The sequence below is a fragment of the Pipistrellus hanaki genome (assembly GCF_964339955.1).
Source record: "Pipistrellus hanaki genome assembly, chromosome: 1".
Taxonomy (NCBI): Eukaryota; Metazoa; Chordata; class Mammalia; order Chiroptera; family Vespertilionidae; genus Pipistrellus; species Pipistrellus hanaki.
The window spans coordinates 9771287-10050668 of NC_140503.1; the positions used below are offsets into that span (position 1 = coordinate 9771287).

A 279382-nucleotide genomic window follows, 5' to 3' on the forward strand; every position below is an offset into this window, starting at 1 on the left:
TTGCTAAAGGAAAATGATCCAGAAACACGGTCAGTATTCCCTAATGATTGATGATGGAACTGACTCATTTTGAACATTGAAAATGAATGGGTTTCATTTTTCTTTCTTTCTCTTGCTGTCTCCTCTGGAGGACTCGGCGGAAAACGAAATGGGCAGAGCGTCAGGCAGAGGAAGGAAAGAGAAGGGTAATCCGTCAACTGAATAATCGAGGATGGGCTTTTGAGAAGAGCTCAGAGGACAGAGTAGTGGCTCTTGTCTTGTGCCTTCATCCTCACCCTGCTGTAAGCACCGGGGAGCCGCCTCTGGTGTCAGGTTGCTGCCATTCAGTTGGATGTAGGTGGTTCGTGTACAGTGAAATGCACTTTAAAATTCACAGAGTTTCCACTTAGTCACATCCAAAACAAACTAAAAAGTACTTCATATGAAAATGTGAAATGGAAGGGCTCCTTTGGTATTAGGAGTAAAATAGAAATATAACTAAGAAAAACAAATGCGCCGAAACCCGTTTGGCTCAGTGGTAGAGCGTCGGTCTGCGGACTGAAAGGTCCCAGGTTCGATTCCGGTCAGGGGCATGTACATTGGTTGCGGGCACCTCCCCGGTAGGGGGTGTGCAAGAGGCAGCTGATCAATGTTTCTCTTTCATCGATGTTTCTAGCTCTCTATCCCTCTCTCCTCCTCTCTGTAAAAAATCAATGAAAATATATTTTTAAAAAAAGAAAAACAAATGCATACATTAAGTTCTCTTTATACAGTTATGGAGATAGAACCGCATCACCCCTTCCCTTTTTTTATTTTATCCAAAGTATGTAGCTTTCATGCCTTCATAAATCCCAGCTCACAGTGTATCTTTTGTAACTATATAAGGCTCAGTGAGAGGCAAGATTAAGAAAAGGAAAGTAATAGAGGAAAGAAATTTTGAAAGACCAGTTTCTTCTAATTACTGTGCCAGATCCTATGGCTGACTGAGTTAAATTAACTATTTTGAAATTTACTAATTCTTCCAAACCTCTGTAAAATAATAAACTGCCGACCCCCTGGAAAAGAAAGTCATGTTTCCTTAATTAATTTCAACATGTTTGTCTTAGTGTTGCAGATTAATTTAACCATGAAAAACTGCTTTTAATTTTTTTTATATTACTGCTAATTTCTTTAAGAACTATATAAATGGCAACATTTTAAATATAAGCTGTTATTTTTAAGAAACCAGGATAGCAGTGACTTTTTTTTAACAGAAGTGAATTCCTTTCATATATCATTTTTAAAAATAAGTTCTCAAATAGTTTATAGAAGTCTACAATTTAGTCTTCTTGTTTGCCTCCATTTCAAACACTTGTTATTGTATTTATTAAAATCCTGGTACCTCAAAATGGTGAAAATTTCTAAATTATTAGCCCTATACATACCTTAGAACACTTGATTATTTTGGGTGTTCTCCCAGTGACTAATAATAACATAATTGGATGTTTATGTTATCACACTTCTAATATTCTTTTAAGATCTAAGTGAAAAAGGAAGTTCTGACATACCATTTACACTATATCAAAAATACCATCTCCTAGATGGTTTATTGTAACATAATGAAATATCTATATATATAAAAGGCTAAGTGTCCATCCATCTGACTGATACCTATGACGTGCATTGACCATCAGGGGGCAGGCACTCAATGCAAGAGCTGCCATGACACGCACTGGCCATTTAAAAATAAACAGCACCCACAAACCAACACTTGACTTCCCCAAAGTGGGACACAGGCCCCACCACCACCCCAGGGCGACACCCCACCAAATCACAGCCAACACTGCCAAGACCCCATGGTGCAAAATGTGGCCCACAGCCCAGCCCAGAAACATCACACCAGGTAATGATGTCACGTTGTAATGCCCAGCTTCCTCTCCCTAACAACTAGGCTCCTTGGAGTTTTTTCAGCCAGGAACCTGACTTGCTTTATAGCCAGGTGCAAACATTTCACACTTTAACCAAATGTTTGTGAAGCATTTTCCCGTGCCTCATCTCATTTGATCCTCACAGAAGTCCTGGAATAGGTAGAATCCTATTTTCTCTTCTTTATCCAAAAAAATGGAGATTTAAAAAATTTAGAAATTGACTCAAAAGAAGTAAGAAATGGTGAAACTTGAAAATGACTTCAGGTTTTCTCACTGCACAGAATATAGCCAAGCACTGCTACAGTTAAATATTTTACCCTTTGTTCTCTCTGCATGATCTACAATAATAATTTGCTTCGTGTTGATATTTAGTGCTGTATTCTCTGCATGACTTACAATAATAATCTGCTTCATGTTGATATTTACTGCTGTGGTGCTGACAATGACCTGAAAGAGAAGTTGGGATGCTTCACTGGACTAGAAAAAGTTTAGCTAAATCACAAAGCAGATCTAGTTAAGCAAGTTTATCTATATAAAAGGCTAAGTTGATTTGCTCACGTGCGATAGATATAAAGCTCTCGCTGGCACATATCGCACACGTATGTTTTGATCTATCATTGTCAATCATGAATTGGTTGACACTTCTATTATAAAGAAAGGGCAAATAGCAATATTAACCCTTTGCACTCCAGACCATTCTGGACATTGGCTACCAGCTACTCGACGCTACTTTTCGGCGGAAACGTGCGTTGAAATAACTCAATTCCCCGTAATCACTAATAAACTGCAATGTCACCTGAGAGGGGACATCCGAGTGATATGCTTGAATTCCAATGTCCCCTGAGAGGGGACAGCGAAGTGCAAAGGATTAAAATATTCTAATTAATTTCCTTTCAATATGCACAAATCTGTGTATCAGGACATTAGTCTTAAAAATATATTACTTGGATCCCTCAAATGCCTTGCACATGAACACCTAATTTCTGGCCTTTAATTAATTATATCCCCCACATGAGTGTCCATCATGCAATGCCTTTATTTTGCACTAAAATGAAGCTTGCAGGCTCTGATGAAATTCAGAATTTAAATGTGATTATAAAACTCAAAGAGTGGGTGGGAAAGCAATCTTGAGATAACAGGAAGTATATGCATCAAGTAAATATTTTAAGTATAATCTACCAAAAGGAAATAGCTGCTACAACACCATATTTTATTCTGTCTTGTTAAGTGACCTCACTCCAAATTGTGACATTCCTTAGAATATTTTCCTTAGGAGTAGTTACTTAAATTCTGTGAATTTTCAAGAGGCAGCAATTTTCCTTGAGAACATGCATTTTGCCTCATTTCAGTGCCATCTTCAGCATTTCTTACCCATGGCTTTTCTGTATTTTTTTTTTCTGTGCCCTTTTCTATGTGTGCCTGGCTCCCTGTTACATAATGAAGTCCTTGAAGCTTCCCTTCCCCAAGGCTGTGGTCCACCTTCTAGGCCATGAACTTGTGGGTTAAGCAGGTGCAGGTATTTTGTATTCTGCTGCTATTGGACTGAAAAGGAGTAAGAAACTAAAGTGGCTCCCAAACATATCTGTCTTGGCTTCTTCATATGAGTGCAAAATAGATACTGTGTTGTTTTTTTTTAATATACTAGTATATATTTTTATTGATTTCAGACAGGAAGGGAGAGGGAGAGAGAGAGAAACATTAATGATGAAAGAGAATCATCGATGGGCTGCCTCCTGCACGCCCCACACTGGGGATCGAATGCACAACCTGGGCATGTGCCCTAACCAGGAATGGAACCTCCTGGTTGATAGGTTGGTGCTCAACCACTGAGCCATTCGACCAGGCCAAAATAGATAGTATTGATAGCCAACCATTTCCTTCCCATTATTGCTTATGACCATGTGGTAAAGAGCTAATATTTAGGAGACTTGGATTAAGAGACAGGATTCCTGGTGGTTGATCATTAGGCCTCGTTTTCTCGCTGTATTTCTGTGGGGGCAGGTGGAAGGATATGTACTTACTGTTTTTCTAGTTAGAGTGCCACTTAGGTAATCCCAAGGAGAAATACATCAGGGGTTGAGTTAGCATTTAATACAGCAACTTTCCTCCGGACACAGGAAACTGGGGTGATACTTAGCATTATGTTGTTCCCATTATTCTGTTCCGTTGCATAACATTTTCCATCTGTGCAGTTCTACACAATTTGCCTCTTCACTAAGAGGATATAACATTTTCCTTCTTGTTCCTTCCCATCTTGAGCAGTTTTGTGTTTTTTTTTAATCTTTTTCGTTTATGCGTTGAAGTCCTGTATTTAAAAGGATGAAAACAGGACAAAAAGATGTCATGACTTAGAAAAGGAAATTTCAGTTGTTTGAACAGAGTAGTATAGACTTGTTTTCTGGCATTTCTGCTTGTAGATGGATTGGAAAATGATGATTTTTGTTGCTTTTGTTTTGTTTTGAAATCCAGTAAGATTGAGGAACTTGACATTCTTAGCTGCAGTTTTATTTTTAACTTCCAAAGAGGCTGGTCATGTGACAATGTGCACTATTTTGCAGGAATGGACGTGTGATCATTCTCATTTGAGACCTGTTGCTGTGGTAGACATTTGATTGTTCACAACAGTTTATTTTAGGTACTACAGTACTATTCTATGTGCTTAAATTACAAATACTGGTTAAAGGGGAGATTAAATATACAGTAATTATCATTCCTTTGATGAATCTAAAGGGAACTAAGAAGGTGCTACGTTATATGTAAAGTTATGGTAATTCTTTAGTAGTGCATTTTGAAAAATATTCCTAAAAGGTTCACTGACCTTAATTTAAAATATATATATATATATATATATATATATATATATATATATATGGGGGGCAATGTTAAAATATGTACACAGATAATAATTTAATAAAAATATTTAAAAAAAAAAAAAAAGTCGAAACCGGTTTGGCTCAGTGGATAGAGCGTCGGCCTGCGGACTGAAAGGTCCTGGGTTCCATTCCAGTCAAGGGTATGTACCTTGGTTGCGGGCACATCCCCAGTAGGGGATGTGCAAGAGGCAGCCAATCGATGATTCTCTCTCATCAATGTTTCTAACTCTCTATCCCTCTTTCTTCCTATCTGTAAAAATCAATAAAATATATTTTTTAAAATAATAAATAAATAAAATTTAAATTTTTTTTTAAAAAGAAGAGAAACCCACCTATGAACATACTTGGAGGAAATTGTAAAAGACTGACATGTTCATGAATAGCTGGTATCCTACTAAAATGGTATGCCTCCCCAGGTGTGGGAAGAAACCTGGTTGAGCACGCTGCATGCTGCAACTTGTAAGTAAGTGAGTGAATTAAAGTGCAGTCAAGCCACAGCGCCAGAGAAAGCTGTTCCCACCTGTCATCTTCACTCCCTGCACGGTCCTACTTCTTCTGCCATTGCTGCTGTGGGGTCCAGCTGTCTGGCCACACACATTACCGCACCCGCCGTGGCATCTCACTCACCACATCTTATCGCAGCCATGCTCTGAGTAACGTTTAGAGGTTGTCATTCAGATCAGAGACACAAAGACTGGATGGAGACCAGAGACAGGAAAATGTGGGGATAAAAATTAAGTCAGGGTGAAAAAAGCAATCTGTGTGTGAGAGAATGGGCAACCTCCCAACTCTGAGACTGAACATCTGGCACGAACCTAGGGCTCCTTTCCAAAAAGGCCCCTCCGGGGGCCATACAGGTCAATCTGTTTAAAAATTCTCTCTGCGAGGTGACCTTTCTGAACACGTCTGTACAGGCTCTGCAAGGTGGTTATTTCGCTCTGGGAGGCGTATGTGATCACTCTCTCCTCTCCATTTCCCTATCCCCTCCTCAGCCTCTGCCAGACCTCATTCTATGGCCCTGTTCTCTCTCTCTCTCCCCCCCCCCCCCCCCCTGCCACCAGCCACGTTATTTATTGTGCTTTCTCACATTTTTCTTCCCCTCCCTCCCTTCCTCCCTCCCTCCCTTCCTTCCTTTACTCCTCACCTGAGGATATTTTCCCATTGATATTTAGAGAGTGGAAGGGGGAGTGGAAGAGAGAGAAGCATCGATGTAAGAAAGACACATCCATTGGTTGCCTCCCGCACACATCCTGACCAGGGACAGGCATCAAGCCTACAACCAAGTACATGTCCTTGCCTGGAATCGAACCCGGGACCCTTCAGTCCACAGGCCAACGCTCTATCCACTGAGCCAAACTGGCTAGGGCTCTCCTACCTTTCTAAGAGAAGCTGGACTTGACCTTATTGTCGTCCAAGTCACCCTGTTGGGATGAAGCAGCCTTAGACACTGCACCTGCAGCAGCTTCTGTCTGCGTGCAGCCACCAAGGTAACTATTGTGAACAGTGTTCAACAGCTCTTTGCTGTCCGGCCACCTCCGCTGTGCAGCGGCCCAAGGTGGCCTTTCCGGTCAAAAAAAGTGCCGACCAGAGAGGATGTGTCTCTAAAATAAAAGCGCTGCACTCTGTGCCCCTCTTCAAGCTTCTCTTTTCGCACATAACATGGGTGCGTGTTCATCTCTGGCCGAAACTTCATTTCCAGTGTCTACAGGGCTGGCCCTGAAGGTGCCTTTGCAGCCGCTGGCTGGCCGGCTCTGCTCGTCGCCTGATAAGCGGTCGCTAATTCATCATTCCCTGGCCGTGGAGGCGCATCTGTGCTGCTCAGGCACCGCCCGCCTCTGAGGCCTGGCCCCGACCAGGCGCTCATTTGTCATCCGGGGAGGAAGCGTCTGTCTGTCTGCAGAAACTTGCTGGCAGCTTTCCTTTTGCTGGTCTTTGCCGTAGACTCTGCCTGGCTTGACGAACTTCTTTTTTACCTGCATAGCTGCCTCCTTTTCTCATCCACTCCGAATGCTCCCATAGGAAACGTCAAACTGAAAAGAAGGAAGGAGTGGAAGGTTCTCTAGGTGAAGTCTGTAGGTGGGGCTTGCCTCGGGAGCAGGTGACTTCTTCTCCTGTGGGGAGAGAGCATTATGTGGGTGGCAGCTAGAGCAGGCTCTTCACCTCTTGGAAAAAGCCCTTTCGGGGCGAACCTTTGACAAAGTCCCTCACGTGGTATGTAATCCCAATGTTATTCGCATGGTGACCTTTCTGAGTCTCTCTGGAAGAACATGAGTCTTTTTTTAAAATATATTTTATTGTTTTTTTACAGAGAGGAGGAGAGAGGGATAGAGAGCTAGAAACGTCGATGAAAGAGAAACATCAACCAGTTGCCTCTTGCACACACCCCCACTGGGGATGTGCCCGCAACCAATGTACATGCCTCTGACCGGAATCGAACCTGGGACCTTTCAGTCCGCAGACGGACGCTCTACCACTGAGCCAAACCGGTTTCGGCGGAACATGAGTCAGTTTTAAGAGGCAAGAGATAAAATCGTTATCCATGTCAAAGACCAATTTTATATCTGCCTTAGATGCCATCTTCCTGTATCTTTGTAGTGTGGATCTCCTGTTCTCCCTTTCTTTGCTGGGTACCTCCTGCTCTCCTGAAACCCATGTTTATAGGACACGATGGTAGTTTTTTGGAATGGAGTCATATTCCTAAGCCTTAGTTTCATCTCTACAACGAGTCTAGCACAGTCTCCTCCCAGGGTAGACATACGGATTTCAGATGTTTAAAAGCACCTGGCACAACCAATGGTGGTGCACAGTAGGTGTTCAATTCGTGGTAGTGATTGTGACCTGGGCTCCGGAAGAAACCCAAGCTGGAATCTGCCAACAGCACCGGTGGAGTGGGACCCCAACTTGGTGGGGAGGGAGCATTTGGGGCCCTCCTGCCCTCGCCCCCCAAAAATGGGCATTAGGGCAGAAGCACCAGCCTCTGAGCTAGAAGCAAAGGGGGGGAAAAAAAAAAAAAAGGCCCAAACAGTGCATCTCCCAGGGCCTTTAGTTGAGCAAATCTCTCCTGCTTCTCACCTACTTCCGGGAGTGGCCCTGCCCAGACTGCCACCTGAGAGCTTTTCTCAAGACATTGTGATCCTGAGCTCAACCAACTAAAACAAGAATTTAAGAGTGAAATGTGCCCTTCACTCAGAAGCGTGGGTGGCTGTGTGGCCCATTTGTTTACGGCTGACTTTGGACTTCCTGCCTCTGGACTGTCCAGCTCACTATTGATGATTTGCATCAAGTTTGCAACGGCAGACCTCTTTCCGAAGCTCGTTTCAGACTGGATGCACGGAAAGAGCCGTGGATTTTCATTTGCAGTCTGTCTGCCAGTTGTTCATGATTTTGCAATCTTTTTGCAATCTTATTTAAAAAATATGTTTTAGAGACGAAGGGAGAGAGATAGAGAGATGGAAACGTTGATGAGAGAGAAACATCATTGATCGGCTGCCTCCTGCATGCCCCTCAGCATGGGATGGAGCCCACAACCCAGGGAATGTGCCCCAACCCGGAATCGAACCAATGACCTCTTGGTTCTTGGGTCACCACTCAACTGCTGAGCCATGCCAGCTGGGCTCTTTTTTTTTTTTAATATATTTTTATTGATTTTGTACAGAGAGGAAGGGAGAGAGATAGAGAGTTAGAAACATCGATGAGAGAGAGTCATCGATCAGCTGCCTCTTGCACACCCCCTACTGGGGATATGCCTGCAACCAAGGTACATGCCCTTGACCGGAATAGAACTCGGGACCCTTCAGTCCCCAAGCCGACTCTCTATCCATTGAGCCAAACCGGTCTCGGCTAAAAAAATATATTTTATTGATTTTTTACAGAGAGGGAGAGTGATAGAGAGCTAGAAACATTAATGAAAGGGAAACATCGAACCGCTGCCTCTTGCACACCCCCTACTGGGGATGTGCCCACAGCCAAGGTACATGCCTTTGCCTGGAATCGAACCTGGGACCTTTCAGTCTGCACACCGATGCTCTATCCACTGAGCCAAACCGGTTTCGGCCAGCTGGGCTCTTTTTTGCAATCTTCGTCCTTTCTTATTTCTTAGAAACGATAGCCCACCCTCCTGTTCTCCAGTCCTGTTCTCCATCCCTGTCCCCTTCCCTCCCTCTCTCTACACCCTGAAACCTCCTGACCAAATGGCAGAAGTTTAGTGTAAAAAAGAATTACCCGGAAGGAACGGTGCCACCATTCCCTGTGGGAGGGCCTGTGGCCAGAGGGGGCGATAGGAATGACAGTACCAGGATCGCTCCCTGAGGCCTGTTCTCAGCCTATTCCCTGTGACCGGGCCTCGGAGCCAGCCACAGCCTCCAAACGGGACTTGTGCTTTGATTCTGTGTTTGTTTAACGTGGGTCGCTGCGTGGTGTGTGCTTTCAGCTCAGACTGAGGCAGACGGGACTGAAATCTCAGAGCTCGCCCCACGGATTAACAGCTAGCCCAGGCATGTGTCCGGCTATTTATAAGACAAAGGAGAACTAATCCCCAGAGTAAACCCAGGCAATACCAAAGGCCGGGAAATAGCTGCCCCCCTGAGGCGTGGGCTAGGGGACAGCCTGGAGCCTCCTGCCCGCTGCTGCCTGTCTGCGTGTTGACGTGGCAGGACGGTCGGCTGCAGAGGATGCTGAGCCACACACTTGAATTGGGTCAGGAACCTCACTTTTGTAAGATAATCATGTGTGTCAAGCATCCATGGATGTTCCTGGTAAATATTATTCGTGTTTGTTCTCTCAAACTTCCATAGTCACAGAGGATGCAGCCGAGCCAAATCCCAAGTCTGCTTTCCAAACCTTTCCAAACTGCACCCCTGTGGCCTCGTGAGGCGGCGGCTGGTGATGAGGCGGCGGCTGGTGATGACGGGGTACGCAGAGGACACCCAGAGTTAGGGCACCCCGGGCTCCTTCACTGAACAGCGCAGCATGCCCAGGAGTGGCTAGAAAACAAACAGAATTGTAGAGGGCCGCCTGAGAAGGCACATGGACATTCTTTAAATCGTTAGCTGAGCCCGAGGCACTGGCAGAGCACCTTTGTCCAGGGGCGGGTCTAGATATGTAAATCCAGTAATGCTAGAGCCTAGTTAAGGATGCAAATAAGCTCCTTTGACCCTATAAATAAACCTGCGTGGCCTGGGGGGTAGCCTTTACTGCCTCTCCATCAGAGAGATGGCGCCCACCTAGCGCCCAGCTTGATGAATCTATTTCTGCCTCTTGTCTCTTTCTTTCTTAATCCCCAGCTCCTCCACTCAGGAACCTGTGGTTTTCTCTGACGGACACGGAGAACAGGGAAACAGGCGCGCCCCCCACCCCCGCCCCTGCACAAAATGATGGCTGGACCGGCCTGGCCAGACATTGGAGTCAGCCCTCGGGGGAGATCTGGGGAAGATGCTGCCTCTGCCTGGGCTCCCCGCTGGAGGCTCAGACTTCCCTGTGCCTCAGTTTCCTCATCTGCAAAATAGGAATAATGTTACCGTCCTCCTCCAGTCACTGTCTCGGTGGGACAGGCCCTCAGGCTGCCGAGGAGTGGAGAGTTCCCCGGGGTGGTTATACTGTAACTCAGGGGTCCTCAAACTTTTTAAAGTGGGGGCCAGATCACGGCCCCTCAGAGAGCTGGAGGGCCGGACTATATGAACTACTAATTCCTACTGTAACACCTCGGCTGCGCTCACTGCCCAAAAAACCTGGCGGGCCGGATCAGACTCCTCTGCGGGCCGCATGTGGCCCGCGGGCCGTAGTTTGAAGACCCCTAAATTCTCTGTGGCGTCTGATTCACTCCTAGTGCGCCTGCATCGTAGGAGATTCTGATAGATTACAAATACTGAGGGAGCGTCAAGGCCAGGAATACACTGAGCAGCTTGGAGGGGGAGCCTAGAGTGGGAAGAGCCAGCACGACCTGAAGACGCTGGGCCTGGAGCCCTGCGGGGGGGTCTGGGCAGAGGGCAAGGTCACGGGCCTGGGGATAGGTCACAATTCAGGCCTGACCTGCACCCCCACCTGGACTGCATGGTTGTTATTAGGAGAAGAGGGCACAGTGGGCTGAGGGCAAAATTTCAACTTAAGCCCTAGCTGGGTTTGCTCAGTGGTTAGAGCATCAGCCCAGAGACTAAAGGGTCTCGGGTTCAATTCCGGGTCCAGAGCATGCGCCTCGGTTGCAGACTTGATCCCCAGCCCCTGTTGGGGCACAAGCAGAAGGCAACCGAGGCACGTGCCCTGGACCGGGAATCGAACCCGAGACACTAATGTGTCTCTCTCACATCCATGTTTCTCTCTCCCTCTCCCTCTCCCTCTCCCTCTCCCTCTCCCTCTCCCTCTCCCTCTCCCTCTCCCTCTCCCTCTCCCTCTCCCTCTCCCTCTCCCTCTCCCTCTCCCTTCCTTCCACTCTCTCTAAAAGTCAATGGGAAAAATATCTTTGGGTGAGAATTAACAACAACAAAAATTCCAGCTCAACACCCAGGCCTGCCTTTGTTGACCCATTTTGGAGGCAGAAAAACACAGCAGTGGGGGTAATAATTGTTAGCAATCTTCTCCATCTGTTGAGAATTGTGGCCACGTTGAATTGCCGTCCACCCCATGGGCATGAGCAAGAGGCGCAGCGCTGGTTTGGAGCTGGGCTGGTAAGCAGGCCCTTACACAGGCGCCCCAACTGTGTTTCTAGTGCTTTCTTCCTGTTGCTCAGCGGTAGCACAGAGGTGTTCGCAGAGTCCTTTGCTCTTTTGCATGTTGGAAAGATTTCCTAAGGATTTTTAAAAGGACAGCGCATGCCAAAACCAGTTTGGCTCAGTGGTAGAGCGTCGGTCTGCGGACTGAAAGGTCCCGGGTTCGGTTCCAGTCAAGGGCATGTACCTTGGTTGCGGGCACATCCCTAGTAGGGGGCGTGCAGGGGGCAGCTGATCGATGATTCTCTCTCATCAATGTTTCTCTCTATCCCTCTTCCTTCCTCTCTGTAAAAAATCAATAAAATATATTTAATAAATAAATAAAAATAAAAATAAAAATAAAAGGACAGCACAGGCCTAGTCCCACCAGCAAAGAGCAGCCAGCGCTTGGCCTCAGCCTGGAGGGAAGAGCAGAGATTCAGGAAGAGGAGAGCCACAGGCAACAGGCTGGCATTTCTGTGGTTCTGTTTAAAACATCCTCTGAACAGTGTCTTCCCAGAGCGAGCTGATTGGTGGGACAAGGCCAATCAGGGATGAAAAGTTTAACCCAGATGATGGCCAGGGAGAGGGAGCAGATGGTACAAAGTTCAGAACCTACTGCACCCACAGGCCACTCCGAGCAGCGAGTGGGGGCGGGGAGGGGGGTCCCTGCTGAGCATGGCGGGGAGGGGGAGGCAGGCTCTGCACAGTTCTATCAAACTCTCAAATCCTTTCCAACACTAATGCACTTAAAATTAACCTAATGTCCCACTCAGGTGAAAACTACTCCTGAATATCTTAAGCCAAAAGGGGAATGGGGACAACCACAGGAACAAAGACCCAGGCGTGGCAAGGAAGGGCAGGAACCGGACTGCCCTGGGGCTGAGGGTGGTTTCATCTGGGCCTCAGTGCTGAAGGGAGCCTCCAAAGGCATGCGTGTATGGCTCTCTCTCTCTCTCTCTCTCTCTCTCTCTCTCTCTCTCTCTTACATGCGCATGGGGGGGTGGGGATCGTGCGCCAGCCATGGCCGGAGGAGGGCCCTGCATCACCCTGACAGGCACTGAGTAGATGCTGGTTTGAGGTCATTCCTCAAAATCCAAGGGGGTGCATGAGGAAGAGGGGTGCTGGGCGGAGACCACACCAGGAGCCACGCCCCCAAGGCGTCTGCTCCACCTCGCCTTCTTGTCTGGCCTTTCAATCCCTGTCTCCCCAGCAGATCCTGAACCCCACTGGGACTTCTCCCTCCTCTTCCTTTCCGTTAGGAGGGATGGGAGGGAGAGAACTCAGCACCATCCTGAACACTTAGGAGCTGCTTAATAACCACCCATGGAATTGAATTCAACGAAATGAAAGAAAAAAGGGAAACACAGACCTTTTCAAAGTATGGTAGTTACAGCATTTTTGTTTTCTAGGGAAAGTGGCCAGGATTGAATACAGGGTGGGGCAAAAGTAGGTTTATAGTTGTGAATACCCGAAACACAGTTCATCGATGTGTTTCTGTTTATTTGTATTACAGCTGTGCACCTACCGTTGTCCACCCCCGGATATCAAGCCGACTTTGTGTTTTGAGGCCTTTTTACCCTGGAAGCTACTTTTTGCTCACCCCCAACCTCACCCCCATGGTCGGGCCACTCTCTGCGATGTCGCGGAATAATGGAGTAATTTCCATTTTCAAGACACTGAGGGTTTATCCTCTAGAAAAAGGCCCACTAGATGCCAAGTATTGATTGCACGCTTGCAGAAGGAAGAAACCCAGGTCACAGTGAGGTGTTGTGGTTCAGCCTGTGGTGCTGGAGCCCTGTCTTTCCCTCCATGCGTGTAAGGCCTTGACTCACCACCTCAGCCACAGGTTAGGTCCCCCCCCCCGCCCCAACCCCCCAATCAGTGCACCTTACTTTCTGAGACGTGAGTCGACAGCCATACCTTCTCTGGGAAATCTTTGCCGGGGGCAGCAGGGTGGCCAGCCTCCATGGGAGCTTTGTTCACAATAGCCAGGGAGTGGAGGCCACCCTTGTCTGATGAATGGACAAATCAATGTGGTGTCCACGCCATGGAGCATTATCCGGCCGTTATCCACAAATAGAGGGAAGTGTGGATACTGTGCTGCAGTGGGGAGGGACCTTGAAAACACTGTGCTAAGTCAAAGGAGCCAATCATGAAAGGGCACATCTAGTGTGACCCCATGTACATGCAATGGCCGGGTAGGCAAGGCCACGGGACAGCAAATCCACTCGTGTTTGCCAGGAGCTGGAGTGGGGCAGCGAGGAGTGGCTGCCAGGGGGCCCAAGGTCTCTTTCGAGGGTGACAAAAGCCCTCGCGTTGATTGTGGTGACGGTTGTACAACTCTGATTATATTAACAGCTACTGAATGGTATCATTTAAATGAAGACTGTATGCTACGTGACTTATATCTCAACTGGTCTTAAAGATTACACATTCTGCCCTGTCTGGTTTGGCTCGGTGGATAGAGTGTCTGCCTGTGGACTGGAGGGTCCCGGGTTCGATTCCAGTCAAGGGCACGTACCTTGGTTGCGGGCACATCCCCAGTAGGGGGTGTGCAGGAGGCAGCTGATCAATGTTTCTCTCTTATCAATGTTTCTAACTCTCTATGCCTCTCCTTTCCTCTTTGTAAAAAAAAATCAATAAAATATATTGTTAAGAAATTACACATTCTAACACACTACACAGATGTTGTAGGTAGTCTCTGACATGGCAATTCCATTCAGTGAGTGTTTCTTCATTCAATAACGATGGCATGCCACCCATCAACCCAGATGATGTGAGGGATGTGGAAGTGATCAAGACCAAGTCCTGGCCTTTCGGACACTCGGGGTCTATTCAGAGAAGCAAACGCCCAAATGCCTGTAGCCGGAGGAGTGGTGGGCACCTGTTATATAAAAGCCCAACGTGTCAGACAAAATGACAGACAGAGAGCTGCAGATCCTAAGTGCTCCTTCCTCCTGGAAAGGAGATGAGCCTGGTGAAGGGGGAGGGACTTCCCTTCTCTTTCCTTTCGGGGCTCCCCGAAGGCACCCTCTTTGAATGGATGGGTGGCTGATGAGCCTGGGGCAGCTGTGCATCCAGGAAGTTGCCCAGAGGACTAAGCCACGATGCTTACTGCCCAGGAATCCAGAGCCCGCAGGAGGGACACAGCAAGAAGTGGACACACAGAGCCAATGACCTGGTGAAGGCCTCAGGTGGCGGGTCCCGGGCTGAGTGCCCAGGATGGTAAGTGTGACAGGAAGTCCACCCCTAGTTAAAACAGTACTTTAGGGTTTAGGTGAAGGACTTAGCAGCGTTTGGGGCTCAAGGCCTGGGAGCGCCCGGAGATTCCCAATCAAACCCGAGAAGCTGCCTGTGATGAGGCTGATAGCAATTTCCCCTCCTAACCCCACTTCCCCTCCCGCCGGGGGAAGCCCGAAGGTCTTTGCTCAGAAAGCAGCAAAGGAAGACAAGCCAAACGCGCAGGAAAACCCTCCCAGATCTGCCCAGCAAAGAGCGGAGGACTTGACCGCTGTGTGACTCACTTCCCTCTGCATAACTTGTGACTCTGAGGGCAGCTGTGCTGCGGGGCCTCCCCAGGCCCCAGCGCTGCATCCTCTCCCCAGCGCCGCACCTTCCCCTGCCCGCCAGCGCCTGGCTCTCCTGCGGGAAGCTCCGCCCACACCCTACTCCCTTACAAGCCACACAAACTACCCCTGCTCATCTAGGCAGAAATGGGTTCGTGTCAGGTCTTCATAATCTCAGGGAGGAAGAGGCCAGGCTGGAGCTGGGCCATGGGGCGAAGAGGCTGTTCTGGCAGGAGAGAGACTGCTGTTTCCACACCTGGGCCTGGGCACCCAGGGGCAGGGAGAGAGGGTGCTGCTGCCACTCCTGGGCCTGGGCTCCCATGGGCACCAGCACCAACCTCATCCCCAGCTGCCAGATAACCACACCCGAATGGAAACGCAGCTGCCCTGATCTCTGAGTGGCGTCTGCCTTGCAGGGCGGAGGTCATTAGCCTCACTGTAGTCTTAAGACTTTGGCACCATGAGCGCCTGGCACTTCAGCTTCTCCAGCGGGAGGAAGGTTCTGCCTTATCCGCTGGGGGATTCTCTAAATGCACAAGAGGAGATCAAGATCCCAGGTGGCCACGACGCCCACAGATGGCCATTCTGCCTCCCGTGAGCAAGGGCATCTAATGCTACCTTCCCTGCTCCCTGCCTCTCTGATCCGCACCAGCTCTGAGTTTGACAACAGTCCTCCAAGTGGTCCAGGCTGAGCCAGCCGCTTGGCACACATCTGTTGAGGTCCCAAGCCACGTGCCAGGGGCCCCATTTCCTTGGCAATGCTCCTTAGGAGAGCGTTCTGGGGCAGTTGGGACTGTTTTCTTCTGGGCAAAATGGTTGGCTCGCCTGTCCTCTTACATCGTATGAAAGAAATCTGGGTGGGGTGAGGACCAGAATCATAGGGCATGCACCTTCAGCCACAGTCTCATTCAAGCCATCCAGTCCCCTGTAGTTCATCAAAAGAGAAAATAACTTCCTAGAATAGACATCGCTGTCAGCGTCTTTCTGCTGACCACAGACTATTCTGAGCAGTATTTTGCAATAGGAGGTCTGGGGTTGACCTGACAGTCTAGCTGTGGAGAGAGCCCTGGGTCACCAGGGAGAGTCTCCGGGGAGGCAGCAGTGGCCTGAAAGCTCATTCCTCTTGTCCCCACTTTCCCCCCGTGCCCCTGGTTGCCACATGATCCAAGCAAGTCGCTTGGTCCAGTTTCCTTGTTTGTAAAACAAAGCTGAACCCCTGAGGAGTCCTTGAGCGGGTGGGAAATAATGCCAAAGCAGCCAATTCAAAATGGAATCAATGCCTGGCTGGTGTGGCTCAGTGGTTGAGCCTGGGCCTATGAACCAGGCGGTCATGGTTCGATTCTCTTTCAGGGCACATGCTTAGGTTGTGGTCTCTATCCCCAGGGTGGAGCATGCAGGAGGTAGCTGATCAACGATTCTCCCTCATCACTGATGTTTCTATCTCTCTCTCCCTCTCCCTTCCTCTCTAGAATCAATAAAAATTTATTTAAAAAAAAAAAATGAAGTCGGAGCTGCCATCCCAGAGGAACTGCCTTGTTCATCTTAGACCTCAGGCCTTTGTTATGTTGGAACTGGGCAAAATAACATTGAAACTGGCCGAAGACAACTTCGTGTTCCAAACCACAGTTACTAGGGAAGCAGACATTCTGACTACCAGACTGAAAACGACGGACATTCCTTGGAAATAACACCATCGCGTTGAGCTAAAGAATAACTTCGCTCACTTGCACCTGCAGACATCTCTTCCTTCACTTATTAACCCCAGCAGAAAGTCCTTCCTCCTGTTCACTTAGCTATCCCCTTCCTCACAAAGACTCCTTGCCTTCACCCACTAATCTGAACGACCATTTGGGTTTCTGCCTAAATCAGCACTTCCCAAATAGCAATTCATGTGGATCTCAGATAAATGCGTGTTGCCTCTTGCTTTGGCCTTTTACTTTTAGGTTCACATTGGTGAATCACAGGAACCCAACCCGGTCAGCTGGGAGGGGTGTTTGTTATGAGAGAACACAGCCTGCGGGGTCTCCTGCGACCCTCCCACCGAGGAAGGGAAGGCAGCTGGGCCTCAGGAAGGTGGGGAAAATGATCTTCTCTTCATCTAAAGTTTGTTGATTTTCTACTAGAGGTGCCGGTAGGTCTGGGCTGGTACAGCCCAGGAATTTTCATTTCTAACAAGTTCTGATAATTCTCTCAATGTGTTGCTGCCCAAAGCGAGGCCCGCACCCCAGGCCCTGTCATTTTCTTCAACTGCAGGTTGCAAAGGCAAGACTGGAAAAGGGGGCATGAGCCTGGTGTGCAACCCGCGTCCTGGACAACCTTAGCCCTATCAGGGTTTGAGAGTCACGGTTTTAAAAAGTTTCAAAACGTCAGAAATGTCTTTGTTCTCGACCTTGAGTGGGGGAAATAAAAGATGACCAGCTAACAGACTTCGCTTAACGTCCAAAATGCCTAGAGTGTTTTATTGTACTGTAACAAACCACCCTACGCTTTCTCCAAAGAACATGAGCCCCCCCCCCCCCCCAATAAGTAAATCCAGCCTCTGGCATTTTCACCTCTTCTTGCAGGAGGAGACCGGAGGGCACTCATTGCATGGCTAGGTAAATGCTGGGAGAAAAAGTCCCGGCCCTGACTCCGCGGTGCCCGGGCTGCGACCCACCTCCCCGCCCCGCCGCCAGCCAAAGCCTTGCGCATCCACCAATGAGACGCCGAGGAACTCCATGACCTCACCGGTCGGCTCTCTCATTGGCTGCCGCCGCCTTTCATGGGGGGGGCCTTCCCCCCCTCCCTGGGGCTGGAGGAGATTGAGTTGCTAACCGGGTCTGCAAGCCTTGCCGGCTGCTCTACAAACAACAGATCCCTCCCGAGGGCATTCCGCCCTCTGACAGAGGCTTTTGTGTTCCTTCAGCCAACCAAAGCCCTGGTTTGCTGCGCTGCCCTGAACTGATTGATGTGTTACTGGGGGTTAGCTGGTAACAGCATCTTCCCCGTTCCTTCCCCAAGTAGCTAACAGATCATGCTTACACCGAGTGGCCAGATTATTATGATCTCTGAACGCATAATAATCGGGCCACTCAGTGTGTGTATGTATATATATTAGAGGCCTGGTGCATGAATTTGTGCATGCGTAGGGTCCGGCCAGCCTGGCCAGGGAGAGGGGACATGGGCAGTTGGCCAGCCTGCCTGCTGGTTGAACTCCTGGTAGAGGGGACGATTGGCATATTAGCCATTTATTATATAGGATATACACTGAGTGGCCAGATTATTATGCCTTCAGAGGTCAGAATAATCTGGCCACTCAGTGCATTTCCCACTTATTCTAACCATGTATTTAAATGAGTTTCGTCTTGCTTCTCAGTGGGTGAATTTTTCAAGCCCAACCTGACTGGGGAATGCTAGAGATCATCTCCCCCTCAGTTAGTTAACGTGGGAATTAACTGACACCCAGACAGGGGATATGACTTCCACAGGGTCACCCAGCAGGCTGGTTCCAAAGATGGAAATCAGACCCAGGCCTCCTAACTGCAGCTTCCGTGCGGCATTCCTGCCTCCACACCCAGTCTGCTGCCTGGGAGCTCAGAGGGCTGCTGCGGGCCCTTCTTGGGAGAACCCACATATCAATAAGGGAACCGGGGCTTCCTCACATGTTAGCAGCTGTCCAAGCCTCACTCTGATAAGACAGGATCGTGGGCGGGAGCCCAGCGGCCGCCCGGAGCAGTGATCTCATTTCACAAATGAGAAAATTGCAGGGCGCCTGGTCATACGCCAGTTGGTGATGGGCGGAGGCCGGACTTGACCCAGGCCTCGTCCGGGGATGGCCTCCAATGGCGAAGGGAGGCACGGAATGCCCGCGGCTCCCCGGGGAAAGGTCCTGCACGGTGACCCTCCCGCGAGCAGGCGTCTGATTCTGGGTACGAAAACAATCAGGGCTGCTTGTGTGCTTCTCCGGCTGCCCAGCCGGTCAGATGATCTCTCCTTTGTTGTTACTCACACGTAGAAGAGGGTATTTTATCACAAGCCACTCCTGGCCTTTCTGGAGAAAAATAGGACAGGTGATTGTTATATATATAACAGGAGAGTGTTCCCAGACCACTGAGTGTGAGAAAAGACACTCATGAAGAGAAGAAGGGATTCCGCCAAAACCGGTTTGGCTCAGTGGTAGAGCGTTGGTCTGCAGACTGAAAGGTCCCAGGTTCAATTCCGGTCAAGGGCATGTACATTGGTTGCGGGCACATCCCCGGTAGGGGGTGTGCAGGAGGCAGCTGGTCGATGTTTCTTCTCTCATTGACGTTTCTAGCTCTCTATTCATCTCCCTTCCTCTCTGTGGAAAATCAATAAAATATATTTAAAAGAGAGAGAGAGAGAGAGAGAGAGAGAGAGAGAGAGAGAGAGAGAGAGAGAGAGAGAGAGAAGGGATTCCTGTCACACATATTTAAACCAAAAACAAGCTCCTCACAACCATGTCAGCTCTGCACGCATCCTGACCCAGGAGCAGGGTGTCTGAGTATGGGAAGCTGGAGGAATGGCTTCCACCACATAGGAGAGTGGGCGTGGAGGGCGACAATGGCCTCTGATGGGCTTCCTGGGTGGGATGGTGGAGCATCCGGGAGCACCCACGTGTTTCTGGACTCTCAAAGCTGAAGGCCATCCTCTCCTCGAGGGGCCAGCCAGCCTCCTCCATCTGTCCACCCCCCCTGAATGGCAACAGATGGTGCATTAGAAACACCGGCTGCTTCGGTCCCCACTGGTTTCTCCCTCCGGTGGGAACCTTGGCTCCAGACAGCAGCAGGCGACACCTGGGAAGAAAGGAGACCTTGAAGGCGGAAGGGGCCCAGAGTGATCTTAAACCCTCCTTTGAAGCCCTGCTCAGAACGTGGGCGCGGGGGCAGCTCCTGGGACGGCAGGCTCCTTTGTAAAGGCAATGCAAGCGTGGCGGAGTCGCAGGGGGAGCGCTGCGCACCAGAGAAAAGGAAGGAGCCACAGGCAGCCGCGTGCGACAGGGACAAATCCCGGAACAACATGAGCAAACAAAGCAAGTCACAGGACAGGGTGTCATCTTTAGGAAGCGGAAACCAAACTATAGCCTGCGTATGGGTACACAGCACACTCATGTTACAAAGCGTGGCCCAAAGTGAGTTTGGTGGGTGATAAAACTACTTTTTTTTTTAAAAAAGTGAGGGCTTCCCGGTGGGGCTCCTGCTTTCTCAGGACCGGAGGCTCCTCCAGGCATCCCCCAGGGGTTTGTGATAGAGGTGGGCAGCTGTCCCAGCAGCCCCCGGCAGTGGTGGGTAGCCTCAGCAGGGAGATGGCAAGCAGCCACCAGGGGCCTGACTCCACGCTCACCTCCCAGCTTCTCTAGCTCCACCCTCTCTCTCCCTGAACTGGTTTCTTCTGCAAACTCACAGGTTCCAGAAGGACACCCTCTGGAGTCCAAGCATCCTGTAGCACTTCACTCCCCATGGGTGATGGCAACAGTTGGTGTTCTTTGTCTTTTATTTGTTTGTTTACTTTTAATAACAAAAGCTGTATCCGCATGTTAAAAATTTTCAAACAGCCCTAACCGATTTGGCTCAGTGGATAGAGCATCGGCCTGCAGACTGAAGGGTCCCAGGTTCGATTCCGGTCAAGGGCATGTACCTTGGTTGTGGGCACATCCTCAGTAGGAGGTGTGTAAGAGGCAATTGATTGATGTTTCTCTTTCTTTTTTTTTTTTTTTTTTTTTTTTTTTTTTTTTTTTTAATCTGTTATAGCCATTTTGTTTATTAGTCAGTATAAAAATAATTTATTTTGCAAAATTACAAAATTAAGCTGAATCTCTTTATAGAAATTATGCATTGTAATTGCCAGTATAGTCAGAAAAAAGTAGGAGACATGATTTTTAACCAATACTGACAAAAAATTATTTTTAATGTGAATATTTCATTAATAATATTCAGAAAAGTTTACTAAACAACATAGGCTTGTAAATATAGCCTTATATATTTCTTTACTAATGCTATTGTGAACTATTATTGATTTTATTTTTTTTTTATTTATTTTTTTATTTTTTTTTTATTTTTTTTTTATTTTTTTTTTTAATATATTTTATTGATTTTTTTTTTTTTGCCCCCCACCCTCCCTCCCACACATCCCCTCCCTCCCCAGAGTTTTGTGTCCATTGGTTATACTTATATGCATGTATAAAAGTCCTTCGGTTGATCTATTATCTCCCCCAGATCTTCCTCCCCTCCCCGCTGTAGTTTGACAGTCTACTTGTTGATTTACTGTCTCTATATCTATCTTTTGGTTCATCAGTTTATAATGCTCTTTGTTATCCACAAATGAGTGAGGTCATGTGGTGTTTCTCTTTCATTGATTGGCTTATTTCACTCAGCATGATGTTCTCCAGTTCCATCCAGTTTGCTGCAAATGATGAGAATTCCTTATTTTTTATGGCCGCATAGTATTCCATTGTGTAGATGTACCAAAGTTTTTGGATCCAATCATCTGCTGACGGACACTTAGGCTGTTTCCAAATTCTGGCTATTGTAGATTGTGCTGCTATGAACATAGGGGTGCATATATCCTTTCTGATTGGTGTTTCTAGTTTCTTGGGATATATTCCTAGAAGTGGGATTACTGGGTCAAATGGGAGTTCCATTTTCAGTTTTTTGAGGAAACTCCACACTGTTCTCCACAGTGGTTGCACCAGTCTACATTCCCACCAGCAGTGCACGAGGGTTCCTTTTTCTCCGCAACCTCGCCAACACTTGTCGTTTGTTGATTTGTTGATGTTGGCCATTCTGTCAGGTGTGAGATGGTACCGCATTGTTGTTTTGATTTGCATCTCTCGGACAATTAGTGACTTTGAGCATGTTTTCATGTGCCTTTTGGCCTTCCTTCTGTCTTCTTTTGAAAATGTTCTATTTAGGTCCATTGCCCATTTTTTAATTGGATTATTTATCTTCCTTTTATTTAGTTGTATAAGCTGTTTGTAGATGTTGGAGATTAAACCTTTATCAGTGGTATCATTTGCAAATATGTTCTCCCACACTGTGGGCTTTCTTGTTGTTTTGTTGATGGTTTCTTTTGCTGTAAAAAAGCTTTTTATTTTGATGTAGTCCCATTTGTTTATTTTCTCTTTAGCTTCCATTGCCCTAGGGGTAGTATCAGTGAAGAAGTTCTTTTGGCATACGTCTGAGATTTTGCTGCCTGTGGATGCTTCTAGTATTTTTATGGTTTCCCGTCTGATGTTTAAGTCCTGTATCCATTTTGAGTTTATTTTTGTGAATGGTGTAAGTTGGTGATCTAGTTTCATTCTTTTGCATGTGTCTGTCCAATTTTCCCAACACCATTTATTGAAGAAACTGTCTTGACTCCATTGTATATTCGTGCCTCCTTTGTCAAATATTAGTTGAGCATAGTGATTTGGGTTGATATCTGGGTTCTCAATTCGATTCCATTGATCTATATATCTGTTCTTGTGCCAGTACCAGGCTGTTTTGAGAACAGTGGCTTTGTAATATAGTTTGAAGTCTGGTATTGAGATCCCTCCTACTTTACTCTTCTTTCTCAGGATTGCTGTGGCTATTCGGGGTCTTTTATTGTTCCAAATGAACTTTTGGAGAGTTCTTTCTAGGTCGGTGAAATATGTCGTTGGTATTTTAATGGGGAGTGCATTGAACCTATAGATTGCTTTAGGAAGTATGGACATTTTGATGATGTTGATCCTACCAATCCATGAACATGGTATGTTCTTCCATCTCCTTACATCTTCCTCTATCTCTTTTTTCAGTGTCGTGTAGTTTTCCCCATATAGGTCCTTTACTTCCTTAGTTAAAGTTATTCCTAGGTATCTTAATTTTTTTGGTGCGATGGTAAATGGAATTGCTTTTTTAGTCTCTGTTTCTGCAGTTTCTCTGTTGGTGTATAGAAAAGCCATGGATTTCTTGGCATTAATTTTGTATCCTGCTACATTACCAAATTCATTTATTAAGTCAATTAGTTTTTTAATGGAGTCTTTTGGGTTTTTTATGTACAATATCATGTCATCGGCAAATAAGGATAACTTTACTTCTTCTTTTCCAATTTGGATGCCTTTTATTTCCTCCTCTTGTCTAATTGCAATGGCTAGTACTTCCAGTACTATGTCAAACAGGAGTGGCGAGAGTGGGCATCCCTGTCTTGTTCCTGTTCTTAGAGGGAATGGTTTTAGTTTTTGCCCATTGAGTATAATGTTGGCTGTGGGTTTATCATATATAGCTTTTATTATGTTGAGGTATGATCCTTGTACTCCCACCTTGTTAAGAGTTTTTATCAGAAAAGGGTGTTGGATTTTATCGAATGCTTTTTCTGCATCAATTGATATGACTATATGATTTTTATCTTTCAATTTGTTTATGTGATGTATCACGTTTATTGATTTGCGGATATTGTACCATCCTTGCATTCCTGGATAAATCCTACTTGGTCGTGGTGTATGATCTTTGTGATGCTCTTCTGGAGTCGATTTGCTAGAATTTTGTTGAGGATTTTAGCATCTATGTTCATGAGGGATATTGGTCTGTAATTCTCTTTCATTGAGTTGTCTTTATCTGGTTTTGGTATTAGGGTGATGCTGGCTTCATAGAAGGAATTTGGAAGTGTTCCTTCCTCTTGGATTTTTTGGAATAGTCTGAGGAGGATAGTTTTTAGTTCTTCCTTGAATGTTTGGTAAAACTCTCCTGTGAAGCCATCTGGCCCTGGGCTTTTGTTTGCTGGAAGCTTTTTGATGACTGTTTCAATTTCTTCCCAAGTCACTGGTTTATTGAGATTTTTAGATTCTTCCTGATTGAGTTTTGGAAGATTATATTTTTCTAGGAATATGTCCATTTCCTCCAGGTTGTTCAGTTTGTTGGAGTAGAGTTGTTCATAGTATTTTGTAACAATCCGTTGTATTTCGGTGGGGTCTGTTGTTATTTCACCTCTTTCATTTCTGATTTTGTTTATTTGGGTCCTCTCTCTTTGTTTCTTGGTTAGTCTGGCTAGAGGTCCATCTATCTTGTTTATCCTTTCAAAGAACCAGCTCTTGGTTTTGTTGATCTTATGTATTGTTTCTTTGGTCTCTATGTCGTTTATCTGTGCTCTGATTTTTGTTATTTCCTTCCTTCTACTTACACTGGGCTTTTCTTGTTGCTCTTTTTCTAACTCTTTGAGTTGTAGAGTTAGATCATTTGTTACACTTTTTTCTAGTTTTTTGCAATAGGCTTGTAAGGATATGAACTTCCCTCTCAAAACTGCTTTTGCTGTGTCCCATAGATTTTGGATTGTTGTGTTTTCATTGTCATTTGTTTCCAGGATGTTTTTAATTTCTTCCTTGATTTCTCTGGTAACCCAGTCCTTGTTTAATAGCATGCTGTTTAGTCTCCATGTGTTTGATTTCTTTGGATTATTTTTATTGTAGTTAATTTCCAGTTTTATGCCATTATGGTCTGAGAAGATGCTTGATATGATTTCTATCTTCTTGAATTTGAAGAGACTTTGCCTATGTCCCAAAATGTGGTCTATCTTTGAGAATGTCCCATGTGCATTTGAGAAGAATGTATATTCTGTGGCTTTGGGGTGGAATGTTCTGAAGATGTCAATTAATTCCATCTGGTCTAGTGAGTCATTTAGGATTGATATTTCTTTGCTGATTTTTTGTTTGGATGATTTGTCGAAGGGTGACAGTGGGGTATTAAAATCTCCTACTATGATTGTATTGCTGTTAATCTCTCCCTTAATGTCCTCCAGCAGTTTTTTTATGTATTTGGGTGCTCCCGTATTGGGTGCATATATATTTACCAGGGTTATTTCTTCTTGTTTGATTGTTCCCTTTAGTATTATGAAGTGGCCTTCATTGTCTCTTGTTATGTCCTTCACTCTGAGATCTAATTTGTCAGATATAAGTATTGCTACCCCAGCTTTCTTTTCATTTCCATTTGCCTGGAAAACCTTTTTCCATCCCTTCACCCTCAGTCTGTGTGCATCTCTTTTTCTGAGGTGGGTTTCTTGTAGACAGCAGATGTATGGGTCTTGTTTTCTTATCCAATCTGTTACCCTATGTCTTTTGATTGGAGCATTTAAACCATTTACATTTAATGTTATTAATGATAGGTACTCATTTGATGCCATTTTTATTCTATACCCCTGTGTTCCTTCTTCGCTTCCTATTTATTTATTTTTACAGTAGACCTTTGAGCATTTCTTGCATTGCTGGTTTGGTGGAGATAAATTCCTTTAGTCTTTTTTTGTCTGTGAAGCTCCTGATTTCCCCTTCAATTTTGATTGATAGTCTTGCTGGGTACAGTATTCTTGGATTCAGACCCTTTCTTTGCATGACTTTGTATATTTCATCCCATTCCCTTCTGGCCTGATAAGTTTCTGTTGAGAAATCAGTTGTTAGTCTGATGGGGGTTCCTTTATATGTAACTTTCTGTCTCTCTCTGGCTGCTTTTAAGATTCTAACTTTGTCATTGGTGTTTGCCAATTTAATTATAATATGTCTTGGCGTCGGTCTTCTGGGATCCATTTTGCTTGGGACTCTGCGAGCATCTTGGATTTGTGTGGGTTTTTTCTTCTCTATCTCAGGAAAATTTTCTGTCATTATTTCTTGAAATACATTTTCCATGTCTACCTCGGTTTTCTTTCCTTCTGGAACCCCTATTATTCGAATATTGTTTTGTTTTGCATTGTCCCAAAGCTCCCGTAGGCTCTCCTCCTGCTTTTTAATTTTTTTTTCTAGAAGCTGCTCTAATTGGGTATTTTTTTCCATCTTGTCTTCTAGCTCACTGATGCGATCCTCTGCTTCTTCTAGTCTACTCTTGATGCTATCTATTGAGTTCTTCATAGTAGCGATGTCATTTTTCATTTCATCTTGAGTCATCTTCATTTCCTCTTGGGTTTTTTTCATTTCCTCTTGGGTCTTACTCAAATTGTCAAATTTGTCTTCCATTCTTTTTAGCCATCTTAAGATCGTTACTCTGAATTCTTGCTCTGGTAGGTTGCTTGCCTCTATATCGTTTACTTCCTTTTCTGGTGAAGCCTGCTTTTCTTTCATATGCGGGCTGTTTTTTGGTCTCCCCATGATCTATGATGTCTGGTTGTGTAGTTCTCTCTCTCCTGCTTTGATTTAAAGGCACAAAATACAACACAACCAGGTACAACACACAAGGCACTGAATCGAAATGTGTTTGCGATATTAATAACCACCAATAAGGGTGACTAGAACCCAGCTAACAAAAACATGCAATCAAACAAAAAGCATAGGCAAATCAATCTTATAAAAGAAAAGCATACAACTTCAGTAAAGTTAACATTCAACATACAACTTCAGAGTTAGAGAGTAAGACTGTTTTTTTTTTGTTTTTTTTTTTGTTTTGTTTTTAGGACAACTGCGAGGGAGGTGTGAATGGGTTTGGAGCAGGTAGTTGGAAATTAGATATATACAAGTAGGGTGAAATTTTAGGAGGGGGTAGACAGATGGAATGGGGGAAATCTAGAGCAGGAAAGGGTTAAGATAAACAGGGTATCAAAGGAAAAGATTGGAAAGAGGGTGAGGGCATAAAGGTAGGGTTGAGATAGAATAAAGCGTTGGAGAAAGAAGGATAGATAAAGACTGTAGAACAGTAATCCTGAAATTAAAAAAACAATAAAAAAACAATATATATATATATATATATATATATATATATATATATAATCAAATGGAATAAAAATAATAAAAATAAACAAAAGAAAATAAGATGAAAAAGGTAAATTAGTAGTAGTAATAATGTTGATTACATATACAATGTAATAATTATCAAGATAAAATCAAGTGAGGAAAAAGAAAAAAAATAGTTTCTTGAGTAAACGTTGCAAATAATGAAAACAAAAGTAAAAAACAAAAATTTAAAAATTAAAAAAAAATAATAATAAAATTTTAAAAATTTAATTAAAATTAGCAGTAATGAAGGTCATTCGCTTCCTCTATTGTTATGATCCAGTCCTGATTTTTAGGCAGGTTTTGCTTTGTTTTTATTACACTAGAGTCAATTTGTGAATTAGCCTCTGGGGGCAGTGTTTCTAGGTTGACTTCCCAGACTCTAAAGCCTCTCCAGCTTTTTTTTTTTTTTCCCGTCCTCTCTGAAGCTGGAACTATGGAGGGGGGGAGGGGGCAGGTCCGAGCAACTGCAATCTCCCGCAACTCTCCGATATCCCTCCGAGCCGGATCCAAATGTGTTGCTCTTTAGATATCTCCCCTGTTAGGAGCCCCGTCCACTTTCAAGGGTGACAACCGCCCAACAGCGGGGGCTTCTACTTGTAATCACCACCCCTGTCCTCCAGCTTCCGGGAGCGCGCTCTGTGCGCACAGGCTTTTTGTTTTCGCCGCGAGTGCTCTCCACCCTCTCCCCGCGAAATCTGACCTTTTCGCTGAGCAGTGGGGCAATCCTGTGAGGGCAAGTGTTCGCGCCGCTTGGGATCTGCGTTCTGGGGGTCACAGATGCTTGGTGGTCGCTGCGGCTGTGGATATTCAGGCCTCTGACACGATCCTATCTTCCTCTCAAGATGGCGAGGTTTCCCCGTCCAAGCCGGTAGGTAGCTCCGGGCAGGGACACAGCCCGCGTGGGTGCTTCCCTGTGAGGGGCACCTCTGTCAGCAGCCCCCCAGCAGTTTCTTCTGGTGTTCGCTGTCTCCCAGCTTGCCAATAAACACTCACAGCACAAGACCCTCAGTTGCTCTCTCTTTCTGCTTCGGGAGAGGGCTCAGAATCCGCCCATCTATTCTTCCGCCATCTTACCTCCTCCCTATTATTGATTTTATAACTCTGATGTTTCTCTTTCATCGATGTTTCTAATTCTCTATTCTCTCTTCCTCTCTGTAAAAAAAAAAAAAAAAAAAAAAAAAAAATCAATAAAATATATTTAAAATTTTTTTTTCAAAAAATAAAAATAAAAAAAAAAATAAAAAGCGAGGGCTTAACAAAAACACAAAGATGCTGAAACTGGTTTGGCTCAGTGGATAGATTCCGGTTCGATTCCGGTCAGGGGCATATACCTTGGTTGCGGGCACATCCCCAGTGGGGGATGTGCAGGAGGCAGCTGATCAATGTCTCTCTCTCATTGATGTTTCTAACTCTCTGTCCCTCTCTCTTCCTCTCTGTAAAAAAAAAAAAAAAAAAAAAAAAAAAAAAAAAAAAAAAAAAAATCAATACAAATATATTAAAAACAAACAAAAAAACACAAAGATCAAGCTGGTGGTTCACGCTGGGATAGCCTGTCAGTTCCCTGGTGTTCATGTTATGACTTTATCATAGAGGTGCCTCTTGATGATACGTTTTCTCTTGTATCAAATATTTCATCGTTAAAACCACCAAAGGCGCTGCAGCTATCAATCATCCCCCAAGCCCCAGGCCTGCACATTAGGGCCTGGCTCCCATGGTCCCCACGTGCAATGCTGCTGCGCCTGCCACAGGGCCAGCTGCTCAGGGCTCAGGCAGCTCGATGACTGGGCTGCTGCTCGGCGTGGTGAGGTCAAAGGGTCAAAGGTTAGGAGTGACTGCTGTGTCAGCCACAGACCCCTGTCCTTCCCTGCTCTGGGATTTCTGTCCCCCGCCCCCCCCCCAATCCTGACCCAAGTGCTTCAGCGAGCTGATTCCCGCCTCTCCATGGGCCTGTCCACTGGGATGTGCATGCCTGGAGTCCACCTGTCCAACCCAGCCCCGCCCACCTACTTCCTTCTGCTCATCCACCCGGCCCACAACTACTTCCTGAGCACCTACTATGTGCCGGTACCGTTCTCAGTGCTGGGGTGCAGCTGTGAACAAAACCATACAAGAATCCCTGCCCTCCTGGTGCTTACATTCTAGTAAGGAGAGGCAGGAAAGAAATACTAAGGTAACAACTATAAGTCAGGTGGCAAGACGAAAACCACAGCAGGGTGAGAGGTGAGGGAGCGAAGAGTTTGTATAGCTAGCTGGTCAGGGAGGGCCTCTCTGAGGAGGTGACCTTGGGCAGAGACCTCATGGAAGGGAAGGAGGGAGAGAGGAGGGGGGGAGGGGGAGGTAATGAAGGAAGAGCCTTCCAGGCTGAGGGAGGGGAGGGAGGCCCCAGGGCAAAGGCCCGGCCCTTCCTTTCACTTGTGTCTGCTTCCCCTGAGCTCCCCCCACCCTACCCAGCCAGTTCTCACTCCTTCCCCTCCCTCGGTCCCCCTCTTCCTCTGTTCTAGTTGTGCAGGGGACTTAGGCTTTCGGGAAAAGACCACAGCGGCACCCCCGTTTGCGCTGGCCTTTGCTCTGAGGCTCTGCCGGGCTCCCGGGTCACAGACAAGCCAGCTTTTCTTACGAAATTAGCCTGAAGCCATCTTCTAGGCTGGATTCAGCTACAGACTGATTTCTCACATTCTTGTCAAACCTGTAATCCCAATGCCTGGAAAAGAGATGCTGGCTTAATGACTATCATTCGCACCAATGACCTCCCACGCGGGAAATCTCCCTCAGTGCCACCTACAGGTGAGCTCGCCTGGAAAACAACCTGGGGATCTTCTCCTCATGCCAGGCGCTGCCCCTGTGGGTGTTGTTGTGACAGCTGCCGGAGCAGCCTGGGCAGTGGGCGAGGATCAGACCTCGCGGGTGTGGGAAGGAGCCCGAGACCGAGAGGTCCCGCTCTCCGGCTCCACGCAGGGAAGGCTCAGACGGTTCTTTCCCTCCGGGGGTCAGTACCCCAGCAACCTCTGCGCTCAGCAAACGGCCCAAAGAGTCCTCTGGTGGGATGAGCCCGTGGTGGCCGCAGTGAAGGTGGAAACCTCGCAGGCAGTCGCTGTTGTATGTTTATTATTGTGCTGAACCCTCAAGGAAACCAACTGAAGGCTGATTCTAGACCTTGGAGATCTCCAGCTTCATTCATTCATCCATTCATCCATTCATCACTCTCTTACTCAAGCTCCTGCACTGGGTGGAAAGGGTACAGAGACACGGAATGACAGCTCAGCTCACATGTATTGCACTCTTAAGGCAAACCAACACCATTTAAAAAATATATATATTTTATTGATATTTTACAGAGAGGAAGGGAGAGAGATAGAGAGCTAGAAACATCGATGAGAGAGAAACATTGACCAGCTGCCTCTTGCACACCCCCTACCGGGGATGTGCCTGCAACCAACGTACATGCCCTTGACCGGAATCGAACCTGGGACCTCTCAGTCCGCAGACTGAGCCAAACCGGTTTCGGCAAAACCAACACCATTCCGTTGCCTTTCCTGTATATGCTCATTTAATTCTCAGCCAGCTCTGCGGGGTAGGCATCACAGCTGAGGTGCTGTAGGTGTGGAAGGCATGGGGAGGTTAAATACCACTGCCCAAGCCGAGTCAGGGTTCGAGCTCCACTTTGCCCTTGTGGAACCACAGGCCTTGTCCTAGAGCTTACCAGCTGGCCGGGCAGAGAGATAGACACGAACACTGTACACAACAGGGCAGCAGCTGAGGCCGGATAAGCATTACCTGCTATTACAGCTGTAGAGGGTCCCTTGGAAATGCACATGGATGACCTTTAAATTAATGTTAGCTGAGTCCGAGGTGGCTGGCATGGCAACAGCCCCCAGAAACAGCCTCCCAAAATGTGGGAGACCGTTATCAGTACTGATTTCTTATCTTTATCCCTGTGCTTGGAACGAGGAACGAATAGGACCTTGACTTACCCAGGTCTTGATATGCTAAATCCCAGGAATGAGGGAATGAATAGGACCTGGGCACACCCAAAACTTCTTTGACCTTAACCTCCCCCTCCCCCGCTCTGGAAATCAATAAATGCACTGTGTTGTCTGTGGTGGGTGGTTGACTGTCCCTCCATCAGACTGGCAGCACCCCACCTGGATCCTAGCTTGAATCTATTTCTGTGTCTTAGTCTCTCTCTTTTTTCTTTAATTTCTTAATCCCCAGCTCCTCCTCTCAGGAACCTGTCGTTTTCCGGGCGGGTCGCTGAGTCCGAGGTGACTGGCATGGCAACAGCCCCCAGAAACAGCCTCCCCAACAACGGCGAAGTTTGCTACGAGAAAGTCCTATCCCAGAGAAGACTCCACTGCGGTGGGATCACCCGGGGTCTGTCAGATGTGGAGCAAGGCTTCGGGTGACCTTTGGGCTGAGCAAGGCTTCGCGGTGGCCTTTGGGCTGAGCAAGGCTTCGCGGTGACCTTTGGGCTGAGCAAGGCTTCGCGGTGACCTTTGGGCTGAGCAAGGCTTCGCGGTGGCCATTGGGCTGGGCAAGGCTTCGCGGTGGCCTTTGGGCTGGGTCTCAAAGAACGAACAGGTGCTTCCCTCCTGGACCAGAGGGGAGAGAACATTCCAGGCCAACCTCTGGAGAGACAGACCGCTGTGCTGGAGAGGACAAGATAGGGGTCTGGGGGGAGGAGAAATTCCTCCAGTGGAGATTCCTTCTCCTCCCCTCCCTGTCCCCCCATGGGTGGAACCAAAGGGACCAGGACACCAAAGCGCCCCCTGTTGAAACTTTCACATTCTTACCCCCCCCTCCCCCGGGCTGTGCAGGGGTCTTCAAACTACAGCCTGCGGGCCACATGCGGCCCGCAGAGGAGTCTGATCCGGCCCGCCAGGTTTTTTGGGCAGTGAGCGCAGCCAAGGTGTTACAGTAGGAATTAGTAGTTCATATAGTCCGGCCCTCCAGCTCTCTGAGGGACCGTGATCTGGCCCCCACTTTAAAAAGTTTGAGGACCCCTGGTACAGCGTCTGAGGCCCATCGGGTCCACCTTCATCACCTTGTTGGCCTTGGAGAGGGGGGTGCCTGAAGGTTATGCTGGTCCCAGCAAAAGGCACCTCCTGGTGTTCCCTCATCACCTCTCTCAGTGTCTGCATTTCCGCTTCCTCCCTGGTAAACGGGGGCCTCCACTGCTGCGGGCTCTTTCCCACACCCCCTCGGTCTCGGGCTCTTTCCCACACCCAGGGCTGCTGCGGGCGAGAGGCGACCCTGCAGGAGAGCTCCTGGGAGGCGAGGCCAGGAAGGGAAGCTGCTGCTGGTGGCTGGGTGCTTCCTCATACCTGGAGTTCCATCCTCAGGGGGATCTGAACTCCTTCGAGGCAGGAATGCTGTCTGTTTGGTTCTCCACTTCACCCCCAGCACCTAAAACAGTGCCTGGCACACGGCAGGTGATCACCACATAGCTATGGAATAGCTGAAAGCAGGCCCAGCGGGGCACCTGCCCCCAGCCCTGGGTCTCCTGCCCCCAGCCCTGGGTCTCTTGCCCCTAGCCCTGGGTCTCGGGGGCCATGACGAGGGAACCCCACTGGTGACCGCATTCTATCCAGAGCCAAGGCAGCTGGCTCCCGGCTCAGTTCACCTTCACAGACAGCCACGGGGCTGCTCCCCGGGCAGGTGCTGCGTCTGCCAGGCCTGGACGCCCTGCCCACCTGCTGCTGGGTGGCGGCCAAGGTGCCCGGGCAGAGGGGGCCTCCTTAAGGCATCTGCCACCCAGGCCCAGAGGAGCTGCTGGACACCCGAGCCAGCAGGACGAGCTCAGGCAGGCGGGTCCCCACACCTGCCCCATCTCGGCCCCAAAGCCCCCAGCCTGCGCGGTGACCTTTCTCCCGGGGTCGCTGGCCTCTCCAGGCCCCGCCTGCGCCCCGGCCGGCGCGGCTGCGTTTCCGGCCCTGGCCGCCAGGGGCCGCTCCTCCCGCCGCCGCGCCTCCCCGCCCCTCGCCGGGCCGGCGCTCCCGTTACGCCGGAGCCGGAGCCGGAGCCGGAGCCCGAGCCCAGCCCGCGGCGGCGGCGGCGGCGGCGGCGGGAGCGGCGAGGGGCGCCGGCGGCGGCGGCGGCGGGGCCTGCGGGGCCTGCGCGGGCGGGCGGGCGCGCGCCATGGCCTCCAAGAAGGCGGGCTCGCGGCTGGAGACGGAGATCGAACGCTGCCGCTCCGAGTGCCAGTGGGAGCGGATCCCCGAGCTCGTCAAGCAGCTGTCCGCCAAGCTCATCGCCAACGGTAGGCGCCGGGCTGGGGCCGGGCGGCGGGAGCGGGAGCGGGGCCTGCGGCGGCGGCGGCGGCGGGCCGGCCCGGGGCGCAGCGGGGCGGGCGGGGCGCAGCGGGGCCACCGGGCGCGGGAGGGGAGAAGAGGGGAGGGGCCGGGGCCTGGGCAGCCGGGGTCCCCGGGAGTCAGTTCCTCCTGGGGTGTCCGGCCGGCCAGGGCTCCTGTGCAGTCGGTGGGTGGAGGGGTCTCAGGAGCCGGGTGCTGACCAGGGGGTCAGCTGCCGGCCTTGGGGTTGGGAGAAGTTGGGGGTGATGGGGAAGGCTGCTGTTCCCCAGGACATGGGTGTGTGTGTGTGTGTGTGTGTGTGTGTGTGTGCGCCTGGGGCTCCAGACTGTGTGCATGGGGTCCTCAGGCTGTCAGGCCCCTTGTGTATAGGGGTGCTGAACAGAGACCCCCGGGAGATAACGGTTTGTAAACACAAGGGGTAAGAGGGCTGCAGGGGGAAGATCGGGCCTGGGCTCAGGGTGTGGGGCCGTGGAGGCGGGCGGAGATGATGGTCCTGGGGCTGAGTAGGATGTGCAAGCTGTGGACCTAGGGAGCCAGGTTTAGGGATACAGACAGGGGAAACAGAGGCAGGGAGTCAGGGGGGACAGCGCTGGAGAGAGAGGTGGGAATGTGGTTGAGGAATGTTGGGGAATGGGGTTGGCTGGGTGAGGGCCTTGGAGCCTAGGGGAGTGGGGTCTGCGGGGGTCACTGAGCAGGAACCTGGTGCCTGGAGTCAGCCCGTGACCCCGCTGCCTGAACTGGTGCTTGTCCCCAAGGAAATCCAGATCGCATCGGAAAAGCCCGTGTCCCAGCATCGCCGCCTTGCTTGGTCTTATTTGTTTTGGAAGCAAGTGCTGTCGGTATCTGCTTGTCTGTTGCCACCTGCCAAAACCACAGGCCCCTGGCGGACCGGTGAGAGGGCAGAGGTTTTGTCCCGTCTCACCTCCGGCTTCCTGAGGCTGGGTGGCAGACACCTGTGGCCCGAAGGAAGGCGTGAAGGAAGGAATGCATGAGGGACAGCGCTGTACGGAAGGACAGCCCCACTGTTTCCGACCGTCTCACCTCGAAGGACCCGGACGCGGAGAGCGGATGTCACATGTCCTCTTCAGGAATGGCTCACGTGTGTGCCTTTCATGGTCTTCTTGCCTCGAAATAAGGACTGGTTGTGCGTACTCTCGGCCGCGGGAGCCCCTCCCGCCCCCCCATGCTTTGGGTAGGCTTCTTCCTGGGCGAATGCAGGTGTGAGGACCGAGGCAGGGACTTGGAGGAGGCCCAGCCCTGCCTGGGCTCAGCCTTCTGGGAACAGAAGGATCGATGCTTTGCGGTGAAGCCAGCATCGGAGGGGAGGGCGTTCGGTCCAGTGGGCGCCCCCGGCAGCGGGACCCTGATCTTCCTGGGAGGCCCTCGGGCTTGTCCTTTCGCCTCTCCTCTTCTTACCTGCAGCGTTTTCTCGTTTCTTCTTGGAGTTGGGTTTGCTTTGTCGCTTCCCAGCTACGCGGGCAGGTAATGCCTTGAGGGTGTTGGATGACCACGCTAGTACTAAACGGGTTCATTGGTGAGGCCCCTGGGTTTTTTCCCGTGAGAGCCACTTGCTTCCTGCTTTATCTGCTCCTTTATTCAACCAGCATATGCGGGCCCACCACTGGCCAAGCCCCTGAGCTCGTGAGCTTACCCTCCTTTGAGGAGTCCGACGATAAATACGGAAATTAATAAGTAGGGTGCCTTCAGATAGTTTGCGATTTAAAGCAAACGGAGGCGTTAACGCAGCTCCAACCACAGTGGTCTCTGGAATGAGGGGGAATGGGCTTCCCACCCTCAGTGGATAGAGCGTTAGCCTGTGGACTGAAGGGTCCCGGGTTCGATTCCGGTCAAGGGCATGTACCTTGGTTGCGGGCACATCCCCAGTAGGGGGTGTGCAGGAGGCAGCTGTTCCATGTTTCTGACTCTCTATCCCTCTCCCTTCCTCTCTGAAAAAAAAATCAAAAAAAAAAAATTTTTTTTTAAAAAGAAATGAGCTTCCGGTGCCATGGGTCTATCTGACCTTCACGGCCCTCTGGACTCATCTCCCTTCCCAGGGCCTTGTCCTGGGGCCTGAGCCACAGTCATTAATGGAAGTGAGTTGTGAGGGGCATTGTGGTCCATGGGTCTGAGTGCAAGGCTGGTTTTGGGAAACTCATGAGAGAGAGATTCCTGCCCCAGAACCCTCATGGTGAGCAGCAGCCATGGATGGCAGAAGGTCACCAGACCTGAAAAGGTCTAAGAGATTGCTCAGGAAGATTTAAAAAGAGAAAAGCAAAGAAAGAGATGAAGTAGAAACAGAATTATTGTGGCCACTCCTCTGGGGTTCAGAGAAATGTTTGGAGGAAGTTCTTTTCCTTCCTTTGGCTGATAGGGGCTCTCTTGAACCCGTGGTGGGCCTTCCTCCTGGTCTTGAGGACATCAGCCCCTCCTTAGATCCTTTGGACCTCAAGTTCTGGGCGGATTTGAGAAAATCCTTAAGCTAAAGCATCTATTGCTTAGAATAAGGGAAGTGAGTTAATGCCGTGTTTATGATATTAAGATAGTTACTCTGAGCCTGAGTATCCTCATCTTAGAATGGGGATGAAAAGCCTACCTTGGGTCCGACTGGTGTGGCTCAGTGGTTGAGCGTTGACCCATGAACCAGGAGGTCACAGTTTGATTCCCTGTCAGGAATCTTTCGGGCTCGATCCCCAGTTAGGGAGTGTTCAGGAGGCAGCGCATCGATGATTCTCTCATCGTTGATGTTTCTGTCTTTCTCTCCCTCTCCCTTCCTCTCTCTGAAATCAATAAAAACATAGATGTAAAAAGAGGGGGCAGTTAATGGTGGGCTGGCCGCAGGGGATCCTTTGGAAACAAGGATGAGGTTTAACTGAGAGTCCGGGGTGAGACTGTGGCTCTGTGGTTTAGAATGACTTCTTTGGACACCCCCGGGAATAGCAGTCCCCTGCCCTCAGACACCAGGACCCCTGTGACCCTCTGTCCTGACCTTCCTGGGGCAGTCACCCCGCTTTCAGATCTCTGTCCTGTTGTAGGACATGCTTTCGTGGCAGACCATACAGCCTGATTTTTTAATTCAAAACACTCACTAATTCGACAGTAACCACGGATGGCTCTCAGTTGGGCATTGGAGCTCATGGTCACTGCAGTCCGGACGGAAGGGCTGTGACCTTGTGGCCTCGCACAGAGGGGCCAGGCCTGCTCAACGTTCCCCCAGCCTCCTGTTTGGAGGCCTGTCAGGCTCCGAATGGGGAGGGAGGAAGGTTTCTGACATTCCTTCCCTCGATCAGCCCCCCGTTCCCACACGTCCTCCCTTCCCCGTGGCCGGGAGGGCCTCCCGGGTCCGCTCACTCACCTGGTTATTGTCTTCCCTCCGGGGCTGGCGCCGGAGGCCTCTCTGCAGGCCAGAAGCCTGCCCGCCTGTCAGGGTCTGGTTCGGATCCTCCCCGGCTGTCCTTCCTTCACAGGAAAGGTTGTTTGCCTTAAAGAAGACAATCCTACATTGTCAGAACCAGACGGGACCTGAGAGACCACATTGTATAGCCGTTTTCTTTCCATATATATATATATATATATATATATATATATATATATATATATGTATTTTTTTTTAACCTAAGTCATTTCCTTTCTTTTTTAAAAAAAATATATTTTATTGATTTTTTTACAGAGAGGAGGAGAGAGGGATAGAGAGCTAGAAACGTCAATGAGAGAGAAACATTGACCAGCTGCCTCTTGCACACCCCCTACCGGGGATGTGCTCACAACCAACGTACATGCCCTTGACCGGAATCGAACCTGGGACCTTTCAGTCCGCAGACCGACGCTCTACCACTGAGCCAAACCGGTTTCGGCCATATATATATAATATATATATATATATATATATATATTATATATATATATTATATATATATTATATATATATAATATATATTTATTTTTTTTAATTGATTTTAGAGAAGAAGGGATGGGGGGAGCGTGAGAATGAAAACATCGACGTGAGAAAGAAAAATCGATTGGCCGCCTCCTGGTGATCGAACTCGCAGTTCTTTGGCGCGTGGGATGATGCTCAGCCCATTGAGCCACATCGTCCAGGGCTGTATAGCCGTTTTCAAACTGTGCTGTGGCGGAACCCCACCAGAACGTGCTTTTGGGTCCTGCTGGCTGGTGGGCAGGTCTCCCTCCCTGGAGCAGTGACACTTCCCTGGAAAGTTTCCCTTGAAGGGACAACTCATATGCTTAAAAAACAAAATCCACGGATGTAGTTCAGCCTCCCCATCTGACAGATGAGAAAACAGGCGTGGAGAGGGAGGTGTCTTCCTGTAAGCCACCAGCCAAAGAGTGGCAGAAGCAGGCAGCGTGGGTCCGAGGTCTGGCCCCAGGGTTCAGTTGTGTCAGCGTGAAGGGTGGTTCTGTGGTTTCCTAACCAAGAGAGTAACTTCACTGGAGAAACCCTATAGGTACTGTGTTGTCACACCCCTCCCCTCCCCAAATCCCTTTTCTGAAACCCTTGGGGCCACCTGTGGTTCAGAATCCAGAAATTTTCAGCCCTGGCTGGTGTGGCTCAGTGGGTTGGGCATCATCCCGTGTGCTGATAGATCGTCAGTTCGATTCCCGATGAGGGGACATGCTTGGGTTACAGCAGGGGTCTTCAAACTACGGCCCGCGGGCCACATGCGGCCCGCAGAGGAGTCTGATCCGGCCCGCCAGGTTTTTTGGGCAGTGAGCGCAGCCGAGGTGTTACAGTAGGAATTAGTAGTTCATATAGTCCGGCCCTCCAGCTCTCTGAGGGACCGTGATCTGGCCCCCACTTTAAAAAGTTTGAGGACCCCTGGTTACGGCTTAATCCCCGGTTGGGGGCATGCAGTAGGTAGCTGATCAGTGTTTCACTCTCACATTGATATTTCTCTCTCTTTCTGCCTTCCTCTCGCTCTAAAAATTCAATTAACATTATTTGTTTAAAAGAATGCAGAAATCTTTAGAATAATGGTACATATTCTGGACGTTATGTGACACTCCCAGTGGGGTCCGGGGCAGCCCTTCCTAATAAAACACATCAGTATTTCTGTATCAAAACATAGGAACGGTCCTTGCAAAAGGGACACATAACCTATAAATAGCAGCATGTTGATTCAGTTGAGGTTTTGCTGCCCAGTAAGTTAACAGCTTTTGGTTTTTAGAGAATTCTAGATTTCATAAATGATGGATAAGGATTGTGAACCTGTAATAATAGTGATAAATTTGCCCTCATTGGTTTGGCTCAGTGGATAGAGCGGACTCAAGGGTCCCAGGTTCAATTCCGGCCAAGGGCATGCACCTTGGTTGCGGGCACATCCCCAGTAGGAAGTGTGCAGGAGGCAGCTAATCGATGTTTCTCTCTCATCGATGTTTCTAACCCTCTATCCCTCTCCCTTCCTCTCTGTTAAAAATCAATAGAATATATTTAAAAAAAAAAATAGTGCCAAATTTGTAGGGTAGTTGTAAGGACCGGATGAAAAACAAAAACAAAAACCACCTAAATGTGTTTAAGAGGCTGCTGCCTGCACCAAGAAGCCCCCAGTGGATGTTGGCTGCGGCTCATGGTGGTGGGTGTGGTCTCCCATTTCCCGGTTCAGGGCTGTTTGCCCTCCTCACATCGCCTCCCTGGGCACGTGCCTCGCCTCACTGTGGTGGCCAGCCTCACAGGACAGGGATCCTGGTTCTGCTTTCATGAGCCATTGGGCTCCAAGCCCATCTTTGGCGTGTTGTGATGAATCGGCCCGCAGACTCCGAGGGGAGGCCTCTGAGCTGGCACAGGCCTCAGGAAGGAAAGCAGGCGGAGGGCTTCCAAAATGCAGGGAGGGCCAGAGTGCAGGCGAGGACTGCCCCTGAGAAGTGGCGTCCTGCAGGGATGGTGTTTACCTTTGGGGCTGCTGCCAGCCGGGGAGTGTCTGCTGGCCGGGGGGTCCCTGGTTGTCAGCCCAGCATTTTCCACCTGCACTCATCTTCCTCCCTCCCGACTGCGCCTCCTGACAGAGAATTTGTTCAACTTTCTTTTTCTTTTTAAAAGTATATTTTATTGTTTTTTTACGGAGAGGAAGGGAGAGGATAGAGAGCTAAGAACATCGATGAGAGAGAAACATCGACCAGCTGCCTCCTGCACACCCCCTTACTGGGGATGTGCCCGCAACCAGGGTACATACCCTTGACCAGAATGGAACCCGGGACCCTTCAAAACCGGTTTTGGCCGAGTTTGTTCAACTTTCAGCCCCCATCTGCCATGTATCATATGTTTTATTGGAGGTGGGCTCTGGGCCCGCCCCCTTGCCTGTGATTGGTTGAGGGATGAGCCTGTGCCTTTATTTTAGCCAATGAGATATGTACATTTGCTCTGGAAGGGGCTTCTGGGAAGGATTTGCTTAAGAGTGATGTATACTTGCTTAAGAGGGAACGTGGCTTAGTGGTTGAGCTTGGACTTATGAACCAGGAGGTCCCCTGCTTGATTCCTGACGGTGGCAGGTGCCAGTGGAGGGAGTGCAGGAGACAGCCGATCCATGATTCTCTCTCATCATTGATGTTTCTGCCTCTTTCTCCCTCTCCCTTCCTCTCTGAAACATACTAAAAAAAAAAAAAAAAAAAAAAAAAAAAAAAAGAGGGAAGGAGAATGGTCCTCTGGAAGTTGTTCATGGTTTTGAGGCCCGGAGCTGCAGCCCTCGTGAGGGCACCCGACCCCGGGGTGAGGCCGGCCTGGGGAGAGTGGTGGAACAGAGACAAGGAGAACACGGCCCCGTGTCACATCGCCGACCTGCCCCGGGCTGCCTGTTAGGAGAGATAATCAGCGCCTCCTGGTCGAAGCTGCAGAGTCAGGTGCTAGGCCCTCCCTTGCTGCTGAAGCCATTCCCACCGGTGCACCGTTTACTTCCCCGGAGTAACTGCCGGGCAGCGCCGCACTGGGCACTCGGTCAGGCCTCCCCTCCCGGTTCACCCTGACCTCACGTGGGTGGATTCCCGCCCCTCTGGGTGACCTCACGCTTGGCAGATGCCGCCGGGCTGCAGGCCTTTGACTTGTGTGAGAGCCAGCGTTTCCCGTCTGAGAAGCCAGAAAGGGAGAAGAGGTTTCTCTGAGGCATCCCCAGACCATCCCCATGGGCCGCCAAGATGGATCAGACTGTGCCACAGAAAATGTAGAGCGAAGCCACAAGCCACAGGAAACCTAACGGCCTGGCTGCAGCCTCTGCCGCCGTCCGGCGCTGTCTGTCCCTGCTCTGGTGGAGGTGCCAGAACCAGACAGAACAGATGTGTCCCTGTCCTCTCAGGGGCCTGCCAGGCCCGGAGCCGGAGTCCCGGCCTCTGTCCTCTGCGTGCCCTTGTGCACATCACTTGATCCTCAGGAACCTTAGTGTTCCTGACGGCACGGGTGCTAAAATAGTGCCAGTGGGTACGGAGGATGAATAAGCATTTCTCCAGCGTCTGCTGTGCACTGGACTCCGGACTCGGACGTTTGCACGGGCCCCAGTCCGTCACCGGAGCAGCTGCAGGAGAAACGGAGTAGACTGGGGCTCCGAGACATTCTTTGAGTTGGAGCCTCGCCCACTTCTGCTTCTAGTTGCACCATTCTTCCTCTCTCACTGGTGTTTTTATAAACTCGCTCCATCTCAGAATCGCCACGCCGGCTTGTTAGAGTCCAGGTTGCCCCATGTCTAGATGCAGCCGGTCGGGGGTGAGCTGCTGGACCGTGGACATGCTCGGAGGAGCCTGGCCGTGGGAGCCTGGGCATCAGGGATTCGCAGACCTCTCATCCTCAGGGGTGAATCCCTGGGTCCCAGATGAAGGCTAGAAATCTGCATTTTTGTTTAAAAAAGTTTTTGTTGTTGTTGTTAATCCTCACCCACGGATATCTTGCCATTGATTTTTGGAGAGAGTAGAAAGGAGGGCTGGGGGGCAGGCAGAGAGAAACATCGATGTGGGAGAGACTCGTTGTTTGGTTGCCTTCTGCGCGTGTCTGCAACTGGTATGTGCCTTTGACTGGAATTGAACCCGGGACCCTTCAGTCCGCAGGCCACCGCCCTATCCATGGAGCCAAACCAGCTAGGGTGAAATCTGCATTTTTAAATGAAGCCTCGGGGATTTGTGTGACCAGGCAGGTCTGGAAGCTGCTGCCCTCGACCTCCATCCTTAGCATTTAATAAGCACCTCCTGTACCCCCAAAAAACACAGTGAACAGCTCACCTGCCACAGGAAGCTTACAGCTCAGGGCAGTCACCTGGGCCGCTCCGCAGCTCAGATTCCCAGGCTGGGCCCTAGCTCCTGCTTCAGGAGGTCTTAGCGGGGCTGTTCACCAGGAAGCAGATTGTTCACCAGGTGGTTGTGGCACAAGGTCTTCCGGGAGCAAACTCTGGCCTCACTGTCCAAGGCGCGGGGCAGAGTGTCCCCCTGCAGCCTGCGGGCAACAAGGGCGTCGCCCACAAGGCCGCAAGGAGCCCCTTAGTTCCCGGGGCCGAGACCGGGGTGGGCTTGTGTGGCAAGGGGTGAGGCCTGGCAGGGAGCCCCGGGGAGGGTCTTGGGGGAGAGTGGCTTTAGGGTAACTGACTCATCTTAGTTGCCCTGAGACTTTCGTGGTTTTAACACTGAAAGCAAGGCCCACATCCTGGATAGCAGAACAGTAGTTCGCCCTGTTAGGCATAGGGAGGTGTTGTAGCAGAGGGGAAAGACACCCTGGTGCAGCAGAAGCCAGTGCACGTGGCCATGTCAGGCCCGGGTTCGATTCCCGCTCTGCCACTTACTGCTGTCCGGCCTCGGATGAGTTACTTATCCTCTCGGAGCCCCACTCTCTGTCGCAAAGGTTGTTTTGAGGAGTGAGTGAGATAATGAAGTTTCCAGTACCAGCGATACCGGAAGCAGCCCTGAATCAGGAGTATTGTGTGTGGAAGGAGGGTGTCCCCGCTACTCCGTCCCTCACAGGGAGAGGGGAAGCGGGCAGGATAACAATAAGAACCAGAACAGCAGAGATGTGCTGAGGGGTGGGGTTCCTGTCCTGCTGGACTGTGACCGAGGCCCAAAGCTGGGTCACAAGACTAGTAAATGCACAGCCAGGGCTTCAACCGGCTCTGACAGCCATCCCTGAACTCGCCAGCCAGCCATTCACCACTCTAGTGAACCCAGCATAGCACGTGGGGGTGCGGAGGTGTGTAAGGAGGATGCAAATGAATGAGACCACTGGGCGTCGGCCCCAGGAGACAGGGATATTTGTACTCTCTTGTTCATTGTTAAATCAAGCACCAATAATGACATGTTTGGAACACAATGGGCACTCGAGTCATTGTTCAATGACAGCTTGGCCTCTGCCCTTAAGGAGTTGAGTTGGATTCATTGGCTCATCAAACACCTACTGAGCACCTCCTGCGTGCCAGCCCCTCTCCCGAGGACTGTGAAGGCAGAGGTCACTAAGACCGTCCTTGTGCTCAAGTCCAGCACCTAGAGACGTGGCATACATGTCGTCAGGGCGAGGGCGGCAGAGGGACGAGGGTACGGAGGCCCACGGGAGGGCGTGCCCACCAGGGCATGGTTCCCCATCTCAGTCTTGGTGTTGCCCTGTGGGTGACTGGCCATGGCCCTGCCTGCGGGACTCCACGTGAATCCTGGCTGTGATGGATTGCTGTTTGGGCTGCCTGACTGCCTGTGACCTCGTCCTGTTTCTGGTGGAACTGGAGGGTGGGCACTTGCTGAGTGGCCTTTTCAGGACAAGATTCTGGTCCCCTCTGCTGCCCTTCCTTGTCTCTCTTCTCCCCTCGCATACGGCTGGCTCAGCCCCTTTGCTGTGAGCCCTGGCCCTTGCAGCCAGCCTTGGAGGAGTGCCAGCCGGTGAGGGGATGCTGGCAGGGGTGCCAAGGCCAGGGACCTGCAGGAAATGCCACTTTTCTCTCCCCGGCCACCAGGCCAAGGGAGGCAGCTCTGTGCTGAGGCTTAGTCCTGAAGGCTGGAGAGGTAGGTCTCCCAGGCCCTTCACAGCTGTCCACTCCCCGTGATCGCCTTCTTCCTGCCCCTGCCCCTGCCCCTGCCCACCACACACACCAGTGTGTCTGGTCTCCCTTCTGCCTGGAGTCCCACTTGGAGACATGCCGCAGGCCCAGCTCAGACCTCACTTGCCTCCAACACCCTCCTGAGTGTACCTGGGGGTCCTTCCGCACCACCCGTGGGGCTCGGTGGCTCCTGTCTCCCCTCAGACCATGCCTCTCGAGGGCAGGGACCGGGCTGGGGCTTTGACTTTTCAAAAAGTGGTTGGTGATCGTGTGGGTGTGCATTTAACTTGCCTGCGTGGAGCTGACTTCCACAAAGAGCCGTTTCCCAGCCTCCTGGGCCGGCCTGATAACGTGCCCCCTGCCCCGCCAGAGTCACTTCCTGCGCTTCTCGCTCTGGGGACAGGCCCAGCCAATGGCAGGCTGACGATTTCCCAGCTACCTTTCCTTTCCTTGGGCTGGTTTCTCCAGGGGAAGTATGTGTCTGTGTGTGTGTGTGTGTGTGTGTGAGTGTGTGTGTGTAAGTGTGCAGGCGCACATGTGTGGCCAGGGCAGCAGAGTGACTCTTCTGTCCCGCACATGACTCTCCCGTCCCCGCCTGCCAGTGCCTGCATGGTGTGTGGACACGGGAGGAGGCTCTGGCTCGAAGCCTGGACTCCAACTACCAAGATTTTCTCAAAATATCGTTTCTGCCAACTTGTCTTGAGCTCTTTAATCTTTGACTTTTGCCATCTTTGCCTTTCAGTCAAGAATTCCAAAGAGCCAGGCCAGGCCCTCCCACTGGGTCAGAGTTTGAACTGAAGTGGTGGAGGGGGAGCAGGGAGGCCCTGAGGCAGAGATGCTGAGGCTTGGGTCTCGCTCAGCAATCAAGCCCCTCTTCACCCCCCACATCCCTCCGCCAGGCACAGGCACCTCCGGGAGGGGCGGAGTCTCCAGAGGCGAAGGCACTGGGTGGGTCCCGTCCATGAAGGGAGAAGAGCCTGTGGGTTCATCCTGGAAGTGCACAGGGAACACCTGCTCTGCGCCAAGCAGTCCGGGTAGAGCATGAATGTGAGGACGAGAGGATGGACGTCAGGGCCAGGTGGTCCGTCACAAGGATTTGGCTTTCACTTTGGATGAGATGGGAGCCATTTGGGGGGGGGGGGGTTTGAGGGGAGGGTGACATGATATCATTTACATTTTACATCAGGTATGGGGTCCCTGGCTAGCTTGGCTCAGTGGATAGAGCATCAGGCTGTGGACTGAAGGGTCCCCGGTTTGATTCCAGTCAAGGGCACATGCCCTGGTTGTGGGCTCAGTTCCCAGTGGGGGGCATGCAGGAGGCAGTTGATCGATGATCCTCTCTCATCATTGATGTTTCTATCTGTCCCCTCCATTCTTCTCAGAAATCGATAAAAGAATATATATATATATATATATATATATATATATATATATATATATATATTAAAAAATCAGGTATGGGGACAACTAATCGATATTTTCTAGTTGCAGTGTGTGTCCTCAGGAGAACATTCTGGAGCTTTCCAGTGCAGGTGCCTATTACACCCAGCTCTGCCTCCCCACGGCCCCCTCCCCCTGCTGCCGGAGGCCAGCCCCCGGCCTTGCTGGCCCCTTATACTTGGCGACCAATGACTGCGAAGGCACCGCCATTCTCCCAGGCTGTTTGGATCCCCACTTTCCAGAATGCCCATCTCAGCTGCTCCTTTCCCTTCTGAGACCTCTCACCTCCTCTGGATGCCATCCTGTCTCTCCTCGCTCATGACCTTGCCTCATTCTTTATCGAGGAAACAGAAACAATTAGGAAACGCGCTCATTTCCGACCCCCGCTTCCCCCTGCCGCTGCCGGGGTTTCAGTTCTTTTCAGAGGCCACAGCCCCTCCTTCCCCTCCGCTTGGAATTCCCTGTCCTCACCCTCTCAGGGTGTCGCTGCTACGGCTGTCTCTTCTCTCTCCTGGCCACGTCCCTGCCTCCCCCCTGCAGGGAGCACCGAGGCCCGGACTTTCCTGCTAAACCTCCATTAACCGCCCCTCGCTGCTCACTGCCGCCCGGCTCCCTGGTCCTCTTAGCAAGCCTCTTCGGACTCGCCTCTGTCACTTGGGCATCCCGAGACTTCTGGTGCCAAGGTCACCCTCTGACCAACTAATTGCCATGTGTAATGACTGTTCTCTCCTCTGCCTTAGGAGTCAGTTGCTATTAACCCACTGGAGCTCTCCCTCTTTCGGAAGCTTCCTAATCTCGGTTTCTGTCACAGAGACGGCCCTGGGTTTCTCTGCCTCGGCCCCCTGCTCAGTCTCCTCCACCCACTGACGAGTTCTGTACTTGGATGTCGAATGCCATTTCACTCGGTCAGAGCAGAACTCCTGGTTTTATTTCTCCTCGCCTCCCTCAGTGGCAGGATGGTGCCACTGTTCACACCACGAGCAACCTGAAACCCAGAGCTCATCTTCAACCCCCCTCCTTCCTCACCCCCAATGCATTGGCTTCCTGTTGTCCTGGCACGCATTTGCTGGTTTAAAACAAGGCAGATTTGTTTTCTGACAGTTCGGGGGGTCGGTGTTGGAAATGGGGGTCTCATTGGGCTCACATGGGCATCAGCAGGAGGCTCTGGGGAGGCTGTGCCCAGGCCTTTCCCAGCCCCTGTAGGCTGCCCACCTGCCCTCGGCTCACCGCGCCTCCTCCGTCTTTAAAGCAAGCAGCTGAGTTTCCTCCAGTGTCTGTGACCACAGCTCCTCTCCACCCGGTCCTTCCTGCTTCCCTCTTCTAAGGACCCCCCTGTGCCCTCCCAGATAATCCTCCCACGGCCTGGTGCTAAACTTAATTATGCCCTGGGTTCCAGCAACTGGGACATAGACAACTCTGTTTACTGCGCCTTCGGTCCAAACTGCCCTCACCCAGTCTCTTACTCCCTTTCACACCGTTTCTTGCCTCACCCCCCTGTCTGTGTCTGTCACCTCTCACCAGATTGCCACCGTGGCCTTCTAACCATTTCTGCTCTCGCCTCTGCCTGGCTCCAGCCTCGAGCTCATTCTCCACACGACAGACAGGGAGCTTTTCCAAACCCAAATCAGATCATTTCATCCCCCTCCTTAAGCCCCCTTCATATCCCAGAGATGATGCCACACTTTTTACCACAAAATAGGAGAATGTCAAGGTCTGCTTTTACCCACCTCTCTGACTGTCCCCACCCCGATGGCTCCCTCTGCTCCAGCCGCCCTGGCCTTCTCGCTGTTCCCGGAATGCACCAGCTGTGTTCCCACCCCAGGGCCCGCCGTGTGCTGAGCCAGTGTTCTCCTCTCAGCCATTGGCACGGCTGACTCAGTCTCACCACCCACGTCTCCCTGGAGGCTCTCCCTGGTCTGACCACCCATCTCGAGTGGCCGCCCAGTCACCCCGTCGTGCGTCTTCTCCGCACACCCTGACCACTGTCCGGCCTTTTCCTGTTGGTCTCTTCCTCCCACCTGCCTAGGCGTGTAAGTGCCATGAGGGCAGGGACCTCCTCTGTCAGTCTCCGCTCCAGGTCTCGGAGCTCACAGCACGGACTGAGTGCTGGCTGATGTGTGTGTGGGCAGAGTGCTTCGAGGAACACGATTCGCTCAGGCCACAGGCCAAGAGCGCCGGGCAGAGCTTCTCCAAGGTGACCCTGAAATGCATCCCAAAGGACGCCCGGGGTTTGGGCAGGAGAAGGGAGGGAGGAGAGCACGCCCAGGCAGGGACCTCAGCAGAGACAGGCTGCCATGGCCTGGGAAGATGCTGAGGGCCGGAGGGTGTGTGCCTGAGAGGCTGGTGGCCCGGGACAGCGGGAGATGGGCTGTCGGTGGTAACCACAGACCTAAAACTCCTTCACTTGGAATCACTTGGTTCCAAGGTGATGAACTGGGTCCTCCGTGGGTGGCCAGCCAAGCTGCTCTAGGGTGTCTTTTTTTTTAATTACCTGGTTGTTTTGTGTAGGTAATGAAAGCATGTGGTAGTAATGATCAAACATTTAAAAAGTATATAGTGGCCCTAGCTGATTTGGCTCAGTGGATAGAGCATTGGCCTACAGACTAAAGGGTCCCGGGTTCAATTCTGGTCAAGGGCACATGCCCTGGTCGTGGGCTCAATCCCCGGTGTGGGGAGTGCAGGAGGCAGCTGATGAATGGTTCTCTCTCATCATGGATGTTTCTATCTATCTCTCTCTCTTTCTCCTTTCTCCTCTGAAAGCAATAAAAATATTTATTTAAAAAATAAATAGTATAGAGTGCAGGGTAACTGCCTCCTGCACCGTCTCCATGCCCTCTCCTCCTTCCACAGAAATGACCGCTCTTTGGACTTTCCCGGGGCCCTTTTAGGGATATGCTGTATATCTGCATTTTACGTAAATTTGCTGTTGGTTTTGTTTTTTACACATAATAGTGATTTACTACTGTACATTCTAGTTGGGGTCTCTGTCTCTGAGGCTGTTGTCCACTGCTATATAACAAACCACCCCAACACCCAGTGCCTTAGAACAGCCAGCTGTTATTGCTTTCACGATCCTGGGCTTGCCAGGGCTCACTGCGTCCTCGGGCAGCCGCGGGGCAGCTCAGCATCATCACTGCCTTTGGCTGGGCTTCTCACCTGCCCCCCCCCCCCCCCACCACCTCCCGGGCCCCGGCCCAGGCCCAGGCCCAGGCCAGCCCGAGCATGTCCTCATGGAGGCTGCAGGGAAGCAAGAGGGAAGCAGAAGCAGCTAAGGCCTTTGCCACGTGCTGTGTGCGTCAGACTGGCCACTGTCCTGTGATCGGAGCACGTCACGTGGCCACGCCCGGGGTCCGTGCGAGAGGCCACAGAGCGTGTGGACTCAGGGAGGCTGAGGACCCGGGGCCGGGAGGGCAGTCCGGCCACCACAGACTTGTGTTTAGATCTGTTCCTTAGTGTAATGGGCACACTGTGTCCCATCGCATGGGGGCGCCGTAGTCCATTTAGCAGGACACCTGCTACCTGTGTCCTCTGCTGCTACCAGGAGGCCGAATGTAGGGAACGGCCCTGTCTGCCCATCTTCCTGCTCCAGGGGCACTGTCTGTGGGGCGAGTTGCTAAAACTGGAATCTCTGGGTCAGATAGTTCAGATACATCAATCATTTGGTATAGATGTTGCTACATTGCCCTCTGTAGACGCTCATACTGATTTATGCTCCTGCCTACAGCCTCTGACGGTGTCTGTTCTGTGTCAGCACTCTCTGCTGGGCGGGGGCACGACCAGCACACAAACGCTAAGGTACTTCTGAGTTACCTGCGACTTAAAGAAGCCCAATGAGCCGGGGGTGGAATTCACCGAGGTCGCCCTGAGCCTGAGACGCGAGAACCGAGAACTGGGCCGCCTTTGCCGGGTAACAAAGGGGCCGCGGAACCAGTTCCCGCTTGAATAGGGGCTTGTTTTTTCCTCTTGGATCGGAGCCCCGGCAGGAACGGCTTGAATAGGCCTCGCTGCTTCTCTATGGACATCCAAACCGAGTCCTGGAGGCTTTTTTGTGTGTGTTGATATCAAGTACTCCCTGAAATAGAGCAGAAACCCTAACTTTCTCCCCCTCCGTCATCTGACCGAATCTCTGTGCCAGCTGCTTATCCCACAGGGAGAGGGCGGTGAGGGAGGGACAGTCGCCTCAAGTGGCAAAGGTCACAGCCCCTCCTTCCCGGGCTGTACGGGGGAGGCCGAGGCCGCCTGGGCACGGCCCTGCGCCAGCCTCCAGGCTTACCGGACTGCGGATTGTCTGTTTGGGGATGAACCGGGGGACCAGAGACCCCCCCTGGGGGCTGAGTCCCAGGCCCATCTCAGGAGTGGTCTCCATTCGATGCCAGGCTTTCTCTCGCTAAAAATCACTGGAGAGCTGGTTTCTCAGCCTCAAACCCCCCAAAATGTTTGTGGGGTGGGGTTGTACCCAGCCCTGGGCACCCCTGAGCGTCTCCATCCTGGAAGGTACGTCCTGCAGCTCTGCCTGCCGCTGTGGAATGCCCAGTGTGCCCGGCTGTGCCCTCCTCGGTGCCTGGGCAGTGGGACAGGAAGTAGGGGAAGAGATACTGAGACTGAAGTCTTCCATGAGGCAGAATTCTGCTGCCAGTGCCCCCGTTCCCTGGTGCCAGCAATCCTAGCGCCAACATGGTTTGTTACCCAGTTCTCAGGGATCACTCTTCTGTTGCCTGATGTCTAGTGTCTTGAAAATTGTTTTTATTTAAAAGTAAATTCTGTCGCGCCGAACAGACTGTCAAATTACAGCGGGAAGACTGGGGAGTGTTGGGGAGATAGGGAAATAGATCAACCTTGTATGCATGCATAGATCAGACTTGTATGCATGCATAGAAGCGTACCAATGGACACAAGACCCTGGGGGGTGGGGGGGATGAGGGCATGTGACAGGGGGTAGGGGAAGCTGGGGGAAGGTCAATGGGGAACAAAAGGGAGATATATGTAATATTTTCAACAATAAAAAATGTACCACTTCCTCTAGTTGAAAAAAAAAAGAAAAAAAAATATTCTGTCATGATTTTGTGGGTTTCTGATGGGAGGCTAAATTTGGTCTGTCTTGGCTAGAAGTGAATGCCTATTCTTACCGTTTTGATCCTCTTTTATTTTATATTTAACTCTTTAATCTGAAATTGACCCCGAGGTGTCTTTTCCCCGTGTGTCCCACTGTAGCCGGGCACATGTGGGCAGTAACAGCCGGCTAGGCGGCGCCCTTTTCTTCTGCTGCTAGTGGATTCGGCCTGGGAACCCAAGAGGTGCTGGGCAGGTGCAGCCAGTGCCGTGGTCAGGCGCCGAGCCGCCGTCACCGTCACTGTCACCATCACCATCACCGTTAGCTCTGAGCCTTGCAGCCTCGGTGTAATGGCTCTGCATGAGCTCCGGGCTGTGGTTAAGATCTCTGCCTCCTGGTTGGGAGAATGAATGGCAGCAAAGTCACTTTTTAAAATTTCTTTATTGATTATGGTATCACATAATTGTCCTCATCCCCCCATTCCCATCCCAAACCCCTCCCCACGTATGCCCACCCCCTGTTGTCCAGGACCACTGCTTAGGCTTACATGTCCTTTGGTTGATCTCGAAATCACCTTTCTGCAGGGGATTAAAGAAAACAGTTTGCTTGAGAGATTAATTGGAGCCTGTGAATTAAAAAAAAAGTCCAAAAATGATTTTGTAGCGGCCATGCTGAATTTCAACTTAGACTGTAAGCTCTTCGCCCGGAGAGTGCGGCTTCTTCCAGAATGAAGGAACCGATTCTCGCCTACGTGGCGGGAAACTCCCACAACCACTGCCCTCTTCCTCTCTCTGCCCTCGATGCTTCAGCTCTCACCCATCACTTACGAGTTCCCCCAAACAACCAGGCTGTGCCACGCCTCTGCACATTCTGTTCCTCCTGCCGGAATGCCTTTCCCACATTTTCCACCGTGAAACACACACCTGTCACGTGTGCACTGTGTTGGTGTACAGCAGTCAGATCCCGCTGTAGCAGTACGTCTTGTACGCCTTTCACACCGGCATGTGAATGCCCTGGCACTCAGCAGCAGGCCTTTGCCTACCCACCTTCCCCCCGGGCCCTAGATTTCCTTATTCGCCGGGTTTCCGTTCTGGGAGGAAGCTGCTAGTTACCTTCGACCCCGACTGGCGCTGCTGCTGGTCCCTCCCCTGGGTGACCCTGGCGTCCCCGAGGCCCCTGCAGGCGTAGCTCTGTGGTTTGCTGGTGGGCGACCTCACTGTGGTCCTGCCTGCTGTCCTCGCGATTTCCTTTTTCTTCTCGGACAACTAAAGAGCCTTTGAGTTCCGGTTTCTGCGTTAACTCGGCCCGTTCTGGTGTTGCTCAGCTCCTCCCAGGGCCCTCGGCATCATCTCTGGCAGGTCCTTGCTGGCTGCCCAGGACTCAGGCAGAGGCGCTGCTGGGAACGGGAGGCCCGGCAGCTTCGGGTCCCTGGGCGGAGGGCTTGGGAAGGCTCCTGGTCCAGCTCTTGGCCTCTGGAGGCCCTGCCCCGCGTCTCAGTTAACTCCGACTGCACAGGCCTACCTGTGGTGGCTCCTCCAGGGCCGGCACACTAAAGCCAAAGTCCCTTTTGGCCACTCACTCCCGTTGGGGTTCTTTTTTCTGCGCCCCAGTGGTAACTATTAGCGTGGCCGTGAGGTTCATCCCTCCAGACTTTTAAAAGCTGCTTTTCTATTTTGACACCGTTAGGTTCTGTCCCACCACAGCGGAAAGAGGCCGGGCTCAGGCTGGGGTCCCGATTGTTTGGGTTTGTCCACAGCAGCGTGGATGTGTGGGTCCCAGAGAGCCGCGCTGGAATGAGCATATTTTTATTGATTTCAGAGAGGAAAGGAGAGGGAAAGACAAAAACACCAATGATGAGAGAGAATCATTGATCGGCTGCCTCCTGCACGCCCCACACTGGGGATCAAGCCCGCAACCCGGACATGCGCCCTGACAGGGAATCAAACCAGGACCTCCTGGTTCATAGTTCGAAGCTCAGCCACTGAGCAACACCGGCCCGGGCTGTTGGTATAGTTTGGACTTTTACACAAAAAGCAGACTGCCTGCATTCAGGTTGTGTTGGCACAAGCTCGTTGGAAGAATCTGACTGTACGAGACATTCTCCCGGCTCGTATCCGTGTACGAAGCCACAGAACACGGCAGGGCTGGGAGTTCCACTGCATGGCTCTCAGGAAAGGCCTGGGTTGGGTCCGGTGTGTGTGTTGTAAAGATCAGACCGAATGAATCACAAGGCGGCTTTATGTTTTCCTACTGAACCGGAGCTCTCTCGTGTCACTGTGTCTGTCTTTCTAGATTCCGCAATTTTCTGACAAAAGAGGACAGTGCTTGAGTGCCCCCCTATGTCGTCCCCCCATTCCCCCCGGTTTCAGTGCGTACACCGGAACCTTCTTTACTGCCCACCGGACTGCACCCTGAGATGGTGCCTCTTGGACCCCGTCTGAGGTTATGAGGTTCCAGGTGGAACCTCGTTGGGAGGGTGGAGCAGGGGGGGTCCTGAGGCCCAGGGGGGCTCCCAGCACACAGACCACTCCGGGCCCCCACTCAGCCTCCCGTTTTGTCCTCGGCAGATGACATGGCGGAGCTCCTCCTCGGGGAGTCGAAGCTGGAGCAGTACCTGAAGGAGCACTCCCTGCGGCAGGGGGCCAGCCCCCGCGGCCCCTGGCCCCAGCTCACCGAGGTCCGCAAGCACCTGACCGCCGCCCTGGACCGCGGGAACCTCAAGGTACCCTGGGCCTCCGGGGCGGGGAGGCCGCGGGGAGGTGCCGGGACCGCTCTGAGCTGCGTGACCGGCCGCCCGCGGCCGCCTGGGCGGGGTCGGAGCATGTTTCTGCCGGCTCCTGTGTGGCCCCTGGGCCGACCCCACGGGTGGCGACCCCGGGGGGGTGGTTTCTGGACTCTGGTGCGAGCCTTCGGGGAGATACTGTTAGGAAGGATGGCACTGCTCATCCCCAGGTGCCTGGAGTAAGCTGTCAGGTGACCCAGAGCTCAACCTGACACCCATTCCACTGTAGGAAACAGGTTAATCAGTAGTGCCCCTTATTACAGGGTGACCAGACGTCCCGCTTTTGGCGGGACAGTCCCGATTCTTAACAATTTGTCCCACGTCCCGGGCGTTTTAAAAACATCTTTTTTAAAAACTTTTTTTAAAACGCCACAGGACGCAGGACAAATCGTTAAAAATCGGGACTGTCCTGCCAAAAGCGGGATGTCTAGTTACCTTATTACCCCTCGCCTTCCATCACCCAACCAGACCCCAAACCCCCGCTCCTCCCCGCACAGGAAGCCTTGCTCACCTCACTGCTCTGCTATTCATCTGCCCGTTCTCCGTTCTGTGCAGACTCCGCTCTCCGCCTTCCTCTCCAGCCCTCCCTCTCTGGCTTCCTTTGGCTCCCCTTCCAGCTCACCTTCCTTTGCCCTGCCCCTCCCTCCCTCCTCTCCAGAGCAGCCTGTCCTCTCTGCTCCCTTCCCACAAGAGCCTGGGAGCGGCCACCGTGGCTGGCACAGCCGCTTCGCCATGCCCTGGCCGGTTCCCTGAGCCGTCCACCCTGTCACAGCTTTAAATCACAGAGCCCGTGCTTCTGGAAGCGGGAAAACCCAGCCTTGTATAGCTTAGCCTCCGAGGGAAGGCCTGGGAGATAGATCTGTCTCCTTATATAGATGCTGGGGAGCCTCTTCTTTCTCTGCCGGGAGGGGGGCAGGGGAGCCCGCAGTCGGAGCCGGTGGGCGTGGCCTGGGAAAGCCGACACTGTGGCCTAGATGGGCAGGAGAGCCCATGGGGGGCCCCTGGCTGGGAGAGGGCCAGGGGCAGTGACCGCAGCGGGATGGAATGGCTCGATGAGGAGAGTCATCGGAAAGAGCAGGTGCTGATTTTTGCACCGAGTTAGAAAGCCTCTCTCCTCTGGTCATTTAGGTCCTGCCCAGCGCAGTGCACAGGACCCCTGGGAAGCCCATGGGAGCTTCCTTTTTTTATTTTTATTTTTTTATTTTTTATTTTTTTTGTTTTTTGTTTTTTTTTTAAATCAATCTTTATTGTTCAAATTATTACAAAGGTTCCTCATTTCTTCCTCCCTCCACCAGGTTCCCACCCTACCCTCTGCCCCCTCCCCATCCCCCATTGTCCTCATCCATAGGTGCACAGTTTATGTTCAGTCTCTTCCTCCCTCCCTTTCCCCGATAGTAAATCCCTTTTCAGATAGTAGATCTGTTACTTAGCATTTTCTCATATCAATAATACCTCCACATGCCCAATGATACACTTCACACAAAAGACATTTTCAAATAGGTCAACCAGCCTCATCCAGGCCCCACCCAAGGCACTCACAGATCAACACCCCAGCGCTATACTAACTCAACACATCCAGATCTAAGCCTTCATCACTTGATTCAGCAGACCCTCAAGTTCCCGCAAAAGTTTCCAGCCATGTCTGAGAGGCAGCCGTGGGCAGATACAGGCGAGGAGCAAGCTGTTTCGGGCCTGGCTGCTCCGGGCCTGGCCTCTGTTGCTCTGGTTCGTTCCACAACCAGCTGCTCCGGGTCTGGTCACTGCCGCTCCCGACCTAGTTGCTCTGGACTTGGCTGTTGCTGCTACAGGCCTAGCCGCACCCGACCCGGCTGCTCTGGGACCGGTTGCTCCGGTCCCGGCCGCTCCGGGCCTGGCTGCTCCCAGCCTGTCAGCCGCTGCTCCGGGCCTGGCCGCTCCCAGCCTGGCAGCCGCTGCTCCTGGCCTGGCCGCACCAGACCCGGCTGCTCCGGGCCTGGCCGCTCCCAGCCTGGCAGCCGCTGCTCCGGGCCTGGCCGCACCAGACCCGGCTGCTCCGGGCCTGGCCGCTCCCAGCCTGGCAGCCGCTGCTCCGGGCCTGGCCGCACCAGACCCGGCTGCTCCGGGCCTGGCCGCTCCCAGCCTGGCAGCCGCTGCTCCGGGCCTGGCCGCACCAGACCCGGCTGCTCCGGGCCTGGCCGCTCCCAGCCTGGCAGCCGCTGCTCCGGGCCTGGCCGCAGCTTCCTTTTTTTTAAAAAAAAAAAAATATTTTATTGATTTTTTTACAGAGAGAAAAGGAGAGGGATAGAGAGCTAGAAACATCGATGAGAGAGAAACACTGACCAGCTGCCTCCTGCACGCCCCCTACTGGGGATGTGCCCGCAACCAAGGTATATGGCCTTGACCCGGAATCGAACCCGGGACCTTTCAGTCCGCAGACCTACGCTCTAGCGGTTTTGGCGGGAGCCTCCTTTTTTGAGATGGGTGCTTATATGTTTTGTTCATAAAGTATTCTTCTATTTTTGCCCCATTCCAGCTGAGCTGCCTTAGGGAAGTGGTCGACAAACTGTGAGCCACATGCAGCTCGGAGCCGCAGTTTGCCGCTCTGTTGACGGATGAGTTTGCCGACCACTGCCTTAGGGGAACCTCAGGGTTTCTGTTTCGTTTTGCAACCGCTTCATTGAAATACAATTCACCTGCCATCATCGATCCATTTAAAGTGTACAACTCAGTGGTTTGGGGACCATTCACAGAGTTGTGCAACCTGCACCTGAATTTTGCAACCTTTTCATCACCCCACGAAATACCCCTCACCATTAACAGGCTCCTCCCGTTCCCACTGTCCCAGTCCTAGGCAAACACTGGCCTACATTCTGCCTACAGCTTCCACCATCCTGGCCATGTCCTGTGCATCCGGGAGCCTTTCAAACCGGCTCTTCTTCCTCCACATAACGTTCCGAGGTTCGTCTGTGCTGAGGCTGTGTGTCACTCCCTCCTCGTCATGGCTGAGTCACACTCCACGTGTGGCTCCACCACGTTTGTTTATCCATCCTCGGTGGATGGATGCTTGGGCTGCTTCCACGTTGGGCTACCGCAGAGCAATCTCGCTGTGACTGTGCGCACCCCGTTTCTGTGTGGGGAGCCCCAGCTTTGCGGTAGCAGATGGGTCCCCAGGCAGCATCCCTTGTAACACGGCAGGAAAACGTGCTTTGCTCTCCTTTTCCTTCCAGTCAGAGCTGCTGCAAGAATCCAACCTGATCATGGCCAAGCTGAACTACGTGGAAGGAGATTACAAGGAAGCGCTCAACATCTACGCGCGGGTGGGCCTCGACGACCTGCCGCTGACGGCTGTCCCGCCCTACAGGCTGCGGGTGCTGGCGGAAGCCTACGCCACCAAAGGTGAGGGCCGCGCCGTCTGTCCAGGGGGGAGGGAGTCCCCCAGAGCCGTGCTGTTTGGAGCCAACAGAGCCTCCCTGGAGCCTGCGGCCTGACCCCTGGGCCCTTGGCTGGTGATGGGCGCCCAGCAGGACGCCGGTATGGCCCACGGCGGGCACTGGGTGACGTGCGGCCCAGCAGCACGAGGCCACCACTCAGGAGAGGAGAGACAGACACCTCAGCAAGTTTCCCGATAATTAATAGGCAACGTACGCAGGGGACTTTTCTTGGTGATTAAGATGCTGCAGGACATTTATAGGGATTCTGATTATATGGCCACTTGGCCATATGGCCGACCGCGTTTTCATTCAGGAATGCCACCTGTGAGATCACCAAGGGCTCAGTGGTTGCTCCAAGCGGCAGGGACTGTAACAGTCGCTCATCCTGTGTTTACCTGTGTGCCCCGGGGCTCGGGGGCTAGAAGGTGGGGTCGGTGTCACCCTGGTTGCCGGGAAGGAGTTTGTAATCCAGGGTGAGAGGGTGTAGTCTCACGGAAAGAGATGACGGAGGGAGAACACGTTGCTTGACTTTTCCACGTTGTCACTTCCTCACCTGTGAAACGGGTGTGATCACGCACGTGCTGGACTTGTGAAGACTACGTCACATATTGTACGTAAAGCATAACACAGTGCCTGGCACGTACTGAATATTACAAAATGGCATTTTAAAATGTCAGCCCCAAACAAGGCAGGAAATGGTGGGAGCTGGGCACGGCTGACAGCTTTTTAGAGGCAGGAGCGGTCACCGCAGGCCAGCAGGGCCAGGAGTCCTCCTGCTGGAGAGCACTCTGGATTTCTGACGGCCATGGTGAGAAGTGGACCGTCCGAAACAACCACCCACTGCTCAGGCTGTGCATCGTGACGGACAGCTGCTGGCTCGGTGGCCCCGGCCCGGGTGGGCGATCGATCCTCCCGAGCAGCAGGGAGCTGGCCTCCTGTGTGCTGCCGGCCGTCTGACCTGGTGTCCGGTGCACAGCTGAACACAGACCCAGCTCCAGACACACTTAAGAGCTTTGTGATGGGGGTGACATAGTCACCAAGTTCCCAGGGAACTCCGAACACTGCCAGGTTCATCTAATTAATCTTCTAAACGCCCCGTAGGCTGGGAAAGACGCTGTCACTCTTGACAGGGCGTGCTGGCCGTTTCCTGGGCACAGTCCTTTCAGGCTGCCTCAGGGGGTCCCGAGAGCGCCCGGCCTGGGTCTGCATCTGTCTGAGTCATGCGGTGTGCTGGGGTCTGTGCCACTTATTGCCCCCTTCTCTCTCAGATGCTCACTGAGCCACTGCACATGCCTTGGCTTATGGGAGGTGTGTGTGTGTGTGTGTGTGTGTGTGTATTATTTCAGACCAAGAATGATATTCTGCAAAGCTTCCTCTGGCAGTTTCCAGCTGCCTGATTGACGTGGGGCCTGATGCAGCGTAGCCGGAAGTTGTTTTGCTGGTAGGGGTTACGGGAAGGCTTTAGGGATTCTGTTTAAGTAGCAAGAGCTCAGGTCTTAGTATCGGCTCTGAGACGGCCTGGTGGTAGCAAACTGTCTGCAGGTGGCACTGCCAGCTTAGTCCTGTGGCACAGGGAGGGAGGAGGACGGGAGACGTGGTCCCTGAGTCTGGCCCTGGTGACAGGTGCTTAGCAGTGGGTCCCCAGCCCTCGATGGAGGACCTGGCTGCTGGGACACACTGGCTGGCTCAGAGGAGACCCAGCCCTGGCTCGTTTCTAACTTTGTAGGCACACATGGAGTCACAGGTGTACAGGGGCAGGGAAGGGTCACGTTTGCCTAGAGCTGTGGTCGGCAAACTGCGGCTCACGAGCCACATGCGGCTCTTTGGCTCGTTGAGTGTGGCTCTTCCACAAAATATTATACCATGGCCTGGGCAAGTCTATTTTGAAGAAGTGGCATTAGAAGAAATTTCAGTTTAAAAAATGTGGCTCTCAAAAGAAATGTCAATCGTTGTACTGTTCATATTTGGCTCTGTGGACTAATGAGTTTGCAGACCACTGGCCTAGAGGGACTGGCCTGCGGCCATGAGGCCCCAGACCTCAAGAGCCTCGATTGGGCAGGTGAGAGGTGGCTGAACCATTTGCTTGGGCCCGACTCGCATGCTGTACTGGCTCTGTGACCTTGTACCAGTTCTTAATGCCTCCGTGCCTCAGTTTTCCCACCCGTCAGGCTCTCGTTGGGCTGTTGTGAGGATTACATGAGGTGGTATAAGTTAAGTGTTTAAAACAGTCCTGGCACACAGTGCGCCTGATGGAAATGCTAGCTTAGAGGTAAGTGTTTGGTGGGAGAACTTATCACAGAGGAAATTGCCCCTTCGGTTCACAGAAATGCCCAAAGACCGGCCAGTTCTCTCATGAGTTCAAGAGGCTCGTGGCCGAGCTCGGAGTCAGAACATTTTGCTTTTCCTTTCCTCATCGGGTCCTTGAGGATTTTCAGGGGAGATTGCCAACAAGGACTGGAGGGACGTCAGTGTACAAAGCCTCTTAAATCAGAAGGCGTGAACCCCTGGCCCACAGGCACGGGGCAGGCTGTGCTGAGTCAGTTCAGTGGTTCCAATGCTTTGAATTAGTTGCCAGCATTTCCAAATCAGGAATACTTAACAACTTGGCTTTCCATCTTCTTGGAGAGAAGGGAAGAGCTGTCCCTCATTCTCCCAGGGCAAGACCAGGCTGGAGCCAAGCACAGCTGCCCCTTGGATGGGCTACGCCCCCATCCACACCCCTCCCCTGAGCGGCAGTCGGGGACTCAGTCTGAAGAGTGGTCAGCTCCAGAGCCCCTGTTCTCATCTCTTTGCTCTGTTGGTCTCTGGACCAGAGCTCGCTGGGGCAGGTAAGGTTTCCTCAGGGAGGAAGCATTCAGGTCACTAGAGAACGTCCTAGATTTGCACCTACCCCCTCTCCTCAGCCCCTCGCCCACTCGCTCCTTGCACTCGTCCAGGTTTCTTCCTGTAAGCTCTGTCCCTCAAGCTCATGTGTCCTATCCTGAGTCAACCCTGCTCAGTACCATCCTAGCACAGTGGATTAGAATCACCTGGAAATTGTCCTAAATTAGTTGTACAGTTGCCAGACACCCCTGCTAGTGAGGAGTTCCTCTAAGGCAGTGGCCGGCAAACTCATTAGTCAACGGAGCCAAATATCAACAGTACAATGATTGCAATTTCTTTTGAGAGCCACATTTTTTTAAACCTAAACTTCTTGTAATGCCACTTCTTCAAAATAGACTCGCCCAGGCCGTGGTATTTTGTGGAAGAGCCACACTCAAGGAGCCAAAGAGCCGCATGTGGCTCGAGAGCCGCAGTTTGCCAACCACGGCTCTAAGGGAAGAACTCTGTTTTGTTTGTTTGCCCTTCTCAGAACTTAGCCCAGTGTCTGGCACATAGTTGGTGCTCAATTATTGAATGGCATGTATGAAACTTCCCTTGCTTGTATTTCTACCAACATGCTTGTCATGTAATTCGGGTGATTCTGGGTGTCTCTGCTGCTAGCCTTTCATGGTCAGATGTGTGGGTTTGTGGTGGGTTTCTGGTTTATTTGTTTTTGCATGTAGATAGCATACTGAGCATATTTTGATGATTCGGAGTCATTTCTGCTAATTATGGGAATACCTGTGAGATCATGCTGCCATCCCACCGTCACCGCACCTGACATGGGTGTCTTTCCTGAGGGCGGTACATCTCAGTTCATTTCCATTATCAGGGAGTTCCCAAGTGGAACTCAGTTCTCCCCACCAGATCGCCCCCCACACCTTCCTCCTGTCTCTTCACCCTAAGCAGAGAAACAGAGAATGGGAGTAGAAAAAGTGGAGAAACGCTAGCTTCTGGCAGTCCTGGGTTAATCACGTGAGTCGAGGGCGGTCTTTGCTGTGGGTGCAGATTGAGATGACATTGGAATCTCCAGGACACCGAGTGGCCACAGATGTTCTTTTACCCAATGGGGAGGCCGGGCTTGGGAACAGCGGACACATGGCCACTCTTTTTTTTTTTTTTTTTTGCAACTTAGACCTCCTGGACATGGGGGGACTTTCTGCAGCTGGGACTGTGGGAGCTGTACCACCCAGTCCTGGTAGTCCCGCTGGTCAAGGCTGGTGGTGGCTGTGTGCGCTGAGGTTACCATTTCTCCCCTTCCTGCTGGGCGCAGTCCACAGCTGTGTGTTGAGGCTGGGTTGCCGGACTGTTGCACCCCTTGGAAAGGAAGAGAGAGAGGTGTCCAGGGGGCATGGAAGTAACACACGCAAGTTCTACTGACAGTCCATTGGCGAGAAGTTACGGTAGGACCACAGCCACCAGGAACCCCTGCTACCATTTGAGTGTATTCCTCTGCACTTACCATACCTGTGAATTTTTAAAAATAAAAATGAGATGCTATCACATCTCCTGCTTTTTCCACTTCGCTGCAGTCACAAGCACTTCCCGTGACAGGGGGCACATTTGTGCATCATTTCAGCAGCTGTACAGCATTTCGTTGTCTGGGGAAGCTAAAGTGCATTGACCTCAAAAGCCTCCGTTTTCGGACATGTCGGTTGTTTTCAGCGTTTCGCGGTTACATGTAAGTGCAGCTGTGACGCACGCCCTCTCGGCGGGGCTTCGTGCTTGCTCTCCATGGCTTCCCAAGGAGGGCTTCCTGAGGTGGAGTTTCTGGGTCAAAAGGGAGGTATTTCCAGACTGGCCTGCGGACCGGCTGTTCCTGTGTGCTCTCCCGCCCAGTGTGTGGGACGGGCCGCCTCGCATTCTGGCCAACACTGAATAGAATCCTTTTGATCCGAAAGGGAACACTTACTCTTCCATCTTTTTGTTGAGTATAGGCTATCTGAAAAAATAAAGAAAGACATAAAGCAGAAAATAAAATCTGTCACCATACGGCCATTTGAGCTAACCATTTTTATAACAGATATATATTTTATATAAATATCTATGTATCTTTAAACTACATAGGTTATATATACATTTTATATAATCTTTAAATATATAAAATGTATAAATATATGGACATACATACATTATTTTATGCACAGTTAGGATTATTCTGTACATATTGTTTTATAGTCTACTTTTTCCCTCTATGTATATATGTGTATAATTGTTTTCCATGACATTAAATATTTTTGAAAAACTTTTTGATATCTCTTTTTTAAAAATCCATTGATTTTTAGAGAGAGTGGAAGAGAGAGAGAAAGACAGAGTATCGATGTGAGAGAAACATATCAATTGATTGCCTCCTGCCTGGCCCCTGGGGCTTGGGCTGGGGAGGAGCCTGCAACCGAGGTACGTGCCCTTGACAGTAATCAAACCCAGGACCCTTTGGTCTGTGGGCCAACACTTTATAACAGAGCCACACCTGCTTGGGCTTGAAAACACTTTTTAATTGCTGCACAGCGAGTTGCCTTACGGGTATTTTGAACCAGTCGCCTGTGGAACATCTGTGTTGTTTCAGTTTTTCATATTACCAATATGCTCTATAGCTTTTTTAAAGCAGCTTTATTGAGATACCATTTACATACCATAAGAGACAACATTTCACAGTGTACAGTTCAGTGACTTTTATTATATCTAGAGTTTAATTTTAGAGCATCTTCATCACCCCAGAAAGAACCCTGTAGTCAGTAACAGTCACTTCCTATTACCCGATTAATGCTCCCCAGCCCTCATCAATCACTAATCTACTGTCTGTCTCTGTAGATTTGCCTGTTCCAGACATGTTATATAGATGGAATCATATAATATGTAATACTAGTGACCTGGTGCATGGATTTGTGCTCTGGTGGGGTCCCTCTGCCTGGCCTGTACCTTCTCGCAATCCGGGACCCCTCAAGGGATGCTGGATTGCTGGTTTCAGCCCAATCCCTGCAGACTAGGCCATGGGACCCCACCAGTGCATGAATCTGTGCACCATGGCGGTTTTGGCCCAATCCCCACAGGCTGGGCCAAGGGACCCCATTGTTGCATGAACCTGTGCACTGGGCCTCTAGTGTGTATATAAGATCTCTTCCTGCCCTCGCTCCTCCCCCTTCCCTCTGAGATTCATCAGTCTGTTCCAAGTTTCTATACCTATAAGTTGAGTGTCTGCCCCCTGGTGGTCAGTATGTGTCATAGTTACTGGTTGAATGGTCATATGGTCACTTAGGCATAGATAGATAGATAGATAGATAGATAGATAGATGTCTGGCTTCTATCACTTAACATAATATTTTCAGGTTTCTCACATGTTACAGCTGGTATCATTCTTTTTTATGGCTGACTAGTATTCCATTGTGTGGATATACCACATTGTGTACATTTTATTAACACATGCATGCATGCATCAGTTGATAGACATGAGGTGGTTTCCACTTTTTGGTTATTATCATTAATGCTGCTATTAACATTTGTGTACAAAATTTGAAGTTGATACATGTTTTCATTTCTCTTGGATATATACTTAGGAGTGGAATTATTGGGTCATGTGATAACTCTGTGTTTAACTTTTTGAGGGACTCCAACTTGTTTTCCAAAGTACTACTTTGAAGGTTGTAGCTTCTCTACATCCTTGTCAACACTTCGTTATCTATTCTTTTGATTACAGTTAATCTAGTGCGTGTGAAGTGCTATCTCATTGTGGTTTTTATTTGTGTTTTCTTAATGATTAATGATGTTGAACAGTTTTTCGTGTGTTTATTGGCCATTCCTCTATCTTCTTTGGATAAAGGTCTATTCAGGTCTTGTTCCCTTTTTAAAAAAAATTTTTTTTAAATTTATTTCAGAGAGAAGAAGGGAGAGGGAGAGAAAGATAGAAATATCAATGATGAGAGAGAATTATTGATCGGCTGCCTCCTACATGCCCTCCCACCCCCCAAACTGGGGATAAAGCCTGCCACCCGGGCATGTGTCCTTGACCAGAATTGAACCTGGCTGACACTCTGTCCACTGAGCCAAACCAGCTGGGACTTGTTCCTATTTTCTAATTGGGTAATTTGTTTTTCTATTATTGTGTTGTAATGGTTCCTTATAGAATCTGGATATATGTTTATAGATATATGTTTTTAAAAATATTTTCTTTCATTCTGTGGGTTGTTTTTCAGTGTATAAGACTTACATTCCTTTTGTTAAAATTTTTGGTATCCTTTGAAACACAAAATTTTTAAATTTTGATTAAGTTCAGTTTATCTATTTTTTCAGTTATTGCTTTTGTGCTTTTGGTGCTGTACTTAAGAAACCATTGCCTAATCAAGGTAGTGTTATTTTTTGTTTGTTTTTTGTTTTGACATCTTTGTTAACATCAATTAAACATGAATGTAAGAGTTTATCTCTAGACTCTCAATTTTACTTCATTGGTCTATATGTCTGTTCTTATGCTAATACCATACTGTCTTTATTACTTAGCTTTGTAGTAAATTTTGAGATTGGGAAGTGTGAGTCCTTCAACTTTGGTTTTTTTGTTTTGTTTTGTTTTGTGTGTGGGTGTGTGTGTGTGTGTGTGTGTGTGTGTGTTTAAAGAATGTATTGGCTTTTATGGGTCCCTTACATTTCCATTAGAATCAAATGGTCAATTACTGCAAAAATAAGCTTGCTGGGAATTTGATAAGAATTATGGTAAATCTGTAGATCAATTTGGAGAGTGTTGCTATCTAAACAATATTACTTTTTCCAATCCCATTAACATGGGATGTCTTCTTTCATTTCTTTAAAAAAATGTTTTGTAGTTTTCTTTTTTTTCTTTCTTTTTAAATATATTTTATTGATTTTTTACAGAAAGGAAGAGAGAGGAATAGAGAGCTAGAAACATCGATGAGAGAGAATCATTGATCAGCTGCCTCTTGCACACCCCCTCCTGGGGATGTGCCCGCAACCAAGGTACATGCCCTTGACCAGAATCGAACCTGGGACCTTTCAGTCCGCAGGCCGATGCTCTATCCACTGAGCCAAACCGGTTTCGGCTGTTTTGTAGTTTTCAGTGTGCAAGACCTACATTCTTTTTGTTAAATTTATTCCTAAATATTTATTCTTTTTTATGCTATCATATTAAAATCATTTTTAACTGATTAAAAAATTGATTTTAAATTGTTGTATGCTAGTATATAGAAAATACAACTAACTGGACTTTGTGTATTGATCTTTCATCCTATCACCTTGCTAGACTCATTTTCAGCTCCAATAATTTTTAGAGAATCTTTAGGGTTTTCTATATATTTAAGATCATGCCATCTATAAATAGGATAGTTTTCCTTCTTCCTTTCCAGTCTGGATGCCTTTTATTATTTTGTTGTTGTTGTTGCCTAATTGCATTGGCTACAGGGGTCCTCAAACTTTTTAAAGTGGGGGCCAGATCACGGTCCCTCAGAGAGCTGGAGGGCCGGACTATATGAACTACTAATTCCTACTGTAACACCTCGGCTGCGCTCACTGCCCAAAAAACCTGGCAGGCCGGATCAGACTCCTCTGCGGGCCGCATGTGGCCCGCGGGCCGTAGTTTGAAGACCCCTGGGCTAGAACCTCCAATACAGTGTTGAATAGAGGTGACCAGAGCAGAGGTCTTTGTCTTCGGGTGAAAGCTTTCAGTCTTTCTCTAGTAAGTACCATGTTGACTGTGGTTTTTTCATAAATGGCCTTTATCAAAGCCAGCTTACCTTTGCTAGTGTTTTTGAGTGTTTTATCATGAATGAGTGTTAAATTTTATTAAGTGTTTCTTCTACTAAGATAATCATGTATTTTGTGCTTTATTTTTTGAATATGGTTTATAACATTAATTGATTTTCATATGTTAAACCAACATTCTTGCATTCCTGGGATAGATCCCATTTGGTCACGGTACGTAATTCTTTTTATACAATATGTTGCTGGGTGTGGTATGCTAATGTTTTGTTGAAGATTTTTACATTTATATTCATAAAAGATATTGGTTTATTTTTCTTGTGATGCCTTTGTCTGAATATCAAGGTGATACTGGTATCATAGAGTGAACTGTGAAATGCTCCCTCCTCTCCTGATTTTTGGAAGAGTGTATGAAGGACTGGCGCTAATTCTTCTTTAAACATTTAGTAAGATCCACCAGTAAACCATCTAAGCCTAGGCTTTACTCTGTAGGAAGTTTTTTGATTACTAATTCAATCTCTTGTTACTCTATTCCTTTAATAGAGGTTAACAGCCTTTACTCGCTCTCCGCTTTCTTCTGTATGACATCTTTTCATTAAAGCCGTGAGCCAGTCATGACAAACAGTTCTGGTCAGAAAGAATTTAGGGTGAATGACTTTGAGGAAGAATCTGTTTTCTTCTACAGTAATACCTTGAGTAGCAGCTCATCCCATGTTATAAAGTAAGGTCAGTATCATCAAGGGAAGCAGCGTTTTCTATGTTTGCAATGGATCGACAAAGTCAGCCTGACGGACGAGTCCTATTTTTTTCCTGCAGGAAACTACCAGCCACTGCCAGGTTTTAAGCAGGAGGACCGGATTAAGTTTATAAGTGGGAAAGATCTCTCTGGTGCAGAGTGGAGAATAGATTAGAAGGAATTAAAGATCATGGTGAAGGAGACTGACTGGGAAGGTGAGCTGGCCTTGAGCCCTTCTCCTCTGCTGTTCTGCATCTCAGGGGGTCTGACTTATACAGGCTGCTTCTTTTCTTTCTTTCTTTCTTTCTTTCTTTCTTTCTTTCTTTCTTTCTTTCTTCTTCTTCTTTTCTTTCTTTCTTTCTTTCTTTCTTTCTTTCTTTCTTCTTCTTCTTCTTTTTTTTTTAAAATATATTTTATTGAATTTTTACAGAGAGGAAGGGAGAAGGATAGAGAGCTAGAAACATCGATGAGAGAGAAATATCGACCAGCTGCCTCTTGCACCACCCCCACTGGGGATGTGCCCACAACCAATGTACATGCCCCTGACGGGAATCAAACCGGGGACCCTTCAGTCCGCAGGCCGATGCTCTATCCATTGAGCCAAACCGGTCTTGGCAGTTCCGGCTGTTTCTGAGGTGCCCAAGTCAGATCGTTTTTACCTGGTTTGGCCAACTGGAAGCTCTGGCAGGACATCAGAGAGCAAGAAGAGAGGGAATTCTTCTTTGCCTGAGGCAGCACCTTGACAGCAATCGGGTGTCTTCAGCTGCTCCAGCTTCTGTCAGACAAACCCTTCCTCTGTAGTTTCTACCCCCATTAGGGAGCATCTTCTGGGTCCTATTTCCCAAGGAATAGCCCCAACTTCGGGGCTCTTATAACTCCGCCTCCTCCCTTTGTCCTTTCCAACTCGGGGATGCTCGTGGCCTCCTGCTGCTGCAGAATTCTGGGATGCAATGGCATCCTTTTTGGCTTCTCATCTATTTCATCCCCGACGCAGACAACTCCATATATTGTCTCCTTTATGGGAAAGAACTATGATAGAAGGATTGCTTTGTCCCAGCTGGACCCTGACAGATATTGCAAAAGCCTGAAGTGCTGTAGGCCATTGAGACAGAGTGTGTGTTGGAGAGTTGGTGTGGGAAGGCGGTTGAGGGAGGAATGGAGATGACTGGTGTTTTTGGTTTTGCTCACTGGGCAGATCATGGTGTAGTTAAAACAGGCAAGGAGCCCTGGAGGAGATGCTGGGCTGGCGCCGAAGGTGAGGATACCGCTGTGACCACAAGAGGGCGCGTCCAGGGAGACTTTCTAATTCTGGGGCTGCTGCTCAGCGTAAGGGTCTCTAGGCAATTTATTGTGGTTTTTATTGTTGTTGTTTGTTTCAGGATTAAGGAATTGACTGTGTATAGATTTGCTTACACCTCGGGAGTGGCTGAAGCTCACACAGAGAGTGAGGAAGCCAAGAACTGCGGCCCAGTGTGTAACGGGACCTCCACCTGTGGGCAGAGAGCTGTCAGGCTGATGAGGAGGAGGAGGGATGCACATGACACAGAGCTGTCCCTGGGGTCCCAGGCCTGAACACATGAGCATGTGAACATGCTGGCAGATGTAGATTCTTAAGGAGGTGGAAGTTAAGTGTGGTGAAGGCCATGAGTAGATGGTGACTTAGTGCCAGAACTAGCTGGACTGGTCTGAGGCTTCACACACCAGGGAAAAGTCCACACTGAGGTCATCAAGAGCGGGCCCCGCCCCAAGCCCTCCCCAGAAGCTACCCTTTCCCTCGGGTTCCTGCTGAGACCTGCTAACCATTCAGGTCTCAGCATGGCTGAGCATCTTTCCAGGGTTTGGAGGCTGCGTCCTGCTCTGTGCCACCCGCATTCTGCTCCAGGCCGCCTGAGGCCTGCCCACCTGCCCGCCCACCTGCCTGCCCTCACCGCCTCCGGGCTCAATCCCACCTCTGCTTGTCTCTTCTCCAGCGTGGAGCCCTCTGTTCTCCCCGCGAGGAGGCCACACCTTAGTGCCACCCTCTCCGGCCCCACTGTCCACGTCCACCTCTCCTTCCTCCGAGCTGCCTCTATTTATAGTTGGTACCATCCCATTTGGTGCTCAGTTTCTGTTGAATTATTTTGCATCGGCCACTTGCCTCTCTCAAGCTAGATCATATCATTGAATCATTGCATCAGCAAATACGTGAGTGCCTGCTCTGGGCTGGTCTCTGGGCTGTGTCTCATCTCAGCTGCTTGCTTCCATGTGGAAACATATGGGATGGTTCTTCAGACATTTTCCCTGGCACCCAGGGGCAGACAGCCGAAGACAAACTGTATCTGAGTGACATACAAGTCACGCAAAAGTGCAGTGTTTTCGGTGTATTCTGAAATCCTATCTGTTTTAGATGAAGAGAGACTTTGTTTTGAGCCTGATATAAAATCAGTGATCTTGTCTCTCACTCCTCCCTCCCCACACTCAGTTTCAGGCTGCGTCGTCCCAGTCTGTGGACCGTGTTTCAGCCTGTTTGGCTCTCAAGAGCCCATCTCCTGTGGCTCATTTCCTTTGAAAGCCAGTGACTCCTGGGGCCTCTGTAATGTAGCTTTTTCCCCTGCACTCTGTGCTAGCTGCTGTGTTGTGCACTCTGAGGATTTGAGTCCTTACTGCTGCTTCTCCTTAGGGTCTAGACTCCTACAAAGCTGGTCAGGTTATTAAAAAGAAAAAAAAAAAAAGAAAAAAAGAAACCTAGTGAGTCCAGACTCCTGTTTGATATTTCAAAACCAGGACTCGTGACTCCTACTACAGTGCTTGGCTGCCACCACTCATGACTGAGCTTCCATTATTTTCAAATCATGTCTGGTGCTCATTTTCTTCCCCCAAATGTTCCCGATGCTTCGGGAATGAAAAACGTATCCACATTTGGAAAGCTCCGAGCTCTGGGGGTGGGAGCCGAGCACAGACTGTTCTGTGCAGGAGGAGGGCGTCAGAGCTGGCTCTCTTGGCTGTCCCCCAGCCACACGGGGGCTGGGCTGCAGCTGGGCCTCCGGGGCCTTGCCTGACCCGTGAACCAGGCGGACCCGGGCACATGGCAGCCTCCCAGCACAGGGAGAACTCGGGTTCTTGAGCTCCTACTATGTACTAGGTTCTGGAATAATAGTAGTAATGACTAATCATTAAAAATGTTTTAAAAAATTCCTTGTAAACACCCTCTAAGCATTTGCCCCTTAACATCCTTAACCCCAACAACAACTGTGAGAGGGAAAGGGGGTAGGCTCCGTTTCAGAGGAGGAGCGAAGGGTGGGTCTCCTGTTTTAGCCCCGGCTTTTCCTCCTTGCTGTCAAGTGCTTGCTTCCTAGACTGAGGCTGGCGTGTCATTTCTGTAGAAATGCCCAGGGGCAGAGACTGCTGAAGCTGCCTGAGAGAGGCCGAGTTGCCCTGGGGTGCTGCCAGGGGCCCTGGTTTGTGTCCAGTGGCTCCCAGAACCAGCCGGCACCTTGCAGGAGGTCTTGGAAACGTCTTCTCCCTTGACAGCACTCAGGTTTCTTAAACAATGGGGTTCAAAACCCGGAATTCCACAGAAGGCCTCTGAGCAAGTCCCATGCTAAAGGCTCTGTAGACCGTGCCACCTGCCACCTGCTGCCAGCCGCCCTCCGAGGCCATCCCCGCTGTGCCGGCCACGGCCGCCAGGGGGCGCGGGAGCCGCGTCCTCGCCCGGGCGTTCGCGCTTGCGCAGAGCCGCTTAGCGCCGGCCTCCCGCCCGCTCCCGCCAGTCCGGGGCCGCTAGCCACTCCAGGCCCTGAAATGTGCGAGGTCAGGGGTCGGCGGAAAGGGTGCACTTGCCAGCCTCCCTTGTTAACCTCGGGTCAGCGAGGCCCCCGAGGGAGCGCGGGCCGTTTCTAGAAAGGCCTGCGCCGCTCGCAGGCCTGGCCGGCGCTCCCCGGGCTGGGCGGCCCTGCTGATGTGCGGGCTCTTCTCTTCCAGGGGGTCCCCGGGGTCCCCGGGAGGGTTTCTCGGTAGATGAACCTGCAGATCTTGAAGGGACAGAGCCTGATTCTGACCTTTCTGAATGGGATATTTGCCAATGACCATGACCTTCTAGGGATCCTGACAAGGACAGACCAGTAACCACTGGCAGTGCTTCCTCCCTGGCAGAACCTGCCCCCAACACCCCCCTACCTCCACCTCCACCTCCACCTCCACCCGCCCAACCTCCTACCTCCACCCCCCACCCCCAGGCTGTTGGGGGCTGTGGCCCCGCTCTGCGGGCTTGCTGTGTAGTTAGCTCGTCAGGCAGGGCTCAAGGTCAGGACTCAAGGTCGTCTCTGCCTGTAGTATGATGGGCTCATCATGAGCCCTGTCAGAGCCTGAATTTCCTCCTTGCTGAGTGAGAGGAAGCGGAGAGATAGGGGATCCAGGTTTTTCCTTGAGAAGCTGCTTTTCTTCCTTTTTTTGAAACCTTGAGATCCTTTCAGATTATAGGGGTGTCGAACTCAATCAGAGAAGGGTCCAAAATCTAAAATCCAGCCTAAATCGCGGGCCGAATGGTTTACTGAACAGTCATAAACTGACAATGTCATAAACTGACAGCGGAGTGCAGTGATGACAGCGCGGTGCGGGCCACATTGCAAGGCCTGGCGGGCTGGATTTGGCCCGCGGGCCTTGTGTTTGACACATGTGTTTCAGATGCAGATTAAAAAAAAAAAAGTAGTTTTATTGGAAAGTCCATGCGTGGAGGGGACGGGGTAGAAGCGGGGCCACGAGTCCTTGCTGAGTGCTTTTGCCTGTGTGCAAAACCCAGAAACGGTAGGCATAGGGCGTGAGTGTGGGACGCGCTGTGCTGTGCAAGCCTGGTGCCGGCTGAGCCTCCACTGGTGATGTCCCGGGCTCTTCCCGTCCGGGGTGACGATGCTGCAGTGGTGGGAGCTGTGTTGCATGTAGCCAGAGCTTCCTTTTATGTTTAGATGGTATAAGAAGAGCAACAAGCCGGTTTACTGCCATTGACCCACGTTCCCGGCTAATGCTGGTTGTGTTAGGAGACTTCTCAGTGGTCCCCTCTTCGGAAGCAAGCAGAGACTCGGAGCCCAAGGAAAGCCCGGGGCTGGAGCCTTCGTGCAGGGCCACGGCAGTGCTGTTCTTTTCTGTGACGCCACGTTCGTCTCAGTGACGTGCTTCTTACATTGTGTTGAAAACGCCTGCTCGCTCTGTTCCACCAGAGATGGAGCTTCTGGCGGGAAAAGACCGCGTCCCGCTCCGTGAGGCCCAGCTCGCCGGACGCTGCACACAGTGGGCGCTCAGGGAGAAGGGACATGCTGGCAGCTCTCACTCCGTGCTGCGGTTGGGACATCATGGGCTACACTTTGCACTGTAGGGATCCCCCTGGGTGTAAAGCCCACTTTTTTAAAGTAGAGAAACTAGAATCAAGACCGAGTGTAGCCGAAACCGGTTTGGCTCAGTGGATAGAGTGTTGGTCTTCGGACTGAAAGGTCCCAGGTTCAATTCCGGTCAGGGGCATGTACATTGGTTCTGGGCACATCCCTAGTAGGGAGTGTGCAAGAGGCAGCTAATTGATGATTCTCTCACATCGATGTTTCTAGCTCTCCATCCCTCTCTCTTCCTCTCTGTAAAAAATCAATATATATATATGACCAAGTGTACATGGCATTATGTGTTATACGAGGTTGAGGGTCTGTGGGCTTAACTGGGCTTAATTTCGAGAGGTGGGGATGTGGATTCCGTTTTCTTGTGCTTGCTCTTCTGGATTTCTCAGGTACCCCTCAAAGACAGTGAGAATTGGAATCGCCCCCAGGAAAGGGGTTTGTTAGTATTGTAGTTACTGTTTATCGAGGACATATTTATTATACGCCAGGCACTGAGCTGCACCCCATAACAGTCAGTGGAGCAAAGACTGTTATTCCCACTTGCTTGCTGAGGAAACGGAGGCCAGGAGATGCTGAGGAGCTTGCTGAGCTGTGGAGCTAGTCATTGGAGAGGCCAGGGTTTGACTCCAGGTCTGCCTGCTCAAAAGACCATGTATTTTCATTTCTTAATATTTTACCCAACATTTTGGGAGTTAGAGAATAGATGTGAATTTAAAAAAAAAATACATTTTTTTGATTTTTTTCAGAGAGGAAGGGAGGGGGATAGAGAGTTAGAAACATCGATGAGAGAGAAACATTGATCAGCTGCCTTCTGCACACTCCCTACTGGTTATGTGCCTGCAACCAAGGTACATGCCCTTGACCGAAATCGAACCTGGGACTCGTGAGTCCACAGGTCGACACTCTAGCCACTGATCCAAACCAGTTAGGGGAGAATAGATGTGAATTTTTTTTTTTTTAATATATTTTATTGATTTTGTACAGAGAGGAAGAGAGAGGGATAGAGAGTTAGGAACATCGATGAGAGAGTCATCGATCAGCTGCCTCTTGCACACCCCCTACTGAGGATATGCCCGCAACCAAGGTACATGCCCTTGACCGGAATCGAACCTGGGACCTTTCAGTCCCCAAGCCGACGCTCTATCCATTGAGCCAAACCAGTTTTGGCTAGATGTGAATTTTAACACAAAGATTAAAAACAATAAAACATAGGATTACCATATGGCCTACGGATTCCATTCTAGGTATGTATCCACGGGAATTGAAAATATACACCCACACAAAAACTACTACATGAATATCCATAGCAACATTCTTCATACTATTCTAAAAGTTTAAACAACCCAGATGTTTATCAATTGATGAGCAGATAAATAAAATGTATTATATTCATGCAACAGAACATTATCCAGCAATGAGAAGGAATGGACTGCTTGAAACTAGTTAGAGGTGGAGGTTTACAATATTATGAATGTAATAAATGCCACTGACATGTTCACTTTAAAGTGGTTAATTTTATGTTATGTGAATCTCACCTCAATTTTAAAAACGGAATGAAGTTCTGGTACTGGCTACCACAAGTATGAACCTTAAAAATGTGCCGAGTAAAAGAAGCCAGATACAGATAGTCATATACTGTATGATTCACTTTATATGAAACTAGAGGCCTGATGCACGAAGATTCATGCAATAGGCCTTCCTTCCCCTGGCTGCCAGCACTGGTTTTCCTCCAGCACCTGGGACCCAGGCCGTCACTCTGGCCGCAGCAGCTGCAGCCAGAGTGGAGAAGCCAAGCCTCTTCAGTCTGCACCTGTGTATGCAAATTAACTACCAGTTTTGTTGGATTAATTTGCACACTCACTCCTGATTGGCTGGTGGGCATATCGGAGGTACAGTCAATTTGCATATTTCTCTTTTATTAGTGTAGATAACCGGAAAAAGTGATTTCACAGAGAAAGTAGATTAGTGGTTGCCAGGATCTGGGAGGAGGGTGGAGTGGGAGCAGCTACTAACGGCTATGAGATTTCTTTTTGAGATGATGAGAATATTCTGGAATTAGCTAGTGATGATGGTTCCACAATTATGGGAATATACTAAAACCACTGAATTGTATACTTTCAAAGGGTGAATTTTGTGGTATGTGAGTAATCTCTCAATAATCTGTTATTAAAATGTATATAAAATAATATAACAAAAGAATAAAATGCTCCCACTCGGAGACCTCCCAGCCTACTGTTACCTAAAGATAACAGTGATGCAAAGAATAATCATGGCATTTCACATAGGAAGTCCTCTGTGGACCAGAAGCCAGGGAATCTGGCTGCAGAGCCCACCACGCTTAGCCACTACTTAGCCCTGCTTTGCATGTAAAGACACACAGACAACTTGGAGGCATGGGAGTGTGCAGTGTGAGGGCTAAGAGCAGGCACCTGGGAGTCAGGGGGCCTGGTTGGAGCCCTAGCCCCGCCATCCACCAGTTGTGTAATCTTGGGCGAGTCACTTAACACCTCAGAGCCCTGTTCCCTCGTCTGGAGCGCGGGTGACAGTAAATCCCCCTCGTGCTGCGAAGGTTAGAAGAATGTGTCACACCCTCAGCACAGTGTCTGGCGGGTAGCTGGCACTCACTACATGTGGTCATTGCTCTTACGTCGTTACTAAGTAGACGTGGAAAGAGCTGACATTCAGATTGCAAACTCTCACTTAGCATTTCAGGTCGAATGAGCATCTCATTTGCTCCCAGAACTGTGGAAGGGACATGGAAAGATCATGCACTCTAGCAGGTGAATGTCTAATTCAGGGCCCGGCATGCTCTTCTTTCATGAGTGACGTGCGTGTGAGTGTGTGTGTGTGGGTGAGTGTATGTGTGTATACACACACGTGCCCAAGACAACAATGTCTAAAAATGTCTAGAAAGGGCCAACCAGGCTCTGTATTGACAGGGACTGCACAGCAGGTCTAGGGCAGCTGCCTCCCCTCTGCCCCAGCCCGTGGTGGGTCCCCTCAGCTGTCTCCCCTCCACGCCCTGGACAAGGGCCCGGGCTCTCGCTGAGTGCGGAACACCTGACGCCTGTGGGAGGGTGGCCTTCCTGGAGGCGAGAACACAGGGCCGGCGATCCGGGCCGCCTCTGCCAGGACTGTGCTCCGAGGTTCTTGAATCTTCTCTCGAGATTCTTTTCAGCCTTGGAAACTGAGATCCCTGGAAATTGTCCCAGTGCCTCTGAAGCCCATACCACAGGGCTCAGTTATCAGGGACGTGGTGTCATAATAAAGTTTTCCTGGTACTTCCAGTAATAGCTTCCCCCGCGGGTCCTGTTACAGCAGAGCAGCAGGGTGTACCTGTCCCGGGCCTGGCTTCCAGGGAGGCGATTAAGAGAAACGAGGAAACGGGGCCTCGTGTTGTTGTACATAGTTCACATAATTATGTTTTATGGTCTTCTACTGTGTTGCATAACTTCACATGAAATTAATTCCCTGTTCATTTTAATGCGATTAAAAAGTAAAAACATTTGCTGTGACTGTTAATCTTCTAGAGTTATACCGCTACGACGGTATCCCTGGAGCTCACCCATTCCTAAGGCGGACGCAGAGGGCGTGGGAGGCCCGCGTCCAGGGAGCTGCTGGGGCGATGCGGCTCTCAGTGGGAGAACAGCACCACTGCCTTGGGGCCCTGGACTTTGATTGCAGTGCCTGTGCCATTGGAAACTCATTTTTTACTGTCATTGCTGTTATCAGGCACCGACTATGCTGTCAGCGGCTCAGTGGACACAGGATATTGTGAGCAGGGTTTTGTAGTCAGAGAGACCAGGGGTCAAAACCGGCTTTCTCCTTTACTAGCCGTGCAGCCCTTAAGTTCAAGCTTATCTACGAGGAGCTGTTAGCACCTCCTTGCAGAGCGGCTGTGGGGATTATGAATGGAGCGTGCCACACCCAGGCAGAGTGCGGGGTGCAGAGTAGGGCCTGGACGAATGCACCGTTCATGCTGTTGGAACTGTTCGGTCCTCAGACCCAGATCGGGCTCCCAGCTGAGGGATCCTGGAGGAGTTGGGGGTGTTAGCCCCTGAGTGATCACTGGATGTGTTGGCAGGAGATGGCAGCTCTCCGCTTCCTCAGCCAGAGCTCCGATGGGTAGTCGCCGGAGAGATAAAATGGAGCTCCTTTCACGGAGCATGGAACTCAGAGTGGAGGGAAACAGAGGCGGAGGCCCGATTTGCTGAATTCCGTTCTGTAAGTCACACCGACAGAGAACACTTGAGGCTAAGCACTCTTGAACTTTTATTTTATTTTATTGTTAATCCTCACCCGGAGATATTTTTCCATTGATTTTTAGAATGGAAAGGAAGGCGAGAGACAGGGAGAGAAAAACATCGATGTGAAAGAGACACACCAATTGGTTGTCTCTAGCATGTGACCTGGCCAGGGCCAGAGACTGAGCCTGCAACCCAGGTACGTGCTCTTGACCAGATCGTACCTGGCCGATCCAGTCCACAGGCTGACTCTATTCACTGAGCCGAACCGGCTGGGGCCGTGATCGGCAAACTGCGGCTCTCGAGCCACATGCGGCTCTTTGGCCCCTTGAGTGTGGCTCTTCCACAAAATACCACAGCCTGGGCGAGTCTATTTTGAAGAAGTGGTGTTAGAAGAAGTTTAAGTTTTAAAAATTTGGCTCTTAGAAGAAATTTCAATCGCTGTGCTGTTGATATTTGGCTCCATTGACTAATGAGTTTGCCGACCACTGGGCTAGGGCACACTTGAACTTTTAAACTGGCCAGGGTCCTCAGCCTGCTCCTCGGCTGCCTGGTGCCCCTCCCTGTGGTGACACCCCACCTGTCTGCTGGCGTCTGTACAGACACTCCACTTTGCACCAGACTTAGCACATCTGTTTCCTGCTAGAATGCTGCCCAGGGCAGGATACATTTGCCCTGGCTCTCGCTCCCTTATTCTGGAACCAATCTACATGGCCATGAATTCCCCACGGGCCCAGTGGCATATGGGACGAATGGCAAAGCCTTTGGGAGAAGGAAAGAAATAACATTTACCATAAAGAGCCTCCTACCCAAAGACAGACTCCTGCTGGGGACCCAATTGCCAGCCAAGACTTGGGGCTCCACATAGCTGCCTAATTAGAACATAAACCCACAAAAGATACCAATCTCTTCTCAATCAGAAGGTTAAGTTTTATAGCAGGTTTAAAGTTCTTACTATCGATATGAACGGTCATAAACGTAGGTCACCGGGTTTCGATATTTCAGAACTCCAAATGCAGATGATAGTCAAACTGGATTTGCCTTTTCTTTGACTCTGTGGGCGTGGCAGGCCCCAGAGGGCCTTAGTCATCTCGGGGACTCAGAGTGGCCCCAGCCCAGCTGCCGTGGTACAAAACGCCAGAGGGTAGACCCATTTTCTTCCTGGCCCTTCGACACGTTGGAGAATTTTGTTTTCTTCACATTAAATATCTGATCCCAACTTGCTATGTTTTGGTTGCTTCTCACACGAGCAGAAGGGAGATTATAAAACAATTTGTCTCTTTTTGCTGTTTTCTGGTGTTTTAATTTTGCACAAAGGAGAACTTAGAGCACGCTTTGGGAGCTTAAATCAGTGCCTGCTCTCGAGTGGTTCTGGAGCTGCCCTACCAAACGGTGAATTTGTTCAGTTTGCCTCGCATTCTTCAAAACAATGTTAAGAGATTGTAACCGTTCACACTGGTGAGGTTGCTGAGTGATTGTTTTCTGCAGCTGCATAAACAACTTTGACTGGAGGGACATTAAAATGGTCATTACAACTGTAATCCTTACGTTCAAACAGGCCAGTAGAGACATGGAAGCTAAAAATAGACCCAATTAAAATTTCTAGAGATGAAAACTACAATGTGTGCTATGAAAAACACACTGGAGGTGATTAAAGCAGATTAGACATCAAAGGAAAGATTAGTGAATTTGAAGATATAGCAGGAGAAATTTATCCTACATGAAACAGAAAGGATAAGTTAAAAAGAAGGTAGAAAGAGCATGAGGGAGCTGTGGGTAACTTTAGGTGGCCTAATAATGTGTGTAATTGGATTCCCTAACAAAGGAAGAGTTAGCAAAATATTTGAAGAAATGATGACTGCACATTTTCAAATTTTATTAAAACTATAAGCCCTTAGATCCAGAAAGCTCTGTGAAGCCCAGCACAAGACATACAGAGAAAACTAAGCCCAAACCACTTCACAATCCAAATTTCTCACAATCAGTAAAATCATAAAAGCAGCCAGAAACAGGCGGATGAACAAACAGGAGGGTGACGGCAGATTTATTGTCAGGAACCATGCGAGTGAGAACATGGTGGAACACATCTTTAGAGTCCTTGGGGATGGCGGGCAGAGGAAGCAAACTGCCAACCAATGAGAATGTTTCTCAAAACTGAAGGCCAAATAAAGCCTCCAGACACACAGTGACTGAGAGATGTGGTCATTAGTTGAACTGCACGGTAAGACATGGAGGGGCCTGTAATTGTATTCTAAGTAGAGGAAGCCAATCTGAAAAGGTTAAGGACTGTATGATTGCAGCTGCATGACATTCTGGAAAAGGCAAAACTACAGAGACAATAGAAAAATTAGTGGTCACCAGGAGGAGGGATGGAGGGGACGTTTTAGGGCAGTGAATCTATTTAGGGCATGCAGCACAGTAGTGGTGGATACCTAACTTTATTAAAACATTTGTCAAAGCTCATAGAACTGCGGAGCACAGGGTGAACCTGAATGAAAACTATGGACTTGGTAAAAAGGAAATAAATAAAAACAACAACAAAAATACGGAAACGTTGAAAAAAATCATATAGTTTGTTACATGCCAGTCTTACCCCAATAAAGCTTTTAAACCTACCACATTGGCCGAGCTGCACCTTCTGTGAGGGGTACGCTCCTGAGGTGTTGCCCCCTTGTGCAGAGAAGTGGCCCCTCCTGCCCGCCCAGTACAGCCGCCTCCCCTGGCCGCCGCAGCCGGAGGGACTGTCGCTGTTTAAGAGCTTGGAGGAGGCCAGTCTCAAAATGCTGCACTTGAGGCTTCGGGTCATTTTCTGATGACCCCTCTCTGTAGCGACATCCACTTTGAAAATCAGCATCAATGATGGTCTACTTGGGAGGCCACAGGCCTGCGTTCTGATTCCTGTGGTGCCCATAACTGATCTAAAGATTTGGGGCACTTGCTTCACCATGGCAGACCTCAGCTTCTTCATCTGCACATTGGGTGGGTTTTCCTGAGACCCTGTCTGGCCCCTTCCCATCGCAAACCCCGTTTCTGTCGGTAGTAAACCTTGTCACACTTTTATACGGAGTGGGATGTGGTGGATGTGTGTCTACTACATCCCAGGGCATTTGCCACAGCAGCCCTATTGCATGTAGGGGCACCGGAGACCCTCCACACCGACTCCCTCTGCCTCGGGTTGTGGGTAGAACCCTGAGTCCGACTTGCTCCAGGCCGGGTGCCCATGGCTGGGCTCAGGCTGTAGCTGCTGCCCTCAGAATTGTTATTTTTTCAGCCTTTCAGACATCCCAGCCCTGAGATCTCTCTTGGCTGAGAGAACCTCCTCCATCTGCAAAGACCTGCCCACATAGCTAAGTCCTGGGTGTTTTCTTAGCCTAGAACTGAGAGGTGGTCCATGGTGTGATTGTCAACCCAAACACGAAGGCTGAGAGTTGGACGATTCTCCTAGTAACTGAGCCTCCGGAGAGCGCATCTAAAAAATGCTTTTATGTTCAATTGTTTAAGTGTACATTTTGAGGTAGAAAATATCCTTTCGCTAGTCTTGTTCCATGAGCCTAACCTATTTCTAAAATTCTGTAAGGACCTTGGGATGTAATTGACCGAGAAGCTCTGTTTAGCCTGAAGGGGGTCAAGTTCTCGAGCTGGACATCAGAATCAAACGGCGCTCTGAGCACGGCCGGGGGCCTCTTTCCTCTGTGACTTACGGGTGCTCTTTTTGATGTTCCATCTGTCCGGGAGGAGGACAGAGGATCCGAGTCTCTGACCGCGTGTGGTCTCCTGCGACCACTGTCTCAGCCTCTAGAGCGATCGTTTGAAAGTGAAGCCCCATGAAAAGCAACTCTCCCAGTGTCTGTGTTTGATCTGTTTTTTGTTTTTTTTTAAATTATTATTATTATTTTTTTTTAGGACTTTGTCTAGAGAAGTTGCCTGTTTCCTCTTCTACCAGTAATCTCCACGCGGACCGGGAGCAGGAGGTCATCACCTGCTATGAGAAAGCGGGGGACATCGCGCTGCTGTACCTCCAAGAGATAGAAAGGGTAAGTGAGGACCCTGCGTGGGTTCCCGTGGATACTTCAAAAGTCAAGTGTGGAGGACTGTGGTCAGCCTCGGGAAAACCCGCAGCTTGTCTGCCTCTGGGCCCAGCTTTCCTGCTCTCCTGGACGCCCAGGAGAACCTGGTGGCGACCGTGGCCTTGAGAGCATAGACGGGTCAGAGCTTGGGAGGCGCTGGAACATGCTCTGAGCAGAAATGACGGTATGCATGTGCTTATGACGCTGGCTGTTATGTCCGTTCTCCTTCGCAACGTGGGCGGATCTTCGTGTGTCCTTGGTGGACTCTCTGCCAGCGAGGTGTACCTCCTGGCGTGGGAGGCTTTTCCTTGAAGGCTGTGCCGGAGGTCTGCCGGGGCCTCTCAGCGGACCTGCTCGGAGCAGGTGTGTGTCCCCTGAGACCATCCGGGATGGTTTATCCTCAGAGTCCCTGGTTTGTCTGTCGTGTGGGGAATGGAGACAAACAGCTAATGGGGAGGACACCCGACCAGTGAGTGAGGGGGCAAGAGACCCCGAGCCCACCCCCTTGGGCAGGGGGCATTGGAGCAGGATGGGCCAGGGAGGTGTACTCACCTGCCTGCCAGCCTGGTCGCCCCTAACTGCCCCCCCCCCCACCCCCGTCAGCCTGATCGCCCCATGCAGCCTGCTGGTCTATCGTTTGGTCGTCCCTCGCTAATCCCCCTGCTGGCCTTGTTGCCCCACGTAGCCTGCTGTTTGGTTGTTACTGTGAGGGCGTTGTGACCAATTTGCATATTGCCCTTGTGCCATGCATCTTATTTAGAAGGATCTCTGTTGTTTGTCTCTGCTCGTTCCTAAGCTCCTTCACTTCACAGCCTCAACACCCCCATCTGAAAAAGGAGCATAATAATGGCTCCTACTTCATGACCTTCTTGTGGGAATGATAACAGGACATGTAAATAAGGCACTTCGCCCAGGATTCTTGAATGGATGTCACTTGTTTTACCAAGATCTGCCCCCAGCAGAGCTTTCTGGAGTCTTACCAAGGGTTGACACGGGTATTTTCCCCTCAGATCCCAAGATGGATCCTGCGAAGTATTTTGAAATGATTAGAAATCCTTCGAGACTTTGAAAATGACCATGATCTTGATTCCCATCAATTTCATAGGTCCTCCGTCTCTGTGAGGAGTAGAATAGAGAGGAACTACCAAGTCAGGGTTAGTTTTTGTTATTTTGTATGTGTACAGACTGGAAGTGATTTCTTCACAAAGAATGTGTGTGATGAGGACCAGAACTGCCTTGTAGGAGGCCGGGAGAGGAGGTGGGAGCACAAGAGAGAAGGGGAGAGGATGGTAGGGTGACGGGCCTGGCCTGCACCAGAACGGACTCTCAGCCACAGCTCAGCACACTTGGGAGTTCAGGAAGATCTCTGGCCATCTTGCCAAAGTGTTCTATCCGAAGGCTGCTACGAGGAAGGAATTTTGTGTGTGTGTTATTCAGAAGTTACGATTGATGTTTAGAGAAATGATCATGCAGCTTGCTTTCAAAATCACCTGTTTTGTTTTTTTTTTAATTTTTTTTAAATTAAATTATTATCTGTGTACATATACCATTGCCCCCCCCCCCCCACACACACACATGCCCTCCCTCCCCAGAGTTTTGTGTCCCTTGGTTGTACTTATATGCATGTATACAAGTCCTTCGGTTGATCTCTTATCTACCCCAGATCTCCCTCCCCTCCCCGCTGTAATTTGACAGTCTGCTTGTTGCTTTACTGTCTCTATATCTATCTTTTGGTTCTTCAGTTTATAATGTTCTTTATTATCCATAAATGAGTGAGGTCATGTGGTGCTTCTCTTTCATTGACTGGCTTATTTCACTCAGCATGATGTTCTCCAATTCCATCCAGGTTGCTGCAAATGATGAGAATTTCTTCTTTTATATGGCAGCATAATATTCCATTGTGTAGATGTACCATAGTTTTTGGATCCAATCATCTGCTGTTTTTGGATCCAATCATCTAGGCTGTTTCCAAATCCTAGCTATTGTAGATTGTGCTGCTATGAACATAGGGGTGCCCTGCCTGGCTCCTCAATAGCCAGGTTCCCAGCAGGGAGACTGCTGACCCCAGCTGAGCTGTTCTTGCGAGCCACACAGCCCTCACCACTCCGGGCCCTCATTTTGCACCTTCTTTCTCCAGCGGCTGCCCAGCCCTATCCTGGAGGGCTGCCTTCTCAGGCCGGGAGGAAGGAGGTTCATCTGTTACAGGTGTCTTCATGGCACGGGAATTGGCAAGTCTGGATGTACTTCCTGTCGAGTTCATTTATAACCACCCGTTCACCGCGGGAGTCTTCAGGCAGACTGTCAAGGAGACTCATAGGATATAACATATTTTTTTGGTGGTTTTGGGGAAATGATGATCATAGGTCGTTAGGTTTTGAGAAGAAAATGCCCAGAAAGGGAGAGCCCAAGGGCACAGAGGAATTTGGGGCCAAAGTTAGAATTAGATCTTAGCTTTTTCTTTACCTAATTCAGCACTTACTCTCCTCACTGTCCCAGGCTCCTGTGGTTTCCCACACCCTTATATATAAGAAAATGCTTATAAGTATTTGGCCAGGCGAACCCTCGCTCTTAGTACCTTGTTTCCCCGAAAATAAGACATCATCCGAAAATAAGACCTACTTACAGGTTTCCTTCTGAGTGAAATATAAGGCATCCCCCCGAAAATAAGGCCCCCCCTAGGCTAAACATGAGAGATTTGTTCCACTGATTCTGAAAGAAATGGAGTCACAGGAAATTCAGGAATTGGATTGTTATGATGATGTTCCAGAAGATGATGACATGATTGTCATTGAATAAATGAGTAAATTCTTGATACTGTAGGATTCACAGTTTGTCTGGTTTGTGTTGACAACTACCGCACTACTGCACCGTATACAGGTACAATAAATTTCCTTTATTTTCATTTAACAATAAGTGTGTACCGTATTCTTCTTCATGGAAAAATAAGACATCCCCTGAAAATAAGACCTAGCGCATCTTGGGGAGCAAAAATTAATATAAGACACTGTCTTATTTTCGGGGAAACAGGGTAGCATGGGGAAGCAGCCTCGGCCCAGGATTCGGTCTCAGGGTGTGTAGACGACCTTCACGTTTCTGGCTCAGTTTTCCAGTCTGAGCCTTCCTTCATGGGAAACCACTTTGAGCCTCCCCAGACCCAGCAAGCTGAGACAGTAGCCCTGAGAGCGATGGAGTGAACCGGACGTCTGTTTTGACTGTAGTGGGTGCTCAAGAAACGATCTGTTGCTGTGAGGATAAAATGATTTGACTCATGTTCTTCCCAGGAAGTTCATGGTCAGCACACAGCGAATGTTAGTCTCCTTGCCAGTCTCTGTTCCTGGGTCACCTGGCAGTGGAATCTGCCCTCATCTTGGGAGATTTCAGATATTTAGGTAAGAATCTAGAGTATTATAAACACACTGTTTTATTTAAAATGTTAAAGAATTTTTAGGGGAATGTTAATGGCAGAAAAATTACTTCATTTTTCTTTAAAAAAATATATTTATTGATTTCAGAGAGGAAGGGGAGAGGGAAAGAGAGATAAAAATACCAATGATGAGAGAGAATGATCCATCGGCTGCCTCCTGCATGCCCCATGCCGGGGATGGAGCCCAAAACACAGGCATGTGCCTTGACCGGGAATCGAACCGTGACCTCCTGGTTCATAGGTTGACGCTCAACCACTGAGCCACGCCGCCGGGCTGCTTTCTTTTTCTTGTGTGGAAAATAATGGGACAACATTCTGCCTGGAGTTCCTATGTGATATCTGGGTTCAGGACCTCTGTTCACCCTGACTATTTGACCTTGGTCCAATCATTGAGTCGAGCTTTCCGTTTTCATCGTGGGTCTGATACTGCCCGACTGGTCTGAGGCTAGAGAACTAGTGAGTCTCCGTGTCTGTAGCTGGGATGCAAGGAGCTACCCACGTGTTATTCTCACCCCCCTCACCCTAACCCCCACCCCCGTCCCACCCTGTTCCAGATGTGGAGGCAGGGCCGAGGAAAATGTGAATACACAAAAGCCGTGGGCATTCAGTGTTTCTTCAGTATTGCCCTTGTTGTTTTAGGGTTACAGAGACATCTACTAATATTTTTTTCTCTGATAATTTGTTCTCTAAAGAATAAAAATAGCTCTAAAATTGTGTACATAAAATAATTTACTCAGACAAATTGGATCGGAGCAGATAGAATTAGAAAGGACACAGGATGGCCGTGATCCGTTTACCTTCAGGTGGTGGCATCATGCCAGCGACAAATAACGTTATTTGCCCCCAAGGAGCCGGTGCCGGCGCAGTGACAGGAATAGCGATGACTTCATCCGTGACTGTCCCAGCGCGCGCCCCGCGTCTGGCAGATGAAATCACGCTGTCCTTGTCCTTCGCCGGCACCAGCCCGCCAGCTGGTGCTCCTTCTCCAGCGGGGGCTGTGCCAGGACGGAACCCTACCTTCTGCTGACAGTTCATTCCTTTACACCCTTCAGCACAGGCGCTGCTGCTGGATTCTGGGGCACCCGCAGACCTGCTCCGGGCTGTTTCAGCACTGGGGTTTTGAAAGAAACAACGGGACCCCAGTGTCGTAGGGTCCGGCCCAGATTCCCTCCGCTCGTCAGGGAGCGGCTCCGCGGTCAGCATGGCCGTCGTTAGGCGGTGGCTCTTACGTCCTCCCCGGGAAGAATGTGCAGTGACACAGCCGAGGTGTTGGATTCGGAACCGGATTAGACTAAAGTTACCGTGGGCCTTGAATTCAAACCAGATGTCCCGGGACCAGTGCTCAGGGCGGCCGTGAGAAAGGCAGGGCGTGACTCTAGAGGTCCACGTGGCTGTGCTGTTGGCTTTCAGATGTGAGACGACAGGAAAGGACAGAGCCTTCTTGCCCGTCCCCTTCCCCGTCCCTGCCTTTTCTCTCCAGCCGCAGCAGCGGGTCACGGCTCAAAGCTGAAGGCAGCATCTCTGAGTGAACGCTTCCTTCAGAGGAGGTCAGAAATGACGGGCCAGCCGTGTGCTCGGACCTGGGGGCTGCCGTCTGAGTAGCTGGAGGAGGAGGCTGCAGCATCCCAAAGCTGACTTTAGAAAAGTCCGGAAAAGTTTCATTTTAATTTTTATACATGCTCAGTCAGTCTTTGCCTTCATAATTGTATAGCATTAAAGTATTTTTGACCTGTGTTTTTTCACTCAACATCATGTCAGAACCTGGAAGTGTTTTCAAGGTTGTAGCATAGTTCATCGGTGGATGGCCGCCGGGGGTGATTAACTCACCGTCGGGGTAGCCTGCAGTTGGGAATAATGCTGGATGGGAACGTCCTTCAGGCAGCGTTGTCCTTCGCTTCACGTTGTTTCTACGGGCAAGTCTCCAGAAGCGGGGATGTGTTTGAGCATTCTTGTTACTACAGCCTGTGCCCACTTGCTCTTTACAAGTCAGGCCAAGCTCCTCTCCCTTTGGCAGTGCAAGAGGGGTGTGGCTTTGTGCATCTTGACAGGCTTGCTGTATAAAAGTTACTTTGCTGATTGGCTAGGTGAAAATGGCCCTTGCAGTTTTAGTTTTTGCATTTCTTTAACTATCAGATAGGTTGAATTATTTCCATCTATTTGTACACTAACTGTTTTTTTCTTTTCTTTTTTATTACAACACTAGTGGCCCAGTGCACAGATTCGTGCACATTGAAAGGAAGTTAATTAGAAGAAATATTTTAATATCGCTATTCACCCTTTCTCTATAATACAAGTGTCAACCAAATTCACGATCAACAATGACAGATTGAAACACACATGTGCGATTGGCATCAGTGAGAGCCTTACATGTATCACACATATGTGAGTCAACATTTTTATTAAATTGCCAGTGTATGTCATTGGTTGGTAGGTCAGATGAATGGTTGGTTGGTCACTTAGCCTTTTATATATATAGATTATAAGAAGGTAATATGAAGTATGAAATATGAATAATGTATCTTAATTTCCTCATCTTTACTGTGCATCAGTAGATACTGTATAAAGTTGAAATATGTAGGTAAAAGTATCACCTACTTTCTCTCATCTCTCTCTTTTCCTGCACACATGCACATATACACATACACACACACACACACACACACACGTACACACACAATATGAGATATTTTAAATTTTAGAGAGACCTCTTATGAACTATGTGGAAAAAACCCCACATTTTTCTTTAGAGTTGAGTGATTACTTTGGTCACACAAGAGTTTCTTCTATCAAATTAAAATTAAATGTAATGATTTAAATTTGAACACACATAGAACACATCCTCAGTTTCTGCAAAATGATTTTTAACTTCCTCTCCTGACAACAGAGATATCTGGACTGTTGTCCAATCAATGCTAACTGGTTATTTCTGTGGTAGAATTTTGAGACGATTTTAACTTTCATTTTTGTACTACACTGAATTGGTTTTGCTTTAAGATAATCATGGCATTCTTTGACATTAACAACTGTCCCCAAAAGCCCATGAAGGATCATTTTTAAAGGTTTCAGAGTTGGACCTCCACATGGAGATGCCAAGGAAGTAGTTGGATATATGAGTCTGGAATTCAGAGGGAAAGACTGGATTAGAGAGGATACATTTGGGAGTTGGCAGCATGTCGCTGATTTTTGAAGCTCAGAGGAATGAACAAAGTCATCTTGAGAGAGACTGAAGGGAGAAAGGACAAGTGCTCAGGTCCCCACTGTGTGAGTCTCCATCAGTGGAGGAAGGGTGGGGGAGGGGCCTGCCTTAGAGCCCAAAACGCCCATGCTCGTCGGAGGCAGGAGGAACACCTACCTGTTAGCACTTGCGGAAGTCATGAAGCAGCCAGGTGCTTTTCATAAGATCCTGGGATGCAGCTCAAATTCAGGGGTTGCCCGCTGGATTTCATTCCAGGACATCCTGATCATTTGGGTGCCTCCTCCTCTTCTTTTCCCCAAACCTGGCAAGTTAGAGAGCTAGCGGTGCTTTAACTCCACTCGGAGAATGAGTTCAAGACCTCTAGAGTATTTAGGGTTTGGCTAACATCTGGATCTTTTTTTTTATTTAATATATTTTTATTGATTTTGTACAGAGAGGAAAGGAGATAGAGAGTTAGAAACATCGATGAGAGAGAGTCATCGATCAGCTGCCTCTTGCACACCCCCTACTGGGGATATGCCCGCAACCAAGGTACATGCCCTTGACCGGAATTGAACCTGGGACCCTTCAGTCCCCAAGCCGACGCTCTATCTATTGAGCCAAACCGGTCTTGGCAACATCTGGATCTTTAAAGAGCTGCTGACTTTCAGTAGATGTGGCCAGTGTGTTTGGAGAGCACTGGGATGAATTTTTTTAAAAATACGTTTTTATTGATTTCAAAGAGGAAAGAAGAGGAAGAGAGAGATAGAAACAATGAAGAGAGAGAATCATTGATTGGCTGACTCCTACACCCCACCCACCTACTAGGGATGGAGCCTGTAACCTGGGCATGTGCCCCGACTGGGAATCAAACTGTGACCTCCTGGTTCATAGGTCGATGCTTGGCCACTGAGCAACACCAGCTGGGCGTACGGATTTCTAACGAGCCACCAGCAGCTTCTGGATGAGTGCTTTATTTGGCTTGTGAGTTTAAAGAGCGTGGCCTCTGTATACATCTCTATGACCCACTCAACTTGTAATCCTGTCTCCTGATTAGTAGGGAGTCTTTTCCTGCAAAGCTAAAAACTTAAGCTTTTAAAAGCCTCCTTATCTGTTGACAAGAGGTCAAGTGCGGGAGACTTGATGCTTGGGTTGTTTTTCTCAACTTGCCCCTTGAGAACAGCCAACTGCCACTCAGCCCACAGGCCTCCCTTTGGTAGCCTGGAGAGTTTGCCCTCCCCGGGTAGCTGTCAGCCAGCGCCGGTCACAGCGCTTTTCAGCTCTTGCTGGAGCTCGTCAGGCTCATGGGCGGCCGGAGCTGCGTCTGCCAGCCGGTGACCTCGGCCTTTGGTGGGTGATGACTGCTCCTGGCGTTGCTGGGACCTGCTTCTCTGTCATTCAGCCTCTCTGTCAACAGCCTGGCATTCAGCAGAGCCACTCCGGCTCTAATGCTTCTCCTGGCACCGGGCGTCCTTCACGCCGCAGCCCCCCGTGCCAGGAGGGCCACACCTGTCCCCAGGTGGCGTGGTTGCCTCCTACCTCACAGTCTGTTTTCCTGATCCCGCCACATCTGCACCAGGCCCTTCCTTTGCACAGATGTTTGCAGAAGGACGTTGAATTTTCCAGTTGTGCACTGCGTTCAGCGGTAGGGCTCGAAGGAAGTAGACTTGGATGTGGATCTGATTAGTTTTCCAATTTTCTCCCCTTCTAGGTAATACTTACTAATATCCAAAACAGAAGCCCTAAGCCTGGCCCTGCTCCCCACGATCAAGAACTAGGTTTTTTCCTAGAAACAGGACTTCAGAGAGCCCATGTCCTCTATTTCAAAAATGGGTAAGCCTTCTTCATTTTTTAATCAAGGTCCTCAGGAAGGAGAATAGAAAACCTTATAACGCTGTCTTCAGTTTAGTTATTATAACAAAACTATTTAAAATATGAACTATAATTGGAATTTTTTTTTTTTTTTTTAAGAGAATGAGCATAGGCTCTTTTTCCTTCCTCACCTGGCTCTCCCAGTTTCCCAGGAGATTTGAAGGCGGGAGGAGGGGGCGGGGGGGGGGGGGCTCTCGTGTGAGTCTGGGTCATAGGCTTGGAGCATCCAAGCCCAGAGGGGGATCTGATGGGAGCCGCTGCCTTCCTGACAGGGGGCGGGACTGCACAGCCCTCCCCGCCCTTTGTCAGGGGAAAAGGGAGTGAACTGGAAACCCTGGCACACCGGATCGTCTTCCTGGAATGGCTGATCTGTTCAGAGAATCGGATTTGCCAGGTCTCCGACAGTTTTCTTTTTTTAAAGACGTCTTTATTGATGTTAGATAGATGAAGGGAGAAGGGAAAAGAGATAGAAATGTGGATGAGAGAGAAACACGAATCGCTGACTCCTGCACGCCCCCTACCGGGGATCAAGCCCGCAACCCCGGGCATGTGCCCTGACCAGGAATCGAACCCTGATCACCTGGTTTATAGGTCGCCTCTCAAACCCTGAGCCACACCGGCCAGGCTCAGACAGTTTTTTATGAAGGTGAGCGTGGCTGTGACGCCACACAAGAACGTTTCTTACCCGAGCTGCCTCTGAGGAGGGTCTGAGGAAGGTCTGGGAGCCTGAATGTGAGGGAGAGACCTCTCTAATGCATTGATGTTTGATCTTTTCTGTGTTGCTCTTACGAGAAATGCCATGATTCTGTTCCACATCTCTTCAGCTGACCCTTGTTTTGACATTGTGCTGCAGGATAGATGTGCATGAAGACCAACAGTAGGTACCGGTTCCTCTGTAGCTCCCGCTGGGCTGTGCATGGGGGCCCAGAGGCCTGTCCCCTCCCTCTAGGACCGAGGCCCAGCCTCCGGACACACCAACAATGGAGTTGCTCCCTCTTCATTGTTACGAGCTTCAAACCTTGGGGTGCAGCTCATGGACGTGGGATTTCATCTTCCCGGTAGCCCAGAGCCACACCCATCCAATGTCCATTTGCCTGTTTCCCAGGCCCCATTAAACTGCGGGCAAGGCCTGCTGTGCTCTGAGGGCCACTGGCTCCGATTGGCATGGTCCACACCAGACACCCCAAGGTTTGGAATGGCTTGGTGGCTTTGGCACTGAGACGTGCTCAAACTGGATCTCATCTGCCATGGATTGAGATCGTCTGAGCGATGGTGCATGTCCTCTACGCTGAGTTCTGCTGTTTTACTAGTAGATAGAGGGAGAAGGGAGGGGATGTGGAATGTTTTTTCTAGTGATCTGTTTTTCACAGAGGACCCCCAACCAACACCCTCCCTCCCTCTAACGGGTGATCTGTGTGGCAGGTACGCAGTTTCCTGGGGGCTCGCAGGGGAGCCACACCCACCCCTCCCTTCGAAAACGCTCTGTGTGAGGCTGATAAGGATGGCCTGGGGAACGCGTTTTCACCTTCGAAGGCTGTTCGTTGAGGAGGGCAGCTGGGCCCCTGGGCTCTGGCCTCCTGCCGTGAGACACGGCTGCCCACCGAGCCCCGCGGAAGAGGAAGGAGGAGGAGGGGTGTGTTCTCACTAGAGGATGGGTTACCTGCCGGGGACTGCGCACTGGCTCATTTCTCCTCTTACCCAAGTTCACGGAGATTCCCACCGAGGCAGCCAGAGTGAAGGGACTGCTCCCCTTGGAAGCCTTTGCTTCTCTTTCTCTCGCCCTTGCCCTTCTCTCTGGGCTCAGAAGACCCATGGCGATGGCCTCGGGCCAGCTCCTCGCGGTGTCCCTGCGGGGCAGTGTTCTGAAGGCTGGGCTGGGCAGCGGCAACAAGGGATTACTTTGGGGGGAGGGGGAGGTCAAGGCCAGTTTCGAGACCACGGAGGGAGAGAAACCTGTGGGAAGTTTTGGTCAAGCCAAGTGCCATCAGGGTTACTCAGGCCCCAGGGCCACACCGGGGGGTCACTTATCTGTGGGCGCCTGCAGGCAGCACCTCTGAGAGCAGGGGCAGAGGGGCCTCCCCTGGTTCCAGCTCCTGATGCGTCCACTCCGTGCTTGTCTCGCACCTTTTTTTATTTTCTGCACTTTAAAAACGGGCACCTGAGAACGTACAATGGACAGGGTCTGACAGATTTTCAGGAATAGGGAAATAATGCATTAGACAAGAGTTGTGCAATTAGAAACAGAAATTGATAAAGCACATCTTTTTCTTTAAAAATATACTTAAATATATTCAGTTTTTTTGGTTGTCTACAAAAAACCCCCTAGGATTTAATGAGTTGTAGTAATCACTTTTATTCTTTCATAATCCCCCATTTTTTTAAAGAGTGAGCACCAAACTAGTGATCTTGAGTCTCCTTCAGGGAGAACCGGACCCCTGGACCAGTTCCTGGGCCCCTCCTAATCCCTTAGACCAGGGGTCTTCAAACTACGGCCCGCAGGCCACATGCGGCCCGCAGAGGAGTCTGATCCGGCCCGCCAGGTTTTTTGGGCAGTGAACGCAGCCGAGGTGTTACAGTAGGAATTAGTAGTTCATATAGTCCGGCCCTCCAGCTCTCTGAGGGACCGTGATCTGGCCCCCACTTTAAAAAGTTTGAGGACCCCTGCTAGACCCAAGGATGCTTTTTTGTGCCAAGTACTCCCCCTTCACCATCCTTGCTCCTCATGGTGGCATCTCGTTCATGTCCTTTGCCACCTTTGAGGTCGTCAGTATCTGTAGCATGGCCCCTGTTCTACACACGGCGACCTGGCTGCAGGTTCTATCGTTTAGCACTGCACCCCTGTGGTCACTCCTTGTGGAGGGGCTTGGTAGAACCCTCAGACAGTGGTTTTGTCCAGCGCCTGCCTTCTGAGAGAGAAACATCAATGATGAGAGATAATCATTGATTGGCTGCCCCTTACTGGGGATGGAGCCTGCAACGCAGGCATATACCCTACTGGCAATCAAACCATGACTTCCTAGTTCATGGGTTGACACTCAACCACAGAGCCACACCAGATGGGCTCATTCAATAAATTTTTGTCAAGAACCTCACCGGGTTACTTCTAGTGCCAAACACTGTTCTACGTGAACAAGTCAGACCAGTCCCTGCCTTTATGGGGTTGACATCTTGGTTGGGGAAATAGTCAATAAACAAGGCAATGTGATTTACTCCGGGTCACACCACTGATGGGTGGCGGAGCTGGGACCTGCACATCCGCTGACACCCAGTTTGAGTTCTAACCACGCAGACCACGTGCCCACACTCCGTGCTCTCTTTTTAAAAACGGAGTACTAAGCAGCACAGCTCCAAGGAGTGCATTCCACTTAGAAAATAGGAACTTTGAAAAGCCAGTCCAGATGTAATCTATAATAATAAAAGCACAATATGCTAATTAGACCAGACTTCCTTCCAGACGTCCTTCCAAACAAAGCCAGGGCTGCGAGGGAAACCCGGGTCCCAGGTGCCTGTCGGCAGCTGTGGGGAAGGAAGGCCTACTCTTGCATGAATTTCATGCATCAGGCCTCTAGTTATGTCATAAAAAGTGCCTGCGAATTTTCTTTCTCTGTTTAAATGTATATTGGACTGGCTCATCCCCTAATGCCACCAAAACTTTAGTATGGAAACAGAGGAATCTTTGTCAATGTCAATTATGGATCTCCAAGACCATAGGTGAGCCATGGGCACAGGTGATAGCTTTCCGTGCTCTTCGTACGTGTCAGCACTTAACGAGTGTTGAGTCCTGTGCCACCTGGAGGTTTGTCAGGGCTCAGTAAGGGGGAGGCTCCGTGGTGGTCTGTCTAGGCTCCCAGTGCAGGGGTGGGTGGGCGGGGCGGGCATCTGTGTACTCCACTGTGTGCTCCCTCCCGGAAGTTCCGTTTCCTTTAGCAAACAGTTGGTCCCCTTTATCTACTTTGGTGCCCCCCCCAGCGTCATTTTTTAACATAAGCAGTGTTGCCTGGTAACATAATTGTCATTTTATCTTTATTAGGTTGCCAGCGAAACAGAATTGGAAAGCTCACCTAAGGTCAAATTCTCAAGCAGTAGAGGAAAGGAATTTGTTAACCCTTTGTCCACATTGTATTTTTTCCTGGTATAACTTGTTTACTGTCTGTTTCCGATCACTGGACTGTAAGTTCCGCTGGGGTAGGAGCTTTTGTCTGCTTTATTTGGGGAGGGATCTGTATCTTGAGCAGTGTCTGGCGTACAGTTGGACATGAATGAATGAATGAATGAATGAACTCATTTTCAGCTGAGATGGCTGTGGCTCACAGATGCCTAGCAGTGTGTTTTCTTTAAACGTAGTTAGTGCAACATTCATGTATTAGAAGCTAGATATGTTTATTGAACACTGTGCTAGGTCCTGGGGACATAAGGATGAACAGAACCACCTGGACTGGCTTCATGGGACCCGCTGCCCTGATTGCTGCTTCTTGGTGGGAAAGAGGGGGATGTCACCGGCCATCTAGGTCTTCCTGCATATGACGTCCTTCTGTGAAAAGAGGGTGAAGGGGGCCGGTAGCAAATGATTTCCTTGATCTCAGGAACAGACAGTGTTTCTGGGTCATAGGGACCTCTGTTGTGTGCCCTGACTCTGAGATTGGGGGGAGGGCCATTTACAGTGATGGTGGCTTTAGTTGAGAAACTCCTTACACAGGCCCTGGCAGACTCATTCATGTCTAGAAGTTCCTAGCGTGGCCGCATTTTGGTGCTCTAGGCCTCCTTACTTCAGCGTACCACATACACATCTGGATGGGATTCCGGAGTTCCCACACAGGAAAGAGAATTATTGTCTTCTGTGGGTTGGTTGTTTGAGAACATTTGCTCCCAGGGCCTCCCAGACCCACGTTTTAAAAAAAAACACGTGACTCTTCCAGATGAACCCTTCATGGGCTGTTCATTATTGGACACAGAAGCACAGGAGCGTGTTTTAGCATGGCCTCTGTAGGCAGCCCCTCGAGGGCAGGCCACTGAAATGACACGTGTGTGTTGGGAAAGAGGAATGCACATCCTGTCTGGACAGAAGGAAGCCAGACTCGCCCTCTCTGACTGTTGGGAGCTTTCTTGGTAATTTGGTGAATGTCTGTGCTGCAGAGCAGGCCGTGCTGTAGCTGCCCGGGAGGGAGTGTGGGAAAGTGCTCAGGGTTAACCTACTTCTTCCCTCCCCTGGTTTAGGTGTCAAATGCATTCATATTTTACACGAGGGAAGGATGGGAGTGGAGGCCCCAGCTTGTTTTTACTTCCTACCTATTTCTTTTTAAATCATTGTTTTTCTCTCCTTTTTCCTTTTTGCAGAGGTATTTTTAGTTAACTCTTAGAGAGATTGAGCTAAAGCCCAGAAAATTACTGAGACATCTTTGGAGAATTTCTTCTTTTTTTTTTTTTTTTCTCTTTTTCTTTTTCTTTTTTCTTTTTTTTTTTGGAAACACTAGAACCTTCTACTGAATATGAGAGGGGCCATACATTTTCTTACAAATACCTGCCTTTGTATTTGTGTAGCAATGTCTGCCATCGGTCTGTACACCATTAAGGAAATCTATGATAAAAATGTATTTTCTCATAGCTAAGTCCTGCATTAAATTACAAGATTTAAAAAAAATGAATGAATTCTTTTTTTCAATTGATGTTTGGGTTTTCCACCTTCTCTGCTTTAGGTTTGAATTTTGACTTCATATTCACAAGTGACTTTGGTGCTAATTCTCCAGGCCCCGCCCTGACACTGCGGCTCTCTCCTGCTGCTCGCTCCTGCCAGGTGCTGGGTTGGTGGGCATGGTAGCCTGTTCTCCTTTGAATCTGGCAGAAAAGCATCAGAAGCAGCCGTCTCTTCATGTTATAAACAAGCCACGGAAATATCAGGACGAATCCAATGCTGTGTTTCTTCCAAAAAATACCCAGAAAAACCTTAGCCAGACTTGGTAAAAATCTCTGAATACAGATTTTTTTTTTTCCTTTTCAAAAAAGATGCAGTTTTATTGCTTTCCAAGTACATTGTGAGCTAGTTAAGGAGAAAAACAATTGCCTACTCAATTTCACAAATGTTCATTGAGAGCCTGCTCGGGGCCAGTCACTAGGGTGTGCTCTGGAGGCAGGAGATGAATACCAATGTTCTGTGAGCCCTGGGGAAGGCAAGGGTGTCAGCAGGAAGTGTGGCACCTGGTGAAAAGCACCAGCCTGAAGGATGGGAGGGGGAAGGAGAAGGAGGCGAGGAAGGAGGAAGAAGCTGCTTGCCTGGGAGAGTTCAAGTTTTTTTGAATTGACATTTGAACTTGGCCTTTGAGGGAGGGGTAAGATTCCCCCTTGTTAGGGAGGATTGGGGGACAGGAGGTAGTCCTGGTCGAATGCTCGGTCTCCCAGACCAGATGCACGTTATGAGCTCTTGAGAGCAGCGTAGTCTAGCGGTTCCAAGAGCACTGGCTCTGGATCCAGCCGCCTGGGTTTAAGTCTTACGTTCACTGTGACATTGGCGAGCTATTTGACCTCTCTGTGTTTCAGTTTTCTCACTTGTAAACCGGGGATAATAATAGAACCTACTTCATAGTGTTGTTAGTGGATTAAGTGACTTAGTAATTATAGTGTGTTTGGACGGTGTCTGGCACATAGTAAGCATTATACACGGGCTTGACAAGTGAGTGAAGGGTTTGTCAGCTCCCTGACGGAAAGGTAAGAATTGGCAACTGGAATCCGGGAAGACGATAACAACAGCGGTGGCATTTGGTTCTTCTCACATATCCACATAAAAAAAGACACAGTAACCAGATAGGAAAACCACAACCCATGAACAACATTTACAACAAAACCAGATGACAGGGTATACTCATGAGTCCCTAAGGACAGGCTGATGGGAGCAAATTACCAACAGCTACAGGATAGCATGTAATTTGCATTTGTGTGGGTGTGAGCAGAAGGAAGCGATGGGACATCTGATGGACCAGGGAACGGGAGACCCTGAAATAGCCAACACGTGTTTATTGGAGAGCGCCTCTAGCCAATCTGAGATTAGCAGCTGAAAATGGGAAGTAAGGTCTGAGGGGCGGGAGCGGCCCGGCCCTTCTGACCCAGCAGAGCTCTTTTCTGGGACTGGGCCCCTCAGCGAGGGAAACTGCCGAGAGTGGAATGCTGCTTTATTCAGGTATACATTTCATAGCAAAAATGTTATAAATACACAGTTTAATTGTTTTTTAATATATATACTGATTTCAGAGAGGAAGGGGGAGAGAGAGAGAGATAGAAACATCAGTGATGAGAGAGAATCATTGATTGGCTGCCTCCTGCCCACCCTCCACAGAAGATTGAGCCCACAACATGCACATGTGCCCTGACTGGGAATCGAACCATGACCTCCTGGTTCACAGATCGACGCTCAACCAGTGAGCCACACCAGCTGGGCTACAGTTGAATAGTTTTAAATAAATGTACACAGCGGTGCAGTCATCTGCATGATTCAGCTTTACAACATTTCCATCACTCTAAAGAGTTCTTCAAGCCTATTTGCCATCAGTCCCCACTCCCACCCCCAATGCCAGGCAACCACTTATCTGTTATTTGTCTCTAGAGATTGGCCTTTTCTAAAAACTTTACATAAATGGAATCACAGTCTATCTAGTAGTCCTTTATGTCTTTTTTTCTTTTTTTCTTTTGGTGTCAAGAGTGGGATCTGAGTCCTTTATGTCTTGCATCTTCAACTTAGCACAGTGTTTTTGAGGTTCACCCACATTGTAGTATGTACCCAGAGGCCCCTCCTTTTTGTTGGTTATTCCGCTGTATGGATATGCTATATTTTGCTTGTCCATTCACCAATTGATGAGCATATGTTTCTACTTGGGGGCTCTTATGAATAATGCTGCTATGGACATTTGCATACAAATTTTTCCGCAGACATATGTTTTCCTTTCCCTTGGATAGATTCATGGGAATGGAACTGATGGGTCATCTGATAAGTTCATGTTTAACTTTTTAAGAAACTGCCAAACTGTTTTCCAAAGTGGCTGCTCCACATTACATTTCTACCAGCAGTATCGGAGAGTCCCAGTTTCTTTCCATTCTCTTCAGTTCTTGGTATGGCCAGCTTTTCACTTAGAGCTAGTCCAGTGTGTTTATCGTTTTAATTTGCATTGCCCTAGTGATTAATGTTGTTCAGCAGCTTTTCATGTCCCTATTATCTATTCTTACATGTTCTGTGGTGAAACACTGTTTGAATATTTTGCCCTGTTTTTCTTTGGGTTGTCATTATCAGGATACAAGTTCTTTATCAGATATAGCATTTGTAAATATTTTCCACCAGTCCCTGGCTTCTATTCATTTTTAATGATGTCATTTAAAGAGGAAAAGTTAATTTTAATGAAATTCAATTTTTCAGTTTTTTTTAATTTATAGATTATCCTTTTGGTGTCATATCGAAGACATTTTCACCTAACCTAAAACCATGAAGATTTTCTCCCATGTTTTATTTTACAAGTTTTATAGTTTTTCCTTTTACATGTAGATCTTTGATCTGTTTTGATTTAATATGCGTGTGGTATGGGATAAGGGTCTGAGTTAAATTTTTTGCATCTGAATATTCATTTGTCTAAGCACCATTTATTAAAAAGTCTTCTTTCCTATTAAGTTGCCTTGACGGCCGAGACCGGTTTGGCTCAATGGATAGAGCGTCGGCTTGGGGACCGAAGGGTCCCGGGTTCGATTCCGGTCAAGGGCATGTACCTTGGTTGCGGGCATATCCCCAGTAGGGGGTGTGCAAGAGGCAGCTGATCGATGACTCTCTCTCATCGATGTTTCTAACTCTCTATCTCTCTCCATTCCTCTCTGTACAAAATCAATAAAATATATATATTTAAAAAAAAAAAAAAAAAAAAAAGTTGCCTTGACATGTTAGTAAAAAATTAACTAATTGAACTTAAATGTAAAGGTTTATTTCTGGAGTATCTATTTTAGGATCTTTGAAGAGAGAGTAAAATAACTGCTAACTGTCTTGCCAGTGGTCTACTAGTAAATCTGACTCACTTGCTGGCAGGGTCCCTCGGCCTGGCCTGCAGGGAATGGGCCGAAACTGGCTCACTGACATCCCCTGAGGGGTCCCGGATTGTGAGGAGTGCAGGCCAGGTCGAGGGACCCCACTGGTACACTATCAGGTTGGGGAGGGACTGTGGGAGGGCTCCAGGGCGTGTCTTGCCCACTCCTGATTGGCCAGACCCAAGCAGCAAGCTAACCTACTGGTTGGAACATCTGCCCCCTGGTGGTCAGTGCACATCATAGCAACCGGTCGAGCAGTCGGACACTTAGCCTGTTAGGCTTTTATTATATAGGATGTCAGCTCTTGTAGATGGCTTAAAGGGGCTTGAAAATAGCTCATCCCCCTGCACAAATTAAATATTCTTCCCACAGGTGGCCCTGGCCCCACTAAGGTGCTTAGCAAAGCCTTTTCTCTGTAGGAGGCTCATAAGTACAGTCCAACTACCATCTGAGTAGTTGGTGTGCGTTTTCACTGGGAAGGGCCAAATGAATGAGGCAAGGACGAGAGGACTTCAGGCAGAAGCCTTTGGACGGACCCATTTCCATATCGCTCTCACTTTGTCAGCGTTAGCCCCTTGTCTGACTGTCTGACTTCCGAGTTCTGTCTCTGCTGTCCCCTCGTCATCCTCCCGCACGGGAAGGGGCCACGGATCCCGCTCCTTCTTTCGAGCCCATGTGGTGAGTCCATGTTGTGGGTCCATGTGGAGACGTCACCTGGCCCTGCGGCTCCCAGCCTCTCGCTTCCCTCCTGCCTCTGTGAAGCTTTTGTGTTTGTGTCACGGGAGTTAGTCACACTTTCCAGTTTGTTTGCGGGCTTTTGCACGGCAGGGATCAGCGGCAGCTCTTCTGGCTCTGGGATGAGATCGGACCCGTGTCAAACACCAGCTCTCCTGTGTGCAGGCTGCGCGATGGTCCCGGGCATGATACATAAGTCCTCCGAGCCTCTGCTTTCTCCCGCACGAAGCCACAGGAGGTGCTAAATAAATACTTGTTAATTGAGAAGAAACTTTGCCATAGTATATAATAGAAGCAGTTCTGATTTTGCGCTGTTTTCTGCTAAATCAAAGACACACAAACATACCAGTGGCGGCTTTGGGCTCCTGCCCAATAAATGTTTGTCTGTGGGACTGAACGCCAGATGGCGGGTGGTGGGAGGCAGCGGATGGCTGGGCAGTGGGACGCTTGACGGGATTTTGGGCTCGGCCAGGAGCTTCCCGGTGTCCCCTTCACTGGGCGCTGGAAGTCGCACAGTCCCATCTTACAGATGAGGACACGGGTGAGGTCTGCTGCCCACGTTCCCACCCTCCTCGGCGTGTGCCAGGCATCAGGGTGTTTTCCCTCCGCCCTTTTCCATGCCTCACGTTCCTTTCTCCCTCCCCTTCTGCTCATGATCACGCCTTGCCCCTTTCTTCTTTTCTGTCCCCAACACACTGCCTTTCCCAGGCCCGAGCAGGTCATGTGGCGGACTCCGGAGCATGGGAATCCCAGCGGCACGAGGCCTCACACCGAGCAGAAGTGCTGCTTCCAAGGAGCAGATGGGAGGCTCCTGGTACTGGTTGCCCAGCAGATCCCCTTCCTTCGCCGTTGGGTGTGAAAGGCCTGCTTGGGAACGGGGCGCTTTGGGCTGGCCTGGGCCTGAGCACCCGCAGTGGCTCCCTCCATCCCCCCAGCGGCTCCTCACCCAGGCCTGCCGCCTGCCTGGCTCCCGAAGCCACTGGGACCAGTGACCCCTATGGTGAAAGGCCCTTTTCCCTTGGACTTTTTTAGTCGTAGTTTTTGATACCTTGTCCCCGAGGTGGTTTGTAAATGGCAGCCTCCTGTTTCCTGACTGGAACGGGAGGGAACTGCTCTTCACTGTCAGCTCCAGGGTGTGGCACGTGGGGAAGGATCCCCCCGCCACACACACACACACACATACACACACACCCTTTTATCTGTGTGGAATTCCAGGTGAATACTCTGAAGAACAATCCTTATATGTGAGATACTGGTTTGTTTATTAGATTGAACAGTCCGGCTGTGTTAAATACTGTTTGGCTGCTAGGGTTCAGCTGAGCATCATTCTAAGTTCACGGGGAAGCATGCTTGTTGGCTGGATCACTACTGCCTCCCCGTACATAGTAGGCCCTTATTATCTAGGTATACACACATTTAATTTTTTAAATGTATGGGCTGTGCCTGGGAATAGAACCATGACCTCCTGGTCTGTAGATCAATGCTCAACCACTGAGTCACACCTGAGGATGTTTATTGATTTTAGGCAGAAATACCAATGTGAGAGAGGAACATTGATTGGTTGCCTCTCATACTCACCCCGATGGGGGATTGAACCTACAACCTTTTGGTGTATGAGATGATGTCCCAACCAACTGAGCCACCAGGCCAGGGCTCAACAATTATTTTTTGAATGAGGATTGATATCCTTTGACTCAACCCCAGCGGTTGGAAAGAAGGAAGGACATGAGACCGGGTAAGCCTGTCCCTATTTCTGTTTCCGTGGAGACTCGGGCTTTGGGCGTGGGGAGAAATAGCAGAAGGCCGAGTCGCTCTTCCGCCTGAGCTCCCGGAGCAGTTGGTCCGGCTCTCATCGAGGCCTCCTGCACGCCAGGTGGGAGGCACCTTGTGCATGTCCCTGTGGAGACCCTGAGAGGACTCTCCGGGCCTTTTTTGATTTGTACCTCTACTACCTGGCACACAGAGCCTGCCCGCCTGCTGCCTGCTGCCCGCCGCTGACCAAAACGCCCAATTCCTCTGCTTTTGTCACAAGGAAGCCTCAGTTGCTGAGGTAGGGAAAAAAAAGAAAAATTGTTAAGCCTGGTACAACTCTCATTAGGTTTGAAATGAGACTTCCGGAAGCTCCGCCTGCTTATTCACATCCCAGCGCTGGTGGTTGTCACACCCGTCACTGTATCCGGCCTGCAGCTGGCTGGCTGCGTTGGTCAGAGAGAGTCCTTTGCTAACGAGGCCAAGGTTGTGGGTCGGATCCGTGGGCTCTGACGGCTGCGAGCCATCTGTCTTCACAACAAGTGTCCCTGGGTCCCGGGCCGGAGGGTGCAGGGAACAGAAGCTGGGCCCGTGAAAGATGGCCTTCTCTTCCCCCACTTCCCAGCTCCGGGTCTCTGGTTTTGATTTCAGACTTTCCCCACTGATGATACTAATAGTCAGATAAACGGAGGGGAAGCGGTTCCCAAGCTTGAGAATGGAGAGAGATGGGCCTAGAGGGTCAGGACACGTCTGTGTTTCCGGGGTTATAAGTGTGGACGTTGTCCAGAGTACCTATAGGCACGTCTCATGGCGTAAGAAGTACCTGATTCACTCGCTCCCTTGGTAATCGAAGCTCAGCAAAGAGAACGGGAAAGGGATTTCAGAATAGAAGAAGGTGCTCACTCTGTGGGGGTCAGGGGGCATACACCGCCTACGAGGTGTCACTGGGTGCCTGGTTAGATCTGGGCTGTTGGGCCATGGAGAGGCGGTACAAAGAGGGCCTGTGCTCTCAAGATGGTCACAGCCTGGTTGGAAGACAGACCTAAATACACATGAAAATCAGCGTGTCACGTGTCACCTACACTGAAAATACACGGGCACCCGTTGGGAGCACCCGGGACCGGTGCCTTGGTCTTCCCGGAGAGGCTGGGAGAAGGCTCCCGAGGGTAGCCTTTGACCTGGGTCTCGATGGATGACTTGAAGTTTCTTTGCACACTTCAAGCAGAGAGAGGAGCCATGGGTAAAGGCATATGGGAAGGAAACTTTCCCTCAAGTGTCTGGAAGATTTTTTTAAATCTTGAAATCCTCATCATCTACATGGCTGTCTCAAAGCTGTCAGGCCAGGCATGCCCGGCGACGTCGCTTGGTGCCAGCCTGTCACCCCTCCCCCGGGCACCCAGGCACGGCCACCGCGGGCACAGGAGGATTCTGTTCAGGGGAGAGCTGTGCTGTGCTACCTGCAGCGCCAAAAAGGGGGACAAGAAGCAGGGAGATGTACCCCCTGTGGCCTCGCTTAATCCCATGAATATTTACTGAGCACTCTCTGTGTCCCAGGCTCTGGCTGAGGGATGTGGGGCATGGCCGTGGGCAAAACAGAGATCCTGGCTTGGGGGCTGTGGAGCCTCTGAGCTCCCTGAGGCAGGGATGGCGGCCCTCGTTCGCCAGCGTGTCCTCAGGGGCAGCCTGGGACTTGATGCTCAGTAAAGGCTGGGATAACCTGCCACTTGGCAGTTCCAGAGGTGATGGTTGATAAGAGACCAGGGATCTGGCAGCCGGAAAACTAAAGTATTCCCATCAGAACTCTGAGTTTGCATAGCAGTGACAGTTGATGCTGACCTTAAGTACATTGGTGGCCTGGGCCAGGCTCTGAGGTCAGACGGTCATTTAGAAGGGTACGTTAAGGGGGAGAATTGTATTTTCCCTTTTCGCTCCCAAGAAATGGGGAGAGGAAGAACAGAGCACTGTTTTGAGTTTGCTGTGGAAGCAGCGCCCGTCCGAGGCGACGTGGCTCTCAGGCTCCGAGTTTTCCGTTTTGATTTGGGGTTGGGAGCGTGGCTTCCTTTCTGTGTACTTTCCCCCCTCGGTTAGGTGCACAGAGGCCCAGGTGGCGGCGTTCAGGAGCTGAGGAGGCTGTTACGAGGCCTTGGACAGAGCCAGGCGCTGCTGTAGGCTTGTTCCTGAGAATGTCCACTTCAGAGGCCAGACTTCCAAAGTGCTGCTGCAGGCCAGGGGGTCAGGAGGCAAGCCATAGCCTCCTCTTCCCCCCCCCCCCCCCCGTGTCCGCAGGAAGTCATGCTTTTGCACTGACCTCATGGCCAGCGGACAAGCCCTAGAAGGAGGAGATTCAGGAGGAGGAGGAGGAGACCAGATAAAAAAGGGAGGAGAGAAGGAAGAAATGGAAGTAGGTCAGGGAGAGGGAGGCTGTGTCCTCATGAAAAGGGACAGAGACCGAGCGGGAGGTTGCCTGAGTTTGAACAAGAGCGAGGCCGTGGGACACAGGGTTGGGGACAGGCAGTGACGATGGAAAGTGAAAGCAGGGTTTTTGCCTGTTTTTCTGGCTGAAAACCGGCTGGTGCTCAAAGGACCTGCTGGAGCTTTCTCCTTGGTCATAGCCGAGCTGTTTGGGAACCGGAACCGCCTGACCTGGGTGAAGAGGCACCCAGCTCAGGGAGCGTGCCAGAGCAAGGTGCTGGGTGAACCCCAAGTTCTGACAGCTTGCCAGTGCACCTGCTGCTCGGATGTTGGCAGAAACATCCCTTTTGGGAATCGTTGGCCATACTGAATTTGGACATCACGGCGCTCTGGTGTTGAAATGGAGTGATGACCTCCCTCCCGTCAGGGGTCTGGGGGAACCCTCCCCACCGGGGACACGCCTCGCCTCTCCTCATCCTGGAGCAGAGTCACTAAGCCGCAGTTCCTTCCGCCTAGTTGCTGAATCACAACATTTTCAGGATAAAGTAACAGTTCAGAGACATGACGCAGTCCTGTGGCGTTTGTTTACTTCCCTCCTATCAGCATAATTTATAGCATTTAGAGCAGTGGTTCTCAACCTTTCTAACGCAGCAACCCTTTAATACAGCTCCTCATGTGGTGGTGACCCCAACCATAAAATTATTTCCGTTGCTACTTCGTAGCTGTAATTTTGCTGCTGTTATGAATCATAATGTAAATATCTGTGTTTTCCGATGGTCTTAGGCTCTACAGCAGCGGTTCTCAACCTGTCGGTCGCCTAAGACCACTGGAACACACAGATATTTACATTACAATTCATAACAGTAGCAAAATTGCAGATATGAAGTAGCAATGAAAATAATTTTATAGTTTGGGATCACCACACCATGAGGAACTGTACAAAAGGGTCGCGGCATTAGGAAGGTTGAGAACCACTGATTTAGAATCTAACTCTTACAAGTTAATTTCCTTTTTTGTTCCTTTGTCTCATGATTATCCAACTAGATTAAAAATTATTTTTTCTGCTGCCAACAGTGAAAGCGATCGGCTGAATAAAATGATGTGACCTAAGGATGTATGATGGTGTAGGCGTCCATGAGAATTGTATGTTTCTGCATTTGGGATTCTTTTTCGCTTTCTTTTTTTTCTTTTTTCTTTTTAAAAAAATATATTTTATTGATTTTTTACAGAGAGGAAGGGAAAGAGATAGAGAGTTAGAAACGTCGATGAGAGAGAAACATCGACCAGCTGCCTCTTGCACACCCCCTACCGGGGATGTGCCCACAGCCAACATACATGCCCCTGACCGGAATCAAACCTGGAACCTTTCAGTCTGCAGACCGACACTCTACCACTGAGCCAAACCGGTTTCAGCTCTTTTTCGCTTTCTAATATTGAAAATGAGCAGCCTTCTACCCTCAGCTCCTCCTCCTTCCTGCTGCCGAGTTGGCCTGCGGTTGGACAGCCAGCCTCGTGGGTGGACAGCCGGCCTGATGGGGCCGCGGTTCCTGTGGGCAGCACGGCCCCAGGCATGCCGAGCGAGGTATCCGTGGCTACTGTGCATCCGTGGTTCACGAGCAGGATGCCTCCCAGTTGGAGGAGGAATCTGATTCTGAATCCTAAGCTCTCTCCAGAAATAAACCAGAAACAGTTTGAGACAAACTTGTCTCTGCTTCCAAGGTAACGTCAGTGCTTTGGGAATATGCCCTCGATTCCCCTTCCCATGTGTGACAGCGCCTGGGCCGGGACACTTCCTCCGTCCTCCAGCAGAGGGCCTCGGTCGTGCACGGGAGAGCCGCCTCCGCCTCAGGGGGGAGGGGAATGGATGCATCCTTTTCCCTCTAAGGCGGGGGCGGCGTTAGTTCGGCCGCTTCACCTGGGCCAACAGACTTTTCCCCGTTGTGAACGGTTCCTAGGAGTATCTCATTGGCTGCCATCCCTGGAATGCATGACATTTACACCGTGTATATATATTAGATGATTTGCATATTCATGATACAAAACATAGGCCCGAGCTCTTGCATGCACAGTGTGTGCTTTCTCCTAGAGCTGTACTTCATTCAGAGAACCTACGTTTCTTTTGCCCAGGAAGGTGACAGCTCCTGGCTCACCCTCTTGCCGGGTCTGGGAACCTGAGCAAGCCGTGTCCCTTCCGTGTCCTAATGAGCAGACAGGGTTAGGTCCTCATCGCTAGAATAGTGTGCTTTAGTCTCGATAAGCCACTCCTTCTGTGAGGAGGATGCAGGGACATTCTGAGTGATCAGTTCCCACCGTGCAGCCTTCCCTGAGCTACAGAGTTTAAATTTGATGCTGCCCGTTCGAGGCCTGATTTCTACCCTGGTCAACAGCCCTTGAAATCTGGGTCTCCCGTTGTGTCTGTCGTCTCAATCCCGTCTCAATCCCTGCCACACGGTACAAAATGCCACTCGTTCGGTGCCTCGTGCCTCGTGGGGGCTTCATCGGCGGTTCTGGAATACAAGCAGACACCTCCGTTCTACCCGTCCACGTTTTCGCTGTCGCTGTCTCCTTCCCCCACACTGCTTACGAGAGCTGAGCTTCAGCCCAAAAGCAAATGTACTTTGTTGCCTGAGAACACGGATCCATAAAAACAAATGAAGGGGAAAGCAGAGGAGACTGCGTGTCCCAGGGCCTGTTACCTAATCCTTACCCACATCTCCTTCCACGCTGCTCTGAGCCCGGAGCACACGCTTCCCTTTTTATGCCCCCATAAACCTGGCCCGCCACCACCCGGTCCGCGTGGGCGAGCGGAGGACGGCGTGTGTGTGCCCCTGTGCCCATAAGCGGAGCGCTGCTCCGGGGCCGTGCTCGTGAATGAGAGCCCTGGGATGCCGTGTAGGCAGGAGAGGCGGACTGATGGCCCCTGCGAGTGTCTGTAACGTACAGAACGCACATTCGGTTTGATTTAATACCTTTGTGCCGTTTGAAATGTCATCCAAGCAGAGGGCCAAAATGCCTGGAGCATCTGCCACAGCCTGCGGGGCTGGCTGACAGGTCTGCACCTGCTGACCGGCCCTGCGGCGGCTCGGAAAGATGAGACGTGTCCTAATGAGCGGGTTATAAATATCCCCGAGTTATGTCATAGGCGGCGGCGGCGCACGATGCAGAGGGACCGGCCGGGGAGGGCGCCAGCTGAGCAGCCAGGCGCAGCTTTCAGCGAGGACAAGTGGGGCCTGGATAGATTGACCAGGATGTTACTCGGGAATCATTTGTCCCTTAATGAAATGTGTCACCACACACGCCTCCGTGAGGTGTGTGGGGCAGCGGGATGCGCCGTGCTCCGAGCCGCCGCAGCTCAGGTTCCTCGCTCCTGCAGCTGCTCCCGGAAGGGGCCCCCACCCTTTGCTTCTCCGCGGGGTGGGAGGCGGGGGTGGGGTAGCGTTTGATGGATTGATTGGGAAGTAATTTATGTTTGCAAAGAGGCAGCGTGGCTGCTTGGTGGAGCCCTTCCTTTATCCCACCTTTTCTCTCTGTCTCGCCCATAAACCTGCATACTCCTGATACGAAACGTAGGCCTGAGCGCTTGCATCCACAGTGTGTGCCTTCTCCTAGAGCTGTACTTCACTTTGAGAATCTACGTTTCTTTTGCCCAGGAAGGTGACAGAGCCCCCGGCTCACCCTCTTGCCGGGTCTGGGAACCGGAGCAAGCCGGGTCCCTTCCGTGTCCTAATGAGCAGACAGGGGTAGGTCCTCATCGCTAGAATAGTGTGCTTTTGCCTGGATTAGTCACTCCTCTGCGAAGGGGACGCAGGGGCATTCTGAGTGACCGATTCCCAACGTGCAGCCTCTCCCCACGCTGCACGCGGTGCCTTGTGGGTATTTCTGTCCCCCAGTTGCCACCCACCTTTTAGATGAAAAGACAGATTTCAGCGCCGCTCAGCAGAGCAGGAAAACCACGGAGCCACCTAAGGATGAAGATAAACTCTGGCAAGATACCTTGCTTTTGTGGGGCAGGGAGAAGGGAGCCTCAGAATCCATTTTCCAACTTTTGTTTTTTTGTGAGAAAATTTGGTTTCAGAAACACAAAAAGCCATCAGTCCTAGGTCATATTTCGGAGATCCGAACAAAGATGGACAGGCACATTTGGGATAATTGTTGCTTAAAACCTAGCCCACAGCTTTTATGTAGATAAAAGATTTGATGTTAGTACACGCGAGATGGAAATCCTGTCACATTCTGTGTGCACACAGGAACTTGACCAGAGGAGTGGGGAGATTCAGAGAGCTCCTCCGAGCGGTGGAGACGAGAACAACTCAGAACCTGCGAATGGTGAGTGTGGTGAACGACTCCACTACGTGTAATCTCTCTCTCTCTTTCATATTTGTTAATAGCTATAGTTTACATATCATATACTTAACTGTTTATAGTCAGTGGTTTTTCGTATATGCACAGGATTGTTTAGGCATCACTAATAGTTCATTTCAAAACCCATTAGTAGTCAATCTCCATTCTCCCCGTTCCCCAGCCCCTAGCAATCACTCATTTACTTTCTGTTTCTATAGATCTCCCTCTCTGGGACATTTTACATACACGGCATAATACAATATGTAGTCTTTTTGTGACTGGCTTCCTTTACTTGGGATATTTTTTTAAGGTTCATCCACGTTGTAGCCTGCACCAGCATTTCGTTCCTTTTTTGCTACCAAATAATATTCCATTGTATGGATTAAGACACCAGAGGCCCGGTGCATGAAATTCATGCATGGGTGCGGTCCCTAGGCCTGGCTGGTGATCAAAGTGTGAGCATCTGGCGTAGAAGGGCAGGTCCCAGCTGACCTCTGGGCCCTGGGCAGCACCTGGGCCCCGACCCTCGCACGCCCCCCTCCACCTGAGTCACAGCGCCTGAGTCTCCATGTGGAGATGCAGTGAGTGCGGCTCAACGCCACAGGCCGGGGTGCAGCGTGGGCCTCTGGGCCGCCCAGCAGTGCCGCATGGAAGCCAGGCGGGCAGCACACTCTCTCCCAGCCGGCCTCGAAGACTGGCTCCTGTGCAAACCCACGGTGAACTCCTGTGGTCCCAGAGGCTGTGGCCTGGCTCACCCAGAAGACACTGCGCAAGTGCAGGGAGGGCTCCTCATGGGCACCCAGCACCTGAGTACGGGGGTGGAGGGAGCTGGGGAGTGGGGGCTTCCCCAGTGCATGAGCCCTGACATCCAGGGGTGGGGGGAGGTAACAGAAGGAATGAGAGTGAGCTCAGCAGACACCCAGCAGTCTCACTGCACCTCCATCACCCCCAGGTAGCTGGTGAGAGGCCACAGCATGTCCTGATGCCCGCCATGTTCCGCACTGCCCCCTGGTGGTCAGCACACATCATAGTGAGCAGTCGAACTCCTGGTCTCCCTGTCAAACTCTCAAACAACCGCCCGAGGGGACAATTTGCATATTAGGCTTTTATTATATAGGCTTTTACTTATCCATTCATTAGTTGATAGACTTTTAGGTTATTTCACTTTTTAGCTGTTATGAATAATGCTGTTGTGAACATTCTTATGCAAGTTCTTATGTGATCAGATGTGCTCATTTTTGGGGGGTATGTACCTAGGAGTGGAATTGCTGGATCTTATGGTGACTATTTTTAACACTCAGAGGAGTTGCCAACCTCTTTTCCAAAGTGGTTGCACCATTTTGCATCCTGGCCAGAAGTTATGAGGCTTCCTTCTGGTTTTTTCACACCCTCCACATTTGTTGTTGTCTGTCTTTTTAGCTGTGGCCATCCCAGTGTGTGTGAGGCGCTGTCTCATGGTGGTTTTGGTTTCCATTTCCCTGGTGGCATCTTGATGTTGGGCATCTTTAGTGCTCATCGGTAGTGCTCTCTCTTGAAACCTAAGAAATGCATCCCGTAAGGCAGGTGGAATGTAAGCCCTCCCAGATGCCATTGCGGGAAGGGATGGCTTGTATGCTAATGATTCATACAGACAGAGCAAAGCGGATTAGCCCTGCGCAGTACCTAGTTGTTTGACTAACTATATTGACCATAAAACTTAGAAGTTAAATAACTGGTTGATCAGCCACTCTCCTTTTGACTTGAGTTCTCTCTCTTCATTTTTAATCCTTTCACTTTCCTTCCTTCACCACACCTTCATAGCTTGCCCTTCAGAGCCATAGCCACTGAGTGAGTGAGTGTTTGGGCAAAGGCCTGATGCTTACTGAGAGCAAATGCTGCCTGTCAGCAGGATACAGAAACCCCATGTAAGCCTGCAGCTTCTTTTGTCTTCTGTCATCCATGCGACTGTCCTCCCTTATCATAAATCCTCTAGCTGCTGTAGGAGAGCGTGCCCTGGGGCCAGGCTAGCAGCTTCCTGTCACAGATACGAGCCTGTATCTTCAGTTCAGTGTCTCCAGAGTTTTAGATGCAGACATACTATAACTCATGGGGCCAGATGGCTAAGCCATGGGCTTTACTGGAACAATGGGGGTGAGAGAAGATGGACTTACACATGCCTGCCCCACCAACAGCTCACATGGTCTTCAATATTTATTTACATAGTCATCTGATTTTTAAAAAATATATATTTTATTGATTTTTTACAGAGAGGAAGGGAGAGGGATAGAGTTAGAAACATCGATGAAAGAGAATCATTGATCAGCTGCCTCTTGCACACCTCCTACTGGGGATGTGCCTGCAACCAAGGTACATGCCCTTGACCAGAATCGAACCCGGGACCCTTCAGTCCATAAGCCGATGTCTATCCACTGAGCCAAACCGGTTTCGGCGTCATATGATTTTTAGGTGCCTTAAGAAGTTCAAATGATTGCAGTAACAAATGGAAATTTTTATCCATGTTTTACAGTGGAAACCACTGCAAAATATGGATAAAAATCATTGCCTTCTTTCTCATTGATCTACTAAAACTTCTCAGCTGGTCAATGTGAACAGCTTCTTCCAAAATTTGGAAGCATAATGTAAGTAACTGGTTGTATGAGCAAATGCTTTTATAACTTTTCCAAGCACATTGAAAAAGCCCATCTTTCAAAATTGCTTAAGTATGGAGCATTTGTTCATATTGCTGACTCTCAAAAAATTTATATTGATTCATTAAGGAAATGAATGGGGTTTTTTTCTCATTAAAAGGAGTGACTGTGTTGTATACACTGTTGGAATCTGCCCGCTGCTATTTTCAATGTTATTTTTCAGAATTAGAGAACATCTTTCATTATAAGGTTTATGATTTTTAAATTAATATATTTGAACTTATAAATAGATATGTGTTAGGAAGGAAGAAAGGTTTCTTTGTTTTCTGAGAATTACAGTGAAGAGGCCTCGAAAGAAAGTCTGGGTAGACCGGAGCTGCCCGTGCACGTTCTCAGCTGCTAACTGGTCAGTGTTAATTTGAAAGGAGTAGCCTGGCCAGTGTGGCTCAGTGGTTGAGTATCAGCCTATGAACCAGGAGGTCACGGTTCAGTTCCTGGTCAGGAAACATTTCTGGGTTATAGGCTCGATTCCCCAGTGCAGGAGGCAGCCTATCAATGATTCTCTCTCATCATTTATGTTTCTATCTCTCCCTCTCCCTTCCTCTCTGAAATCAATAAAAATATATTTCAACAAAACAAAATGAGAGGAGTAGACCTTTGATCTTGGTTGATGATCCTCATGTGACCTAAGTTGAACTGTTTTTAATTCCTTGAGTATTTAACCAAAAGTGTGTGAGTCCTGGCTGGTGTGGCTCGGTGGTTTAGCATTGATCTATGAACTAGGAGGTTCCTGGTTTGTGACCGGGTTGTGGGCTCAATCCCCAGTGTGGGGCATGCAGGAGGCAGCCGATCTGTGATTTTCTCTCATCATTGACGTTTCCATCTCTCTATTCTCCCTTCCTCTCTGAAATCAATCAATATATATATATATATATATATATATATATATATATATATATATTTAAAAAGGTATGTGTCAGAATTCTTGGAGAGACACTTAAATATTAAGATGGGGCAAAAGTAGGCTTACAATTGTGAGAACGTGAATCACAAAGTTTATTATTGTGTTTATTAATTATTAGTTATTGTGTTACTTTCCATACAAACAACTGTAAACTTCCCTTTGCCCCACCCTCTACGCATCCCTGTGCCTGCCTCAGAAATGCCAGCTGGGTGGTATGGGCAGACCTGAGAGCCTTATTTTCTAGTTTGCACAGTGATTCTGAGCCCACCCTCACTGAGACACTTCCTGGGTCTTATTTACCGGTGTCTTGGCTTACACTGGACCTCAGAAAGCCTCTCCAGCTACTGCCATTCATCAGAGTTTTCATTGGTCTTAATAGCCATTTGATTCTTTTTAGGTTAGCTGATAACTGCAGATTTGTGAGATTCATATGAGATGGAACGTTGCTTTGTCAAACTCAGTCTGGTCTGAGACCCAAGCAGAGAAGGATTTAGAAGTACATTTACAGCAATGCCACTCTTAGATAAATACTCCAGAGAATTGAAAACAGGTGTGCAAACAAAAACTTTGGACACAAAAAGATGGACACAATCTAAGTGTCTGTTGGCTGACAGCTAGGTAAGCAAAATGTGGTGCTGCTGTAAATGGAACAGCTTTCAGCCATAAAAAGGAATGAAGCACTGACGCATGCTACAGCAAAGATGGACCTTGAAAACATCATGCTGAGTGCAAGAAGCCGAAACAAAGGCCACACATTATATGATTCCACTTACAGGAAAATACCCCACCTAGACACACCTATAGAGGCAGAAGGCAGATTCGTAGTTTCCAGGGTCTGGAAGGACGAGGAATGGGACTCACGACCTAAAAGGGTTTGGGGCTTCAGGGAGAATGTTCTAGAACCAGGGAGTAGTGATGATTGCACAACACTGTGAATGTACTAAATGCCGTTAGTGTATACACATGAAATGGTTAAAATGGTGATCTTAATGCTATGTGAATTTTATTACACTTTGAAATACATACAAAAAAGTCCATTTCTTAACTGAGTTTGTATGTAAAAGTTTGAGTCTTCTTTCAGGCCCCTTTTCTTCCTTTCCTTTCTTTACTTCTGAGTTCATTTGATAGTTACCAGCAGTTTTTAAGCATTTAGACTGCAGGCTAAATGCAGCCTTCATGTAAAAAATAAAAAGCATAGCCCAGCTGGCGTGGCTCGGTGGTTGAGCCTCTACCTATGAACTAGGAGGTCGCAGTTCGATTCCAGCCAGGGCACATGCCTGGGTTGCAGGCTCGATGCCCATTGTGGGGTGTGCAAGAGGCAGCTGATCAATGATCCTCACTCATTATTGATGCTTTTATCTCTCTCTCTTCATTCTCCTCTGAAATCAGTAAAAATATATTTTTTATTTTATTTTATTTTATTTATTTTATTTTTTTAAATATTTGCCTCTTTTTTTTGAATATTTTATTGATTTTGTACAGAGAGGAAGGGAGAGAGATAGAGAGCTAGAAACATCGATGAGAGAGAGTCATAGATCAGCTGCCTCTTGCACACCCCCTACCGGGGATATGCCTGCAACCAAGGTACATGCCCTTGACCGGAATCGAACCCGGGACCCTTCAGTCCCCAAGCCGACGCTCTATCCATTGAGCCAAACCGGTCCCTCTTTTTTAAAAATTAAAAAAATAAAAGGTATGATAGATATTGGTGATCTTGCTGATAATTTCTCAAATTTAATCTTTCTTCCTGAACTTCATTTGAGCTTTCAGCGAGTGCAAACAGACATCCTTTCTCATCGGTAGGGCACTGGTGAGGTGATGGGAGCCTTTAGAATATGCACATATAACATCAAAACCTACTTTAACCGTCTTTCTGGAAGGTTAATGCCCTGAGGGAATTGAGATCTAGCAGTGAGCAAGCAAACTGTGCAGGGCAGAAGTTTTTGTAATTTTAGAATCCCCCTGTCTCCAGAAGATGAAGGTCCTTGTGCATTTTCCCCCTTTAGCATCCTTTTTTGCTCAGCTGCCGGGAGTGCAGGTAATCTTTGCCCATCAATGCTCTTAGCAGAAGTCATTAGCTCTATGACTGCAGTGAGTCACAGTGAAACCAGAGCGGAAGGTTTAAGAAAACAGTTCAGGAATCGTTTAGGTCCTGGAGATTGTGTTCTTAAGAGAGCTTTACCGATGGCTCAGCCGGGGATGATAGGAGAGCTTTAATTTCACATTTTTATAGACAGTTAAAGCCAATGAGTCTGACTTGAGAATAATCAAGAAAATTTGCCTTTACACGGTGATTATCAGAAACCACTAAGCTAGTTGTTTGGTTGCATTGAAGTTTCCGTGTGGCATGTTAAGAGAGTTCACAAGGATCAAAGCCTAGGCAGAGGTCTCCTCTGGAACACATGATTAAAAAGGCTCCTTCTGAGGGAAGATCGGCATCCTTTGTCTGCATCCTGCAGAGTGCCGAGGCCTCCTGGAGAACCTGCCGGTGGACGGTTCCTTTCGTCACCTCTGGCTGGCCACGGGCCACCTGCCCACCTGAGGTGCAGTGCTTCTGTTTTAAAAGGGTTTTTTTCTTTTCTTTTCTTTTCTTTTCTTTTCTTTTCTTTATATATATATATATATATATATATATATATATATATATATATATATATATATATATATTTTTACCTTTCCTCTTTTTTTTTTTTTTTGTCATTGGAAACAAACTAATATAAATTAGTCAACAAAATACACTGAGTGGCCGATTATTATGATCTCTGAACGCATAATCTGGCCATTCAGTGTGTATATATATATATTGGAGGCCTGGTGCATGAATTCATGCACGGGTGGGGTCCAGCCAGCCTGGCCAGGGGGAGGGGACATGGCCGGTTGGTTGGCCTGCTTGCTGGTCAAATTCCTGTTGTGGGGACAATTTGCACATTAGCCTTTTATTATATAGGATATACACTGAGAGGCCAGACTATTATGCGTTCAGAGATTATCATAATCTGGCCACTCAGTGTACTTCCTAATAAAAGCCACATGCTCTTCCCCCCATGCATCATACTGGGCTGCCCTGGGAGGTGGAGCTGGAGTTTGGAGAAGGTGGTAATCTGCATCTAATTCAGGAGGACCACGCACTCCTGGGATTTCACAGTGAGGAAGGAGACGCCTATCCAAATTTGGACAAAGGCCTCATTAGCCATTCTCCCCATTGCCTTCTCTACTGCAAAGGCCCAGGGTCGCCGAGAACAGGGTTCTCAGGAGCAGGGTTCCAGGGGGGGCCATGGAGGTCCAGCCCATGGCATTCTAGGATGGAAGACAGTGTGAAAATCTACGCTGGATGTCATCTTGTCATCAAAAAAGAGACTTTTTTCAGGGATAGCATCACCTAGGTGGAGTAGTGGCTTTTTGCCAAGTGTGGGCTTTAGCAGGCATCATTTGGGAGGTGATGAAAATATTTATAGTTCACCTGTTATCTATAAGGGTTTCTGAAAAAGAGCTTAACTAAAAGTTTCAGTTGTAAAATAGGGTTAGTGTTCCAGAGTACAACCGAGGCAGGTGGCATTTGAAGGGCATGGACTTATATATTTTTTTTAATTGTCCAAGTATCTTGGTGTATCCTGTCTTCATTTTGTCATCAGCTGATATCATTTCATTATGAGTCTTGGAAGAGTGCATAATACAAAGTGATGACTGAAAAACACTAAGTAGATAAGTGAATGAATGAAACAAAACAGATTCATGGCTCTGCCCTTGCCCCTTTGTGTTCCCAGACAATAGCCAGGCAGCTGGCAGAGATCTTGTTGCGGGGTATGTGCGAGCAGAGCTACTGGAACCCTCTGGAGGACCCGCCGTGCCAGTCGCCTCTGGACGACCCTCTCCGGAAAGGAGCCAACACCAAAACCTACACCCTCAGTCGGAAAGCCCGCGTCTACTCAGGAGAGAAGTATGGGAGCTGATTCCTCACTTACATATTCGGGAATGGGAGGGGAACTTGGGCAACATTCGAGGATGAGTAGAAGTTCAAGGGCAGATAGTGTTCCCCTGAAAGAAAACCCGATGGACAAGTCTCACTGACCAATTTAAGCGAGGTACCTCATTATTTCTCACACGTGCAGCAAACATCTGTACACCGGTGAGGGAAATGCTCTCATCTCAGCCATTGGTATTGGTCTTTGAATTCTCAGTCCCTTTATCAGGAGAACCCCAGCGTTGTACGCAGTCAGTGACAGAGCTAGTTGTAAAGTCAGCAAGTTAACTTTTTGCTTTTCTTCAGTTCCTTGATCTTTTTGTTAAAATTGTCTAAAACTGAATTAGCTATATGAAGGAGAATTAATGTGCAAGTGATTGGAAGGTGATGTCTCCTTAGAACTTCCTGGTTATATTAAGTTTTAAATTTGGGACTCAATCACCCGTGAGGATAATGGGCTAGTGAACCACTGTAGCCTCCACCTGGGTCTCCCCAGGCTAGGAACGGAGGGGAAGGAGGGAGAGAGACCGAGAGAAGGGCGAGGAGGCAGGAACAATGTGGACTTATTCTTGACTTTTCCCTCAGATCTTTACTTCCCATCTTTGCCTGTTCTTGCAAGGACAAAGCACAATGGCACTTCAGAATTTCTTCATGAAGGAAAGGGAACATGTACAAATAAAGAGGGAAACCCTCTCTGGCTGTTGTCAAATTAGAAAAATGGCCAAGAGACCGCAGGCCCCAGAAAAAGCACCAATAGTCATGGAGGGTGGGGACTAGATTCTTACTACACGTGTACCTTCTGAAAATGGTTATTGCACCTACCTCTTAAGCAGCTCTCTCCGTCATCATCTTTTATATATATATATATATATATATATATATATATATATATATATATATATATATATATGTATTTATATATATATATTTATTTGTATTTATATTTATATATATTATTGATTTTTTACAGAGAGGAAGAGAGAGGGATAGAGAGTTAGAAACATCGATAAGAGAGAATCATTGATCAGCTGCCTCTTGCACCACTCCTACTGGGGATGTGCCCGCAACCAAGGTACATGCCCTTGACCGGAATCAAACCTGGGACCTTTCAGTCTGCAGGCTGGCGCTTTATCCACTGAGCCAAACCGGTCTTGGCCTCTCCCTCATCATTTTTATCAGTTTGCCTTTCTTGTACAAATTCAGACAAGTGAGCACGTTTATATATATATATATATATATATATATATATATATATATATATATATTATTGATTTTTTTATAGAGAGGAAGAGATAGGGATAGAGAGTTAGAAACATTAATGAGAGAGAATCATCAGTCAGCTGCCTCTTGCACACACTCCACTGGGATGTGCCCGCAACCAAGGTACATGCCCTTGACTGGAATCAAACCTGGGACCTTTCAGTCCACAGGCCGACGCTCTAGCCACTGAGCCAAACCGGTTTCGGCAAGTGAGCATGTTCTTAACGTTTTCCTGGGCTTATTTTAATTTCATTTTTATCCTCCTTTTTTCATGGCCTTGTTGAGCCATGAGTTTGCCTTATTCATAGCTTGTTTATTCCTTAGTTCTTATCTGGGTTCAGAGAACATGTGTTCTTGCAATTCCCAAACTCACTTTAAAATGCTGACCCCTTTTTATGAACTATTTAGAAGTAGATTTGGGTTCATTTTGAAAAAGATATTTATATTTTAAAAAGAGACCCTACATTTTTTTTCTGCTTTAGATGCTTCTTAGTAAGGAGGCATATAAGGTGCCAGGTATACTGAGGAAGTGAGTTCCTGCTCCCTGCCCAGATCCAGGTGACAGATGGAGGACAGATGGAGGGAGCGCGCTCTGTTTGGGTGCTGTTCCAGTGTGGCCCCACCCCTCGAAGGCAGAAAGCTCACGGTGCTGGCACTTCTTTATTTCCTACGTCCCTGAGACTCTGTCACTCTTCTAACAGAGCTTCCCCATCTGTACAGGGAGAATTGTGGAGGCAACATGCCGATCTAGAAAATGCAGTACTAGGTAAAGGAACCATCTTCATACCAGGACTGGTTACTGAGTCGCATGTTTCATTTCAGACAGATACACACATGTGGGTTTTTTTTAAGCCATTTCGTTGAGATGTAATTCACATACTCTATATACCATTCACTTATTTAAACTACCGTTCAGTGGCTTTTATAGTTGTGCTTACATGACCACGATCAATTTTACAACATTTTCATGTGCAAGTAATTGGAAGGTGATCAGCCCAAATCAGCCCAGAACCCCTGAACTGTCCTCTCTGCACACCTTCCTTTGCATTTAATTTTGGAGTTAGTTCATTTCTGTAAAGAAAAATGTAACTAGGACTTTGACAGGAATTTCATTGAATCTGTAGATCAATTTGATAAATATTTCCATCTTAATATTATTAAGACTTCTGATCCATGAACATCAATTTCTTTCTATTTATTTAGGTTCTCTTTAATTGCTTTCAACAATTTGTAGTTTTCAGGGTGTAAAGTTTGTACTTCTTTTGTTAAACATTTCTAAATTGATGTGTGTGTGTGTGTGTGTGTGTGTGTGTGTGCGCGCGCGCGCGCGCGCATGCAATTTTTTAATCCAATATTGAGTTGAAATATTTTCTTAATTTCATTTTTGGGTTGATTCTATTGATTTTTTGTATACCACAATCTTGTTGAATATTCACTAGTTCTAATAGTTTTTAGATTCCTTAGGATTTTTTATATACAAGATTATGTCATCTGCAAATAGAGATTAGTTTTGCTTCTTTCTTCCTAATCTGGATGTCTTTTATTCCATTTTCTTTCCTAATTGCCCTGGCTAGGACAATTTCCTAATTGCCTTGGCTAGTACAATGCTGAATAGAAATGACAAGAGGGGTGAAAAGCATCCATTCTCTCACCATTAAGTTTTGTTGTTAGCTATGGGTTTTTACAGAGGCCCTCTGTCAGGTTGAGAAAGATCCCTTCTATTACTAGTTTGAGGGGGGTTTTTTTGTTTTGTTTTTTCATGAAAGGGTGTTTTAAATTTATCAAATGCTTTTTCTGCATCCATTGAGATAATTGTATGGGTTTTGTTCTCTATTCTCTTGATTGACTTTAAGATATTAAACCAATTTTGGATTCTTGGGTAAATCTCATTCATCGTGGTATATACATCTTTTATTTATTGCCAAGCTTGACTTGCTAGTTTGGAGAGGTGATGAAAAATTTAGTTGAGGATTTTTACATCAATATTCGTAAAATACATTGCTCTGTAGTTTTCTTGTGATATTTTTGTCTAGTTTTAGTATTAGGCTAATACTGGCCTTATAGAATGAGTTGGGGAGTATTCTTTTTTCTACTATTTTCAAGAGTGTGGAGAAGTGATATTGTTTTTTAAATGTTTGGTAGAATACACCAGTGAAGCCATCTGAGCTTTTGTTTGTGGGAAGGTTTTCATTATAACTTCAGTCTCTTTACTTGTTATAGGTCTATTAAGACTTTCTATTTCTTCTTGAGTCAGTTTTAGTAGTTTTTGTCTTTCTACAAATTTGCTCATTTCATCTAAGATATCTAATTTGCTGGCATACCATTGTTCATAATATACATACATATATATATATTTTATTTATTTATTTATTTATTTATTTATTTATTTATTTTCCCTACAAGGTTGGTGTAGTTGTGTCTTGTCTTTCACTTCTCATTTTAGTAATTTGAGTTTTCTCTGTCTTTTTTTGGGTCAGTGTAGCTAAAATTGTTATCAAATTTTGCTGATCTTTTTTGAAGAACCAACTTTTGGTTTTGTTTATTTTTTTAAAATTGTGTATCTATTCTCTTTTTTCATTCATGTTTGTACTATTTCGTATTCCTTTAGTTATCACCATCAATTTTTAATTTTCTAGTTTTGCATGTTCACAATCCTACTTCTGATTTATTAGTAAAGAGAGAAAAGCTGTTGGGTTATTTTTGTCTTGGGGCTTCTATATTACTAAGGCAGGACTTTCTGATCAGTCAGTTCTCAAAAGGACATTATCACCAATTCACTTGAGTACAAAGCAAACTTTAGTGATACAGATTCTAAAACATGGTGCATTTTCACCAAGTGAACACATGCATATAATTAGCATCCTGATTAAGAAATAAACATTGGCAGAACTCAAAAAGCCCTAAAAGCTTAATATACGTTTCAGAAATGAACCAGACTAATTCTTGTGATAGAGGTCTGGACAGAGTCACCCTTGGGTAGGGGTAGTCATGTGGCCAAGACTAGACCGCAGCCTGCCCGCCCTGAGCCCAGCAGCCCTGCATTGCCTCCTCCTCTGCCAGCCCCCCGTCCAGCTCCCAGAGCTGATTCCCATTTTCTCCCTGTCCCCTTTTATCCCCCACCCTGCCCTTCAATCAACTTCCTCTGAGGTCTGAGCAACAAAAAGGGCCCCAAGAAGAGAATGTCACAAATTCTTCCTCCCTCCCCGCCCCCACTTCTCCCACCAGCCCCGAGAGCTTTGCAGGTCCTGGGTCTCCACCTTTCCTGGCTCCAAAGGAAGGGTAGAGGAAGTGGAATTAAAATCAATGTGCTACTTGTTAGCAGCTCTGGTAAAAATAACAACTCGCATTTAAGCAGACTTGATGGCTCAAGTGGAATTTGGGGATTACCCATGGCGGAATTGGCTGGTGTTAAATCACTATTAGCATGGGCTCTCTCTCTCTTTAGTTGGTCTGGACAATGCAGGACTGGCTAGCCATGGGAAATGCTTAATGATCACATGTAAGCACAAGCCAGGATATCAGGAAAAGGTCGCTGGGTGGACACACACACACACACACACACACACACACCACACTCTTGATTCAAAGCCCATAGGCTCTGTATCTGATTTAAGGAGGAAAAATATTCCATCTTCTCAAATCCCAGATCACCTCAAGCTACCTCTTTAAAGAAGGCACTGCCAATTCCAGAATCTTGATCTTTATTTCCTAAAAGTTTAGCCCTACAAGAGCAACAGGTACGATTCCAAGGTGGTTTTCTTACCTGTAGGGAAGGCAGACATGTGAAGAGTCTGAGGCGCTTTTAGGGTCTTGCTTTTTATGGTCCTTTGATACAATATAAAAGTTTCCAAATCTTCAAAGAGAGCAAGTATTTATAATAATTTGGAAAACTTTTTTTTTTTTTTTTGCAATGGGGCATGTGTGGGGTGTGTGTGTGTGTGTGTGTGTATGAATCATTTCATCTCTTAAGTTGAATGATAGTATTATTACCCCTGAGAGGATAAGTTTAGTTTTTATTTATTCCTCTCCAAAACATCCAGGAGGTTTTTACTAACCAGGTTCATCTTTCTTGCACTCCTCTCCCAATCCGTGAACAAGAGTTGCGTTTGGCCCAGTTGTGGTAACACTCAGTTCTACTCAAAGGATTTTAGAGCTTCAGATCAGAGTGGGCAATGCTGGACATGTTTTTATTTATTTTTTTATTTTTTAAAATATATTTTATTGATTTATTATAGAGAGGAAGGGAGAGAAATAGAGAGCAAGAAACGTCGATGAGAGAAAAACATTGACCAGCTGCCTCTTGCACACCCCCTACCGGGGATGTGCCCGCAACCAATGTACATGCCCTTGACCAGAATCGAACCTGGAACCTTTCAGTCCGCAGACCGACGCTCTACCACTGAGCCAAACCGGCTTTGGCTGGACTGTTTTTAAATGCTCAAAGCATAAAATGTAGGATATAGAGAATGCTCATTTGGGTTCTGTTTGGTTTTTATTGTTCTCTAATCCTGAGCAACATCGTGCTTAAGAGCTTTTGATAAAATCCAAGATATTAGAATTCAGCCAAATTCCATAAAACTGATTAATACGACAGTTAGGTCTTGCATGCCACTCCATAATAAAACATGTGGTTAAGTAAGATAGCTCACTGCACTCTTACAGAATTCTAGAAATTATTCAAACTTTAAAATTCCTTCCAATCTCTTATTTCAACTTAAGGACAGTATCAGATATGCCAGTTAGCAAGAAAGAGGTAAAAAAGTCTACTGCAATCACACCTCCAGAACGGGTTTAGGAGAATGCTGGGAAGATAATGTCAGTTTGCAGCAATCTAAATTTCTGCTTCTATCACGAGCTTGCATGTTATTTGGACTTTCAAATTGGTTTTTACAGCTCTATTTCACCCTGCTGCCTGCTATTAAAATGTATGGTTAGAACGTACAAATTCCATAGATTACCATAGAAATAAGCAAATTAACTCAAGTGTCCAGATTATACACTGCTTTCCATGGGTTCTATATAAAAATCTTAAAGCTTTTGAGCATTTTGTCCCGCTCATAGTCAAGGATTTTGTGTTATTTTGAGATTGCCCTATATCAAAGCTGGTTCTCTTTATACAGCATTTTTTGCCCTCAAGAAAATACAGAAGAAGCCCTGTTGTTATTGCTGATTAGTGAATCTATGGTAAGTAGAATGTGTTTTTACATTTTTTTCTCCCCTATTCCTATAGTCCCTTTTTTTTTTTTTTTATGGTTACTCCACCAATATAGTGACCCTTTTCCTTGGGAGAAAAATAGATGGGATGCCTGGGTGGAAAGAAACAGTAGAGGCTTAAAAGGAGGGATGCTTCTTACTTCTTGGACTGAGTAGCACATTCCTCGGTCACCCCAGAGCATGGAGCTTCTCCTCCCCCTGGCGATTAGCAGGGGTCTTCAAACTACGGCCCGCGGGCCACATGCAGCCCCCAGGGGAGTCTGATCCTGCCCGCCAGGTTTTTTGGGCAGTGAGCGCAGCCGAGGTGTTACAGTAGGAATTAGTAGTTCATATAGTCCGGCCCTCCAGCTCTCTGAGGGACCGTGATCTGGCCCCCACTTTAAAAAGTTTGAGGACCCCTGAGTTAAGGTGACCAGACGTCCCGTTTTTGGCGGGACAGCCCCGATTTTTAACAATTTGTCCCGTGTCCCTGGGCGTTTTAAAAAAGTCCCAATCAGGGACGCTGGACAAATTGTTAAAAAGCGGGACGTCTGGTCACCTTACAATTAGTAGGCATCTGAGTTTATTCCTTTATCCACCCAGTATTGCTGGAACACTAACACAAGCATATGCTGGAGGTAAACTATACTGAAATGACCACCAAAGGACCTGGCCAGGGGAAAGAAGCCCCCAAGGGTAAACTTCCCGGGCCTTCTCCATTTGCCGTGGAGGGAGGGAGCGTTTGGAGAGCAATCACATGTGTGTTTGATCCTCTGGTTTTCAGATGACATTGCCTGCGCCTCCTCACAGGCCCCTTCCCACGCTCCCCCTGCTCCCGCACTGCCCGCCCAGCCGGGAGGGCTCACTCCTGTCACCGGCTCGGCTGCTGCGAGGCCGCTCTCGCCAGACCCTGACTTCCTCGGAAGTGTTTTCTTCGTGTTTGGCCAGGATATCGCATTTTAGGTCGGGAATGTCCTTGCTCATCGTTGATTGGGTTTCCACTCTGCGTATCTTCAGGCGTGACTATCTTTCAGGAGTGATACGTGTGATAGTAGCTATACCTTGGCAAGCCACTGTGTGTGCCCAGCCCCTGAGCAGCATGGCCAACGCCTGGGACCTGAGAGGACCTAGAGGTCCTCATGTCCATTCACTCAGTTTACACGTGGGGGACCCGAGGCTCAGAGCAGGCGCCTGGATTCACGGGGCAGTGGTCTTCCCAGTAGATTGGACATCGTACCATCCCCTCCCACATCCCTGTCCCCTCCCACGTCCCGCCCCGCACCTGGCAGGGAGAGGAGAGGAGCAAAAGGAATCCTAGCCGAAGCGAGAGAAGGGTTTCCTTCTCGCCCAAGCACCCGTCTAAAGGGAGGTCTGAAAGGCACTGGGGTGAGGAAGGCTTAGACCTGGGCAGGAGAAGGGGCGGGTGCCCATGCCGGAGGGCGGGGCCCGGAGGGCCGGGCTCGGTCTGGGAGGACAGCTTCCTCGCCTTAATTAAAAGCGTTGGGTTTTCTCGCTCTGTGCGATGGCCCCGAGATGTTTACAAGAGCAAGGCTGCTTGGGTTACCACCTCTCTCTGCGTGGAAGCTCTTTGACGTCATTGGCCTCCTTCCTCCGAAGGAGACAGGTTGCCCGTTGGCTCATCTTTCCCTGGCTGTCAGCTGGCATCTCGGCACGGTGTCACTTACGCCCTCCCCTCCGCTCGGCGCAGTCGGGGAAGGCACGGCTGTGGGCGGCCTGGCACCGGCGTCCGGTGACAAGTGTCGCTGTGCTTTGTCATCAGTTCTTCGATGGGGGCCGACACCCCTGCACCCGAAGCTGGACTCTTCGCAACGTAGCCGTCGGTTTCCTTGGGGCAAACCTGGTTGGTTACACTGGAGGAGTTCTGGCAGCGTGGTGACCACACATGTTAGGTTTCTGGGACAGTTCCGATGGAAAATATTGAGCTCCGTTGTCAATCATGTATTCGTTTGGCATCTGGAAAACACGGCCCCCTCTCCAAAATGCTGTGTCTCAGGAATGATGGCTCCATCTCTCCTGCTTCTTCACTGAAGTGCAAGGAACTCATAGGCTCCAGATGAAGATCCCTCTGAGACAGTCAGGTCTGACTCTGTGGTATTTCATTTCTGGAAACCCCTCCAGGGGCTGGTGAAACCCAGTGACGTCAATAATGGGAAGGATGAGGTTCCCAGCCAGAATGATTCTGTCCCCCTTGGTAGGTCACTGTGTGTGCCCAGCCCCTGAGTGGCATGGCCAGCGCCTGGGACTGGGGAGGACCTGGACGTCCTCATGTCCATTCACTCCATGGTCATGTAGGGAGAAACCTGGATTAAGTCGCTTTTGGAAGTCCCCTTTTCGTGCTCCTTGACTCCTTGATTTTTCTATTTTTGGGCAAAAAAAGAATGTGCTCAATTTCAGAACCAAAATGAGAATTGCTGTGGGGTTATTTTTGTTTTTTTTCAGTACTTGGGAAAATTGTATTTTTTTGTTGGTTCTGACTTTTCTTAGAAGCATAATTCGTCCATTGTCTCTCCTCCTACAAGAACTCATTGGGGATTGTGCTGCTTTCTTACCTCAAGTGAGTTTTCCCCAGGAGAAAGGAGTCATTGGGACTACTTGTATATTTGCACAACCGACACTGACAGAGTACTCGGGGATCTTTATTATTTGTGGATCAGTTTAAGGTTCTGTATTGTACCTTTTTATTCAAAAGAAAACCACAGACTTTCTCTAAAAATTAAAAAAAAAAAAAAGAATGCATTTGGCATAACTTGAAAATTTCTCTTAAATAGCATTTTGTTTTATTCTCTTCCTGGCATCGGTTCTCAACATGGAGCATTTATAGCAAATAAATAAAGTGAGACCACTTACAGGAACCCCTGTTTCCCCTCCCCAGCTTCTTTTGTTGGCTTAAAAGCCACTTCTAACAAGAAAAATGTAAGGATAAAACCTTCAGAGTCAGGCTATTTCCACAGGCGATGACTCACTTTGAAGGACGTGGCCTGACTTATATATCCTTACTTGTCTTTGACATTTTGGAGCAAGGAGTTTTGAAGAGAGTGAGTGCTGATGGGTGGCTAAAAGCAAAGGCCCCGGACTCACAAAAAGAAACCTTTTTACCTCGTTAGTGAGAGGGAAGGGGCGCGTGGTCTTCCTGAAGGTCAGGCGGGAAGACAGACAGACATCCGCCTGCTAGGACAAGCAGCACCGCTGTCTCATGTGACCACTTCCAGGAAGAGATGGGGTTCTCTTTGCATGCGCCCAGGGACAGGGATGGGTAGATCTGGAGACTTCTGGTAGTCAGCAGGGGAGAAAGACAGGAAAATCTAACTATTGAGCCCTAATTGGTTTGGCTCAGTGGCTAGAGCATCGGCCTGAGGACTCAAGGGTTCCAGGTTCGATTCCTGTCAAGGGCATGTACCTTGGTTGTGGGCACATCCCCGGTAGGGGGTGTGCAGGAGGCAGCTAATCGATGTTTCTTTCTCATCAATGTTTCTAACTCTATCCCTCTCCCTTCCTCTCTGTAAAAAAAAAAAAAAAAAAATCAATAATATATATATATATTTTTAAAATCTAACTTGATTCTAACTCCCTACCAGGGGGGAGAGAGGAAAAGGAGCCAGTGGTTAGAGTCTCCCGCATGGGTTTGTCTGGAGCAATCTGTAGAGAAATTACATTTCAAAGGCAATGGGAACAGGTTGCTGTAAGGAGCCTTTGATGTCTAGATGGATGAGATTAATAAGCTCGAAGGCGCCTGCTGTCTTTCTTGCTAAGCAGCAGCGATGTGAAACAGGCAAGGTGTTCTCCCGAGTCCTCTGTGGCGATGTCTTCAAAATAAAAATCGGTTTGCTTCTTGCTGTCACGTATGCATCTGCTTTGTGCTCCCCTGAACAAGATCGGATCAGTCTTTGCGGTCTCTTCCAGCGAGGGTGTCACCCGGGGCCCAAGTGTCGCTTTGGTGGTGGAGGAAAAGTGTGACAGGCCTCTGTAGGCCGGATGGAGCTTGATGCCACCGTTCGGTGACGGGAAGGGTGGGGCCGGGAGTTCTCTTCCACCCGGTTACGTACCGCAGAGCAGGACCTGGGAGTGAGGATCAGCACGTGTAGCCACGTGTCTGCTCCCGTCCTGCCATCCCAGAGCACAGCTGAGCCCGCTGGAGCCCGAGCCCGGGAGAAATCACCCCCGCTCTGTACTCCCTGGCTCTGAAATCTCCCTCCACGTACCTGCCAACGGGCACACGGGTCCTACAGGATCACGCCTCCAGGCCCCCGCAGTTTGGAGAGCACCATGACCACCATGTGCCGTGGTGCTCGTGGGGGGGGGGGGTGTTGAACACACAACCGGAGGTGACAGGCCCCTCCCCCATCCCCGCCCTTGTCCCCAGGCCCGGCTGTTGGGCAGGAGGCACAGAGGGCCTCCCGACAGCGAGGGCGGCGTGGCTCACCGTCTGCTTCTCTCCTCTGTGCTGCTTCCAGGCCAACCGGGACGCCGTGCTGAGCAGGATCCCCGAGCACAGGAGCGACCGCCTCATCAGCCTGCAGAGCGCCTCGGTGGTCTACGACCTGCTGACCATCGCTCTGGGCAGAAGAGGCCAGTTTGAGATGCTGTCGGAGGTACAGCCCTCGAGTCCGGACGGCTTCCAGGCGGTTGGGGGGGGGGGGTGCTGGTGGTATGAACGCCGGGACAGCTGAGGGACCTGGTCCTGAGCCCCTGTCAGCAGCGGCCACGTGGCGTTGGGGTTCGCTTTGGTTTCCTCCTCTGTGAAGTGGAGACGGGCTAAGCAATTAGGAGGAGGCAGTCACCGGTGGTCACTTCCTCCCGGTGGTCCAGACACTGGCAGTGAGTGTTTGGGGGGAGGGAAGGAAAGCATTTCTCTTTTAGTGTAATTTCCACCATTACCTCACATCACCCATCTGTGATATTAGTTTCCTTATAAAACGGGCTATATTTGATTTAGAGCATCATTGTGTAGCTCCTGCTGAAACGGCAGCTGTGGGCACAGGGTATCGCCTGGCGAGCTGGGACAGGCTGTCATGTCCACTGTGTCTGCGTTCAGAGGGACTCTCGTGGCACAGGATCTCGTGTGAGGTGTTGTCATCTCCCCCCTCACCCCCCCGTTTCTCAGAAACATTGGGATGGAAGCCTGACTTTATCTTGCGCTGTGGTTATGCGTAACTGAGCTGCTGCCCAGAATATCAGATTCCACGGCGGTAGAGGTGAAATAAGCATTAGATCATTTTATCTTTTCTTTAGTGAAATGAAGAAAGAGAGAAAACAACTAATTTGGTTAAAATGTTATGAGTCTTTCTTTTTCTAAATTTATATACATTGCAACAGCCTCGGGGCAGGAGGACAGGGAATGAAATACAGTAACAGACCGGCTGAAATCAGAGAAGCGCGGGTCTCGCCCTCCAGCCCGGAGCGCGGCCACGTTGCCCGGAGCCGCGGAGAGCAGACGAGCCTGCGTGGCCTGGACCTTTTTTTAGGCTTTGGTTCGGTGACTGAACAGGGCAGTGGCTACTTGTTCTTCAAAAACAGCCCTTCACAAGCCAGCTAGATAAGGCGGTCTGTCTTGATGTTCCTGTTACACCCAGCACCCTGCACCCCCCGGACTGTGCCCAGCGTGGGGTTGGCCTGGATTCGTCACCGCTCCAGGCGCTTTGACTTCCTGGGACCCCTCCTCCTGGCCAGCTTGGTTCCCACCCCCCGCATCTGCTGCGGAGCCCCCAGCCCATGGGGAGTTCTTCGAAGGCGAGCCTTTGCCCTCCAGATGGACCCCTGGAAGTCTCTCTGGGTCCCAGGCTGAGTGTGGTCACGTGTCTGCTCTCACGCCATCTCGGGGCTGCGTCTGGGACAGGTGTGAGCCGCTGGAGGTGCCTGCCGCCTTCGTCACAGGCTGGGTGACCCCTGCCCTCGGACTTCTCTTCATGACATGACTGACTCCAGGGGGGTGATTGTCACCTTAGCCGCATTCCTCTGCCAGGGGGCGCTCCCGGGCCTGGTTTTCACCAGATGACTTTCACCTTGATGTCGCTTTTAGCTGCCATCTTGTGGCAATGACCTGGTGCCCAAGTCACTGGCTGGTGCCGTCAGTTGTCTGAGCCTTTGCAGTTCCAGATTTCACCACAGGAGTCGCATTTAAAGCAATGGGACGTTGACAGAGGCTGCCTGAGGAGCTCCAGTAGAAGGGTGGGGGCAGGGGAATGTATCAGGGTGTACCCCTGGGGGCCTTTTGAATCTGGTACCATCTCTGTGCTGTACCTATAGGTCAGCTGATAATAGAGAGGACACTCATGTCGTCAACACGTGTGTTTGCAGTCCCCTGCTCTGTGCCAGGGGCTGTGGTTCAGGCCGGGACACGTGAGCCAGGTGCGGTCCCTGCCCATCAGCAGCTCCCAGTCCACAGCGAGGCGGCCAGGCCCCACGGGGAGGCCTCCCCGCAGGCTCTGCGTCCAGCAGTAAAGGACTCGAATGCTTGGCTTCAACCTTTTGTTAAGCCCAGATTTCGTGATCCCCAAAGACCACCAGGGAGCTGAGTCCGATGCAAAAGCAAAAGAGTCTTTTTATTCCAGGCTAGCCCGCCTCACCTCCCACATACCGACCCAGCGGCAAGGTGGAGGAAGGGAGTGGGTCTCTCTAGAGTAGGGGTGTCGAACTCAATCAGAGAAGGGGCCAAAATCTAAAATCGAGCCTAAATCTCGGGCCGAATGGTTTACTGAACAGTCATAAACTGACAATGTCATAAACTGACAGCGGAGTGCAGTGATGACAGCGCGGTGCGGGCCACATTGAAGGCCTGGCGGGCTGGATTTGGCCCGTGGGCCTTGTGTTTGACACATGTGCTCTAGAGCAAAGGATTTATAGGGGTGGTGAGGCCACTGCTTTGGCTGACCCCGATTGGTTGGGTGAGGGCTAGGGTCCAGTTACATAGTGACATAGTTATACAAAATGGAGGATGCAGCACATGATAGAGTCAGGAGTTAATCCTGTCCTGCCCTCTCACCTTTCTTGCCATTTCTACTTAGTTTTGCAGTTAGAGCTTCCCCAAGCCCCGTGTCTCCGATCTTCTAAGTGAAACGGGAGGCATTGTGGGTGGAAGGGAACACGAAGGCGCCTGGAGACACAGTTCCATCTCTGGAAGCCGGTCCCTGAGGAGCAGGCGCAGTCACCTCGCTGAGCTCGGACTCTCTCTCCCTTGGTCTCAAGCCACATCTTACTTAGCGGGTCCTGCTTCCCTCCTTTGCTAGGGTTTTCTATTCTTTTCTTTTCTTTTCTTTTCTTTTCTTTAATTCTAATGTTTCCTTCCATTTTTCTCAGGACTTGAGATTAAAAGACTAACCCGATTTTTTTTTTAATTGAGGTAAACTCATATAACATAAACATAGTCATTTTTAAATATCCAATTCGGTGGCCTTGAGAACATTCCCACTATTGTGCAACTAGACCCTCTGTCAAGTTCCAAAACATTTCCCTCGCTCTAAAAGGAAACCCCGTCCCATGAAGTGGTTTTTCTCCATTCCCCGACCCCCCAGTTTCTGTCAGCCGCTCATCTGCTCTCTGACTATGGATTTACCTAATTTGGGGATTTCATATAAATAGAACCATCCAGTATATGACATTTCGTCTGGCTTCCTCCGCTTAGAAGGTTGTAGCATGTGTCAGGGCTTCATTCCTTTTTTATGGTTGGATAACATTCCACCGTATCACGGTTTGTTTATCCGTTTGTCAGTCGACAGGCATTTGGCTTCGGTGAACAGTGCCGCTGTGGGGGCAACTGGCATTTAGACTTCCCGTGTTACGTCTCTGGGCCTGCGGTGGTTAGTGGTTATCGTTATTGATATATAACCACACTCGGTATGGTCGGATATTCCTTTTCCTCTTCTGCAGCTTCTGCACCAGGACTGGTGGGTCTTCTAAACCAGGAACGGGCACACCACCCTTCGGTTAAGAAACATTCTTCCCCATCCCCTTCTTTTGTCCTCTCTCTTCGTTTTGTCTTGTTTTACTTTTTCTCCCGTAATGACGTTGACTTCATTGTCTGTGTGTCCGCCATGTGCAGCAGCCTGCAGGCTTAGAAGAACCAAGCAGCACATACAAACATGGGAGAGAAGATGAAGGCCCCGGGAATCCCACTCTCCGGGGGTCGTTACCTGCCCGTTGCCCCTCTTTCCTTGTATGCCTTCATGAATGTAATGTATGGAAGTGTGAGGAGCAGGGTGGTGTCGGGCGTGTCTTATTGTGGATATTCCCAATCATCGCTCTCCCCTGCATTGGTTCCCCTGCCTCCGTGCCCCTAACCCCAGGCCTAGAGAGCTTGGCCTGGAGTTCTGCCCTGCCATTGGCCAGTTATGTGATCCTGGAAGTTATTCGCCTCTACTGCCTCAGGTCTTCCTTCCGTAAAACAGGGAGGGTAGTCATACTGCCTTATGGATGTGAAGGTCATTCACTAATCCATGCACAGTACTCAGAGCACGAGCTCATTGAGCGTGTGCTTCCGTCACCTTAGCAGCACTCCTACCGCCGTATTCCCAGGGGTTGCCAGGCATCGGAAAGCCACCAAGTATACAGAAAGGCCTTTCTTTGGCTTCTAGAATTTTCCAATCTGGAGAGACCGAACAGAAACACGAAAAGATGACTACAGTTGACCCTTGAACACACGGGTTTGAAATGGATGGGTCAACTTACCCATGAATTTTTAAAAATAAAAACCTCACTGTCTTCCACCTGAGGTTGGGAGTCCCCGGATGTGAAGGGCCGACTGGGCACCTTGAGTATCCAGGACTTTGGTATCCACAGGTGGTCCAGGAACCAGTTCCCCACAGGTACCAAGAGACAGCTAAGTTTTGGGGGAGACAAAGTTTTACGTAGATTTTCGACAGCACAGGGGTCAGGACCCCTAACCCGTAATGCTCAGGGTCACCTCTCATCAGAGAAGACGACAGTAGGGCAGGGTCACAGCAGGGCACAGAGCAGGCCACTTGCAGCAGAATTGGCAGGTGGGGGCAGCAGCGAGAGGTTCTGAGCAACTGAGACAGGAACTGGCTGCTCAAGGCCTGCTGGGAATGAAAGTCTTGATTGCCCAGGAGCCCCCTTCATCATCAGGGCCGTGGCGGTGTGAGGGCGTTCGGCCTGAGGGCTTGTTCTCACAGGGGCGTGGGAGAGGGCATTGGACAGAAAGCCTGGCTGTCAGACCCCGCATCTCAGCGCAGACTGTGCCCTGGCTGATGGGAGCAGGTCCATCCCCCTCGGCTGGTCTGTGAGCAGGTCCCCTGTGCCTCGGCCACACTGCCCAGCGACACTTCTTTTATGACCAGAAGGTGAACAGCCCCCAGGCCGCCACGGGGGAATAGGTGTCACCTCCTCACCACGTCCTCATGCTTCTTCCTCTCTTGCCCCAGCCGACGTCAGCACTTCCACCTCAGGCTGGCGTGCTTTCCTCCCGGCCCTCTCCCGGGCGGACCTGAGCCCCCGGACACCCTGCACCAGAGGGGAACGGCCGGGGATGCCTGTGCTGGGGGTCCCAGCTCGCCTTCTCCCCTCCGTCCTCCTGCCGTGGACATTGTGCGTGGGCTGTGCAGACCCAGGCTTTTGGGAGCTGTGCTGGCAGGAGTCGCAGAGCTACTTGCACACAAACGCCGTCCTCCCTGCCTCTCTCTCCCATTGCATTTATTCAGGATGAAGGCTCCTGCCCACCTCAAGGTTGGCTGCGCCTGTGTTTGCCCATATGTAATGCCTCTTCTGGGCACTGATCAGCCAGATGCTGGCCAGGGAGCCTTGTCCAGGGGCAGTCCACGCCCAGGGCAGCACATCCTCATTCTGACAGGTTTAAATATAAGCACCGTGTCCACCGTGTCTCTGTGCTGTGAGCCTGCGTGTGTTTTTAAAGACTCCCCGAAAGGCTTGTGTAGGAAGGAGCACTCTCCCCTCCGGTTTCGCAGCCGCTCTGGTTGGCATGACAACCCGCACTATTAAAAGTAAAGCAGCACGCCGGCTGCCTTTGTTTTCTAGGATGAACCCAAGCCGCCAAGGGGTTGGTTTCTTTAATTTGACTACTCATGGCTCCCTCTGAGAGAATGCTGAGAGGCCCTTGTGGAAGGACGCGTGTGTCCCCTCTGCAAAGACATGGCAGCGCCAAAGACCGGAATGGTATTTTTATTTTCCTTGTTGACTTTCTTTTCATCTGTGTATGGTAAATCTCAGCAACATTGTAGTTCTGTGGGCAGGACTGTCTGGCTAGTGCTTGTAACAAAGGGGCCTTTTCCCATCCCCAAGCCAAACACTTTCTTAGTCAGGGAGTGCTGTGACTGCATCTGCCTCCCAGGCCTGCCAGGTGCCAGTGACACCAGAGTTTGGTATTTAAATGCAGCCTGACAGGTACCATGGAGACTCAGCCTGACCTCCGTGCCATGGTCTGTGTAAGTCACCAGTGCGGCCTGACTCTGGCGGACCACAGACTCCTGGGAAGTCAGGGCCGAGGGTTTGGTCCGTGTAGGTGCTCAGTAAAAACCTGCTGAATAAATCAGTGCTTCAGGCCACATACATTCTCACCCTGCTCCCTCTTCCTTGTAACTGGCACCTGTTCTATGTTTTTGAAACAATAGGCAGGTCATTCCTGCCTCAGTGGCATCAAGTGCCCCATTGTCAGGGTTGACAAACTTTTCTAAAAATGACTAGATAAGAAATGTTTCAGGTTTTGAGAACCGAGAACCAGAATCAAGGGTGTTTGTAAGTATAACAGGAGTGAATAAAAATTTCCACAACATTTCTATTGATTAAATTAGCATAGAAGAGTGACTGTACCTTATTGAGTGCAGGTGCATTAAGGGGTTGTTTTGTGGGTAGTGTTTTATTTAGTTTGGATTCGAAGTCAGCATGCCCTCCCCACAAATGGATGGCAAGTGACCATCTATAAATGGCTCTTAGCTTTTGGACAGCAGCTCGGACGTGGCCCCCAGGCTGTGGTTTACCTGACGTGGCATCATCTCCAAACTCTTTGCATTTTGCCACACTCCTCATAACACCTTCTTGTTCACTCATAGCTATCCGTAAAGGATATGCTAACACTCGAACCACATTTATTTCTTCAGTCAGGCATCGCTGAGCACCTGTAATGACACCCCCTGTGCTGTAATGACACCCCCTGGGCTGCTATAGCCACGACTCCTCACTTCCCGCCCTCAGACCTTGTGTGGGTGAGACGGCAGCTGTGGCTGAAGGTTCAAACCTGAAGCCCCAAGCCAGGGAGACAGACTGAAAACGGAAAAAGACCAAAAGGCGAGAGGCTGTTGATCAGGGGACTTCTTGAATTTAGAGGTTCATTCTGCAAGAATAACAAAGAACAGCAATGTCAGCAGAAACAGCAGGTGGCGTGTGTAGTACATGCCCTTGACCGGAATCGAACCTGGGACCCTCGAGTCTGCAGGCTGATGCTCTGTTCACTGAGCCAAACCGGTTAGGGTGCTCTATTTTATTTTTAATTTAAGGGGAGAAAACTCTGAGCAGGATTTGATGGGAACCACCTGTGTTTTCATAAAACTTGGGGTGGAGGGTTTTTATTTGCAGCCCAAGCCCCATGAGCCTGTTCTTTAGAAATGTTTCCTGGACTCTTGTGAATGAGATCTACCAAATTCCACTTTAATTTTTTGAAGTTAATTCAGAAATAAGCATTCTGAACTGAGCATCCTGAGACCTGGGTTCTAATCCCAGTCCTGCGGCTGTGTGGCCCGGGCGGGTCCTGTCGCCTCTCTTGCTCATGGTTTCCTCGTCCATACAGTAAGGATGTGTCTACATCACCTCAGAGGTCCCAGCGTACTCTGATTATGCCATTATGTGGGTTCAAGATAATGTCTAAGCTGTTCAGATTTTAATTGCTAAAAATAAAGGCACGGAATATTACCCATATATCATGTTCAATTAAGAAACCCTGAAACACAGCTGCAAAGAATTACATTAGTTAGCCGGCTCATGAAGCACAAAGGACGTGGGAAAGAAAACCTTTCTAATCGATGGAAGAATCTGTGTTATGAGAACGCTCAGGGTTCGGTCAACCTGTCCACAGAGGCGAGCAATGAAGACCGGGCACCATGTTATTGATCCTGTCTTAACGGCGATGAGTGTTAGACTTCAGCTCCAGGCTCAATGTGAGGCAAAAAATCTGATTATTTTGTTACCGCCCCCCTCCTCCACGGGCTCTTGGGTGCTGAGTCTCCCTCTCCAATTCCAAAAATAGACTCTGGCTTCCCTTGCTGTTGCTGCTGTACAGCTGTCGCTGCCATGTGCCCGGTTTGTGTCCCCGGGCTTTGCCCACCAGGAAGGTAATTGCTAAATCCCGTCCTCATGCCCCAGAGCTGCCCGTCCCCGTGCCCCCTCGGAGCGGCTGATTTATGGAAAGCCGCAGTCACAGCCGGGAAGGGGCCCGCCTCTGCGACCACAGGAAACGTTTTTACAAGGGACAGTTTGACCACCACGCAGATGAGTAGGATGCCATTCAGAGCCTGAGTCTTGTTCTACCAAGTATTCGCGGCATCACATGAATGCGGTCTGGGCTTTGGAGGGATGGCGGTACTATGGTGATTACAGCGGACGGCCTGTCTTTCCTGGTAGGAATGATCCTCCTGCCAAATCCACCTTCGCTTCTGGTACGGGGATGATTTGGAGACGCCCCTTGCTGTTCTGTGTGGGTGACTCAAGGGTCCGCAGGCCCGGAGAGGACACCGGATCCCTCTCCCAGGCCCACCCGCTCACTCTTCACTGGACACCGGAAGTGAAGGGCCAGCGTCTTCTGTCAACTCTCCTTTCCACTCAGAGGCTCCAGAGCACCTCCCCCCGCCATCCCCTGCCCCCTGCCCAGATCTCCCCTCTCTCCCCTGCATTCCCCCTTCATGTAGAACCCCCAGGCCCATAGGATCTGCTACGTCTTTGTTTTGTAACAGTGACATCACCAGTGACTTGTTTGTAGCATTCATTCTGTGCCAGACAGTCTTCTAGGCATTTCACATGCATTTAAAACGTCACTTCTCGTAGCCCCATCACCACCCTGTGGCTGGGGGTAAGGAGTTTGGGTTAAGTGTGGCCCCAATGCCCTGCGACTGCTGTCCTCGCCCCGTGCCTTCCTCCTCTGTCCCCTCCCGGCCATCAGCCCGCTGGGCCTGGGGGGATTGAACAACCTCTTAAAGGCCCCCAACATGCACAAAACTCCTGTGTCTCCTTTTTTTTTCTTTTTCTTTTTATTGAATTTACTGGGGTGACATTGTTCAATAGAATGATATAGGTTTTAGCACCTGTGTCTTCACAGTCCATGTCATCAGTGTTTCTTTCAGACTGGGACATCATTAAAATGTGAATGCTCTTATTTTGCTTTTATGGTATACATCCTGTTCCCAATATCCTCGCTCTATTAAAACTGGACATTTTTACTTTATCACATAGAGATATGATTACGGTGCTGAGCAGGGGTAGTCAAAGAGAATTGGGGTGAGCAGACACCCTTCCAGGGGCCGCTGCGGTGGATAGCAAATGCCTCATGACCGCCCGAGTCCTTGGTTTTCCCGGAGGCATTCCCCTGCGCCGCGTGGGGAGTTATGTAACCGGGACCTCTGCAGGGACCTGGGGAGGGCAGGTTACATACCAAGCGGTGCGCTTGGCATGGAGACTCCAGGAGCATCTGCCTGGCACTTTCTCAGGCAGTGCTTCACTTACATACGGTGCCAGGAGCCCACAGGAGGAAGGATTGGTGGTGCCAGAGCCCAGACCCCTCTGAGTTAGGGTGAGGGGCCAGTTCGTCATCGTGGGCTTTATCCCCGAACTCCCCGTGTGAAACCGGTGGCTTACTATGGGCTGTCGGTGGTTATGGTTATTAGAAAGAGGCCCTGTGAAAGATTGGGCAGTGAACATGAGGAAACACGTGACTCAGGACTCACGCATCCTCATGCGGTGGTGCCGGTGGGTGTTGTGGGATCTGAGGCTTCTTGAATTTTCTGTAAGCTGGAAAGTCCTCAGTAGCCTCAGGGGTCCCCAAAGGGCCAAGGGAGCAATGCCCCGTTAACAGTGAGAGATCTTGCTGGATCGCAGAACTAGTCCGGCACCCTCTGGCATTTTGGGGGCCTTTCCGTTAGCCGAATCCTGCTCTGGGCAGCATGGGCGGGCCTGGGAAGTGGGAGAGGCACGTGGAGCAGCAGAGTGCGGTGCTGAGAGCCGCCTGGTTCAGATCCTGGCTCCACCAGAACCCGCCGGGCCTCACATGGCAGGCGGCAGTCTGCTCCGGCTTCCTCGTCTGTGAGCGGCGGGACAGCAGGTACCGCCTGGACCTCGTGGGGTCAGCACAGCCAAATGAGGCAGCTCTGGGGCAGCAGCTAGAATGGATCCTGGCTCCTTAGCCCATGCTATCCAAAAAGCTGTGTCTTAGTCCGTGCGGGCTGCTACAACAAAACACACAGACCGAGAGGCTTATAAACAAGTGCTTATTTCTCCCGGTCCTGGAGCTGGAACCGCGATCATGGCTCCAGCAGGTTTGATGTCTGGCGAAGGCCCACTTCTGGGTGGCAGGCTGCCAGCATCTCGTTGCGGGCTCACATGGGGCGGGGGGTGGGGGGAGACTCTCCTCTTTTATAAGAACACGAATCCTATTCCTGAGGCTCTGCCCTCATGACTCAGTCACCTTCCAAAGCCCCCACCTCTGGCACCGTCTATGGGAGTGAGGTTTCAACATATGAATTGGGGGGTGGGGGAGGTCACAGCATTCAGTCCACACCACGTGTTACAGACACGAAAACAAGCAGTCTGGTCCGTGAGGTTGCAGCATCTCGCTTTGGGTTCAGAACAGATGGTATCAGCCGCTGCACTCCTTTCTTCAGCCGGAAAACAATGGGTGTTTATCACTTCTCGTAGCAGGGAGCTGGAAGGAGACACCTTATGTATTACCATCATCAACCCTTTCTCTCCACATACCGGCTCCTTTGCCCACCCTCAGCCGATGTGATGGTTATTCTTGCTTCCTCCTCCATCGTTTCTGCCCCCTTCCCTGAATCAGTTTCTAAGTACTGTCAGCTTTTCACTGCTTGGTGTTCTCTCCATAGCATCTGTCTCCCCCTTCACCCCCAGCTCCCACCGCCCCTTCCTGGGCTAGGTCTCCCCCCACTTCCCATCTCTCCCACTGCCAGGCGGGGCCTTGTGCTGGAGCTGTCTGCGCCCCTGCCTCTTTCCTCGCTGAGGAGGGAAAACTCCCCGAGACCAGGCTTGTGCTCTCGGTGGTGGTGGGTTGTCTTGGCGTCTGGCCCAGTGCCTGCTGCCCCGTGGGCTCCGGTGGGAGACTGTCTTTCCAGCATTCAGGGCAAGCAGAAGCTGTAGGTCTCACCGCAGCGCGCGGAGACCCAGACTCACGGGGCGTGTGGGGCGGCCCGGCTCACGTGTCTGCATCTGCTCTCCCCCCAGTGCTTAGAGAGAGCCATGAAGTTCGCCTTCGAGGAGTTCCACCTCTGGTACCAGTTCGCTCTGTCGCTCATGGCGGCCGGAAAAGTGAGTCCCCCTCCCGCGTGCGGTCCTCCCCATTCATGCGCGGTGCCTTCCAGTCCCGGTGGCGGTGGCCTCCCTCGCAGGAAACCCAGCCACAGGAGACTGCCCGGTGGTCGTTTGTAAATGAACAGCCAGGGTTAATTATTTGGGGGCCAACACGGACACATCACTGAGAAGAATTCTGAAATATTTGCCTCTTTCTAGCCGTTGTAACTCCGTCCTGTGACGATGTGGCTTGAACTGAGGCTGGCTTCTTCACCTGTCTCCCCACTCTCCCTCTTCCCCCATCTGGGAGCAGACACTGATTCCCGCAGGGGAAGCTCTGTGGCAGTTTGTTACATCAGGATGTGTCTGATGTTACTTGAAAACAGTGGTCGGCAAACTGCAGATCTCGAGCCACATGTGGCTCTTTGGTCCCTTGAGTACGGCTCTTCCACAAAATACCACGGCCTGGTCGAGTCTATTTTGAAGAAGTGGAGTTAGAAGAAGTCTAAGTTTAAAAAATGAGGCTCTTAAAAGAAATGTCAATCGTGTTCTGTTGATATTTGGCTCTGCTGACTAACGAGTTTGCCGACCACTGGTTGAAAACGTCGGCTTGGGAGCCCAAGTGCCAGCGCTGAGGTCTGGGCTGTGTGACCAGGTCACCGTGTCTTCCCTTTCCAGTAAAATGTGGTAAAAATAGGGCCTCCTTCCAGAGTGGTTATTGGGCAAATGAGATAAGACCCACCAGGTGCTTAGGACAGTGCCCCCACATGGGACGTACTCAATAAAGGGAATTAATTTGGGCCATTTAATGAATCTGCCATTTACCGAATGGTTCAGTCTGTGACATAAGATTATTTGGGCCAGGTGGAAACAGAGATTTAGGATGGCATGCTATAAACAGCTTAGTTTTTATAACACCACCAGGAGGAAGGAAATGAGGGTGACTCCAGGGAAGCCTTTCTGAGGGTTTCACCCCAGTTTACACCCCACGTCCTGGTTGTTGCCGTCCCGGCCCCTGCGGGTTGGGCTCCCGTTGGAAAACCGCGTTAACAGGACAGCTAACTGAAACCCCCGGGGGAGCTGTTAGTGTCTGGTTCTGCCAAACAGTCCGAGTTTCACATAAATGCTCTCCTTTCCCAGTCCGCCCGGGCCGTGAAGGTGCTGAAGGAGTGCATCCGGCTGAAGCCCGACGACGCCACCATCCCGCTGCTGGCCGCCAAGCTGTGCATGGGCTCCCTGCACTGGGTGAGTGCTGGCCGCGCTGGGTGAGTGCTCCCTGCACTGGGTGAGTGCTGGCCGCTCTGGGTGAGTGCTCCCTGCACTGGGGAGTGCTGGCCGCCCGGGCAGGGCTGGCAGCGCATCTCCAGGCTCAGAAGAGAAGGCGCAGTGACTCCCCACTGCACACACACAGGCTGCTCAGGGCCCCAGGCCCAGCTCCTCTGGTCTCTCCATCTCCCCACTCCTTCCCTCCCCCACCCCCCTGACTGTGGGGAATCGGCATGTTCCCGGGGGACTCCAGTGTTTTTTTTTCTTTTTCATGGGAATGTGATTGAAAAGTAGAAATGATGGAGTGGGCATTCATGCTCAGGTATATCTGGCAGTGGAAGCTAACGTAGGATTGAAGTGCAGGAGGGGGAGGGAGAGAGAGCTAGAAATATCTGTGAGAGGAAACCTGGGCCAGCTGCCTCCTGCACACCCCCGACTGGGGACGAGCCCACCACCCAGGCCTGTGCCCTGACGGAATCGGTGGAACCGGGGATCTCCCGATGCAGGGGACGAGGCTCAGCAGCTGAGCCACACCGGACAGGCCGAACCCAACTTCCTTCTTCCTCTGCCTTCTCACCACTCCCCTCTTCAGATACTCGGGTTCGGATTAGGATTGGGGAGTAGTATGATTCGTGACAGTTTTAGTTCCTCCAAAACCTGCCGTTTCAGTAGAAAGCTCAGACTGGCTGCTGAGATAGCGGTCACTGCAGTTTTACTTTCTTTTCTTTGCTTATTAAGATTAGTGATAAGAAGCCCTGACCAGAGCCTCTGCCCTCCCACCAGAGGGTCTCAGGTTCAAGGGCACATACCTTGGTTGCAGGTTCACTCCGCACTGGGGGCACGTGTAGGAGATAACCAGTTGGTATGTCTCTCGCGTTGATGTCTCTCTTTCTCTCTCTCTCTCTCTCTCTCTCTCTCTCTCTCTCTCTCCAACCCTCTCCATCCCTCTCTCTCTCTCTCTTTCTCCATCCTTCTATCCCACTCTCTGAAAAGCAGTGGAAAAAATATGTTAGGTGAGGAGAAACAAAAAACAGATAAAATAACAGATAAGTGATAAGAAGAACTTCCCAGGAGACTGGGGAGACCTGCCAAGGTTTTTCACCTTATGGTCCATGTGCATGTGTCTCCCCCCGCCCCCAGTCACCCACCCCCCATTTATTCTCACCCAACAGGGCAAAGTGAGCCTTGTGAAGAGAGTGTTCTACCTTGGTTACATTTTATTTGGTAAAACGTGGGAGGAAAAGACATTTTGAAGGAGCAGGCTCTCGCCAGAAACAGAGAGCTGTGAAAGCCTGGGCAGGTTTGGACAAGTGGGGCCGCGGTGCGGGGCTGGGGTGGGCAGCGAGTGGCGGGGTGGGCGCAGGAACGGGCACAGGAGTGGGTGCAGGAGTGGACCCAGCCCCTCTGTTTGACAGCTCGAACCCCCAGCTGTGACCGCCGCCCTCCCTGCAGCGTGACATTGCTCATTGCTGATACACACATCTCCAACGCCTAAAGCACATATGTCAAACACAAGGCCCGCGGGCCAAATCCAGCCCGCCAGGCCTTGCAATGTGGCCCGCACCGCGCTGTCATCACTGCACTCCGCTGTCAGTTTATGACATTGTCAGTTTATGACTGTTCAGTAAACCATTCGGCCCGAGATTTAGGCTCGATTTTAGATTTTGGCCCCTTCTCTGATTGAGTTCGACACCCCTAGCCTAAAGGAAGCCTACTCCCCCCCCCTTTTTTTTTAAGATAAGAGTTGCAAATCTTTTCTGTTTATATTTTTTCCATTTTTATTATTAAAACTTCCAAATGCCACAGAGTGTAATGAACTGCCACGTACTGTCCCCCAACCTCAATAGCATCCACATTCGCCGTAGTTCGAAGGAACAGACCTTACTATCTGCCTCTAATATACTATGTGAAGGTCTCATTTTGGGTGCAGCTTACAGGTGCCAGGTCCGTGTGCTGTGCGGTACAGAATAAACAGATGCCGTTTCGGCATTTTTAATGGCTTATAAGAAAGAGAAACCAAGCTTCAATGGATTCATTATGTTTTTGTTTTTTTTTTTTAATAATTAGGTAAGAACCAAACACAAAACATTTTTGTATGGGTAGGCAATGCTGGTTTACAGTTGTAATACAAATAATGCAATAATTCATAAGTAATAATGCAGGAATAAACTGTTTCGCACACTCGCTGCTTTTGCCACCGCTGTATATAAAATTCAACTTCTGAGCACCTTGCACAAGCTCTTGCAGAGCCAGTCAGTGAAAAGGAGAGGAAAGGTGGAACGGAGAGGAGCCCACTGAGGAGGAGAGTGACCGTGGAAAAGAAGGCAGGGATCAGTAGGAAAACCTTAGCGGGGAAAGGCGAGGCAGGGTCCTCAGGACTGTCAGAGAGCTCAGATACAGCCTGAATTGCCACTGTGGACTTGGAAGGTTTGGGAGTCATTTTCACGGTGACTCATCAGAAATCTGTTCTTGGCAGCCGATGCTTCTGGTAACTCGTGTTGGAGATTCTGCAGGTTGTCATTTTCTTAACATGTCTTGCTTTTCAGTTGGAAGAGGCTGAGAAGTTTGCCAAAATCGTCGTTGATGCGGGAGAGAAAACGTCCGAGTTCAAGGCCAAAGGCTACTTAGCTCTGGGGCTCACGTACAGCCTGCAGGCCACAGACGGTGAGAGAAGCCCCACCCACAGGCGCATAAGCTGGGCCAGTCTACGTGCCGCCGGTGGGGCCCTGCTGCTGTGGTCCTCGTTGCTTGTACTGCTTGGATGTGGGGAGGGAAGGGGCACTGGGTGGTGGGGCACAGGGGACCTGCTGATTCATCCCACCCAGCCTGGGCCGGCCTCTGCCCCAGCCCTTGGCTGGGCGGTCCACCCGTGAAGGCATGTGGAGTCTTAGGCACAGGAATATAGGACAGTTCGGGGCCAGCCTCTTCCAGGAAGCTTCCCTTGATTGGTCAGGACCTGCCCTTTGTCCGTGCATTCATTCTTTTCTTTTCTTTCATTCTTTCTTTCTTTTTAAAAAATTTTTTTTATTATATTTTTTCATTGATTTCAGAGAGGGAGGGAGAGGGGGAGAGAGAGAAACATCAATGATGAGAGAGAATCATTGATTGGCTGCCTCCTGCACACCCCTATTGGGGATGGAGCTTGCAACCTAGGCGCATGCCCTGACCGGGAATCAAACTGTGGCCCCTGGTGCAGAGGTCAATACTCAACCACGGAGCTACGCTGGCCAGCATCACCTGTAAACTGATTTTCCCAGCTCAGTGCTGGGCGGGTTGGGTCAGTCCCTTGTGCTCGTATAAGGTGGTAACAGTCCTGGCCGTTGCACAGTGTGAATTAAACTGGCCTTTCCTGGCCCAGGACCAGAGCTGCTCGGTGCCAGAGGCCCTCTGAAGGCTGTCCAGCCCAACACCCATGGTGCCTGATGGTCTGCTCTGCCTCCCAGGAGAGCCAGGCTTCACCCAGTTGCGTGCCTGCACTGGAGGCAACAGCCGGGCTCCTCTCTGCAGTTCCCTGCTGGCCCCCTCTGCCTGGGGCACCAAGAATGACCCTCACCTGGCACCCCTCTGCCCGGGGCGTCAAGAACGACCCTCACCTGGCGCTGTCCCCTTGGCATCGTGCCCAGTCACACCCACGAGTGCAGAGGCCCCGGGCTGTCCTGGGCTCCGTGGCCCGTCTCCCGCAGCGCCTGGGGAGCACTGAGCGCATGCCCACCCAGAACGTGTTGCTCACAGCCCAAAGGAATGTGTGGTTTCTGTGACGAGCTTTGTATTTGTCCGAAACATGCCACTGACGGACCGCACCCTTTCCAGCTTCGCTGCGAGGGATGCAGGAGGTCCTGCAGAGGAAGGCGCTGCTCGCGTTTCAGAGGTGAGTGGAGCTCCTCCTTTCACTCGCTGTACACGATGGCACCACAGCGTGAGGAGTGTAAAAGGGAGAGACTTTTATAAAGGTTATGTAAACAGTGTCTCCCCCCCCCCCCCCCCCCCGAGTCTTTCCCCTCAAGCACCCGCCGAACACCCGGCATGGAAGCTCGCCGCATCATTTGTTACCACGTAGATCTGCACTCTCATCTGCCCGTCCGTCATCCTTCGGGCACACTTTATTCCTTCCTAACACAGCCAGCTCAGCTCCGGGATGACAGATACTCTGTGTGTGTAGGGAGATGGTTCCTTTTATTAAAGACATTTGTCACCATCTAGAAAAGGGATCATTCTTTCCTAGCTTTTTTTTTTTATTATTGCCTGTGAAGCTGCAGATTTTTATATTAAGAAATGAACAAGTCAGGTTTTAGGACAGTCTCTGAAATACTTGGTGAAGACAGTCAAGTCGCCTCCAGCCCCGCCTGGCTCCATCATACCTGTGCAGTCTCCATCGCTGTGCCTTCCGTGAAATTCGGAGTATGCTTTATATTAGTGATTAGCACGTGCTCTCCCACATCCCTCATTTCACCTCGTCCTCACCCACCCCGGGAAGGTAGACAGGACAAGCAGGATGTTCACTGCAGGTGAGGGACTCGCAGGCAGAAGTGGGGAATTAGAGAGCCACTTGGCCTTTGATAGAACCATCATCTCCTGACTCTAACCCAACTCTTCTGGCACCTGCTGTACTTCACTGCCCTGATTTTATTCTTATCGCAGCTATAATAAATCACTCAAATGAATCATTGCTTGAAAGTAAAGCTGCCTGATGGCAAATCTATAATTGCTATTGATCCTCTCACGTTAACTACATCTGAGTTACAATACATTGCTTTCTTGGAATCATATTAGAAACTTTGTTACTTGCACCAAAAGTTCATGAGGACCTCAGTCACTAGTACCCTTTGCTAGATTTCTTTCCCAGAACTGGGGTTGCCTGCGGATTTATCGCAATGTTCGCGCCCCTTTCTTCATGAAATCCTTAGTACCTGGTTTCGGTTAGTCCGAAATCTTGCATCAGACTTCTGTTTCCTGCCAGACCTGCTGATTGTGCCTTCCCCTGGCCCGTCCCAGGCTGGTCAATGACAAACAGTCCGGATTGACACCTGCACCAGCTCTGGGTCTGTGCTGAGCTTCTGTTGACGTTCTTCAGCATGGGAAGCCTTCCCATTTCACACGATTGGGAGTTTTAACTTTTCCAGTCCTCGCTTGTAAAACACACGAATGCCTCAGAGAGTGGCCATTGCATCTGTTTCCCTTTTCTCAAGTCAGCACATCTCCTTGGCTCTCTAAAAGCAGCCGGGTGTGTGTGTGTGTGTGTGTGTGTGTGTGTGTGTGTGTCTGCCTGGAGCCGCCACAATTCGTAACTTCATGTCAGGCCACAGCTTTTCCTTTGACTCGAATTCCTTCTTGTTCCTTTCACTTAGGTTTCAAGTCAAAGGGATTTTGTAAAATATCAGTTCATGCAGAAATAAAGAGCAATAAAACCCTATTAAACCATGGATTTATTGGCAAAGGCTAGTCTAAATTAGTATTTGTGTGAAATGAAGAATAATTTTCAAGGAAATAAATTATTTTGTTTCAAGTACACATTAATGAGGGCTAATCTAGTACACTGTAGGCCTGACAATCTGTAAGGAAAGATTTGAAGTAAATATGAATGATTTGTATTCCTTCTTAAATATGAATGGATATTTTAAAACCACTTGGATGAGAAGTACTTTTTAAAATATATATATATTTAAATCCTCTGCCAATGATGCTGGGTTTCTCCTATTATTTGGCAATTTTTGTTTAAAAAGAAAAAAAGTGTAACTCAAAAAGGGGTGGGGTTGTAGGTATAACATTGTAAATATTAACTCTTAGTTAGGCCTGGAGTCAGAATTCAGAACGATTTGCTGTCGGGGAGATTAAAAAGGTGGTTTTTGAAGGCCTCCCACGTGTGTTTCTGCATCTTAATATTGATTTGTACATCCTCAACTGTTCGTGCATCCAGAAGCTCAGCCCCAGCAGCTGGGCCAATTCATTTGGCCCGTACAGAGGTACAGTGAACAAGACCACGTTGTCTGCAAAGCTGGGAGCGTGGGGCAGAGACTGGACCCCACATGCAGAAATGGGCTGCTCCGTGCGGTGTTGGTCGTGTTTGTCGCTCAGTGTGAAACACAATCTCACGTTATGGTTCTCTCCCCCTCCTGGCGTAAGTTAAGTTTGCTTGTGGTATAGTTTGTGTGTATGGAATGAGTGACCATCCTAGTCTTTTAGGAAGTGAGCAGCATCCCAGAACTTGGGGCTTTGAGTGATCAAACCAGGGAAAACCAGGACAAGTTGGTCATCCTGTGTGTGTCAGTAATGGGAGGCTTCTGAGTGATAAATTTAACCAGGTGTGTACTTTTCCCCCCTTAACTGAATAATAAATACACTGATCACAGGTCCATTTCAATCTGGACAGAAGGAGACTTTGAGGAGACTTGACTGGACAAGGCAGCAGGGTGATATGGGGGAGAGAGCAGGCCTCCGGATTTCACTTCTACTCTAGCTCTTTTGCTGGAAACTCTTGGACCAGGTGCTTAAAAGTAGATTCTTCATACATTGTAGTTATTATTGTTATGAAATATATATATATATATATATATATATATATATATATATATATATATATATCTTAATGACCAAGGTCAAACTTGTTCAGCCTTTTCTATATTCTTGGTTCTAGAACATGTTGGAACCAGAGGCTAGGAGAGCACTGGTGGACCTCACAGTGTCCTGGGTTCTAGACAGGTGATCTTGGGAGCCCATCCATGCTCTCCAGTGGCAGGCTGGCATGCCTCTCTGGGGGCCCTGCTCCCACTGTACTGTAATGGTCACTTTGGGTCTCCCTGATTCTAGGGGAGAAGGGATGTTCTCCCTTCTCCAGGCTGGTGCATGGTTCATCTCCAGGCTCCCCAGAGGCTGGCACAGGCCTGGCACCACATTGCTACTAAATAATGTGGATGGGTGGGTGAATGGATGAATTGATAGATGGATGAATGGAGGGATGGATAGATGGATGGATGAGGATGGATGGATGGATAGATAGATAAATAGATAGATAAATGAATAGATGAGTGGGTGGATGGATGGATGGAAGGATGGATGGATAGATGAGGGGATGGATGGATGGATGGATGGATGGATGGATGGATAGATGGATGGATGGATAGATGAGTGGATTGATGGATAGGTGGGTGAATGGATGGATGGATGGATGGATGGTGGATGGATGGAATGATGAATAGATGAATGGATAGATGAGTGGATGGATGGATGGATCGATGGATGGATTGATGAATAGATGGGTGGATGCATGGATGAATAGATGAGTGGATAGATGGAAGGATGGATGATGGATGGAATGATGAATAGATGAGTGGATAGATGAATGGATGGATGGATGAATAAATGAGTGGATGGATAGACAGACAGGTGGCCTGGTGACCCATAAGTCTAATAATTCTTTTTTATGGAAAATACATTAAGTTAATGGGCATGAAGTTGCTTTGACAAGGGAAGCTCTTTGTGAGCATCCTGTGGTGACATTTTAGATGTCTGGATTTCTCCTAACATCTCAGATGCTGCTGTATGGGAATGGGGTTTGTGGGGCTGCTTTGTATTCATGTGCAGCATTCAGCAGGGTTCCAGTTGTCAGGAACACGAATGTCTTTCCTCTTACCTGCGTGGCCTGACGACATCTGTCTAGCAGGTTGTCTCTGGGTGTGTCACAGGGAATGTAGCTGCCCAGCTGCTCTGTGTGACAGAAGCAAGCACTCTAGTTTGTCCTGAAATCAACACCATACACTGATTCTTCTTTTGTTGAGCATTCTCCTTATTTTCTTTTTTCTTTCCTGGACTAAAGTAGTCAGTTTAACTCAATAGCCCAAGTATAAAAGTAAGATTTTTAAAGTATGTATGTTTAAGTTGTGCCTCGTGAGAAATTGGCAGTTGGATATCCATCATCAGCCAGGTTTGCAGTTCTTCAGCTGCTGCCCCAATCTTCCCAGAAACGCCGAGACCCCTGGCACGTCTGGTTGTTTTTGTCACAGCGAGTGTCTCACAGTGCGTGGTCACTGATGAGGCCAGGGCGGGGCTCGTGTCAGAACTGCCCTCCCCCATTCCCAGGAGCCCCCAGGCCCTGGCAGCTCCTCACGTGGGTGGTGTTGGGTGGAGGCAATCCTGATCTGATCTAACTTCACCTTCGAAGACCCTAACCTGGGCCGAGAAAATGATAGCTCTGAGGGGTTCCTTTGAGGGTTGTAGAAACCTGGCTTTTTATTCATTAGGAAAGAAGTGAAATAAAATAAAGAATGCTGAATAATTCATTGTCTCTTCATAACTCACTTTGTATTAGCTTCCCCTGAATAATTGAGAGAGACAGAAACTGTGACATCCCGATCTCATTTCTCATGAACACCAAAGAAAAAGGTTCTTTCCCCCTTTTCTGTGCATAGAAATAATAGTGGCCTGTTTTGTGTTCAGTCCACCTCTGAAGCAGCAGCTGTGTACAAATTCATGGGAAACACAATACTTACGAAATAATAAAAACTGGAGCATAGTGGTAGTAGCAAGAGATTTAAAAGGGCAACGTGGGCAAATACCTGTTACCCTACGGTGAGGAGAATCCTAGGCACAGTTCCTGGTGAAGTAACCAAGGAGGGCATTTAAGAGCAATAGAAGGACAGACTCCCCTAGCTCCTCCCTGCTTCCCCCCCCCCCCCCCCCCCCCAGTCCTCACAGGAGCTGCCACATTTGCCCAAACAATGGCACAAATTGTTGGACTCAGCATATTTTCTGGAAGGCAAACACCTGGAAGACGTCTTAGTCTTGTTCCCCACAGCAGCTGGACAGTTCCATGAAAAGGCCTTACTACTGCGTGAAGCTGTCCCTAATGTGTTTGCCTGGGATATGGCTTCCTTTTTTATCCTGAACTTGTTTTCTGTCCCTAGAAGACCCTCCTTTAATCACAGAACGTTGTCAGAACAGGATGGAAGTCTGTTTATCATCAGGCCCCACCGTTTTTTCATCGGTCTGCTCCATCGTGCCTTTTAAAGAAAGTAAAGTTGGTTTTCTCTTCCCTCCAGACTGTTCAGCGGAGAGGGTGTCTCGTATACAGCCCCATTTTGAGTTGCTCATGATGAAATATGATTGACTCCCACATAAGAGCAAGAATGACCTGTTGGCAGTTAGGAGTCCAGTACAGCTCTTCACAGCTGGTGTCAAAGGCCAGTCAGTAACCCTAAGCCCAGTGTGTAGTTTTTCATGTCAGAGTTGCGTGGACAAAACTGTCAAGTTGCATGGAGCTTGGTAGATTTGGAAGACTGAACGAGTCTCCTCCTTCTCTCCTAGTTAGTTCATCAAAAACCGGAACCTCATTTTACCAGCAAAGCCGAGTCTTGATTTTTGTATGGTTTCTCTGAAATCCAGAAATTTGGATGAAAGTAGCGTTAAGGCCAAGCCCAAACTCAACCAAAGCCCAGCTGCCTTGTCCAGGACACCCATGGCCTCGCCGTGTCCCAGCGTGACGGTGAGGGTCAGAGCTCAGGGCCTGCGGATTCTGCACCTCCAGCTGCTCCTCAGAGCCCAGGATCAGGCTGCCGCTTCTGAGGTGGAAAAAGCACAGGGCAGGCCACCAGCATTCCTGTACACAGAAAAGGGGACACACAGCCCATTTGTTAGCAAATCTTTGTTTAAATGAGACATTCAATGGTTAAATATGGGGTCTTGGTATAAAAATGCAAATGATAAAAATGCAAATGTGGCTTCTTGTTGGATAGAGAAGTAGAATGGCCTCTCCCAGGTACTAACAGCCGTAAATACTTTTTCAGGGCCCACAGCCTGTCACCTACAGATCACCAAGCAGCTTTCTACCTCGCTCTGCAGCTCGCCATCTCCAGACAGGTCAGTTCCTCTGATGTTCCTGAACCGGGTGCATGCTCTGTCTTGATGCGGTTCCTTCAGCGCCTCAGCTCGAGTTGGTAGCTGGTCCGGTGCTCCGGTCTGTCTGAGCATCAGCTGCACAGACACAGGCCAGGCTCTGCGTTAGGAGCTTTAGTCCATAGACCTGCAGGGCCCGGCCCGGGGTCGGGTGGCAACATGGACACAGCACATGGCAGACGCCCTAAACCCAGGGGTCTTCGAAGAGCCCATGTGACTTGCCCGCAGTGCCCGTGCTGAGCTCTCAGCAGAGTAGAGGTTTAGGGTGGGCCCTGGTTGCCATTAGGTATCAATGATGGATGATGCTGGTAGGCATAGACAGAAGCACCAACAGGTTCCTTTCAAATACGTGGAGGTCTGAACATTACATGTGGTGATTCCTGGGGTAGGAGTGTCAGCAGTGCCCTCGGTGGAGGGACAGCTTCACTGGCCTCACCCTCCCTGTGGCAGTCTCCAGAAGCCGCCTTTGCCTTCTCGTCCCTTCCTGTCCCCTCCCAGCTGCTCTGGAGACTCTGGCCACATGCCTGCCTGCCCACCAGGTGCAAGACACTGGTGGTAACCCCAGCACATTCCAGAGAGCTGACAGGAGGGTGAGCGAAAGGTCAGTTCCCCAGACGTGCCATTCCCCTGGCAGGCCCGGCTGCAGGCATGCATCTGGCTTCCCGGAGAGGCGGCTCCCTTTGGCGACCTGGGGATTTCAGAAACCGAGGTCCTCACACCTGGCGTGGTGTGGCTCACAGCTGCAGGCCCATGACGGCCACCTGGCCTCTACCCCCCTCCCCCCAGGACCTTCTCTCCCCTCCCCCGTGAAGCTTCCTGCCTGCAGCAGCCTGCATTGCCCTTCCTCTTGCTCAGCTCTCCTGTTCAGTGTCTTTCCCTCCTGACGGGAGGCTCCATGCGGGCAGGAACCGTGGCTGCCATCGTCACCGCTGTGCCCCGGCAGCTGGGATGCTGCCTGGCAGGTGGCAGGCACCTGGGAGCACTCGCTGAATGAAGGAGCCAGCCTTGCATTCCCTCAAGCCAGCTGTCCCTGCAGGCTGCCCTGGTGAACCCTGTGTCAGTCCTCCCTGGCCGCTTCGGGCAGACACACATTGACGCCCCGCCTGCCGACCCTCCCCACGGCGCTGGCTGGGCGCTGTTCACGCCGTCCGTTCTCACCTGGGGGATGGACAGGGTCACAGAGCCTTTGTGAGCACACAGCGTGACAACCCCAGACTCCGGCAGCCGAGTTTCCTGCTGACCGCGGGCAGGGGGCTTGTGGCCTGTTCTCTTCAGAGCCAGTGCCCTTTGAGGAGGGGGAGAGGGTGGGAGGGGAATCCGAAGATCTAGCGCCACTCTCGTCCCAGAAGTTCAACAGCTGGGTGACCTGCTCAAGTCGTTTGACCCCTGGACTCAGCTTCTCTCATAAATGATGGGTTGGCAGATGGTCCCCCTTCCAGCTGTATTAGCCATGACTCTGGAGCCAGCACTTGTAATCAAATTCATCAAAATGAAATTTCAGATTTGGGGGGGAAAAAGTTGTGGCTTCCTACTAAGGAGTGAGGTTTCTGAAAGGTTGAGAAGAAGCAGGAGCGCTGAGAGGGGTCCAGTCAGGACTGACGTTGGGAGGGGAGACCGGAGGGGTCCCAGGCCAGCCGTGGAGAAAGCTTCAGGCTGTCATTCTCCCCAGGGACTGCTAAACCGGCATGGAATCTAGGGCCGTGGTTGGCAAACTGCGGCTCGCGAGCCACATTCAGCTCTTTGGCCCCTTGAGTGTGGCTCTTCCTCAAAATACCACGGCCTGGGCGAGTCTATTTTGAAGAAGTGGCGTTACAAGCAGTTTAAGTTTAAAAAATTTGGCTCTCAAAAGAAATTTCAATCGTTGTACTGTTGATATTTGGCTCTGTGGACTAATGAGTTTGCCGACCACTGAGTTAGGGTGTTCAGTATTTATCTGTGCATTTTATCAGCCATCGTGCTTGGACGATTTTGAAGCACGTCTTGAACAGCTGTTGCATTTTAAGGTCAAGGTTGTGTCCGGTCCCATTTGAGTTTGAACGTGGCATTGAACGTGGCACTGCCATTTGTTTCTTGGATCAGGGTCTTTGGGTTGTGGTTTGGGAAGGTGGTGGGGAGAGGGTTTGTGTGTGTTTGTATATATTTCCCTGATGGAGAACCAGGACAAACGAACTTGGCAGGAATCACAAGTGTCTGTTCATTTAGAAAGCTGTTATAAAGTTTGTGACTTTAGCACTTTTATTTTAGTAATACTTTAAAAAAACGAGAACAGTTCAGTTAAGGCTGTTTAATTCCACTAAAAACCTCTGGCAATTGGTATGTGCCTCCATGTAGTGAAATTATCTTTAGCATGATCCAAAGGTCAGTTTTGCAGAAAAAGAGGAAGTATTTACTTAGGGAAAAATGAAAGATTGGTTATTGGACAGATACAGTATTACTTCAATGATTAGACTATTGCTTGAAGAGAGTGTCTTGTTTTCGTGTTTGTAGGTAATATCTCTAATATGAAAGCTCTTTATGTGCTTTCATAAAGATGGCTTCGTGTGTGTGTGTGTGTATGTGTGCATATGCATGCACACGCTTGCCTGTGTACATGTGCGCGTGCATGTGTGTTTAAAAATTCCTGTTGGTTTTGTTCTAACCAGATTCCGGAGGCTCTGGGGTATGTCCGCCAGGCTCTTCAGCTTCAAGGCGATGATGTCAACTCGCTGCACCTGCTCGCCCTCCTGCTGTCGGCACAGAAGCATTCCCACGACGCGCTGAGCATCGTGGACATGGCCCTGAGCGAGTACCCCGAGAACTTTCTGTGAGTGGCCCTGAGCTTGCGTTTTCCATGCAAAAGCTATTGCATTTACTTCTTCCAGCTCCCTTCTCTGTAATCTGACTTCTTCGTGGGCATCCTGAGAGTAAATAGTACAAAACTCCTTTTCCTCTTTTCCCCCCACGATATTTAGAAACACATATACTACTGACCCTTAACGCAAGGGCTAGGGGTGCAGACCCCCCGCACAGAGGAGGGTCTGGGGAGAGCTTCTAACGCCCCAGAAGCTTGACTGCCTACTGCTGATGGAAGCCTGACCGCTACACATACACAGTGTGTTAGCATATTTTGTATGGTACATGTTATTAAGAAAATCATAAGAAAGAGGAAATACATTTACAGGATTTATTGAAAAAAGTCCACATGTAAGTGGACCCACGCAGTTCAAACCCGTATTGCTCTAGGGTCAACAGCAGTCCGTTAGGTCATCCTTATTTAGTTAAAATACTTTATCTGTTTTTTCCCATCGTGTACCCTTGGGCACAGCAGAGGATTTCAGATGGGCTGTGGATGAACGTTTTTTATTTTAATGGTTATGCAATCCTAAATGTCCATTAGAAAAATATTACTGCCTATCAAAGTGCGACTTCAGGGAAATGGTCGCTCGGAGGGAGGCTAAGAAAGTTTTGTAATGAGTTGCTTTGAAGTCACTTTCAATAAAAATGTTAAGCAAACACCGGTAGGCACCCCCGGGTGTGGCAAACGTTGTATTGGACGAACCACAGCGACTGGACCGCGGGAGCTGCAGCTTCAGGGCTCGTCTGTCCTGCGTTAACGCCAGGGTCTCCCTGCCCAGGTGTCAGGTGATGGTTATATGTCAGCAACTTCAGACAAGATGCCTCGGTTTTATTCGCTAGGAAACTGAACTCCTCAAATCGGTCCATATTTGTACATCACCCAAGAACTGTCGTTATAGACTGCTAGACGCTTGAATTATCTGCTCATGATCGTCACGTTTCCATGGAATCCCCGAACCCAGGCTTGTCGCCGAGGCTTTGCTGAGCAGGGCTTTGTCTTTGGCTCCTCGGCTCCTACCTTTTCCTCAGGGGGGTAGCTCAGTAACAGGTGCACAGGGGCCAGAGACGGTGCGCAGCCCTTAGCTATCTAAGAGGCGGGGGCAGTAGTGGGGCCGGGGGAGATGGGGAGGAGGCGGGGGCGGGAAGGAATGGAGCTGGTGGCCGGGCTGGCTCTTCCCACTTTCAGAAATAAGTGCAGGCCCACATTTTAAGCGATCGCCTTTGGCTTGATTTCTCTGCCTCATCACCTCACTGTGTTTTAATCAGAGTTTCAGCAGCTCCCCTCGGAACACGGCGCACACATTTCCATTACAAACATCTCTTTGTCTCCAAGCGAGAAAAGCACCTCTCCCCATCCAGAGAGTTCTCATTATAATCCAGGAAACCTCCGTCTGGAGATTTCTTTTGTGGGTTCAGCTATTGATGCAGAGGCACTAAAAGGCTTTGCTGCAGTATTTGCTGCTGGCATGTCTCAGGCTTGCTCTTTTGCATACCGAATAGATTTAGGATTTTAGCCGAAGCTGGTTGTTAGCCCGTGGAACCGTAACTGGTGAAAGCACTTGAAAAAGTCTCCCATCCTTTACCCGCTGGTGAAGTACAGCCCGATGCAATTAAATTCCCCTTCTCTCATCCATATTTATAAAGCCCCCTTCCCGCCTCGCATCCCCAGCGCCTTCGTTAGAGCTGAGACTCGCCGGCGGCTCCTGCAGAGATGCCTGGGGACCTTCCCGGGGAGGGCTTAGACCCAGAGCCACCGCACAAGGCAAGCAGTAAACAGGGGTGGCTAATACGGTAATGCCTTCGAGTGACAGCGGCTGACAGACAGCCTTGCAGGCAGTGTGAGGAGGAACAGCAGCGGAGATATTTAAGGAATGCAAGCCTGTTATTTTAATGTCAGGCCGTAAGCTCAAAAAAAGCAAGGCATAGGTCAGCAGGTCCGAGAGCAGCCACGACTTGTTTGCTTTTTAAATATTTGTATTTCTTCCTCTGCGAAGAGAGACTTCTTCCCGAGAAGACTTCATTAAAAGCTGGGCTGGAGGTAGTCAGGCCCCACGGTTTGTTCCCAGCCTGGGTAAACCATTTCAGCAGCAGCCTACCTGAGATTCCGCGGGCCCCTGTCGGGCGGTGTTATCCGCGTGTCTGTCAGCCTCGTCTCCAGCAGGCCGTGGGTCCGGAGCAGGGCTGCCCTGTGCGGTTGGGTCCCCCAGCCATGCCTCCTGCAGGCTGAGGTGCAGGGGACGTGTGCTCAGCACCTGCTGGGTGGAGGTGAACCCCTTCCCACTGTTCCACTGTTAAACAGGAAGCAACTGCCGAAACTGGTTTGGCTCAGTGGATAGAGCATTGGCCTGCAGACTGAAGGGTCCCAGGTTCAATTCCAGTCAAGGGTATGTACCTTGGTTGCGGGCACATCCCCGGTGCGGGGGTGTGCAGGAGGCAGCTGATCGATGTTTCTCTCTCATCGATGTTTCTAGCTCTATCCCTTTCCTTTCCTCCCTGTAAAAAAATCAATAAAATATATTTTAAAAATAAGTAAATAAAATAAACCAGAAGCAACTTAGTCAGCCTCTTAGCCTGAGGATGACAGAACTTTCTGGTCCCTGTTAAGCTTACCCAAGGTGCTGAAACCTCTGTCACGTCCAGTGCAGTGAGGACGCTCACCAGAGAGGCCAGAATCCAAGGGCCTGTAGCTGCCTTCGCCAGTGCAATCAATGCCTTCCTTCGTTGTAATAGTTGCATGGTCATCACTCAATAATTCGTAGGAATTCCTCTTTCTATTACCGTTATAGTGCTTTAAATATGATATTTTAGAATCTTTTAAATTTGATATTAGATATTAAGTAGAAGCAAAAAGACTACTTAGTAAATATATTTAAAACAATAATACAACTGGTATATGTGTGTATATCCCAAGAAAAAGAACATGAATGTTGCCTTTTAATTTCGTGTGTACCCCTCTATCCTAGCCTTACCTCTCACCTCACAGGTTAACCGCCGTTCTGAATTCTACGTGAGCACTGTCTTGGGGTTCAGTGCCATATGTTTTACTCCTAAATAATGGAAATTTCTAATTTTGCATGTTTTAAAAAAATTGTAATGGAATCATACTGGATATATCCTTATAGTACTTGCTTTTTATTGCTTCATATTATGTCCCTGAGGTTCATCCATACTGCACACAGCAGCAATTTATTCATTTATCCTATGGATAGCACCTATTGTGTGAGCTTACCAAGATCTGCCTTTCTAGCCTACTGTAAGTGGTGAGTGGGTTGTTTTCAGCGATTATGACAATGCTGCTATAAACATTCTCGCACTGGCTCCCCGTAAACATGTGCAAGCATTTCTTTAGTTGTACACCCACCTTGGAGTGAAATGGTTGAGCCATGGGCTGTGTGTACCTTCCATTTCACTAAATCGTTCCAAACTGTGTTCCAAAGCGGTTGTGTCCTTGTACACGCCCACGGGCAGTGCCTGGGAACCCAGGTGACTTCTTACAGCAATACTGGGTGTTGTCAGACTTATTCTTGGTAATGTGGCTGTTGGTTAATGGTGTCACGGAGTGAGCTTAAGTGTCCTGTCCTTCATTATTAATGAAATTGAACACCTTTCTGTTTATTGGTCGTTTTGCTTCTCTCTTTTGTGAAGCACAAGTACAAGCCTTTTTCGGATTGGGTTGTCTTTTTTCACACTAATTTGTAAGATTTCTTTATATATTATGATTACAATTGCTTTTATTGGTTATATGTGCTGCAAAAAGCTTCCAATCTGTGCCTTGTCTTTGCTTTCTCTTATTGATGTTTTTTGATGAACAGAAGTTACTGATTTTAAACTAGTTGAATCTATCAATCATATCCAAGGTTTGATGGTCTGATCTATGTTTCTCTGTCTTTGGATCTGTTTCTGTTCATCAGTTTATGTTGTTCATTATATTCCATAAATGAGTGAGAGTATGTGATATTTATCTTTCTCTGCCTGGCTTATTTCACTCAGCATAATGCTCTCCAGTTCCATCCATGCTGGTGCAAATGGTAAGAACTCCTTTTTTACCGCAGCGTAGTATTCCATTGTGTAATCCACTCCTCTGCTGATGGGCACTTAGGCTGTTTCCATATCTTAGCTATTGTGAATTGTGCTGCTATGAACATAGGGGTGCATATATCCTTTCTGATTGGTGTTTCTAGTTTCTGGGGATATATTCCTAGGAATGAGATCACTGGGTCAAATGGGAGTTCTATTTTTAGTTTCTTGAGAAAACGCCATACTGTTCTCCACAGTGGCTGCCCCAGTCTGCATTCCCCGCAGCAGTGTTTGAGGGTTCCCTTTTCTCCACATCCTCACCAGCACTTGTCGTTTGTTGACTTGTTGATGATAGCCATCTGACAGGTGTGAGATGGTACCTCATTGTCATTTTGATTTGCATCTCTCTGATGATTAGTGACTTTGAACATGTTTTCATATGTCTCTTGTCCTTCCTTCTGTTTTCTTTTGAAAAGTATCTATTTAGATCCTTGCCTTATTTTCTGACATAAGCATTTAAGACTAAAAAATGTTCTGCTATGTACTCTATTAGCTTTAAACCACAAGTTTCAATATGTGAAATTTTTGTTACTGCTTAGTTCTAAATATATTTAAATTTCCATTATTTTTTTACTCAGTTATTTTAGAACTGTGTTTTATAATTGTCAAACATATGCAGGGATTTTCTTGGTGTGTGTTTTTTTTTCTTACCTTTTGTTTATTGAATTGTGTTCAGATATATATATATATATATATATATATATATATATATATATATATGGAATTATTTGAGACTGGTTTTATGACCAAGACTGATTTTCTTAACTATGCTATTCAGATTTTTTGTGTATAATTAATCTAAAACTTATTGAGTTGAAATCTGCCACTTGGATGGCAGGTTGTCCTGTATCACCACGTAGTTATAACAATTTTTGCTTTATGTGGTTTAAAACTTGATTATTAGATACATATACATTAAGAATTGCTTCATCTTCCTGATAAATTCAATTATTTATCACTATGTAATAGGTCACATTATTCATTTTGCCTCAAAGTCTATTTTGTATGATGTAGACATACACCTGCATACATACATCCACATGCATGTCTGCATACACATATATATACAAACTAGAGGCCTAGTGAATGAAACTTGTGCTTGGCGGGGGGGCGGGGTTCCCCCCTCAGCTCAGCCTGCACCCTCTCCAATCTGGGACCCCTTAGGGCAGGGGTCCTCAAACTTTTTAAAGTGGGGGCCAGATCACGGTCCCTCAGAGAGCTGGAGGGCCGGACTATATGAACTACTAATTCCTACTGTAACACCTCAGCTGCACTCACTGCCCAAAAAACCTGGCGGGCCGGATCTGACTCCTCTGCGGGCCACATGTGGCCCGCGGGCCGTAGTTTGAAGACCCCTGCAGGGGATGTCCAACTACCGGCTTAGGCCCAATCCCCTGAACTGGCAGTCGGACATCCCTCTCACAATCCTACCAGCCTGGTCGCCCTAACTGCCCCCTACTGCCAACCAGGTTGCCCCAAACTGCCCCCTCCCTGTGAGCCTGGTCACTCCTAACTGCCCCTCCTCCCCCCACCAGCCTGGTCACCCCTTACTGCCCCCCCCTGCCAGCCTGGTCGCCCCTAACTGCCCTCCTCTGCTGGCTTGGTCGCTCCCAACTGCCTACCCTGCTGGCCTGGTCACCCCTCATGGCCTCCCTGCCGGCCTGGTTGCTCCACGCAGCCTGTTCAGTCGTTTGGTCATCCCTCACTAACCCCACTGCGGACCTAGTTGTAGGCAGCCATCTTGTGAGGGCATAAGGGTTAATTTGCATATTATCTCTTTATTATAAAGGATGTGTGTTTATGTGTGTGTGTGTGTAATATCTTTTTCCATTCTCTTACTTATATTCTTATGTTTTAGATGTTCTCTTGTGCTCATTATGTACAGCTAGTTTTTCAAAAATCAAGCTAATGTTCTTATCGGAATATTCAGCTCATCCCCATTTATTGTAAATACTGATATATTTGTATTAGCGTCTGTCATCTCACTTGCACTTTCTATTTGTGCTTCCTTTTTGCATTCCTTATCTTTTCCTTTCCCACTTTCTTTTAGGTCAGTTATGTTCTTATTGCATATTTCCCTTTACTGGTTTGGGAAAGAAAGATGCTGTTTTGGTGGTTGTTTGATGATTAACCTAGAGATTTTATTTAGTGAGGGTTGGCTAGCTTTCTGAGTTTGGGTCTAAAAACGGGTTTGTCTTTCCTCTCAAACAGAGTTTGTCAGAGGATGTAAAATTCTAGGCTCGCCTTTTCCACAGCACGAATAATCAGCTCTGCTATTGTTGTTGGGAAGCTGAGGGTTTGCTCTCCGTTCGCTTTCCTGTCTCCTGTCTTTCTCTCTGGCCTCCTTGCCGTGGTTGCTGATGTTTCATGTTTCATGACAACACAGGTAGGAGTGGGTCCTGCCTGGGATTCATCTGACTTGTTAAAACTGTGGGTTGGCATTGTTTGTATTTTTTTTTTTTATCACTTCTAGAAAATTCTCAGCCACATGTCTTCAAATATTTCTTCTCTTATAGATAGCATATGGTTGGGTCTTGCTTCTTTAATTAATTTCTGCCTTTTTCTCAAGTGTTTGTCCCTTTACATTTACTGTAATTAATGATATGATTGAATTTATGTTGGTCATTTTTATATATGTCTTGTCTTTTTCTTATTCCTTCTGTACTGCCTTCTTTTTCTGTTGGAAAAAAATAAAAAAAACCACACACACATAATTTTAACCCTGTAAATATTAAATAACTCAACAAAGGGATGAAAAATTGGTATTTGCTAATTATGTGTTAGATCTCTCTAACAACATTCTGAGGTTTCCCAAACTATAATTTAACAAAGTCCATTCCTTTTTATACTGAACAGTGTTAATAAATTCTGAAAAATTCACTATTTACTGTACTTGGTGTAAGAGCCTCGAACCTTCTTTTGAAATACAGCCTTGTAAAAAATTTCTCATTGATTCGTACATTTTATTAGTAATTTTCCTCACTGACCTGAGAAGGTAGAAGTCGGTACCAGGTGCCGTCTGGAACCCTTATCTTTCCCACAGACAGTGTGGCCGTCTGCCGCCAGGGCTTTGCTCAGACCCTCAGAGACTTTGTGTTTCTGCCATGGGGAGTCCTCTGTAGGTGAAATATCGGGGTGAGCACTGACGGTTTGTTACGTTTTGTTAGTGTAACTAATATGTGCTGTTACAAGTCAGTAAGCCCCACACGGCTTCTAAGAGCAGCCACTGCCAATTCTTGCCCTGAAACAAATGGTGGTTGAGCAACTTTCCTCATCCTACATTTTTAATTGGTTTTAATTTTACTCCGTCCTATTTAAATAGAATATATACAAGTCCTTTTTCATGTGCTCTAAGAGTGGTCAGCAAACCAGTAGCACACTTGAGAAACCATCAACTGTTACCACAAAGCACAGGGAAGCAACTCCTGAGGCCTCTGAAGGAGGCAGATACAAGGGGACCCAGTGTGTTTTCTGGTCCATCGCTGTGATGTGTTGGAAGATGCTGAACAGATTCTCAGTGGCCTGGTCGGAGGGCCACACCCTCGTCTACAGCACCCTCCTCTCTGTGTGTGGTCTCGCCCCTGCACAGGTGAAAGCAGATTCTGTGAAATCCATTTCTTTGTACGCCAGCGGGAACTCATTGTATGGAAAGAAGTGAACACGTGTAACATGCACTCATGTAGTGACAGTGATCACTAGCACCTATACACTGCTTTGTCATAGGCAACTCTTATCAGCACTCTACACATTTTAAATAATGTAATCATCATTACAACCAGGGTAGGCAGTATCATTTCCGTTTCACAGGTAAGGAAACTGAGGCACGGAGAGGTTAAGCGGTCTGTCTGAGATTGTGTGCCTAGTACGTGGTGCGAAGGTGATTTGAACCCAGGCAGCCTGGCCTTCACCTCTGTGCTCGTAACCGCCACTCCCGTCTTCCCAGCACTCCGCGCGTCTCTCTCTCCCTGGCTCCTGCCTGGCTTTAGGGGAGGGAGCCGTTTCTGTCCTCCAGACCGTGTGGATTCTTTCGAGTCCACGTCACATCTCAGACTTGGGAATGCGAGGAAGTCGGCCGAGGGAGCTGAGTCAGGGGCCCCTGGGGTCACGCCGCCCCGTGTCCGCGACCTGGCCTTTGGGGAGACGGGGACAGGGCCTGTGGGGAGCAGACTGGCTTGCGGGTCACCTGCTCCCCATTTAGAAATGGCTTTGTGGTTTGGGGAGAACAGATGATCGTATTTTAGAGCCGGAGCAGACCGGATAGTTCCCGGTCACACATTTCCTCACCAGTGGCTGGTGACGCTGTCTGTGCTGAAGACGCTTGCTCACCAGCTGCTCCCCAAACCCCAGGGCAGGTCCCCTGCCTCGGACTCACTTTCCACCCTCAGCCCCCAGCTCCTCCCGCCAGACAGCACCCAGCACCGGCCTGCCCACTGGTGTCTGCCTGCTGCTGCTCTGTGCACGGAGCTAACGGAAAGGACTCCATTAATAGAGGTCTGCCCTCGGGCCTGGAGGAGGCCCTGACATGGGCGGTGTGACCCCGGGGGCCGCTGACACAGGTGATGTGACTCCGGGGGTCGCTGACACGGGCGGTGTGACCCCGGGGGTCGCTGACATGGGCCGTGTGACTCCAGGGGCCGCTGACACGGGTGGTGTGACTCCAGTGTGACCCCGGGAGCCGTTGACACGGGCAGTGTGACCCCGGGGGTCGCTGACACGGGCGGTGTGCCTCCAGGGGCTTTCAGTCTGGGCCATTTCCAGCCCATGGCTGGTCTAGGGCGCTAATCCGGTTAGTAGCTGAAGCAGGAGCAAGAAAATGAGCCAAACTGGGGTTTCTTGAGGTGATTTATTTTAGCTAAATATCTCCGTTATTTGTTCTAAAAATATCACCAGAAGGATGGAGGAGTAGTCCAGATTGTTGACACTTTGACTGAAATGAGAAGCAAAATGTAACTGATATGGGATCTAGCAGGAGCTCCTGCCTGTCAGAGAGAGGAGGCGGGACTAGAGCAGGAGCCCTCCTCTTGGCCAGCCCTCAGAGAGCATGGCCGTCCCCAGCACCCGCCACTCAGGAGCAGCCTCTCTGACAAGGATGAGGGGCTGCTCAGTTCAGCAGAGCCAGGTGTCTGCTCCCAAGACTTTCTTTTGCTACGTAAGTGTGTGCGGTGTGGCTTTCCCCAGGAGCCAACAGGCCTGGGAGCCTGGGCTGGGACAGTCACATGACAGCAAGTCACATGACAGCAAGGCCATGGTGGAGGAAGTGCCGGTGGCCTGCCTGGTCTGTGGGCACATTGCACAGCGCCTCCTTCTTGAGAAAATGTGGGCCTTCGAAGTGGTCGGAGTCTAGAACTTCTTCAGGGGCTAAAACTCCCAGGCGGAAGCTTGCCAGGGCTTGACGGGGCCTTATCCTATTTTTTTAAATGTCTTTATTGATTCTTTTTTTAGAGAGAGGAAGGGAGAGAGATAGAAACATTGATGAGAGATGAACATCATTGATTGGCTGCCTCTTGTACGTCCCCTACTGGGGATCGAGCCCACAACCTGGGCATGTGCCCTGACCAGGAATCAAATCAGCGACCTCTTGGTTCCTAGGTGGACACCGAGCCATACTGGCCAGGCAAGGGCTTTATCCTAGAGAAGACGCATGGATGGGAAGAGCCCTGCCCTCCCACCCTTCTGCGGTGGCTCTGCAGGCGATCCAACCAGCAGTAAGCATGTGTGTGCTTTGGGGTTTTGCAAAGGGAACAGGTACTCAGATTCGATCCCTGAAAAGCCCATAGTCTAGGGCAGTGGTTGGCAAACTGAGCCAAATATCAACAGTACAACGATTGACATTTCTTTTGAGAGCCGCATTTTTTTAAACTTAAACTTCTTCTAACGCCACTTCTTCAAAATAGACTCGCCCAGGCCATGGTAGTTTGTGGAAGAGCCACACTCAAGGGGCCAAAGAGCCGCATGTGGCTTGCGAGCCGCAGTTTGCCGACCATGGGTCTAGGGTAGGGGTGTCGAACTCAATCAGAGAAGGGGCCAAAATCTAAAATCCAGCCTAAATCGCGGGCCGAATGGTTTACTGAACAGTCATAAACTGACAATGTCATAAACTGACAGCGGAGCGCAGTGATGACAGCGCGGTGCGGGCCACATTGCAAGGCCTGGCGGGCTGGATTTGGCCCGCGGGCCTTGTGTTTGACACATGTGGTCTAGGGAGTTCCATTAGGCGGCCTATGAGCTGGCATCTGCTGGTAGAGTTCCATTATCTCTGCACACATTTCCTTTCATTTTAGTGAAAAGGAAAGCCTTGGGCCCTAACCAGTTTGGCTCAGTGGACAGAGCGTTGGCCTGCTGACTGAAGGGTCCTGGGTTCAATTCTGGTCAGGTGCATGTACTTTGATTGTGGGCACATCCCCAGTAGGGGGTGTGCAAGAGGCAGCTGATCAATGTTTCTCTCTCATCGATGTTCTAACTCTCTATCCCTCTCCCTTCCTCTCTGTAAAAAAATCAATAAAATATATTTTTAAAAGAAAAGAAAAGGAAAGCCTTGGTAAACTAGACCCTTCCAATGACTAGAGTTTCATAGGCGCCTGACTTTTAGGTGAAAGAGACAGGTCGCAGAGAGCTGTTTCTCCATAAGTTTCCCATCGTCTCTGGAACAACAAATGTTTAAATTGGGTTCATGCGCTTTGAGCCAGGGATGGGGGGTAGGCGTGGACTGTTTTCCCAGCAGGTGACTTCTGAACTCTTCTTAGAGAAACATCTCACTTAGTTCACGGTCAGACCCGGGGGGCGGGCAGCAGGTGGTCTCAGGGCGTCACTCTCCGCTGTGCCCCCAGAGGTGCCACGTACGGAGATGCCGTCCAGGCTGGTTGGCCCCACGTTTTCTCGCAGCTTGCTTTTTGACCTCATGGTTTCCCCGGTAGATTGAGTGTAATGCCTTTGGACAAATTAATGCTAGTCATCGCCATTGGCCTGCTCAGGTGACACGGTCAGAGGCCCCCAGCAGCCCTCTCCTGTGGGAGCAGCTCGGCGGATATGGTGATGGTCTCCTTGTCCTGTTGTTGGTGTTGTCTTTGCCTGTGGAGGAGCCCGGGGTTGGGACGTGGTGATGAGGAGCAGTCTGAGGCAGCGCCTCTGCGTCCCTCCTTCACTTGTGCGTTCAAGGGCGTATCCCAGGGGGAGGCTCGTCGGGGCGTCCCGCCCACTGTCTCGGGAACAGCCGAGGGCGGCTGAGCCTTCGCTTCCCCCGACCCATGCCCGTGGGCTCCCTGTCTCTGCCAGTCTCTCTCCTGGGCTCCTCTGCCTCGCTCTCCATCAGCGGGGCTCGGCAGTCCGCCTATTGTTCTTCCTTCTGGTTCCCTTAAAGCCAGCCCACACCTCTTCAGCTCCACATCCTCAGTCAAGTGCGTGCAAGCTGTTATTCCATGTGAATTAGAAGTTCTTTCTCCAGCCAAGAACCTAGCTCGGAACTCTTCCCCAAGCTGAGGCCTGGCGGTGGGCTCTGGCGTTTGGGCACCGCCAAAGGGCCCGTGGGCATTGTTCTTGGAGCCACAGCGCCCCCTGTGCGGGGACACCGTCCCCACCAGCTGGAGGCCCTCCCTGGGGCAGGCACCCTCCAAGCCCGGCCGAGCCCGAGGATCTGGGGTGGCTCCCGGAGAACCTGGCCCCATCCTAGGCAGGTGTCCGTGGCCAGAGTTGCTCGGCAACCAGTCCGCATCTGGGCAGGTCTCGGCCTCCGGTAGGTCTCCACTAGAAGCAGACAGGTGGCCTTTGGCACCTCTCCTTCTGTGGTAACACCTCGCCCAGCTGACCCACTTGGGTGGGAGGTTCTGGTGGAAACCTTCCACCCCCTCTGGGCTCACTGAAGACGTCAGCAGGCTCAGCATCTGGCCCCTTAGAACCCCTCCACACACACACACACACACCCACACACACACACACACACACACACGCACACCCTGAGGGGCTGTCACTCCTTGCAGGTGGGCCTGGAAAGGCCTCAGGGAGTGTCTGCTTCCTGAGGAGGTTTTTAGCAGAAACCGAGGCCTGGTCTCCTGTCTGGGCTCATGCTTTGTGCCCACCGCGTGGAGATGAGAGACCGCCTCCCTCGCATTACCTGGCTGCCATCCCATCATCCGGCTCCTGCAAACCAGGCTGAGGAAGCCGACCCCTGACTGCCCGGAGCCCCCATGTCCCCTTGGGCATTCAGAGGGAGTGTCGGTGCCAGCTCACTCCTGAGCGTGCGCAGTGACAGGACACCCTCATTCCGTCTCGGGACCACGGAGGAAAAAGAGCCTCTCCTCCTCCAGAGGCCTTCAGACGAGGCCATCACGCTGGCGGGGCTGAGCAGTTCTCCTTGATGTCTAACTGAAATCACTAGAAACATGTTTCTTTATATCCTGGTTTACAGAGAGAGTAGGCAGTGAGCAAAGGCTGATTTCAGGCCCATTGACCGCCGAGCACAGCTCTAGGCGCCATGGAGGTGAGGCCCGAGACAGGGGCTGGGGTTCTGTTACCAAAGGGAGAGAAGCACCAGCCACTGAGAAGGGGTTTTACACAGATGGCATTGACATTGTTCTTAAAGGGCCAACGCAGGGCCAGGCACACATACCTTTCAAGGAGAGGAGCTCCTCCCTCTCTCCTCCTCTTCCTAATCCTTCTCCTCCTCCTCAATAACAACAACAAGCACCAGCGTACTGAGTAGGGACTGTGAGTGTGTAAAAGTGGTATTAGTTGAAGACTTACTTGATGAGGTGAGGTTTTAGGTGAATTTAGGAAGAATGAGGAGATATGGATGAGTAGAGATTAAGATTGAAAGCATGGCATATATATCCATAGAATTATGACAGAACCATAGCCTTGGGCCAGTGAACTCTATCCTGGAGGGATGCTCAGACCGGGATGTGCCATAGGCCGGCGGGCAGAGCGCCTTGAAGAGCTCATGAGGGTTGTGACTTGTTATTACAGACAGGAAGGAATTACTGTAATTTCTTGAACTGGGAATGCGAATTATTTTTGGAGATTTTTTAAAATCCTCATCCAAGGATATTTTTCCAATGATTTTTAGAGAGATTAGAAGGGAGGGAGAAGGGTATGAGAGAAAGAGAAAGGGAAACATCAATATGAGACAGACACACTGATTGGTTGCCTTCCGCACGTGCCCCAACCCAGGCCAGAGATCAAGCCTGCAACCAAGTTACGTGCCCTTGACTGGGAATCAAACCCGTGACCCTTTGGTCTGAGGGCCAATGCTCTAACCCAGGGCTGGGAAACCTTTTCTCTGCCAAGGGCCATTTGGATATTTATAACATCATTCAGGGGTCACATACAACTATCAGCTTACAAATTTGGCTGCTATACTTGGTCAAACGTTTCATTAACTCACCCCCACTGCCTTGGCAGTGCCAGACCAAACGATATTGAGGGCCTTGTGCGGCCTGAGGCCAGACATTCCCCACCCCTGTAGCCACTGGGTGAAACCAGGGCTGGAGGTCTTTCTAATACAGTTTCTTCGAGCTGTGCGGGTCAACGGGATGGGAAGACCATGAAGAGGTGCCTGGGCTCATGCTGGAGCTTTCTCAGGTCCTTGACCGTGATGGGCGCACGGACCAGGAGAGCTGGTGTGTAACAGAGAGACCTAAGTAACTTTCTGGGTGGGAGAACTCTGAGGGTCCGAGAAAGAGAGAAGGGTCTAAGCTCAGCGCTCAGAAGGTCTGATGGAGGTGAAGCCATTGGTGATAACAAAAATAGGGAAGAGACAGTGGTTGTGGAGGGAATTGGTGAAGACCTAGCTGCTAAATAGCAGGCTGGGGGAGACAGAGGGGTGGGGGGGGGCTGCCCTTCCTCGCGGGAGCTTCTGAGGCCGATCTGTCCACCTTCACACGATGAGGATCACTGTGGAAGGTTAATTGCAGATATTTATATCCACGGAGTCACATCTTCTGTGTCATTTTGTAGATAAATCTTAAGATTAGCTTTCAATGAATTTTTGTAGTTTTGCAGGTAAATTGGTTTTGTTCTGAAAAAGCATGCCCTTAATGAAATCCCCGTGTCCTCAATAAACTTAGCCACTCGAATGAATTTCGCCCGACCACACACATGGTCGTTGCCTGCCTTGGCCTCAGGGGTGAGGCTCAGACACAGCCCCACGCTGAGCCTCGAGTTCTGGAGCCCTTGTTGGGGTGAGGCCCTTGGACGCTCCCCGTTCCTGGGTGAGTGCAGTAGCTCCGAGTCCGAACCAGGCCACTCCCTCGGTGGTGAGCTGTGTCCTCGTCTCCCTGTCTCCCCCACAGACTGCTGTTCTCCAAAGTGAAGCTGGAGTCCCTGTGCCGGGGCCCGGACGAGGCGCTGCTCACCTGCAAGCACATGCTACAGATATGGAAATCCTGCTACAACCTGACCAACCCCAGGTAAGAGGCCAGCGCGGCCCGTTCTGTGTGGGTCCGACTGGCATTGAGCGGTGCCCCCCAGGTCCCTGACACAGCAGCTGGTAGCGGGGAGCCTCCCACGCTCTCTCTCTCTTTTTTTTTTTTTTTTTAAATATATTTTATTGATTTTGTACAGAGAGGAAGGGGGAGAGATAGAGAGTTAGAAACATCAATGAGAGAGAGTCATTGATCAGCTGCCTCTTGCACACCCCCTACTGGGGATGTGCCCGCAACCAAGGTACATGCCCCTGACCGGAATCGAACCTGGGACCTTTGAGTTCCCAAGCCAACCCTCTATCCATTGAGCCAAACCGGTTTCGGCCCACGCTCTCTCTTGAAGGGGGTTTTCTCCTGCTGACCAATGAGGCCATAGGTCATGGGTTTCTTTCTTTCTTTCTTTCTTTCTTTCTTTCTTTCTTTCTTTCTTTCTTTCTTTCTTTCTATCTATCTATCTATCTATCTATATATATATATATATAATTGATTTTTCACAGAGAGGAAGGAAGAGGGACAGAGAATCAGAAACCCTTATGAGAGAGAAACATCTATCAGCTGCCTCCTGCACACCTCCCACTGGGGATGTGCCTGCAACCAAGGTTCATGCCCTTGACCAGAATCGAACCCAGGACCCTTCAGTCCGCAGGCCTATGCTCTTTCCACTGAGCCAAACCGGTTTTGGCTCATGGGTTTCTTTTGCTTTTGCTGCCACAGTGGCCATTCGATTCAGCTCACAACTGATGACTCTCTGATGACTTATGGGGAGGCTAGTCTGTTATATATTCCAGATCGGATTCTTACAGGAACATTTAAAAGACCTGCACAGACAGCAGGCCGCGTCCTGCTAAGGAGAGTAGAACTTGCTGTGGGCATGGTAAAGTGCTATTTTCAAAAAGTTAACATCATGACTCAACTAGAAATTAAGCATGTGTCAAAGATTTTATTTCCTCACTAGCTAAAGAGGGAATCAGTAAAATGGTAAGGCTTGTTCCAAGGAGACTTTACAAAGAGATTCGCTGAAACGAATTTGCACAAATAAATGCAAAAACACTGTCCTGTAGGAGAGTGAAATATGTTGTTTGGGATCATCTTTTGTGCAAGGTGGAAATCGATTGTATCTGGACCAGGCGTGGTCAGTGGAGTCAGTCCTAGGGCCCCACCCCACAGAGGCAGACCATCTGGGGGCGTGCACTGTCCACACACACACACACCCCATAACCTGCTGTGGCCATTTTCAGGCCTGGGCAGTTTTTCTACTGCATGTTTAGGTTACGGAGTGCACCCTGCCTATCAAGCAGGCAATGTAACAAACAGGGATGTAACGATTCTAGTGAATTTTAACAACCGCTCCTACATTCAGAGTGTTTTTCAAGCTCGTAGCTAGATGCATGGCCAGCTCAGATTGTGCTCTTAAACTCAGGAGCCTAAAAACGCATGACTCAGATGGTAAATGTGTACTGAGAGTGTGGCATGCTCAGTCTGGCCCCCCCAGGAGGCCGGCCCGTGGCAGTGGCCGTGGCCGTGGCCCGTGGCAGTGGCCGTGGCCCATGGCAGGTGGCCGTGGTCCCCAGCTGCTTGCCTGGGGAGAGGAAGATGGGGTGGGCCGCAGGGAGCAGCAGAGAGTAGGCGGGGCTCCAGGTGAGATTCTGTTTTGCAAAAGCTCCTGCAGTTAAAAGACACGTCATGGCCGAAACCGGTTTGGCTCAGTGGTAGAGCGTCAGTCTGCGGACTGAAGGGTCCCAGGTTCGATTCCAGTCAGGGGCATGTGCATTGGTTGCGGGGTGTGCAGGAGGCAGCTGGTCGATGTTTCTCTCTCGTCGACGTTTCTGGCTCTCTATCTCTGTCCCTTCCTCCTCTCTGTAAAATATCAATAAAATATATTTAAAAAAAAAAAAAAAAAAAGACATGTCATGGTCAGGGCCCTGCTAACGGCATGGGTCCTTGGGAACTGACATTAACAGACACGCCCGCAGGCCCCTGGGTGTGCCGCAGAGGGGGCTCGTCCTGGAAAGCCACGCAGCCCCTCGCAGAGCTGGGGGTCAGGACTTAGAAAGAGTTCCCTTCGTAACCATAAACCCTCCTCTTGGTGAGAAGAGAGTGTCTTTCCTTTTGAGGGTATGTTCTGAAAATAAAGATCATTTTAACTTTTTAAATATTCTCCTTCTCCAAGTCTTTAAGCAGAAATAGAAAATGCTCATATTTGTGCTCCCTAAAGCTCCTCCCTCCTGGCCTATCAGAAGCAGCGGGTTTGGGGGAGACTCTGCCCCCAGCCCAGCCAGCAGGCGATCCCCCCAGGCCGCTGCTTCCTCCCGTGGCTGCACACGGTCCTCTGCCCGTGCCCCCTTCAGAAATGAGAAAATAAATCCATCAGCGAGCGCAGTGCCAGTTTTCCCTCGTTTCTCCACACTTCTCCCACCTCCCTACATTTCCTCCCACTTAGCAACCAAGAATATTGAATGTGAAGAGAGAGAAAAAAAATAGCAGAATTGGAGAGCTTTTTAAAAATGCTTAACCAAACGCCTGGGCTGTGTCCCTACTTCCTCTGTTTCCTGAGGGTCTTTGAGGGCTGGAGCTGGAGGAACCCTCACTTCAGGCGCAGCCCAGATGGGGATGAAGGTGGGTAGAGGGGGGGCCCATCACAGAACTGCACCCTCCAGCTGCTGCTCCCTCCAGCTGCTGCTCCCTCCAGCTACTCTCCCCTCCAGCTACTCCCAAAGCCTGAGGGAGGGGGTGGTAATCAGGCAGCCCCTTATTAAGGAGCTTCCTCTTTTTAAAAAAACCCTTTATTTATTTTCTCTGGGATTTAAATAAATGTTTCTCCTGTAGCCCTTACCGTTGTGCACATTTAGACGTGACCTGCCAAGGTCACGTCTCCCCACTCCCCGCGTGGTGGGGAGACGTGACCTTGGCAGGAGAACAGAGCATCGAGGGGAGGGCCGTGTCCTGACGGGGACGGCACACGTGCAATTCTCCCGTCAGCGCTGGTACAGCAGCCTTGAATCTACGGTGGGGTCACACGGGGTTTTAGAAAAGGGTGGAATCGCATGAGCAAGTGCGTGAGAAGTACCCCTGCTTCAAAACGGCAGCAACAGCAACAGAAACTGGGCAGCACGCAGCTGGGCGGGAGGCCGCTGGCTTCTACCTGGAGAAGGTCCACACTGACTTCCCGCTCGGGGCCCCTTTGGTTTGGAGCCTGATCGGAGGAGAGGGGGAGGGGAGGAATGAGGGGGAGGCAGGACTCTGCTCAACCTGCCAGGGCTCCAGCCCCTCCCGCTCCATCCTGGCGGGCACAGGCCTGCGGAGCACAGAGGACGCCACGGGCAGTAGCGGGGCCAGGCGAGAACAGACCCAGCTTCGTGTTCTCTGCGCGGCCCCCTTCTGCTCGAAGGAAGATCTCTCTGAGCTGCCACGGAACCGCACCGGAGACACTCGCAAAGAGCGTCCCGCCCTCCCGCCGCCGAGGACGTGTGTCTTGCTGTGGGCAGAGCGGTGGGTGTGCTCTCTGAGTGTCCCTCTGGCAAGGTGTCTGTGGTGGCAGAAGCCCGGACATGCTTCCCTAGGGGCTGCAGCTCCCCTTGCGTTTCGGATAGAAATCCGTCTCCTGTTCGGTCCTCATTCTCTTCGTCGTCTCTAAGGCCCCCTCTGCTTGTGCGTTTTCACCTGGCGACCCAGGACAGTGTGACCTCTGACCCACCTGGCCACCCAGGACAGTGTGACCTCTGGCCCACCTGGCCACCCAGTACAGTGTGACCTCTGGCCCACCAGAGCCCCAACCGAGGCCCAGCCGCCTCCCGGACCGCACAGGACAGCCTTCTCCTAGGCAGGCGGCTCCCTGCGGTGCCCGGCCTGTGCCTTAGCCTGGCAGGATCGCCGCTGTCCTTTCCACGCGTGGAAGATGGCATCGGAGCGGAGCAAGCTTACATAACTCGCCCGAGTCCTCCAGGGGAAGCAGAGTGAAACCCAGGCCTAACACTAAAGCTCCCTCCACCACGTGCTCTGCCTCTCTGCGTGGCCAACCAGCTTCCTTGTTAAAATACGTTTCTATTGTTTTTTTGGTTTTTTTTTTAGAGAGAGAGAGAGAGGAAGGGAGTGGGAGAGAACCTGCAACCTGGGCCTGTGCCCGACCGGGAATTGGCCCCTTCTTCCACATTCTCGTCCATCACAACATGCAGAGTGGAAACCAAGCGTCTCCATGTTGAATAGTTATGCGTATATTCTGTTTTCAAAAGGAACTAGGGAACGTAGCCAAATACAGTTCCTCGGCTGGTGGAGAGGAAATACACGCTGTGTCATTGTCAGTGGGTGAAGTTCACGGTTAAGATTTTGGCCTCAGTTGGGGTTTCTATCATTTGCAGTTGGAGGTCCTTCACCCGCCTTCCCCGCCCGCCCCTTGCACCAGACGGCTGGGAATTCTCCACAAACCAGCCACCCACACGGCCCTCAGAGGGTGTTTGTAGGTGTATCTAATGGCGCCTCGATGTGCCTCGCAGCTCTCCCTCCTCCAACTCCTCCATCTGATGGGGACGTCTCTGCGGCACAGGAGGCGGCCTTGCCCGACGTCACCTACTTGCTAGGACAGATGTAGGGATAGATGCCCGCTGAGTCCCAGGACCCGGCATCACACGTGGCAGCCAGCCCTGTGCTCCGGGACGTGGTGAGAGGGAGAGCCTGCAGGATTGTGGCCGAAACGGACATGTCTGACCCACTGTCTCGGGTTTGGTCCATGGAAGCCCAGGCATACCCTCCTTTCCAATGCCAACAGCTCAGGGCGAGTCCCGGGATCCCCAAGGTGATGGAAAATGCACTCCATTTTGAGATAACATCTTCTGAAAAACTCCTACGTGGGGAGCCATTGCAATATTCACGTTCTTGTAATGTTTTTAGTAATGTTTACATTAAAAACACAGGGACCCGTGCTAGAAATATTCAGTCAGTAATGTGTCCAGTGAAAATGTGCGTGTACGTTGATGTTATCCGCTGCTCAAAGACATGTATTGTTTCTTGGTGGTGGAAATAACTGGTAGGACAGTTTCCGGAAAACACATAACTGGTGACGTAGAACGTCCAGCTGCCTGGTCCTCTGTCCTGAATGAAGCAGGTTTCCTCCTGTTTCCGTTGGATTTCTCTAGCTCCATCCCTGAGCGCGGAAACGGCAGCCTGCAAGCCATATTAAGTCTCAGACCAAACCTTGTTTGTGCCACTTTTCACCACAGCTGCAGTGAGGAAGGAAATTGTGTTCCTTTGTTGTGGAATTTGAACTTCTTAACAAAAAAAAATACCACCCTTAGCCCCCAGATGGATAACAAATGGACAAAGGAATGTATTAAAGACTCACAATTCAAGAGGCAAATCAGCTTGTTTTTGGAGGTTCTTGGATGGAATATCATGAGAGGAAAAAAAAAGACTATTGTTTTTGCTGATAGGCTTCTCAGAATTTTAAAGAACAACAACAAAAACAGGGGTCTGTATAGCGGAGTCTGTATAGCGGAGGTGTCCTTCCAGTTACGCCTGAGGGGGTCCCTTGCAGGAGAAAGCTGGAGAGGGGATTCGTGCAGGAAGCGGCCACCGACCCTGCTGTGCTCCTCCTGACCCTGCCTCCCCCCACCCCCACAGCCACTTCTCCAGCTCAGGAACACTGGGCGGGCGGCGGCTCCAGCCCTCCCCAGGACCCGCTCACTGTGTGACCGCACGCCGCCTCCTCTTCATGTGCCAGACGGGTATCGAACACCCAATTTATCTTGAAGGCTCACTCTGGGAAACAAACGAGGCCCTGGCTGTGATTCCTCTTTGAAGAGTAGGGGCCAGGGGTCCTCGAATACAGCTACAAGTTAGAACCTTCTGGGGAGCTTTGAAAAGTGTTGACTACCCCAGAAGTTCTGATTTTGTGTTCTGGAGTGGTCCCTGGGCGTGAGCGGTTTTAGAAGTGCCCGGTGACGTCCCTGTGCAGCGAGGGCTAAGATGCACTGGCGCCGAGTGGACACATGAGGAGGGCGTGTACGGGCATGATGATCTATGGACTCGCAATGCCAGCCAGTTTCCCCAGTAAGGTAGATGGGGCCCTGGGCTTGTAGCTCTCATTTTTATATTTTATAACTAGAGGCCAGTGCACGAAATCTGTGCACGGAGGGGAGGAGGGTGTCCCTCAGCCCAGCCTGCATCCTCTCCAATCTGGGACTCCTCGAGGAATGTCCAACTGCACAGTTAGGCCCAATCCCAGTAGGATGGGGCCTAAACAAGAAGTCGGACATCCCTCTCACAATCCAGGACTGCTGGCTCCCAACTGCTTGCCTGCCTGCCTTCCTGATTTTCCCTAACCATTTCTGCCTGCCAGCCTGATCACCCCCTAACCACTTCCCTACCAGCCTGATTGATGCCTAACTGCTCCCCTGCCAGCCTGATTGCCCCTAACTGCCCTCCTTTGCAGGCCTGATCACCCCTAACTGCCCTCCCCTGCAAGGTTGATCACCCCCAACTGCCCTCCCTTGCAGACCTGGTCCCTCCCAACTGCCCTCCCCTGCTGGCCTGATCACCCACAACTGCTGCCCTCCTCTGCTGGCCATCTTGTGGTGGCCATCTTGTGTCCACACGGGGTCAGCCATCTTTGACCAGATAGGGGCAGCCATCTTGTGTGTTGGAGTGAGGTCAATTTGCATATTACTCTTTTATTAGACAGGATAGAGGCCTGGTACATGGGTGGGAGCTAGCTGGTTTGCCCTGAAGGGTGTCCTGGATCAGAGTGGGACGTGTGGTGGCCTGGGCGAGGGGCCTGTGGTGGTTTGCAGGTCAGCCATGCCCCCAGTGACCCAAGCAGAGGCCCTAGTATCTGGGATTTATTTATCTTCTATAATTAAAACTTTGTAGCCTTGAGCAGAGGCCAGGGCATGGGGGAGAGTGGGGGGGGGCGGGTAGGAAGCTTGGCTTTCTCCATTGCCAGGGAAACCTACGCCTCCTGCTCTCTCCAGCTCCATGGCTGCCACCATTTTTTATTAGGATTTTTTAATCTTCTATAATTGAAACTTTGTAGCCTTGAGTGGAGGCCAGGGCCAGCCCCAGCCAGGAAGCAGGTGCTCTGTGATAGATGAAAAGGTGCTGAACAGCAGCAGAAACACACCCAACATCAAAAGCTGCTTTGCGCCGAAACCGGTTTGGCTCAGTGGATAGAGCATCAGCCTGGGGACTGAAAGGTCCCAGGTTCAATTCCGGTCAAGGGCATGTACCTTGGTTGCGGGCACATCCCCGGTGGGGGGTGTGCAGGAGGCGGCTGATCAATGTTTCTCATTGATGTTTCTAATTCTCTATTCCTCTCTCTTCCTCTCTGTAAAAAAATCAATAAAAAATATATTTAAAAAAAAAAACTGCTTTGCAGGAGTCCGTATTGGTGGAATCTGTTTCCTCCCGCCCACCCTTCAAATGACTGACATCCCTCACCGTTGTGTTGCAGTGACTCGGGACGAGGGAGCAGCCTCTTGGACAGAACCATTGCAGACAGGCGGCAGCTCAACACAATCACTTTGCCAGACTTCAGCGACCCGGAGACAGGTGAGAGCAAAGAGCCGGCGGGGATGGAGTGGTGTCGGCTCCCAGTGCGAGGCCTGGGTCCCGAGTGACGGGGATGCTGACGGCCGCTGGGGTTGGGAACACAACTCACGCAAGTCGGTTAAACTCTCAGCCGAGGTGCATTTTGCCCATGTCCTTTCCAAGTGTGTGCACAGCGGAGAAGTCATGTTACATGGCCAGCACGTCGCTGAGGTCTTTCTATTTCTCCTCTTTGCTCTTAGAGCCTAAAATTCAAAACCAAAATTAGGTTGTTCCCGTCTCCACCAGCTTCCCCTCTGCTTTCCCGGTTCTCCCTCTCGCTTTAGATTGCAGACCTTGCTGGAACCCAGGTTTTGATTCCTAATCAGTTGCACATGTGAACACACGGACATCCAGCACAGAGCCTGTAAGGAGGCAGGGGGCTGAGCTCTGATTCCACCGCCCCACTCGGCAGCCTACAGCACTCGCCGCCGCTGAGAGGTGTCTGTGCCTCCCTCTCCTGGCCTTGCCCCATCCCCCTAGGCACAGAGGAATACACAGTCCCCTGTCATTCCAGCGCTCCCAACAAGCAATTCTAATGGTAATTGCGGCAGTTCAGGGGCAGTTTGGAGGACTGACAGACCCACAACATACACGGAAGTTCCCTCCGCTTTGAGCCTCAAGGAGTTCCAGTGAGTCCCTCGGAGCCTGGCTCTGCAGCTGCTCCGCTGCCCCGGGGCCTGCGGGAGGCCAGTCCCGGCTGGGTGTGCCTGCTCTTCATGGGCTGGCTTTGAGAGAAGCCTGGGCCTGAGTGAGTTTAGAAGTGTCCGGCGATGTCCCTGCCCGGTGAGGGCTAAGACTCACTGGACACCTGAGCAAGCCCCCCGAGGGGAAGCGAGGGAGCAGGCGTGGCGCACGCACAGCCAGCTCCTGCAGGCTCTCCTCCGTCAGGGTGGGAGGGATAGGGCCTCTGGCAGCCAGCTGAGGTACCCACCCAAGCCCCATATTGCAGGGGCCTGAGGCTGCTTCCCTGAGCTAGGCTTCCTATTACCAGCGTGGGAAGTCCCATCCCAGGGCCCCAGGTCAGAAGGACACCGGGCCTTGGGAGCATCCTGAATTGCCCTAGCGCAGCTTAACGCTTAACATCCCGCAGCCACACGCAGACTGACAAGCCGCACTCCACCTCCCCCTGGCCCGGCCCGGCCCGGCCCAGGCTGATCTGCAGGCCTTTCTGGGGGAGGCTACAAACCAGGCAGAGACTCTGACTCAGACTGGTCCAGTCCTGCTAACGGGGACTCGAACCCCTCGTTCTAGAATTGGAAGGTCGGCTCTCAGGACCAGGCTGTCTTCCCCTCCCCCAGGAGCCTGTGAGGACAGTCGTACTCAGACCCCTTTACCTCCGGGGCCTCGCTGCTCTGCTGAACCCCTGGCTTCAAGGGCACTGGCACCCGCCACAAGCAGAGCCACACCCGTTGGCATCGGCCAGGGCACGTGGCCGGTGGACGTGTGAACCCCCGCCTCCCTGCCCGTCGATTCCGCCGCCCACGCACTCTGCTCCTCGTGAAGCCACGGGCACGCTTCCAGCCCTTATTTTCTGTTCCAGAACTAAAGTTTACTTCCTATTTTTTTATCTTCTCCTGTGGAAACTATTCAGACACACCAAGCTGCAATATAATATAATGAATCCCCACGTGTCTGCTGCCAGCCTTCAAGAACTAGTGTTCGTTTTCCAGCCATCTCTCCCACCCCACACTTGGGTTTTGGAGTATTTTAAAGCAAATCTCAGACATCATATTTCACCTGTTAAAATGTCAGTGTAGATGGTGAAGATAAGAACCTTTAAAAAATATTGCACAACACCATAACTATACACCTAGGTCATTACACAGTGCAGGCTTGGGGAGTGGTTAATTGCTGAGAGTACAGGTCTCCACCTCTGAAACTGTCCATACACAGATCTGTGGAGTCGCATTAGGGGAAACCATGTCTCGGAGCTTTGGCCTGGCTGTGGGTTTTATGAAACGGATGTGGCAAATTGAAAAGCCCTCCCCCTTAAAGAACACGATTACCCAGCTAGCGTCACCTCTGGCCCTCCCGCCCCTCCTCCGTCATCCAATGGTTCCAGCCATGGAGAAAGGAATCCAGTGGGGTGACAGCGATAACTCTGAAGCTGCGAATCGCTGTCTTTTCTTTGGAACAAATCGGTAGTTCCTTAAATAGAGGGTGAAAAAAAAAGGGTTTTCTTCCCATGGCCTCCAAAATAGGATGCAGAGTAAGGGGCTTTGTCTTTAATCTCACCCAACACCTCCCTAAGCAAAACCATTCCTTTAACTTGTGAGCTGTCGCTGTGGTGTTCTCCCCACCGCTGGGTCTCTCCGGCCGAAAGGCAGGCAGGGGACGGCCCTCGCTTCCTCCCCCAGTGCCCAGCGCACAGCCCCCGGGCCAGCCGAGAGAGCTAGCGCTCCACCGCCCCGGGCTGGGACCTGGCACGTCCTGTCCCTCAGTGTCCGCACCTGGGAAACATAAATACACCAGTCAGACCTCATTTCTGGGACGTCTCCCAGCCCATCTCAAACAGTTCGGTTCTCCACCAAGTTGCTCACAGAAAACACGTATGGGTTGTTGAACCAAACTTCCGTTTTCAAACGGACGACCCTTTCAGGCTGACACCCTAGCATCACAAAAAAGCGTCTCTCGGCAACAAAGGAGAGGATGCCTTTGTGGTCGGTGGAATCAGTGATGAGCACAATTTGAAAACAGACAAAGGCCATCCAGAGTGCTAACGTTGCTAAGAGTGTGAAAGGAACTGATCACAGGCAGCTGAAGAGGTAGGAACACCGCTGCTGATTGGATGAATGAGAACAGTTAGTCGCTGACTGCACTTCGGAGTCAGTGAACAAGCAAAGATGCTGCAGGCCGACCTGAAGGACACCCCTGGCGTGAGGCTAGGAGTGGGTGGTTTGGTAAAGTTTAGAAAAGAAGTGCTTGTTTATAGATTAAACAGTACATGAGACAGGTGCTGGGTATAAGGAAAGGTAAAACGGAATCATCTGGAGGTCTGGGACGGATTAATTCCGTTCACATTGTTTCTAATGGGGGGGAAGGATTCGGTTTTTGAACACATGGCCTTCCGGAACGCATCGAGTCTGAGAACCGAGGGTCCACCGTACACTCTGAGTAAGTGCTTCTCATAGAAAGCAAACCTAGAAAGCGTCAAGTCCTCGCCCTTTTCGACGGAAAGACCAATGGTTTCCCCCAGAATGCCGTGGGGGTTGTAGGGTACAGACATGTTCTTCTCGGTGGGTCTGTGGCTGAATCGGTGCCCAGGCAAACCTGAGTTGTGTGGACTCCATGCTGTCGCTACAGAGCAATTAAACAACCAACGGGAAACAGATTTGTTTTCTTCAAAAAAAAAAAAAAAAAAAAAAAACCACTTGTATCCTGTTGTCAAGTAGAGGAATGATTGTGTATGACATGACCTTGTTTTCTTTGCAGCTTATGTGAGTATATTAAAAGCTAGTTTTATTTTTTCTTTGTGTTTCTAAAGTTTTTGTTTTGCTTTCATCCTTCTTTTTTTTCTCTTCCACTTTTTAGTGTCAGATTCCTCCTCCTCCTCTTCTCTTTCAAGAACCGAGTCTCCTCTCCACCTGTTTGTGTCTTCTCATCTCCATTCTCATCCCAAACCCGATATCTTTGTGTGGCCCCCAGCAGCTCACTCATCCCATGGCCCAGGCCCCCGCCAGGAGCCCTCTCGGTGTAAACATGGTTTTCCTTTCTTGGTAGATCCGCTTCATTTGCCTGATGTTTCACTTTCTGATAATCTTCCTAACTGATAAGCTGGATGGGAAACTCCATCAAATTGATCTGAGAGAAAAAAATCTTACTAATTTGAAGATCCAAAAGGCCATTTGGGGCAGGAGGGGTATTGGTGCCCAGCTTCCAGCCTTCTCTGTGAAAAGTAAAGAAACCTGTTTTTTGAGTAGAAGAAACAGAAGCTTTTCTAGGTACTTTCTGTGCTTTCCTGGCATTGATAGAAAGGCATTAAAATTGCAAGGTTTTTTTTTTTGGTCTTTTTTTTAAAGGCAAATTAGAACAATTGGCAGGTAATTTAGTCTACATATCTCTGGTTTTCCAATTTAGAAATTAATTCAACAAGTATGTAAAAATCAAGCTAGCTCTCTAAAGATAACGGTCCTGTGCCCTTTAAGTATGCGGTTCTCGAACTTTCCTGAGCGTTAAGGTCACACGAAAAGCTTTGAAAGCTGTGGATTAGATCCTCGGCCCCCCCAGAGTCTGTAGTCCAGTGGGCCTGAGGGGGGGGGGGGCAGGAAGCCCCATTTATAAGATACCCCGTATAATTCCAGAGCCCGTGGCTTCTGCACAGCATTTTGAAAAGCAATGCTAGAAATCATTTTCCATTTGCAGGAAAGGGAAATGTAGGGTTTATGTTGTGAAAATACTCAGGAAAAAAATTGAGCAGCATTTTAATCTAATCTTGCTTTTAGATAATACTGAAAATTTCAAGGCTGTTTAGGGGGTCTGGGACCCTGTCAATGAAAAGAAAAAGCCTGAATTAAATGGAATGCTGGCTGGTAAAGGCTTAAAATGGGACCTAAATACGAGGGGATCCACCCTTTTTTTCTTAGACTCATTAATTTAATGTTCACCAGAAAAATTAATCTCCATATCCATGATTTATAAGGGCTCATCTTTGTTCCAAATAAGCAGTTATATGCTGACAAAAGCTCATGAGGGGAACTATTGCCAGAGAAAACTACTTTCTCTAATGTGCTCATCTTTTAGATGGCTAACCTGCTTTGTTCACACACACACACACACACACACACACACACACAGAGCCAGGACAAAAACAGGCTATCATCTAAAATAAGTCATCCAGACCTTACCTGTCTGCATACTCGGTGCTCTGAAACTTGCTTGAATGACAATCCCAGTTTCATGAACTGGAAGATGGAAATAATGCTATCCTATATAATAAAAGGCTAATAAGCAAATCAAGCCAACGGCCAATCGTTATGGCACACACTGACCACCAGGGGGCAGATGCTCAACACAGGACCTGCCCCCTGGTGGTCAGTGCACTCCCAGAGGGGGAGCATCGCTCAGCCAGAAGCCAGGCAAATGAGCACAGTATCGGAGGTGGTGGGCAGTCCCTCCCGCCTCCATGGCAGCCCTAAGGACCCCTCGGGGGATGTCCACCTGCCAGCCTAGTCCTGCTCCCCACCCCCCGAGGGGTCCCCGATGCGAGAGAGCGCAGCTGGGCTGAGGGACACCCCCTCCCCCAGTGCACACATGTCATGCACCAGGCCTGTAGCGAACTACAAACTGTTTATGTTGTTTTTAATCCCTTTCTTAAAAATAGATTTTTCCCCCTCAAAACAATGCCAAGCGGCAATTGCCAACTTCATTTTTTTCCCCACAAAAGCTGTTTTTTGTATTGACTGTTGCCCAGTTTTTTTTGGTCATAAAACGGGATCTCACTGTTCTAGAATCCCTCAGCAATGTTCCCATGCCCGTCCACTCATTCGCACAACATGCCCTCCGACCTCCGTTCCCTGCCAGTGTGTATCACACTGCATCCCGGGGACCCTGTGTTCCAGTAAACCCGGACAATTGAAGTCCTGGCTCTTGTGAGGCACATTAGAGCGGATCAGCTAGTGAAATGCTGGCTGAGGGGCGCCCACTGGGCTTTCTGCTGAACGTCTACAACCCAAACGGTGCTCAGTTGTTCGTCTCTGAGCCTGTGAGTCATCTCCCCCACCCCCACCTTCAGGGAGCACCTGGCCAGTGACCAGGTTTTTTGTGTGTGTGTGTGTGTGTTTTTTAAATATATTTTACTGATTTTTTACAGAGAGGAAGGGAGAGGGATAGAGAGTTAGAAACATCGATGAGAGAGAACCATTGATCAGCTGCCTTCTGCACACCCCCTACTGGGGATGTGCCTGCAACCAAGGTACATGCCCTTGACCGGAATCGAACCTGGGACCTTTCAGTTCGCAAGCCGACGTTCTATCCACTGAGCCAAACCGGTTTTGGCAGTAACCAGGTGTTTTAACTAAGACTGACTCGCCCAGGAACCTTCCCCGCCCCCTGGATGCAACGTGTAGTTAGAGACGGAGAAGCATACCATACGTCGGTGGTTAAGTGTAGGATTTCCCGATTAAAGTTGTTATGAACTTGAATCCCAAGTCTAGGGACAGACAGCAACAACCTGACGTTTTATTAATTTCTCCCTCCAATCCTTTGACTTCATAGAGATGAAAACTGGCCAAACCTTACAAAACTCTTGGAATCACAGTCAGGGTTCATGTGCGGAACGATCTGAAAACCGCTTGTTTGATTATTTTTCCCTTCCCTCTGGAATTTCCTGCCCTGGAAACAAAACACAGCACACGAACTGGTCAGCTCGCCTGCACCCGGAGCGCTGAGACGCAGAGGGGAATGCCCAGTTGGCCTTTGTTTTTAAAAAAAAAAAAAAAAAAAAAAAAAAAAAAAAAAAAAAAAAAAAAAATCATTGTTAGTGGAAAACTCTGTGTCATTCTCGAGTCAAAATCCGATTCCAGACAGCCAGGCTTACAGTTGGAAGGTTATTAGAACTCTATTTGCTTTTTGTAGCCTTAATTTTGATTTCTTTCAAATGTTTTGTTTCTTGGTTTTAATTTTTGGTTTGATTTGTTGTTCCAAGGCAACTCTCCAGAAGTATACTTTCATGGTTTTCCCTCCCTTTTTTCAGTTAGTAAGTAGTCCGCCGGTCTGCTCACCTTCCCCAGGGCTCAGAGTCACGCTTCCCTCCCTCACGGAATGTGTGTGGTGGTTGCTGGCGGCTGGTTGTGGGAGATGGTGTGGACATTCAGCTGCCACCCGCTTGCCCACTCGCCTCCCCCACCCCCACCCCCACCCCCACCCCTCCGGGGCTCATCTCTCCTGAGGGGCTAATGCTTCCGCCACCGCGTGGATTGACACTCTGAGGAGGCAGTACTTGCCTGGAAAGGACCACAGAAGAAGGCCTAGCAGGGAAAGTGTCCAGTAAGGCTGTGAGCGGAGGGTCAGAAGCCCCCCCTGTGCTGATCGGAAGTGGGACACCCGGTGGCCCAGGTGCGGGCCATCTGTAAATTCTGGGTAGAGGGAACCAATAGGATCTCGACCTTCCTTTCCAGTTCAGCCATTATTGCAGCATAGAAAAGCAGTTCTAATCATTCATTTCCCTAAAATAAGCTAAACAGACATCATCAAATGTAAACTACACCTGCCAACATTTAAAGGAGACAAAACAATTCCCCGTATCTAGAACTAGTGCTTCAGGTGGTATTATTCTTTAAGGCCCTAGTAGATGAGCGCATTTTCCAAAGGCTGTTTCTTAGACACTGATTCTGCCTGGCCAAATGTTTTTAGAGACTCACAGTTCACATGAGCACACTTTAACTGAGAAGTCTGCAGTTAAAAAAAAATGCAAGTCTCTCTGAGCTCTGGCCCAGTGCGTCCAACCCGATTTCACCGTTTTCCCGCCCTGTGGAACCGCTGTTCCAGGCACCGCGTCTTGGAAATGCTAAGGTGCATGATGACCCGGTGCGTGTGAGATCTGAGCCCCTCCTGCCTGTGGCCAGCGCACCCCTCCGGGAGATGATCTTGCTCGACCTACACGTGATTTCATTTTGCCTTTGAAAGTCCATAAGCGAAAACAAGCGTTTGCTATCATCCTCACATTAGGATTCTTCAGAAAGAAAAAGGTTTCACGCCAGGCTCCTGGGATACATGAAAAAGGCTTGATTTTTAGAAAGTCAGGCGACAGGAGACCTTCAGGCAGCCCCTGCGAGTTACGGTGGGGCTTCGTGGGGGGAGGGGGTGACATATTTATCCCAGGGACTCGGATTTTCTACGTTCCCTAGAAGCAGCCCAGCTCTCAAAGGTCAGGAAGCCGGGTTCGAGGGCAGGTCTGCAGAGGGACCCAGACAACTCTGTCTCCCTGGGCCCTAGATTCCTCCTCTGGAAATGGCCGTTTGCTGAATCTCCCTTTCAAATATGTAAGGCACATGTGTCAAACACAAGGCCCGTGGGCCAAATCCAGCCCGCCAGGCCTTGCAATGTGGCCCGCACCGCGCTGTCATCACTGCACTCCGCTGTCAGTTTATGACATTGTCAGTTTATGACTGTTCAGTAAACCATTCGGCCCGCGATTTAGGCTGGATTTTAGATTTTGGCCCCTTCTCTGATTGAGTTCGACACCCCTAATGTAAGGTGACCAGACGTCCCGCTTTTGGCGGGACAGTCCCGATTTTTTTGTCCCACTTCCCGTGGCATTTTAAAATGTCCCGATTTTTTAAAAAATCTGGACTTTTTTAAAGCGCTGCGGGACAAATAGTAAAGAATCGGGACTGTCCCGCCAAAAGCGGGACATCTGGTCACCTTATTTTATGGTTTTCGGGTCCAGGCCCCAGCCAGGCGCCCTTCCCCCAAGTCACAGGGCTGCCCACGCTGCCCCTGCCGTCCCTCCTGAGACCTCTGGGCCCTCGGCGCCCCCACCGGCGAGGATGCTTGGAAGCATCATTTTGGAGAAAAATGTGTGCTGACGTTTTATTCTCCTCTCCAATGGCGAGCTAAAATCAAGAATGCCGCCTTGGGCCCTCAGCTCCTGGGCTCTGTTTTTCATATATCACAGATTCCGGCGACATCACCAGGAGGAGAGGATAAACGGGTTAATGAAAACACACACCCTCGGGTGAAATAGGTTGAGAAATGAAAATTAAAGATAGTAGATTTTTATCCCTTTGTTATGGCTAGCATTTTATTACTGACTTGGAATTTTCTAACATTCAGAAAGCATATCACGCACGATCAGGAGGTAACTGGTCAGGTGGTATGTTTCACCCTCTGCTCCTGCCTAATAGAATAAAGTCACTTTTTTAAAATCCTGTCTATGAAAAACTTACTCTATGGCTGACCCCACTGCATTTGAGGGGTGTCCATCTTAAAAGTTCAGCCTTAATGATTCAAATATAAATATTTTCCTGCTAATTGGATTAAATTAAAGTCTCCTTCGTTAGTCCCATGGTGTCTTTCTTTAAACAAGATTGGATGGGGCTTTGGGAGACTGACAAGCCGGTAAATAAATGGTAGGAGTTGAGGAGTACGTGTCCAGTAATCAGAGGGTCCCCAAACCTGGGAGGCTGTTCCTGTCCGCTGCATTCAGAGACGGGCACGCCTTCCCTGGGCCAGAGACACGGCCTCAGCGAGCGGGGATGTGGTCCTCCAGCAGGTACTGTCTCCAGCCCCGGCCGCGTGGCCCCGACAGCTGGCATCTCCCTGCATGCACTGGCACAGCGCCCCCCACGCTTCAGTGTGACCGCCTGGCCGGGCCAGCACCGCCGGCAGCCTGCTGGGCCACCCCGCATGCCCGCCCGGGACCATACCTGCCTCTCCCTGCCTCAGTGCCACCCTTCCCCAACGCTTTCCCGGGAGAACCTTCCCTCTCAGAGGCACGATTTGTCAGGGTTCAACTGTGCTTGATGATTCTGTCGGTCGGTGGGAAATTGTGACCTTGTCTGGGGACTGGTGTTGCTGTCCTAGTCTCTTCCATTCAGCGAAAAGGAACAGTAGCTACTAGAACGGTGACCACGCTTCTTGTCTGTCAGAGGGGCCCGCAGCTGGAGGCCTCCTTGCCAGTGGGACTGGGGGAGGACCAGGCAGCTGTCCCTAGAGCCGCTCCAGCCCCATGTCCCCGTCACATTAGTGGGCATGCTGCAGAGAAGGCAGGTGGCAAACCCAGGGGTTAGAAATGTGGGAGGGAGGGTGGTGGCAGGCAGCTCCAGGAGGCCACTCCCCTGTCGCATGCTCAGACAGACAGGACTACCCCCAGCAAAGACGGGCGGTGGAGACGGAGACACGGACCAAATGTTTAATGTTCCTAAAAAGGTACAGAGAGAGGACGCTTAATTTGAGGCTTGAAGTGAGCATGGACTCTATCTCCCCTCCCCCTTCAAAAACCAAGAGAGAATCATCATTAGCTCCTCAGCCGCCACCTCCTTCGGCCCAAGGGCACCCGGGTTCTCAGTGCACAGCTGCACAGGCGGCAGGGTCCGGGGTCACCGGCCGCCAGCAGGCTGCAGTATTGGACTCATTTGCTCCCAAGCCCTGTCTTGAGAAACAGAAAGTCTCTTCCTGCTCTAAATGAAAAAGGTTAAGCACAGCGCTGCGGCAGGATGCTTAGTCACGCAGATGGCAGCGTGATGGCAGCCAGGGTCTTTGGGAGGGAACTGCCCCTTTTCCTGCTTGTTTTATTATAATAGTTTGGGGGGGGGGGGGCACAGCCGCTAGGACCTGAAAGCTGCGTAACCTCTATTGACAGATAACCTTGAATGACGTCGTCGGGACCGAGGGGAAATAAACACAGAGATTCAGGCGCGGCAGGTGATCCAAATGCCAGGCCAGAGCAGCTCTGTGTCTTACCAATGTTGGAGGGCAGGTGGCTGCCGCGGCATCAGGCAGAGAGAATGCGGATGGCAGGCAGGGAGGTCCCATATTCAGGCACATGAGGCTCCGGAGTTCACGCTGGGGCCGGGAGGCAAAGAACAGCCAGAATCCTGAGTGCGATGTGCCTACTGAGGTCTATTCCGTGAAGGATTGTGTTTTTTTATTTTTTGTTTTTTCATTTCTATGCATCACATGACTGTTGTTCCTTGTTCCTGGACCCTGCTGCTCGCCTGTCACCGGGCGGGCAGGGATTCCCCTAGAGTGAGGTTATCTTCTGCGTGCTGTGAAGATAGGAGGGGACAGGGCAGGTGGCCGTCCTTCAGACCACAGCCACTCACTCGGCGCCCCCAGGCCCGTCCGGAGGACAGCGGGCCGTGAGCACACTCTGTGTCCAGTGTCCTGCTGTGACAACGCCGGGTTCTCGGACATAACCAAGCCTCCTAACGCAGCGTGCCTTTGGCTTAACAGCCTTGTTGGCTCTGAGGTGCCTCCGAGTGATGGGCTCGGAGAGGTGCCACTGCGGGCCGCGGGCGATTGCCACACTGGAGGTGTGCGTGAGATGAGCCGCGGGTCTCGTGCTCCGGAAAAGGGATTTCGGTAAAGGCTCCAGCCGCAAGGGCAACTTGAGCTGACTGTTCCCAGTGTCCTGCGTGTGACAGGGTTTCTCAACAGGCTCCGGCATATGACAGGCGCTGGGTCAGAAGTCCTCGGGAGAGGCCAGAGCTTGACGCACAGCTTCCGAGGTCAGTGGCCTTGGTCCCTGGTCCTCTTGGTCTGCAGTCCGGCCCCACAGTCCCTGGATCCTTGCCCCCCTCCCCCAACTCCTGCCCCAGCACAGGGCGTTCCTAGGGGAGCCCAGACAAAGCCCTGGGTGCGGGGCTCAGGGCCGCTCTTCAGGGGCCCCCTGCCTCCGTGTCAGGTGTCCCAGAGAACGTCTCCACTCAGGGTCTGGGTGAGGAGAGAAAAGGCAGAGGGCTGGGGGAAGCAGAGATCTCGCCAGCCGTGTGGCCTCTTACGGCGCCTAGACCATTCAGGCAATTAGGTCACAGAACCTGGGCCAGCTCTGGGGGCACGCTCCCTCCGCCGCAGCGGCTCCCAGTGCCCGGTTTCAGAGCCACTGTGTCCTGTGACCCAGGGCCTCGCCGCAGCACAGCAGCTGCTCACCCTCAGGGTTGCCACGGTGACAAGCACTTCCCCAGCAAGTGAGATAAACAAGAGGCACAGCAGCCGCTCGCCCTGGCCTACCTGTCGAGCCTGATGATTCGGAAGCTCATTTCTCCAGCCATAGGTTTCCGGTGGAGATGTGTCCGATGCCCTCCCCTCCGATTCTCTTCCCAAGCTTTGCTCCACGCACACCATAAGGAGACCTCGGCTTTGATGAGAAAGAAAAGAGTCACTTTAAACAGTTGTAGGTTGGATGAGCTTTTCTCGGTGTTAACGTCCATAAATCAAAAGCCAGTGTCTGTTTTGACACGTACCGTTTCAGTCCTGTGGAACAGTAAGACACGAGTTCACTTTGGATAATATTTGGATTATATTTTTTAATCAGATGCATGCATTCTGATTCAAAATGATGTTTAGCCCTTGTATTCCTCCAAATTCTAATCCAGTGGAAGAATTTCATGTCTTCCTGTGCCATTGCCAGGAATATAGATGTTAACTATTGAACACTTTTACCATTATTGCTAGTCCCCTGCTATTATTAGCAAATATCTGATTGCTCCAGTATCCATCCCTGGCCCAGCAAACAAAGGGTCTCCGCCTTGTGGTGTGTGTGTAAAAGGGGATTGACCAGGAAGGAGAAATGAGTTCCGATAAGCCTCACGCTCCATACCCAAATGGGTGAGTTGCACCTCATATGGGGGTCTCCGAGTGAGGTGCCGTCTTTACATCACTGTCTGTTCTAGCTCAGGGCAGACGTTATCGGGGAAGGAGAGCAGAGCATCCGAAAGGGGGGGGGGCCCTCATCCAAACCCGTCCAGCGCCGTGTCTGCGCACAGCACGCACTCTGCACGCGTGTGTCCACGTGCCTGGCACCGCTCCTCCTGAAAGGCCTCCGTGGAGGGCCTGCTGCCTGTCTAGAGGAGCCGCCCACGGTCTGATAGGAGAGGCCGTTACTTCCGTTCTCACATAAGACGGTGCGATAAGCTCCTGGGAGCCCCGAGCCCCGAGGCCCGGCCGTCCACGGGCCAGTGGTGGGGAGAAACAGAGGCTCACACAGCCTTCCTGCAAGGAGTGCTGTCAGGGCTGGGCTGAAAGGCTGCATTTGGGTCCCAACGAGGGTTTGAGTCCGGACTCTGCCATCTGTGGGCTGTCTGACTTTGGGTAACTTACATAACCTCCTTAAATCTCAGTTTTGCCTCAAGATTAAATGAGATAATATATGTGAAATGCTACTCCCGGTGCCTGAAGCAGGGAATGTTCTCTGAACCTGGTAGCCACCACTGCCAGCATCGCCCTCACTCGCCAGACCTTATTCACAGGGAGACGTTCTAGCGAGAGGAATCCCCCCGTTTAGATGTATGTAGCTACCACGAGGGAAGGAGCTTCGGCAGAAGTCCTTATCCGTTCATTTGTGGACCAAACCAACAAAGCAGTTCATCCAGAAAGCAAACTGAGCCATTAAGTTCTTGTAGCAAAGGAGCCAGAGAACCTGGTGGGAAATTTGCATGAGTCGAATTTCTAGCACAGTCATTTATTATTACTTTGAAGTGAATTAATGACTCTTTAAACGTATCTCAATCTTGATTTCTATGATAAATACCAATAGACATAACCCATCTAGGGGTCTCAACAACTCCTCGGTCTGAAAGGGCTGTGAGACCCAGTGGCTGGGCCGCAGGGAAGGGAGAGCCAGGCTGTGGCACATGGAGAACACGCCCTCCGGCTTCCTTGACTGGATAGTGGTGCAGTTCATCTCAGCCGCACCTGGGAGCCACGGGGCGGCCGGATAGACCCGGCCCACCCCGGAGGCGGTGATGCCCTGGGTTCAGGATGCATCTACGGCATCCTGATGTTTTAACCCCCGAGACGTTCCCAGGTGGAGCCACGGCTGAGAACCGCTTGTTCACGATAGTCAGTGAGGGGGTAAGCCAGCTGTCAGGTCAGGTCAGGCCCAAGCAGCAGCCACCTCCTTTATTTCACTAAAAATCTCAGGGAAACTGCAGCAAGTCCTGGTTATTAACGTTAAAATGTTACTTTTCCATAAAAAGGATAAAGCCAAAATAAGACCTGAAAAAAGCCAACAGCCGTGCCTCCACCAGCTTCCGCGGGCCAGCGGGCCAGCGCCTCTCCCCTCCCTCCCTCCCTGTCAGCGCAGCGGGGCCCCCAGGAGGCAGCGTCAGGCAGCGCAGCCGCTGGGCCGGGGTCTCCGCTGTGACCGCCCTCCACGCAGCTGGTACAAGCCTGAGGTCGTGTTCCAGACGTGGCCTCCCATCTGGGGGTGCTGCCCACCTCCCAAAGGCCAGGGAGTGAAGTGGGGAGCTGCTAGGTCTGCCCTGAAAACGGCCCCCATCGACGGCAAAGGTTCCTTCCTCGCCCGTGCTGCTTCTAGGGTTAGGCCCTCACAGGGATGCTCTGTAAGCTCACTGTGTAATGTCCTGTGTGCCGTGTTTGACACGTGTGTCCCAGCCGTGCACTGGCCGTGCCCCTCCTGCCCCCACGCACACCCGCAGACGGCATCTGGAGGGAGCTCGGAGCTTGGCATGTGCGCTGGTTGTTGACCGAGAGACGAGCTAACGCAGAGGACCGGAAGGGGTTTCGGCTGCCGCGACTGTGTTTCTTTATTATAGACAGTGAAACTGAGAGACCTCGTGGGGAGAGGGGCGTGTGTCCGTCTTGCACCCCTGTCTGTGTGCGGGCGGGGGCGGCAGCTGGTTGGCTGGTTGGGTCTGTCCTTTCACTCCTGATGTCATCTTCTCGGAAACCTCCCACAGGCTCTATCCACGCCACGTCCGTGGCCGCCTCCCGCGTGGAGCAGGCGCTGTCCGAGGTGGCCTCGTCTCTGCAGAGCAGCACCCCCAAGCAGGGCCCGCTGCACCCCTGGATGACCTTGGCACAGATCTGGCTCCACGCAGGTACGCTCTGCCCCGCTGTGGGCCCCGTCCCGCCCACAGTGGGCCCCGGGCCAGAGGCCGCAGGATCCCGTGGGCACTGCCTCTTGAGCCCACAGCCCCTCAGCAGGAGAAATCAGAGCTTTTGCAGTCACACCCAAATGTCAGTACCCCTTATCCCTGGAGGACATGTTCCACACCCCTCCCCCCACCCTACCCCCACCACCCCCATGGAAGCTGTAAACTCTGGATGGTATCGAACCCTCTGCGCACTGTTCCTCCTTTTCATTCACACCTCTGGTAAAGTTCGATATATGAATGAGGCACAGTAAGCGATTAAACAATGACATTAAACTAGAAGCCCTTTACGGCCTCTCTTTGGGGTAACTGAATCGCCAGCACCCCCACTCTTGCGCTTCGGGGCCACTGTTAAGTAAAATAAGGCGCCTTGAATACAAGCACTGTGATTCCTCAGCAGTCTGCTCGGTAACTCAGCTGGCTACTGAGAGACTAACGGGCGGGTGAGGTATCCAGCGGCCCCGGACAAAAGGAGGATTCTTGTCCCGGGTGGGACGGAGCAGGGTGGTGGGAGATTTTATCACATTGCTTAGGTTGGCGCGCACTTTAAAGCTTGTGCATTGTTTTTTTCTGGAATTTTCCATGAAATATTTTGGGACCACAGTTGACTGTGGGTAACTGAAACATAGAAGGTAAAACCGCCGGTGAAGGGGAGACTCCTGTACTTCTTTGCAGGAGCCATGAATTCCTCTGTCTCCCCACCCTCCCCTGCCCCAATCCCCTGCCCCAGAGCCCGGCACAGAGCAGCACACAGGAAAGCTCTGGGAGTTGGACTCTGAGGGTGGCAGGGAGCTTGCTGGGTGGGGGCTGTGCTGCAACAGGGCCCAGAGAGCTACGCCCCAGCTTTCTCTGCGTGGCAGCGTGGCACGGGGGCCCAGACCCTGAAGTCTGGAAGCCCCGCAGGCTCGGAGGGGAGTCCCAGCTGTAGTACTGCACAGCTGCACAGACTGAAGCTAATGCTTCCTCCCAGCCTCAGTTTCCCCATCTGTACAATGGGTTGATGAGCACAATGCCTGGCACATCCTGGCAGTGAGACTCGGAGTCCCTGGGAGAGGCACAGGCACACGGCTGACCCGGTGCCTTTATCAAAGCAGAGGAGGGGCAGTGTTTCCTTCCCGCCCCCCCCCCCCTCCAGGCAGCCCTGGGAGTCCACAGCGAGGACGCAGGACTATTTTATTAAACATTAAATAACTATGTTATTTCTGCACCGCTGGGCTGGAAGCTAGCCGGGGAGGCAGGCACCAAGTCCCTCCTCTGTTTCACGTGGCTGAGTTATATAGCTAGAAACCCCCTCCTCTCCCGCCCCCCCCAAACCCAGCATGCAGGCATGTCAGCAGCGAGAACCCAACTCCGCAGGCTCGGGGCGAACGATGGCTGTGGTTTGCTTGCGTTTTTGTTTCCATATAAAAGATAACTTCTGCTACTCATGTTTATCACTTGATCTGCAAGGCCCTCCCAGGCCTCCCCTGGCTGGACTCTCGGGGCGCGTGGTGAAAGCCCAAACGTGGCCGGGAAAGGGCTTGTTATCCTCACCATCCATCTGTCTGCCCATTTGCCAAGCCCAGTAGTCTGATGTTCAGCCTTGTTTGGAGCTGTTGGCGGGCCTGCATATAGGGAAACCCGGTGGGTTTACCTGGCTTTGGCGTGTCCCAGGAAGGGCCCAGCCAGCCTCTTCTGCCTTGGCACCTCTAATTGAGCCATAAAACGACAGTAAATTAACAAATTATATCCTTCTAAGCAGAGCACACGCGAGGGATGATTTAGGGACGTGCCGATGGTTCTTCCTATGCGGACGTGCGCCAGCATCAGCCTCTCCTGGGTCCCGGGAGCTGGCGGTTACGTCAGGCCTGCCTCCACTGCTCTTCCAGGAGCCAGGCGCCCGTCCGACCCAGTGTTCTTTATGAGCAGTGACTGCAGAGAACGGGGGAGAGGAGGACGGGCTACTGTCGGGTCAGGAGAGGCTGGCTGAACCTGCAGAGCCAGAAGGGGAGCCACGGGGGAGGGGAGGTTGTCTTTCAAATGGGCCATAGACTCTAGTTTGTTTGTTTTTTAATATACTGTATATTTTTATTGATTTCCGAGAGGGAGGGAGGGGGAGAGAGAGAGAGAGAAACATCAATGATAATAGAGAATCATTGATCAGCTTCCTCCTGCACGCCCCCTACTGGGGATTGAGCCCACAACCCCGGGAATCAAACCATGACCTCCTGATTCATAGGTTGATGCTCAACTACTCAGCAACACTGGCCAGGCTGGAGTCTAGTTCCTAAGGGCCAACGTCTGAAAAACCAGAAGAGCTGAAGGGGGCCCTCTGGGCTGGAATGAGCTCCGTGGACCCCCCCAGGCTTACTCCTCTTGCCTGAGTGAGAGCCACAGTCCCAGGACGGCTTCCCCTGTGGCCTGTTCCCACTCACTCGGTCATCCAGACTCTGTTCCTCCTCGCTCGGCTGGCCGTGACTCTCGGGGGGGAATGCTGTAGCTGCTTGTTGGAACATTGCAAAGCAGCTTGGAGATATCCTGGGGTTTTTATATAATCATGTCACAGCCATGTCTGACTGCCATGGCCTGCAGGGCAGAATAAAGCCCTCATGGCTGGTAACGGGGGGTGGGCCACGGTGGATATTCTGCCTGTGAGTGAAACTGGGTGCCGGAAACCGGGTGCCGTATCTGCCTGACTGTGGGCAGAATATGCATCGTGCTTGTGTGCGCGTGGCAAGCGTGTATGTCCTGTGAATGGCTGGAGGGCATCAGGACCTTTGTAGGGTTTGTGCCACAGGGACCCAAAGCAATGGCTTTGTTAGAGTCAAGATTTAGAATCTTATTGTATATTCATATCACGTCTTCACATAGTCTTTGAGGAGGTCAGCTCAACAGGCAGGCTCCCTCACACGGGGACGTGTTAGCTACTGTGTGGGAGCTCTGCTGCTCTGAGAGGCACAGTAAGCGTGACCCCCGCTCTCTGACAGCTGATGGAAACCAGGTGACATCCCGTCCACATCAGCTCTGGCAGCCCCGCCAGATTCTGTCCGTTTTGCAAGCTTTGGAAGCCGCTGGTTAGATCCGGGTCTGACGCCCACGGCGTGACTCTGTGGGTCTCTTCTCTCGTGGTGGTTTTTCCGGCGAGCTTAGTGGAAACGCGTGATGGGAACCCGGGTGGAGCTAGCTTTAGATCTGAGGGTCACAAGTCAGGGCGTCTGAGACGGTCTCAGATCTCCCTGCTGTTGTAGGAGAGGGTCCCTGTGTGTCCATTTGAATGGCAGAGAGATCGTGAATGGGACCCCCGAGCCTTCATCTGCTCCGTGAGGGTCCGGCCAGAGCCCAGGGGAGCACAGACCCAGGCCGACCAGGGGTACTTGGGACAGGGTCCCGCCTTCCCTGGGGTGGGACCCATCCCCTGGTTGCCCTCCCCGCCACCAGCACCTCCTCAGACTCTTCCTCATAATACCTGGCAGCCGACCTGCATGGGTTGTGCATGTTTTCCCCCTGGTTTGGATCCATGTGACAGTTTTATTTAAATTATTTTTGAATAAATAATACAATTTTGAATAAATAGCACACAATGTATTTATTTGTACAAAAGGCATCGAACGAAAAGACTCTGCCCACCTCCGAGCCTGTCACCCCCACCCACAGGCACCCACTGTCAGCAGCCACACTCGGAGGTCACTGCTTCCCCACACGCATGCTGACTCACCTTCCCGCAGCTGCACAGCATGAGCCCATGGGGTGAACTTGTCATCCTGTCACCAGGACTCCCTCGCTGAGCATTTAGATTCTTCCTAGTATTTGGCTGTTATAAACAATGCATCAATAAGTATTGTTACATGTATTGTCCTGTGTCTGTATCTAAGCATGGAAATGATGCATCAAAGGGTGCATACTCAAATTTTAATAAATCATGTCAGATTGCCTTCCATAGAATAGCATGAATTTATATTCAGTCACTAATGCGTGAATGCCCATTTTCTTGCATCTTTGCCAACACAACGAATTACCAAACTTCTCGATCTTTGCCAGTCTGATGGGTGAGAATGACATTTCAATTGTCTGCCTGCCCATTCATCTGCTTAGGTGCTGAGCTGTTCTTTTCATTTGTAGGCATTTATTATATCAGAAATTTGCCTTGTCTGATATGTACTAGAAATATTTCTCCTTGTTTTTTATTTTGTTTGTGTTTTTTGACCTTTTTATTGCCAGTTTTTAAAAACTGCATTTATCCATCTTTTCTTGGTGGCATCTGGCCTTCATCTGACATTTTTAAAACAATCCCATTTTTACAGTCTCTTTTCCTGAAAGTTCAGGGTATCTGCCAGTGCCACTTGTACATCCTATCTAATAAAAGAGTAATATGCAAATTAACCATTAAACTACACAGACAAGCCATGCCCATCGGCTAATCAGAAATGAGTATGCAAATTAACCCAACCAAGATGGCTGCAGCCACAGAGCAAGCAGGAGGCTTGGGTTTCCCTGGCAATGGAGGAAGCCAAGCTTTCCGCACACCCTGGTGGGCCCAGGCCTCCACTCAAGGCTACAAAGTTTCAATTATAGGAGATAAATAAATCCCAGATCACAGGGCCTCCGCTTGGGTTGCCAGGGGGTGTGGCCGGCCTGCAAACCACCACAGGCTCCTCGCCCAGGCCGTCCCATGTCCCACAGGAACCCCACCCTGATCCAGGATGCTCTTCAAGGCAAACCAGCTGGCCCCCACCGGTGCACCAGGCCTCTGTCCTGTCTAATACCCTGTTTCCCCGAAAATAAGACAGAGTCTTATATTAATTTTTGCTCCCAAAGATGCGCTAGATCTTATTTTCAGGGGATGTCTTATTTTTCCATGTGCTAGGTCTTATTTTCAGGGAAACATGGTAAAAGAGTAATATGCAAATTGACCATCATTCCAACACACAAGATGGCTTCCCCCATGTGGTCAAAGATAGCTGCCCCCATGTGAACACAAGATGGCAGCCACAAGATGGCCAACAGGGGAAGGCTGTTGGGAGGGACCAGGCCTACAAAGTCTGATTGCAGTTGTGGGCAATCAAGCCTGCAGGGGTGGGCAGTTAGGGGTGACCAGGCCGGCAGAGGAAGGAAGTTGGGGTTGACTAGACCTGCAGGGAAGAGTAGTTGGGGGGACCAGGCCTGCAGGGGAGGGCAGTTAGGGACAAACAGGCTGGCAGGGGAGTAGTTAGGCATCAATCAGGCTGGCAGGGGAGTGGTTAGGGGGTGATCAGGTTGGCAGGCAGAAGCGGTTAAGGGCAATCAGGAAAGCAGGCAGGTGAGCAGTTAGGAGCCAGCAGTACTGGATTGTGAGAGGGATGTCTGACTGCCCGTTTAGGCCCTAAACGGGCAGTCAGACATCCCTCGAGGGGTCCCAGATTGGAGAGGGTACAGGCTGGGCTGAGGGACACATACCCCATACACGAATTTTGTGCAATGGGCTGCTAGTTCATTTATAAAGGTCAGAGGGGTTATCTGCCCCTCTTGCAGGAAAGAAAGCCAGGCTAGACAGAAGTAAGCACCTCTGAGCTTCCTGCAGCAGGAGTCGGAGGTGGGATAGAGGATTTGATGTTTACTCCACGCACGACACGTCTCCCCCCGGCTTTGTCTGATGCGGACCTCGGTGCTGCCGTTGGAGTCATTCTGCCAGTGACTCCGAGCAGAACCAGGACCCTTCCCAGCCAAGCAGCCTGGGTGCCGTCTTTCAATTTCCACCTTGGGATGGCAGCTAAAAATGACTCTGCAGTAGGTGGTTAATTTCTGCTTGTTACTTACTAATAATTATAGCTTTCACTTTGGCACCTCTCACAGTCGAAACCAACGGCTATTCTTAGATGTGCAAGATCAGATTTTCTGATTTCTCCGGGAATTGAAAGCCGTGATACTCTCACCGATTCCTTGGCCCTGGCCCGGCCTGGCCCTTTGCCCTTCCCCCTGCCAGGCCCCTCCCAGCAGGCCTCATCGGCAGAGTCCAGGGATAACCCTGTGGCACGGCCCCTGGCGAGGCGAAGACTGCTCCCAGGCAGGTGGCCTGTGGGAGGGATCGGTCCCCGGTCCTGCCTGCCGATGCACTGTCCTTGCTGCTCCGCCAGCCCCACCAGACTGCCCCTTCCTCCGCCCGGAGGTGGGTTTTAATTAATGGTCTACACAGCTTGCAAGCAGCCAACTCTTATCAAGGACTCTGCGTGTGTCAGACATTATTCCGTGAAGTTTATGTCTCGCCTTGTTTAGTCCTCATAATAGCCTTACAGGGCATAAACGCCCTGTTCCCCTCACTTGACAGATGAAGAAACTGAGGCACAGCTGTCGTTCCTCGGGTGGCTGGTGGTTCGTTTTTCCGCAGCGTGACGCCTGGGGAGGAGCTGGTGGGTGGGGTCCGCGGGGACCTGTGTCAGGTGCCTCAGAACATGCAAGTGACAATGTCAGGCACAGGAACTTGGGGGGTGGGGTTCCCAGCCAGGGACGTGATGCGAATGTCCGGGAAGACAATGTCGGTGGAGGAGGGAGAGGGCTGGGGCAGGGAGCTGAGGCCCCACGTTTAAAACCCGCTGTGGGGAGGAAAGGCCAAAGACACGGAAGGAGTGGCCAGCAAAGCTGGAGGTGAAAGGAGGGGTGGTGGGTGGCCGCAGAAGGGGTGCACACAGGAGCCCATGCGACAGTGGGGAGCGAGGGCTGGGGACGTGGACGGGTGGAACCCTGGTCCCACCATGGTGTCCACGGCAGGCGACCCCTCTGAGCCCTAGCGCCCTGCTCCCCTGACGTGGGCTGCACAGCTGGCGAGGGAGGCGAGAAGGGCGAGGGCACATTTTTAGCAAGAAGAACCCTGGGGAGCACAGTGTGGATGTGAGGGGAGCTGGGGAGGAAGGTGGGTCAGGGAGGAAGGTGGAAGGCGGACACAGAGCCTGCTGATTGCTGATGGATGATGCAGTCGGGATTGAGACCCCGTCTGTCATCCAGAAGACAGAGGCCAAGTGCTGGTGTGACGCGCTTGAGAAGGCCGGAGAGCACCGGCGTTCCAGGCTCGGGCAGAGGCTGGCCCTCAGAGCTGAAGGGGCAGCGTGGGTGGGTGCAGTGGGCAACGAAGGGCGTGAGGGCTCCGTGGTGAAAAGGGGCTCGAGGTTGGCTCAGCTGGCTGTGTCTCCTCTTTGAATGAGGAGTCAAGTTCAGCGGGGCTGAGGTGGAGCACTAGGGGAAAGGGTTGAGGAGTCAGGAGAGCATCCGGACCAAGGCCTGGGGAGGGACAGAGTGTATAGCCGGTGCAGCCAGGAGCTAGTCTTGCCGTCCCACCGAGCCCCTGGCCGAGGGACCCCTCTGCACAGCCATTCGCAGACTCGGAAATAAATGTCAGCCATGCAGCCAGGCCCTCGGTGAGGACAGGACCTGGGCAGTGTTCCTCCCGGGGGACTGCAGGCCCCGAGAAGCTCAGGGCAGGGCCAACACATGAAAACCACGTCACCGCCTCCTTTCACTTCCCGGGTCCCCAGAGGCGGTCCCAGTGAGCCCGTAGGGGTGAGGGCCTCCCCTCGGCCTTGAGGATCGGGAGGGTGGCTGGACACTTGTCAGGACACACGGCTTCTTCCTCTTGGCCCTCGTGCTGAATTGCATGAAAGAGTGAGCACTGGAGGCTGCACAGGCCTCTCCCCGACCCCCCGCCCCCTCAGCGGTGGTGCCGTGCCCTCTCCGAGGCCCCACGGTACAAGTGGCTCAAGTCCCTGTGTGTGTAGCAGTGGGCGTGAAGGACTATCGACCCGCAGCGTTCCCTCTCGGGGTGGGGGCCTGGCTGGCCCTGGGCCCTGTGTGTTCCCGACGGGCCCCTGCCAGGCTCTTGAGGGGGGAAGGTTGTCACGCTGCCCCGGGGCCTCTGAAGGGCAGGACCCCGGGAAAGCATCCCCCGCTCTGTCCCCACAGCCGAAGTCTACATCGGCATTGGGAAGCCTGCGGAAGCCACGGCCTGCACCCAGGAAGCTGCCAACCTCTTCCCCATGTCCCACAACGTGCTGTACATGCGAGGCCAGGTGGCCGAGCTCCGCGGGAACATCGACGAGGCCCGGCGGTGGTACGAGGAGGCCCTGTCCATCAGCCCCACCCACGTGAAGAGCATGCAGCGGCTGGTGAGTCTGACCGTGGCGGGCCCCCTCTGCGGCGGGCCCCCCGGGAAGCAGCAAGGAGCTCGTGGCCCTCAGACCCTCCTGTGGTCCCAGAGGCCAGAGACGGTTCGCCGGCCAGGCCACCACAATGCGGCACTGCTCCTCCGGAGGGGGGGCGACTGGAGCCCCGGGAGCTGGCGGTGCTCGGCCCCAGCAGCCTGCCCGGCGCGACGGGCAGTGTGAGGCAGGGTCCCTGGCCACGGGTGCCAGCCACCCTGTGGCTCCGGGCTTAATAAAGACCTCCCCATGGCCCTGGCGCTGTCATTGCCATCTGGGTCTCTGCACTGCTTTTAGCAGCCGCCTTGGGGGGTCGGGGCTCACCCCCCAGGAGAGACTTCAACACGAAAGTCAGAGCACTTTACAAACTGGCGCCTCTTACCTTGTGGGTCCCCGAGACTCCAGCTTGTCTCCAAGGTCAACGCCTCGCAGGGGCCTCCAGTCAGAGGACCCAGAGGGCCAGGTAAGTCGCCCCAGGGTCCACGGAGTATGGGGTGCTGCTCCCCACAAGTGCGCACACATCTCAGCCCATACCCTACTTTCTGTCAGGTAGGGGAGCAGACCGACCCCTCCGGAGGCTCTCACTGTTAGGAACAGACACTAAGCCTCGCTGGTTTGGCTCAGTGGAGAGAGCGTCGGCCTGTGGACTGAAGGGTCCCAGGTGCAATTCCTGTCAAGGGCACAGCAATGCCCAGGTTGCTGGCTCGACCCCCAATAGGGGGTGTGCAGGAGGCACCCAATCAATGATTCTCTCTCATCATTGATGTTTCTTTCTCCTTCTCCCTACCTCTCTGAAATCAATAAAAATATTTTCTTTAATTACAAAAATAACAAAAAACACAGGCACTGAGCCCGCTGCACAAAGCCGCCGGTCTGCTCGCACTTCCTGAGAGACTGAATGGCAGCGCAGAGGGAACTAGGCCCACGGAGCAGGTAGAAAGCCGTGTTCTCTCCCTGGTCTGCTGCTGGGCTGGGGCTCTGGTCTTCTTCAGTGTCAGCACAGGACCTCTGAGACACAGTGAGCCCCAGGGAGGGAAAGCCCTGGGATGAAGCGGGGTGCCCTCTGCACCCTCAGTGGAGTCCGGGGCCCCCAGGCAGCGGCATGTGACCTGTGAGGGCGAGCACTGGACAGCTCCAGGGACGGGGTTCCTGCGCCAGCGGGGTTGCTTGCTGGCCCTTTAACTTCAGGAAAAGCTCCCAAGTTCTCTGCCCCGTTTCCGTTCTGTGAAAGGGAAACATTCAACTCGATAGGCTGTGAGTTCCTACAGGTGCTCAGAGGATGTGGTTTTGTAAGGAACAAATAGATGTTGTCTGAAGGAGCCCAATGCCTTCGTTCTCCTGCTGAGCAAGTGGTGACTGGTTCTCAGCAGAGAAAGCCGGGCACCCAGCCCCGGGCACCAGGAGGGGGGGTGCTCCCGGCTTGCTGCCTGACCTCCAGGAGCCCCCGAGTTCCTGTGACCTGGGCTGTGACTGACCCAATCATCTGTGAGGCCTGAGTGAAACCATTCACATAACAGGCCTGGCAAAGCTCCTGGCACCTAGTAGGTGCTCATTTAATACAAAACTGACAAACAGCCCTTTTCAGTGTTAACAATAAATCAGACCTCATGGTAATTGCAGCTACTTAATTTTTTTCAACTTCCCTTTATCAACATTTCATAGCTCAGTACAGCTTTATAACATTACTTATTGTCCAAACCCTAGTGTGTCTGGTTAGAAATGGCTTTTCATTTTTTTTTTGTCTCACTATTCCAAGCGGCATTCGCAAGAGCTCCCGAGACCTCCAAGCTAGCATTGCAGAAAAAGTGTAATCAAGGTGTGTGCCCAGCCTTTTTATTAAATAGAGGCGGCGTGCCTCTGCCTCGGGGCGTATGAATTATTCAGAGAAGTGTTTCTTGTCCGTCCCCGAGGGGAACACATGAGACAGAAGATCAGACAGGAAGATCGCACCGGGAGGTTTTCTGTTTCACCTTTGAGCTCCTCGGACACCCGAGCTCCCTGACCAAAGCCAGGCGCTTCCTCGGTGAAAGGCCCAGCACCAGGGCTGGTGACCCCAGGATAGTGGCCCCGCCCGGGCCTTCTCTGGCCGGGGGACCTGGGTGCTTCGGAGGTCTCACCAGGAAAAAATAACAACAGGGAACTCTTGAGCCTGTTCTCAGGGCATCTGGGTACGTTTGAAAGCTCTCCAGGCTGGAGGCAGGCCGAGGAGTGTAGATACTCGTGGTCCAAAACCACCCAGGGACTGTGAGCAGTGGGACTCCCAACAGGTGGCCCGAGGGTTCCTTCTTGGTGACCCTGTGGACAGTGCATGCTGGGCTGTGTACACCCAGCCCGCCCCACGGGGGACAGTCCCTGGAACCATCCCAGCCATCCCCCTCCTCCTCCCTCCCCGAGCTTTGCACAGAGGAAGGGGGGAAGTGGCCTTGCATACACTCTGGGGGGCTACAGAGGGGTTCCAGGCCACACTAGCCTGGGCGGCATCCCAGTTCTGTCTCTCACTAGCATTGGGGCCTTCTTTGTGCCTCGGTTTCCTCAGCTGTATAAATCGGGGTAGTGTTTGGCACCAGAGGAACTAAAAATCTCTACCTGAGTCACTGAAGACCCTGCCTGATCCTCATGGAAGCCAGACTGGCCCTCAACCCCTAATCTCAGAGGAGGGCTGGGCAGCGAGGTCACAGCTGGCTTTCTACCAGGTCAAGGCCAAGGAAGAGCCGGGCTCTAGACTGAAGTGGCGAGGGAGGCGGGAACAGAGTCTGGGCACGTGCCTGGGGCTCCGGAGAGGAGGGTGCCAATGAGCGGTGGGCCAGGAGCGTCAGGACAGGACTTAGCAGGGGTTTGAAGAACGCAAACCCCGGAGACCATCCGGGAACCAGCCAAGGAGGTTCCAGGGGAAGGAACCAATTGTGGTTCGTGGACAAACCCAGAGGAGGGGAAGCGATCAGAGTGCTCCCAGGGAGAGGAGCAGGAGGGCCGTGGGGGGCGCTGTTTGGAAGGAAGTAAGGAAGCTGCGTCCGTTACGGGTGGAGACCAGGTGGCTGAGGCGATGGGTGCGCAGTGAGCAATTGGGAGCTCCTGCCTGTTCCATAAAGAACAATTATCCGTTAACTTGGGGGTTGGGGGGTGAATAACGCGCGTGCCAGATCGCCGGACCCAGCTCAGAGGAGAGGTGTGACTTAAGCAGCAATGCACACACATTAATATCGTTAAGAAGCAATAATGGCACGGAGGCAGATGGTATTCATTAACGTTAATAGAAGGTCAGGCTTGACAAGAGAAGTGTGAATTAAACCCCAATGAAAATTGACAGTGTTCTCACAGTTTTAGCCTTCCTGTGTTTTTAAATCCACACAGAGAGAGAAGGGAGAAGAGAATTAATGTGCTTATTGCTAACAGTGAGTCGGCACAAGACAAGAGTGGCAGAGAGCTGAGCGTGGGCAGACAGAAGGGCGTGCTGAGCGAGGGAGAAGGACGGCATGGCTGTGTTGACAAGGGAAGCATTCATAGGCTGATAGGACTTTTTCCCCAGAAAATCGAAGGGCATATTTTTCTATCAGTTTTGCATGTGGATAAATGTTCATACATTCGCGTGCTATGCCTAAAAGCCTTTTGCTCCCAGCACCCAAAATGAATTCATGAAAGAGAGCAAGCTCTTCCCCACCAGATTTGTGTGAGCTGGAGGAGGAGAGGGGAGGAAATGGGGATGGGGGGTGTGGGGGGGGGGGTGATGAGGGCAGAGGAACCGCATCCCTGGGCAACGCTGCCCAGGCCAAGGACAGACACGGAGACTCGGGCAGCCAAGGACCAGTTACCAGGACGGGGACAGGCTCCGCAAACAAGGACATCTGCTCTCCTCTGGTAACGTCAGCCTGGGCTCTGGAGGGCAGAGCGTGAGACGTGAGGGCTTTCAGGGGAGAGGCGAGTGTGGAAGGGAGCCAGGAAGGCTGGAAGGGGGGGGGGGGGGTGCTGAGGCCGCATGCACCGGGGGGAGGGAGGGGAGCACTGCTCAGAAACAGTGTGTCCTGGAAGCAGGAGCAGGTGCTCCATCTCCGCGTCCAGGTGACAGGTGTGCTGCAGCAGCAGATGGCGGGCCGTCAGGGCTTGGCAGCGAGGGCAGCTGCCGGGAGGGAGGCAGACAGGCTGAGGCAGGCTTTACAGGACTGGGCCCAGAGAAGCCTGGAGCGGCAGTGGGGAGCCAGGGCACCTCTCCTCCCCTCCCCCCCCCCCCCCCCATCTCGCAGTGGGGGAGGAAGAGCACTTATGTGGGTGTCTACAGCTCAGGGCCAGTCTGGCGCAGCAGGCACAGGGCATCTCAGAGCTGACGTGAGAGGGAAGTGAAAGTTAAGGATCCATCCCCTAGAGGTCGAGGTTCCCAAGGCAAGGTGGGCCAGAGAAGGGCAGGGAGCCGCCGTGCACAGGAGGGTAAGTCCCTCCCCACTGGTGGAGCTCTGAAGAAAGGGGACAGAGGAGAGACGCTGGAGGTTATGGGTTAGGCCCAGCCACCGCCCAAGAGGCTGAGGGCATAGGGTGTGGGGGGGGGTGCGGGGGCGGGGGGGGAGGGAGACCACAGGGAGGCTGCTCAGTGTGGAGTCACTCTAAGGGGCCACCTCATCACAGGATAAGCTTTCTGTTTGGGGCACGGTGGGTCCCATAGTCCTCTGTGGATGGACGATAACATGGCAAACCCCGGTTCAGTCAGGATGGCTCGGACTGAAGGCTTCCCAGGCCGTCGGTGAGGGTTTTCTCCACAATCCTCAGTTCCTGAAGCATCAGAAACCCGGCCTCGCGTGTAAAAACGTTATGTGGTGTTGGGCTGTGTTCCCAGGAAGCACGTCGGTAGCAGAGGCTGCCAGAGAGAAGGTGGCCTGCCTGAAAAGTGCAGTCATCGGCCATCTGCCTGAAGGCACATGCGCGGAGCAGGGGCGGGTGCAGGGGGCTCGGATCCTCACTCTGCCCTAAGTTTAACATCTCCAGCGTTTGATCCTGCCGTGGTCACCACAGCAGCGCTGCTCTGAGAGAAGGCTGAGCCTCTAATCTGTCTACAGGCTCACGGGCCTGTTTACGGAAGAGCCCCCCCCACCACCACCACCAAACACACACACACACACACACCACCATGTGCATGACGAGCCAGATGCAGGCAGAGGGTCTGGTGGAGGGAAGGGGTGAGCCCTGGCTGGCCTGGGGCAGCGTGCACTGCTAAATGACGAAACATGAGTGTTTCTCTCTCCTCCCCATCTTTTAGCGTCAGTCTGTTCAATGAGATTTGGGCAAGATGGCTGGTCTCGTATTTTGCTAGCTAGCAGCATGTTTTCCAGGTTGTGCCTCTGTTGGAGGAGAGACACAGCCTGAAGTTGATGAACTAACTTCTCAGGGTTACTCCAGAGACGAGTGTCTATGGGTCTGTCTGACGTATCCACCAGCCTGGCCAGGGGGAACCCCGGGCCCCAGGCAGCCTCGGGCACGGACAGGGCAGGGGTGGTTACACAAGAAGCCGGTCTAGAAGAGGGGCCGTGGGTCCCTCCTGTTCCTCTGGGCAAGGCCCAGGCACAATTACGCTAATGAAACAACGGACCTGCCTTCCCCTGGCAAACGCCGATCCTCAGGAGCGGATCTCTTTCATCCCAGGTATCCGCTTTCCCTCTGCGCGAGCCTGGGAAGAGTGATGGCAGGAAACAAACGTCACCAGACTCTTTCATCCAGTAATTGTGCTTTATTTTCCTTCAGGATGAAAGGTGCTTTTAAAACTGAGAACAATTCTTACTCTTTGAAGAAACACGCATGAAATATTCAGGGTCCGCCCTTCCTGTGCCTGTGTGCGTGCCGATAGGACGCCTGGGGACGCGGGCAGGCCTGGCTTTCTCTGACATCTTTCTTGGCCGCGATGGGGATGCAGGCGAACGGTGCAAAGCACACAGGAGGCCCCCTCCACCGGCCCTCTGGGCCTTCCTTCCTCACCCCGCCTCTCTCCTTCTGACCGTCCACCCTGCGCTTTGGCTCCTTGGATAGCTGGTGGCCTTTTTAAGAATTAACCGTTGGCAGTGAACACACCTTCCACCTCTATGGAGAGATGGAAAGCCTCCTTCACCGTTTTCTGGTGTGTTGGTTCATCATTTTCTGGTGCCTTGGGTGCAATGGGGAATTCGGAGTCAGAGAAGTGCCGCAGCCGCAATGACAGGACAGCATAGCGGTCAAGGGCGTGGCCCCGGAGCCAGCCTGCTGGGCTCTCGACCCGGCTTGTCACTTACTGACCGTGTGTCCCAAAGTGAATTTCTTTTTTTAAATTTTTTTTATTTTAAAAAATATTTTTGTTGATTTCAAAGAGGAAGGGAGAGGGAGATAGAGACATTAATGATGAGAGAGAATCACTGATTGGCTCTCTCCTGCATGCCCCCCACTGGGGATGGAGCCTGCAACCCGGGCATGTGCTCTGACTGGGAATCGAACCCTGACCTCCTGGTTCATAGGTGGACACTCGGCTACTGAGCCAGGCCGCTGGGCTGGAAAGGAGTTCCTTAATCTTTCTGTACCTCCATCGTCTCCGCTGTGAGTGGGATAATAACAGTGCCCTCCCGGGGAGGGTGGCATGGTGCAGGGTGAAGGAGCAGGCTGCGTGGCACTCCGTGAGCCCAGCTGTGAGCATTCCTGCCATGCCCTCACTAGCCACGGGCAGGCCTGCCATCGCCATCGCTAGGCCACACCTGCATCTCCGTGACAGCGAGGGAGACCGCTCCTCCCCGACGGAGCTGCCGTGGGTGCGGCTTTCCTTCTGGTCTGGCTTGACCGAATGTTAGCAACCAGAGGAGCTAAAATAAGAGTCTGTCATTCTGAGCAGGTGGTTGGCCAACAGCATGGTTCTTCTGCTTGAAAGCATTTACTGTTTCTGTCGAGCCTGTAGCCCAGGGTATTAAGGCTGAAAGAAACCAGTGGAGGCACCAGGGGGCATGACTTGTCCGGTAGAGACAACAGCATCTCTTCTGGCCTGGCTCCGGCTACTGTGGAGGAGGGATATGGTGGGGGGGGGCGGGGGGGGGGGTGTTGGGAGGTTAGTCCCGGCCTGAAGAGCAGGGGCTGGTCAGGCACCGGAGATGGGCTGGGGGGCAGGGAGGGCAGAGCCTGCCTGGGGCCTGGCTCTGATGTCACCGCCTCTCCCACCTGCAGAGAGACCCCCCCTCTCCGGAAGCACTTGTTGAACCTCGCAGTGTGTGTGCTCATGACCTGTCTGCCTGCCCCCTGGGGAAGGTGTCAGGCCTGAGGCGACACAGTCACCTGTGGACACCACGGGTGGCAGGTGGGCAAGGTGGATGGGGGAGGGGGAAACAGAGACCAGCAGCGACAAGTGAACTTGAACTTGACAGCTGTTTTTATCCCCCATACAAACCAAGTTCCCCAGGCAAGGGATGCTGTTTCCCTTGAGGAGATATGGAGGCAATATCCTCGGAAAGTGCAATTTCTGAGGAGTCAGGTGAAGGGTGTCTCTGTGGGTCTGTTGGCCGGGCCGTGGCACAGTGCCTTCCGGCCACGAGCACAGGAACTGGCATCGAGGTGGGAGTGGAGGCCATGGAGGCCGGTCGGAGCTTGTTCACTGAGCCTCCCAGGGCCGAGGGCTCTCAGGAGCTGGTCCCAGTGGAGAGGACGCTGGGGAGGGTGGGGAGGGGCTGGGGAAATTGTCTGGGGCGGGGGGACCAGGTAATTGAAAGGTTTTTATGATGCAAGCTATATCCTTTTGGAACTGCATATTTTTAGCCTAAAACACTCTCTGGCTGCGGGGCCTGTGAGTCCTCCTCGGAGCAAACGGAGCGTCACGGGGAGCCTGGACCTTCCACTGTACGTCCGCGGACTCCCGTGTGACCGCGGCCCACGTTCTCGCCACCCCTCCCCAGGCTCGCCCCCAAACGGTGTCGCTGGTGCAAGGATGTTCTCTGCAGACGTATTCTGCTTGATTTTTGGATTCCTCCTCCACTGCAGCATTTTCTCAGTGCTGGCCAGGGAGAGACGCCCCAGGCCTCTCTGCCTTCCCAGGCCCCAAATCGAAATCACAGGCCCAGGAGCGACACAGACCCCCGGCGGGGAGGGGGCGGCGGGGGAGTGCAGGCCGTGTCCCTGGGTGCTGCTTTGCGGCAGCTTAAGGAGAAATGAATTCTGTTTATTTCTTTTTTCTGCTTGGAGTCTTCCATGACTAATTGCCGTGCAGTGTCTCGTTAGCAATGATGATCTAAAATCATTTGAAATCGGACATACTCTATCCAAACCATTTAGTCTTAGACACTCTGCCCCCTTATTCCAGTACCATTTGACATTTATTTCGCTTCCACTGCCTTCCTGCCTGCCGCAGCTAACGCTCCAGCTCGGGTCAGGTCATCTGATCCCCGTTTTCTCTGATTCTCTGATCAGCTCCAGGCCCAGGCAGCTCCGCCCCGTGCGGGGGAAGCAGGGAGGGAAGGCAGTGGAATTTTCCACTCTCTTTGGGGATTGAAGGGATTGGAGGGCTCCCACTCCATGTCTTGAGGTCAAGCAGCATTTCCTCAGCTTGTCTCCTGGCCCTCTGCTCCCAGCTGGAGCAGCCTTGCTCTGTCCCTGCTGTGTAGCATCCCTGCTCACAGCTGCCCGAGCTCCAGACGTGCCCGGATGGCCAGCTCCCCCCCTGATCTCTGAGCCGGCTGGGTGCAGGAGTTTCCAGGTTAGCCTCTGGCACCCCTCCTTCCTGTCACCTCGGGGGTGAGGGGGTGCCCAGGAGGAAGGGGCGACACGTGTTCCAGGGACAACTGTACCGGAATCACCAAGTCTCAAACCTTGGGCTCTGGGGAGGCCATGAGGAGAGTGAGGTCTGCCCTTTTCCTGCAGATTTGAGACCCCATGAGAGTGCCTGGGAGGGGGTGACACGAGCGTGCATGCTGCTGGCTAGAGAGTGTGGTTCAGGCAACCTCCCGGGGAACGATGAGAACCACAGTCCGAGCACCAGCACCAGCTCTCTGACCTGGGCCCAGCGCCCAGAGAGTTCTAGTCCCCGAGAGCTTCGGGAAAGCCTCCGAGAGCTCCCTGGCTGCACGGCCCGGCCACTTCCCTGGCGGCAGATGCCCCCTCCCGGGGGGGGGGTGGGGGTGGGGGGACACTTCGCGTCTTTCCCACCAGGTTCACCCCTGATGCTGACCCCGCCCCCTCCTCCAGTCAGATCCCTTCCTTTCTCCTCTGCTCGGTGTTCACAGAACACCTGTCTCTGGAAACACCTGTGTCGGTGTTGCTTCTATTCAAGCCTTGCAGAGCATCAGCGGGCTCCTCGCCCAGAAGGCTTGGGGCGCAGGAAGGACTCGGGTGTGAGCACCTGCTGCCGGGGCCTGTCCCAGCGTTTTCCTGAGCATCGCACCGGGTCGCCGTTTGCTCAGCACACAGCCCCCTTAGCGATCGTGGTAAGGGTTCAGCGAGCTGTGGAATGTGGCACCTAGCTCTGTGCCAGATCCTGAGGAGACAGGTACACTGCTCCCCGCCAGCCCAGTCCTGCACGCCCAGGAGAGAGATGTGGCATGTGTGAGTGAGTGTAGAAAGGACACGGACTCTGGTGGACAGATGGGCAGGACACGGCGGCCTGTTCCCAGGTGGGGAGGCCAAAGGGGCTCCACAGAGGGTGTGGCCTGGGGGCCCAGTTCAGCAGCTGAGTAGAGATGTAGACTCTTTCACAGCGAGGAACAGGTGGAGCTTACATGTGCAACTTTACAACCAGCTGCTGGAGGTAGGCATGGGACACTTGGGAGGTCTGCATGGGGCCATTGGTAGTATATAATGAGGCACTATTGTTTTTGATAGGTGTGATATGGTTTGGTGCTTACCTAAGAAAACATCCTTATTTTTTAGGGATTCCTACTGAAGTATTAGGGGCGAAATGCCTATAATTTACTTTAAAATACTAACCCTTGCCCCGAACGTAGATAAAGCAAATAAGAAAGATGTTAACAGTTATTAAATTTAGGTGACAGGTATATAAATGTTAATTATATTAGCCTTTCTACTTTTCACTTTTGACATTTTTAAAGATAAAAACGTTTAAAGTAACGTGATCAGGTTTGCATTGGGAGAGACCATTCCAGAGGCGGCGGGAGCGAAGAGACACTGAGGTTGGACTCGGCTGATGGCACGTGGACAGGCCCGGTGGGAGGCGTGGAGAAGGCGGGTCCGTGCTCACAGCGGAGGGGGAGCGCGGGTCCAGGCTGACTCCGCACACCTGGTGCTGCGCCCGGACGGGGAGATGAGACGGAGGAGGAGCAGCTGTGGGAAGAAGGAGGCAGCACGTCTGGGGGGCCGTGTCCAGATGGGGTGACCCGGGTCCGTTCAGGAAGAGATGCCCCTTGGGTGCGGCTGGGGCTCAGCCACGGTTGGGGGCAGTGGCCTATGGGTGGCAGCAGGAGCTGTGGGAGGGCGTGGGGCTGCCTGGATGTGAATCACAGAGGAAGGCAGAGAGGGGGCCTCGGACAGCACCCAGGAGCACCAACATCCGAGGAGCAGGAGGGACCTTTACGAATGAGGAAACAGGCTTTTCCAGAGCCAGACAACTGACCCCAACTGGGGACTTGGGCCTGGGAATATATATATATATATATATATATATATATATATATATATATATATATATATATGATTCAATAAAATATATGTTCTTTATATATTTATATTTATTGATTTATATATATTTATATTTATTGATTCAATAAAAAATCAATTATATTTATATATATTTATTTATTTATTTTTATTTATTTATTTTTTTTTTACAAAGAGGAAGAGAGAGGGATAGAGAGTTAGAAACATCGATGAGAGAGAATCATCGATCAGCTGCCTCTTGCACACTCCCTACTGGGGATGTGCCCGCAACCAAGGTACATGCCCCTGACCAGAATCGAACCTGGGATCCTCATTCCGAAGGCCGACGCTCTATCCACTGAGCCAAACCGGTTTCGGCAGGGCCTGGGAATCTTGCGGGAGGAAAGAGAAAACAAACACACACACACACACACATGCACAGCTGGGATCTGGTCTTGCCTGGGGGGCCAGTCTTGATTAAATCCGTAATTGCAATGCTGGCTGATGTCCTTCCCAATGAAGCAGACACGGGGGGCCGCCCCCCACAGGGGACCTAGCGGATGTGAGGCTCCTGCCTCTTGCTTCATAAATAAAGGATGGAAGCGTGTCTTCTGCGGGAAACGGCCTCCCCCCTGCAGGCACCCCGTCCCCACAGGTCCTCTCACCCCCCGTGTCGGGGCCACAGGCGTCCAGACAGCTGCGTGGGGCTGGGACCAAAGCACACACGCGCTCCCGCGGGGACCTCCCGGAACAAACTAGAAGCGAAATCTGCTTCTTCCTAAGACGACACGCGTTTTCCGGCCTTTGAAAGGCAGGCAGGCCAGCGCAGTTATAATTGGCTCTCTAATTGGAACTCCCACAAGCTGTGAAGTTCTGTACCCCGCTGCCTGGCATCTTGCGCAAAGGTGACAAACTGCCTCTGCCTTCGGCACGGTTTTAAAAAGCCGTGGTTTTAAAAAGCCGGCTGTGGTCTTCCCTCTCCTGCTGACAGCAGCCCCCTCCAGCCACCCCCGCCACCCCAGGCTCCCACACCCACCAGTGGGTAGGACACGGGACACAGCCGGTTTGTGAGGAAATTGGCTGCAGGGAAATGAAGCTCAGAAGGATGGTCTCTCGGAGACTGGACGGGAGAAGACCAGGCCCCCAGCCTCACTGCGCCAGACGACGGAGGCGTTTCGGGGGTGCCTTAAGCTTCCCCAAGTCGAGTTGTTGGATGACAAAAGGAGTTGTGTCTCTTTTCTCCCTTTCTATATTTTCTCCCTGAAGAAAACAGTATTTTTGTGCTGATTCCCCTCGGTCATCGAGACAGCTGTGTGCTTCCGCCGACAGGACAGGTGTGCGTTAGGGTACTGCCTGCAGGGCTCTGCGGCCCCTCTGGTGTCCAGGGCCTCCTGCAGCTGAGAGAGAGGCAGGCGGCGCTGGCCTGAGCCCAGGGCCCCTCTGCTCCTCTCTCCCCACCTCCACCTGCGTGACTTCGTGGCCAGCGTGGAATCAGCTGTGGTGGGAGTGTTTATACCACGGAGATTGGCAAACACTGCCATCAGAGCTGTTGTTTTTCTCTCAGACAGCCAGTTTGCTAGCACACTGGACTCGGATCCAGATGGTTTAACGGGGCGGGGGGGGGGGGGTGTCAGTGGACACAGAAGAACAGGGTCCCTGACTCGGCACTTTTGGGGGGAGGGTGCTGGTGGCACAGGCACTCCGGAGGGCACCTTGCTTCTCCAGGCAGAGACAGACGGCTGAGTGGAGGCCCGGGGGGGGGGGGGGGGGGGGGGGAGAACAAGACTCGGAATTGTCGCGGCAGGTGGACTAGAGGGGCATACAGTTGGGACACATTGTGGAGCATAAAGACGCCTGTTTAAATTCTGTCCCTCCCATCGTGCCCTTGGCCATGGCAGCAGGCAGGAAGGAGCTCCCAGCCTCAGGGCTGTGTGGGTGGAATGACAGTCTCTGAGCCTCTCACCCAGCTGCTGGGAGAGCCGAGTGTGCAGTGGGGGGGTCCCCTGGTCCAGCCCTTCCCCGATCTGCAGGGGAGGAGGAAGGGGTCACTTCTCAGCAAAGCATCCCAGGCAGAGAGCAGGGGTGCCCAGGCGGGTGGCAGGGCGGCCGGGGCGCCCCTCTGTGGACCCCGGCAAGCGGTGCAGGTTATCTTCCCGGAGCCCAGCGGTGTGCGCGTCACGTGGCCTGACCACCAGGAGCAATATCCGCGGCGGCTTTAATTTCCTCTCCAATTTCCTCTTCCCCCTCCAAGCGGTGCTCAGCCCCTCGGGGTCCATTGTGGATTCTGCACCGGCGCTTGGCTGTGCTCACGTGAGCCGCGGCAGGCGGCCGGCACACATCCGCCCGGCCCCGCGCCGCTGGCCGGGATGTGGGAGGAAATGGCTCCAGTCCTGACGCTGATTTGTTCCGTGCTGAGGTGGCCAGCACAGGAGCTCACCGGAGCAGGAAAGGAAAGAGCCGGGCTCAGCGTCTGTTCCATTTCCGCAGCGCCACGCGGTTCCCCACGGCGGCCCCGCCGGCACTGGTGTGGCCAAAGCCCCCCTCTCTGAGCACATGGCCTTTGTGCCTTTCCTGTCTGCATCACAGCTTTCCCTGCTGTCACACAGGGGTGCCGGGCAGAGCCAGCAGGGTCCAGCGAGCCCCACCCCACCCCCTTCCTGCCTGATTCCACGTGTGAGTCCTCTTGTTATCACTGGGAAACATTTTCCAAGTCTTAGCAATTCCAGCCCTCCTCCCATCACAAAGCATCTTATCATTCCCGTCTGTTCCTGTTTAAAATGGAAAAATAGTTGGTGCCAGATCCCCGCCGAGAGGGGGAAGGTACTCGCCAAAATGGCCACGTTCCCCTTGGCAGGTGGTGAATCGCCGGCCTCTGTGCGGAGAGAACTGTCCCTCCCCAGCGGTGGGGGGCACAGGGCGGGCCTCCAGGGGTCAGCCCGCAGCAGGGACTGGGGGAGCACTCTGGCTTGCTGGTGTAGCCCCATTCCCTGCACCCCCAGGCGGGTTCAGGGGTGAGACCTGGGAGCCTTGCTAGCTGTCCTGGCTGCGGGGCACTCATCATCGAGGCCCCCCCCCCCCCCACAACACCCTCTCTACTCCCGCTGGGGGCACAGGTCCACTGCACCCAGAGGTGCAAGTTGGCGCAAAACCATGGGTTTCCATGCCCTCCTCATGGGGCACCCTAGGCTGGACCAGACTGGGCAGCTGCGTGGAGCTGGGCCATGGCACCCAGGCCACAGTGAGTGCCCACAGCACAGGGGCACTGCCAGGGACTGGGACTGCCTTTCCGTCAGCAGGCACTCCCTCGTGCCCACTGGGTCCCGAGGCTCTGAGGCGGGCAGTTGGCGGTGGGCCACGGAGCAGGTCTGGGAGGGCATCCCCCTCCCCCAAGACCCCCTCCCCCATGTGACCTCTCTGGCCCTGGGGGCAGGACAGGACTTCTCACGGTATCGGAACAGCTGGGACGGGCCTTGGCTTCAGTTGGTGATAAACGGTCGGACCCAGGACTGTGAGCGCCCACCCCACGCCCCGTCCGAGGACAGGCGGACACGGAGGCCTGGCAAGCGCCTACCAGGGTCACGGGCGTGAGGCTGGGTCCCAGGGCCCTCACACTCTTGGCTTCTCCCGGGAAGCCCCCGCTCAGCTCTGCAGCGGTCACGAGGGGCCTGAGTCTGTGAGGAGGCCTCGAGGCCAGACCGCCCCCCCTCCCTGCTGGTGGTCACCCCGGAGCCCGCCGCTCTGCGGATTGCTGCACCAGGCCCTCCAGAGCATCCCAGCCCATCCCCGGGGGAGAGAAAGCAGCTGCAGCAGGTTCTGGGAGCCGGGTGCTTTAAAAAGGGGGGGGGAGGGGCGGGCGGCAGGCTCTCCTGGGCCACTGGCTCCTTCATCGGAACCACGGCCGGGCCTCCTGCGGTGCCAGGCTAAACAGCGGAGCTCCGTGAGGCAGGGGAGCCGGGCAGGCCTGGATCTGCCACGTCTCTGCAGCCCTGGCATGAGGGGACGGGTTGTGTGGGGCTGTTCTGGAAGCTTCTTCAGACCCTGAAGGGCTGTCAGACAAGAGGGGGAGGGGACGCTGCTGGACTCCGGAAGCCTCGGCAAGCATCAGAGTGGGGATTGGGTAAAAGGGCTCCTTGGGGCTCCACGTTTTTACCCAGCAGTTCAGAGCGCCCCCTGAAGGTGCGGGCACCGGGGAAGGGGTGAGCTCCCCGTCGCTGGAGGGTGCAAGCGAGAGTAGGGGGCTGCCCGTCGGGGTCTGAGAGGGGCTTGTACGTCCCGGAGCGGAGACCCGGACCCCCTCCTAACCCCGAGTGTTTCTGCTTGCAGAGCCGGCTGGCCGCCAGCTTAGAAAACCAAGAAGGTTTTGAAAAATGGAGTTTTGTTTCCTTCTGAGTTGATTTTAATGCTGGAAAGGTCTGGTCCCCAAAAGACACATTTCTTCAAATAAAACGTTTGACCTGAAAAAGGGGCCCCATGAGGCACAGCTTCCTGCAGCGTCAGATCCCTGAGTGAGCAGAGGTGTGGGCAGCCCTCGGCTGCCTGTGGTCACCCCGAGCCGGGGTGGGGGGGCTGAGGTCTTCCCTCCTCCCTCTGGAATACTCAGCGCCCGTTCCCAGCGCACACTGAGAGGGGGCGCCTCCAGGGGTGTCTGCTTAGTGCCAGACCGCTGCCTCCTGCCAGGCCTGCTCCCGCCCAGCCCTCTGCCCAGACCCTCTCTCCTTATTGGTTGCTGGGGCCACAGGCTTCTCCCTGGGCACCCGGTTTCATTAACTTGCAGAGGAGTGAGGGGAGGGGCCACCCCGGTTTTCGTTCTGACATGTGAGCGGGGAGAGTGGAGTCGTGGGGGACAGAGGCGACGGGTGCCAGGAGCGGTCCCTGTCCTGTCTCCAGCCCCGTCACAGAGAACGGCCGGCCCCCGTGGGGCTGGCTCCCGCTCGCCTCCTGGGGTCTTCCTCCTGCACGCCTCGGTCAGGAGCTGCCCCCCAGTGTGGCCGGCCCTCCGCCAGGAGCCGCTCGGCGCCCCTTCCCCCCTCCTGTGCCCCTCGTGCTCTCCGTCCGGTCCCCAGCACAGGATGCCCGTGGCCCTTCGCTGCTCTGAAGGCCAAATCCTCAGCCCCAGGGCCAAGGGCAGGCTGGGCGGGGCTGGGAGACCAGCAGTGCCGGCTGCGGTGGGTGCCAGGCTGTCAGGACTGGCTGGCTTGGCCCATGGGGAAACCGTGTCAAATTAAATAAAATGCCAAAACAGAAAGAGCCCACTCCGGGCCCTACCCACACTTGAGAGATGCCGAGAGGTCAATGGACTTGTGCCGACTCCTGGCAGGGGAGGGTAGGGGGTCTTCTCCAGGACGCCCTTGACTCGCCCTTGACTGGCCTAGGGAAGGGCTGAGTCGCAGTGTGAACCCGCACATCGGGCACGGGGCAGGCTCAGCGATCTGGACCTAGGTAGGGTACCAGGACTGGCCTCCTGTGGGCCTCCGGGCCTGGGGAGGCAGGCCCTCCTCAGTGGGCAGAGCTGGCAGGGACTCGCACCAGCGCCTGGCAAGCTCTGCGAGTTCTAAGCCCTGAGCACCAACAGAGGGAGACACAAAGCAGAGCCCAGCGCAGGCCAGGCCCCACGGAGCGCTGGCATCCAGGTGGGGGCCTGGGCACTGCCCCTCGCTGTGTGTGTCCCGTTCCTTTTCCAGGCACGGTTGGAAAGCGGGGCATAGCTCAGGGCCCCCTCAGCTGCGCCCACAAAACACTCCTGCTCAGCCTGACGGTGCCTGTGGTGCTCACCAGGGGACTGGCACGCAGGCTGCTCCAGGGAGAGTCTTTCAAAGCCTGTGGTCTCCTCGGACAGCGCCGGCTGCAGTCTGTGCCCCTTCCGAGACCACCCCTCCCCCTGCTTCCCCCTGGCCCGCTGCTTCCTCAGGAAGAAAAACGCAGACGCCTGGGCAGCCACGGGGCGGGAGCGTGCTGGTTCTCCCACGTGAGGCTTACAGCTCCCCTAACGCAGACTCCAGGCCAGCCAGCCAGTCCACAGCCCCCGGGCGGGCAGGCGCTCTGTGGGGTCCCCGTTCCCTCCTGGCTTCTGGAAGCCACTCTTGGGGGCCTGGTCGTCTTCCAGAAAGCTCTCCCCGTGCCATTCTCGTCACCCTGGCAGGACAAGCAGAGAGCAGCTGGGGGTGAGCACTGTGCTCAGAGTCTGGACCTTGGGGACTTGCCACAGGCCGGCCTCTCCTGACACTGTCAGGGTGCAGCCTCTTCGGTGGTCAGCAGGTCAGGGCCTGGGTCGAGGCTCTTTTCCACTCAGGCCCGTTTCCTCATCGGTAAAACAGTGTAGGACCAGCCCTGGCTGGTGTTCTCCGTGGTTAGGGCATCATCCTGAGCACTCAAAGGTCGCAGGTTTGATTCCTGGTCAAGGGCACGTACCTGGCTTGTGGGTTCGATCCCTGGCTCTGGCCAGGGTGCGTGCAGGAGGCAACCAATTGATGTGTTCTCCAACATAGATATTTGTCCGTCTGTCTCTCTCTCTCTCTCTCTCTTCCTGCCTCCCCTCACCCCCTCCCCTCTCTCTAAAAAGCAATGGGAAAAATATCCTCAGGTGAGGCTTAACAACAACAAAGCGTGTGGGACCAGTGGGCAGGTGTTCTGGGTTTCACAGCCGTGTCAGGTCTGTGGCGCAGGAGCGAACAGCCTGAGCGGCGGCCATGGCAACCCTCCGGGCTCCTGGGGAGCAGAGCAGCTCCCGCGTGCGGCTGCTCCCCGGGGACCGCCTCCCTGCTGGGCGGCATCAGGCTTGGGGTGCAGAGTCGGCCACCGCTCACCCAGGCCCCCGCCCCCGAGGCAGGCACAGCAAAGCCTCAAGGGAGCAGAGGTGGGGGTGAGCCACCTGGGTGACTCAGTCCCTACCGCACAGCACGGCTGTGAACGCCCTTTTTAAGGGAAGACACAGGACACGTCGGTTACGGTCCCTTACGCGGTGCGTTAATGGAGCCTGCGGCCGTGCCTTTGTCCTCCAGGTGGACTTGTATGTGTGAAGGGCCTCCTGACAGCCCCGCCCTAGTTCCCACTCCCCTCCCTGCAGGGGTGTGATGGCGTCGTTTGCCACCCAGGATGGGACAGAAGGGTCTTTAAGGGCTCCTGTCCCAGCCCTGACTCCGGACTTTCTCCCTGCCCCGGCCTTGGCGGGCCCGCAGCCTCCGCAGAACGCAGCGGCTGTGCCGCAGCCAGGGCAGCCTGCCCAAACGGGGCCGCGAGGAGTCTGCAGTGCAGCACAGGGGGGTGTCTAAAACCTCCCAAAGGGGCTTTTGTCCTGCAGCCCCCATGACATTGCCTGAGCAGGGGCTGCCGCAGGAAGCCTGGGGCCCCACAGCCCGCAGGCACGGCTGGGCTCCCTGGGCATGTGGCAGCAATTATCTCTCTCTCACACACACACACACACAAAGACGTGAGTGGGGAAGGTGCTAATTGTCCTCCAACTAGCCAAGTCCGTTTTGTCTCATTTGAAATAACAGGTTTAATTTAATCCCTTATTTCCAATTTGGTGCAGCACCGAGAGCTTAACGTACAAAAGACCTGATTATAATAATTACAGGCTAAGCTGGGGAGGCCGTCCTCGTTTGTGTCTGAAGAAAGGGACTCACAGCCACCTCCTCCGTGGCTCCCCTGCTCGGAGGCGGCAGCCCCGGCTGCCTCCTCACCCCCGGGGCTCCACGAGGCAGGGCTGCGGCAGGTGGGAGCTTTCCACAGAGGAGAAAGGGAGGGTCACACCTCAGCCTCAGGCGGGTCTCAGAGGTGAGGAGGGAGACTGGCTGCCTCGGAGGGGCCCAGCGCCTGGCACAGAGCAGTCGCGTGGCTGCATTGGGATTCTCCCTGGGCCCCGGGCTTTGGAGAGCAGGCTGCGTGGTGCCCTCCTGTGTCCTCAGCACATGGCGGGATCCGGGCAGTCATCCCGTTGGTTTGGGGGTTTTTATCTGGGGAGGGCAGGTGACTGTGGTAATGACGTGTCGGTCATCGAATTCTGCCTCCTACCAGCTGGAGGGCTGGGAGTGGAGTCGCTGCCTCAGAGCCAGAGGGACCTGGCTCTGGATCGGTCGATGGTCAGGGCTCTGGGCAGATGGACTGGAATCGATGGCTCCCCAGTTGGGGGGCCCAGGCTGGGACTGGCTAAGGTTGGGGAGTGGAGGGGGGCTGGGGGCTGCATTCCCCCGATATTCCTGGGCTATCTGAACCGAGTTCATTCTGGGACAACGTTGGGTGTAGCCGGTGGTGAGAATAGTTAAATGCCAGCCCCAGGAACTGGGCCTTTGATCTTTGGAGACGAGGGGAGACAGGGCCTGTAGAATTGGAAACAAATGTCTGGGTTCTCGTACCTCAGAGCACTTCACAGCCGGGAAGGCCTCGCACAGCAGAGGGGCCTGGGTGGGGAGCCAGTCCTGACGTCCAGTGCCCAGGTCCCAGCCCGCTCTGCCCCCCACCCCCCGCCCCCGCCAGCACCGCTGCCCCCAGCCGTGGCCAGACCCCAGCCGGAGCTAGTTCTGGTTGACTCATCCTGTGCTGGTTTCTGAGCTGTGCTTGGCTGGCCGGGCTCTGGGGAGGGGCCGAGTGTCATTCCCTCACCCAGCCCCCGCGCCGGGAGCCCCCCGCAAGTCTGCGATGTGTCCCCGGGCAGCTCCGGCTTCCGGCGTTAACCCCGTTGACCAACCAGGCTGCTGGGGAAGCTTCAGGGTCACCTGTTCCTAGCTCAGCGTGCGGGTCCCGGCCTGGGCGGGGCGTCGAGGCCCACAGGCTCCCGGCTGCCCAGCGCTGAGGGTGATGGGCAGACTGGCCTTCGCCTGGTTCTCCGCCAGCTTATGGGGGCAGGTAGACTTAGGTAGACTTACCCCTGCCATATACCCTCTGGTACCCCGTGGTACCAGATCCAGCAGCCAGCCCCATTGTAAGTAAAATGCCCAGCACAAGGACTGGTGGCCTTGTCGCCGCTCCAGCGCTGGGATGGGGGTGGGGGGAGTGAGGGGGGCAGGTCGTTGCTGCTGAGAGTGGTAGCCTCTGTCTCACTCTCGCTGGGCCGAGGCCCTGCTCATCCTGGGACCACGTCTTCTTGGTCCACTCGGTGGCTAACAGGATTCTCCCCGCCCCCCTCCCCCCGCCAGTCCTTTGGCACCTGTAGCCATCCAGGCCTCAGAATCACAGCCAGTCTGAGGGTACGAAAGGGGCCAGGAGCCTTCCCCGTCCTTGAGTGAGTCTCCGGGATGCTCCCAACAAGCATCCTGAGCGGAGCAAACCTGTGCCCCGGAGCGGAGCGACTTCTCAGCCAGAGCGGCCGAGGAGCCCCAGCCAGCGGCTGCAGGAATGAAAGGGAAGACGCAGCAGGGCAGCGGCCCATCTGCTGCTGCTCAGATGTAACTGGGTTAGCGCCTCCGGGGCTCAGGCTTGTCTCTTAAAGCGGCAGAGGCGGCAGAGGCGGCGGTGGCGGTGGCATGCAGGGGAGAGTGGGGCCTCGGGCCTCAGGCAGCCCGGGCTGGCTGGCAGCTCGGCACTCACTGGCTCTGTGGCCCTGGGCAAGGCACTTGGCCTTTCTGAACCCGTCTCCTCGAATGTATAAAGAGGTGGCCGTGTGAGCAAGTGCCCAGCGTAGTGTGACCTACATTACAGTCTCTTCCTGCAGCCCAGTAACCCCAGGGGCCTCTTTCTGTCTTGCCGAGTGGTGTGTCCCCCATGGCCCCCTTGCCGAGCACACGCCTCGTAGAGCGAGCCCCTCAAAACAGGGGGTGTGCGTTCAGCATCGTGGATGCCCTGCGAAAGCCACGCCTCGGGGGATGGGGTGGGCTCCTTCTGTCATCCTCTGGGCTGCCGCTGGCTGCCAGCACCCGAGCCCCTCCCGCCCCGCCCTCACTTCTCTGCTGGGTAAGCGGGAATGTTCTCTAGAGGGAGCTCCAGCTGATAACCTCCCCGGGGAGAAAGAGGCAGAGCTCATTAACCCTCACATCCTGTGGACTGCAGCCTGGGCAGGTGGCCTCCAACTCTCCCGCCTGCCCTGGGGGGTTGGGAGGTGAGGGTGTTGGCTCTCGGCTTTTCTCTAAAGGACCAGAGTGGGGAGAGCGCCACCGAGGAGCTGGATGTGCTTGCTCACCAGCTCCCCGCTCCATCGCACCACCTCCCCTGGGCTCCCCCCAGATGGATTTCAGGCAGCGAGGAGGTGGGAGGAGGTGGGAAGGGGGGGAGGGCCGCCCTGGCCGCCCTGGCTGCTGGCTGTGTGACTCTCACCTGCAGACGAGGGGCTGGGGGAGGAGCCCGGTGCCTGCGGGTAGCTCTCCACTGCGTCAGGGGCTCCCCTGCTGCAGGCTCTTTCCCCGCAGCAGTGAGAGCAGGCCTTCCACCAGGTGCCCGGCCTGCTTGGAACGGCCCTGGGGGCCCCAGATGAGCCCAACGAACTGACGTCAGCACTTAGAACCGTGCCAGGTGTCATCAGCCCTGCGAAAGCATCTGCTGTGTCACTGCTAATGGTCTCCCTGCCGGAAGGCCCCAGCCGTGCTGGCCGTTGGTCATCTCGCCCCCCACTTTGAGGGCAGGTGTCAGTGGGTACTTAACGTACAGGACAGCCCATGGGGTCAGAACAGACGGAGCCGCTCCCGCTGGCTCACTCCTGGTGTTAAGTGTTCAGGTGAACAGTGTGAAATGACTGTATTTCTCATTCAAAATCGGCTGAATGTCGGCAGCTTCATCCGGTTCAGGTGGCTGCTCTGGCCACGGTCCCCGAGCGCAGGAGGCCTTGAGCTTAGTGCGTGCCCAGCCGCGCAGACACACGTCTGCCTCCAAGGAATTTGCTGAGACCCAAGGATGGATGGGAGCCCCGAGCTGACTGTCTGTCTCTCTGACGCCTACAGGCCCTGATCCTTCACCAGCTGCGCCGCTACAGCCTGGCAGAGAAGATTCTCCGGGACGCGGTACAGGTGAACTCCACAGCCCACGAGGTCTGGAACGGGCTGGGCGAGGTCCTCCAGGCTCAGGGCAACGACACAGCCGCCACCGAGTGCTTCCTGATGGCCCTGGAGCTGGAGGCCAGCAGCCCCGCCGTGCCCTTCACCATCATCCCCCGGGTGCTCTGACCGGCGCCCGGCAGCCGCACCGCCGCTCGGGCACGGAGGCCCCGCCTGGGGTGGCCCGAGGGGACACGTCTGCCACCCGAGGCCCCGGGCGGACGTGCGACTGGCCACGGCAATCCGACCAGACCACCCCGCATCATCACTCTCCCCGCGTGCACGCCTGCGGCCTCGGCAGCCCGGCGACATCGCTCAACACGGATTATGTGCCATATCTTGTTAGTTGACATCTGAGTTTTAAGTAACATGGTTATGGAAATAATCCACAAACGTGGAAGAACACGCTCAACGTTAACATTCAGTGGCAGAACAGAGTATTTTTGTCAGAGCTGTAAAGAAAGCTGTTCTCTCCTCCTCGCCACCCTGCCCCACCCCCGGCCCAGAAACCAAATGTGAATCTTCTTTTCCCACCTCAGTGCTAGGCCGCGCCAGGACTCCGGCCAACCATTTCTTGGTTTTGTTGTCGATAATTGTACCATGTGATGAATTACTGTCCTCACTTAGAACAAAGCCCGAGTCCAAGAATATTTATATTTTGCCAATATATGCCTGTTACCAGAGAAGGAAATATGAGTTATTTAAGTTTAACTTTTTTATGTGAATTCAGAGTTTATTTATCAACGGAAAGATGTACAAAGAAGCTTCGAACGGAAAATATTTACCGACATTCCTTATACACGACAGACACTTGGCTAAACGGGAAGATGATGTTAATAAAAAAATGATTTTAAAAATGGACCCATTGCCTGTGTGGTTAGCGAAAGCACACAGAAGCTTCAGGCTCAGTTCCCGGGGTGCGTGGGGACCAGTCTGCCCCTGGGGGCCACCCTGATTTTAGTGTGGGAATTCACCTTTCCCACCTCTGCCCTCTTAGCTGGGATTGGAACATGTGACTCAGGCCTGGCCAATCAACCTCCGGCACTCACAGGAATGAGCATGTGACCTGGAGTGGCCCAATCACAGTGGGAGCTGCAAGGAAAGGCCCTCACTGCCTGCTGGACTTAAACCTGAGTGCAGAAGCTAGAATTACAGTCACCATGGGGGGAGGGGAGTGGAAGTGGGAGGAGGGGAGGGGGTAGAAGTGTCAGGGCCAAATGTGAAGCCAGGGACTGAAACCAACAAAATGGATAGCAAGGACCAAGAACCAGAAACAACATGAGCAGGCAGACCTCCCCACTGCCCGGGGTTTCTCAGCTGAGCATCTATGGGTGGCCCTACCTTGCCAGGACCCGGGAAAATGTGGAGGGCACCCAAGCTCTGACCTTATTCACCCTAAAGTCTTAAGGACACCCCCTCCCCCCAAGCTAGGCACAACCTCCCTGACTCATTGGGCCGGCAGGTAAGGGGCATCTGAGGTGGGGAGAGACCGCAGGCAGGAGCCTGCTATGGGCAGAGCAGGTAGGCACCCCAGTCTCAGCACTGACCTGCCAGGTGGCATCTGGGACCCCATACATCATGGAATTTGCACCAGGAGACAAGAAAGCAGGCGCTCAGTGGGGCAGCAGCTTGCCTACTGGAGGGTCGAGGCCGGCCCTGCCATCCTATGCGGAGATTTAGGGCAGGCAAGGCCAGCCCGGATGAGGGCCTGGAAAGCAGGATCCAGGGGTCCTTGCAGGGAGAGCCAGTGAACCTTGGGGGTCCTCCTTCCGAGGCTCCCACCTCTCAGGCAGCTAGAGAACAAGCTGAGGGTGAGGGTGGGGAGTTAGAGAAGACCAGGGAGGGACGGAGGGAGGGAGAAGAGGAGGGCAGAGAGGAGGCCCTTCTTTAAAGGGTGCCAGCCCTGCCAAAACCGGTTTGGCTCAGTGGATAGAGCATCAGCCTGCGGACTGAAAGGTTCCAGGTTCGATTCCGGTCAAGGGCCTGTACCTTGGTTGCGGGCACATCCCCGGTAGGAGGTGTGCAGAAGGCAGCTGGTCGATGTTTCTCTCTCATCGATGTTTTTAGCTCTCTATCCCTCTCCATTCCTCTCTGTAAAGAAATCAATAAAATATATTTTAAAAATTAAAAATAAAGGGTGCCAGCCCCTCCCAGCAGAGAAGGACCTTGGGCACAGGACATGTTGGGCCTGGATGGGGAAGGGCATGGGTCCCAGGCTCACTCTCCGGGCTGGGGAAGGATGTGAGCTCAGGACCCCCAACCCCACCCCCAGGTGGGACCAAGGTCTCCGCCCCCTGTGCTCTTTACCTGTCTTCATGGCCTAGAGGGCATGCATGTGCCCATGTCTGACCACACCGAGCAGCCCGACTCCTCCAGATGGTCACTCAGATCTCCTTTGTGGTCACACAGTCAGCCTCAGATGCCCCCTCCCATCTGCCCACAGGAAGTCCAGGTACCCTCTCCAGCTTCTCTCTATGTCCAACCTCCACCCTGTCCATGTGGGGCACCAGCCAGGGCCCCAGCCCCGTGGCCCTTCCCCAGCTCACCCCAGCATGGCGAGTACTGGTTAGGGTGGGCAGTGCGCCTCGGCTGAAGGCCAGTCCATGCCCCGCTGGCTCCCTCTTCCATACCTCCCTGCCCACCCCATCTCCCAGTCCCCCAGGGAGTCTTCTCACTGCTCAGCTCCCTCTTTTCTTCTCTCCCCTTGCTCCCCCTCCCGCCTCCTCTCCCCACACCTCTCATGGCCCGCAGGGTAGGCTTGTCCAATTCAGGGACCAATCGTGTGGGAGAATTGTGACTGGCACTCTCAGGCCTTGTGCAAGGTGGTCTCCAGGTGGCCCAGCAGCTCTTAGCATCCCTTGCACCTCTTCCTTCTTCCCTGGCCCCTCTGTTTCCTCTCCCTGCACTTGACCGAAAGCTCCTGAGAACCTGTGGGTCCTATCTTGGGGAGTCAGGCGGTGGGCAGGCCATGCTGAGCCGGAGGACTTCATGCACCACACACACACACACACACGTGACAGGCCAGTCCTCGGGGGCTGACTCTCAGAGCTCCCGTTCCTGCCACCAGCCTTCCTCTCCTCCCACTCTCTGTCACTCATTTCCTACTGCCCCGCCCACACTGCAGCCAGGTGGGACCAGGAAAAGGACATCCTGTGACTGTCTCAGACAGGCGAAGACCTCCTCTGGAAGGTCCTTGGGGGCCAGGCTGAGGCCCCCTCCTCGAGGCCATACCCTGGGATACCCGTTCCAGCTCTGCACCTGCCCCGGTGCGGCCCTGATTGAGTCACCATCCCTCTCTGCCTCTCAGGGTCCTACAAGGACAGGCAACCCTGCCCAGCCTGCCTTCCGGACTGAGCCTGAGTCAGCAGGCAGCTGGAGGGATCCTGGGGTGCAGCAAGCGGCCACCACCCCCTGGGGCCACGGTGGGTGGCTCAGAGCCAGGTGGCCGCAGGGCCCCCTTGGAGGCTCAGGCCGAGCGGGGCTCACTGCAGAGGTGGTGGGCAGGTTGCAGGGCGCCTTCTGCAGGTCTGCCTGGAGCCGGGAGCTCCGCAGAGGGAGATCTGGGCTGCCCACAGCCTCCCCGGCCCTGCCTGCCTCCCCCGTCTTCTGCTGGGGGACCCCTGACCCCTGAGGACAATAGGGCTTCCTGGTGACCGCTGCGCTGTGGGTCACACCGATCTGGCCGGAATCCAGCTCTGCCTGGTCACGTCGCCTCCAGTGAGAAAGGGCCTCCCGCTCTGGCTCTCAGTGGGGGTGACACTTCCAGGGCTGTGCGGCATGCTGATATCATGAAGCATGGTGCCTGGGGGACCCTGCAAGGTCATGCTTCTTCCTTCCCTGCTCAGCCCAGGGCGAGGGGGGAGCGGCCAGGGGCGCCCCCGGAGCTCTGGTGCAGGGCAGGAGGGGACGTGCTGGCTCTCTTCTCCCTCTGCCCACGCAGAGCTATTTGCAGCCGAGCTGGAGGCCACGCGGGACTCCCACTGCACTTCCCTCTGCCTCCTGCGGGGCCCCTCCCGTGGAGGAGGAGGGGAGGGCCCGCAGTAGGGCCTGCCCCGTCCACAGTGCCAGCTGGCCGCCTCTCCTCTCCTTTGCCTTCTGGGCCTCCGAGGGCTGTCCGCTGGCCCTGGGTCCAGCGTGAGGAGGGAGGGGGGCTGCAGCCAACAGCAGCCTTCAAAACAATGAAATTAAATCTGAAAAATGGAATAGCCCCTGTGTGGAAATAAAGCTCGTTTACCCACAACTCTGCCTTTTTTTTAAATGTGTTTTTATTTCAGAGAGAGGAAGGGAGAGGAAGAGAGTGATAGAAACATCAATGATGAGAGAGACTCGCTGATCAGCTGCCTCCTGCACACCCCACACTGGGCATCAAGCCCACAACCCAGGCATGTGCCCTGACTGGGAATCGAACTGTGACCTCCTGGTTCATAGGTCGACGCTCAACCACTGAGCACACCAGCCGGGCCACAACGCTGCGTTTTCAAACAAAAAATCAGCAGCGCTTTCTCCTCTTTTGTGACCACAGCATCCACACCCGCTGTGTTGGTTTCCTGGGGCTGCTGTAACAAATTGCCACAATCTTCGTGGCTTAAAACAACACACCTCTGTCAGCCTGGGGTCCGGGGCCAGGATTCTGACAGGTCTCAGAAGGTGTCAGAGGCCTGTGTTCCTTGGAGGGGGAATGAGGGGTGCGGGGAGAACCTGTTTCTGGCCTTCTCTGGCTTTGAGGAGTTGCCCACATTCCTCAGCTCTCGGACCCTCCCTCCACCCTCAAAGCCAGCAATGAGTCATCCGACCTTGACCCTCCTTGTCGCCTCTCCTTCTCCAGCGCTGACCCTTGCCTCCCTCCTTCACATGTGAGGACCCCGTGGCCGGAGCACAGCCGGTCGGTGTGAATTGCTAGGTTCGTGTGGTCGCTCCGTTAGCAGAGGGCACTCATTAGCAGCAGTGAGGGCTGTGGGCTGCCCTCCCACAAGCTCCCCTCGCCAGCTGGTGCCCTGGTGTGTGCATGGCGCAGACAGATGGTACCATCAGCAGGGACGCCGTCTGGGCTGGGCGGGGTCCTAGCTCTCTGGCATCTCGGGCATGAGAAGAACCCTCTCCCCCCACAAGGCCCTCTGGAGCTGATGCAACCGCATTCTGAGGGCAGGATTCTGGATTCAGCCTCCCTCCTGGTCAGCTCAGGCGACACAGAAAGAGGTCGAGTCTTGGGAACGGGAAGGATAGAGGCTACTGGGTTCATGAGAAGTGCCTGTACAATATTGCTAGCCAGCCCACACCATGAACCTAACACCCTAATTTCACACACACCCCAAAAAGGGCCCTTCTCATGTCCTCCCTTATTGTATAGATGGGAACGCTGAGACTCGGAGTGATAAGGCATTTCCAGTATTCATTCCATCCAGGATCCAATTGACCATCTGATTCCATGGCTACCCCTCGGGAACCAGGGCAAAAACCAGTAACATTTTTGTTTGTTTGTTTGTTTGTTTGTTTTAATAAATCTTTATTGTTCATATTATTACAAAAGTTCCTAATTTTTTTCCCCTCCACCAGGTTCCCACCCCACCCTCTGCCCTTTCCCCACCCCCCATTGTCCTCATCCATATGTTCAGTCTCTTCCCGCACCCTCACTCCTCTTTTCCCCAAGAATCATCAGTCCACTCCCCTTCCGTACCTCTGATTCTATTATATTCAACAGTTAATATTGTTCATCAGGTTTTTTAATTCCCTTAGTTTTTAGATTCACTTGTTGACAGTTACATATTTGTTGTTCATAATTTTTATCTTTATTTTCTTCCACTTCCTAAAGAACCCCCTTCAGCATTCATATAATTCTGGTTTGGCAGTGATGAACTCCTTTAGCTTTTTTTTTTATTTGTGAAGCTCTTTATCTGGCCTTCGATTCTGAGTGATAGCTTTGCTGGGTAGAGTATTTTTGGCTGTAGGTTCTTGTTATTCATGATATGGATTAGTAAATTGCCCTTCCACGTTATGCTCACACCTGTGTCTGCTCACTGTGGGGTCCTAGCTCCAAACTGACCACCTCAGGGTTATCGGTAGCCAGCTGGAACCCCAACCCAGCTTCCCCCAGCCTCTCTGTCGTATGGCCAGCCTGGGGGCATTCGGTGCTTACAGCAGAGGGTGGGTTGTCTGCCCTTTGGCATCACGCATCCTTGCTTCTCTGGTTTGTGCAGGTAAATTATTCCAAAACTAAACGTTTGTGTACTTTGTTTTTGTTTTTTAATGAGATCTCAGAGGTGGGAGCAGCAGGTGGGCCTGGCCTGAGCCAGGCTGTCTTTGTTTTTGTTTTTTAATGAGATCTGGGCCAACAAGCACACGAGAGGGTGTTCGCCATCATTCGTCAATAAGAGAAACGCAAATCAAAACCACAGGAGATGACTGGCCCACTAGAATGGACGTCATCAAAAAGACAGACAATGACAGCGTCGGCGAGGCTGTGGAGACCCTGGACTCCTTAAATACTGCTGGTGGGCAGGCACCAGGGTGCAGCCACTTTGAAGACAGTTTGGCAGTTTCTTATAAAGTTAAACGTAGAGTTACCCAGGAGCTCCTCTCTGGGGCGTTTACCCTAAAGAAAGGTCCCTTCAAAGAGTGTCCATGAATGTCCAGAGCTGCCTCATTCATCACGGCCAGCTACCGGGAACAGCTCCATGTCCCTCGGCAGACGAACGGATAAACAAATCGTGGTGCGTTCACTTATGGGAATGAACTGCCGCTACCTGCGACAGCGTGGATGGATTTCAAAACCAGGAGGGTGTGTTAAAGAAGCCAGTCAAGAAAAAGAAGATACTGTATGATTCCATGTACGGAAAACTCTAGAAAATGCCAACGGACCTACAGTGACAGAGCACAGACGATCGGTTGCCGAGAGCCGGGAGGGACCGAGGAGGGTGGAGGGGGGCCGGGAAGGGTTGCAAACAGAGTCGGGAAATGTTTGGGGGTGATGGGCGAGCTCCCTCTCTTAATTATGGCTTCACGGATGCCTACGTATGTCAAAACATACCAAGTTGTACACATGAAATATATGCAGTTTCCAATGTGCCGACCGTACCTCACTAAGGCTGTGTTTTGAAGGATGGGGACAAGGACCGCACGGCCTCAGTCCCCTCAGCTGTAATGCGGGGTGACTGTGTGTGCTCTGTACCTCCTGAGAGCCCAGGGGGAGGCGGGGCCAGGTCAGCCCGTCCCCAAGCCCTGAATTCTGGGGCTCCGGCCGCTGCCTCTCTGGGAGGGGACCATGGAGGGCCTTCCCCATGGTGGGGGATCCACCTACTCCCTCTCTTTCTTCCTTCCTGAAGAGAAAGAAATGCGTGATGCTACGGGTACTTTGGGGATTTTTCAACACAATTGTCTAAAAATAGCCCGGCCACCACAGCCCGATTCCTTTTTAGGGAGGGTTTCGGCGGCCTCGCCTGTCCCGGCAGCCAGCTCAGGAAGTGGAGGCTCGGGCGAGCGGGCCGGGGGCAAGAGCCGTGCACCGGGGCCATGGGGACCCTTCCCCTGCTCGGGCCAGGCCCACCTGCTGCTCCCACCTCTGAGCCAGGCGGCCAGGAGCACCCTCCCCTCCCCTCCCCTAGGCCCCGTCAGCCCCAGGGCTGGGCCCACAGCCCCGGTGCATCTCAGCCCCCTGCTGCGGTGCCCTGCCTGACTTCTCTGTGCCTCAGTTTCCCCACCTGAGGAATAGAGTGCTGCACTCGGTTGCCCCATCCCCTCTAAAGCTCGGCTACACCCTCCGGTCCAAGGGCGTGGTCTGGACCTGGGAGCTGTGTGCACTGGCCCTTCCCTGTGGTAGGGTGGGCAGGTCAGGCTTGGGTGCCACAAGGGCCCGCCTGAACCAGGCACCCCACTCTCTCCCCCTTCGGCTCCTGGGGTGCAGGCCTGCGCCCACCCCAGGCTGTGAGGTTGCCACTATAACGAAATCCCAGGACAGGTGGCAGAGCCGGGCTTGCTGAGCTACATTTCATGATGAGTCAGTCATTCTCACGCCAAACCTCCGAGGCCGGGACTCGTGTGACGTCCTGGATGGGCTGCATGGAGGTCCCCCAGATCCTTACGTTGAAGTCCTGCCCCTCAGGAAGTGCCTCTCCTGGCCGTCCTGGGAGACAGGGCTCAGGAAGGTGCTAAGACCCGTGAAGTCCTGTGCCTGGCCCCGGTCCAACAGGACTGTGGGTTTGGGAAGCAGGAAGAGGAAATAAGGGCAGACCCAGAGGAACACCGTGGGAGGACACGGCGAGAAGGCGCCCTCTCCGCCACCCCGGCTGCCCGTTATCTCTGACTCCGGCCAGCGCCCGAGTCCAGTCCCTCCAGTCCAGTCCAGTCCCTCCCCTGGCACTTTGTGCCAGAGCAGGCTGGCACGCGCCCTGTCACCGGGGACAGGCCGGGTGGCAGACACCTTAGGATCACGTCACTGGAGAAGCCAGACTGGCTGTGCCTGGGCTATTTCCCCCAAGTTCTCTCTCCCTCCAGCCCAGACCTCTCACCGGCCCCAGGGCCCAGGGGCGGGGCAGGAGGGGCCGGGAGGGGAGGCCAGCTGGCCAGGGGGTCAGGCCCAGGGCCCGGGGCCCTTCCCCGCCACCTTCCGGGCTCCCTGGCCCTCAGCCCTATGGGGTCCATGCTCTGCCCCCGCCCGGGACCCCACCTGGATGGGCCCTCCTGCCGTCCCACCTCACCCCCGAAGTGCAGGTGGACCAGGAAATCTGAGGGACAGGCAGCAGGAAGTCAGTCCGCCAGGACCCAGAAAAACATGTCCTTCAGGCTCTGCAGCCCCGGCAGGAGTGACAAAGGAGGGAAGGGAAGACCTGAGCCTGCAGGTCTAGGGGATGCCACTCAAAACACAAATGTACCCCAGTTCCTTCATCTAAGAGATGAGATGATGCTTCCTCACTCAGAGGGCTGTTGGGAGGATTAACTAAGGCACCGTTTCCCTTCCCCCACCCCCAACCCCTCCTCCTTACTCTTCCTCTTCCCCCCTCCTTTCCCTTCTCTCCCTCCCCTGAGCCTCCCCTCCCCTCCCCTGCAGAACTGAGGGGTCGATGCTCCTAGGTCTGAGGTTGCTGCGTACACACAGCGAGACACACACACCCTGCTTGCACACCCAGGCACGTACCAGGCACACGCTTCCCTGACAACACAGAGCGATATGGGGGGGGCGGGGCTGTGACTCCCCAACACCCCGCTTCCAGCCTCCTCTCAGCTGTCAGGCCTGCCTCCCCGAGGGCTGCTGTTGCCCTGACAACCAACACAGGCTCAGGATCTGGAGCCAAAGACCAGCTCCTCCAACACGCCATGCAAGGAGGGGTCTCTCGGAGGGCCCTGGCTCCCTCTGGCTTTACCGAGTCTGGGAGGGCAGAGGCTGGTGTGGAGCCCAACTATGGCTGCAAGAAAGGACAGGATCAGGATGGGGCTGGAGGAGGAGGCCCCCCTTGCCCTGATTCCCCCTCAAAAAACCACGGCAATGGGGCCGGCTCTCAGAGCAGAAACTCCCGAAGCCAGGCACGGCCTGTGGCCGGCCAGGGGAGAGCGGAAGCCGTGGCAAGAACCTAGCCATCTCTGCCCACCGCCAGGCCCAGCCAAGACCAGAGGCTGGGAAAGCCGCTCTGGACCTCAGCCCCTGCAGCCCCCAGCCACGCCTTCTCTCCCACTACGCTGCCGGTTCCCCTGAGAGAGCCTGCCCCTGTGCTCTGCTCCCCCGGCCCTTCCACCTGCATCCTCACAGACACCCCGACCTGCCCGGCTGTTGTAGGAACGGCCCAGGTGTCTAACTAACTAACCGGTGCGTCAGACCAAACCTGGGGTCAGCAACCTCGGTACTCGGGTTCCGGCCAGGAAAGAATTCAGAGACCAGACCCAGACTGTAAGGGGACATTCATTGGGTAAGTCACAGAGGAGAAGAGGAATTCCTAGAAGAAATGGGTGCAGGCAACACGTTATGGGGGTAAAGGAAGGGCCTTGGAGCTTGGGAGTGAGAAAGCTAATGGTTCTCTGCTTGGGGGCAGGGGAGGGGGGCCTGGCAGGCACAGGAGCACCCTCCCCGAGGGAGAGCCCACTGGGTCCTCCATCCGAGGCTTCTAAGGCGGAGATGTTAGGGGGGCCCCAGGGGACGAGCTTCATGGAATGTTCAGGAGCCTTCCAGGCGTGTCCTTTCCGGGCGGTGGTCTCGGCGGCCTGGCTGGCGGCACCAGGGCCGGGGTCATTGTTCCCTGCAGCCGGTCCTGCCGCCAGCCTTGGCTGGTTTGGTGGCTCCTGTGGGCCTGGAGCTGAAATACAACGGAGGCCTAGATGTCACCTCTAGGATGGGAAGGTCAGGGGTCCAAACCTCAGGACCGGCCACATGCTGGGGGGCGGGGTCTCACCCTACAACTGATTGTCCTTCGCTGGGCACCTGGGGCTTTCCATCCCGGTGACCTTCGGAACCTGGCCCGGCGTCCCTGCTCTGCTCCTGTCTGCTAACTGCCTCCAACACGTCCACCGAGAGGGGCTCCAAACTGTGGCTGCTGCTCTTTCCATAGAGCATTAATAGTAGAGGTTAGCCGAAACCGGTTTGGCTCAGTGGATAGAGCATTGGTCTGTGGACTGAAAGTCCCAGGTTCGATTCCAGTCAAGGGCAGGGTACCTTGGTTGTGGGCACATCCATAGTAGGGGGTATGCAAGAGGCAGCTGATCGATGTCTCTCTCCCATCGATGTTTCTAACTCTCTATCCCTCTCTCTTCCTCTCTGCAAAAAAATCAATAAAATATATAGATTTTTTTAAAATAGTAGAGGTTAACGGTTTGCTCTGGAACTGCCCCTACCACGCTCCTGCACTGTGCGAAGTGCTGTGCACATGCTACTCCAGCCCCTTCCATTTCTGCTGTGTGTGTGTGTGTGTGTGTGTGTGTGTGTGTGTGAGGGGGGGGGTCTCAGTCAGAGCGCCCCTGACTCTGATTGCTGGCGGGGAGGGGCGGGGGGGGGGGCAGTACAGGCGTAATCCTGGAGGGAGAGCCCACTGGGTCCCTCTCAGCATCTCCAGGGGCCTGCTCTGTGTCAGCCCCCCCTCCCCCACAGGCCCCAACCTGCAAGGTGGCCCTCCCCAAGCTTCTGGGCGCTTGTCCAAGGCCGGGGCAGGAATGCAGCTGGGCTCTGCACCCCAGCGGACTGCACAGCCCTGGCCGTAACCCCCACCCCCCACCTCTCTCCCTCCAGCTCCCGCCCACCCCGCCCCCGGAGGTTCTCTGGCGTTCCTGGGGGCCGGCCAGCGGCCCTGGCGGATGACAGTGTTTGGCTTTATTCTGACGAAGGGCAATTTTTTCCTCTCCTTGTCTGTACTTTCCTTTAATGACTTTTTGGAGCCGTGCCTGAGCTGGATCAAAGCCTCCCTGGGGGGAGGACAGCAGGACTGCGTGTTTGTGGTGAGGAAATCGGGAGGTGAGCCTGTGGGTCTGTCCCTTGCCTTGGGGGGGGGGGGGGGCCAGGAGGTTGGACTGCCCTGAGCTCCGGATAGGGGGGGCGGGGGGGAGGTAGGAATCTCCTTCTACCGGGATGCAGGGAGGTGAGGGCAGGGAGATTGGGAGGAAGGAGGTGAGACAGGATAGGTGCCCAGCATCTTGCCATGGCTGAGCCACCTCTGGGCTGGCACTTGGGGTCCCAGTGGACCCCTGTCTCTGCTCGGATGAGGAAGAGGGTGAGGAGCCTGGGACCGTCTCTCCGAGCCTCTGGCTTCCTTCTCTCTCCCATGAGCCCCCACCAGCCCCCAGGCTGGAAGCGCCTCCTGTTTGGGGGTCTTGGCACCAAAGGGAAGGGAGGCGCTCCTCAGGAGCAGCTGCACCGACGCTGGCCCCGAAGGTGCGGGAGGGAGGGTGGCAGTCCGGAGCAGCCCGGCGGGAGGCCGGGCAGGTGGTAAACAGGAGGGAGGAGGCTCACCCCTGGGAGCCGTTGCTGCTGCTGCGGCTGCTGTTGATGTTGTTTGGGAGAAGGAAGCGCGAAGCAGCCGCTGTGAGGCCCAGAGAGCCACAGGGAGTGTCACACAGGCGGCCCACAGAGCCCTGCCGTCCTGAGAGCCCATGTGACTGGCTGGTGACTGTGCCCACACACCCTCCAGACAACCCCTGCACAGGCCTCTGCACACACTCATGCACATGCCTCTGCACACTCCCTGCACACATACCTCTGCGCACACATCCCTGCACTTGCCTCTGTAAACCCTCCCTGCGCACACACATATGCACACACTCTTGCACACACACCCTTGCATACACCTCTGCACACACACCCTGTACACACACATGTACATACCCTGCACACACCTTGTACTCACACCCCTGCACATACCCTGTCCACCCCTGCATACACCCCTGCACACATACCCCTGCACATGCCCCTGCACAAATACCCTGCACACACATCTCTGTGCACACACATGCACACACAGCCCTCCAACACCCAGAATACTGTGTGAGGCCACAATGTGTGGTGGAGCAGAAAATCTGATTCAAGTCCCAGTTTCACCATGTCTTGGCTCATGACTGTGGGATAACACATAACCCCGCTGAGCCTCCGTTTCCCCACCTGCCAGGTGGAGCCAGGATTCCTGCCCTCCCTCTGGATTGTCTCCCGACCTGACATGGTGTCCATTCAGTCCGTCATCCTTCTTCTCCCCATGTAGCTGAGGAAACTGCCTCTGGGTGAGGGTAGGGGAACTCCCCAAGGGCCCCAGCCTAGTCACGGGACCTGGACTAGAATCACATTCTGCCCCCAGGTGTCACATGGACATATCCTCTGCCTATCCAGCCATGGGTGCCCATGTGTGGAAGCAACTGCTAGCATGCACACCACACGCACACACGTGCACAGGTGAGACGGCGCTCATGGCACCACGGGGCACTCACTATTAGCAAGGCCCACCTCCCTGCCTCCCTCGTGTGTTTGGCTACAGTGTCTGAATCCAGCGGAGCCACAAGCACTGTAACTGCTATCGACCAAGGGCCTTGGGCATAGCAGCTTGGTGAGGCCACCAAACATAAGGTGACCAGGTGTCCCGCCAAAAGCGGGACGTCTTGTCACCTTAATCAAGCACCACGTTCTTTCTAGCTCTCTGCCTGCCATCCTCCGTGTTAACCAGGTGCAACACAGCTCCAGGGCAGCTGCTGCACCCTGGGCATCGAGTCTGCATCCCACCATGAAAGAGGAGGCACGGGGCCCGGAGAAAACTCTCCTTCCACGCCTGTCCCAACTCTGAAGAAGCAAAAGCTCCCCAGATGTTCCTCCTCCCCCTCCTCCCCGCTCAGACATTCCCTTATACCTCATTGTTTGGAACTGGGTCGGTGGCCACCTAGAGCTGCAGGGGAGGCTGGGAGGAAAGAATCCGGCAAATGCGCATGGGACCATTGATCAGGGAGGCAAAGTGTATCCCCCCTGGCCTGGCTCTCTGCTGTTTTGAATGATGTTGGGATTCTGATGGCCAGGAAGAGGGGCAGGAGGGCCCATTAAAATGCCTGGCACTGGTGCCCTGTGGCCCTGAGCTCCATCCATCCTCCAACCGTCCTCCAGGGGGCAATGTGAGGACAGAAGACACAGAAGGCACAGGGGTTTGAGCTGCCGGGGAGGGAGGAAAGGGACCCCGGATTCTGGTGCAGCTAGAAGGCAGCAAGCCCAGCCAGCCGGAAACGGGCCTGCCCTGGACAGCTCACCGGAAGCTGCAGGGGGCCACGTGCCTGCGGTGCCTGCCCAGGGGAACCAGAAACCTGATCACAGTGTCTTGTGTCCCCCAAGCCCAGACATTGGCTGCTGCAGTTCTCACCCCGTTTCTTCCCACCAGGACACATCTCAGGGGCCACTGGGAGCCGAGAGGCCCACGGAGGTGGCATTTCATGCAGAGGATTTGTTGAGGCCGCCTGGCTGCCAGGCACCTTCGGAAATAAAAGGGAACTTGTTTGCCCTTCAGTTAACAAAAGTTGAGGGTGAGGAGCCCCCGCTGAGCTCCAGGGCCCGGCTCTGGAGCCTGGGCCTTCCTCCCCGGGCTCCGGGGACACTCCTTTCCTCAGAGGCAGCTCCCCGTCCGGGTTTTGTCCAAAAGCCTCCTCTTCAGGGTTCTGCTGACGCCCTGGGTGCCCGTGAGCTCTGGTCCAGGCTTCGGGATCCGGGAAGGGACCTTCCCGAGGCGAGGCCCACGTCACCATGGGCACCATGTTAGGGGGCCCCGAACCAGCAAACACACAGAGCTCCCGGGGTGGCCAGCCCCAGCCGGGCAGCTGTCACACAGGTCCCTCCTGCCAGGCAGGCCACACCATGCTGGCCGCCTGCCCACCTGGACGGCCTCTCGCTTTCTGCTCGGCCCCACGGAGCTGCCCTGATGGAAGGCACTTCAAGCCCTCGTCCATCCCCAGACCTGGGGAGCGAGGCCTCCGGGTTTCCATTAGCGCATACTGCCTTTGAACCATAAAGAAAGTAGCTTTGGTAAGCTTCTTAAAAACGGCTTTAGCCGAAACCGGTTTGGTTCAGTAGATAGAGCGTCGGCCTGCGGACTGAAGGGTCCTAGGTTCAAGTCGGGTCAAGGGCATGTACATTGGTTGTGGGCACATCCCCGGTGGGGGGTGTGCAAGAGGCTGGTAAGGTTGACTTTTTTTCATGTGTCCACCAGGCTTCTGATCGAGGCAGCTGATCGATGTATCTCTCTCACCAATGTTTCTAGCTCTCTATCCCTCTCCCTTCCTCTCTGTGAAAAATCAATAATATATATATATATATATATATATATATATATATATATATATATATATATATATATTAAACAACTTTAAACATGTTTGTTTGGCTTTATTATCTTATTTTATTTTTGTATTTGATTTTATACAATACCAAACCGTGTAAAGGAGAAAATAAAAGCCACCATAAGAGGAAAGGGCTGTGGGCATTCTGATGAACATCCTCACCCACACCCCACAGCATGCACAACACACCCGACAGCGTGCACCCACATCTGCAATCCGTGCTTACAGTGTCACACAAGCGGCATCTCTTTGTAGCAGCTGTCACGTGACCCGCTCTCATCCATCAGCGTGACCTGTGGAACTTTCCACTTCGATACAAACATCCCCACCCTCTCCAACCTGATTGCTGGGCGGGTCTCCACTGAGAGATGGATTATGATCTAACCGGCCTGTTCCCTGTTAATGGACACTATGATTATTTCTAATTTTTCTCTTTTTGTTTTTACAAAAAAATTCCCTGGTGAATAGCCATGTATAGAGAGCTCTTTGCTCGTTTGTCTGATTATTTCTTTAGATCTGGGGTTGGTGAGCATGTTTAAAACTGGGGTGCCTTTTCCCGAACCGGCCTTTAGAAAGACTATCAATGTATACTTGGAGCCAAGAGGAATATTACAGATAAGTAATAGCTACTCTGCCGAAACCGGTTTGGCTCAGTGGATAGAGCGTCGGTCTGTGGATTGAAAGGTCCCAGGTTCAATTCCGGTCAAGGGCATGTACCTTGGTTGCGGGCACATCCCCGGTTGGGGGGGGGGGCGGGGTGCAGGAGGCAGCTGGTCGATGATTCTCCCTCATCGATGTTTCTGACTACCTATCCCTTTCCCTTCCTCCTGTGAAAAATCAATAAAATAAAATTTAAAATAATAATAATAATAATAGCTACACTGTATTTTCCTCACCTGCGCTGCTCTAAGCACTTTATACCAATCACTCCTTTAACCCTCCCACAAGCTGCCAGGTGCGTGTGATCACGACCCATTTTGCAGGCGAGGAAAGTGAGGCGCGGGAAGTTCATGTCAGTGGTCACTGATCAGTAAGCCACATAGCATTCCTTTCTGAAGGTGCCCATGTCCCCTCACTCCTGCCAACACCAGAAGGAGCATTTCTAATCTCATGGGAGGGAGGAGAAAAAAAATCTCACTGTTGCTTTTATTTTCATTTTTGTGGCTGGTAAGGTTGACTTTTTTTCATGTGTCCACCAGTCATTCTTTTTAGGAATGCTATAGTGAATTACTTCTTCATGTCTTCTTCTCACTTTTCAGCCAGGCCGTTCATCTTTGTATTGAGTTGTGTAACACCTCACATACTACAAAAACCAGCCCTTTGAGCCCTGGCCGGCGTTGCTCAGTAGTTAGAGCATCAATCTTCACACCGGAAGGTCGTGGGGTCGATTCCGGTCAAGGCCACGTACCTGGGTTGCAGTTTGATCCCGGCCCTGGTCAGGGTGCGTGTGGGATACAACCAGTCCATGTATGTGTCTCTCTCACCTCAATGTTCCACTCTTTCTCCCTCCTCTCTCTCTTTTTTTTTTCCTCTCCCCCTCCCTTCCACTCTTTCTAAGACGCAATGGAAAAAATATCCTAGGGTGAGGATTAACAAAAAAATAAAAGACAAATAAACCCTTTATCTTATCTGCCTTATGCCCCACCCTTCACGGCGGAGCCTCGTCCAGATGCGGCTCTGGGAGCTCCGAGCAGCGGATAGGGCACCACTCACTCATCGGGGCTGCCCCTCGGCCTGAAATCACAGCCCCCTCTGTCTGCAACAGGCAGGGGGTTTAGAATGAGCATCCTCTCGTTTGCCCTCTGGGTGGCCTGGTGAGGCAGATGGGGGGCCATGGCCTCTTTTTGCAAAGGAGGAAACTGAGGTTCCCGGCCGCTTCCTCAGAGCCTGAGGTTTCAGAGCAAGACGGACACTGAGCCCCGTGGTCCGAAGCTCACGGCTCCAGCTCCGGCTGACAGGCCTGATGGGAGGAACAGACAGAATTTCCTGCCTGTAGAGGAAGGGTCCTCGCCCCTTTACATGCCCCAGCTCCTCACACAGCAGGCCTGCGCCCACCCCTCACCTGCCAGGCTGCCTCCTGGAGCCTCCCTGCTGGGCTGCGCTGGGGAGGGAGGGGGAGGGAGAGAGGGCGGGCGGGCGGTGGCACAAGGGCCCCTTTGTGCCTGTTGCTAGGGCCTGGCTGTATTTACTCAGCCTCGGTAAACAGGAGGTGCCTGGAGGCCCGCTCTGTTATGACAACTTAAAGAGCATTTTCTTTCCTTCCTGAGGTCGTTCCAGCCAGGAGCTGCTGGAGGTGACTCCCCACCTCCCAGGGGCTTCCCCTGCACGAGTGGAGTTGCCAGTGTCCTCATCGGAGAGGTCACTCAGCTCAGCCCCTGCGGGCTCAGTGCTGGGATGGAGACAAGGAGGCCTGGGAGGGGAGGTGGCCCAAGCCCAAGGTCACAGAGGAGGGACAGCTGAGGTTCTGTCTTCTGCACAGAACGGGGTGTGTGTGTGTGTGTGTGTGGCCACCTGTCCCTCACACCCTGAGCTCAGCCCCGGCTCCTCACCATCTCCCCGCGCTGGGAGGAGAAGGTCCAGGCCTTAGGAAAGTTTTATAAGAGTTTATTTGAATCAAATTTTTGATGACATGCCCAGAAGCAAGATCACAACAGACTGAGAAAATGCTCTGGAGAAAGGTGGTTTTGCAGCTTATTTTATACATTAGAATCGAAGAGGGGGAATAAAAAAATCAAAGGAGGGGCCTAAGGGAGATACGGGAAATCCATCGGTGGCGTATTCAGGACAGAGACAGCAAAGCGAGGAGCCCTCCAGGGCGGGAGGAGAAGCAGCATGGAAAAACACATACTTCTTTTGCATCGCTGGCTGCAGGAGAGTTAACGATTAACCTTTACAGCACAGGGAGAAGGCATGCGGGCTGCGAGATAACAATGAGGGGTTCTGTGGTCTCTACCCTGATGCTGGCCGCCGTGCCCGGAGGGGTCTGGAAAAGAAAATGACTCTGACCTTTCAGAGTAGATGCACAAAGACAATAGGCAGGCTCACTGGAGGTAAAGCGTGGCCTTTGCGAAGGAAGCTATAGGCCCAGGACGTGACTGCCCGCCATGTCTGCCCAGTTAGGCGTTAGCGATCAGATCCTCCTGTGTGTGTGCTTACTTTTGGTCACCGAGCTTGTCAGTCCTGGCACGTGGTCCCCGGAGCTTGTCAGGTTGACTTTTCCATTCATACCGCCCTCCCTGGGGTGCGTGGGGGAGGCTGCCCGGCCCACTTCCTGAGCCCACTTCCTGGAGGACATCCAGGCCTATAGGAAAGTTTTATAAGAGTTTATTTCAATCAAATGTTGAGTTGTGTGACACTTCTCAAAATGTGAGACTCAACATTTGGTCACTTTGAAGACTCTGATGTCTTATGAAGCGAAGACGCGTCAAGGCAGGGTTATGAGAATCGTGGCATTAGTTTTATTTTTTATTTTTAAATATATATATATATATATATATATATATATATATATATATATTTTATTGATTTTTTACAGAGAGGAAGAGAGAGGGACAGAGAATTAGAAACATCAATGAGAGAGAAACATCGATCAGCTGCCTCCTGCACACCCCCTACTGGGGATGTGCCCAAAATCATGGTACATGCCCTTGACCACAATCGAACCCGGGACCTTTCAATCCGCAGGCTGATGCTCTATCCACTGAGCCAAACCCGTTTCGGTGTGGCTTTAGTTTTAATGCTTGCAACTAACCAATTACCACTCTTAACCAGCCTCTCGGGGCGCTATCACCCTGGTCACTGCAAACTCGTTATAGGATTTATCAGGAGATTTATATAGGGCTGAAATGAACTTCCTTCAGCCCCACAGACGGCTCAGCTAAGCCTCATGCTGTCACCTCCTTCCTTCGGAGAGAACGCCGAAGGGTTACCCTTGAGGCCCTCCCTGCACCAAGGCTGCCCTCGAGAGGCCCAGCCCCAGGTGGCCATCGGCCAGGGCTCCTGTGTGACCTTCAGCCAGCGTCACCCTCCCTGGCTCCTTCCTCTGCGGGAGGAGCAGCCTGTGCTCTGGGCGCGGCCTCTCCAGCCTGAGGCCCCGGCTCAGCCTTCCCTCCCCAGGGGACCCTGGAGGGTTGGGAAGGGGGGGCTTTTGGAGCTAGAAGCTGGTTTCTGGGGACACCCCTGGCCCTGGAGCAGGTGCCTGATCGGCTTCCGCCAGGCCGAGTTCCTCCTGGCCCCAGCCCTGCCCCACCCGGCCGACCCACACCCGCGCTCCACAAACAAAGGCCCTGGGCACCTTGGCTGGCAGGACTCACAGGGAATCCTTTGAGGAACAGAGTGGATTTCCTCAACGGTGGAGGCAGGTCTCCTGACCCAGGTCACCCCGCCCTGGCACACAGCCCACCGCCGAGGGCCAGGCCGGGGATGGCCGCGAGCCAGGCCCCACGTGACATAAAGGAGCCCGCGCGCTCCCAGCCTGGCGGGGAAGGTCACAGAGGGCACTGGAAGGAGAAGAGACGCGGGGTCGGCGGTCACAGAAGATAATACTGAGCAGCGGGCTCTTCGGAGACCCTGCGGGGCCATGATGCGGAACCACGTCCTGGATGGGCACTGGGGCGGGGGAGGGCGGGGGTGTCTCAGGTGAAATCTGAGAGGAATGGGTGCTGTCAGTCATCTTAGAAAGACTGTCCACATGCCCTGACCGGTTGGCTCAGTGGACTGAAGGGTCTCAGGTTCGATTCCGGTCTGGGGCATGTACCTTGGTTGCAGGAACATCCCCAGTGGGGATCGATGTTTCTCTCTCGAGGATGTTTCTAACTCCCTATCCCTCTCCCTTCCTCTCTGTAAAAAAAAAAAAAAAAAAAAAAAAATCAATAAAATATATTTTAAAAAAAGAAAGGAAGGGAGGAAAGAGGGAGGGAGGGAGGGAGGAAGGGAGAGAGAGAGAGAGAGAGAGAGAGAGAGAGAGAGAGAGAGAGAGAGAGAGAGAGAGAGAGAGGAAGGAAGGAAGGAAGGAAGGAAGGAAGGAAGGGAAGAAAGAAAGGAAGGAAGGAAGGAAGGAAGAGAAGAAAGAAAGAAAGAAAGAAAGAAAGAAAGAAAGAAAGAAAGAAAGAAAGAAAGAAAGAAAGAAAGAAAGAAAGAAAGAAAGAAAGAAAGAAAGAAAGAAAGACTGTCCATGAAAGGGGAGTGTCTTGGGGTGAGGACTGGGCAGGGTTTTCTCCTCTCCCCCACTCACATTTTTCTCTCCGAGGCCTGAAGCGGGCCTGGTGGTGGGTGAGCTATGCCAGATGCGGGATGCGGGCAGGCAGCCAGGAGCCAGAGACCAGCTGGGCTGGGTGTCTGGCCGCTGCTGGGGAGGCAGCAGCAGGAGCCCAGAGCAGTGACAGTTTCTGGGACCATCAGGATCAAGGACAATAGCCAGGAGCCTTCAGCCTCGGGGCAGGGGCCTCTGTTCTCGTCACTCTGGGTGGGGAGCAGCCTGGGAGAGCCATGTCCCCATGTGTCTGAGGCTTGGCAAGCACCAGCAGGGACCCCAGCAGTGAGCCATGCCCGGGAGATTCCACCGCCTGCCCCCAGGAAGCTTCCAGAAAGCAAGGAAGCAAATAGAGATCCTGGAGGTGGGGCTGGTTTTCAGCAAGAGGTCAGTGCCACGTGGGCCCAGATCAGTGAAGCAGAGAGCAACTCAGCATCCACACATTCGATGTTCTTTAGATCAGCGGTCGCCAACTTTTCGGACCTCACAGATCAGCAGTGATCCTCGGACCACCGATTGGTGACCGCTGCTTTAAATCACAAATCGCCTCCCACGTTTTAGTGGCTTAAAACAGCATTTCATTGCCATAGCCCACAGCTCTGGGAGTGGACTGGGTCTCCCTCGGAGCCTCTCATGCGGACAGGGTCTGGGGCTGGTGTCACGTGGTTGAGGCTGACTGTCAGCTGGGACCTCAGCCGGGGGCCTTCTATGTGGCTTGGGCTTCCTCACACCATGGCGACTGGGCTCCCAGAGGGAACATCCAAAGAGAACTGGACAGAGCTTTGTCTCCTTTTCTCACCCAGTTCTGGAAGTCACGTGATGGCACGTCCACCAAGGTCCTAGGCCTGCCAGGGTTCCGGGGCAGAGGGCATGGACCCCTACCACATATGTCAAACACAAGGCCCGCGGGCCAAATCCAGCCCTCCAGGCCTTGCAATGTGGCCCGCACCGCGCTGTCATCACTGCACTCCGCTGTCAGTTTATGACATTGTCAGTTTATGACTGTTCAGTAAACCATTCGGCCCACAATTTAGGCTGGATTTTAGATTTTGGCCCCTACTCTGATTGAGTTCGACACCCCTACGGCCTATGCAAAGGGAGGAATGCCGGTGCCGTGCTGGAGGAAAAGCAGGTGGAGGGGGAGGGGACTCTGGTGGCAGCCGTTTTTGGAAAATGCACCCTGCCATCTTGGGAAGGCAGCAGGACTGGGCGTACAGGGTTATCGGTCTTTGTGAGGACTTTGGCTTCTGCTCTGAGCACAGGCTGTGGGGAGTTCTGGGTAGAAGCAAAGGGCCTCTCCCTCCAAAAACAGGACCGCAAACGAAAGAACACCCACCTCTGCTTACACACCTCTAACCCTAGGGAGCTCACCCCTTGATTGTGTATGGGGTTTGTCTCATCATGGATGAAAATAAACTCTCTGAGTCTTTCCCACACTAACCCCCACCCAGTTCTTTCACTAAACCCTCTTTTACCTCAATGCTCTCCATACTGTCATGAATGTCTGTCCTTTTTCTAAATAGGGATTAGCAAAACACAGCCCAAGGTCCAAGTCAGGCCCATAGCCTGCTTTTGCAAATAAAGTTTTATTGGAACATACCCACGCCTATGGTGTAGGTGCTTTGTGCGGAGTCGAGTTGCCGCCCTGGAGACTGGGAGCCACGAAGTTTGAAATACGGGCTGTCTGGCCCTGTGCAGAGAGGTTTTTGACCCCTTCTGAAAGGGGGGTGCTTTGGTTCCCCGTGGCTGAGACACCGAAGGCAGACAACAGGGGCAAGACTGAGGCAAAGCGGCCCATAAAGATGCTCAGTAATAAAACCCCAAAGTGCCATGTTACCACTCTTGTGCTGTGTATCCATCAAAGTCAGACATTCATTTACACAAGCATGCCTTCTAAAATGCGGCTTTCGGCCTGGTTCTTTGCAGAGGTGCCTGGGACTCATCTCCGGCTGCGTACATGCAGGCTTCTGTGCTTTTTCCCCGAGGCCTCAGGGCTGCAGACCTCACCTGGCTCCAGTCCCTCCAATCGGCCCATCAGGAGAACGGTGGTTGGAACCGGGCCGGCGGTGTCCTGGGGTATAATTAACAACCACAGAGTCTTTACTCTGCCAGAGCAACGTTAAAAACCGCAGCCGGCGTGGGGCCCACGGAGGGCCGAGTTTGACAGATACATAGCACTGCCATCGTCCGCACCAGGGAAGGCGAGAGAGCCCGCACCCCAGGCAGGCCAGCCTCCCTGGCAAACTTGGACTCTCCCGGACCTTCCAGGCAGACATCTCGGTAGCTATGGTCAGGAAACATGGAACGAAAGCACTGCCTTGTTTTCCAGGAAAAAAGGGAGAAAAAGAAAGCACGAAACCTGCTATTTCAAAAAAGACAAGCTTTGTCCTTAGGCTGCCTTAGGGGGTGGGGGGGAGGGGGCAGCAGCAGGACCTGCAAAATTAAACATTGAGGCTAAAAAGACAGGAAAGCTTTACCTCTCATGGGGCCTTCCAGAATCTGGATGACCTCTGACCCCTCCTGCCCTGGGTGCTGGGCCCATATCTGGGTGGTAGAGACCTAAGTCCCTCCCCTCAGGGGGCTTGGAGAAGCTTCCGTGAGAGGGTGAAGATGGAGGTTCCAGGGAAGTTCCAAGATGGAGATAACCCAGGTGTCCCAGAATAGGGCTGAGCATGGAAGGGGAATGAGCAAATAACACCCCTAGCCCAGCTCTCTCGGGTCACTGCCACCCACACCAGGACGCAGGGACGCCAGAAGGCGTGTGGGAACCACAGATGTCCCAGCATCTTCTGCAAACTTCTTGATACATCCATGGTGAAGAACTAAAAGAGAGAGCAGTGAGTGTTACCAGGAGGACAAGGCTGGAGACACAGGTAGAGGTTTGGCCTTCAGACCTTGACCACAGAGGACAGGGTGGGAGAAAGAAGGAGGGTTGGGGGGATAGAGGGGTTACAGACTCCTCCGCACTCAGACCCTGCTCTGGGTTCAGTGAGGGGCACCCTGACCTCCCAGCTCACCTTCCCTGAGAGTTCTCTGGACACCCAGACGCTCTGATGCCACCCAAATCTTCTCTGCGCCATGGCCCTGGCAGGGCGCCTAGAAGCTGGCACTGGACCACATTCTCTCTTCCTGCTCAGAAATGTGCCCAGGGTGACGTCTGGTGTGAAAAGGCAGCTACTCAGGCCTCCCCAGCCTCAACATTTGGCTGAGGTCACTTCTTTCTCTCATTTGTTCCTTGAAGAAACTCTCCCCAGGTTAGTGGGCAGGCTGGCACCACTCCTCCAGGGAGAAGATTGGAGCAAATTGCAGAGCAGAATACAGAGCCCTGGAGGGAACTGGAAGACTGGGTTTGAGGCAGATGATCTCAGGACTGGCTGTGACCCAGGCAGGCTGCTTAAACCCTCTGACACGCCCTTGAACCTGCTGAACTAACTAGCATTCTAGTTTTCTTAATAATCACAAATAGATGATTCATTTATTATCTAAGGTCTAATGGACCAGATCAGGCAGTTGGGAGCAGCTTCAGAGATGACCAGGGAGCCCCAGACTGCCTTGTGAGAAAGATGGCCAGTGGCATAAAAATTGTCACATCTACCTGTGAATCACATCTAAGCATTCATTCATTCACTCAGCCATCCTTCCATCGTTCCTGCTACCTTCACTTACATTTTTGTTTCCCTCTAGACAGCCATCCACTTATCCATCTATCATCCATCAATTATTTTTTCTTGTTTCCTTTCTTCCTTCCATTCATCCATTCATCCTTCTTCTGTTTCTTCCTTTCTTCCATATTTCCATCCTCCTTCCATCCACTATTCAATCTTTCCATCCATCTATCCATCCATTCAACCATTCAACCAATCATCCATTCATCTAACCATCTATACATACATGCGTACATACATACATACATACATTCTATATCCTTACAACCTTCCATTCAATACCTATTTTTCTTTCCTTCCATTCACCTGTCATTTCTTCCTTTCATCCTAATTCCTTTGGTATATCTATATATTCATTTTTTTCTTTACTTTCATCCATCCATTATCAAATCACTCTCTCTTTCATCCTTCTATTTGTTCACCCATCTTTTATATCAATCAATAAATTCATTGATTACATATTTATGAACATCTACTTAAACTAGATATATGATTTCATTTAAATATTGGAATTTATAGTCCTGTTCAATCTGTATAAACCATGAGCCTATTTTAGAAATATCTCATAAGGGAGAGAGACATCCAAATATTTAAGGTATAATGTAAGAAACGTGTTTACAAAAGTTGTGCAAGTCTGAGGGGGACTTGTCAATTGTAGGGTGGTTAGGACCGGTTTCCCTGGATGTTCTTGAGATTTGAGGAATAGATGTTTATCCTGCAGATAAGGGAGGCCCTTGTACATTCCAGACCAAAAGAATGGAATGTGCAAAAGCACAGGGCATGGAAAGAATATGGCAGTTCCTGAACTATAAGGGGAATGTTGTATATCAGGAAGAGGGGAGTATGGAGAGGGAGGAGTCAGGAGTCCAGAGTCCAAGGGCCATACAGGCCCCATTGAGGAATTTTAACTCTGTCCTGAGGATACTGAGGATCCCTGGAAAAGGAAGACCACAGCAGAAGGAATGGAATGGTGTGGGTGGTAGGAGGGTGTGGCTGGAGACAGACCAGGAGGTAAGAGGAGAGAGAAGATGTGGCCTGGCTGAAGTTCAGATGAAAAGAGTGTTGGAGTTGAGAGTTATTTAGGAGGTAGAGGTAGTGGGGGGTGGACAGGAGATGAAAGTGGTGATGCTGAGGGGACTCCTAGCAGGTAATCAGGGACGACGTTACTGGAGCTAGGAATGTGTGAGCAGAAGGAGGGGTGGGAGGGCAGGCGATGAGTTTGGGTTCAGTTAGGGAGAATATGCATCCTGAAGGAGGGGTCCAGCCATCAGTGTATGCACAGATCAAGCACAGACTAAGTTGGCCTTTGCTGCCTATTAGCTCATCTGGCCTCCACCACTGCCCTCAGACCAAGGCTGGCACTCATTCACTCACTCACTCACTCACTCATTCACTTACTTGTAGGCTCTAGGATACACAGCCAATTGGCCAACAAAGTCCCTGGCTTCCTAGAGGCAGTATTCTGGTTATAGCAACTGCCACTGGAAAGTTTAGGAGTTTAAGAGGTGAAGCAACCTGCCCAAGGCTACACAATCGGGAGGTGGCCAGGCCAGAGCCAAAGCTGAGACTCCCAGGAGCTGCTGGGCTGGGGAATAGAACTGAGTGGAGACTGCTGACTCAGCTCTACAGGAAGCTCCAGGACTGGGTGACTCAGCAAATGGCTTTTCTGCTGCAGCCATTTTCTGCAGAGCAGACAGGGGGCCCAGTGAGACAGCCAGGTGTTTGTGGCCTGAGATTCCACTGCCTGGGAGGGAGACGGCTCGGTTTCCTCTCCCACTTCCTACTGGAAGAGAGACTCCCCCACCCCTCACCCCATCCTGTCTCTGCTGCGTCCTGCTCCCAACCCTAAGTTCCCACCACACCCTCACTTGGCAATGCCTCTATCCTTAGCCAGGACTTCCTGCTGTGTTTTACCCTGGACTGTCTATAGGGTCTGAGATATGTCATTTGGCCACTGAGTTGCCTGCATTGCCTTCTCTGTAAAACAGGGCCACCTATATGAGCTGTGGACTAGAGCCGGCTTTGTGAACCATGGCAGGCCTGTCAGGGTTTGATTGGTGGAACACGAGCTGAGGCCAGTACAGTGTCAGGCCCCAACCATGATAATAGATGCTCACATTTCTTGAGCCCTCACCGTGTCTGAACTCTTCCCAGATATTCTCCCACTTGACTAGTATCTACAAAGAAGGTCCATTATTATCCTCCTTGTCTATAGATGAGGGAACTGAAGCACATAGAGGTTAAGTAGTTTATCCAAGGTCACACAGCTGTTAAGTAAGGGATCTGGATTTGAATCCAGACTAATCCAGGCTCTAATCTTCACATGCTTGTACACTGTGCTATGATCTCTCTGGAGACTCTTGGGCACTGCCTTATAAGGAGGCAGATCACACTAGATGTGGGGAGGGGATGTGGAGCAGGAGCTAGCCATGATCGCTATGGAGAAGAAATGGCCTGGGGACATGGTACTGGTGGGGATTCTGGGAATCCCTTTTTTCTCTCTCCATCTGGTTGACTCTCCATCTTTGGACTTAAGTAAAGGGGGTCTCCTTCCTCGACCAGCACTCCCACCCCCGTGCTCTGGAGCACAGATGACTCTGTCTCACAGCTGATTACCTCATTGCACCCAGCACCTTCTCTGCACCAGCCACCGGGCTATGTATTTGACATGTTCTCTCACTGAATCCTCACAGCCATTGTCAGTACTTGGCTTAGCTGGGCAGGGACCTCTGGGGGCAGGAGCAGGACCCCATGGAGCCAGCTTGAGAGGAAGAGAGCATTTTGGGAAAGACCATGGTGTCTGAGGGAAACCTGGACTCCCAGAAGATTGCTGTCAGACACCAGGAAGATGAAAGAACACATATACATCCTGTTTCTCTCTGACACTTGGAGGCCACAGTGTCTCATCATGACTCCCCTCTCTCCTGAGACCCCTGGGACAGAAATCTGCTCAGTGTAGGAAGGACTCCTCTTGGTCATGACTGTTCAAACATGCAGGGGCTGCCCCAGCAGACAGTGATGATGGGCAAGCAGTGGTGGAAACGTGTGGAGGAGTGTGAGTTCTGATGGGAGCTTGGGCCCCATGGGCCTTTTAAGAACCCATTCCATTTGAGCCGCTTGGTTCTGATATCCAGGATCATATTACCAAATGCCTCCTCAATGTCTCCACTGGGATGTCGAATGGACATCTTGGAAAGAACACATGGGAAACTGAGCTCGTGTCTGTCCCCCGAAACCTGCTCCTTCCACAGCTTTCCCCATCTCAGTTGGTGGCAATGCCATCATTCCAGTTGCTTCAGTCATTTTCGACTCCTCTCTCTTCCATCCCCATTTGATCTTTCCAGAAGTCCTGTGGGTTATACCTTCAGAATCTGTCCAGAATCTGACCTGTTTCCTCCATTGCCCTGGCTGCCACCCTGGTGCAATGACTCCATTGCCTTGGCTCCCACCCACTCAGAGCAGAAGTTGGTCGTTACAGTGGCTCCCCGTGACCTATTCCCCTCTCACCTCCTTCCTGACTATTCCTTGTTATTCCTCCAGCACAACAGGCATACACCCCTTCTCATGGCCTCCTCACTAGCTGGTCCCTCAGCCTAGAGCCTCTTCCCCACATGTCTGCTAGGCCAAGTCCCTCATCCCCTTCAAGCCTTTGCTCAGGGTGACCTTCTCAGTGAGCCCTACTTTGAGCACCAGATTTAAAATTACAACTACCCTTTGCCCCCAGCACATCCTGGTTACTCTCCATCCTCCTTACCCTATGTGTTTTTTGTTTTCCATATCACTGACTGGTTGTAATGTACAATATCATTTTAAATTTCTTTATTGTTTATTATGTCTCCATCCACTAGACTGTAAGCTCTGTGGAAGCATTGACTTTGCTTTTTCTGCTTATTGTTAAATCCTGAACATCCAGAACAGTGACTGCTCTCAATACTGGTGTGTAAATAATCAATATGATAATAGAGAGATGGGCTGCAAGTGAATCAGGAGCCAGAGTCTTGGGGACCCCTCTAGCAGCTGATCAGGGAGCATGGGGTCCCCCTTCATATCTAGCATAGGGGGTCCAGACAGAATCAACCCAGATTCTCTTTTCACCTGCTCTCTCTTTCCCTCTCCCCCTCTCTCTCTCATGCAAAGTGGGTTATACCTTAGAGGGCAGCAGGTTCTTAACTGTATTCACAGAGGTCTCAGAAATGCTAAAAATCTCCTGAATTGCACCAAACTTATACATTCACTTGGGGTTTGGTGGGAAGGAGGAGGAATGAAGGATAAGTCTTTTTCTCTTAGTATTTATCACCTTCTGACATACTATATAATTTACTTATTATGATAGGTTTCTAAATTTATTCTGTATTACTCATCATATTCTCAAAAGGCTTTTTATTCTAAATGGTTGAGAACACTTGCCTCCATCATCGTTGTAGCCAGCAGGGTTCCTGGGTTCCCGGGCCTGAGCCAGCCCCTCAGGATTAGCAAGAGCAAAATGGTGGGAGGAAGGTCGTTGTGGTGCTCTCCGTGGTCCTGAACCAGCTCCTGGTCCCTGTTATGGGTGAGGTTGTTTCTATTCGAAGGAGAGGGAAGGAAAGCCGAATGTGTGGCCACAGAGGAACCCTCCCCTTCCAAATTACACTTATCTTTTCTAGAACTCTAATCCTGATCCCTTTATTGACATTAAACCTTCTTATCTTTGAGGTCTTGGCTGAGTTGTCACTTCTTTGGAAGTCTTCTTAGGTTCTGCAAAACTGAGGGTGGTCTCCTCTGTGTTCACATGGTGTCCTGTGCCCCCCACTTTCCAGTGTGTGGGGACCATCTGTCCAGCACCATCATCCAATTATAAGCTCCTAGTCTGTCTCCCACACTGTTGCATCCCTAACACATAAGTAATGAGAATAAATGTTAGTTGGACAAATGAATGAACTAATAAATAAAATGAATGAGTAGTAGAGGTCTGGAGAAGAAATGCCTTCATCATTTGTTCCTAACTTTTTATTAAAGTCAGGACTACTATCCAAGCTGTCTGTATGAGGAACATGGAAAAGAAAGAAGTTGGCATGGTTCTTTCCTTGAGAAACACATGACAGGTGGAGGAATTAATAGTGGGCGACAACCTAGGCCCCATTTTACAGATGGGAAGACTGAGGCTCAGAGAAGTGATGCTATTCTATAATCACAGCTCAGGAGTGACAGAGGTGAGACTGGATCCTCTACCCCTTGGCTCTGGACCTACCTGTCCTCTGCCTATGCCATCACTTCCCCCTCCAGACTGCAGTTTATGTCCCTCTGTAATAAAGACACGGGGCTAGATCTCTCTAAGGGAATTTTCCAACTCCCAGACTTCATGGAAAATTAGGACCACAGGATTAGTCTCTATTCTTTGGGGCCACTAAGATTGCGGAAGGAAACCCCTTTGTTTCCAATAAGTGGTTTTGTGATCCACGTCATATGGTCAGAACACAGGGTGGGAAGCCCCTTCTTTCCAAGAGTTGGGTGCTCAGCAGCAACCACAAGAGAAAACAAATAGCCTGGACACTCAAGGCCCATGGGAGGAGGGGGTGGGTGTGATATGGCCCAGGCTGGCCTCAGTCTGGTCAGTGTCCAGAGCACCCACCTCCCACCTGCTGGTGGTCACAGGACCTGGGGGCAATTCCTGGGAACCTTTGCCTGCAGCGTTCTGAGGGGTGGGAACTCTAGGACCTGAGCTAATGTCTACAAGGCTTTCATGATCAAAACTGGGCTATGATGAACATGGTTACCCAATAAAGGCTGTTTGCTGAGGGACGGTTTTGAAAACATGGAGTCCATAAGAAAAAAAGGAGCTGGGTAAGTCAAAGGTAGGAGACTCCTGGTTAAGCCAGGACCTACCAGCCCCTGAAAGGAGTCCTTGGCTTCCTGCTGTGAATAGAGGCTCAATCAGCTGTGTAGGGGTGGAGTGAAGAGCCAAGATGGGGCCGTGGGACCCTGGTCAGGCAAGGCTAGAGGGTGGCTGCTGAGGGCTAGCTTTGTGACCTTTTTTGTTTTGGGGCTTTTGGGAAGAGAGCAAACACAGTACCCCAACAAAGCCTGTGTCTGAGGCAGCCAGAGGGGCCCTCCCCAGGTGCCCTTGTTTTCCTGCCTGTATCTGGCTCTCAGCCGCTGGCCTGTTCCCTGGGGCTGGCCTCCCATGTGATGTCCTACCTGTGATGTCCTCAGGTGCAGGGTGCTGCTGGACTCACAGCTAAGCCCAGGAGCGAGAACTCAGGGGAGTCAGGAGTGCTTATCGACCTTGAACCAGTCCCCTCTCTGACCCAATGTCCCACCTGTAACATGAAATGGAATAGATATTCTCTGAGGGTCCCTGGTGCCAGTTGTGCCAGAGCCCCCATCCTAGATTCACTTGGGGGGAGGCTGGGTCTCCATGGAGGCCTTGCTGGCCCCGAATCCTGGCAGCAGCAGTAGCTGGCCGCCCACGCACAGGCAGACAGGCGGGAGGCAGGGTGCTGCAGCCTCGTTGCTAAGCACTGAGAACTTTCCACTGGGTATAGGTTTCCATCACCATGGCAACTGCTGGGGTGGGGGGTGGAAGCAGAATGCCTCAGAATTCCGGGGAGATTACATGGGGGAGGAAAGAACAAGAAAGTGAGCCCTGAGCAGACCCTGAGTGGACAAGACCAGCAAGCACCCAAGTGGCCCCCTCATTTTATCTCTTCCCTCTTCATCCCCTCTTCCCCCTCTTCTCCGTCTTTTGGTGCTTCTCTCTGTATCCTTTTCTCCTTTCTCTAGGTCTCTCTCTTCCTGCTCTCCTCCCTGGGCCCTTGCCCTTAGGAGCCGTGGCTAAGTACATGCTGTACATCAGGCACTGTTCCATGCATGAACTCATTTAATCCTCCTGCCCCTGTGTGGACGATACTATGACCATCCCATTTTACAGATCGGAAAGTGGAGACCCAAGGAGGTGGGTGACTTGCCCAGCTCACATAGTAAATGATGGATTCAGGAGTTTGGTTGGACTTTAGTGACTGCACACTCAGCCACTATGGTGTCTGGAGAATCTCCCTCATCTGAGAAATTCCAGGAGTTGTTAATAAATTGAGGGTGGCCAAAACTGGTTTGGCTCAGTGGATAGAGCGTTGGTCTGCGGACTGAAAGGTCCCAGGTTCGATTCTAGTCAAGGGCATGTACCCAGTAGGGGGTGTGCAAGAGGCAGCTGATCGATGATTCTCTCTCATTGATGTTTCTAACTCTCTATCCCTCTCCCTTCCTCTCTGTAAAAAATCAATAAAATATATTTTTTTAAAAAGAAACTGTACTTATTAAAAAATAATAATAATAATAAATAAATAAATTGAGGGTGGTAGTGGGGAAACGGGATACCGGTGGCACATGTCCATGCTCTGGAGACCCCACAGGGCCTTCCCCATTTTCCCCTCACTCTGTCTGTACTTCATACCAACCTTCCTGGTTAAGGCCAGGTCCAGGGCAATGTCAGCTGCCCACACCTCCCGGGCACTGCTGGTGGCTGAGTTCCCCAGCCTTGGCTGACAGTACTTGCTCTCTCAGGCCCAGGGAAGGCTCTTGGCCTATGGATGGCATTGGGGGGTCTGGGAAGCCAGATACTCAGGTGCCGTTCCCATCACCAACTCATTTCTTCAGGGTGCCCTGGGGAGAGAGAACCTGGCCAGGGAGCCTGGCCTATGCCGCTCCATGATCCTGCAAGAGAATGACTCAAAATTCCCAGGGGCGGGGGACGTGGTTCACTGCCCTTCTCGAAACCTCCCAGGTGACAGTGAAGGGCTAGTGGGAGATCATATATAAAGAGATTGTGAAGATAAATACCACATGACCTCACTTATTTATGGATAATAAAGAACATTACAAACTGTTGAACAAAAATAGACAGAGGCAAAGAAGCATCGAACAGACTGTCAAACTACAATGGGAAGGTAGGGGAGGGTTGAGGGGGTAAGAGATCAACCAAAGGACTTGTATGCATGCATATAAGCACAGCCAACAGATGCAAGACACTGGGGGTGGGGGACGAGGGCAAGTGCTGGGGCTGGGGGGGGGCAGTAGGGAAGACTGGGGAGAGGTCAGTGGGGGGGGGGGGGGAGAAACATATGTACTACTATTTGTAATACCTTAAACAATAATTTTTTTAAAATTAATTAAAAAAAAAGAGTTTGTGATTGTGAAAGCAAAGAAGACAGCACCCCAGCCAGTCTCATGGCATGACCTCCATGGTGAGCCACTCAGCCCAGGCTAATAAAGACCAGAGCAAACTGGAGACTGAGGAACAATTCCTTCAGCTCTGGGGACTGAGAAGCCCCGCTTCATGGCTTTAATGATGGCCGACCTCTATGCAGGCTGCTCTGCCACTCCTTGCTCCTGCCTGGCTTCCCATCCTTGTAGCTCATGCTCCTCTACTCACTACCTTCCATGTGACTTTTGTCTTCTGATACCTCTACCTATCATCCCACAATCTCTCCAAATCTCTGGCTCAAATTTACGAGAGAGAGAGAGAGAGAGAGAGAGAGAGAGAGAGAGAGAGAGAGAGAGAGAGCTATCCAGCTATCCAGCCTGGACCTCTAGCACCCTGATTGGACAGAAATCTCCCTCCAGGCTGCTGGCCAGGCTACTGATGGGCTGCTCAAAGTCAGGTGCTTCTCCCACTCCAATCAACTGTGGCCAGGGAAGCCAGGTCCCATGTTACTAAATATTATTGCTGAAATAATGGATGGATTTCTTCATTCTTTAAGCCATTTGGAATTGAGGATTCTTTTATACAAGTAGCCATCTCTCTAACTTGGAGTTGGGCCTCACGCCCTTGGTGATGAGTCGGTTGCTTCTGGTAAATGGCCAGTTGAATTAGGATTTTTGTTACTTGTAGCCAAAACCTTCTGGCTGGCACACCATTTTTTAGGTTTATTTCAAGATTGAATGAGTCAGACCTGTTCAAGATCAGTCATGACCTTACGGAACTGAGGTGGGGAATCCAGAATGCTGCCCCAAGAAATCTGGAGGTCCCTTTTCTACTCATGGGCTTCCTTCCAGTGGCCAGTGGAAGTAACGTGGGAGGCTTGCATTTCAACCCGCAGTCATTGGTGGTTTGCCCTGCCCCCAAGATGCCTATGCTACAAAGGACCAGAGAAATTTACTCATCCAATCTCTTCCTACCATCCGGTCACAGAAGGGTACCAACCAGGCTCTGAACGTTCAGTTCTGGGCCAGGGCCCCCATTTGAGAAGCTATATTTCTATCGCCCATATGGGTGGGGGCACATCTCTGCAGCCAGAGGCCTCCTCAGTCCCCACAGGGCTTCACCACAAGTTCCAATCAGCCGGTCTGATATGTCTCCCTAACACCTGGATCCTCGTCATCAAAGAGACTATGGCTGCATCGTCAATGTATTATTTATGCCTCACTGAGTGGGTGGGATGTACTAGCTCAGTACAGGGTACCAGGAAGGGTGGGAAGACAGGGCCATTAAAGGAGGCAGAGAAGATCCAGAGCAAGATGGAGCTTTACAGAACACCCAGCCCAACCCCTCTCCCCCGCTCCATCTTCCAGCCTATGCTTGTACACCTCTGATGACATAGAATCATCCTTTTGTTGTTTTATGGGGCCTTCTTTGGCATGAATGAAAATAACCTTTTTATGCCAAAACTGGTTTGGCTCAGTGGATAAAGCATTGGCCTGCGGACTCAAGGGTCCCAGGTTCGATTCTGGTCAAAGGCATGTACCTTGGTTGTGGGTGCATACCCAGTAGGGAGTGTGCAGGAGGCGGCTGATCAATGTTTTTCTCTCATCGATGTTTCTAGCTCTCTATCCCTCTTCCTTCCTCTCTGTAAAAACATCAATAAAATATTTTTTTTTAAATAGCCTTTTTGTAACTGCAGTCATTAGGGTTATCCCTCTGGGACCACTAAGTGAGCATGCCTTGCTCTCTACACTTTATTCCACACACTTATTTTACCAAACCATTTAGGCAGACCCCCAAACACCAGAATCCTCACCATACCAGTCATTTATGTCTGTCTTTTTTTCCTAAAGTAGAGGTTGGCAAACTAGAGTCGAAGGAGCAAAGCTGGCCTATTATTTGTTCTTATAAAGTTTTATCAGAACACTGTCACACTTACTTGTTCATTGTTTATTATTGAAATGGAAGCTCGCCTATGCTACCTGGCCTTTTACAGAAGGAGCTTCTGACCTCTCTTCTAAAGCAGTAGTGGCCCCTACATAGCACAGGAGACACCAGGGATGGCCTGACCTTCAGGATAATCACCTCCTTCCCCCTCCTTGGACTCCACGTGGGACTGCTTGGTGCAGCTTCAGATGCTATCAGGTTCCAGCAGCCAGGACTCCAAGAGTACTGGCTCCAAGAGAACCTGTGTCAACAAAAATGTCCAGGTCACTTTTGCATAGCCTGTTGCTAAGGTCTGTTGCCAAAACAAGCTCCCTCCACCCTTGAGTTTTGCAGGACTTGAATTTATCTTAGTTCATTTCCCTTTGTTGCCTTTGTCCTAACATCTTACCTTATAGAGACTATTTTGAACCATGGGTCTCTCATTCATTTATGAGCCAGCTTTCCCAGTTTGCATTTCCCATTTCTTAATTCAACTTCCTTTCTGAGTGTTTATCCAAATTGTTGACTTTTAAAAGAGCCCCTTGGAATGTCACCAGAGTCCTCCTTTCTGGGTTGTTATTGATCTACCACTAATCTATGCTCCTTAAGCATCAACCTGCTGGGACCCACCTCTACCTATAATTTGTGAGTTCTATTTTACCATATTATCAGTAAAGTAAGGATATTTGGGGGTATTATGTAAAATACATGGTGGAGTTCTATTCTGTCCACTTTTCAGAAAATAGAAGGGACTTTGGAAATCACCTAACTCAGTGGTCGGAAAACTCATTAGTCAACAGTGCCAAATATCAACAATACAATGATTGAAGTTTCTTTTGAGATCCAATTTTTTTAAAACTTAAACTTATTCTAATACCACTTCTTCAACATACATAGACTTGCCCAGACTGGTATTTTGTGGAAGAGCCACACTCAAGGGGCCAAAGAGCCGCATGCAGTTCTCGAGCCAGTGTGCCGACCATGGACCTAAATGATCCTCTCTTCTCACAGATGATGGAATTGAGATCCAGAAAAGTGACTTTCTGGATCTCAATCAATCAAAAGAAGACAGTGACTTGATACTATAACCAGAAATAGGGTGTTCTTTGCATGACATTTGGATTATTCAGACTGTGTATTAGTTAGCAAAGGCTAACTGCTGTAACAAATAGGCCCCACCATCAACTGAAGTTATTTTTGCTCACATTAGTCCTGGGTACGTATTCGGGGTGGTTGGTCAGCTGACCTCCTCACTGTCCTTCAGAGATCCAGGCTCCTTCCATCTTGTTGTGCTGCTCTCTTATAAGGCTCCATCACAGTCCAACTCCAGGGGACAGGAAGAACAGATCCCTGGCCTAGTAAGAAAAAAATCTACTTCCACTTTGCTGAAATCCCAAATGACTTTTTTCTGGCTTCCACTGCTCCCCTCATCCTGCCTTTGAGCCATTCCTCCAGACCTCAGCCTTGTCTTGGCCCTTTGTGTCACAGGATGAGCCCCTCTGCCCATTCAGGAAGGGCCTGGTATGGAATCAGCACTGACCAGGTGGGCAGGGCTACCGTCCAAGTCACCAAGAAGAGGGAGGCTGGGTTCACTGAACAGCTGGTGTGCATCCAGTCATCATCCATTCTGCAAAACAGAAACGGGGAGGCTGGGGGGGGAGGGCTCTTTCCTTCATCCTGTGGCAGGAGAGAACAGGAAGCAGCAGCTGGCAAGTTCACAATTGGAGTCTGCCCACACAGAATCACAAATCCTCCTCTCCAGATTTAAATGTGCCTGGTGCCATGACGTAAAACGCAGTTCCTACCCTGAGGAGAACCAATCAGGCTCAGGGGTCTGCCCACCAGGTTCTCTAAGAGGGCCTTCTTTGTCAACGCTCCCGTTGGGGCTGAATAACAGGGCTGGAACCCCTGGCCCCAATTGTTAACATTCTACACCCACCAGGCTCCTTCCCTGATGGTAGATTTCTGGGAATCTATGTTGTAAAATCTGGGCTTTTACTCCTAACATTCTAGATCTTTCTGTTCTGGCCCACCCCATCTCATCTTTCCCTACATCTTCTCAAGCCACATTCTTCCCTGAGGCAGTGTGGCATCGCAGGTCTTTGGACTCATGACATTCCTGGTCCTGCCACTTACCAGTGATATGGGCAATCTCTCTGGGACTCCATTTCCTTATCTGTAAATATAATTAACAAGAAGTCATTAGCAGGATTTGTATGGATTAAGTGAAATAAATGTATGTAAAAGAGCCTAGTACAATTCTCCATAAATAGCCATCTTCTCTTGTGCCTTTCCCCTTTCTCACCTGGGTTCCCATGGCTTCCTCTTCCTCTACTCAGCTGCCACTTACACCTCAAGCTCTACCTCCATCGTCTTCCAATAACTAGTGGAGGCAGACCTTCTCGAGCCAACCCCCTCCCCATTCTCCTCTTTGCTAATTGGTGGGGAGTAGTTATACATTTGTAACCTGAATAAAACACAGGGCTCCATGTAACTCAGTCTCTGCATGAAGTTGCATTCAAAGACAGTCTAGCAACCAAAAGTAATTTTGAAAGCTTCAATCCTTATTCTTGATTTTCAAAAAACAATCAATTTTCATAACCCATCACACATATAATTATGTATTTCCATGTTTATATATAATATAAACACACACACACACACATATACATACACATATACTAGAGGCCCGGAGCAAGAATTTGTGCACAGGTGGAGTCCCTCGGCCTGACCAGTGATTGGGCCAATCAGGACTGGCCAGCCAGAGGGAGGGACCACAGGAGGTTGGCTGCCCATAGGAAGTTGGTTGTGGGAGTGCACTGACTACCAAGGGGCAGCTCCTGCATTGAGTGTCTGCCCCCTGGTGATCAGTGCGTCATCATAGCTACTGGTAACAGGTTGTTCAGTTGACTGGTTGTAATGGTCACTTAGGCTTTTATACATATAGATAATATCAAAATTTTTTCCTGAAATCATTTGCAAGTAATCAGAGATATCATACCCCTTTATCCCTAAATACTTCAGTGGGAATTTCCTTAATTTTTTTTTAAATCAGGAAATTAAGCATTTTAGAATTTCATTAATTATCTCAATAATGTCCTTTATAGTTTTTTTTTTTTTTAATTTTCCTAGTCCAAGATCCAGCCCAGGGTCTTGAATTACCTTTAGTTGTCATATTTCTTTAGGATGAAATGTTATATGTGTTTTTCCTGAATTCTTTCCCCTACCCACCAGTGCTTATCACAATGCTGTGAACTTAATAGCAATTCAGCACTACTTTGAATTGAATTAGAAACAAGAGGTTTAATAGTAATACTTGGAGCTTCTCATACCCTATGACAAACACTGCTTGTTATATACCCAACAGTCATTCCCCTGAGTTGATGGATGTAGTGGTAGTTGGATGGAAAGATAGGTAAGTGAATAGATAGAGGATGGATAGGATGGTGGGTAAATGGGTGGATGAGGAATAGTTGGATAGAGGGATGGATATCATGCCCCTTTGGATATCATGCCCAAGGTGAGAAAAGGGAAAGGCACAGAGAAGATGGCTATTTATGGGTATCATGCCCCTATGGATAGATAGATGATGGATAATAGATGGACTCATGAGATTCCTGGTTGTAACTAGTGGTATGGATGAATAGGATGAGGTATATAGATAGATAACTGGAGAAATCAGTGAATTTGTGGATGGTTGAATGGTTAGATGGTTACATGGGGGTAATTGGTGGGTATTCACTATGATATAATGGATGAAGTACTCAGACGGGAACCAGAAGTCCTTGGTTCAGGCTCCAGCTCACCTGCTACTAGCTGGGATTCTTGGCAAGCTCCTTCCCTACCCAGGACCTCAGCAGCATCCTCTGTAAAACAAGAGGCCTTTTATTTTATTTTATTTTATTTTATTTTTTATATATATTTTATTGATTTTTTTTTTTTTTTTTTTTTTTTTTTTTTTTTACAGAGAGGAAGAGAGAGGGATAGAGAGTTAGAAACATCGATGAGAGAGAAACATGGATCAGCTGCCTCTTGCAAACCCTCCACCGGGGATATGCCCACAACCAAGGTATATGACCCCGACCGGAATCGAACCTGGGACCTTTCAGTCTGCAGGCCGACACTCTATCCACTGAGCCAAACCAGTTTCGGCAACAAGAGGCTTTTTAAAATGTCTTCTAGTTTGGGCCAATTCATGTCTCACAAACATTAAGTAATTTCCCCAAGTTCATGGAGCCATTGCATGATGGAGCCCAAATATGAAGCTGTACAATCTGGCTCCAAACAGCATGCTTTTCAACTATTCTGTGTCACTGCCACCACTGGGACATCAGAAGGAAAGTTAGAAGTGCCCAGCCCCCAACCCCCAGCCCCCAAGCCACCGTCCCTGCCAGCCTCTGTGAGGCCCTGCCCTAGGATGCACCTGGGCTCATTCCGCATGTTCCACCTCACCCAGAGCCCAAGGGATGGTGCAGGTGGCATTTTCCACAGGCCCCTCCTTGTTGTCTTTCCACCCAGCTCAGCCTCTCCATTCCCGGTCCCCAGTGCCCTTTGTCACACCCTCATCTCCACACTCTGCAGCTTGCAAGACTTCCTGCCTCCTCCAAGCACCACAGGCACCCGGGAAAGGTGCTGCGACTCCAAGACCTGGCTCCTTTGCAACCACGTGCAAGGGGAAGTTTAGCACCTACTCATGTGGGCAGGAACTGGGCTCTGCTCCCGTGGATACCAGGGACTCGCAACCTTCAAGGTGCTTTCAGATAAACATCACTTGCCTCCTGGATCCTACAGAAGGAGACCCACAAGTGCTGAAGATGACAATAAACAGGGGACCAAAAATAAATGAAGAAAACCAAAATGTTTTAGAAGGATTTTTATATGTAGTACAGTAAAGACACCATCAAAATCATAGTCATGAAAAAATAAAAATAAAAACTCAGCTGGACTATGGTGTTTCTAGTGTTGTTTTAATTGTGTCTGACTTGTGGGGTGGCCCACACAGTCGTTTTTTTAAAATATATGTTTTTATTGATTTTAGAGAGGAAGGGAGAGGGAGAGATAGATAGATAGAAACATCAATGATAAGGGAGACTCATTGATCAGCTACCTCCTACATGCACCACATTGGGGATCTATGAACCAGGAGGTCAAACACTCAACCACTGAGTCACACCAGCAAGGCCCTCAGAAAGTCTTAATGTGGCCCTGCCTTTGGGGAGTTAGGAGCAGTGAGACTGACTGGGCTGAGCTGACCAAGGCAGGGAGAGTGGAGGCCTGGGCCCCTGATTCGGGCATTCTGCTGACATGAGTGTCACGTGAAACCTCAGAGAAGCCATAGGGCTGCCTCAACCAGCCTCAGGTCCCTGCAGCCCACCTTCAGATCAGGAGTGGTCTTCCATATTCAAAGTCTCAGCTTTCTAATCTGTACAATTGGAATGATAGTCAATCATGCCTTCCCTCATAGGATTGTTGGATGCAGTTCCTGGAGCCAGAGCAAAGGTAGGGGGCAGGAGGAGGGAAGGGTGTGTGTGATATGTCCAAGGCCACATGGCCAGTTCCAGACACAGCAAAGACTTGAACCTTATGTGGTATGAAGTGAAGGACTCAAGTAACTGACGTCATTTGTACCATTGCAAAAACAGGAGCCTTTGCTGAGAGCTGTCCCTGGCAGAGAGCCAAAGTGGTAACTGGGCCAAGAGACTTAAAGTTGGATGAAAGCTTAATGTGCTGTTGCCACACCCTTTTGCAGACATTAGCCAGCCTTCAGTCTCTATTAGAACATGTATTTGATGCACCTGCACACTAGGCTGTCCTTCTTCATTCAAGCTAGTAACCCTTGCTGAGCACCAGCTCTGGGCTAGGTGTCTCAAGAAGAAAGACATGTAAACAAAGAATTCACAACCCAGCCGAAACCGGTTTGGCTCAGCGGTAGAGCGTCCGTCTGCGGACTGAAAGGTCCCAGGTTCGATTACGGTCAAGGGCATGTACGTTGGTTGCGGGCACATCTCCGGTAGGGGGTGTGCAAGAGGCAGCTGGTCGATGTTTCTCCCTCATCGATGTTTCTAGCTCTCTATCTCTCTCCTTTCCTCTCTGTAAGAAAATCAATAAAATAAAAATAAAAGAATTCACAACCCAGTTTGTGACTGGGATGGGGTTTATGCTAAGCGCAGTAGGAGCACAAAGGAAGAATGACTCATTAAGTTTGTCTGAGGAGGTTGGAGAAAGTCTGAGCAGGAAGCTGGCATTTTGCTGTGGGTCGTGAAGAGAAAAAAGTGAGAGGAAGAAGCCATATGTATTGAGCATGGTATTAGTTAGAGTAAGGCTAGTTGCTGTAACAAGCAAACCCTAAAATGGACAGTGGGCCAAATGTGATAGAAGTTAATTGAATAATTATTCTTATAGAGTCCCAGCTGTGTTTCCAATTGTCTGAAGGTGACTCTCCTCCATGTGGTGACTCAGGGACCCAGCCTCCTTCCACACTGCAGCTCCACCATCTTCACCTTACTTGTCTGCATCAAACCATCAGGAGGAAGAAGAGCATGGACAACTACATGTGAGTCTGCTATAGGCCTTAGGTGGAAGTGGCACATGTCATCCTGATCATGTCATCAGCTAACACACAGGCACAGGGCCACACCTCACTGCAAGGAAGAGTGGGAAATGTTATCTAAGGCTATGTCCAAAAAAGAAGGAATGGGTTTGGTGAGGAGTTACAACAAACATTTGTTTAATTGTGTTACTCTTAAGTCTTATCAACAATCCTATGAGGGAAGGCATGATTGACTATCATTCCCATTGTACAGATAAGAAAGCTGAGACTTTGAAAAATTCTGCAACTGATCATAAATCACAGAACTTGTGAGTGGCTGAACTGTGACTCAATACCAGGTTGGGCGTCAATCAGACCGTCAAACCTCATAGGGAAGGTAGGGGAGGACAGGGATAAGAGGGAAAGATCAACCAAAGGACATGTATGCATGCATATAAGCCTAACCAATGGACATAGACACCTGGGTGGGTGAGGGAATGAGTGGGTGGAGTCGGGAGGCAATGGGGGTAGAAGGACACATATGTAGTACCTTAATCAATAAAGAAAGAAAATATCGGGTCTAGTAATAATTAATGTCGTTTTTAAACATTTGTTTAAAATCTTGCTTGGCGTTGACTTGTATTGACATAACCTTCAAACACGTGGTATCTACAGAACGTGTGAAGTGCAATTAACAAGTTTTGCTTGAAAAAGTTTGTGTTTGGTTTGGTTTTTGTTGCAAAACTAGGGCTAAGAAGATGGCGGATGAAGAGCATATTCGGCACTGCATGCTTTACGAGTTCCAATTAGGAAGAAAAGCAAGTGAGGCTGCAAAAAACATCTGTAGTGCTCTTGGTCAAGATGCAGTTAGCGCCAGAAAATGCCAGCGTTGGTTTGAGAAATTTCGCGAGGGAAATTTTTCGTTAGATGACAAGAGTGGTCGAGGCCGTGTGTCCAATTTTGATCAAGAAGCTCTTCAAGCTCTTTTGGTGCAAAATCCTCAAATTACCCAACAAGAGCTTGCGACAACTTTAAATTGTTCACAAAAAACAATTTCCAATCAATTGCGTGCACTTGGCAAAGTCCAAAAGTTTGGAAAATGGGTTCCTCATGAGTTGACCGACAACAACTGTAATCAAAGAGTCACAATTTGCAGTTCGCTCCTCTCTCGTCAAAACTGTTTGCCGTTTTTAGAGCAAATTTTTACCGGAGATGAAGAATGGGTGCTGTATGTTAATTTGAAAAGGCAGCCTCAATGGTTGGACAAAAATGAGGCTCCGTAGCCCACGCCAAAACCTGACTTGCATGTGAAAAAAGTGATGTTGTGTGTTTGGTGGAATTTTAAAGGAATTCTTCATTATGAACTTTTACCATCTAACCAAACCATTACAAGTGCAGTGTATAGTGCCCAATTGGAAAGGTTAGCCCAAGCTTTAAGAGAAAAAGAACCCGCGCTGATTAATCGGAAGGGCGTAATTCTTCACCACGATAACGCATGACCGCATACTGCAAGAATCACTGCTGAAAAACTGCGCCAGTTGGAATGGGAAGTTCTCCCTCAACCTGCATATTCTCCTGATATTGCCCCTTCCAATTACCATTTGTTTCGTTCTTTGCAAAACTTTCTTCTTGGAAAAAAATTTAATAATGAAGAATGCCTCAAAAATGCATTGACCGAATTTTTTGCATCAAAATCACAAGAATTTTACAACAGAGGGATTAAAATGCTTCCTGAGCGTTGGGCACAAGTAGTAGAAAACAATGGCAACTATATTGTTGATTAAATCTTGCTGTATTGTTTAAATAAATTCGATTTAAATAAGTATTAGAAAACGACATTAATTATTACTAGACCTAATATCAGGTTGATATGTGTGTATTCAAGTCCTATTCACTTTCCTAATACCATCAAGCTTCATCTATTCCCAAGGAGGAGACAGAACAAGAAACAACCATGAAATTGAATGAAGGAAAAAAATCAATGGAGCATGAGGCAAAAAAGAAGCAAAGAGGGGGCACATGTTGGAGATGATAACACCAGTGTGATGAAAGAAGAGAAGAAAGTTGCAAAGTGAAGTTCATGAGAACCTGTCTTCCACACTATCAGGCATGTATAGGCCATGGCTACCTCAAAAGGATGTAAAACAGACCTCACTAAATCTCATGTATGATGCAGGTAGAAACAATATTAAATAAAGTATTAGCAAACAAACAAAAATACTAGTGAGCAAAAACCAACCACACTTTTAAAAAAAAATAGTCCATTGTGACTATTTAACATGTGTTGAGAATAGTTTGTTACACAGCATTATTGTGGCAAAAGCTGCCTAATACACCAAAGAATAAAGAACTTGCTTGATATGCTGCAGCAGCTATTAAAAGACCTGACTTTTAATCTGGTTTCACCATTAACTCTCTGTGGGAACCTTTAATCTTTCTGAGATTTAGGTGCTTGCCCTATGGAATCTCTGCTTATTTGGGAAGTACAAGTCCAGCTGGGCCCACTATTTCCATGATCACTCCAGCTCGTGGTTGGCAAACTGCAGCTCGCGAGCCACATGCGTGTCTTTGGCCCCTTGAGTGTGGCTCTTCCACAAAATACCACGGCCTGGGAGAGTCTATTTTGAAGAAGTGGCATTAGAAGAAGTTTAAGTTTAAAAAATGTGGCTCTCAAAAGAAATTCCAATCGTTGCACTATTGATATTTGGCTCTGTTGACTAATGAGTTTGCCAACCACTGACTCCAATCAATAACCACCAACGACCCATGCCTGTTCCTGTGTAAATACTGACCCAACAAGTGACAGGTAGGAAGGGTCCGTTTAGAAGGTTTGTAAGCCCTTGGGAGTATCTGTCTATTTGATCTCGTCAAATTAATCTTGGAATTCCTACCATGTGTAATACTAAACACAGATCACCTATTTTGAGCCTATCTCACTTGAAGTGTTTTTGAGAACTGTTTGTGTTTTCTGAGCATGTATTTATTTAATCAAACCATTATCTGGGGGTATTTTTAAATGTTTATTTGGTCAGCCAAAGATTTACTCTGTGTGAAAAGGGACTGAATTGTGTGCAGGAACTCTGGGAAGCCGTAAAAGAAAATGCTAACAAACATCAGAGAAGCAAAGAAAGAAACTGTTGTGGGTGCGAAAGCTAATTTGTTTGAGTACACAAAGACAATAATAGAATTTTTATTAAGAGCTGATGTAAAAGGGAAGAAATGAAGTTCTCTGAAATCACCTCTAGGGTGTCTTGGTCAGGTGACCCTGGTATAAAGGGGTTCACAGCAGGCCCCTTCTCATTAGTTTTACAATGTTGGGTAGTTTGGGTTTGCCCACGCAGCTGGGTCTGCAAACTCTTTTGTTGTTGTTGTTGTTGTTGTTGTTGTTGTTTTTCATTAAATCAACTCTCACCAAGTGGGCAGATGGCTTTCAAAGAATCTATGGGCTGAAGAGAGCAATAAACACATGAGCTCAGGAGAAAAACAAGCAAATGACAATGCTGACCCTCTTCTCTGTGCTGAGGGCAGCCCTTACTTTCAGCTGCGTTGAGATAAAACCGGCGACAATTCTGAGAAGCAATTACCTCTTGCCCCCAATTTTAAATTCTCAAGGAGACTCTCCGAAGAGGGATTTTTTCCTCCCCATCATTGTAAAGGAAGGCACTGCACTAAGTCTATATTGGGCCTTGAGATTTTATTTCCTGATAGCAGTGCTTGAGCATAATTTATGGGCACTTCCATGCACATATTTGAAGGGACGCATGCTCAGAAATCGGAGCTGGCAGGGTGCGTGATCAGAGAGTTTGGAAGCTGCCTTCTGAGGGCCCAGGCAGGCATACAACATCAGAGAATGGGAAGGAGGGTTGGAACTGAGAGCAGGAGGGGCTGCTCAGCTGAGGGTCACTGCCTAGCAGCTTTATTTAATCTCTTCAGGTTTCTGTAGAATATGGGTAACGACTGAACCTATTTCATCAGGCCATTATAAGGATGTAATGAGTTAACACCTAAAACAGTGTTGGCTCATAGGAAATGTTCCCTAAGAGTCTGTTGTATGAGTTGCAAAGTCCCATAGGATTTTAAGTGGAAACACTGACTATGAATAAATAATATTCCAGAACATAACCTAGCATGTCACCCACGTGAGCTGTTGGGAATAAGGGTCAAACACGAGTGGCAAGTGGAGGCCGATGCCAGGCTGGGTCCAGCTACTGGAATCAAAATCCTGGAGCTCCCCGCCCCCATGGGACTCACAGGATATCATCTACCCATCAAATCCACACTGGCTCCTGGGATGAGAGGTGAGTAAAATTCAGATGCTGAATGGAGATCCCAGCCTGTTGGTGGAGACAATGATAGCATCAGACATGACAACCCAATGAGATGGGGCTGGGACCAGGTCGGGCCTGACCTTGGTTTGGGTCTGTTTTCCTTCCTCTGCTATGGATAACTCTCCTGCTGACCTGGGCCCCCTCCTCTCTCTTCCATCTGGGCCCCTTTTCTCCCCTCTCTCTGATCCCCCTTCTCTCCTCCAACTGCCCCCCCTCCTCCATCTACCATCCCCCCATCTCTCTCCTCCATCTGGAGCTCAGGGCATCAGCCCCCATAGCAACCAGAGTCCCTGAGGGAGAGCGCTGATCTCAGCAACCAAAGTCACCAGATGGGGCAGCCAGTGTGTGAGAGGCCACTTGAACTCAGATGAAGGTGGTCAGTTCCCAGGAACAAAGGGAGCCCCAGGGCACCCGCCCCAGGGCACCCGCCTGGGCTTTCCAAGAGGCAGACCTATTATTTATCCGAGTGGCGAGTGGCGTGGGCTGGAAGCCAATTTGTTTTACAAGAGCCCAGAGGGCGGGTGCCCTGTTCTTTCCTTCACAAATTATAACTAAACAAACGCAGTATAATCGAGTGGAATTACATTTGGCGGCCCAGGCAGGCACACAACATCAGGGAATGGGAAGGAGGGTTGGAACTGAGAGCAGGAGAGGCTGCTTAGCTACCTAGCAGCTTTATTTAACCTCTTCAGGTCCCTTTAGTGAATATGTGTGTAGGTTATCAGAGCGGCTGGAAGATACCATTGGAAATAACATCCAAGAGGTCCAATGAGTGGATTGCAGAAGCCTGGGAGAGGCAGATTCACACCTCCTCCTGAACTTGAAGCAGTCTGTGGTTTGGGGGTGAGCGAGGGATCAATACCCGGTGGTGTTCCCATTTCCATTGCCTTGTGACAAGCCATCCTACCAGTCAAAGAAAGCACAAGTCCATCTGGATTGAGGGGACAGCAGGCCCTTAAGGGGACCCCTAAGATAGCTTACGTCTCACACACACAACGTAAAGAGGTAGGCAGTCCTGGGACATGACAGCGGCTCCACTGTATCCTCAGAAACCCAGGCTCCTATCATGCTCCCTCATCCTCAGTGCACCTTTTCTAGGCGCCCCTCTCCCTGGGAGGACTGTCAGGGTCACGCTGCAGAAACACGTGTGGGGTGGGAGACACTGGGGAGCCATCTGTGGGAACTACAGCCTGGCACAGGAGGTGCCCTTCCCCTTCAGCACCCGCCTTGCTGAGAACCCCTGCAGGGTGGCTGCCTTCTCTGTCTTAGCGGTTTGGGCCTGTGCAGAAGTAGCAGAGGCTCTCGCCGTCTTGTAACCGGGATACGCAGTGAGCACCTGAATTATTTATGGAAGTCAACTATATCTGTGGTGGAAAATGTCCAAGAAAAAGCTTGAGCATTGAACTAATTAGCTAATGTAATTGAAATAAGGGAAGAGTGCACACTCAAAGTATGACTCAAAAAGAAGGAGAAATGGCTTTTTCCGTGGGAGGTGACATAGTCCCCATCGCTATCCAAAATTACTGGTTTTATAAGCCATCCATTTAGCAAAATTTCTGGAGTGTCTCCAGGGTGCCAGGTATGGCACTAGGCCCAGGTTGAAGATGCAGGTGACCCAGCTCCCACCGGCAAAGGCACTTAAACTTAGCAACAGAGATAACAGAAATGAAATCGGGCTGTGACTGCTAAGCTCTCTGATGGAGCAATGCAAAAGGTGCCCTGGGAACATGGGCGTGGGTGGGCTCGAGGTTCCGCCTTGTGCTGGGTTTTGAAGGCGTGTAAGTGTACTGAGAACCCAGGGGCAAAGCAAGGAGGGGCCTGCCAGGTGACCCTAGAAGTTTTTGTAGCTGGATATTCTGAACTATCGCTGAACATTGATCTATCTCATCACCAAAGGTAAAAAAAATTAATATATATATATATATATATATATATATATATATATATGGTTTTATAACTGCCTTAAAATGAGGGATAGAAAATCAGAAACACATCAGAGCCCAACTGGTATGGCTCAGTGGTTGAGTGTTGACCTATGAACCAGGAGGTCATGGTTCAATTCCCAGTCTGGGCATATGCCCGGGTTTCAGCTCAATCCCCAGTAGGGGGCCTACAGGAAGCAGCCAATCAATGATTCTCTCTCATCATTGATGTTTCTATCTCTCCCTTTCTGAAATCAATATATATATATATTTTATTATTATTTTTTTTAATGACACCATTTAACAAAATTAAATTCATCAGAGACCGCTTACACAGCCAAGTGGGAGGAACCCCAGTGTGCATTGACAGATAAGTAGATAAATAAAATGTGGTATATACATATAGCAGAATATTGTTCGGCCTTACAAAGGGAGGAAATTCTGATATATGCTACAACATGGATGAACCTTGAGAATATTATGCAAAGTAAAATAAGCCAACCACAAAAAGACAAATACTATCTTATTATTCTTAGGTGAGGTACCTAGAATAGTCAAAATCATAGAGACAGAAAGTAGAATGGAGGCTGCTAGGGTTGGAGGAGTGGAGAGGTATTGTTTAATGGGTTTCAAGTTTCAGTTTTACAAGATGAACCGAGTTGGAGACGGATGGTGGTGATGGTGGCGTAATATTGTAAATGTATTCATTACTACTGAACTGTACATTTAAAAATGGTTAGGATGGTAAATTGTGTGTTAGAGTATTTAACCACAATAAAAATAATGGGGAGCAAGAGAGAACATTTCCATCAAGTCACATTGATTTACAATTCTCACTGTTCATAACACACCATGCTTTACTCGCCCTCTAAGCCTCCGCTCATGCAGCCAACCCCAAACCCTTTCTCTGCTGCTCCAACACTATGCCCAGAGTCTCTTCTGATTGGTCAGTGCCCCTGCCATTCTGGCTGTTAAGTACTTTTTTAAAATATATATATTTTATTTATATTTTACAGAGAGGAAGGGAGAGAGGGATAGAGAGCTAGAAACATCAACCAGCTGCCTCCTACCGGGGATGTGCCCACAACCAATGTACATGCCCTTGACCGAAATTGAACCTGGGACTTTTCAGTCCGCAGACCGACACTCTATCCACTGAACCAAACCGGTTTTGGCTGTTAAGTACTTTTTATATCACCCCTGGAATTAGGTTCAGCTGCATATAACAGGGGGGGAAGGGGGGGGGGAATTAAGATAGTTCACATCTCTCACACACAAAAAGTAAAGAGATAGACTCCACTATGACCTCAGAAACCCAGGCTCCTACCATGCCCCATCATCCTCAGTGCACATTTCCTATCTGTGGCATCACTCACATTCCACAATGGATGCTGGCGCCCCAACCTTCACAGCAGCATTTCAGGCCAGGAGAAGAAAGAGATGGAGGAGATGAAGGGTCTCTCCTCCCAGGTGAGTCAGATGCGTGTAAGCAGCCTTTCCAAAAGTCCTACAGAGCACTGTGCTTTCACTCCTTTGGCCAGATCTCAGTTGCATGGCCATATCTAACAGCAAAGAAGGCTGGGTAATGTAGTCCCAGCTTTGTTAATCAAGTTTAATTCCCAGTCAGGGGCACATACGATACCTCAGTGGCAGGTTCCACGGGCCCCATAGGGATGAGTTTGGGAGGCAACCATCAATGTGTATCATGTAAAGGTTTCTCTCTCTTTCTCTTCCCCTCCTCCCTTCCTTCCACTCTCTAAAAATCAATTGAAAATCCTTAGGTGAAGATTAAACAAAAAAAAAAAAAAGGCTCCCCTTGTTCTCCTATGCTCCCCATTCCTGGCTGTGTTGTTTATGAGAGAGTGATGGAGCTGGGTGCTACACTTCCTGCCCACACCCCATCCCCGGGGAAGGCACACCATTAGTGGAAGGCTGGGGAATTAGAAGGAAACTTGAGTCTGGGCTGAGCCCTGCAGATACCAGCTGCGGAGGTTGCTAGGATACCCAGCTCCCAGCCTCCTCAGTCACATCCTTCTAGAGCAGTTCAGACACTGGATGGGCTGGTGTGCAGTGAGGAGGGAAAAGGAGGGGTGGCACCCAACAGACAAACCTACCAAGAAGGGGGACCCCCCGGCCCCTCCTGGAGCTCCGTGGAGCTGGGGAGACGTTCCCCCAGAAGCATCTCTACATGGAGATTCATTCTGACCACACATGGTGAAAGCCAACCTGAACTTTGAAAGTCTCCCCTGATGCTTGCATCTTTCCTGCAACATGCCCTTCCAACTATAATTCAGAAAATTAACATGAATGAATGAATGAATGAATGAATGAATGAATACTGCCTGACACACTTCCGGTCTTCCTTAAAGCTCAACAAAGAGCTGCATCCTCATCCTCAAAGCAGCCTTCAGACTCCCAGGCGGATCCCGACTCAGACACTCCCTCCAGTGCTCACACTCATTCTTCTCTGTACCCCCAGCACTTAGCACAGTACCCTGCATAGATCAGTTTGGATGCATGAGTGAAAGTGATCTGCTTGCATGCCTCTGGAGACAGGGAGCTCATTCTCCCAAGACAGCTCATTCTGGGCAACTTCAAAGCTCCCTACGCCCAGCTGAGTTCTGTCTACCAGAAACCTCTCCCTGAGACCCTGCCAGTGCCACACTGAGCAAGCCAGCTGCCTCTTACTCAAGACCATCCTCTGGGGTTGGATTTCTTTCCATCCCCTTACCCAGCACTTACCGAGGAATAGTGGGAAATGGGTCAGGGATCCATGTCCGAAGTCTCCATAAGCTTGCCTCCACAGAAGCTTGCCTGAGGCTAGAGGTGTTGGTCCCAGTAAGCACACGGATGCCTGCACCTACATTGTAGGGTGCAGGCATGGATGCCAGGGAGCTCGAGGGGAAGGCACCGGTTGGGCCCACAGGTTTCTTGGGTGTGAGACTATCCATCCCACTCTTCCCTGGTGCAGATTAGGGGACACTAAGGTCTAGAGTCTAGGTCTAGGTCATCGGCTTCTCAGGATCAGTCAGAGAATCTGTGCAGACCTGAATCTAGAACCAAGAGTAATGGGAATGACGGGTTGGGGGGACACGCACAGGCAGCAAAGAAAGGGACAGAGATGTGTAGCATCGAATGCCACGGTTGACCTGACATGAGCCAGCTCACTGTGATACAGGGGCCACCATCCCTGCGGTGGCAGGAGAGCTGAAACCCTTCTGACATCTCAGAACTGAACTCCTCCACACCAATGAACACAAGACACTGGTGGGGGTGGGGGGTGGGATGAGGGTATGCGACAGGGGATAGGGGAGCCTGGGGGAAGGTCAATGGGGAACAAAAAAGGAGATATATGTACTAATATATGTAATACTTTAAACAATTTAAAAAAATTAAAAAACAAAACAAAGGAATTGAACTCCTCAAATCCCAGCAACAGCTTTTCCCCATCACCATGCGGGCTCGCTGACAACAGTGCAGCAGCATAGCCTGGCCCTGGCAAGCCAGTCCAGGGAAGGCTCCTGACAAACTGCCCATCGGGCCGGGGAGCTGGGAGCAGGCACACAGTGAGGGCTAGCTCCTCATCCCAGAGGCACTGGGATTCCTGGCTCCAGACGGGCTAGGCTTGGGTGCTCATCACCAGTGCTATGACCTGGGGCAATCCTCACCCAGCCTCAATGCCCGTGGGAGCTCATGTTTACAACATGAATAGAATCATATGTAAGGCTTAGCACCGTGCCTGCCCCATTATCCATGTCCACATCCTGCCGGGCGCTTTGGATGAAAAGGAGAGCGAGCCAGACAAGACCCCTGTGCCCTCAGGGCCCACGGCCCTGCCCTGCAGGGCGGAAGCTCAAACAGGTGAATGTGTGGAGCTGGAGGAACCGGGCGGAACCTGGTCCCTGGAGTTCTGCAGCGTGCTGGCCGTGGGGAGAAGGTGCCGCAGGGACTTTCTCCTCTGGCGCGTGAGGAAGCTGACGCCTGCTGGCACCGCTCTTCTCCCCCTGGACCTCCGGCTCCATCCGGCCCAGCGATCAGCCCCACAGGTGCTTTTTCTGCAAACCTGGCTCCTGAGCTTTGGGAGCCCGAGGAGCTCAGGCCCATCATCAGGGCAGGGATGCGGCGCCAGGGAGACTGTGTTCCCAACCAATGGGAGCACACGGTGATGATGTAATGCTCTGACTCCGCCGCCATTGGCTGCCCTGCCTGTCACTCTAGCTCCTGCTCTGGGGCTGTGCCTATTCACCGCGGGAGGTTTATCCGCAGAAGGGCTCCTAGGTCCGGTGTTAGCAGAGGAAGGGAGGAAAGAGGTGAAAGAGGGAAAGGGGGACAAAGGGGAGCCTGAGGACTGAGCCAGGACTGGCAGCTGCTGGCTGCTACCCTTACTGAGCTCAGAGCTCCCGGGGAAGCGCGGGCAGTGGGTTCTAAACACCCTCATTCCATCATCACCTCCTGAGGCATGCGCGTTTTTTATTTTTTATTTTTATTTTTTTATGTCTGGGGATCTGCAGGTCCTTGGAGAATTACTAGGAGGCCTAGGCACCAGCCCAGCCAGCCCTGTGGATAGTTGAATTGTTATGCCCAGACTTCGTGATCCCCCAAGGACCACCAGGGAGCCAAGTCCGATGCAATAAACAAAAGAGCCTTCACCATGCTAGCATGGGCCCCCCCAACTCATGCCAGCAGCATGGTGGAAGAGAGCGAATTTCTCCCAGTCCAGGGGTTTTGAGGGCTAGGGATAACTCCGCCCTGGGGCGGAGTTGGGAGCTCATCCTCGCCCCGCTCTGCCCTCTCAGAATGCCCTGAGGGAGGAGGGCTGGGCTGAGCATGTGGGGGACCTGGGCTCAGCAGAAATAAAGCATGAGATTCGGATACCCAGAACCTGCTCTAGACATATGGCGAATTATAGGTCTGAGTCCAAAATGTGGGATTTGCTGCCGGGAGCTGCCAGGACTTGTCTTTGCCTTGGAAATCACTTGCTTTTTTTTTGGGGGGGGGGGGGGGGGGAATCCATTCAAATGGCCTGAGGGGAAGGAAGTGGGGGTGGGGGTGGGGACCCAAGCAGCTTTTATTTCTTGGAAGAAGGAGCACCCATGGGAAGACCCTCCTCCCTTCTCATCCTCGGCCCCATAAACCCAAACCACAGGCAGAGCCCCTCCCCCAGCCCAGGGAGGTAATCACTCTATGTCCCTATGTTACAGAAGAGGAAACTGAGGCACCGAGAAGGGGAGTGGCAGGAATCCAGGACCTGGCTCGGGGCTGCCTAACTCCAAGTCCAGTGCCTTTAGCTCACATATGTGGCCCCCAGAGTGACCCAGACCGAAGGGGGAGGGTTCCAGCCGGGAGCTTGGGGAGCAGCAGTGGGAATCCTGGGATAGGGGAAGGTGAGGAAGGGAGGCCCTGCCTATAAGCCCACCTCCAGCTAGAGCCCGAGTCTCCCTGTGCCATGGCCTCCCGGTGCCATGACCTTTGCAATGACACTTTGCAGGTCCTTCCACCCCTGAATCTGGGATGCCCTGGGTACTTGCTTTGGCCAATGGAAGGCAGCAGGAGTGAGCTAGTCCTCAGCCCAAGCCCTTAGAGGCCTTTCCTGCTGACACTCACTCTCTCAGAGCCTGGCTTCTTCAGGGGGAATAGCCTGGGCCAGCTTCTTGGAAGATGAGACTCCATGTGGAGCAGAGGCAAGCCACCAGGTTGTCCAAGCTGAGGCCCTGGCATGTGAGAGAGCCCAGCCCACAGCTCATCTGCCAGCTGCCTGCAGACACAGACCCCTGAGTGAAACCAGCCAAGATGAGAACTGCCCCGCTGACCTCCCCAGACACAAAGACTAAAAAATGCATACTTTTAAGTCGCTGGGTTTTTATGCTTTGTTATGCAGCATTAGAGAACTGATATGGTGCTCAATAAAACAGAGGAACGGAAAGACAAAGACTCAGTGGGGCTTGGAGGATGGGGAAGGAGCCCAGAACTTCCCGTTTGAAAGGGGGAATCAAGGTGCCCTCCACTGGCCCTGAAGCCTCCAGGGCAGGTTGGCCTGGACAGCTGGTGAGTGATGGATTATGCCAGTGCCGGATCACCCGGTTGGCTGCCCACCAGCCTGACTGCTCTCTGATGAGTTGATGGTTGGACATCTGCCAGGCTCACTGACCATCAGGCCTGGCTCCTGGGATGTTCCCTCCACCTGTTTTTTTCCTATTTGCCAGGGGCCAGGCTTTTGAAAGTTCTATCCAAAGGCTGCTTCCACGTTCCCAGTGGAGCCTGGTGAAAGAAGGTTCTCTCCGAGGGTGGTGTGTTCCTGATTGTTGAGCAAGAACTCCCAGAAACTCCTGGAAACTGCTCCTCAGTTCTGCCCACTGGTGACTTACAGCACCTCACTCATGCCCTCTGTTATGGACTAAATGCTTGTGTCCCTGTAAATTCATACATTGAAATCCTAAACCCCAATGTGATGGTGTTAGGAGGTGGAGCCTTTGGAGGTGATTAGGTCATGAGGGTGGGGCCCCAATGAAGGGGATTAGTGCCCTTACGAAGGACACCCACAGAGCTTCTCAACTTCTCTGCCATATGAGATTTCAGTGGGAAAATGGCTATCTGCAGCCCTCACCAGAACCCAACTATGCTGGCACCCAGATCTCAGATTTGCAGCCTCCAGAACTGAGAAATACATGTGTTTTGTGTATAAGCCACTCAGTCTAAGGCGGTGGTCAGCAAACTGCAGCTCGCAAGCCACATGCGGCTCTTTGGCCCCTTGAGTGTGGCTCTTCCACAAAATACCACGGCCTAGGCGAGTCTATTTTGAAGAATGGCATTAGAAGAAATTTAAGTTTAAAAAGTTGGCTCTCAAAAGACATGTCAATCGTTGTCCTGTTGATATTTGGCTCTGTTGACTAATGAGCTTGCCGACCACTGGTCTAAGGTATTCTCTTAAACAGCCCAAGTGCAGCAGGGTAATATCTGAAACATCCCCACCTCCCAATCACACCTGCGTGACCTTGGGCAAATGAGCCCATTTCTCTGAGCCTCTGTACTTCCTGCCTCCTGAGGTGGCTGCCAGTGGGTGCCAGCCTTGGGGCGGCAGCAGACATGATACCTGGCACCTTCCCGTCTGCAGCCCTGTTCTTCCCATCATGATGCACACCCATGCCGTGACTCCTCTCCACACTGTGCTGCTGGGCTCCACACGGGCTCAGTGCCCACGCATGCACATTTGTCCCCATCTGAACACACAGCCTGCCTAACAGGGAATCACGCATGCCCACTCTCCTCCAGTCTGCCCAGATGCCCTTCACCCTGCCTGCTCCCTCCCACCCTCTTACCTCTGCCCCGCTGATGCCTCTACAGAAATGCCAGCCTGACTATCAGGGCCTTCCCCGGGGATGTCTGTGGAACCCAGAGGCAGCGGCAGGCTCCTGGAGGGCGGTCTCTGGTGGCACTGCCATCTGTGCCCGTCCTGCTTGACTCCCAGAGCTTCGCCAGCACCGGGCGCTCAGCCAGGGCTGCCGGGCGCCATCGTGACTCGGAGAGGAGGGTCTCAGGCTGGGCCAGACGGTGCTGTGCTGCCCACCCTCCCTCCCGGTTTCTATTTCTGCTTCTGGGTCTCCTATTTCTGAGGCAGCAGCGCTGTGTCCCTCAACCCTCCCCCCCAGGATGTGTGGTCCTTCAAACCCCGAGCCTGTGGAATCATGACAAAATGAGGAGTGTGCAGCGGTGTGGGGCTCCGTGCTGAAGAGTGGGGATGCTGGAGTCAGACGGTCCGAATTCAAAGCATCCGTCACTTTGCAGCTTTGTGACCCTACCCTCTCTGTACCTAGTACTTAACATAGGGATCGTCCTAGTAGCTGCCTCAAAGGGTTATTGTGAAGAGTCAGTGAATTAAAACAAAAAGCTCTTGGCAACTGCTGGAGTTCAAGTGAAGGGGTGAGAACCATGCCTGGTACCTGGAGTGGCACCGGTTACTTATTAACAGGGCTGGTGCAGAGAAAGGCAGCGGCCAGCAGAAGAGGAGCTGATGGTTTGGGTTTCGGCTACACTCAGAGGCCTGGGCCTGTACCCTGGCTCCCTTACTTCCTGCTGTAAGACTTTCTGTCAGGCGCTCTGAGCCTCGGTTTCCTTATCTGTAAAATGGGGATGAAAACGGTGTCTAGCCTGTATGTTTTTAAGAGGGTTTGATGAGATCTGTTTACATTCTGAACATTCTCTCTCTCCCAGTATTTGGCCTGGAAATCTTTGTCCAAGTCCAAGAGTTTATTAGATAAACTTTATTTCCCAACTTGCCACAGACAGCAGTTTTACCTAATGATTCAGCCTACAGGATGGAGTTGCCATTTTACCAGCCTCCAACAGTAGTTTTCCTTACTATTTTTCCATCTTTCTCTAATTGTTTACTCATTCCCACCACCCAATCCTAAAAACAATGCTACATATTTTAGGTACCAGTTTATGTATCAGTTAGTTATCTACACTAATAAAAAAGAAAGATGCAAATTGACCATACCTTCATGATGCCCACCAGCCAATCAGGAGTGAGTATGCAAATTAACCCAACAAAGATGGTGGGTTAATTTACATACACAGACGCAAGAAGCCAGGGGCGGGCTGGGATGCCCCAGCTGCTCCAGGCCTCTAGTCAGCGTGGGAAGGTGGAAAGGCAGCTCTGGGCTGGAGCAAAGGCAGAAAGGCGGCTCTGGTCCAGAGCGAAGGTAGTGCCAGCAGCCAAGGGAAGGAACGCCAGTTCTTGCATGAATTTTCATGCATTGGACCCCTAGTTACTACAAAATATCCCAAATCTCAGCGACTTCAGGTGACAACAATCATTTATTATTTCTCACAGGTCTGTGAGTCAGGAGGAGGTTGGCTGACACAAGCTGAACTTGACTGGCTATGCAGGTCTCAGCTGGGCTAACTCATGAGTCTGCAGTTGGCTGGGGATCAGCTGATCTAGGCTGAGCTCAGTTGGGAACACGTCTGCTCCATGTGTCTCCCTTCTTCCTCCTAGGACCTGTGGGCTAGCCTGGGTCTGTCCGTCTGAAGGCAACAGTAGTAGCACAGGAGAGCAAACTCAATTCTGCAAACCCTTTCCAAATGTCTGCTTGAGCCATACCCACTATCATCCCCCTGGCCAAAGCACAAGGGTGAGCTCAGAGAGAAGAGGAAGGAAGTACCTTCCACCCACAACAAGGAGGGCCCTGCAAACAGGGCATGGACATAGGGAGGCGTGATGAACTGAGGGGCATTGATGCAACCTGCCACTGTGGTCAAAGACAAACACTCACTTCCAACACTTCACACCTGCTTTTTCCTCGTCCTGGAACATCATCCTTATAATTGTAGCACAAGGTAATAGCCTCATTCTTCAGATGAGAGGGGTGGGTGAGAATCAGATCAGAGAAGTAAGGATCACACAGCTAATACGTAGCAGCGCCCACACTTAATCCAGTCGTGTGTGGGCACATGGTTGGTGCCTCGTACATGTAAAGAAAATCCTTTCTACAATGGTTGTATCCTAGGGTCCTTGAATTGCAGCACTTAATTCTGGCTAACAAGCGGAGGTGGGGCATTTATTGGGAGGAAGCTGGACAGCTCTCCGTGGCGAGAGAAAGGCTGAAACATAGGCCCATCGGCCGTTCCAGAAATGGACTTTGGGGGGAACCCCTCTGTGAGGATGACTCAGGGCCTCTGTGTCACTCAGCCTAAAAATCAAATGCCGGAGAGTCTGATTGGCCCAGCCTGAGCACTGCACCAGCCCATGGGTCAGGGCAGGGTGACTGACAGGCCAGGGATGCACCGATTGGGATAGGGTGGCTTCTTCACAGAAATGATCACAGGAAGGAGGAGGCGCCTACACGTGGGAGACAGGCCGGCTGGGTCTGTGGCCCTGGCTGTACTGGACTAGTGCAAGCAGGTCCTTCACCTTGCTCTGCCTCCGTTTGCTCACTGGTAAGAGGCTGTGGTGCAACAATGTCAGCCTCCTCAGGTTGAGGTGAGGGGTAAATGGACTCGCATGTGCAGTGCGTGTTGGCTTGTATCATGGCCCCAGGGACCTGGGAGAGAGAGTGCAGAGCTCCCCCAGGGGACCCTCGGAGGCCGGGGATTGGCTGATCCCTCCTGGCCTAGAGAGACGTGAGATGCGGCTGGCCTCCTCCTCCTGGGCTGAGTTTTGGGATTGAGGATCTGTATTTCGGGATTGAGTCTGGGACATAACTGGCTGAGAGCACTCCGAGAAAGCAGGTGCTATTAAAAGTGGGAGGTTCTCTTAGAGAACAGGACTATTATAGCTCCTTTTCAGGTTTCTGAGCCTCGTGTTTGCTGGCACGGCACTGGGGCCTGCTGGGTACCAAGCCCATATCCCAGAGCACATGGCTTCCCGAGCTGGGCCAGGTGAGAAGGCAGCAAGGTGAAGTGGACGATCCCCACCCTTGGCCTGGAGCGATCCCGTTGGAATCAGGCCTTGCCGTATGAACTTTGAACTTAGACAGGTTACTCTATGTCTCAGTTTCATCATCCGTCCGGGAACGGGGAGGGAGAGGGCTCCAGGGGCCGGGGCAGCTCCCCAATCCTGCCGCTCGGAGCTTCAGCCCCCTTTCACCTCTGACCCCAGGGCCTTGTTTGTGTCCAACAATGACCAGGCAGCTCTTAAGTGCCACCCAGTGTGGCTTATCTTGCTAATATACTTAAGCGGGTTCCAGGGTTAAGTCAGGCCAACGAAAGCATTGACTTTCCATCTCTGTAGAGGTGGACCCCGCTTTATGGCAACCCACTGTTGCCCCCATGGGGGGTCTGGGGGAGGGTGAGAGCGGCCAGGCTCCAATCTCCTCGGCAGGACTGCTTGTAAAAGCCCGGCAGGGGCGGGGGTAGCAGGTGGGGCGGTGGGAGGAGGTAAGGCATCCCACGGACTGTGAGAGAGACCAGCCCAGGGGAGCTCCGAGGGACCCTGGCTCATGGCCGCTCCTCACAAACCACAGGCAGGACGTGCCCCGGCCTGGCTGTTCTCTCATAATCTCATGATCTCGAGGAAGGAAATCGGGTTAGCCTGACAGGCTCATCATTCACAGAGCTGCTTGCTTTCCGCAGGTTTGTCCTGTCGCCCTGTGTGACCCCAGACTCTCAACAGAGCCAGCAGGAAAGACCACCCGCTGTTCCAACGGGAGAATGGGGACGAGTCACAGGCGGCACCCGGCCCCATCCCCTCATTTTTGTAAGCTTAAAAAAAAAAAAAAAGCTTAAGCTGAAACCAGTTTGGCTCAGTGGATAGAGCGTCGGCCTGTGGACTGAAGGGTTCCAGGTTCGATTCCGGTCAAGGGCATGTACCTTGGTTGCAGGCACATCCCCAGTGGGGGGTGTGCAGGAGGCAGCTGATCAATGTTTCTCTCTCATCGATGTTTCTGATACTCTGTCCCTCTCTCTTCCTCTCTGTAAAAAATCAATAATATATATATATATATATATATATATATATATATATATATATATATATATATATACATATATATATATATATATTTTCTTTTTAAATAACAATTAAAAAAAAAAAAAAAAAAAGCTTAAGTTAGTCACCAGGGTTCAAATCCTGGTTCCACCACTGGAAGGCTTTAGGCTATGGTTTAACCTCGTGGTGCCTCAGTTTCCCCACCTGCCAAAAGGAAACAGTGATGTTCCCTTTTTAAAAATATATATATTTTATTGATTTTTTACAGAGAGGAAGGGAGAGGGATAGAGAGCTAGAAACATCGATGAGAGAGAAACATCGACCAGCCTCCTCCCGCACACCCCCTACTGGGGATGTGCCCGCAACCAAGGTACATGCCCTTGCCTGGAATCGAACATGGGACCCTTCAGTCCACAGGCTGATGCTCTATCCTCCCTTGCTCAGATTCTCGATTAAAAATGATTCCAGGCATGGCACCCCGTCACAGGAGTGCAGGGGACAGATGCTCTTTCCCTGGGGCCTATGACCTCAGCTCAGCCACAAGAGCCATCCCTCCTGTCCCTGGCCACCCATCTGCCACATCGCTGGACATGGAAGTCACTGACTCTGGGGAGTGGACCGAGCAGGGGGCATGGCCTCGTGTCTAGTTGTGTGAGCTTTGACATGTCACTTAACCTCTCCAAGGCTCCATTTTTTTTTTCATGTGGAAAAAGGGGCAAACGTTAGTTACGATTGTGAGAAGCTGACACCACATACACTGTATGAGCTCATTTGCTTATGGTTCAAAGTCAGGCAAGGCAACACTTTATTATTTAGGGATACATACATGGTGGCAAAACTAAACCAAACATGAAAATATTCTTCTTAAAAGCGAAGCCAGGAGCGCTGGGGGAGATGGGAGGGGATGGGAATGGGAAAAGCATTCTCTCGTTTATTCCTTCTTGAGCTGGGAGGTTTGCCACACAGACTGTTTGCTTTACGATTATTACAATTACTCGTGACACTTTACATTTGTTGATGTCCTTTTCCGTGCGGCTGCTACGATGACACAGAAGAAGATATGGACCGTGTTTTCAAAGAGGCGTGTAAACTGAAAAGTGAGTGCACAGATTAGGGCTCCCCTATAACCTCTTCCTCCTGCCTGTCTTTTCCTCCAGGTTCATAATCCCGAACGATCAAGCTAGAAGGGACCATTCTTGCCCAACCACCCAGACCCCATCATACAGAAGGGCAAACGGCATGACCTCTGCTCCTTCCCCTCCTCCCCGTCACCAGCTTCCCAGCCCTGAGACCTCACGCTCACTGGAACCTATCTCCTTCGCTGGAGCTGCTGGAAGATGTGTGTGAATTCAGACATCTCAGAACTCAGAGCCCCAGGCATTTCCTCTCCTTCAGAACCTATTCCAACCCCCTCCGTATCAGACTGAAAAAAAAAAAAAAAACAGGAAAAAAAAACAACGTTTGCAATTTCCTCCCGCCCACGACTTCCCTCAGATGCCTCAGCCTCGGGAGTAGTAGGGGACTTTATTATATTTTTAACGAACCCATACATACCCTCCAAAGCTCACATAAATCTTCTGAGCTTTATGTGAGCTCAGAAGGAGTAAGAACCGAGCTGGGGAGGAGAGCGCCGAACTGGCTGCAGGTGCATCTACGATTCTGGCTCAGACGTGACAAGCTTGCAAGAGGCTTCCTCACCTCCCCATCACCCCTGCAGAGGGGGCCCGCATGTCCCTCAGAATAAATTGCCTCCAGCTTGGAGCAGCCTTGCAACTTTACAAGCCAGCCCTGCTCCCAAGGCCAGTAATTGGCCGGTGACTAAGCTATACCGGCCTCGCTTTGTTCTGGGTGATGGGGACCGCTTGTCCCGCAGCTTAATTGTCAGCATGTGTGAGAGCCGTGGCCGCGGGCCTCCCCGAGGTCCCGGGCCTGAGGCGGGGGCTGCTCATTGCCGGAGTCCTTGCCCGGTGCAGGCCACTGAGGACGTGTAACTGACCTTCAGTGGCATTCGTTGGTCTTCTTTGTTTCTCCCCCATTTCCCTGGCTCTCATCTTCCAGAATAAGAAACAGTCAGAGTGGGCGGACTCAAGGCCATGTTCACTGCTCTGTCAAACACAGGGAGTTGTTCCAGGGCTGAGATCCTCCAAATCCCTGGCCTCTGAGAGCTGGAAGGAAAGGCCACTCAAATGTCCACGGCCCAGCCCAGCGCGGCCATGGGGCCACCGCCCCCGTGCAATGGACTCCGTTCAGTAGAGGTCCATGCCCGGGCCTGGCTCTGAACTCACAGGCATGGGGACTTTGTGCGTGTCCTTTAGCCTCTGCATGCCTCCGTTTCTGCGTCTGTAGATAAGGCGTGACCATGTGAAATACGAATGTTCCACAGGGTGGTGGGAGCAGGCAGTGCTGACCACATCGTTTACAATAAGCACAAACCAAAACTGCAGGGTCCCTGGCTCAAAATGTATGAAATTTCAAGATGCCAACAGCTGAGAATAAAACCAAGAGGGCGGGGGTGCCCTGGGTGGCTGCCCAGGTCGCATACATTCATTCCGCAACAGGGGGGGGGGTCTGTGCCAGGTACAAGCCGTATGACTGACAGAAGTCAAGAGCTCAGCAGAGCCAAAATCGGTTTGTCTCAGTGGATAGAGCATCGGTCTGCGGACTGAAAGGTCCCAGGTTCAATTCCGGTCAAGGGCATGTGCCTTGGTTGTGGGCACATCCCTAGTGGGGGATGTGCAAAAGGCAGCTGATAGATGATTCTCTCTCATCGATGTTTCTAACTCTCTATTCCTCTCTCTTCCTCTGTGTAAAAAATCAATAAAAAATATTGAAAGAGAATCATTGGTTGGCTGCCTCCTGCACACCCCACAGATCTGGGACATGGTGGGTATTCCATAAACGTGCCTTTATTCCATGTAAACCTCACATCGGAATACAACTGTATTTTCATCTTCATTTCACAATCAAGGAAGCTGACACCGCAAGGCACGGATTCGGCTCCAGAGCTAGTAAGCCAGGAAGGAGTGAGTTGAACTCAGGTCTGTCGCCGAGGCCTCAGTCCCCTGCAGTTCCACAGGCGACGGCAGCAGGCAGCCTGGGGGGCCCAGCCCTCTGTCAAGGCCATGGAATTCCCTCCCTCCGAGCTCAGCCCACTCCCTGCTGGCCCACCTTGACCTTGACCATCAGGCAGGCCAAGGACCTCCCACTCCAGCCTTGGGCTTCCTAGGAGCCCTCCTCGCTGCCATGTGACGGCAGGCTTGTGGGCCACGTGCCTGGGTTGGCGTACCGCTCTGCCTTTCTTTCTGTGCCTCAGTTTACCGGTACTCATTTCTCAACGGGGATACTAATGTTATGGTATCGTGACCACCACAGGTGGTGGGGATGAGACATCGCCTAAAGCGGCGAGTGGGGCACTGGGCAGCCAGCGAGTGCTTCTTAACTAGTAGCTCTTAACTAGTCCATCCTGAGGCTCTGTTCCCCCAAATGTGAAACAAAAGCATTGGCGTGAATGGCAGCTGCTTTCCAACCTGCTGATGGCACCTCACAGTGAGAAATAGATTTTTACATCAAGCCCAGTGGGTGTGCAACTGACACAAAACAGGCACAAACCGGCACTCGCCCTGACCGTGTGCGACGCATTCAGTTGTTGATTCCAGCCAGCGGGTCACAACAGCCATGTGAAGAGCACTGGGGGCCAGGGTCCTCAGAGACTCTGGGGACCCCCACTCCGGGGGGAAGAGACCCCCATCGGGCAGGGCTTTGGGCCGTGCACCACCCTCTCCTCCAGCCTCAACCAAAACAACCCTGCTCCTCTGTTTAGGCATCGGGTCCCCCCAAGAGGTTTAGTTAAGAAAAGGTGTTCTCGCCGTAGCTGCTTTGGCTCAGGGGATAGAGCATCGGCCTGTGGACTGAAGGGTTCTGGCTTCGATTCCAGCCAAGGGCACATGCCGGGTTGTGGGCTCGATCCCCAGTGTGGGGTGTGCAGGAGGCAGCCAATCAATGATTCTCCTTCATTATTGATATTCTCTCTCTCTCTCTCTCTCTCTCTCCCTCTCCCTTCCTCTCTGAAATCAATAAAAAAGGGGAAAAAATGCAACCAGGAATCCCACCTGCCACAGTGCTGGCCCATCAAGTCAGTCTCGAACCTGCAGGTGGACTGAGGGCAGATCACTCTACCACTCTTTCCCCCCGTCTTTGCCCAGGAAACACTAGAAGGATGCAGCCCCACCGGCATCTTGGGGAGAAAAAATACCTCAGACAAAGAAGGAAACGTATTTTTGTAAGTACGAGGAAGAAAAGCACAAAGAGCAATCCCTCTCGTTTTGCTCTCTGCGGGTAGAGAGGATCCCACAAACCTTTCCTAACAGCGTGTTCAATTTTGAGAAGCTGGACATGGAGCTGACAATGTCATGTTCGCTGCCAATTCCAGGGTCTGGAAGTAAGGAGAAAGCATGGTTCAAGCCCATGGATTATTTTTTTCATTCGGATCAAGCCTCCATTTTAACTGAACAACACCCCCTCTTTTATTTTATTTTATTTATTTTTTTTAATATATTTTATTGATTTTTTTTTTTTTTACAGAGAGGAAGGGAGAAGGATAGAGAGCTAGAAACATCAATGAGAGAGAAACATCGATCAGCCGCCTCCTGCACACCCCCCACAGGGGATGTGCCTGCAACCAAAGTACATGCCCTTGACCGAAATCGAACCTGGGACTCTTCAGTCCGCAGGCTGATGCTCTGCCCACCAAGCCAAACTGGTTTCGGTTTCGGCAGCACCCCTCTTTTAGGCATATCCCTGCTTCTGCTTTTCGGAGGGCCTTGGGCCAGGCTGGTGGGAGCGAGGAGAGTCCCGAGGGAGGAGGACACGTGCCCTCCCTCACTGACAGGGAGACAGAGGCAGCTGGAACTTCAGGTGTCCCCTTGGCTTGTCTCAGTGGGACTCCCTCCGCCCTTGGATCTTGGTCCTCCCTGAGGACACCGGATGGCGCTAGAAGGGAGGAATCAGAGCTGTCGGGCCGGGGACGTGGAAGGAAGTCTGAACGTGCTCCCTCCCAGCAGCAAAGGCTGTTTACCTCCAAGTCTGTGTTTTTCAAGGAAGTGCAGAGCGGCAGAGGAAAACCACCCTCGCGAAAACATTTCCATGAATTTATGTCATTCGTCTGGGGGGGACACGACCCCTCGGCGAGGCCTCTGAGAATCGACATGGCCAGGGTGAGGCTGGCCTGCCTCTGGCTGCTCAGAATCCATAGCTACTTGGTAAGCAGCCTGCTGTGTCCTCGTAGGAACACCGGCCAGGCTCTAAGGGCACAGGTGCCGCCGTGGGCCCCGTGGCCAGGCAGGCCTCCTTCCTGGAGCTGGGAGCGGGATCACTTCTACCCAGCCCGAGTGCCCGCGGCTCAAGGGTGGTGGCCTCCTGTGGACACTCAGAGAACGGTTCCCAGAAGGAGAGCATGGCCACCAACTCGCCCAGCCAGCAGCGGGGCCCACCAGGCAGCGTCCCCAGGGCCAGCGTGACACATTGGGAGACGAGGCTTGTATTCACATCCGAAACCGGTGTGGCTCCGTGGATAGAGCGTCGGCCTGCAGACTGAAAGGTCCCAGGTTCCATTCCGGTCAAGGGCATGTACCTTGGTTGCGGGCACGTCCCCAGTACGGGGTATGCACAAGGCAGCTGATCGATGTTTCTCTCTCATTGATGTTTCTAACTCTCTATCCGCTCTCTTCCTCTCTGTAAAAAAATCAATAAAACATTTAAAAAAAAAAAAAGACTTGTATTCACAGGAGTGGACTCAGCATGTAGGCAGAGGTGCCACGGCCCCCATATAACAGAGAATTCGCTCAATCCCTGCTTCCCCATCCCAGCCCCTCCCAGTACTAAGATGCCTTGTTCTGGGGCCTCACCGCTCAGGCCCTGCACTGGAGGAGGTGGTGGACAGGAGGCACTGGACTAGATGGGGCTGGAGTGATGGCCGAGCCCACGGGAGAGACGGGGTTCTGGGAGGATTAGGGGTCCCCAGCTTTGCCTTAGACCCCAGTGCCCAGCTGGCTCCATCAGCTCCCTCCCTACCCTTCTACCTTCTCTCCCTTTTAATCCAGCAAAAAGCTTCTTTTTTTTTTTTTTTTTTTACCTTTTTAGTTCATCTGCCGTGGAGCCTGAGGATTTAGATCGTTTGCATTTCAAATGTGTACTCGTGTTTTAA

The 279382-nt window shown here is 51.3% G+C and overlaps 1 protein-coding gene across 9 annotated transcripts; it reads left to right on the top strand.

Annotated features, from left to right (window-relative positions):
* The first annotated feature begins 32718 nt into the window (after positions 1 to 32718).
* TTC7B (tetratricopeptide repeat domain 7B) lies at positions 32719 to 216056 on the top strand. 9 transcript variants are annotated; one of them, XM_084883843.1, is made up of 23 exons: positions 32719 to 32965; positions 52073 to 52227; positions 55494 to 55662; positions 78500 to 78630; positions 86974 to 87095; positions 87988 to 88011; positions 105326 to 105404; positions 112775 to 112947; positions 119352 to 119415; positions 123897 to 124034; positions 134851 to 134934; positions 136057 to 136161; positions 138729 to 138846; positions 139993 to 140050; positions 145959 to 146031; positions 148710 to 148870; positions 163263 to 163379; positions 170836 to 170933; positions 174504 to 174665; positions 177616 to 177666; positions 185333 to 185473; positions 193433 to 193635; positions 215103 to 216056. In XM_084883843.1, exons 1-23 carry the CDS (start codon positions 32845 to 32847, stop codon positions 215322 to 215324), a joined length of 2769 nt encoding a protein of 922 aa, XP_084739969.1. In that variant the 5' UTR covers positions 32719 to 32844; the 3' UTR covers positions 215325 to 216056. The 9 variants fall into 9 exon arrangements, with proteins under 9 accessions (XP_084739969.1, XP_084739971.1, XP_084739970.1 ...); XM_084883845.1 differs by lacking the exon at positions 177616 to 177666 and having other exon boundaries at positions 32720 to 32965; XM_084883844.1 differs by lacking the exon at positions 87988 to 88011 and having other exon boundaries at positions 32721 to 32965.
* The last annotated feature ends 63326 nt before the right edge of the window (positions 216057 to 279382 follow it).

Excerpts from the sequence above, each read along its gene's own strand:
- TTC7B (XM_084883843.1), top strand. The coding sequence starts at position 32,845 with ATGGCCTCCAAGAAGGCGGGCTCGCGGCTGGAGACGGAGATCGAACGC. Across the intron at positions 138,847-139,992 it reads CAGCCTGCAGGCCACAGACG|CTTCGCTGCGAGGGATGCAG; the intron begins GTGAGAGAAGCC and ends CACCCTTTCCAG. Across the intron at positions 148,871-163,262 it reads GAGTACCCCGAGAACTTTCT|ACTGCTGTTCTCCAAAGTGA; the intron begins GTGAGTGGCCCT and ends TCTCCCCCACAG.